We start from the raw sequence: 288,358 nt of genomic DNA on the forward strand, positions 1-288,358 counted from the left end.
AAAAGAGTCTCTTACAGTTTGTTTCCCTCTCTCTTTTTTTTCCCCTTCCCCTATGTTCATCTATTCTGTTTCTTAAATTCCATTTATGAGTGAAATCACATGGTATTTTCTTTTCTCTGACTGGTGTATTTCATTTGGTGTAATACTATCCACGTCATTGCAAATGGCAAGATTTCATTCTTTTGATAGCGAAGTAATACTCCATTACTTGTAGCCCACATCTTCTTTATGCATTCATCAGCCAATCCTCATTTGGGCTCTTTCCATAGTTATGGAAATAACTATTAATAATAGCAGGCTATTGTTAATAATGCTGCTATAAACATTGGGATGCTCATACCCCTTCAAATCTGTATTTTTGTATCCTTTGGGTAAATACCTAGTAGTGAAATTGTTGGGTTTTAGGAAGAGTCTATCAGACAGCCAAACATTTTCATAAAAGACATAGTACCAAAAAAATTTTTAAAGAGAGAAAAAATAAGTCATTAATTTTGTGCAACTCCCCCTCCTTTAGTAATCTTTTTACCTCTCCACTTTTGAGTCTTCGATGCCATTGCCCATCTTCATGAAAGATAAACCTTCTTTCTTTTGCATAACAGTTCAGAAATGCTTTAAATAAAAAGTATACAAAGTAAATAAGAAATAAATAATATCTAAATGTGCTATTTAAAATATTATTTTTATTTTGCTGGACCTACGTGTACATACTTTATTGGAACAATAAAACATGTATTTGGCAACTGTGCTAAAATAAAATACAGAAATAGGAAATGGTTAACTGTACCAAAAATTAGTTTTAAGTTCTATTCCAGGCATTTAAATTCCCATGATGGCAGAAACCTCTTGTGACTGGTGGGCACACCCAGTTACCTATTTGGCAGCCCTGCGTCCTGAATGGAAACCAGTGCACTTTGCTGGTAAACTGAGTTACCACTATCCTTCACTGGACAGAGACAACATGCTTTTCTTTCAGTAAGAGTATTTTATTAACATCATTTCTCTGCACTACAAGTCAGTGACACGTGTTAACTAAGTCAGTTGGCAAACATTATTATGCTTTTTAAATAGGATGTTTCTAAATGACAGTTTCATAATAACCTAAAAGTGCGATAACCCAGGCAAGCCCTACACTAAATTATTTAGTAATACAATGTACCATAATTGTAATACTGTCCATTCCACCCATTCTTTTCCACAGATCCTTCTCCAGACTCCACTTCTTCCCCATACACATATATACATATACTCATGAGAGATGTCAATTTCAAATGCTTTTCAACTTGCCAGTGGAAATTGCTGTCAGGGAAAAGAGAAATTCTAAATACCTAACTCAGACTACATGAGTTATAATATTTATAATGTAATAGAGTTGTTATTGATTTAAAATTTTTTAATGTTTATTTATTTTTGAGAGACAGATAGAACGTGAGTAAGGGAGGGGCAGAGGGAGAGGGAGACACAGAATCTGAAACAGGCTCCAGGCTCTGAGCTGTCAGCACAGAGCCCAAAGCGGGGCACAAATTCATCAGCTGTGAGATTATGACCTGAGCCAAAGTCAGATGCTTATTCTACTGAGCCACCCAGATGCCCCTAGAGTTATTATTTCTAGTAGTGTTTGTATTTTGCTCTTAAAAAGAAAAAGAAACAAAAAAAAGGAGAGGGGTACCTGAGTGGCTCAGTCAGTTAAACACCCTGACTCTTGATTTAGGCTCAGGTCATGATCTCATGGTTTGGTCCATGGGATCAAACCCTGCTTCAGGTTCTGTACTGATTGCACAGAGCCTTCTTGGGATTCTCTCTCTTTCTCTGTCCTCTCTCTCTCAAAATAAATAAATAAATATTTTTAAAAAAGAGAAAAAATGCAAGGGGAGGTCCCAAAGGAATGAATATGTATTGGTGAGATTTCATAAAGCAAATGGCCAGAAGGGCTTACTTCCCTGTGACTCAGAAATCACACAAATTGAAGTGATCATCTGTTTGTAAAGCATATCTAACCTAAACTGCACAGGTAATATGGGCTCCCTTGTTAGGCCCAACACCTCAAAATTGTAGATTCTGAGCAGGACTGAGTATATGTAGAAAATTTGAAGTACACCACATATTTACTTGATAAGCAAAGCATTATAAAGATACTTCAAAGTAAACAGAAATCATCCATAAGGCAAGTAGAAGGGGTTATTTAGCTGGCAGTAAACATAACAAGAGTTAGTTCCAGGCAGAGAATATCTCTTGATTGGACCACATAACAATACATAAAAGTAGGTAATAGTCATGTATACAACACATGGGATCATTTTATGTGCATTTATATAAGAAATATAGTTTCTGAGGCTCCTGGGTGGCTCAGTCGGTTAAACGTCAGACTTCCGCTCAGGTCATGATCTCGTGGTTCATGAGTTTAAGTCTCATGTCAGGCTCTGTGCTGAAGAGCTAAGAGCCTGGAGCCTGCTTTAGATTCTGTGTCTCCTTCTCTCTCTCTGCCTCTCCCCTACTCATTCTTTCTCTCTCTCTCTCTCTCTCTCTCTCTCTCTCTCTCTCTCTCTCAAGAATATATAAACATTAACAAAAATTTTTAAAAAATAAATAAAAAACATAGTTTCTTAACACAGAGAATATGGTTCATCACTTATTGGAAAAGGTCGAAAGGCACATCAACATTATATACTGTAGCAATGTGTACTGTTTACATATATTTTGAGACCAAGATAAAATGCATATGAATTTCAAATTAAATTTTGTTTTCATTTTAATCAATAATTCTCACATTTAACTAGGTCACAAGGGGGGAGTCTGTATTAACTGGATAGAGCATGACAGGAGAAAATATAGAAGTAGTATGTTTTTTTAAACATGTTTTTAAAAGCATTTAACTAAACCTTTTCTCGACTACAACTTGGTTTCTTTAAAGCTTCCTTTATTTCAGGCTGAGGTTTTATGAGCATCTCCCAATTTATACTTATCTTTGTGAGAATAGAAATTGATTTTCTACTAGAAGTGTTACTTACTCTAGGGAATAGACACATTCCATAAAGAGAGTTGCTGGAATTTTTTTTTTTTTGGTAATACTTGCATTTTATTTTCTCTTTGACATTCATTATAAACTTGAAGACTGTATGGCGAATATTACCACAAGAAAAAGTCCACTCAAACTTAGGCTTTGGAAAAAAAAAATTTTTTCCTGAGAAAAAATTACTAAATTTAATGTATAATTGCAAATTAGAATTTGGCAGGTATTAATTTTAGCATGCTGCCTTTCAGGTAACAAAACTGGGCGTTGAAATAAAGCAAAGGAGCTAATAGTTGTTGAGGGCCCAGTGTGATTCTATGTGCCATGTGTGATTATATACCTCAAAATGCATGGATTTTTTCCTTCAGATTGAGATCCTTGGACTAATTGCATCATAATCAGAAGGAATGGTATGTTTCAAGGCTGACTGTTAGTCTACAAAATTAGAATCCAAGTCTTTGAGGATGAGGCTGGGAAATCTGCATTTTTAACAAGCAAGTCTGGTTATTTGTTAAGCAGTCTAAAGTTTGAGAAGCACTGATCGATGTTAGTGAGGTCCTCCCTTCCTAGGTAAATTTTTCATAAACTAAGTTATTGAAAAAGACACTGTTTACATAATTTACGTTCTTATTTTTTAATTTCTTGACTATACGTATAAGAAGAATTTCTGTTGAATTGTAACGGCAGAGCTCGGGTCTGTTAAGGAGGGTATATGAATACTACTGACTGAGACATTGCCTCTTTAACTCTTAAGGAAAAGAATTGCTCTTTGGGGGACAGAACAAAAGCTGTGACGCTGAGATCTGCCTTACTGGATTTCCCCCATTTCTCTCAGATGAATGGATCTTTCTAGGCTAAAACCCCAAAGCAAACCACAAAAATGATTCTGAAAGGTAGCTAAATCAAAACACTTTGATAAGCCATCAAAGGCTGATGCTGTCTTTTACTAACATTCAGTGGAACACATATTGCTACATACTAGGAACTGATCGCTCAAAAGCCAACTGATGTCACAGACAGTGCTAAAGTGGTTCATGAATTTGAAATGACAACAGATGCTTTGAAAAAGGCAAGCCGGCTGGATTTTGATTGAACATGCTAATTTCCAAAAGAACCATTCCCTAGCTTGATTTTATACAGTGCAACCTGTTAAGACTATTTGGAAATCGCAGGGGCTGGTGATAAAATAATAGTGGGCTCAATTATCCATTATCAGAGGAAAAGAGAGCAGCATTCCCTTTGTCCCTTTGCAGGTTGATTTGAATACACAATACCAGAGGGCACGGCGAGATGACTCACAGGACAAGTGGCTGCAGCTTTGGGAACTATCAGAGATGAGTAAGTGACAAAATTTGGGGATATGTCCCTGCTAATTTGGTGCTGCATTGAGATTAAAGCTTTAATTTCTACCACTTGAGAAAAGAGAGTTAAACAAACAGCCTCTGTCCTTAAGGCAAGATTAAATTGAATCCTTTATCATGGGGATCCATAGAGGGGAGATTAAGAATTCTCATCAGTTAACTTTAGAAAATGCTTAAATGTAGGATCTCATGATAGAGAAATGTTTCTTTATAACTAAGTTCCATTCAGCGGCAGAAATCTCAAAGTAGAAATTCAGGACTTTTTGGATTGATTAATAAGTTGATGGCAGTCCTGGACCTCCCTCTGCTCAAGCATTTTAGAATTTCTCCTGATTAAATCAGCAGTGAGAAGATAGCCTCGTTGTACCAGCAACAGTGATATGAGTGTCAGCTCCCAAATATTTTCTCTTGTTGTCTGATAGTTCCTCTGTTTAATCTAATTCCTTCGACTCTTCCAGGGGTACAAATTTTGCTTGTGCTTTAGCATTCTTCAGGGCAGGGATTGCAGTGATGTGAATGAGTCATGAACCTGAAGAATGAAATGAAGGGATGGGGCACCTGGGTGGCTCAGTCGGGTAAGCGTCTGACTCTTGATTTCAGCTCAGGTCACGATCTCACAGTTCCTGAGTTTGAGCTCCACATCGTGCTCTGCGCTGACAGCACGGAGCCTGCTTGGGATTCTCTTCCTCTCTCTCTGCCCCTTCCCTGCGTGCTCTCTCTCTCTCTCTCTTTCAAAACAAATAAATACACATTAAGAATGAAATGAAGGGACTTTTTGCCAGAAAACGTGGTAATCAAGATAAATATCTAAAAACTCAAAATAATGAAAAAAATTCCAGAGGAACAAAAATGTTGAAATTTTAAATATAGTCTGTTGTAGTTTGTTTTCTGACCCTGCATTACTGGACAGTAGGAACAGTCATTTCCACTCGTCCTGGCCCCAGAGCCATTGCATCTTCCTTGTCCCCCAGGCCCTCCACTAGGTAGATTCATGGGAGTTGACAGTGACATGCAAACAGATGGGGCAACCATGGGGTTTATATAGGGTATATATTTTTTTATTGTAACGCTTTATTGTTTACCACTTGGTTCAAAACATAAGAAGATACTTGGATAAGTGAATAAAGGGATGCACATTTTTTCTATTTGTCTCCAACATGACACTGTTAGTATCTTAAACTATTTAATATACAATTAACTCAAGGTATCTCATTAGCCACATCTGAATGTTAGAATGATGATACTTAAAATTTCAAATAACTTTCCTGTTTATGTTTTTAAGAAGTGATAGTCTTGCAGTTGAATTGATCCCCCACTATTTAATTTGTATTATGTTCTTTGAAATAGGATTAACCACCCTTTTCACAAATCCAAAATGTGGATTTTGTGTTTTAAACTTAGGGATATTATATCCTGATTGACAAGCAGTCAGAAAGGTTGAAAGAACTAAAGAATTTCATCCCTACTCTGGGCCAAAAGACCCAGCTTAGAAAGCTGCCTGTAGAGGAGCTTAAGAGAGATTTACTGGAAACATTTTTTTGGCTTTTAAAGCTCTTTTTAATGGGTAACCTAAATGCCATTTTAGTATAGAGTCTGTAGACTTCTAACGGCCATACCAGAAGTGCCCCTTCTAATTGGCTACTTAGATGGCAAGGTCACATATATCAATCAAGATAGCAGACATTTCGGAAATGTATCACTGGGAAAAGTAAGACTGAAAGAATCATTAAATACTTTTTATAGTTTTCTTTCCAAAACATATAATAGCAGAAATCTAATCTCAGAATTGTCAGATACTTATTATTTTTCTGATTAATTATAAAGATTTAACCCCTTCCTGATAAAATTTTATCAATTCAAGAAAAGTAATATCAAGTGCTCCTTGCCTCTACTTTAATTGCAATTTTGTTTAGTTTGAAAGGTTTTATAATAAAATATTGAGAATACCTCATCCACTGTGAATATCCAAGAACCTCTGCTTCTTTTGAGGTGCAGTTTAAAAGCCAATGCAATTTTAGATGGCACTTATATCAAGCCTTTACAGGTGACTAAAATTTTGAAGATAAGAGAACTCACTTAAAGATACACTTCTAAGGATTTCTTCTTCCTCCTCCTGTCCCCTTCCTCCTTCTCTTCCTTTCTTCTCTTCTTCTTCCTCCTTTTTCTGGTTTTGATTTGTTGCCATTTGTTTTTAATTGGGATTGACCCACGATATGTATTAAGTCAACATAACAAGATGGTGAGAACCTTACCCTGAATTTTGAAAACCCATTGGCTGTTAGCAAACAATGGAAGAGAGGAAACCAAAGCCATATGTTCCAGGGATGTGCAATAAAGTCACAAGTTTTAAAATGTAATCGTAGGCAATCCCTTCATTGATTGAATCATATGAATGGAGACTTTGAAGTTAAACCCCATGGTTTCTTTTGAGGAATAAAGGGTTAAGCTTTAAAGGCATAATATGCAAATTGAGAACAAGGGTATTTCCAACCATTTAAAAGAACACTTTCCTGAAAAGCTGTTTGGGTACCTCCCATTGTATTATATCATATACACAGCTAACTGCATAAATCTCTTTAAGCAGGATTTCATTTTTCCTCTTCAAGAAGTTATGTAGACAATAAATAGAACAGATTGGACTTGTCTAGCAGGCATCAGGTAAAAAAAAACTGAAATTATTTTTAAACTTCTTTGCTAATGTTCAATGTCATGCTCTTGAAGCCATTATGATTTTTTAAGTTGTTGGGATTCGTTCCTGTAAAATATAAAACATATGAATATTTTTAGAGAGTTTATAGATCCATGGTTTTTCTTTTTTCTCAGCAAATAAGAGAGATGGATATACAAGCAAATGTCCTAATGACTAGAAGCAGAAGGAGAGAAAAAGTAAGATAAAGAGAAGTGGGGAGACTATATGAAGAAAAGAGCTGACAGTACAGATGCTTTAACCCATGAATCTTTTATTTTTTTCATATACACCTTGTTATTGAAAATGAATGGCATGAACTTATGTTACCCGAAAACAGTATGGAATGTGAAACCAGAGGGAGAATTTGCAAATATGTCTTTCTTAAAGAGGATTCTCTTCTCTTACTGGAAATATTATTTAAACACCTACCTACTGCTGACTATCAAATTCAAATGTGTTTTTTATGAACATCTTCACAACCCACCTCAACAAACAGAGTCAAGAAAGAATTAAAGGAAAGAATGTGTCTAAGTTTCTCTCCATTAATGAAGGGGAAAGTCAGGCTTTTGTTATTTTTCCAGGGAAGTATAATTCATGTCACTGGAGGAAACTACTGCTAACAGTGTGAGTATTTCATTCTTTTCCTCATTCTCTCTTTCTCTCTCTCTCTTTCTCTCTTACACACACACACACACACACACACACACACACACACACGTTGCACCATCTAAATAGAATTAATTCCTTACTTTGATTTTCACATTCATTCATTTTTTCCCCCTTATGAACCTCCTACCTAGCAAGAAATTCTGATCTGAGAATTGAGGATACCATACTGAAGGAAACATGACTATCACACTCAAGATTTCCCAAGCTTTTTGTAAACAGGGATATAGTATGTTTGGGTGTATGTATGCCTGTGATTATCATCTGCATAGAATAGTTTTTTGCACATAAATGTTCCTTGGTAACTACTAGTGAATTGTTTGTTTCATTGATTTTATTTATTCATTTATTATATGTTTTTTTCCAGGGAAAAGGTTAGTGATTATAAAACAAAATACTTTGGAGATATTCTTATCCTTAGTAAAAATTCTCAAAATTAAATATTATACCATATATATTTTCTTATTAATTTAATAAATACATATTGAGCCACTATTATGTGTTAAGCACTTACACTTTATAGACTATGATAAAGAACATTTGTGCCCATGCACACCACAGACACGGTTCTCGGTTCCCTGGAGAAGATGTTATGCTTGATGATTCCATTTTCCTTTCTGAATGCAAACTAAGAATAACATAGTGTGCAGTAGTAATGAATAACCCTGTCAAAGGGCCAAAGAACAATAATGTTAGGTGCTTAAGTATTTTAAGCAGCTGCCAAATACTAGAAAATGTACCCAGCAATTGATTGATCACTTTGTGAAAACAAAAACAAACAAAACCAAAAGTTAAAATAAGGGAAAAAGGTTTTTGCACCTTCAGATATTACCTATCTGAATCTACTCCATTATATGCTCCCTTGCTTACAATTGTAGTGTGGTTATATTTAAGGTTTTACTTATTGCTTTTGGCTTATTTCCCCACTGACAGGTTAATATTGATTCAGAACATGTTAATCTTAATGAATATATTTCATTTCCTTTTTTTCTCTTTTTATAGACAAAATTTGACACCATGTAACAAAAATACTCTTTCCTCCCTCAAAATCTAGGAACAACAGGAGACAGATGGGGGCTAGCCCCTAAAAAATTGTATCAATCAATGCACAGCCATGTAAGAAAACTACATTTAGTCAAGCTGCTGATCATAAGCAGGATTATCTCAGGGGCAATAGAATTTGGAAACAGACCATATCTTGGCTCTTACCAGTGACAGAGCAAATCCTTTGAGGCTCTGAGCTCATGCTAAGTAATTTCCAATTAACTCATTACAATAAATGAATGTTTTTGTCTTTTTCATATAAGAGCTGAGGCCTTCATGTCATGGCTTCTTTTTACAAGCTTCTGGTTATTTCAGTCCCTTTGTTGGTGTCTTACCTTAGATTTCAAATCTAGCTGCATGTGTTAGACACATCATCAAATATTTTAAAAAATCAATTGGGAATTGCTAATAAATACTTTTAGCAACATAAAATAGCAATTATAAAATTATGTCAATTAAAATTACAGAAATCAAATTAAAAATTACTTTTAACACATTACAGAATTGAGGGTCGCCTGGGTGGCTCAGTCTGTTAAGCGTCCAACTTTGGCTCAAGTCTTGATCTCACAGTTCATGGTTCGAGCCCAGCATAGGACTGCTGCTGCCAGCTCTGAGCCTGGAGCTGGCTTCTGATTCTGTGTCTCCCTCTCTCTCTGCTGCTCTCCTCACCCCCCAAAAAAATAAACATTAAAAAAAACCCACAAAACGTTGAAATCTTTGATCTATAATTGTTCTTATATCAACAACAACAACAAAAAAACCCCCACAAATCCCCATATAAATAAATGCAATTTTAAAGCAGCAAAATTTCTTGTTCTTGCTATATGTCATTCCTGGGTCAGGAAAGGGCTCTGCTTAGCACCTCTGTACCTTCAGACCAGACCTAAGATGGCACAGAAACCATATACCTTTGCCAGCCGTGGCAACACACACACACACACACACACAAACACAAACAAAACAAAACAAACAACAACAACAAAAAACAGAGGTCTTTGTTGTGGCTCTCAATGGCAAATGCTCTAGCTTGAAAAAGACACAGGTCACTTTGACTCAGAATGCATTCAGCATGAATGCATTCAACTGAATGCATTCAGCCCCAGCCAACCACAGGCCTTCAGAATTAGGTAGAAGTTTAAAAGTAACAAATATTTGATGAGTGACAATAATGCCGAAGTACACTGCCATTCCCTTCTTCTCTTTATTTTTCTCCATACTATGGTGTCATTTCTAAGTTATATCATTAATTTACTTATTCTACTCACTGTCTATTACCCTCCCCTCCCCATTCCTTACCCAAAGGTAAACTCCATGAGGGACTAAGAAACAGCCATTGTCTACCTTGCTCACCACCATATCCCAGACACCTAGAACAAGATCTGGTATATTGTAGTTGCTCATTAAAGACTTATTAGAAGAGTAAGCAATGTATTTTTAAAAATCTATCAAGTTCTTTTTTTTATTTTTTTTATCTTATGAATAACCCCAAATGCTAGCAAGTGTGAAATAGGGTGGATATTTGTATAAACAGCTTGCTAATCAGAAATTCAGGTTCACACTTTCTGGAAATCAATTTGGCAATATGTAACAAGAATCTTAAAACATACAGATACTTTGTTAAAAGTGATTTCTCCTATAGGAATCTCTCCTAAAATAATAATCATAAATATTAAAAAAAATTTTGGGAAAAAAATGTTCATTTTAGAACCATTTAAAGACGAAAGATTGAAAAGTAATCTAAATTTCTAATGACAACATTATGGTCAAATAAATTTACTCTATCTATTTAAATATTTGCCACTCCATGATGAAAAAATACTCATAAAACAATGCATATGTGGCACAAGTTAATATATTTATATATACACTAGCTAAAGAAAAAATTAGGGAGAAATTTCTTGATCGTATGCAGACAGAGCTTCTGTTCCCACTGTAACTTCCAATTGCAAATACTTAGAATGGACTGATAAATTAATCAATCCATGATAGCAATAGAAAATAAGAGAAAGTAACATTAAAATCCCAACAGTTGAGGAAACTTACAAAAAGAAAGCAGATAGGATCTGAATGAGGAAAGAAGCAGACCCCAAAACATGCACATATGTCAGCTTTCATAGAAGATGGAAACCATTCTGGGTATCCTCGAAGTATAGATGAAGCCTCATAAAAGAACAGTGAGCCCTGCCTGAGTGACTGGAGAAGAAAAGCACACTGGTTTCTTTTCCTCTCCTTTCTGATTATTAAGCAATTAACAGCAGAATTATTTGATCCCAGACCACAGCAGGGTTTGCTCAAACAAGAATGTTAACTGAGATAAGTTAGGGGTCAACACCCTTCATGTTACAGCTGTTTCACAGTGGCACTCACCTCTGCAATTCCTGTAGGAATGTGGAGTCTGGTCACACATTGCGATACTGTTTTGAGCAGGGCATGGGAAGTGGGAGGTTCCAGAAGCTTTTTTCCCCCCTTCCTAAAATAATACCTCTTCCCAGTAAACATGAATGTACTTAGCATCATAGCCTTGAGTTACATAATAAAAATAAAAGGACAGAATTATAAGCATAAAATGTTAAATATACAACAATAAAAAATAGTCCCACTATAAACTCTGGACTTGGGAAATAGACACAGAATGGATCTACAATCTGCTCGGCCCCACTGAGTTTGATGTGAGCCAAGACTCTGTTTATCACCTGACTTTCATAAGCCCCACTTTGACCTGTGCACTACTCTGGTATTTTTGTCATTTCAGTGCTGGTATTTAATGACTCCCCAAACTTCTGGACAAATCCATTTCTCTCATGCACAGTTACACTTGTAAATGACTTCAAGTCCCCCTGCTAAAGTCTTGGAGGAAGATTTACTTGTGGTTATGTTTCAGGAATTTTTTTTTTTTTTACTTTTTAAAAAAATATTTATTTATTTTTGAGAGAGAGAGACACAGATTGAGCTGGGGAGGGGCAGAGAGAGAGGGAGACACAGAATCCCAAGCAGACTCCAGGCTCTGAGCTGTCAGCACAGAGCCCGATGCGGGGCTCGAACTCACAAACCGGGAGATCATGACCTGAGCCCAAGTTGGATGCCTAACCAACTGAGCCATCCAGGAGACCCACAGGAACATTTCTTAAAAGGACCTGGCCACGTCAAATAAGGGGCTCTGAGACCTAGAAAAGAGGCAGAAATTTCCACTTGTAGTTACTTGAATCAAGCTCTGCCTATCTGACCTAAAATTTTACAACTTATGTAGACCAAGCGGTAGCTGAGTATGCTATTTTATTCTTAATTATACCATGATTGATTTTATCCTCAATGATACCACCATAACAGATGCTATGGGCCAGAATAGTCTGGTTGACGCTTTCTTCCTGTGGCTTATTATGGTAAGTGCAGCCACCTTGTCTCTGACAGGTGGGTCTATGATGTTGCTTGGACACCACCATTCTGAGTCCCGCTCTTCTCGCAAACCATGGGAATCAAATTCTGCGGTGGCCTTTTCCCATTCTTATCGGGTTGCTCGCTAGGACTGCCATCATACAATACCATAGACTGGGTGGCTTACACAGCAGACATTTATTTCTCACAGTTCTAGAGCCTGGAAGTCTAAGATCAAGGTGTTGGCAGCTTCGATTTCCCCTAATGAATCTCCATCGCTTATAAAGGTCTGCCTTTTTTCTGTGTTCTCACGAGGCATTTTCTCTGTATCTAGATCCCTGGTACCCCCTTTTTTTGTTGTTTTAATCTCTTCTTATAAGGACACCAGTCAGACTGGATTAGGGCCCACCCCAGTGGGTCTCATTTTAACTTAAGTGCCTCTTTAAAGGTCGTATCTTCAAATACAGTTACATTCTTAGATACTAGAGTAAGAGTTTCAACATTTGAATTTTGGGGGAATACTATGTGGCCCCGAACAATTATATTGGACATCTGAAAAAAACCAGCATAGAGCTATTCTTAAAGGATGCTTGTTTTCCCTGTACCAATGCATTTCTTATGCACTAATAGTGCTTTGGACTATTTCTGAGGAATTTGGCTAAGGAATGCCTGAGATTTTGTATATACTAGGTCCATTCCAACATTCCCATTGTCCTGTGCTTCCAAAATCTTTCCAATATAATGTGCTACCAATGAGTCCAACTATTAATACCACTCCCAGGCACTTAAGCCAGCATATTCAATCCTTATTTTTGGGTAAGTGAACTTCATACTAACAAAAGCAGCCTGATCCAATTTTACATTTCCATCTAATAGCATTAGAACCCATTTTGCATATTTGCCAATAAAAATTGGCAAGATCTTGCAATTTCTTTGACTATAATTCTCTAATTTCATGGAAAACCTTATACTACTCCATCTAGGAACTTCTGTAATCCCACTCTCTCTATTAACCTGGAAATAAGAGTTATTCCTTTTGAACAATGCCTGGGTGAGTTTAACCAAATGAAATCTGGTTCCATCAGAAAGAAGTAAGAAGGATCTCTTCTCACAAGTAATATCATTTCAGGGCATTTGGAAGTTCAAAATCTCAGACCTTATTGTTTGTTCAAATGCCTTCATTCTATATCTCAGGGCTTTTTAAGTTTTCCCCTTATCTTATAGGTGAGGCTTGAAGCAAGTGATATTCGGTGCTGCAACTCTGCAACATTTACAGTCTGGACGTGGAGCCACTGTCAGCCAAGAGTACAGAAGATATGTAGTTTTTAAAATAATTCCATAGTCTTTGGATTCTCTACCAGTGCATTTTGGGAGAGTCAAAATTGTTGGTTTGACTTGTCGTTTGTGTAAAACCTTTCAGGGAAGTCAGAAAAGGCTAGCCCAGTCCACAGTAATCACCATGGTCACCAAAACAATCAAGAGCTATAGTTACTTGATCCCGCAATTCTCTCCAACTACAACTCATTCGATGATGGTGCCGTTATGAGTAAACAAGATGTCACCACATTCTGGACATTACTGGTGTCCCATTTACCCCACTGAATTATTTATCCATGTCTCCATCAACATGTGAAACCTATTTCCAGAATCCAATGGTGACTGTCAGTCCATGTAGACATTATTAATTTGCTTATTTTACAGCTGTAGACACAAAGGTACAGAAAGCTTGAGTATTTTGCCCCAAATCTCATACCTTCTAACTAGCAAATTGGGAAATGGAACCCAGAGAATCTGAAACCAGGCACTGTTCATAGGTCATTTGCATTTATACTCAGTTATGTCTATTATTTTTAAAACTTCACAAAATATAGCTTTATTCTAAGGTTTGCACTTGTGAATCTAAAATCAAAAGGGTCCTCTCTTTTATATAGCAAAGTAAAGACATATTTTGTTTTCACAGTTTAGAAAATATCTTTCAGATTCAGGTATGCTTTCTTTTTATCTTACATTTCAAAATGCTGCCTTTGTGGTTTAAGGGCCTACATAATATATAGATTCTTCCCTTTTTTTCCTTTACCACTATTTATCATTTTAGCTGTTTATCTGTAATTGTTCTTTCTCAAATCATATAATTTTCATATTTCATTTTAAGTACAGAGTACTTCCCAACTTAAATCTATTTCAGTGATTTACTTCTCTTTTAAGTATTCAAAGTGATTTTAAAAGCAACTAAAAAAACTGACTCAGTTTATTATTTTAAAACTTATCTTTGCATTGCTAGGTTTGAAATCTGTTTTATATAGTAACTTATCACCCTGCAGTTTGAATTTTGTGTCAGGAATCATCTGTTAGATCACCCAGGGAACCTTTAATGCCGGGGAGAACAGCAGCAGAAGGGTCTGAAAGATCTGGAGATTACAGTGCACACACTCATAGGACTAGTTTAACAGAACTCCCCTCCCCACCCCACCCAACATCACTATCAATTTGAAAGCAAGACACGTTGCGAGTGGCTATGTGTATCATCCAAATGTTTGATGTGAGCAGTGAGCATTTTGTAGGAAACAGATTCTGACAGAAAAAAGGAAAAACAGGCACACAGCAAAACAAACTTAAAGTTCTCTATCTCTCAGCCTGGCTGACAAGGTATTTTCTTCTCCTGTTCCTTTCCTCTTTCTGTAAAGCTATTTGAAAACTTTTAATAGAGGTAAATAAAGGCTATTCCCTACCTTATTGCCCTCCTTTTTTAAGATACCAAAACATCATGTGAGATAACATCTTGTTTTCACATTGAGGACACACAGAAGGATTTGGGCAGCCAAGTCTTTTGTCTTGGCTGTTCTGATCCAAATCTTCTGCATAAATGTACCTTCAAAAAGAAGACTAGAAGCCCTTCCAGAAACAAGATACATGGAGATGAGGATGTCCAAAATGTAATAGTACAGAAGTAGGGCACTCACCTGTTTCTGTGCATGTTTTGCTGAGTTGCCCATTCCAGAATACACTTCATTTGTTTTGCCAATTTGTAGATTTGTTATTTTGTTTACTGTGCTTCTAGCATTTTGATTACATTACTGGAAACTCAAAACTCCTTTGACTCTTGTGGTGTCTTCCAATCCTTTTGACATGATTCACTTTAAAATCACATTCGACTTCTCATCTATTAGGCTACATCAGAGTGTAGAAATGACCAACCCTTAGTTTCCAGCTTACTAAGTGACTCCATGCTCCACAACCCTGCCAGCCTCTTCGTTGTTTATGCATATACACATATGGAAAAGAGCTGAGGTTCGCTCGTTTTTGTTGCTTTAGTTCAGATCGAAGTGAACAGGATGGGTGACATGGCCGAGCAAGTGGTCTGCCACAGTATCTTCCACTTGCTCCAGTCTTTTTCTTCCTCTCTCACTCCTCTCCTTCTGGGAAAACAACCTCTTTCCACTCCATGTAGAACCATCCTGGTTTGACACCAACCAGCCATCATACTCAGCAGGTCTCTCTCGTCTCATCTCCTTAACCAACCTCATAAAGCCACTTTCTTGATAAATGGAGTCTTTCCTGAAAGAAAATCCTCATGTCATCTGTACAAAGAACAAAATCTTTCCATTCTGTTATAGTCGGGTCTATAAAGACTAAGTAGGGGCGCCTGGGTGGCTCAGTTGGTTGGGCGTCCGACTTCGGCTCAGGTCACGATCTCGCGGTCCCTGAGTTCGAGCCCCGCGTCGGGCTCTGTGCTGACAGCTCACAGCCTGGAGCCTGCTTCCGATTCTGTGTCTCCCTCTCTCTCTGCTCCTCCCCCGTTCATGCTCTGTCTCTCTCTGTCTCAAAAATAAATAAACGTTAAAAAATTTTTTAAAAAAAAGACTAAGTAAGAAGTGGCACTTTCAAAGGGGAAAATTGTTGCAACTAGAATAAGCGATTATTTGATTAAAAGTGGCACTTGTCATGGGTAAGACCATACATGAATATAACAATATTCATGTTTCATGGACTATCAAAAATAACAGGTCCCAAATAAAGCTATGGATTTTTATTCAAGCTCTTCTTCTTACCACCCTTTTCTTCTTTGTCTTCTCTGCCTCGATTAATGGTAACACTACCATACGGTTGCTTTCACCCTCACACTCTCTACATTCAATAAATCAGCTTGTCTTGTCAGCTTTACCATGAACATATAGCCTTCACCTAATAATTTCTCAACATCACCATTGCGACAAATTTGGCACAAAGCATGCTCATTTCTCACCTGGACTATGGCAATAGCATCCAAACTTATAGCCAGACACGTCTTCCAAATATAAATCAGACTATACCATCTTTTAGTTGAAATTCTTCTAATGTTTTTTTTTCATTGTAATTAGAATAAAACCTAACTTCATACCATGGCTAATAAAATTCAATGTTTCCAATTATCTCAATTCATGTCTCACAGAGTCTCCTCTTGTTAACTAGCCTCCAGTCAACCATTGAACATGTGGGCTCAGGTTCAACCTCAGAGCCTTTGCACTCATGTTCTCTCTGCATGCAGTATCATTTCCCCAGATCTTCAAATATTGGACTCAGTACCAATGTCATCTCAGAGATTTCTGACCACTGAAAGTGACATATCGCTGCCTTCTCCCCATTATATTTTATGCTTTGTAGAGAAATTTTCTTTTTTTTTTTAATTTTTTTTAACGTTTATTTATTTTTGAGACAGAGAGAGACAGAGCATGAACGGGGGAGGGGCAGAGAGAGAGGGAGACACAGAATCGGAAGCAGGCTCCAGGCTCTGAGCCATCAGCCCAGAGCCGGACGCGGGGCTCGAACTCACGGACCGTGAGATCATGACCTGAGCCGAAGTCGGACGCTTAACCGACTGAGCCACCCAGGCGCCCCTGTAGAAATTTTCATTACAGAATTATAATTTTCTTCGCTTAGTTGTTAAGTACCCATTTTCCTTGGCTAGAATTTAAGTGATGAAATTAGAGACTTTTTTCTCTTGTGGCATCATAACAGTGCTTGAAACTTAATAGACAAATAATAAACCTTTGAGAAAGAAAGAAATGAATGACCAAACAAGCATGCAAAGAGTTACAAGATGTTAGTCATTCAAGCAGAATAACTTGTCAATGGAAGAAGCACTGATATATTTAAAAGAAGAAAAAAATTGAGAGAACCATCATAGGATTTGACCAAAATATTATAGAAAACAAATATTGGTCATGTTGATTCTGCTTTCCAACTCTGCTTATCATTCAATTATATCATCTCTCTAATCTTGTCGTTATTTGCTTGTGACATAGAACATTACCATATAAACTGTTTTAAGTATTTATATAAGAGGTTTCAATAATTTTGGATAAATTATATATATCTCTGGTAGCGAAAATTGGAGGAAACTGAGTCAAGTCTATGCAAATAAAGCTGGAAAGGACAAGCAAAAACAGCAATTTCAATAAAGTCTCTGGAAGCAGTCATTTAGGGCATTTTTCTGATGAACAGCTGAGAATCATCTAAACTTAGTTTTATTTGTGCAGACACATCAAAGAATGGTTCATTTAAACCCTGCTAACGCATATAGATATTTATAGTTCTTTTTTTTATACAAAGAAGAATGTTGTGCAGCTATTAATGTTCGTTGAACCAAAGAGCAGGGTGTATTTTGTGTCAACTTGACCAGTTAAAATAGCTCAGTAATGAGTGATTATCAGTTAGCTAAAATAAAGTTTACTTAGGGATAATAAAATAAACTTCGATATTGATTTATGAGGAGGCTTTGAAAAAGGAAATTCTCTGTAAACATGTGTACTCAATGGACCATCAATAACTATGGCCTTCTTGCTTCATTTATCCTGATCTTATCCTAAGTAAAGAGGCTAAAAATAAATATCAGATGCCTAGAGAAAAGTGTAAACAGCATGTCATTCTAATAAACCTCTTTACAGATCTCATTTTTAAAGCCTAAACATCTACTTGCCATTTGGTTTTTGTCTCAAGTATATTTATATTCCGTATGCATCTCTAAGCAATTTTCTCACGAGTATTTTTTTAGATTGCTGACAAAAATCTCTATTTCCTATACTTAGGACAATTCAATATGGAAGTGATGAAAAAAAAATTGTACCTGAACTTTGGAAACTGAAGATTTATTTTAGACTAATATATTCAGTTGCACCCACAATTGTTTGATGGGAATTTAAAGTGATACTGATTGGAATTCTACTGTTTATTTTATCATATGGCTTTCTCAGAATGACATAACATAATTTGAAGTTTTATGTAGTTTGAATAGGAAATATAGGAATATGTAAATATAGCAACATTAAGTGATATTCTGCCCATGAGCCCTATGAAAATTCATTCAAAATGAGACAATATTAATGAAATAATCTGGACAATATAGATAGTAATTATGTAAATGATAATGGTTGCAATGTAAATTATTTCATATGTGGATGAACACTGAAAAAATTTTAAAGTGAGAATGTTTTTATTGGGTATGGAGGAGACTTTTAATTTAAGAAGAAGTTACATAACATAAAAATTCAGTATACATATTGATCATAAAAGCATGTGAAAAAATTGTAAAACACCAAGTTAGACAAATGGGATTGTTTGAAATTCAAAATAAAAAATGATATAGAGAAACTAATAAAATATAATTAATATAGAAGTGAAAATGTCAGGGCACTTTGGATAAGAAAACTTGAAAAATGTCAGCAATATATAATTACGAATTTAAAAAGTATACAGATTCAGTTACAAAATTTACAGGAAAACCAGAGAAGCAGCTAAAGAAAATACAATCAGGCATTAGATATGAAAGCACCGACCATAACACTTGCCTGGGTCAGCATATTTCCTTATTCCTCCTTTATTTCTAGAATTAGTGATCTGATGACCAGAAGAAAAACAAAGCAAAATGTCAAAAGAGAATTTGGGTTTGACAGTTGGATAACTCAGTTTGGACAACTCGGTAGATGCTGTTATTATCATGCACGTGCTACAAAGGGGAAGCTTGCTTGGCTCTGAGGATAGTGACTCCCATTTTGAATTCGAGATGCTGAAAGACATCTGATTTGAAGCCAAGCAGGTAGATGCAAGGTACTCAGGAAAAAGACCCAGGATACAGATGTTACAGAAAACTAGTCTGGATCACCCAGCAGAAGAACCAAGCGGCACTCGGAGATCTTGGAAGGGGGAAAGAGGTTTATTTTACAACCGTGGGCCTAGAGATCATTCTCCAGAGATCTGAGCCCAGAGCATCAACAGAGGGTACAATTTATAGTCTGTTACTTCCGCATTCCTAATTAGTAGTAATTTGGTGCCTGAGGCAAGCAGGGTGGGAACAAGAACCCAGAAGGGAAGGCTTCGGGCAGGGACTGAAATTCCCTTATCAATCCTGTGGGACACTATGTAACAGATTTTTCCCTGACATAATCACAAGAAATACTAATACTACCTAAGGTGTTCTGATTTATTATAAGACATAAATTCTGTAGAATTGGCAATCAAAACTGCAGAGGTGATCATTGAAGACATAAGAGTGGAGAAACTCTCTGAGACAGAAAATTCAAAAAAAAAAACAAACAAAAAAACAGAATGTCCAAAAGGCAAGAGGCCTGAGATCTATCAAGCTTTCACAACTAGAGTATTATTGTGAAAATGAATAAGAGATACGGACGGAGATGACCAAGCAAAGACCGTGCTAGGCCAACATGTGGAGGATGAGCCCAGTAGGACAGGGTGTGCAGGAAGCCCTACAGCATCAGCCAGGGAGCGACGTGAATACAGGGCGCAGTCGGTGTGATGTATGAACCCAGTACGGCTTAGGAGGTTCCCAGTTCTAAGGATGGTGATGCATGAACGCCAGCAGGGCTGTAGGAGTTTCAAGGATGGTGATGGCACGGGCATTTCTGACTACAGGGCACAAGCTGGGTAGCAATCCTTGAGCTAATGTAGTAGACAACGTGGACTTACTGTTAGCACAGCATCTGTGCTGCAGAGAGACAGTGATGGATCAGAAGGTGTGTGTCAGCTGGAGAAATGCCTACGAAGGAAATTTCAGAGTGAAGACGTAGAATAGACCAGGATAGAATCATTTCCAGCAAGTGGTGACGCTCATTTATCTTAATGTGCCGGGGGGGAAGGGAGTGGATAGCAAGGATTCCCTGTTATGCAAGTCACATTGTTCTATCCCTTCGCCCCAAGCAGCCTTCACTAACCGGTAATGGTGTCCTTGCATTCTAAGTCCAGACAAACCCCCGGAATCTTTCTCCACCTAATGAGTGGTTCAAGCAATTTGTTTAACAAAGGCAATTTGCCCACAAAATAATACATCCTGTCATTCATAGTTTGACTTTAAAGAAGGATACAATAACACAATAAAAAGAGGTCTGATCTATTGCTAATACTGATATTTATATTAGAAAAGTTACAGAGGGACAGATGTGCAGAGAACGAAGTTGAGATCTGAAATAATACAGAAAGTAGGAAATTAATAGAGGTAAGAGGAAAGCAATATTCATAATGATTTAAAGCATATGTTTGGGGGCTCCTGGGTGGCTCAGTCAGTTAAGCATCCGGCTTCGGCTCAGGTCATGATCTCACAGCTTGTGAGTTCGAGCCCCGCGTTGGGCTCTGTGCTGACAGCTCAGGGCCTAGAGCCTGTTTCCCATTCTGTGTCTCCCTCTTTCTCTCTCCTCCCCTGCTCATGCTCTGTCTCTCTCTTCTCAAAAATAAATAAATGTTAAAAAAAATTTTTTTAAAAGCCTATCTTTGCCCTCCTAGGCATTTGTTAGCATTGGCTTAAGGAAAATGAGCATTTTAGCAATGGATTGGAAATTATGAATTGCTGAATTTATCGAATTATGATGTGCTTTGTTTCTATAACAGTGTACTCCCTTTGTAATGTGACAGATCACAGTTCACTATCTAAGTAACTATGTGGGTTTATGGTTGCTCATTGCGTATGTACAAATATCAGGAACCATATTTTAGAACACTTCAAATTTTCAAGGAACTTTGAACTCAAAGGTGTCCTGACAACATTTGGAACAAGAACACAAAACTGGCATTTTCTTTGAAAAAGGTACATCTCAAGGTCACTTTTAACATGATCAGTGGGAAAAATCAAAGTGAAATCCCTTAAATCTCCCCTTTTTAAACTAAAGAGGTTTTCTTTGTATGCTTAAGCTTGTTAATTGCATACCTAAGCCTTTTTCCCTGAAGTCCTTAATTATAATACAGGCTTTAGTTCAATTTCATCTCATAAGAACTTTTCTGAGACAATAGCCATACAATAATTTGGTTTTATTATTAAAATAATTACAGCAATATATCAAATGCTATCAAATTACCTAACAAAAATGTAAAGATTAGTTGCAGATGATTAAAAAGAAAGATGGTTTCTGAAAAGAAAACATGACTATAAATTAGTCTTGGAGAGAAAAGGCAATATCCCAGCCACCCAGTGCCTAATAATGGTTTGACACTTACATGTGAGAAGTAAAGAAAATAGGATGAAATAATGAATTGATAAGAAAAATATGCAAGTCAGCTACAAAAATCAAAAAATGAAAGAAGCTTCAGTGTTTTAGTCATTGTAAGATACTGGAAAGGTAATTTTGTATGCAATTTTATTTCTGTATCACTTTAGAAGAATAAAAGTAAAAGAAAATGACTGGATTTATTATTGCATTTAAATTGGACCTGTGCTGCACCTAACAAAAAAAATTGAATAAGATATAGAAACTGGCTAGCCAGAGGGAGAACAAAAGAGACAGAAGTCGTATTTCTCAGGTAAGTAAACTTTTCCTAACCCCAAACACAACATTTATCACTAGAGGCAACAGGGATACTGTCGGGCAACATGACACAAAAGCTGTAAATTTCTAAAATTCCAAGGAGAATTTTCTCTAAATCATTCTGTCTGAGAAAAAATCTCCACTTAATGTTATGTATTTATGAGAAAATCAGTTGCTAAGAAATAGAAGAGAAAGAAACTGATAGTAGAAAACCATGGTACCTCCTCAAGATGCCTGGTGAAATTTCAGTTTTTATTTAATTTCTAAATCTTTAACTGTATATATATTTGAATCCAGATAATATTTAGTGGAAAATAGTCATGACATTTCATGGTAACAATGTTACAATTGAAAATTGTACTTCTCAATATATTCTCTCTCTTTATAATTTCTATTTGAAATTGCATCTTTTATAATGTTAGTATTTTAGCCTCTGCTTTCCTTTAGAATGCATTTCATTTTCAAACACTCCCCACATTTCTTTTACATTTTCTGTGTATATTTTGTTTACAGTTGAATTCATTATGAATCTGGTCTGCAAATTTTGATGCTTAATATTTATTCACTTAAAAAGAATATATTTTTTTCTTCTGTGCCAACCACTCTTCTACTAACTGGGGATACAACCATGCATAAAAGAGTCCTTGCCCTCATGGAGTTTATCTTCTAGTGGTAAGAAGCTGACAATAAAGAAACAATACATCTGTGTTATGTAAAGCAGGGCAGAGAAAAAGTGTGCATCTCAGATAGGTGGCATTTGCGCAGTCTCAAAGGAGGTAAATAAACTAGCTTTCTGAGTATTTGCTGAAAGAATATTCTAGACCAAGGTCACAAAGTGTTCTCAAGTTGTCCTGTGTTTGCACAACCAAAGAGTCCATAATGGGGAGAAGAGCACAACTAAGGGGAAAAGCAGTAGGGGAGGTCAGAAAAGTCATGGAGTCCAGGGTCATGTAGAACTGTATACTTCATGCTGAAAAAACTTAATAGCTTTCTCGGGGTAAGACAAACACCCCAAGACAGAGAAATGGGATATATTAGCACATTAAAGGATTATTTGGACTGCCACATGCAGGGACATTTTTGTGCAGGGTCAGGGGCAGTGAGGTCATTTAAGAAGTTATTTACATTAATCCAGGTGAGATGGATGGTAAATTGAACCAAAGGGTTAGCAGAGAAGATGGTAAGAAATGATTGAAATCTGGATCTACTTTGAAAGAAGAGTTGGCAGAATTTGATAATAAATGAATATCATGTGCAAAAAGAAAGACTGAGGCTGGGCAATTGAAGCAATGATTCTATTGAATGAAATAAGGGAGTTAGGGAAAGAAATGTTGAGAAACAACTAATATTTCTATGTCTCTACAAGGATTAAAAATGGGCGGAGGAACTGAACAGATATTTCCCAAAGAAGACATCCAAATGGCCAACGGGTACATGAAAAGATGCTTAACATCACTAGTCACTAGAGACCTCAATGAGATATCACTTCCTACCTGTTAGGATGGTTATCATTATGAAGACAAGAGATAACAAGTGTTGACAAGGGAGTGGAGAAAAAAGAATCCTTGAGCACTGTTGGTGGGAATGTAAATTGATTCAGCCACTATGGAAAACTATGGATTCCTCAAAAAAATCAAAATAAAACTACCATATAATCCAGCAATCCAACTTCTGGGAATATAGACAAAGAAAATGGAACAAAATATTGAAAAGATACCTGTGGGGCACCTGGGTGGCTCAGTCGGTTAAGTGTCTGACTTCAGCTCAGGTCATGATCTCACAGTCTGTGAGTTTGAGCCCCGCGTCAGGCTCTGTGCTGACATCACAGAGCCTGGAGCCTACTTCGGATTCTGTGTCTCCCTGTCTCTCTGCCCCTCCCCTGCTCATGCTCTGTGTCTCTCTGTCTCAAAAATAAATAAAAACATTAAAAAAATTAAAAAGAGAAAAGATATCTGCCCTCCTATGTTTATAGGATTCATATGTTTACATGATTCATAATAGCTAAGATGTGGAAACAACCTAAGTGTCTGTCCATAGATGAATGAGTAAAGAATATGTATATAAAGAATACACACACACACACACACACACACACACACACACACATCCTCCTTGACTTATGATGGGGTTTCATCCCCGAAACCCCATCATAAATTGAAAATAGCAAAGTTGTAAATGTATTTAGCACCTCTAACCTACCAAACATCACAGATTAGCGAGTCTACCTTAAATGTGCTCTGAACACTTACATTAGCTTAAAATCGGGCAAAATTATGTAATTCAAAGCCTATTTTGTAATAAAGGGTGGATATCTCATGTAATTTATTAAGTACTGTGCTGAAAGTGAAGATACTGGAATGTTTTCATGCATACAGAATGGTTATTAGTGTATCAGTTGTTTACATTTGTGATCACGTAGCTGACTGGGAGCTACTCAGCACCACAGGAGAGTGTCATACAGCATATCTCTAGTCTAGGCAAAAAAATAGCAAAATTCAAAGTACAGTTTCTGCTCAATGCACAGCACTTTCTCACCATTGTAAACTTTAAAAATCATTAAGTCGAACCATCATAAATTAGGAACTGACTGAGAGAGGTTCCGGATGATGGCGGCGTAGGAGGACGCGGGGCTCACAGCGCGTCCTGCCAATCACTTAGATTCCACCTACACCTGCCTAAAGAACACAGAAAACCGCCAGAGGATTAGCAGAAGGGAGTCTCCGGAGTCAAGCGCAGACCAGAGGCCCACGGAAGAGGGTAGGAAGGGCGGCGAGGCGGTGCGCGCTCCACGGACTGGCGGGAGGGAGCCGGGGCGGAGGGGCGGCTCGCCGGCCAAGCAGAGCCCCCGAGTCTGGCTGGCAAAAGCGGAGGGGCCGGACGGACTGTGTTCCGACAGCAAGCGCGACTTAGCGTCTGGGAGGTCAGAAGTTAACAGCTCTGCTCGGAAAGCGGGAAGGCTGGAGGACAAAGGGAGGGAGAGCTGCTGAGCCCCCGGACGGCAGAGCTCAGCTTGGCGGGGAACAAAGGCGCCAGCGCCATCTCCCCCGCCCATCCCCCAGCCAAAATCCCAAAGGGAACCAGTTCCTGCCAGGGAACTTGCTCGCTCCGCGCAAACACCCAACTCTGTGCTTCTGCGGAGCCAAACCTCCGGCAGCGGATCTGACTCCCTCCCGCTGCCACAGGGCTCCTCCTGAAGTGGATCACCTAAGGAGAAGCGAGCTAAGCCTGCCCCTCCAGCCCCCGTGCACCTTGCCTACCCACCCCAGCTAATACGCCAGATCCCCAGCAACACAAGCCTGGCAGTGTGCGAGTAGCCCAGACGGGACACGCCACCCCACAGTGAATCCCGCCCCTAGGAGAGGGGAAGAGAAGGCACACACCAGTCTGACTGTGGCCCCAGCAGTGGGCTGGGGGCAGACATCGGGTCGGACTGCGGCCCCGCCCACTAACTCCAGTTATACACCACAGCACAGGGGAAGTGCCCTGCAGGTCCTCACCACGCCAGGGACTCTCCAAAATGACCAAACGGAAGAATTCCCCTCAGAAGAATCTCCAGGAAATAACAACAGCTAATGAACTGATCAAAAAGGATTTAAATAATATAACAGAAAGTGAATTTAGAATAATAGTCATAAAATTAATCGCTGGGCTTGAAAACAGTATACAGGACAGCAGAGAATCTCTTGCCACAAAGATCGAGGGACTAAGGAACAGTCACGAGGAGTTGAAAAACGCTTTAAACGAATTGCAAAACAAAATGGAATCCACGATGGCTCGGCTTGAAGAGGCAGAGGAGAGAATAGGTGAACTAGAAGATAAAGTTATGGAGAAAGAGGAAGCTGAAAGAAAGAGAGATAAAAAAATCCAGGAGTATGAGGGGAAAATTAGAGAACTAAGTGATACACTAAAAAAAAATAATATACGCATAATTGGTATCCCAGAGGAGGAAGAGAGAGGGAAGGGTGCTGAAGGGGTACTTGAACAAATTATAGCTGAGAACTTCCCTGAACTGGGGAAGGAAAAAGGCATTGAAATCCAAGAGGCACAGAGAACTCCCTTCAGACGTAACTTGAATCGATCTTCTGCACGACATATCATAGTGAAACTGGCAAAATACAAGGATAAAGAGAAAATTCTGAAAGCAGCAAGGGATAAACGTGCCCTCACATATAAAGGGAGACCTATAAGACTCGTGACTGATCTCTCCTTTGAAACTTGGCAGGCCAGAAAGGCTTGGCACGATATCTACAGTGTGCTAAACAGGAAAAATATGCAGCCGAGAATCCTTTATCCAGCAAGTCTGTCATTTAGAATAGAAGGAGAGATAAAGGTCTTCCCAAACAAACAAAAACTGAAGGAATTTGTCACCACGAAACCAGCCCTACAAGAGATCCTAAGGGGGATCCTGTGAGACAAAGTACCAGAGACATCACTACAAGCATAAAACATACAGACATCACAATGACTCTAAATCCGTATCTTTCTATAATAACACTGAATGTAAATGGATTAAATGCGCCAACTAAAAGACATAGGGTATCAGAATGGATAAAAAAACAAGACCCATCTATTTGCTGTCTACAAGAGACTCATTTTAGATCTGAGGACACCTTTAGATTGAGAGTGAGGGGATGGAGAACTATTTATCATGCTACTGGAAGCCAAAAGAAAGCTGGAGTAGCCATACTTATATCAGACAAACTAGACTTTAAATTAAAGGCTGTAACAAGAGATGAAGAAGGGCATTATATAATAATCACAGGGTCTATCCACCAGGAAGAGCTAACTATTATAAATGTCTATGCGCCAAATACCCGAGCCCCCAGATATATAAAACAATTACTCATAAACATAAGCAACCTTATTGATAAGAATGTGGTCATTGCAGGGGACTTTAACACCCCACTTACAGAAATGGATAGATCATCTAGACACACAGTCAATAAAGAAACAAGGGCCCTGAATGATACATTGGATCAGATGGACTTGACAGATATATTTAGAACTCTGCATCCCAAAGCAACAGAATATACTTTCTTCTCGAGTGCACATGGAACATTCTCCAAGATAGATCATATACTGGGTCACAAAACAGCCCTTCATAAGTTTACAAGAATTGAAATTATACCATGCATACTTTCAGACCACAATGCTATGAAGCTTGAAATCAACCACAGGAAAAAGTCTGGAAAGCCTCCAAAAGCATGGAGGTTAAAGAACACCCTACTAACGAATGAGTGGGTCAACCAGGCAATTAGAGAAGAAATTAAAACATATATGGAAACAAACGAAAATGAAAATACAACAATCCAAACGCTTTGGGATGCAGCGAAGGCAGTCCTGAGAGGAAAATACATTGCAATCCAGGCCTATCTCAAGAAACAAGAAAAATCCCAAATACAAAATCTAACAGCACACCTAAAGGAAATAGAAGCAGAACAGCAAAGGCAGCCTAAACCCAGCAGAAGAAGAGAAATAATAAAGATCAGGGCAGAAATAAACAATATAGAATCTAAAAAAAACTGTAGAGCAGATCAACGAAACCAAGAGTTGGTTTTTTGAAAAAATAAACAAAATTGACAAACCTCTAGCCAGGCTTCTCAAAAAGAAAAGGGAGATGACCCAAATAGATAAAATCATGAATGAAAATGGAATGATTACAACCAATCCCTCAGAGATACAAACAATTATCAGGGAATACTATGAAAAATTATATGCCGGCAAATTGGACAACCTGGAAGAAATGGACAAATTTCTAAACACCCACACTCTTCCAAAACTCAATCAGGAGGAAATAGAAAGCTTGAACAGACCCATAACCAGCGAAGAAATTGAATCGGTTATCAAAAATCTCCCAACAAATAAGAGTCCAGGACCAGATGGCTTCCCAGGGGAGTTCTACCAGACATTTAAAGCAGAGATAATACCTATCCTTCTCAAGCTATTCCAAGAAATAGAAAGGGAAGGAAAACTTCCAGACTCATTCTATGAAGCCAGTATTACTTTGATTCCTAAACCAGACAGAGACCCAGTAAAAAAAGAGAACTACAGGCCAATATCCCTGATGAATATGGATGCAAAAATTCTTAATAAGATACTAGCAAATCGAATTCAACAGCATATAAAAAGAATTATTCACCATGATCAAGTGGGATTCATTCCTGGGATGCAGGGCTGGTTCAACATTCGCAAATCGATCAACGTGATACATCACATTAACAAAAAAAAAGAGAAGAACCATATGATCCTGTCAATCGATGCAGAAAAGGCCTTTGACAAAATCCAGCACCCTTTCTTAATAAAAACCCTTGAGAAAGTCGGGATAGAAGGAACATACTTAAACATCATAAAGGCCATTTATGAAAAGCCCACAGCTAACATCATCCTCAACGGGGAAAAACTGAGAGCTTTTTCCCTGAGATCAGGAACACGACAGGGATGCCCACTGTCACCGCTGCTATTTAATATAGTGCTGGAAGTTCTAGCATCAGCAATCAGACAACAAAAGGAAATCAAAGGCATCAAAATTGGCAAAGATGAAGTCAAGCTTTCGCTTTTTGCAGATGACATGATATTATACATGGAAAATCCGATAGACTCCACCAAAAGTCTGCTAGAACTGATACATGAATTCAGCAAAGTTGCAGGATACAAAATCAATGTGCAGAAATCAGTTGCATTCTTATACACTAACAATGAAGCAACAGAAAGACAAATGAAGAAACTGATCCCATTCACAATTGCACCAAGAAGCATAAAATACCTAGGAATAAATCTAACCAAAGATGTAAAAGATCTGTATGCTGAAAACTATAGAAAGCTTATGCAGGTAATTGAAGAAGATATAAAGAAATGGAAAGACATTCCCTGCTCATGGATTGGAAGAATAAATATTGTCAAAATGTCAATACTACCCAAAGCTATCTACACATTCAATGCAATCCCAATCAAAATTGCACCAGCATTCTTCTCGAAACTAGAACAAGCAATCCTAAAATTCATATGGAACCACAAAAGGCCCCGAATAGCCAAAGTAATTTTGAAGAAGAAGACCAAAGCAGGAGGCATCACAATCCCAGACTTTAGCCTCTACTACAAAGCTGTCATCATCAAGACAGCATGGTATTGGCATAAAAACAGACACATAGACCAATGGAATAGAATAGAAACCCCAGAACTAGACCCACAAACGTATGGCCAACTCATCTTTGACAAAGCAGGAAAGAACATCCAATGGAAAAAAGACAGTCTCTTTAACAAATGGTGCTGGGAGAACTGGACAGCAACATGCAGAAGGTTGAAACTAGACCACTTTCTCACACCATTCACAAAAATAAACTCAAAATGGATAAAGGACCTGAATGTGAGACAGGAAACCATCAAAACCTTAGAGGAGAAAGCAGGAAAAGACCTCTCTGACCTCAGCCGTAGCAATCTCTTACTCGGCACATCCCCAAAGGCAAGGGAATTAAAAGCAAAAGTGAATTACTGGGACCTTATGAAGATAAAAAGCTTCTGCACAGCAAAGGAAACAACCAACAAAACTAAAAGGCAACCAACGGAATGGGAAAAGATATTTGCAAATGACATATCGGACAAAGGGCTAGTATCCAAAATCTATAAAGAGCTCATCAAACTCCACACCCGAAAAACAAATAACCCAGTGAAGAAATGGGCAGAAAACATGAATAGACACTTCTCTAAAGAAGACATCCGGATGGCCAACAGGCACATGAAAAGATGTTCAACGTCGCTCCTTATCAGGGAAATACAAATCAAAACCACACTCAGATACCACCTCACGCCAGTCAGAGTGGCCAAAATGAAGAAATCAGGAGACTATAGATGCTGGAGAGGATGTGGAGAAACAGGAACCCTCTTGCACTGTTGGTGGGAATGCAAATTGGTGCAGCCGCTCTGGAAAGCAGTGTGGAGGTTCCTCAGAAAATTAAAAATAGACCTACCCTATGACCCAGCAATAGCACTGCTAGGAATTTATCCAAGGGATACAGGAGTACTGATGCATAGGGGCACCTGTACCCCAATGTTTATAGCGGCACTCTCAACAATAGCCAAATTATGGAAAGAGCCTAAATGTCCATCAACTGATGAATGGATAAAGAAATTGTGGTTTATATACACAATGGAATACTACGTGGCAATGAGAAAAAATGAAATATGGCCTTTTGTAGCAACATGGATGGAACTGGAGAGTGTGATGCTAAGTGAAATAAGCCATACAGAGAAAGACAGATACCATATGGTTTCACTCTTATGTGGATCCTGAGAAACATAACAGAAACCCATGGGGGAGGGGAAGGAAAAAAAAAAAAAAAAAAAGAGGTTAGAGTGGGAGAGAGCCAAAGCATAAGAGACTGTTAAAAACTGAGAACAAACTGAGGGTTGATGGGGGGTGGGAGGGAGGGCAGGGTGGGAGGGAGGGCAGGGTGGGTGATGGGTATTGAGGAGGGCACCTTTTGGGATGAGCACTGGGTGTTGTATGGAAACCAATTTGACAGTAAATTTCATATATTAAAAAAAATAAAATAAATAAAAAATAAACATAAAAAAAAAAAATAATAAAAAAAATAAATTAGGAACTGACTGTGTAGGTAACGGAGTATTACCAAGCTGTGAAAAAGAAGGAATTGTCATTTGCGACAACATGGACGGACTTGGAGGGCAATATACTCAGTGAAGTAAGGCAGACAGGGGAGATAAACACTATGTGATATCACTCACATGTGGACTCTAAAAATCTGAACTCAAAGAAGTAGAGAGTAGAATGGTGGTTACCAGGTGCTGGGGGTGGGGAAATTGGGGAGAAGTTGTTAAAGAATATAATTTTTTTAGTTATAAGATGCATAAGTTCTGGATATCTAATATACAGCATAGTTGTTATTGTCAGCAATATTGTATTATACACTTCAGTTCCTAGAAGACCAGATGTAAAATACTCTCACCACAAGAAAGAAATGATAATTACGTGACATGATAGAGGTGTTAGCTGATGTTGCTGTGGAAATCATATTGCCATATAGAAATCTACCAAATCAACACATCAGACATTTTAAACTTATACAACGCTATGTGTCGATTATATCTCAATAAAAATACGCAAATCAGAATTTTTAAATAGAAGCTTATAGAGTCTCCTCTTTGTCTACAGGATTCTCAGAAAGATTTGACTTGAATGAAAGATTTGACTTTCATTCATCATGCCAGATACTTATCAGGTTTTCTTCCCCTGTCAATTCATATCTTTAGTTCTATTCAATTTTCTTAAAATATTTTACTGATGATTTCCTCAGGTCTGTTTTCCTTTAAAGTCACTATAGAACTCATATTATTTGGCTATTGCCCTCGTCAGCCAGTTTCCTAATTTTCTTTTCTATTATGCAACTCCATTGCTTTGCTTTATTTCTTGTGAGTTCCCCTCAAATTTACCTTCCAAGCATTCTGTTTTCACTTCTTCTTTCTTTGTTGCAATTTCCAAAAGTTAATTTTTGTTCTGTAAATCTTTCTTTCTTATTACATTCTGTGCTTGCTTAAATAATGCAATATCTTTATTTATTTACCTAAAGCTGTAATGCAAATCGTTTTTGAAGTTTTCTTGTCCTACAAAAAGAGCTCTGTTCTCTCAAAGTTTCTTTAACTTATTTATTTTGTTCTCTCTTTTCCTTATTAGAGATTTTCCTCAGATATCTGGTAATTTTCATTGTCTGCTAATGCTTTATATATATATACATATATATGCATATATATACATACATATATATATATATATGTATATATATATATATATATACATATATATATATAAAGGTGATTGGAAGTTGTCTGCTAATCCTTAATACACACACACACACACACACACACACACACACACACACACATAAAAGGTGATGGGAAGTTTTCAGCATGTTGTTAGGTCATTGAAATTAACTACATGATGACTTCATGGGGCATTTTGACAAAGAATCTCCGTATTAGTAGGGAAATTGAGAATCTAATCTTCAAAGAGATTTATAGCACTCCTTACGTATTCCATGTGCCCTTCATCTTTAAGTCCAAGGCAACCATTGGCGCCAGTCCCTGAGTATTCTGAGAATTCTGTCTTGTATTTCAAGCTGGTTTTCTATTTTCCCCACTATTGTTTATGGCTAAACTTCTATTTAATCTTTAAGGCAGTTACCACAAAACACACTTGCTCTGTGATAATTAACTTCCTCCAAAAATGTTTTCATTCTTGTTTTTGGGCAATTGTGGTTTTATGCTTTCAAAAAATTGCCTTGTCAGTAGTTTTAAGCTATAGGTCTTCGAAGTGGAGAATATAAGAGTAAGGTTGCCATTTTTAATGGGAACTCTTTGACAAAGTCTACTTACAGATGGCTAAACTTACTCATTTTTAACACATTATTTAATTTGTCTTTCTTAAAATGATGAAGTCAAAAATGAAATTGCAATCTCAAGATTCTCACATTTTACTCTCTCCCATATTGTTCTAACTTACTTGGTGAATGTTGTTGGTAAGTAAAATATAAGATTTGATATGAGGATTATTGCAGCAATACTGTTATTTATTTTCACAAACAGTCCTACATGAAATATTTGGATATTTGATTTCAACTGATTTTTGCTTCATTTTGAGTCCTTTAATAAGTGAGGCACACCCATTTTTTAACAGAGCTATCATCTGGTGGAAACCTATCTTCTAATTTTTTATAGAAATTAACATGTAGTATATTTCTTAGTTTTATATTCACATATAAAAGACTGGCTGAACATAAAATTATTGAGTCACCACAGTTTTTGATAGATCTCAACAGAGTCTCCACCACCCTATCATATTTAGCAATTATAGCAGAACAATCTGAGGGTGTCCAGGTTTTCTGTTTCATTTTGCTGTTTGTTGTAGCTTTAACTATTGCTGGAGGTTTGTTTGTTTGTTTTCTTTGTAGACAATATTGACCTAAGACCAGGGCACTAATAGTTCCCAGTATTTCAGTATAATAAAAATGATTTTTGAAAGTTCATTAATGGGTTGAGTTTATGGGAATTAGGAAAAAGAATTTATCTATCTAAACTAGTAATTTCTGCTGTCTCCTTCCATTCCCCACTACCAGCATAGGTGGGGTTAAGAGTACTTTAGTATGCGCAGAAGGAAACCAGAGAGAAGAAGTGGCTTTATTATTATTATTATTTTACTGCCTCAAATCACCCAAAACAGAAGTCTAGGCAGACTGGTACCATAAGTAACAATGCTCTCTCCAGCCATCCCCTCCCCGCCCCCGTGTATTTTAGGAGGTACTTGGAAGTGTCGGGACAATTCATAGAAAAGTGAAATGAGGTGAGGTAAGGGCAGCGGGGAAGCCTAGCTGACCTGGCCCCTTGAGGAACTGGACTTGTTTGCATCTGCCTGTCCAAACAGATCTCTGCCCAGATCAAGCCAGGGCAGGGCTTGCCTGCGGCAGAACACATTTCCTTTTGCCTCCATGGAGCAGGAAAATGCCCAGGGAATGAGCTACAGAGGTCAAACATTGGTCATAGCTTAATTTATGATTTCAAAATATTCAGACCCAGACCTACTCTGGGTACCACGAATGCTAAAAGAAGAATCGTTCATGGGTATTTTAGTTAACATAATCAAATGAGCACTACCAGGAGCCAGGGCTACTATTTCGAACTAAATATTTATCAGACAATGTTGGTGTTTGTGGAACTGTCTGCAAATGCACATGCAACAACAAAATAGAACAAGACATTCCTTCTTTGAGTGCTGTACCCACTGGATATATCACCTTTCCCTCTCGTTGCTATTACTATATACCAACCACGTAGTGAATTCTTACCACTCTTTAAAGAATTTAGTACCTTGTTCACTTAACTTTTTAATTCCAAATGTTGACTAACATTAACTGTTACACCAGTGTCTATTTTTAAGATGCAATAATATGGCCCATGCTAGTCCCAATGTATTTACTCCCTCCAAATCTGTTTTGGATTATATTATCAGCCCAAATTAATCCTGATCTAGAATCTTAAATCTCAAGTAGGACAACTCTCCTATACTTCCAACTTATTCACCTCCGTTCTTTTTGTTTTTTAAGGTTTATTTATTAATTTTAAGAGAGAGAGTGCACACGAGCAGGGGAGCAGCAGCGGCAGGAGAGAGAGAGAGAGAGAGAGAGAAAGACAGAATCCCAAACAGGCTTCAGGTTGTCAGCAGAGCCCTATGTGGGGCTCAATCTCATGAACCGTTGGGATCATGACCTGAGCTGAAATCAAGAGTCAGATACTTAACTGACTGAGCCACCCAGGTGCCCTGGCACCTCAGTTCTTTTTTATTTAATGTTATCAAGGTGTCTAGTTCAAAAGTATTGTTCTTTTTCTTTTTCATTTTTGCCTTATCTTCATTCTCTATCCTACCTGGGCAAAGGGGAGCATTTTATGAAGCCGAGATACTGACAAGGGACGCTTGTGGTACAATCAAAACAAAGAGCAACACCGCCATGTAACAGAATGTCAAGTAGAAGGGGCTGAGAAGAAGCAAACAGGTGAAACAATAGGACAGAAAACACCAGGGAAACTGGTTAAGACTAGAGATTCCAAGCCACGGAATGGGGGGAAGGCAGTCTAGAAGACTTCTTTTCCTAAGGTATTTGCAGTTATGTGTGTAAGATCAGAGGAGAAGGGTAAGGAGGGAATAAAGTCCTAAATTCTGCTTCTACAGGGCTCTTGTCTCCCAAACAAAAGAGATCCATAGTCTTGAAGGACAAATCACCCAAGTATTATTAGACAAGCAAGTAATAACTTACCTGCAGCAAATTATTTAACTACTATATGTTCTATTTTGCTCATCTGTTAAATAAGGATATTAATAGTACCCTTCCTATAGGCTTGTTGGTAACTGACCCAACTAATATGTGTAATGGGTCAAGAAAAGTCCTAGCTCTTGTAAAGAGTATAATAAATGTTAGTTGTTGTAATATTATCCAAATTATAGTCTCATGAACCATCTCTGGCCCACAGTAAAGAATACCACTCTGGTGCTTAACTATTATTCCACATCCGATTTAATGTATGTCTTCTTAAAAGTGCAAATACAGGGAAATCCCCTCCTGATAGAGAAAGTAGCATTGATCCAGCTTTTGGTTTATTCATAATCACTTAAGATGTCATACATTTTCCATACCCTTCCAAGCTCTCCTCTCCCTGACCTAGCAGATGTTCTGATTTAGGCTGACAGGGCAGAGGGCCAAACTCATTCACTCTGTCTAGATTTCACACGATGCCCTTCCACATGACCCCATGGTACTGGCCACATGGAAACAGCAAAATTGATTACAAATGGAATCATACTTCAATCCAGTGGTGTCAATTTATTCAAAATAAACAATTATATCTTAATTCCCAATTAAAGAAAAAAAATTTCCCCCAGGGGAAACAAAGGAAAACAAAAACAAAATGTAACAAAACAAACAAAAAAATATTTGGGTGGATTCCTCCACCACATAGTAGAAATGTATAAAACAAGCATAGCAATTGTGATTCAACAAGTATATTAAAGTATTACTTCTCTTACCTAGACTCCTGCACTCTATGAACATACAAAAGAAATTTAACTTAGAAAAAAAATGGAACAAAAATCAAAATGACAATGTCAAAAAAGTCAAAGGCAGCTTATTGAAGGATTATACAGAATTTTGTGTCATATCAGTATACCTCTCTATGTGAATTTTGAAAATGACATATTAATAATATGAAGACATTGGATTTTCAAATAAGTCATTAACATCAAGTTTTCAGTTTCCCAACAATCTAGATTTGTTAAAGGAAAATGTCAAAGAATTTTGTGAGCCCTTGGTTCAATATGTTTTATTTCTCTTATACATATGAATTATCTGTGAAAAAATTTGTGCCTCTGTCAAAAAGCATTACGTTTGCTGTTCCAAATATATATCACGTAAATATAATACAAAAACAATCTAAACAGATAAAAGTCTAAAAACAAATTGCAAAGATCCAAATGAATTTGTATACACTGGATATCCCTCCTTCATGTTTCCAGTAAAGGAATCAAAAAAGCCAAAGCCATGACTTCAACAACCTGTACACACAAAAAAAGTCATTATATTGCTTTAAAACTTCACTAACCACGTATCCTGTTCACAAACAAAACTATTGTTGATTTTATTGAAAGAATTCTGTGTGCAAAGATTGTAAAATCAAGTCATGTTCTGTGAAGAATACTTTTAGAGCCTTTATTTAAGTCTTTGAGTCATAAAATTGCACCTGCACTTGAAATGGATTTTACCCATCATCCCAAGCGCTCAGCAACGTGTGTATAATTGTATCCACAACTGCAATACTGAAGCAATGGAGTGAATTTTTAAAAAATCTGTCAGAACTATAATGGAAAAACAATTTGCAGAAGTATTCTGTGTTCACTTTAAAGTACCACATCGTACTTGCTTGAATATTCCATTTTATCTTCCACTAAAAATAAACCCATTATGAAATTTTATGTCATTTTCTCATATTGAGCTTGAGCACTATAACATATACTTCCATAAAATGTTGAAGTTTTACAGTTTTGCACTCTCATTTTGAGCACTACACTAGTAAAACAGAAGTCTAATTCATAGGAAGGTATTCATATAAGCTTATGACATTACAGCAATCTCATTAAAAGTACATTTAGTTAATTTAAGAACTTGAAAATCCATAAAATTTAAACAGGCATATCATCTGTTTTGCTAGGAAGCCTTACCACTACTTGCTATTGCTTGTTGTAGGGGTTAGTACAGCAGAAAGTGGGTCAATAGAAAATATACAGATTAGAGCACACACAGGAAAAAAAAAAAAAAGGATGTACAATACAACGGAGAGATTAATACACATAAAAAACTTTGTTAGACTTAAGTATACCAAGGTTGGAGGGCACTTTATAGCATTAAAAGTATATATTTTTTAAAAAGGCTCAAAATCAGAAATGTAGAAATTCATTTTAAGACGTAAGAAAAATAATAGAAAATTAAAACAAATAAAGTAGAAAGAAGAAAATCTTTAAACACAAATCAAAATAAAAAACATACAATAAAAAAATAAACTAAATCAAAGATGATGGTTTGAAAACTCTAATAATGTTGATAAATCACTGTCAAGATCTATAAAGAAATAAGAAAGAAAACAAAAATTTTCAAAATCAGTAATGAAAAAGAGGACATCAGCTTAGAACCAATATAGGATTGCAAAAGGATTTTGTAAAATGAGTATTTCCCATGAATTTAAAAATCTTATGTGAAATGGACAAATATCTGCGAAGAATCCAATCACTAAAACTAAAACATGAAGAAATAGAGAGTGTGAATGATGCTATCTCAAAGAATATCCTATCTCAAAGAATAATTGTACCATGAAAGTGAAGTCAGTATTTAGACTACAAAAAAGATCCAAGCCTAAATGCCTCTACTGGTAAATGGTTGTAGGCTTTTAGGGAAAAAATAGCACTGATTTTCTAAACGTTCGTTTAGAGAATGCAAAAAGGGCCTCACTTTATAGCTCTTTTTATGAAATTGGCACAAACTTGATACCCAAACCTGACAAGGATATTTCAACAAAGAAAAATTTCAAACCAATGTTTCTCATGAACTTAGATGCCAAAATCTCAAATAAAATATTAGTAAAATTAATCCAGTGGTATTAGTTTAAAAAAAAAAGTACATCAAGGGACGTGTAAGTGGCTCAGTTGGTTGAACATCCAACTCTTGATTTCAGCTCAGGCCTTGTTTCCAGGGTGTGGGATGGAGCCCCAGATCAGGCTCTGTGCTGAGCATGGAGTCTGCTGAAGATTCTCTCTCTCTCTCTCTCTCTCTCTCTCAAATAAAACTAAAAATAAATACATAAATAAAAGTACATCAAAATCAGGTTGGGTTTATTCCAGGAATTAAATCTTAGTTATCATTCAAAAATCAATGAAAATTCATCATGTCAATAAGGTAAAGGGGAAAGAAATGAAATAATCATCTCAATACATGTAGAAAGACCATTGATAAAATTTAACACAAAATCATTATGATAAAAAAAAATTTCTTAATGTTTATCTTTGAGAGGTAGAAAGAGAGACAGAGCACAAGTGGGGGAGAGGCAGAGAGCAAGAGAGGGACAAAAAAGCTGAAGCAGGTTCCAGATTCTGAGCTGTCAGCACAGAGCCAAATGCGGGACTTGAACTCACAAACCGCGAGATCATGACCTGAACTGAATTCAGAGTCTTAACCGACTGAGCCACCCAGGTGCCCCATGATAAAAAATTTTAAGCAAAATAAGAGTAGAAGTAAACTTCTGAATAAAAGTATCTATGAATCATACCTGAGTGTGAAATATTGAAGTTTTCCTGTGAGATCAAGATGTCTATTATCATGCTTTTTAAAAAAAATTTTTAATGTTTATTTTTGAGAGAGAGAGAACACGAGTGGGAGAGGGGCAGAGAGAGAGGGAGACACAGAATCTGCCAAGCTCCAGGCTCTGACAGCTCAGAGCCAGATGCAGGGCTCAAACTCACAAACTGAGAGATCATGACCTGAGCCAAAGTTGAATGCTTAACTAACTGAACCACCCATGTGCTCCATATCGTGCTTTCAATGTGACACTGTAGTACAGCATTTAGTCAGTGTAAAAGGGCAAGGAAATGAACAAAGGATTTGAGGATTGGAAACAAATAAATATAATTATCATTATTTGTAGATGACATGATTGTGTGTATAAACAAATATAAACTAGACTATGGATGTGACTTAAAATTAAATCAAGCTCTCTCTCTCTCTCCATATATATACATATTCCATATACCAGGACCATTCCTAAAGTGAACTTTAAATATATAATCTATAATAACATCAAGAAACATCAAATACTGAACGATAAATCATGTAAAAATTATAGAAGCTCCCTATACTAAAAATAAATATAATTAGTGGAATTAAAGAGGACCTAAATAAACAGAGGTGTATATTATGTTCATAGGTGTGAAAACTCAGTTTCCAAATGGAGCTTTAGATTCAATATAATCCCAACAATAATCTCAGAATAAATTTTCAGAATAGATAATTTCTAAAATACGTTTGGAACGGTAGAGACTAGGAAAAGCCAAGAAAATCTTGAAGATGGACAAAGGGGGAGAAATTATTCTACTGGATGCTAAGTTTCTTTTTTTTTTTAATAACAATTTAGAAGATGTGGTTTGATTCCAAGTATGGACACACAGAAAAATGGAAAAAGTGGAAAATCTAGAAACAGCACCACAGATGCAATGACAACTGATCTTGAGCAAAGGTAGCACAGTAGAGCAGTGGCAAACGGATTATCAGTATATGCAAGTAGGACAGTTGGATTTATAAACCCTCTCCAACTTCTATTTGACTTCTCTATATCATATCACATACCAAACTCAACTGAAAGTACATTGTAAATATAAATGTGAAAGGATAGCAAGGATTGTCAAGAAATTACCTGCAGGCCAAAACCAGCTTGCCACTTGCTTTAGTATGGTTTGTGAGTTAAGAATGGGTTTTCTGGGGGCGCCTAGATGGCTCAGTTAAGTGCCTGAATTCAGCTCAGATCATCATCTCGGGGTTTGTGAGTTTGAGCCCTCAGTAGGGCTCTGTGCTGACAGCACTGAGCCTGGAGCCTGCTTGGATTCTGTGTCTCCCTCTCTCTCTGCCCCTACCCAGCTTGCGCTCTGTCTCTCTCTCTCTCTCGAAAATAAATACACATTAAAACAAAGGAATGTACTTTTTTTGTTTTTCAATATAAAATGTATAATAAAGAATAACATTTTATGATATGTGAAAAATATATGAAATTCAATTTTTAGTTTCTATAAATAAATACCTTTTGGAACATAACCATACCCACTAGTTTAAGTATTATCTGTCACCACTCTTGTGGCACACCAGCGATGTTGAGCAGGTACAAGAGAAATCATATGGCTCACAAAGCCAAAAATATTTACTATCTAGATCTTGTGTATAGGGTTTGCTAACCTCTGCATTAGAGAATAATATAGAATATGTTTTTCACTATTGTGCCAAAGATTTATTAAATGGGACTCAGGATGTACGAACCAAAAGGGAAATGATTGATAAGTTGATCAATATTAAATTAAGAATTTCTGTTAGTCAGGGGCACCTGGGTGGCTCAGTTGGTTAAGTGTCTGACTTTGGCTCAGGTCATGTTCTCGCAGTCTGTGGGTTTGAGCCCTGCGTCTGGCTCAGGGCTGACAGCTCGGAGCCTGGAGCCTGCTTCAGATTCTGTGTCTGCCTCTCTCTCTGCCCCTCCCCTGCTCGTACTCTCTCTCTCAAAATAAAATAAACATTGAAAAAAATTTTAAAAAGAAAAAGAATTTATGTTATTCAAAGGATATCTTAAAAAGGATATCTTAAAAAGCTTAAAAAGCCTATGTGGCTTATAGTTGGTTGAGCATCTGACTCTTGATTTTGGTTCAGGTCATGATTCCAGGGTTGTGGGATCCAGCCCCGCATCACTGGCTTGGAACCTGGTTGAGATTCTCTGTCTCTCTGCCTCTGCCCCTTCACCTGCTTACATGCTCTCTCTCTCTCTTAAGGAAAAAAGAATGAACAAATCACAGAGTGTGAGAAGGTGTTTGCAATATATGTTATTGAAAAAGGCTTAATAGGGGCGCCTGGGTGGCTCAGTCGGTTAAGCGTCCGACTTCGGCTCAGGTCAGAATCTCGCGGTCCGTGAGTTCGAGCCCCGCGTCGGGCTCTGGGCTGACGGCTCAGAGCCTGGAGCCTGTTTCCGATTCTGTGTCTCCCTCTCTCTCTGCCCCTCCCCCGTTCATGCTCTGTCTCTCTCTGTCTCAAAAATAAATAAACGTTAAAAAAAAAAAATTTAAAAAAAAAAAAAAGAAAAAAAAAAGAAAAAGGCTTAATAATCAGAACATATAGAGAACACTAACCAAAAAAAAAAAAAAAAAAAACCTTAAGAAAAGAAAGAAAGAATATAGGCAAACTGTATTTTTTTTATTTGAAAACAAATTTTTAATATTTATTTATTTTTGAGAGAGACAGAGCATGAGCAAGGGAGGGGCAGAAAGGGAGGGAGACACAGAATCTGAATCAGGCTCCAGGCTCTGAGCTGTCAGTGCAGTGCTAAATGTGGGGCTCAAACTCACAAACCATGAGATCATGACCTGAGTGGAAGTCGAACACCTGACTGAGCCACCGAGGTACCCCAACAGCAAACTTTAAATGTTCAGGTACTTCAAACGAATAATATCCATTTGTCCAGTAAATATATAAAAGAGTGTTCAAACACCTAAGTCATCAGGGGAAAAAAAATCAAAATTATAATAACAATGAATACATCAAATACACAAAATGTCTAAAGTTAAAAGGGCTGACAGCAATTATTGCCAAAGATATGCAGGAAAAATTAGATCTCTTACTCATTCCTGTTGGAAAGGGAAATTTGTACAATCACTTTGAAAACTTTGGTATAGTATCTGACAAAGCTGAAAACACACACACCCATTCATCAGCCAGTAAATCCACTCCCAAATACCTACCCAAACAAAAGCATACAAAATGTACATAAATGCACACAGCAGTGGTATGCATAATAATCCTAACTTGGAAACAACCCAAATATCTACCAGCTGTGTACATTGAATCAATATATTGTAATCATACAATAGCATACAAAGCAGAAGTGAAAATAAATGGACTACTGTTCCATGCATTAACATGAATGTTTCAAATGGGCATAATACTAAGTGAAAGAACCCAGACACAAAGGGGTAAATCCCATATAACTTCATTTATAAAAATCCCAAACATTTGCAAAACTAATCGTATTAGTGGTTAGACTTACAGAGTTCAGAATGGTTGGTGATGGCTGGGAGGAGACAACAAGACGACCTGAAGCGTGCCCTTGCTCTTGTATTCCTTGACCTGCATGGCCATTTATTGAACTCATAATTTGTACCCTGTCCCGTTTATTTTCAAAATAAAACTTTATAATGGAATTTAAATGGTATTTATTTGAATGAGACAAATAAATGCGCCTCATGTCCTAAAGTCTGTTTGAAAAATCTTGGACAGATTATGTAAAGATCTTTTCTGTGAATAGATCAAAGAAAAATATGTACTCTTTCCCTAGTTTTACATAGATAAGGGAGAAGAGAGTCAATAACAATAGTATTAAAAATAGCAATGTTCCAGATAAAAAGGTTAACTGGTAATATTATATTGAACCAGCTGTAGAAAAAGCAAGATACTCATTCTGGCACTGTTGTTAAGCAATTTGTTAGGGTAGAGTTTAATAGAGTTTATATTCAATAAACGTGATCCAAAGTTACTGTTTCCTTTTCACCATGGTCAATTACAAAATATTCCTTCTTTATTTTAATATCCTTATTATATTTATTTTGTGAATTGCATTAAAGTTTGAAAAAACAAATTGGTTTTTAGATGAATGAAATACCAAAGCTCTTACCTTTTGGCTCAACTTATTATTAAATGTATCAGGGATTGCAGGAAATTATGTACATCTCTAATAAATAAACTTTAATGTGATGTAGAAAATTGCAAATAAACGAATTGAAAGAGATAGTTGCTTCTAATAGTTTTTTTTTTTTTAATCTCATCTTAATGACTTGAGTATGAAGTATTCCAGTGCAAGTGATTAGAGTATTTTCTGGTACAGTCATGTTTAGGCTAGAGCAAAAACACTGCATTCACTTATGTAATCAATTTCAGTTATCCTCTATTAGAAGACAGTACTCCATCTCTAGCAAGAAATTGATACTATATTTAATGAAAACTGAAAAAGCCCATAATATATCCGAAGAACTAAAAGTCTAGTGAAATCATACCTTTTTTGGATTCCCAGACCCAAAGCCAATGTGGATGTGTGGAAGGGGCTTTCCCACACCAACAAGCAACTCTCAGACACCATATACTACACACAGATAGCGTCACATCCCACAGGTGAAGGGCTCAGTCCTACAAGAGAGCACGTCCTCACTTCCCAATTCAGATACTAGTGCAAGCCAGGGTTTCCTTCCACACCCCCATTCTTGGATTTGATTAATTTGCTGTAACTGCTCACAGAACTCAGGAAACCCATTTACTCACTAGATTTCTGACTTATTATAAAAGGGTACAACTCAGAAACAGCCAGAGGGAAGAGATGCTTAAAGCAAAGTCTACGGGAAGGGGTGCAGAACTTCCTCGCCCTCACCAGGTACACCATTCTCCCCACATCTCCATGTGTTCACCAACCCAGAAGTTCTCCAAACCTGTTTTTTGTTTCTGGGTTTGCTTATGGAGGATTCATTACATAGGCATGATTGATTAAATCATTGGCCATTGGCTACTGATCCAAATCCCAGCCTCTCTCCCCTCCCCAGAGGTGTTTATTTAGGCTTTCTTTGATTTCTCTCAGTGTTTTATAGTTCTCAGCACAAAAAACTTGGGGTGCCTGGGTGGCTTAGTCAGTTAAGCATCTGACTCTTGATTTTAGCCCAGGTCATGATCTCACAGGTTCATGAGATCTGAGCCCCACACTGGGTTCTGTGCTGACAGTGCAGAGCCTGCTTGGGATTCTCTCCCTCTCTCTCTGCCCATGTGCTCTCTCTCTCTCTCTCTCTCTCTCTCAAAAATAAATAAACGTTTTTTAAGTAAAACAAAAAAAACCACTTATATGGGTGGTTATGTTCATAACTATGTTTTTGGTAATGTTGTAAATTGAACTTTTTATATTAACTTCAATCTCCAGATGTTTGTTGCCTATACCTGGAAATACACTTGAATTTTGCACTGTTTGATCTTATTAAACTAACTTCTTAGTTCTATTAAATGTTTTGTAGGATCTTTGGGATTTTCTGCATAAAAGAATCATTTTGTCTTCAGAAGTTTTGTTTTTTCTTTCTAAACTATACAACTTAAGTTTAATATTTCTGCCATGTTGTACCAACTGGCTGTTGAACAGCAGTGGTAACAACAGATACCCCATGCAATCTTAGGAGAAAAGCATAAAACTGTTACAATTAAGTATGATGATATCCTTAGTTGACAATTCCACAATCTGTGTCATCTGAGTTTGGTGGATGCTTTGTTTTTCTCTTTAGACTGTTTTGTTTTGTGTTTATTGCCTTTTAGCATGTCTGGACCATGAACTTCAGAAGCATTTCTTTTAAAGATGTTAAAGAAAGGGATAGAAAAAGCTATCTTTTCCAGAAAGCAAAAAGAGATAATCTACACGCAAGTAAGTATTGTATAGATATCAGAGTTTTCAACAATGAATGAAAAAAATGTAATGCTGTTTTCCAAAGAGTATAAAGGTTTACATAATTCTTCCATCTTACATAAGACAATGTGGTAGGAAAAATGATGATTCTTCAAGATGTCTACCCCCTAATCCCTGGAACTTGTGAATATATTACCTTATGATACAAATGTGACTTTGCAGATATTTTTAAAGTTAAGAAACTTGAGGTGAAAAAATTATCATGGATTATCTAGTTTGGCTCAATCCAATCACATGCATTCTTAAAAGTGGGGGGCGGGGAGGCAATAGAGTGGGTAATAGAAACACAACGAGAACGAGAGAAGGAAATTCCCATTGGCTTTGAAGATGGAGGAGAGGGGTCATAAGCTACGGAATAGTGGCCACTAGAAGCTGAAATGTCCCTTATCTTGCAGTCATCTAGAAAACAGTGACCTCCATTTTGAAAACAAGGAAATGAATTCTGCCAATAACCAAAATAATCAGGAAATGGATTCTTTTCTATTAGAAACAGGTTCCTTTCTTTCTAGAGCCTTCAGAAAGGAATGTATTTTGCCAACACCTCAATTTTATTCCAATGAAACCTGTACTGAACTTTTGACCTCAAGAACTGTAAGATGATAAATGTGTGTGTCTCAAGCCACTACATTTATGGTAACTTTTTATAACCCAATAGAAAACTGATACAACTTATTTTTCTTCAGTGACCATTCAACATATAGTTTGACATTAATTTTTGTATATAAAATGTTAATCATTTGAGAACCATTTTATATGCTAGTGTTATTAACCTTTATCTATTTTATATGTTGCAAATAATGTTTCTAGGTTTATTATTCCATCCATTAACTTCATAGATGATGCCTTTTCCCATTTACAAGTTTTGTTTTATTTTTAATTATGTCAACCTCTACCATCATTTTTAATGCATTCTCATTCTTGGAACTTGTCTAAGGAACCATCTAACTTTATACATCTGTATCCATACTTTCATATAATAATTTTTAAACATTAGTATTTATATTTTACTATTTCTCAGGCAATATGTAAATTATACAAAAAAGTATAATTTGCTTATATTATCCACTTTAGGAAATAAATGTTTACCATAGTGTTTGAAATTTCCTATGTATTCTTCCTTATTCTAAAATTTGAGTTTATTTTTTTACATATTTCTTTACTATTTTATTACATGAGAATATATATCTAAGCAATATTGTTTTACACGTTTTAAAACTTTATATCTATTCATATTTTATGCATTCTTTTGCAATTTGCTTTTTAGAATATTATGCAAAATAATATTAAGTTTCCTCCATGCAGAGGCTATAATTAATTTTTCCATTGGGCTTCTTTTTTAAAAAAATTGATATAAAGGTTGCTTATATACTCTGGGCACAAAATATTTTTTGTTATATATTATAAAGTATCTTATCCCACTTTGTGGTTTTTGTTTTTGTTTTATACTATCATTTTTAAAAATAGAATTTTACTTTCAAATAATTTTAGATTTACCTACAAGGTACAAAGATTGTACAGAGAGTTCCCATATACTCTGAATGCTTTATAAATATGTGGTACATTTTGGTACATTGTCACAATTTAGAAGCCAGCACTATTATACTACTATTAATTAAACTCTAGGCTGTGGTTTTGTATTTCACTAGTTTCTCGCTGAATATCCTTTTTGTGTTCCAAGATTCAATCCAGGACACCACATTACATTTAGTATACTATCCTTTAATGAAGAAAAATGTTCTATTTTATTATATTCAAGTTGGAGAAGTTTTCCTATAATTTTTGTCTTTTGTAACTTAAAAAATCTTTCCCAACTAAAAGAATATATTTTCTTACATTTTCACCTGAAAGGTTTCAAGATTTGTTTTTCATATTTAAGATTAATCCATCTAAAATTTGTTTTTTGTAAGATGTAAAGAGGATGGACAATGTTTTTCCATGTGCTTAAACAGTTGTCTTAGGACCACTGACAGAATAACTATTCTTGCCCAGCTGATCTGTAATGTCTCCTCTGTTATATTATTTCCCTATATATTCCATTGGCCAATTTGTTGACCTCTGGGTAATACTGCATGGTCATTTTAGTAGACAGGTCCTTCTCTTTGTTCTTTTCCACTCAATTTTTCTTTGATTATTTTGCCCCTTTGTCACTCATATTTTTAAAAATTATTTCCTCAATTTCTACAAAAAAAGTTCTTACTAAATTTTTTTATTTGAAAATGCATTAAATGAATAACTTAATTTTATTAGACTAGTGTCTTCATGACATAGCGAAATCTACGATCATAATTTAGTAGGTAAAAAATTAAATTATGCAAACTATGGGGTATCTCACATAGAGTTCCTTGGGAAAATGACTTTGAGAAGGAGATTAGCATGTAGGCAATTTATTTGAGAGTGCTCACGGGATCAACACCTGTGGCATGTGGGGGGAAGGAAAGAAAGCAGAATTGGCCAAAGGGAAAAGTTGGACTGCAGTGCGGTCACAGTAAGATGGCAGCCAACCCCGCTGAGAGCCCTGAGGGTGGGACTGACCTTCAGAGTTGCCAGCGCTGGCCCAAGGGGAGTGGGTATCAATACCCGTGGATAGGTCAGGCATTGGAAAACAGCTGCACATCCTGGTGTGGTTTTTTTTAAATCCAAACTAAACCTGTCCTTTGCCAGGGTTTGGCACAGCCTGGCTATTATCTACTTTAGCTTAAAAATCACTGGGTCTTGCTGGGATCCTCAGGACAGTTGAAGGGATTCTATCACTCTTCCAGGAAGCTGGTACCCAGGTTGTCAGACAGATCAGGGAAGACTGGGTGAAGTAATACTTAGAATGTGAGGAATTACCTCCGACCGCCTTGCTTTCTTGCTCTACATTTTTCCCCATCTGCTTTTATTATTAAGCACAACAGAGTACATGCATGTTGGTAACCTTAAGAGACTATGAGTCACAATGAAATTTCACCTTATTTATACCCCAAAGCAGAAGAAAGAACAAAATTTTTCTCATCCTCTCAAGAGACAAAGGGTTGCATGATGACATAGGCTTCTAAGTTGACTCTGGAGGAGGGTTTACATTTCACAGGGTTATGAGGCCCACAGTCTTCAAAACATCTCCGCATTATAAACTGGAGACGGAAATTATGCAGTGCATAGACAGAACAATTTGCATTTCAAAAAAGTATTATTTTTAAGGAGACTCCAGATAAAGAGAAGACAGCTGCCTCTTTCCCCTTTGTAAGCAAAGAAAACTCATTTTTTAAAAGTTACCTTTTACAGAAGTCTTTGGAGACCTGATTCTGATTTTGCCACTATTTTTGACTTTCTTGGTGGCTTACTCCTTTCGTATTAAGTTTAGTTTGTGAGTTCAGATTTGGTTGATTTTAAACAACAGAATTGATGAATGACTTAGCCAACGATTTGTGTAAGCTTTTCCTCAATGTACTGGGGTGACAGACACTATCAACCTAGCTCTGGGCTTTTCTGAATGTTTCTATTTGGTGTTCCTAAAGTTGGTTACAAATGATTGAGAAGGAAACTTACTTTCCAATTTTCCCCCTAGATAACATACAATTCTCCTTGTTGATTTTTTTGCTATTGGAAAAAGGTGTTTACTAACCCACCCTGTCACTGATACTATAGTTTTTTTGAAGTTCTTGACACTGTGTGTTGAAAGGGTGAGTAAATCTCAACTCCCAACTGCCTGCCTCACTTAGCCCCAAAACTGTCTCCTATTCTCCATTTGGATGTTAAAATCTGGTATTTGCACAATATCCTAGGTCATCTGCAGGTTCTGTGCTTGCTACCTATCTTAACTTTCCTTCCTTCCTTTCTTTCTTTTTTTCTTCCTTCCTCCCTCCCTCCCTTCCTTCCTTCCCTCCTTCCATGTTCTTTTTTTTTTGTTTCCCACCCTCTCCCCCAGCACCTTATGAATGTCCTTATCATTTTGTGAATATATATATATATATATATATATATATATATATATATTTTTTTTTTTTTTAAATACAGTGGTTGTAATTTATCCAGCAATTCTAGACTTTTTACGGGGGATGTTTGTTACATGTTCATAAGCCATGTTGATCCCGTAGTAGTTTCTATTTTCAGTTTCTTTTTTTTCCCCCTCTTTCTTCTCTCCAGACACATCAATTGTGTTATTTGTATTGGATCACTCTTGTCTATCTGCAAACACTTCTTTTATAGTTATGGAAAATCTCACTCTCCCTTATCAAAGTATGAAAATGAGAAAAATGGCTATTTAATCAATGGATACTTACTCCCTATAATTCGAAGTATAAACTTTCAAACTTCCTTGAGTCTTCCTGGAACCACCTGTAAGAAGTCTTAAACTCATGTGGGTATAATGATGTCTATTTTTTTCAAATTTTGAGCCAGTGTGGGAAGTGAAAATCAAAAGTATTTAAAATAATTTTCCTAGTGGGGCACCTGGGTGTCTCAGTCATTAGGCGTCCAACTTCACCTCAGGTTGTGATTTCATGGTTCATGGGTTCGAGCCCAGCGACGGTCTCTGTGCTGACGTCTCGGAGCCTGGAGCCTGCTTGGGATTCTGTGTCTCCCCCTCTCTCTGCCCCTCCCCTTCTTGTTCTCTCTTTCCCTCTCTCAAAAAAATAAATAAAAACATTAAAAAATTAAAATAATTTTACTATTTTATGTATTATTTCCATCATAGAAATATGTATAAGATTATTTGGGAGAAGAAATGAACAAATGTGTGTTGCACCGATAGGGAGTAAAGTGTGTGAAGAATGTGTGTGTGTGTGTGTGTGTGTGTGTGTGTGTGTGTGTGTGTTGGAGATAGAGATTTGATAGTCAGGGTTTCCAGACTTGGCAAGGGTTGAGAATAAGCTAAGACACGACAGTGATGATACATAAACAATGATATAAAAAGAGCACATGCATCTGGTGGGTACTCTCACAGCTAATTTTATTATTACGTTTACTTATATAAAAGAAACCTTTTGCAGCATCTCTTCTTCCAAGGAAGTTATAACATCTAAGAATTATTGCCTTATTTATGGCATAGTAAATTTCTCAACCTAAGGTTCCTGTTACATGTAATTCAATTGTAACTTGAGGGACAAATCAAAATTCCAGTTTGGATTCTGTTTCATCAAATTCTACATCTGCTCAGAAAAGTCATAAAGCTGATCTTTCTCCAGTATGATTCTTTATTAAAGTTTATGCCTTGTTTGTTTGTTTGCTTCCATAAAATCAGGCTCCTGGCTTTGCTGGGCAAAGCAGCAAATAGAATATCATGACTCTATTCTTCTATTCTGTTTCACAGTTGTGAAAGTCTTTTGTCACTGGAGTTTTGTGAAACTTACAATGCACAAAGCTAATGGTTAAGATGAGAAAGATCCCTTTCTTGAGGTCAAGATGATTTATGCAACCTCTGCTCAAATCTGTACAAGTTGGTCCTACAATCAGGTCACAAGCTGATAACAAGGTTATCTTTTTGGCTGTGTAAACAAGATATTAAAAGGCTTAATTTTCTTTTTTTCATTATGTGTTTTGAGAGAGAGTGTGTGGGGGGTGGGGGAGAAGGAACAAGGAGAGAAAGAGGGGAGAGAGAGAGAGAGAGAGAGAGAGAGAGAGAGAGAGAATCCCAAACAGTGTCCACACTGTCAGTGCAGAGCCTGATTCAGGGCTCCATCTCATGAACTGTGAGATTGTGACCTGAGCTGAAATCAAAAGTCAGACATTTAACCAACTGAGCCACCCACGTGCTCCAAGAGTCATTATTTTCAAACAAACTCTTTGCAAACCCAAGAGAAAATAATGTATAAACAGACCTTCGTAGACGTCTGCCTGATTTCTTTCAAAATAAGTGTATGTCATTTAACAACATTCTATTTGGCTGTAAAGACAGTAAATTAAATGAATGGAAAAATCTCCAAGTCCTAGCGTTCCTGAAATAAAGGAAGGAGAGTTGTTTGAGGCTCATAATTAGCCTGACTGCAAAACTGAATGAAATTTTTGAACAACAGTATTAGAAAAGTTAATTGAAAATGCCATCAGCTAATAACACACATACCAAGGTTTTTTGTTTTTTCAGTTAAATTGTTAGATGAACTGTTCACTGAAGTTGCTCAATAGAATGGCACTTGGCAGATCATACCCCTTTATTCACCACACATTTGCTCAAATCCTTACTTTTGTCTCACACACTCTTTTAATTGCCAGAGAGAAGGGTATGGAAAAGACAGTTTTAATTACCTGTGATTCAGTCACACAATGGAAGTGTTTTCTGGGAGCACAAGACGGGTGTGTGAAGGGTCAGGAGGGACGTGTGTATGCAGCCGTCAGGAAACGATGTGTTAATGCTTATTCTATACTAGATAGGTTGGTAAGGACTGAGAAAACACAGTTGCCAGAGAAACTGAAGCCAATTCAGTTTTTTTAATATCAGCCTCAGTAAACTATTAGTGATCTGTGAATGTCCCAGACAAAATGTTTATGGTAGGAATGTGCTTTTAACTTCACATTGTAAATAAAATTATTTATGTTTATATAGGTACCTCATTAATTTTAATATATAACTTTTAGCTCTTTACAGACTGCTAAACCTGCAAACAATGTTTTGGTGTATTATTTTCCCAGGAGCACCCTATTGTTATAATTCATATTGGCAATATATATAATATATAATTTATATATACTACTTGCATATGTATAATATACATATATAATTATATCTCTAATCTGAATTATATAGTGATTACATGTAACATATACACAAATATATATATATATATATATATATATATATATATATATATATATAAAATTTTAAAGTCTAACATGCTATCACTGGGTGTTCTTGTCATTTAAATATATCATCTCCTTTGTCAGTGTGAGTTATTGTGGATAACAGAGACAAAAAACAATTTTTAGAGTGAGGACTACTTTTACTAAATATAGCTTGTGAAAGATATTGGGAGTTGAAATATCATTGACCAATATTCATAGGTTTCAGGCTTAGCACAGAAGGAATAAATGAATTAATAAAAATAGAAAGGGTTGAAAATAAACTAGGACAAGAGTGACAACACATAATCATAGGTATAGAGATAAAAGGAACGTATACATCTGGTTGTTCATTTTATTGTAATGCTTACTAATATAAAGGAACCCCTCTTGTAGCATTTCTTCCTCCTGAGAAGTTATAATATCCAAAAATCATTGCCTTGTCACAGCCAAACATGAGGACAGCAACCTCGTCCTTTAGAAAGTTGGACAGCAATTGCCCTGGAGACTCTGGAGACTTTGTCCCCTCCTCTGCCCCACCCCACCCCTGCCTTTCCCAGCCTTTGAAAGATCTACCCATGCAGACTAACTACAGTTCCATTACCCAGGATAGAGTCAGGACATTAGAGATCAGAGGGGACAAAGTTACTGTCCTTGGGAATCTTAGTAACACTTCAAGGGCTTCAACTTTAATTGTCAAAGAGTTGTATCTAGTATTTGTCTAACTTCTTTTATATCTGTGACTATTCCTATTTTATGATTAATCTTATATATTTTGGCTCTTCTTTAGAAGTGTCAGAGTAAAAATTTATTTAACTATTAGTTTGATATTTTTGGAAATTTATTTATTTGTTTTAAAGTTTACTTATTTATTTTGAGAGAGAGAGAACAGAGAGCTCAGGAGGAGAGAGAGAGAAAGAAAGAAAAAATCCCAAACAGGTTCCACCCTGTCTGCACAGAGACGGTGTGGGGCTCAAACTTGCAAACTCTGAGATCGTGACCTGAACCGAAATCAAGAGTCAGAAGCTTAACCGACTGAGCCACGCAGACGCCCTTAAGTTGCTCTGTTTCTTTCACGGACTCTGTTTGATTGTATTCTCTCAATATTCTGTGTCTCTTCCTGTCTCCCTTCATTGAGGTGTTCTATTTTTTCTTTGTCTATTATTTGAGATTGGGACCTGGGTGCAAGTTATAAGTTTTAATAGATCTGTGAGTGATATTAGGAAAAGTATTCTCTGCCGTATTCTTGGTTTGAAGTAGTTGGACCAGCTTTCAATCCCCCACTGTAGCACCAGCAGAAGTAGGCTGTTTTCTTAGTCTTGGAAAGTAGTAGAAATAGCCCACCTTAATAGCTCCTCTTTGGACGCTTGGGACCAGAGGAACCAGATGCCCTCAAAGGTGCACCCAACTACCCTACTGAAAGATCTACAGATCTCTGTGAATTGAATTCTTCTGAGTGCCCTGTGTTCCGACCCCACACTAGAACAGGCTGGTGGTGTGTCCAGCCTCTCCAGTGACTGACCCACCAAACACAAATCTCACACCTCTCCCTCAGTCTGCACGCACAGAATATCCCAGGCCTGATTCATGCCAGTCTACTTGCTGACTCTGGCAGGAACTGGTCCAGAGAGAGAAGTTTGTTGCAGTTGAGAGTGTTGCAGAAACCAAGTCATTTCTCTCTTAGAAAGTTCCACGGAACAGAGCATCTATTCCTAGTTCATTAGAAATAAAAGTTTCTTACACAACCACAACTTAACTTTAAAACAAGAAATGAATTAGCATCTTTATTACAAATGTAATTGGTTTTCTTTTATTTTTCTTCTTGGGGATAGGGTCACTAGTTAAAATACACCACTGTAAAATCTGCAATTTAAATTTCATTTCATGGTGCATTGTAGAAATAGTTTACATAAATAGCATCCATTAATCATTTAAAACAAAGGTTAAATGTAAATTAGGATCCTGCTATTTATTTCTGTGATTATTTATGGTTTTCTGGTAAACTTTGATTTTTCTGAGGGTAAAAGAACTAATGTTTTTGAAAGTAAAATATCTTTAAACTAAAACTGATAACTCCCAGAAACCAATGAGCCTGGAGAGAGGGCCATAACATCACAAACAGTATTGAAGTTAAAAATCATGCTAGCTCTTGGTCAAAATTATAACTGTCACGATTTAGTGATGAAATCTCTTTCTCTAGGAGTCCTACCTACTAATATTAAATACATATATCAAACACAATTTTGGAAAAAAATGGTATTTTTCTGGTGGCTGTAAATTTTTGAAGAGGGTTAGAATATTGGTTTCATTATCTTTCTCTTTTTTTTTCAACAAAAGAAGGTAGCAAAAGGATAAGTTAAGAAAGACTTTTGTTTAAGCTGTACTGATAAGAGAACAAAACACCTGAATGAGCACTTTGTTTCAGTGGTTGGTATAAATTATTTTTATACCTTTGTTATGAAATACCTGAATAAGTGACCAACTATTGATTCACCATTTTATTTTTTTAAAGATTTTTGTTGTTGTGGTTGTTTATTTATTTTGAGAGAGAGAGAGAGCGCGAACGAGCATGTGCAGGAGCTGGGGGAGAGGCAGAGAAAAAGAGAATCCCAAGCAGGTTTTTGCTGTCAGCACAGAGCCCAACTGGGGCTCAAATGGTGAGATCATGACCTAAGCCAAAATCAAGAAGAGTCTGATGCTTAACCGACTGAGCCACCCAGACACCATTATTCGCCATTTTAAACTATTGTCCCTGGATAATTGCAGCTAATTTCTTTTAAATCTATCTATTCTTTAATCTGTCTCGTATGGTTTTACTCTATTACCACAGCTTTGATATGACACTTATGTCAACAATGACAGTCTGAACTTTAGGAAACAGGATTAAATAAATAATTGAACATTAATCATTTTACTGAAGTTCAAAATGAAAGCATAAAAGCTGTTATCGAAATTAAAGTTGTCTGAAAGAAATTAGTATTTTGATGCATAAGAACCTAGAAGTAGTAAAGACCATAGTCATAAGGGGAAAACAAGCACCAAAATAAAACCAACTGTGTTCATTTTAGCACTCGGTGGCATCTATTTTATCGTGTTGCTTTCTTTATGAAGGTTGTTAAAGGTATATTCAGCATTGAAGGTACAGCAAGGTTTCTTAGAATCTTAAAACAAAGAATTTGATATTCTGATGAACAATATCATTGTAGCTAGATGTTATTGTCCATCTTTCTTAATTCTTAGGGGTTTTGAGCAACAATCCTAAGAACAAATTGAAGTAACAATAGGAAAAATTTTATCTTTTGTAATACCACAATAACATCTATTCTGTTAAATAAGAGTTTTTCAATATATTTGCAATAATTTTAATAAGCCATCATTATAATATCCATTCAGAGAGAATTTAGTTTAACTACGATGTTAATTTGAAATATCTGAAGCAAAGTTCAAGTAATTGTCTCTAATAAACTGTCTTAATGGCTTTTTATTCATATTATTTCCAGATCGTGTTATAGAAGGTTGATTATATGTAAATACAACAGTTTGCAGCTCATTGTCTCAAGCAAAAATTATACTTTAATTATGCTCTGAATGTATTTGGTGTTGCTCTTTACCCGTCCAAGAACGCAACTGCACTTTACCTGTTTCTGATGATATAATAATCCGAATGCATTACCATGTTAAAAAGGATAGATTACTACATGCAATGTCATTTAGAGAGTGAAAGTAAATGAGTCGGGGTCAGGAAATTATTTTCAGGGCTTTGACAATAAAGCTTCTCACAATGAGACCAATCTACAGATGCTTCTGTTTGAAATCTCGGTCTCCATTACTGTATCTGTCTCTAAGGACAACATGGCTTTAATTTGATCGTTCACGATGTACCCTTTAAAATGAACAAAATCCATATTTTAATATCTCCTGTGAAGAGGAAACAATATGTGTAGCAAGCACACAAGGGGAAACTTTATAAATTAATTTACATTGAGAACAAATGTCATACGAAGTGCATTTTTGATACTACCCCGGAAGGACAAACATCAGCCCTTGAACACCATATGTGGTCTGCATTATGGCTTCTTGGCACCAATCCATCATCTATTTCCAGCAGCTACCATTTCAAACATTTATGAGGACCTGGAAAGCACAGAAGGGCTAGAGAAGCCACTTGAGTTCTGCTTATTAGCATACTCATTAAGCCTAATCAATAATTGATGAACCATTTGTGAAAAACATATGGATTGCATTACTTCTTGGCTTAGACCATTCAGAAAAGAGTTATAAGTATTTTTGCCCTATTGTTTGCTGTGTACACATGATGTCAAAACTGATTCTATAACAGAAAACTGAAAAGTCTTGGGCTTTCTTTTCTCTACAGACCAAAATTATAATGTGTTATGGCATATTTTTAAAATGATTGAAATGAATTTAATACAGAAGCTACTAAAATGTAAAATGAATGGGATATAAAAACTCTTTTAAAAAATTCAAATAGCCCCTAAAATATGCTTGAGAGAAAAAAATCAAAGACATCTATTAACTAAAGTTCATACTTTATTCTAATTTCTTTAACTTTTATCTATCGTCCTTTTTTTATTTCATGATCCCATCCATAATACCACATTACATTTAGTTATCATATCTCCTCAGGCTTTTCTTGGTTGTGATAATTTCTCAGACTTTCCTTGTCTTGGTGACCCTGATAGTTTGAAGGAGTATCGGTATTTTGTAAACGATCTCTCCTTTGGGTTTTGTCTGATATTTTTTTCATTATTAGACTGGATTTTGGAGGGGTAAAGAACATTTCTCAACACACTGTATTAAAGGTATATACTACTAACATGACTTATTACTGCTGGTATTAACTTTGATCACCTGACTGATATAGTTTCTAAGGTTTCTCTACTGCAAAATTCTTCTTCCCACCCTAATGTATTTCTTGAAAGGAAGTCAGTATGTACAGTCAACACTTAAGTATTGGAGAGTGTGCTTCAAGAATGAAGTATTTATGTAAATTATTTAGAATTCTAATATATGAGAGATTTGTCTATTCTCCGCATTTATTTACAGTATTCATTTATTCAATCGTTTATTTCTTTTTTTTTAATTTTTTTAACGTTTATTTATTTTTGAGACAGAGAAAGACAGAGCATGAATGGGGGAGGGTCAGAGAGAGGGAGACATAGAATCTGAAACAGGCTCCAGGCTCTGAGCTGTCAGCACGGAGCCGACGTGGGGCTGGAACTCACGTACCGCGAGATCATGACCTGAGCCAAAGTCGGCCGCCTAACCGACTGAGCCACCCCGGCGCCCCTCAATCATTTATTTCTATCAGTACAGACTCATAGATATTTGTTTCATACTTTCAGTTTTAATCCAAACTACTTAATTTTGTTGCTCAAAGTGTTATAGTGTTGGCTATTGGGTGATCTTTTGGTTGGCTTCTGTGTCACTTTAAAATACCACTGTCTTTCTTTTTGGGGATTGCTTTAGCTATTTGAGGTCTTTTGTGTTTCCATACAAATTTTAAGACTGTTTGATTCCAGATTTTAAGATATACTACAAAGCTGTAGTCATTAAAATAATATGGTACTGGCCCAAAAACAGACACATAGATCAATGGAATGGAAGAGAAAACCCAGAAATGGATTCACAGCTATATGCTCAATTAATCTTTGACAAAGTATCAAAGAATATCCAATGGTAAAAAGACAATCTCTTCAACAAATGGTGCTGGGGATACTGGACAGCGACATGCAGAAGAATGAAACAGGACCACTTTCTTAATCATACACAAAAATAAATTCAAAATGGATAAAAGACCTAAATGTGAGACAGGAAACTATCAAAATCCTAGAGAAGAGCACAGATAGCAGCCTCTTTGACCTTGGCTGTAGCAACTTCTTACTAGACATGTCATCAAAGGCAAGGGAAACAAAAGCAAAAATGAACTAGTGGGACTTCATTGGACAAACATCTTCTGCACAGTGAAGGAAACAATCAGCAAAACTAGAAAGCAACTTGGGAATGGGAGAACATATTTGCAAATGGCATGCCAGGCAAAAGGTTAGTATCCAAAATCTATAAAGAACTTATCAACTTCAACACCCAAAAAACGAACAATCCATTTAAGAAATTGGCAGTTAAGACATTTTCCAAAGAAGACATCCAGATGGTTAACAGACACATGAAAAGATGCTCCACATCACTCATCATCAAAGAAATTAAAATCAAAATCATGATGACACATCACACCTGTCAGAATGGCTAAAATTAACAACACAAGAAGCAACAAGTATTGGTGAGGATGCAGAGAAAGGGAAACCTTCTTGCACTGCTGGTGGGAATGCAAACTGGTGCAGCCATTCTGGAGAACAAGGGTACACACATTCCAATGCTTATAGCAGCATTATTAACAATAGTCAAACTATGGAGAGAGCCCAAATGTCCTTTGACTGATGAATGGATAAAAAAAAAAGATGTGGTATACATATACAATGTAATATTATTCAGTCATGAAAAAGAATGAAATCTTGCTATTGGGATGACATGAATGGAGTTGGAATGTATTATGCCAAGCAAAATAAGTCAATCAGAGAAAGACAAATGCAATATGATTTCACTCATATGTGGAATTTAAGAAACAAAACAGATGAACATATGGGAAGGGGGAAGAGAAGAAAGGGAAACAAACAACAAGAGACTCTTACTGATAGAGAACAAACTGAGGGTTGATGGAGGTAGGTGGGTGGGAGAGGGGCTAGATGGGTGATGGGCATTAAGAAGGACACTTGTGATGAGCACTGGGTGTTGTATGTAAGTGATGAATCACTGAATTCTACTTCTGAAACCAATATTGCACAGTATGTTAATTAACTAGAATTTAAATAAAAACTAAATAAATAAAATAAAATACCACCGTCTTGCTTGTATATGTGTGTGTATTGTGTTGGAGACCTTCCTTACCAAATGGCACTACATTATGCTCCAATTTCAGTCATTTTGTATATTTTCATTATAGCCCTAGAATCATCCATTTCTCTAAGGAGCCTTTGTTTATTTGTTTTATAATGAAATTAGAGACAAAGATCTTGGTTCCAGGTGTGCTCTTTGCTATTGGAATGTCATTTCTTCAAAGTTCTCTCATCTGAGAAAGTAGGTAAATATACGGGTGCATACTAGCATATCTATAGGTATTTCTATATGTAACAATCTGTGTCCAGATTAAGCTAAATGTGAGTTCGTACTGATGACTCCAACTCTAATTCATTAACACGTGGATCATTATAACTTCCTCCCTCTGCTTATCTATAATGTCCAACCCCAACTGCATGATACCTGGCTCTCACCATCCATCATCTATTTACTTAATTGTTCAAATCCAGTAATTATTCACCTACTGAAGCACATGTTGGTTGCTTCCAGGTTTTGTCAATTATGAACAAAGCTGTCGTAAACATTCACATGCGAGTTTTTGAAAGGTATGTAAGTTCTCAAATCAGTTGTGTAAATAGCTGGGAGTGTGTTTTCTGGATTTCATGATAAGATTATCTTTAGCCTTGTAAGAAACTGCCAAAGTCTCTTCATCATGACTGTACCACGTTCCATTCCCACCAGCAGTGGATGAGAGTTCCTATTACACTATATCTTTGCCATCATTTGGTATTGTCAGCTTTTTAGATTTCTAGTATGTGTGCAATGGTATCTCAGTGTTTTAAATTGCATTTCCCTAATGACAAATGATGTTGAGCATCTTTTTTAAGTGTTTATTTGGCATGTCTATATCTTTCTTGGTGAAGTATGTATTCAGAGCCGTTGGATACTATTTAATTGGGGAGTTCACTTTCTTAATGTTGAATTTTAAGAGTTATTTGTAGATTTGGATACCAATCCTTTAACAAACATGTTTTGCAAATATTTTGTCCCAGTCTCTGACTTGTCTATTCTTAATTTTACTAAGTTCAACTTTCCATTTTTTCTCCTTTATTGATTGCATTTTTGGTATTCCTTCTAAAACTCATCACCAAATTCAAGATAATTTTGGTCAGACATTTTCTTCTAAAAATTTTATTGCATTGCTTTTTACATTTAGTTTTATGATCAATTTTGAATTAAATTGTGTAAAAGGTATAAGGTTTAAGCCATGTTTAGCAGTTTGTTATTGTTGCTTTGTATATGGACATAAAATGTTCCAGAATCATTTGTTGAAAAGACCATACTTTTCCATTGCATTGTCTTTGTACCTTTGCAAAGATGCATTGGCTATATCGATATGGTCTATCTAGCTGTCTATTCTCTTCCATTGATCTCTGTGCCTGTTTTTTCACTAATACAACACTGTCTTGACTACTGTAGTTTTATGTCAACTATTCCTTTTCAATACTGGATTGGCAATTCTAGGTCTTCTGGTTTTTCTTGTAAAATTTAGAATTTTTTCATCAATATCTATAAAGTAACCTGTTGAAATTTTTAATGGAATTGTGTTGAATCTATAGATCACATTGAGTAGAACTGAAATCTTAGCAATTATGAATGTTCTTAACCATGACCATGGCATATTTCTCCATTTATTTAGAACTCCTTTGATTTGTTTCATCAGTTTTATGGTGTATTGCATATAGCTCCTTGCATATTTTGTTAATGTCATATCTAAGTATTTCTCTTGTTTTAGTGCTATTTTAAATGGTATTGTTCTTTTTTAAAATTTTTTAATGGTTATTTATTCTTGAGAGAGAGACAGAGACAGAGCATGAGCAGGGGAAGGGCAGAGAGAGAGGGAGACACAGAATCTAAAGCAGGCTCCAGGCTCTGAGCTGTCAGCCAAGAGCCCGATGTGGGGCTCAAACTCATGAACCATGAGATCACTACCTGAGCTGACATCGGACACCCAACTGACTGAGCCACCCAGGCACCACTTAAATGGAATTGTTCTTAAAATTTCAAATCCCAATTGTTATTTGCTGGTATATTAAAACACACACACACACACACACACACACACACACACACACACAACTGACTTTTGTCCATTAATCCTGTGACATTGCTAGACTCATTCATGAGTTCTGGAAGTTTTTTTGTTGAGACTTTGGGATATTCTACATAGATAATCATGTCATCTATGAATGAAGACAGGTTTATTGCTTCCTTTCCAATCTGTATACCTTTAATTACCTTTTCTTATCTTACTGTACTAGTTATGGGGTCCAGTATGTTTAATAGCAGTGCTAAGAGAAGATTTCTATGTCTGGTCCCTGATCTTGGGTAGAAAGTGTCCTGTTTATCACCATTAAATATGATACTGCCTGCAAATTTTTGTAAATATTAAACACAGTTTTTAAGTACCATTTTTATAACCCTCAGAAAATCCCAATAATCAAAATTTGTTCCAAGATCTGTCATAAACTTGTACTTGTTTCTCTAATTTATTATTACTTGCCCATTATCAGTAAACATTTTTTCTAATTCCAGCATGGAGAAACATAATTTAGCTTTAGTTAGTTGGTAAGGACATAGTTATTAAATTTAAAATCTACAGAAGTTTACAAGCCTAGAAAATAATCATAAAAGTAGACATGTAGATAGGGCATTTTGCAAATACAAAATGAATTAGCATAAGCATTCAAGGGAAAAAAATTCAGAAAAGTCATGCAAAGAATAAAAAAAATCATGTAATATAGACAAAAAGGATAATCAGGAAATATTCAGCGCTTAACATCCAGCTAGAGAAATTTAGAACATAGAAGATACTAAAACAGCAGATGTTTAGAATTTCTATTTTCTTCTCATTCTATCTGTAATAATATTTTTTAAATGTCAGCAGGCTTCAGATTGTTTCAAACACCTGCAGTTAGAGGATTAAAAGTCAGATTTAGCTAGAATAAAAGACATAAAGGTCATTGTACAAATAAACACCAGGCCACTTTATCATCTACCCTAAAGTAAAAAAAAAAAATTCTTCTACAGTATAATTGTATTTCTCTATGTCCATAGCAGTAACCCTTTTAAACGACTATGAAAATAGAGTTCTCTAATAAAAGAATTATGCTATAGCTGATACTCTTATTAATGTTGGATCCTGCAGTATCTAAGTGCAATTTAAGGATAGTAATCACGGACTCAATACCAGGAAATTGAACTATTCAACTATTAAAGAATAATTTTTAAGGAAGTTAAAATCCAACTGTGTGTCTTACTCATTCACTGAACAAATGTTCATGGAACATTACTTTGTCCACAGATATTATTCTGTGTGCTGGATTCAGTGGTGAGGAAATAGTCCCTGACCTCATGGAGATTATATTTTAATAGAGGCATATATAGTTAATAATTAATAGCCCTTTGTCTCTATCATATTATATGTAATGTTATATATTATAAGTATATGGCATTTAGCAGAGAATACAAATATTGAAAAATTAATAACTGTGTGTTTAGAATCAGGTCATGTCATTCTGAGAATGCTATTTAAGGTGCATAAAAAAGCTTTTTATTGAAAACATTAAATCAGCAGCCTTAAAACCATTTTAAATCTTTGACCAAGAAATTCAAATTCTGATTTAGCATAAAAAGCCACCAGAGAAACAATTTTAAAAATCACATGTCCATCTCCATATTTATAACAGGCAAACTTTGGGAATAACTTTAGTGTGGAGAGGGAAAGCTGTTTCAGTGAATTTTGGTATATTGATGTGATGATATATTATGCAGCAATCAATATTGTGTCTTATAAAATTTGAATATTAAGAAAAAATGCACATAATGCATTCTGTGGGGAAAGTGAAATATGTAACTGTATATGTAATAGGATTTTCTCATTTCAGTATTTTTATTAATGTGTTATACTGTCTGAACTAAAGTTCCAAGAGACATTCTAAATAGAAAAGATTTCTGTCTTTTTCAGTGGCAAGGACTTGAATTATTCTGTGTAAGTTTCCTTCTACCTGAGAAAACTTCCTTAGTCAGTCCTTTAATTACTCATATAGAAAGCAAGCATATTCTCCACATTTAGAAGGAAAAAAACTGAAAAGAAACCATTAACCTGAACACAAATATTTTAGAGAAGCCAAATGTTCTGTGTGGAATGTATTTTATTTATTGTGCTTTTTATGAGAGATTTGTCTCTGCAGAAATCGTGGCTCTTAGGATTTATGCTTCTTGTTCTAGGAGTGGAGTCTGATGGCTCTGTGCTCTACTCTACTGCTCAATTTTTGTGGAGCTGTCTTCTCCATTCAGTAGTTATTTGCAGGAGATGCAGAGCTGAGACAGAAGAGCCCAGAGGGATGTGTGGACCTGAACTTCACCTGACCCTACAGGGGAGGGACATAAAAAGTGGTTCAGTGAAAGCTCAGTCTGGACTGGATTGCTATTGATGATTGTATCCACAAAGGATTGTTGAGTTGCAAATCACCCCAAAACTCAGTGGCTTCAAACACAATTTATTATGGTTCATAAGTTTGCACATGAGTTGGGGTTTGGCTAATCTAGGCTGGGCTCTGCTGTATGTCTCTGTTTAGGAACAGCTGGGACAGCACTGCTCACTGTAGACCTATTGGTCACTTAGGGTAATTTTAGCCCATGTATCTGTCACTCTTCTTGCACATGTGGGCTACCTGGGCAGGTTTATTTTCCTCTTACAATTGCACAGTGCAAGTGGAGCACACAAACGTCTTGAGTTTAGGCTCTGAATTGGCATTCTGTCACTTCTGCCCATACACCATTGCCCTAACAAGTGAGATGGCCAAGCCTAAAGTCTAAGGATGAGGACATACACTGGACCTACACTGACCACAACAATGTAGTTTGTCACAATGATATTATCCACGCATCAAGTAGCTTGACTATGGGAAATGCACCAATGTTGGGATATTGTTTTCTGATGTGACCCATTGAAATCAGTGTAGGAAGTCACAGCCTTGGGTGTTACTTCCTCTCTAAAGGACATGAGCATTACCCACTGTTAATCATCCTAATAAATTGCAAATTCTGTGATTCAGTCACTATGAGTAAGTTGGGGCATTCTTCTCCATTAGTCTTGTTCATATTGGCCCTTTGTGTTCAATTAATTTCTGTGGTTTTAGAAACCCTTTCTCAAAAAATGATGTCCAAGTATTTGTGTACAACATCCACCCATGGCTCTGGTTTTTTGTACTAATTCTGGTTTCTTTGAAAAGTGTGTTCTTCACTATAGTCTCAAACTTGTAGTAGGAGCTCGTTGGACCTGCTTCACCTAGACTAGTAAACTCCAGGCTTAATCCTTACATTTAAAGAGATAAATAGACAAGAGTTTATTTTAGTCTTCATGATTGACCATGTTGATCATTTAAATTAAGACTTTCTGGGGGTGTCTGGGTGGCTCAGTCTGCTAAGCTTCCAACTGCGGCTCAGGTCATGATCTCACAGTTCATGAGTTTGAGACCCACATTGAGCTCTCTGCTATCAGCACAGAGCCCACTTTGGATCCTCTGTCCCCTTCTCTCTCAGCTCTTACCCCACTTGTTCTCTCTCTTCCTGTCTCTCAAATAAATAAATTAAAAAAAAGACTTTTGGGTTGCCTAGGTGGCTCAGTCAAATAAGCATCCAACTATTGATTTTAGCTCAGGTCATAATCTCATGGTTCATGAGATAGAGTTCTGAATCTGGGTCTGTGTTGACACCATGGAGCCTCCTTGGCATTCTCTCTCTCTCTCTCTCTCTCTCTCTCTCTCTCTCTATTTCTCTCTCTCTCAATATAAATTTAAAAAGTTAATAAAAAGACTTTGTAGCACTAAGTCTCTTAAAATAAAAGTCAACTGATTTGAGGATATATTAGTAAATGAAACAAAACTATGTAGCTTTCTTTCATCACATTTTAACTCAAGAGTAGGCTAATTCTTTTTCTTTTAATGTTTATTTATATTGAGAGAGAGAGAGAGAGAGAATGAGCAGGAGAGGGGCAGAGAGGGAGACAGAATCCCAAGCAGGCTCTCTGGGGCTCAATCTCAGGAACCATGAGATCATGGCCCAAGACTAAGTCAAGAGTCAGATGCCTAACCAACTGAGCCACTCAGGCACCCCATTACGTGATCATTTTTATAGAGCTTTTGAGTCCTTTAACAGAAACCAGTAGAGGTACAGGTGGGCACTCTTATCCAGACTAATCCCACATGTTGGCCATTGCCAAATCCCAACATGTATCTCAAGGAAGCATCCAGACCAGGGTCATATCTCAGTTGATAGCTCTCAATTGTGGAATAACATCCATCAAAACATCTGGGGCTGCTGGTTTATTGGAAGATACTCATGTTTTTGAAGTATGGTTGGTTCTTTTTCACCTGGGAATCCAATCTCTACTTCCACACTTGTCCTGAAAGAAATTAAGCTAAATATACTTAAGGAATGTACTGATTCTTTATAGCTACAATTGAGGATAATAGTCATTTGCCAATCCCTTTATTATTATCCACTTGTTGAATATTCTGTCTCTAGTATGTCTTCACTCTTTCCCAAAGAAGAACTTCAGCACAGAGAAAATCTCTAATGCACCTACTTAGATTAGCATAAAATTTCATAAATTGATTTTTTTTCATTTCTTATACATCCATTCTACATAAAAAATGTTAATACTTCTGTTATTTTTATATAAGAGAATTGGGTTTTTATACCATCCTGCTATAGAAAATTCTAGATCACTGAGATGATAGTAGCTGGTTAATGTCCCACTAACACTTCTTGGCACAAACTAACATGAAGATGATCACTGAAACTTAGAAAGCAAGAAGTGCCATTATATGACACAGATCATATGAAGAAGGACATATATATGAAGAATGATTATTCTATTTAATCATATGCTAGTAACAAAGGCAGAAGAAAACTGCCAAAGAGGGTAGAGTTGGGGAATCTGAGGTCCTACTCTGCAACAGGTGAAACTTTAAAGCATTAAGAATTAGTTGGTATGGTGGCCCCTGGGTGGTTCAGTCAGTTAAATGTCTGACCCTTGACTCTTGACTTTGGCTCAGGTCATGATCTCACAGTTCATAAGTTCCAGCCCAGCACCAGGCTCCATGCTGACAGTGCAGAGCCTGCTTGATACTTTCTGTCTCCCTCTCCCTCTCTTTCTGCCCCTCCCCTTTCTCTCTCTCTCTGTATGACTCTAAAATAAACATTTTTTAAATTAAAAAAATGAATTAATTGGTGTGTTAACATTACCTTATGCTGGTAAGTCCAGTTACCTCTAATTAGAATGAAGCACTCATAAATGTTACCAATGAGTTTTTAAATAACAGCAACAAAAATAACAAAGACTATTGTATCTGTTAAAAATATAAAATGGAGGTGATGCCCCCAAATTGCTGTGGTAAAAGGTAAAATCATTAAAGTGGTCCCTTTATCTTTTCCATGCCATCTCATGGTTCAAGGATACAAAACTGGAGATTGTGGAGTATGGTAATGGTTGTTGGGTACTAAGAGGGGATGAGAACCACAGTAGGATCCGTGGATAATTGCCTTGATGACTCAGGTTTTAGTATCACACCTACTTATGGCAACTCATTCTCATCAAAAATGAAATAATGGATCTAAAATAATAACACATATAAATGGGCATTGAAGGTGTTTTTTTTCCCCTTTGCACTTTTGTTTATGTACTGTGATAAGTGCATAAGTGAATTGCAAATTATCCTAGAAAATTAGGCCCCTGAAATGTTATCAAGTATAATAGTGAAGAGACAAAGGTTAAAATGAGATTAAATATTACTAAAAGAATGAGAATATCCTGCGTTTCCCTCCTTGTTCACAATGACCCACCATTCAGTCTTGCCTTTGCAAACAAAAAGTGTTCTTTTTCATTTTGTAGCTTCGGTTGAAGCTCATATTATACTTTGTGAATGGCCTTTTGCTACTTATCACAATACTGCAAATGACTTTGGGGGACAAAAGCAGATTTCAAAGGCAGAATGAAATTTTAATACATGAGATGAAGAATCTTAAAGAAAATTATATAATATGATCTGACTGTTATTCTGAAAATTCATTTGCACTGAATTATTAGCACCAAGGAATGAAATGTTTCTGAAAGATGATTTAATTTTCCCAAGAGTTATTGGTCCATATCTGAAAAGGAATAGTTGGTTTCTTCCTTGATGATTAATTAGAATGTGATGAATAGTGTCAGATAAAGGAGTAATACTTGGCATATATTAATGATATTGGAATTTAGGTATCTGTTCCACATTACAAACACCAGTGGCACCTTAACAAGAACAGAGTGTAAATGCACACTATAAATCCTGTTTATGATACAAATATTTAAATATATTTTTTTGCCATAGGTATAGCTATTTAAGTAATTTTTTTGCCTTAGGTGTAGCTATTCAAATATTTTTAATTATTTAAGTATGTTTATTTGTCATTATTTTATGTGATTCTTTAACTCAGTTTTTCTCTGCTACTATCCATGTACTTTTTTGCCTTAGCGCCTTAAGTTATAAATAAAAATCCAAATACATGCACCAGAATTTTCAATATTCAAACTAAAATAAGCATCAAATATCAAATCTGAAAAAAGACACTTTTAAACAATTTTTAAAACACAAAACTTGTAAAACGATCAATAAAATGTCCTTAGAGATATTTTTTTTTGTATGAAGAGTCATTATTTCTTAATTACAAATTGGATATTTCACATGGATAACATATTCCCAACCCCCAAAATGGTATCTAATTAGAGCAGTTTAAATCTCTTTTAAATAGAATGTTAATTATGTTATGGTATTATTAGTTCTGATTAGACATTTTCTGTAAAATAATAAAGCAAATTCTTTGAAAATATAGTCAAATGAATTATAAAAATATATGTTCAGAAATGTATGATATTTAGAATTACTTTGTTTTTTTTCTTAATGTTTTTATTTATTTTTGAGACAGAGAGAGACAGAGCATGAGCAGGGAAAGGGCAGAGAAAGAGGGAGACACAGAATCGGAAGCAGGCTCCAGCGTCTGAGCCATCAGCACAGAGCCCGACGCGGGGCTCGAACTCACAGACTGTGAGATCATGACCTGAGCCAAAGTCAGACGCTCAACTGACTGAGCCACCCAGGCGCCCATAGAATTAATTTATTTTTTAATCTTTTTATGTTTATTTATTTTTGAGAGAGAGAGACAGAGCACAAGTGGGGGAAGGGCAGAGAGAGAGGGAGACACAGAATCTGAAGAAGGCTCCAGACTCTGAGCTGTCTGCACAGAGCCTAATGCAGGGCTCGAACCCATGAATCATGGGATCATGACCTGAGCTGAAGTCGGACACTTAACTGACTGAGCCCCCCAGGTGCCCCTATTTAGAATTAATTTGAATCATTACTGTTATAAGATGAGTAGCATTTATATTATTCACAGTTTACTTGATAAAAAATCAGTTGTATTCAAACAGTTCATTTGAAATTTATCCATTCATTCATTCAACAAATATTTATTAATTACACGCTGTGTGTTCCAGACACTGTGCTGAAAGCTGAGTTAAATCATTGAAGTGAACAGACACTGCCCATGACCTCTTTGTGCTTACCATGTGCTAAGGGGGAAGTATAGATTTAAAATATGGTAATTAAAAGTAAAGAGGCACCTGGAGGTTCAGTTGGTGGAGCAAGAGACTCTTGATCTTGGGGTTGTAAGTTTGAGCCCCATGGTGTAGAGAAAACTTAAAAAAAATCTTAAAAAAACAAAGTAAAGAGTGTGGCAAAGAAAAGTACATAATACTATGGATGTGAGGATAAAATAATATAATAATAAATTTTTAAAAACTCATCTGTAAGATAAAAAAAAGTAGCACAAACACAAACAACACCTTGAGGCTGAGACCTGAAAAGTGAGTAAGACTCAGCCAAGAGAGAGGTTATGGGAGGGGCACAGGTAAAGTGGGCGGAGGGTGGAGTAAGAGGGGCATGGGGTCACTCTAGGAATTGAAAAGGGTACCAACGCAGGACATCCACCATCTGTCTTTGGGCCTGGAAGAAATAACCTGGCTCAAAGATAAAAACTGAAGCAGGATATGGCATGAAATGATTAAGTGTGAACCTAGATCAGACATGACTTTATAGGCCATAATATGAAATTTTGCCCTTATCTTAAGAGCAATGGACAACAAGCAAAATGATTTAAACAAGGAAGTGAGATGATAGATGTGAATTCAGGAGAAATTCCTCAGACTCTGGAAAATGGAGACTAAGTTAGCTTGCAGCCGGGGTAAGCATTTCAAAAAACTCTTAATGGCAGGCCGCTGGGAAAGAAGTGGTAGTATCAACTGTGGGGACAATAATGAAATGCAAAACATAAAAAGGGTTTGAAGGATAATCAAGATGTAGAAGTTATGCCAGTTGGTGAGTGGTTGCATGCAAGGAGTAAAGGAGAAGAATGACCAAAGATGACTCCCAGATTCTTGGTGTGAAGAACCAGAAGGCTTCTGAACTCTGAAAGTGGGAACAATATATTCAGTTATAGACATAATGAATTTAAAGTCTTCGAAAATTATCTAGATAGAGAGCTCAAGGATAAGAAAACAATGCTTCAAATATGGTGTAAGACTGTTCGTACTTCATTTAACAGCAGTAACAAAGTTGACAGCCTGTTAACCCAGGTACTGTTTTGCTATTCAGGGGTTAGAAATGAATAAGATGGTGATATACCTGCATTTTTGGATTTTCTTTGAGGATAGGAGTGATGGGCAGTCAGAAAAAAAACTAACAAATTAAAATACATTCATAAGGATTCAACCAAAGTTGAACTGATGTTTTGATTATTAAAAAATTTGTGATTGTTTTAGTGGATTTTCTTAAAAGACTATCACTGAACGCATTAAAATATACCAATAGGAACATGTGCATACTGTTTATGAGTAAATAATTTTGTTTGTTTTTATGTTTTCTGGCCCTGCAACAAACACAGTAGAACAGATTTCTGCTAATTATACCACCGTGAAGACAAGTTATGCAAATAAGTGTAATGGAAAGTTTGAGTTACAGTAAATCTAACACACAATAAATCTACTTAGGGGGCGCCTGGGTGGCGCAGTCGGTTAAGCGTCCGACTTCAGCCAGGTCACGATCTCGCAGTCCGTGAGTTCGAGCCCTGCGTCAGGCTCTGGGCTGATGGCTCGGAGCCTGTTTCCGATTCTGTGTCTCCCTCTCTCTCTGCCCCTCCCCCGTTCATGCTCTGTCTCTCTCTGTCCCAAAAATAAATAAAAAACGTTGAAAAAAAAATTTAAAAAAAAAAAATAAGTCTACTTAGAGGACTAAGGTGAGGACAGAATGTTTAATTTAAAAAATCATGTCTGGGGGCACCTGGGTGGCTCAGTCGGTTGAGCGGCCGACTTCAGCTCAGGTCATGATCTCGCGGTCCGTGTGTTCGAGCCCTGCGTCAGGCTCTGTGCTGACGGCTCAGAGCCTGGAGCTTGTTTCAGATTCTGTGTCTCCCTCTCTCTGACCCTCCCCCGTTCATGCTCTGTCTCTCTCTGTCTCAAAAATAAATAAACGTTAAAAAAAAAAATTAAAAAAAAATCATGTCTGTTTTTCCTTTTTCTTCAAACTACAGAATATTAATCTAAGTACTTAAAGTTGAAGACTACCTTGTTGAGTAAGAAATATAGGAAATATAAATTAACAAAATTTAAAAAGGATGAAAAATATTATAAATTTAGTACGTATTTCTTACAGGACACTCCAAATATATGTGACTAATGGCAAAGCAGGGACATCACAAAGAAGTTGATCATATGACATATCTCAGAATATTTTTCAAATTTCACTGGCGTATAGTTTAAGCCACTATGATTTGCAGTTTAGCATTTTAAGTCCCATTAATTGTAGAATAAAGCCATGCTTCATTTTTGACAATTAAATATAATTTTACTGGAAGGGAGAAAGCACTCTGAATTGGACTCAAAGGAGAAATCTTCTCTAAAGGTCACCCTTATTAAATGGCATGACAATTTGATTATGCCGTTCATGCTCAACACCCCACTCCATTCCCCACAGAGGCTGGAGTAATGCTTTTTAAAATGAAAGATCGTATTACTCCTATACCCAACACCCTACCATGCCTCCACATTTCTCTCCGAATGAAAGCCCAAATCATGCCAGGACACTCATGATCTGTTCCCCATCACCAACCCCTCCTTGACATCTACTCTTCCCCTCACCCAGTCTAAGCAGCCACACAGGCCACCTTGCTCTCTCACACATGGGAGCTCGCTCCTGCCTTATAGCCGTTCACACTGGCTATTTTCATGTCCTGGAAATACTGCCTGTCCATCCCAGATTTTTACAGAGTGAACTTTGTTTTCTTCTTCAAGTTTCTGGTGAAAGTGTGCCATCTCCATCAGACTTTCCCTGACCTTATTTTAAATTAAAAACATACCACTGACGTCACCACTGATCCCTATTCTCTTTTATTTTATTCTTTCCCCAGAGCATTAAGCAACGTTTAAAATACCATAAAATTTATGTACATATTATTTTCATTGTTTATTTTCTGTCCTCCCTTTCCCATTGAGAGTAAGAGCTCTCAGATCCTAATGATATTGTTTATCCTGCCTCCCAAAAAGTACATCCCATGTAGAAGTGCTCAGTAAGCATTTGTTGGGTGAACACTTACTAAGCCTTATCCTTACAGATGGATTTTGAAGGCTTTTTGTGGATAAACTTCAGAAGGAATCTGTTGGCTTCAACTTAAGATGTACAAAGTTGAAAAGAGCATTGTTCTTACACTTATAAGAAAGCCCCAGAAAATCTGCAAATTGACAATTTTTTAAAAAATCAGAGATCAACAAATTCCGAATCTAAGAAAAAACAGTCACCTGTGAAAAAAGATAGCAAGCTAACTTTCTTAACTGAAACTGATTGTGCTGTCTACATCCAAAGGAAGAAATCAGCAAAAATTGTTAAAAACTGTCTAAGTGTGGGCTACCAAGGTAATATAGAACCTGTGAGGGGCTGGCGATGCTAGGAAAAATTGCATCCACTTGCAGGGTCGTCTCTAAGATCTCAAAGATGATTATAAATACAATTAAGGGGACACCTGGGTGGCTCAGTTGGTTAAGCATCTGACTCAATTTCGTCTCAGGTCATGATCTCAGTTTGTGGGATTGAGCCCCACACAGGGCTCTGTGCTGACAGCACAGGGCCTGCTTAGGATTCTCTTTTTCCCTCTCTGCCCCTTCCTGGATCGTTCTCTCTCTCTCTCTCTCTCTCTCAAAATAAATAAATAAACTTAAAAAAAAAAGAATAAGGAAGGTCCTGAGAACTTATACCTCTTGGTAAAGACCTGTGGAATATAAATGTCCAGTTACGGGGAAGGCATAAAACATCAAATTGATCCTCTATTCCTCTCTCCTCTATGAAACAAAAGCCTCAACGTCCTGGGAGAACAATAACAAATACTGTCACTTTTAGGTCAATGGTAAAAATATGTTTAAGCTGAAAGAAGAAATTATAAAAATACTCTCTGTCCAGAGACCGAGTAAGAATACATATGGGTCCCAGAATTAAGAACTGGTGCAGAGCAGAGATTCTACAAATGCTAAACCTCTGAAATCCATAGACACAGACTAAAGCTGTGGAAAAACCAGAAAAGCAAGGAATGTTTACTCTCTTGAGATACCACCACCAGGCTAAACAAATGTCAAGTGCTAAGTAATGTCGGAATACTGCTTGAAAAGGGATAAAGGTGTGGAGAGAGAGAGCTTTTCTAAGATGCAGTGCAAATGGAATGTCTAAAACTGAGGGTGAAGCAGATTTTTATCAAAACTGTATGGCAAACCTGCCTTAACCTTAACACAAGGTAACACTGGAGAAATTTTTAGCCTGTGATTCACAGAGGATAACCACAGCAACAGTCGATCTCAAGCCTCCTTCACATCTGTCTAGATTTCTAAATTGACTCATACCTTCACACTAAAGTCCCAACAGAAGCAAAGGCATGTTTATTTCCAAGCTTAAAAGCTAAATAATTCAATTTGTGCTAGACACAATTTCAACAAAAATGTATGTATTTCGGGGCGCCTGGGTGGCTCAGTCAGTTGAGCGTCCGACTTTGGCTCAGGTCATGATCTCGCGGTCTGTGAGTTCGAGCCCCGCGTCGGGCTCTGTGCTGATGGCTCCAGGTCAGCTCTGCTTCAGGTTCTGTGTCTCCCTCTCTCTCGGCCCCTCCCCCACTCATGCTCTGTCCCTCTCTCTCTGTCAAAAATAAATAAACATTAAAAAATTGTTTTAAATGTATGTATTTCAACAACTAATAATTATGAAGTATTTAAAAAGTAAAGAAAAAGCAGTGACTGTACAAAGTAAAGAAAATACAGACAACCAGGGGCACCAGGGTGGCTCAGTCAGTTAAGCATCTGACTCTTGATTTCAGCTCAGGTCATAATCTCATGGTTTGTGAGCTTGAGCCCTGCATCAATAGTTGTGCTATCAGTGCGGAGCCTGCTTGGGATTCTCTCTCTCTTCTTTCTGCCCCTCTCCTGGTCATGTTCTCCCCCCTCCTCTCTCTCTCTCTCTCTCTCTCTCTTTCTCTCTCTCTCTGTCTCAAAATAAATAAATAAACTTGTAAAAACAAGAAAAACAGACTTATACATCACATGGATGTTTGAAGTATAAAACAAAGATTTAAAAATAACTATGGCTAATATTTTAAAGATTATCATAGAAAAAGTGGACAACATGTACAAGCAGATGGGAAATTTTAACAGAGAGATGAAAACAATAAGAAAGAATCAAGTAAAAATTCTAGAAATGAGAAACATCGAAAAGCTTTAACTCAACACACCCAAAGGAAGAAGCAGTTCACTACAAAGAATCCAAACCAAACACAAAAAGAAAAAAAAGTGAAAAATATTACAAATAAACCAAGAAATTGTAGAACAATATCAAATGGTCTGAATTATGCAAAATTAGAATCCCAATTATAAGGAAGGAGAAAATAACTAGAAAAGAACAGAATAAATATTTGAAGGAACAATGGCTGAGAATTTTTCAAAATCATAGACTTAAACCACAGACCAAAGAAGCCCAGAGAATATCAATCCAGATCAATAATAATAAAAGAAAAGCAGACAACAATGGCTAAGTATATCATCTTCAAACTGATGAAAACCAAAGAGAAAAAGACAACTTTGAAGACAAGTAGAAAAAGAATATTTGTTACACAGAGAAATCAATTATAAGACAGACTGCCAGATCTCATTAAAATCACACACATGCACAAGAGCTATATGATGATGTTAAGAAACCCATTTAAATACATAAACATAGAAAGGTTAAAATAAAGAGATTAAAAAAGCATACCATACAAAGACCATTCAAAACTCAGCTGTAGTAGCTGTAACTTCACTGGACAAAATAAATTTCAGCATGAGGAATGTGACCAGAGAAAAAGGGGAATTTAGATAATGATAAAAGTGTCACTTTAAAAAAATCATAACATTTCTAAATGTGTATTCACCTAGCAACAGAGTTTCAAAATATCTGAAGCAAAAACTGAAAGGGACTGAGAAGAGAAATAGACAAATTCATATTTAGAGTTGGAGACTTTCCCACTTTGCTGTCCATAATTGGTAGCACAAGTAGACAGATAATCAATAAGGATGTAGAAGACTTGAACACCATCAGATGTTACGATCTAATTGACAGTTGAAGGACCCTTCCCCCAACAGTAACAGGAATTATTTTCAAGTCCATATGGAACACTCATTAAGATACACCAGAGTTTGTGTCTTTCAAATACATTAACAAATGTACAATGACACTGTACAGTGCGTTTTGATCATAATATTGTGTATGGCCACACAATGTTATGTTCATGTATTTATATGTTCCTATGGTTTCACTGTATCCAAAAACAGAAAAGAAACTCTCAGTGGAAATTAAGAATACCTTGAAATGAATAGAATTGAATATATATCAACATTTGAGGGATGGAGCTAAGGCAGTACTAAAAGAGGAAATTATTTAATTAATGTTTCTATTAAAAATAAAAGTGTTGAATCAGAAACCTAAATTTTTCCTTTAGAAAACTTGGAAAATAAGCAAGTTAAAAACTCAACTTGAGCAGAAATAAAGGAGAAATAAAAATAACATCAGACACTGATGAAATTAAAAACAGAAAATCAATGAAGTCTAAAGCTGGCCTTTGAAAAGAGCAATATAATTAATATACCTCTATCTAGATTGGTCAAGTAATGAGAGAGAAGGAAAAAAAGGGGTAATATATGAATTAATTATACCAGGAATTGAAGTCAGACAATAACTACAGAAACATGGACATTAGGAAATTATTAAAAGAACATTATGAACCATAGTATGCCCATAAATTTAAAAAAAAATTAGAGAAAATTGGACAAATTTCTTCAAATGATACAAACTACCATATCATACACAAGAAAATAAATAACTTGAATAGTCCAACATCTTTTAAAGAAATTTAATTCATAGTTAAATACCTTCCAACAAAGAAAACTCCAAGCCTAGACTATTTCTGGCACTCCTGGTCTAAGCTTTGAGAGTTATTGGAATATCCCCTCTCTTTCAGTCAGAAGCTACAGAAGTTGCCTTGTTATCTGAATCATGGTATAGAAGAGATTAATTACTGGAACTTGAATGCTTCAGAGAAAGAGTGTATGGTCTTATAAAGCATCAGATAAATTTACTGGGTGTGAATATAGCTAAGAAACAGACTGGAGATTTGGGTTTAAGCAACCATCATGGATGCCTAATATTCTGAGAAATTACATCCACTCTTGGGATAGAAAAATTCAGTTGTAGATCTACCTGAACTTATTTAGAATCCTTAATTCACCTCACTTGTTGAAAAGAAGATTCCCTGAAATGAGAACTAATGCTGCAAGGCAAGAAGATGGCCAACAATCAGCTATAGAAAGATGTAGGAAGCACTGATGTTTTGTGTAGGGAATAACAGGACCAGGGATGGGAGGAGGGGATTTGGATGGTATGACCTTAACATGCTACTGAAATCCCTCAGAACTGCTGGGCTTGGAGGACAAGTGATGGCAATTCATAGAAAGATCCACAAATTCCTGTCTCTAAAAAAATGCTTGACAACATGGATGGAACTGGAGAGTGTGATGCTAAGTGAAATAAGCCATACAGAGAAAGACAGATACCATATGGTTTCACTCTTATGTGGATCCTGAGAAACATAACAGAAACCCATGGGGGAGGGGAAGGAAAAAAAAAAAAAAAGAGGTTAGAGTGGGAGAGAGCCAAAGCATTAGAGACTGTTAAAAACTGAGAACAAACTGAGGGTTGATGGGGGGTGGGAGGGAGGGCAGGGTGGGTGATGGGTATTGAGGAGGGCACCTTTTGGGATGAGCACTGGGTGTTGTATGGAAACCAATTTGACAGTAAATTTCATATATTAAAAAATAAAATAAAAAATAAATAAATAAAAAAAAAAAAATAAATAAAAATATCTGTACGTAAGGGGAGATTCCTCCCCTGAACTTCTCAAATACACTCAACAAAAAAAAAAAAAAAAAAAAAAAGAAAAGTAAGGGTAAAGCGAAAATAACACATACTCTGTCATTATATTGAGTATATAAAAATATTTTTAACTCCAAAAAAAAAAAAAATAAAAATAAAAAAATAAAAAAATAAAAAATAAAATAAAAAAAAAATAAAAAATGCTTGACAGCATTTGAATGGGAATTTTGCAATATGGATGTTATTGGGATGTGAATTTAAATTTTTGACCACATGCACGCAGGAAGGATGAGAGTGGTCTCTGCATGTGGTATAAAAATGAAAGGACATGTGGTGAGAGCTTTTGTAACACAGTTATCTGAAGAACATTTTGGAAAATTAGATTTAGCTGGAGTAAATCACTGTGGGAGTCAAATATCTATACCTGGAGAAATGTAAACTTTCCCCAAGATGAAGGATTATACAAGAGGTTGGATCAATGAGAAATTTGGAAATAGCTGTGCAATTACCTCTATATCCCAATGGGACCTACCTCTTTTCATTCATTCTATCAGAACTTGTAAAAACAAACAAACAAAAAACATAAATTGCAAGTCTTTGAGCAGCCTTTTACCAGCATATGAAAAAAGTCATAATAAGAATGACAGTAGATAAATTCCTGAGACACAAGAGAAATATAGGGAAGAAAGGAAGAAGGTTTATAAAAATTCATATTATATTCCAACAAAGATAAAACAAATCTTTATTTGCAGGCACAGTTTGCTGCTGTTTCTTCATATAGCACCCCCTTCAATTGTTTTTACTCTGAGCTTGGTGATATCGAAATCATTATCTCTAGGGGTGTCTGGGTGGCTCAGTCAGTGGAGCGTCCGACTCCTGATTTCAACTCAGGTCATGTTCCCAGGGTTGTGGGATTGAGCCCCGCATCAGGCTCTGCACTGAGCATGAAGACTGCTTAAGATATTCTCTCTCTCTCTCTCCTCTCTCTCTTTCTCTCTTCCCCCTCTGCTACCCCTCTCCCCTGCTCATGCTGTCTCTTTCTCTCTAAAATATAAATAAATAAATAAATAAATAAATAAATAAATAAATAAAAATTAAAAACTCATTATCTTTAAAAAATATATGAAGCATGTATATTCTAAAATATCTCCTCACAAAAGGCTCTTTGGTATGTGAAAAATATGCTTCATTTTGCCTGAAAATATATCATTTCATACAGCCTGGGATAGCAAAGTCTATTTATGAACAATAATTTGATGTCTTATGTTTGAGTAAAAACCATCAACTGAAATTATTGTATGATTAATACATAGTAATATCCTATGTAATGTTTCATATTGCTATCATATCTTAACATTCTTTGAAAGGATTTAATTGGATCGAATTTCTTACAGTCCCAGTTTCAAAAGTTTAAATTTAATGCACAATTAATTTTTTAAAATTTTTACCAATTATGCTTCATGAAATATGCAAGCAATATGTTCTTTGAGTTGGCACCGTATTTATAGTGCAATTTTGAGCAGTATTACAAATTTAAGATAAATTAAAAAGGTCTTCATAAATAACACTATGTTGAAATTAAGCAGAAGTAAAATCAAACGAAAGCATGTGGCAGAATTAAAGTACCTAATTTGAGGATCATCAACATCAAACCTCTGATAATAAGCAGATTACCTATTAAGAATATAAACGTATCTACTGGTCATTTTGACGTATAATGACTACGCTTCACTGGGCTGTTTTGACCTATTTCCACCATCCACTCTCTTCTTCAGGTTAGTGCTCTGCTTGTTATCCAGAGCAGTCTGCACAGCCCTTTCTAAGTGACTCAGCCCTTCCTCATTTGTCACTGAATTTCTCAATATATGACATTCCTTGACAATTCTGCTTGTGTCGAGTGATTTTTCTCTTAAAGGAAAAATGCCACTACAGAATCGTCTTAAAAAAAGAAAGAAGGGTAAGTTTAAAACCCAAGCAAGGAGAAATTTCAGGAGACTGCCATTATCACATAAGTAGAGAGTTTGTGTTTAAACTTTTCGATATTCACAGGTATATTTCAAGATTTGTCTGATAGGAGGTGATTTTTAGATTGTGTCTGAATGTTGTATTGGATGGCATGTATGAAATAAATGAGTTTTTATATTTGGCATTCTACTCCTCTATCATTAGGAAAATTTATTAGTAGTTTTCAACATTTTATATTATAACAAATTTGTTTTCTTAGCACCTTTCATTTGTATCTAGATTTTTCCATTCTTAATCTGGTGTTACGTTCTGAAACTAAGATGCATAATTTTACCGATTTTGAGAGATGCTAAAAAGAAGATGAAATGAGGTAGGAAAGTAAATTGATAACTATAGTTACATGAAAGTTAGATCATATATTGTTTCATTTTGCTGTGAAAATAAGTGAATAAAGTGAAAATATAAAAGCCCTATTTGTTATATCAAACATGCATATATACACAACACACATATAGATAGCTTGTTTGAAAAGTATTTTATTTATACTATATAAGATTATGGATTTTAATGTCGATAAGTTGATAACAACCCATGGATGTTATAGAGATGCATAGATGAATGTAGTATGAGAATATCAGGAAGATGGCTATTTTATCTTGTCAATTACCTGTTCTCTTTTACTTTAGCAGAAGTTCATTCTAATTACTAATTTCACAGAATACTAATTCACCTCTCTGGCTCTATGTTCTAGCAAACACAGAGATAAAAAAAAAACTCATCTATGGCTGAAGAAAAGACCTCTAATTTTAGTTTACAGTCATTGGTATTGCAATTTATTTATTTATTTATTTATTTATCGCAATTTATTTATTTATATTTTACCTCTTTCAGTCACACTAATGGCTATTTCTGGATCAATATATCCTAAGAATCTTTGTGGTACTACCGTTTCATTTATTGAAAATTAGAACGTTTAAGATTTTTTTTCTTTTTCTTATTTTAAGATGCTAAAGAATTAAAAGTTGAACTTCAATGGAAAGTTCAAGGTCTGTAGCACAGTCTAAATAGTCTGCTAATTTCCGTTTTGGTTTTAGTCTTATGTCTACATACTACCTTCAGATGAGAGAATGACTTCAGTTTTTGTAACACTGACAGCACTCTGGGTTTGGCAATGTCATCAGAGAAAAATCCACCAGTCACAGAGATAGAACACCATGAAATCATTAATATTTATAAAATACTATATTGATAAAACTCTATTTCAAATACATAAATCACAATACCAAATAAAGTAAAATATATTAATAATCAAAAAACTTTACAAATTCAAACAATATGTTTTACCCTGTACTATCTCAATGGTAACAAAGTTCTATTCCTTTCCAATTATTTGATTAAGTCTAGGCACTATTAGGTTATACCAATTAGGTTGGCAGTTTTAGGTTATTGTCTGATAACAGAGGAAAACACAATTCAACATTTTTTTCAAGTTTATTATCCATTTTTGTATCTTCATAATCCTCTCATACGACCTCAGTGGGATGATTTCTGAGATCGGCCACTTTTACTCAGTCTTGGCAAATTCTCTTCTCTTTCAAAGTTCTTTTCATCTTTTTAATGGAGCCATGTAATCTGCACTTTTGCTGTCCATTCACTCAACAGTTTTTCTTAATAGTTCTTAAGATTAATAATTCAATTTAATGGGAAGATTTAATTTCTGAAAGGGTGAACAAATTTTGTAACAACTACTTTATTACCAAAAAAAAAATCACATTCAATATGTTCATTATAAGGTAGACAGTAATAGAAATCCAGTGTCTTTTTTTGCCTGACTTATTTCACTTAGCATAATACCCTCTGGGTCCTTTTGTGTTGTTGCAAATGTCAAGATCTCATCTTTTTTTATGCTGGTGCAACGTCCCGTTACATACACATATCACATCTTCTTTATCCATTTATCTATCAATGGACATTTACGTTGCTTCCATACCTTGACTTTTGTAAATAATGCTGCAATGAACATAGGGGTGCAGGTATCTTTTCGAATTAATGTTTTTGTTTTTTTGTTTTTTTAATGTTTACTCATTTCTGAAGGAGAGAGAACCAGAGTGTGCATGGAGGAGGGGCGGAGAGAGAGAGAGAGAGAGAGAGACAGAGAGACAGAATCCGAAGCAGGCTCCAGGCTCCAAGCTATCAGCACAGAGCCTGACGCAGGGCTTGAACCCACAAACCGGGATATCATGACCTGAGCGGAAGTCGGACACCCAACCAACTGAGCCACTCAGGCGCCCCTCAAATTAATGTTTTCAAAACACTGCTGTACACCTGAAACTAATGTAACATTGTGTGTCGATTATACTCAAATTAAAAATAAATAAATAGTGATTCAACATTTCCGTACAATACCCAGTGCTCATCACAAGTACACACCTTAGTCCCCATCACCTATTTAACCCATTCCCCCATCCACCTCCCCTCTGGCGTTGTATAGAAGTGTTGAATCACTATATATTGTACACCTGAAACTAAATTGCATTTCATGTTAACTAATTGGAATTTAAATAAAAACAGAAATTAAAAATAAAGCACTTAAAAAAACAAACATAGCTACAATTTTTAATATTACAGATAAAAAGTGTGTAAAGTATTATTGTTTATACAATTAAATCTATTTGAATCAAGAATATTATTGAATATTATGTTTCAGTTAGTAAATGGAACATCCAAAATTAAAGTTTAATGGAGAACTATTGCAGCTTCAAGATTATCCTGTGCCAAAGTATATCTAATATTATCAGCTTTTTCTTTCCACTTCTGTGTCTTCCTTCTTGAGAAACACTTCCCAGAAATCTCATCTTTCTTTATAAAACTATAGATTCCAAAAGAATTTAAGAATTGTTGTTCACAAATTATAGAAGAATGCACTGAAGAAAGTGGATTATGGGATCTCTGAGATGCAAACAGAGAAATTGGTGAGGATACGTATTTTGAAATTCAAGGAAATCTAAATATTTAACTTTGCCTAAACTTCAAAACTTAAATTATATAAAATATCTATCGGTCCTGACTTTGGGCAAAAACAAATAATCATTTTCAAAATAACTTTACCTAATATACAAATGAAGCACAGACCACTCATAAAAAAACTTTTATTAAGGTGCAAGATAACTAGAATGCATTGCCACCTACTAGAAGGCAAATGTCCCTATAATTTCTGAGGAAAACACCCAGACCTCAGATGGCACTAAAAAGAAATGACAGCATAGTTTGTCATCACAAGAATGTTGCTGTATTCTGTTCGTTATGCCTTACTCTCTATTATTGAACAGAACTGGATGATCTTTATTTCATTTACTTTAATCAGAAGGCTCTTCTAAAATGCTTCTGGTTAATATTTGGTTTGAATGCAGCACTTTATTAAAAATGCTAGATGTTTCCACTTAACATAGTCTGCATAGCTGAAAGGGGAATAATGACACAAGCATAAAATGGCATAATAAATCAGAGGACACCCTTTTCCTTCTAAACGTTTCCAAGGTTAGTTTTCATCTTAATAGAATTGCTGATCTGTCAACTGATCAACTGTAGATATGCCCGTGACTTGTTTCAGTGGAAAGAGGGATGCCAAAAATAATGAGAAATAACCCTCTGAGTCTTATCTAAAAGCATTTTTGTTTTGCTGCACATGCTTTGTGTGCATGGAAAATTCTTTTCCCTTCCTGAACAGTAAAATTCCAATTGTTTCAAACTGGAAGGATTTTAGCTGGTTCACATTTCTAAGGGTCATGGGACAACAGATCATTGTGGTAAATACCATTTTCAGGATTTGTTTTTTTTAACGTAACAGGAGTTTTTTGTTTTTTTTTTTTTTAATGTTTATTTATTATTTAGAGAAAGAGAATGCACATGTGCACAGGCACAAGCAGAGGAGGGGCAGAGAAAGAAAGACAAAATCCCAAGCAGGCTCACCTCTGTCAGCACAGAGCCTGACTGTGGGCTCCAAATCACAAATCGTGAGATCATGAGCTGAGTCAAAATCAAAATCGGGCACTTGACTGACTGAGCCACCCAGGCCCCCCTTCAGGATTTACTCTTAAATTGTAATGGTGGTAACACTTGGTCAGAAGTGTCCAGTTCTACTCAGGACAATAAGGTGTTATGGCCATTTGAAAGATTAGAAAACAATATAATATGAAGCAAGAACAATCTTCATATTGGATCAACAATTAGAAACTTCAAATCATTTCTGCAAAAAGAGAGGGGGGGCGGAGAGAGAGAGATTCTTTCTTTGGCCTCCTATGTACATTCCAGACTACAATTTACACTTTCACAGATAACAGGAATTTTGAAATCCCTTCAGACACTTACAGTGACAGTTACATGACAATTCTCACTTAATTCCAGGAAAAGATAAAGAGTCTCTAAGGAAGATAAGAAACCAGGGTAGTGCCATATCATATCGTCCAGAATAAAGCCTTTAATCAAGAAGCCAGCACAAAAGAAAGGTGTTTCAATCAGTTTTCAAATTAGGTCATCACAAAGTAGGCAGAGAAAATATCTGTATCTCTCACCCTGTAGGTGAAGGCCCTTCCCTATTTATGTCAAGTAAAAGTGCCTGGTTAGGCTTTGTGGCTGCCTCCCGGCAGGCTGGGCTCTTTCTCCAAACTTGACGTGTATACTCCTATATTAGAATAATTCAGCTGAAGTTATATGTATCTCTAGGTGGAAACTAACTTTTATACATGATAGAACCCCGGTGTTTATCACATAGTGAGCATTCAATACATCCTTCTCGAACCCCTGCGGAGGTATACATTTCACTTAATCAGCCATCAAATTTCAAGTTCCTCTCAGGGAGTTCCTCTAAAGCCCGAGTTTTGCTCCTCTTCTAATCAAGGATTATGCACAGAGAAGCTAAAAGTCCCAAATGTTACAAAGGGTAATTGGTATAGCTTTAATTCATCCACAAATCCTTAAGATTGGAGCATATACTTTTGCAAGGGATGAAAGTGCTTTCAATAAGGGCACATCGTTTAGAAGTCTTATCCAGTATTTCATACGGATATTTATCCTGATACTGCTCAAGTGCGATAAGGAATATTTTGAGTTTTAACTTGAGCACAAGTATATCTTTTAAGTCATTAGTCTAATTGCTTTCATCTGAGCTTTAAAAAAAAAAAGTATTCTCTTAAGAGAAAATCAGAGAAAATAATGGATTTAATATACAAGTTAAATACCAAAGGAACACACACATATATTTGTGTGCACGTGCCCACCCTGAAAAACGTTCAAAATACTTATTAAAATCTTTATTCCCACCAGCTTAAAAAAATAGCTATAACACCCTTTTCTGTAACGCAAAAAACACAAAATAAAATGAAAGCAATGGGACAGTTCATACAGGTCTTCACTTTTCATTTCTTTCTTTCTTTTTTTTTTTTTTAACGTTTCATTTACTTCTATTAGCGATGCCACCCTTATTCTTTCAGGACATTTTGCATTCATTCTAATCCCTGATGGCACAGTTTGTATCTGCATTGACGAAGTTCAGCTCTTCTGATTTCGTCACCGCAGTTTACAAAACACGGATAGAAAAACTTTTCCTTCATAGAAATAAGTATGAGAAGCAGAAGACAAACGCTTATTTCACTTTCTAAAAATGAAGAAGCACAACCAATCCCTGCATTCTAGAAAATAAGTTGGAAATTAAATGATGTAATAGTGAAAAAGTGCTCACAGATACAAGAGCAAGAATTTAAATCATCATAGACAAGATTACATCATTTGTGCAATAATACATATGAACCTCATTATTTAAAACAGTAGTTGTGTGATATAATATTACATTAATGTAATTTTATTATTTTTTATACTTACCTATTTTTCTCTTATAGTGTAGCATAATGACTTTTAATATTTATTGAAGCCCAGCTAATCTTTTTTGGAATAAAATAGGTTCATATTTATTAATAATATAGTATTTATTATAAAACTAAAAATAAAATTCATGAAAAAAATTTTAAAGGTAGCAATTGAAAGAAAAATCATCCACAGTCCATCTACTTACATGCAATGCCAAATTAACATTTTGTGAATTAGCTTTGTTTAATATAACCCTATCTGTGTTACAGTACTAGCTGTATTTTTTCATTTTTACAACTTTGCCAGATAAAATAATAGCATTGTTACAAACTACATTATTGTTTTAAGCTATAGATGTAGTTCATAGTTGAAAACAATACACATATATTTATATATATATTTTATAGTTTGAAACAATATATTTATATTACATTACATTGTATTATACTATATTATGTTATTTTATATTTAAATAATAATTTAACACCCTTTAAGTGTTTGTCATTGTTCATTTTTATGTACAAATTCCACTGGGCTAAGGGATACCAAGTTTACTGTTGAAACATTATTTCTGGGTGGTCTGTGAGGATGTTTCCAGAAAAGATTACCATTTGAACTGGTAGACTGAGTAAAGAAAATGGTCCTCATCAATTCAGGTAGACATCATCCGATCTGTGAAGGTTCTGAATAGAACAAAAAGGTAGAGGGAGGGAAAATTTGGTCTTTGCCTGAGTTGGCTTGTTCTGCCCTGGGACTTTGGCAGTCCTCGTTGTCAGGACTTTGAACCTGGACTGGATTATATGACTGGCTTTCCTCATTTTCCAGCTTGCAGTCCCCCCATTTTCATTGGGGGACTTCTCAGTCTCCATGATTGTCATATGCCAATCCTATCATGCATTTAATAATCTCCTTTGGTCAATTTCAGATGATAGATAGATAGATAGATAGATATCCACTTGGTTCTGTTCTGTGGAGAGCCTGTTTGGTGATCAACTATTAGAATTTCAGCATTTTATTGGCTTATGTGAGTTCATTAAATATTAAAGCTATAAAATCTTGGCAGTATTTCCTGAATATATTTCCAAACCACTTGCTCTTTACTTTTCACTCAAGATGTGCTTTAATTTTATTGCTGTGTAGTTCCTGTTTTGATATATAAAATTCTTATATCAACCATTTCAAAGAATAGATTGTACAATATATGCAGGTGAGATTCTGAAGATGTTATCACTAAAGTATTTCTTCCAAATGATTCTGAAAGGTTACCATTCAGTGTCAAATAAGAAAAATGTCCAATGTTTAAAAGTTAATATTGCCAAAAAGGGATAGAAAACATGTTACTACATAACAAATGAAGTGGAATTATCTTCACCATGTAGCTGACATCAGTTGGCTTGGCCTAGAGTAATAGTTATCATTTTGTGTGGTTTTGTATGAAAATAACAATCACAGGGGATGCATCTTCCCTTCTGTTGTATCTTGGTGAAGTTTGAGTTGATTTCATTTCCTCCCACATTTTTTCCCATTCATTCCATCCCTCATTTCATGCAACTACTGTCCCTTCATTCTAGGACCGTAACAGTACCTATTTTGAATCATTCAAAAAGGTATGTCAGGGGGAGTAAAATCTTGAGCAAATCAAGCATCACTCCTCCTGGGAAAAGTTTGGGTGGGAGGAAGACCACTGGGCACCAGCTGGCGGGAGGAATACCACTGGGCACTGACATGTAAGTTGTTAGCTGTCACTGACAAAGGATCCCTGAGACTCCACTTTCTCCCACTCACTCTCCTGTCCCTGTCATACTGCCCTTCTCTCTTTCCCCTGACTTCACCATCTTTTATCCATTTTACAGTCATTAAATCTGCACACCAATTAATACTTCAAAATATCTTGTCATAATGCAAATAAGAGATATTACCAAAAAAACTGGAGACCTGAAACAATGCATTGAAGGACACGAAATTGAGACAATGGAATGTCTAAACAAAAAGACTCTCTTCTGCTACAACCACAGTTGTATACATGAAGGAACTCAAAAAAAAACTAGGATGTCTGCAGGGATTTTTAACTCCTATCTGTTCTTTTCCTACTTGCTAGCTGCAGATTATTTTCCTCTAAATAGATTTCTGTCTGACAGTTTTGGAGGACACAGACTGTAATAAGTGTTGGGTACGCTATGCCTATTTCATATGCAAAAATTCTCTAGCTCTTTATAGATGGAGAAGCTTTTGCCCAGAAAAGCAATATTCCACAACATAAATTATCCAGAAGAAGGCTATTTGGACTTGAATGTTTATCAATATTTTCTTCCATTAAATCTACATTCTCCTGCTAGCCTCAGATGTATACTTTTCCTAAAACGAAACAGACAAATATCTGAATGTTATAAAATGCAATGACCTCTCATAGTGGGTGGGGCTGTGGCGAGGGTAAGAATTTTTTTGCATTTCCAAATTGGATTATATAATTTTCCTATAAAATATATAGGTGATGAGAAGCAGATAATTAAGAAGCCACACTGGATATGGTTACTGAGTGGCTAGCTAGGCTCACTCATTATTTTGTGGACACACTCTTGACATGATCCCCATTGTATTACTAAAAATATAGCTCAGTATACTTACATCAAAATACATACCTGGGCACCTTGGTGGCTCAGTCGGTTCAGTGTCCGACTTTGGCTCAGGTCATGATCTCACGTTTCGTGGGTTCGAGCCTCACATCGGGCTCTGTGCTGACAGCTCAGAGCCTGGAGACTGCTTCGGATTCTGTGTCTCCCCCTCTTTCTGCCCCTCCCCTGCTCATGCTGTCTCTCTCTGTCTCTCAAAAATAAATAAAGATTAAAATTTTTTTAAATAAAAAAAATACCCTGTACATTCAAGAGACTAAAACTGTTAATGTTACAAATATATAATATGCCTATATGGCAAGTGAGGAGACAAAAAAAAAAAAACTGATGAATAATACAGACACAAATTATAAAAGTAGTATTTTAAATATTTGCTTCCAATACATGTTACTTTGAGGTTTATAGCAATTATGTTAAAAGTTTGGGTGCAGTAGCAGATATATCAATAGGTCAACACATCTATAATTAACCACTGTTGTACAGTTTGGTAGATTTCGTAGCATAAACAACCAAAAAAGAATAAAATTACTGAAAAATCAAAATAACAATAAATGATGTGTACTCGGAGAAGCCATTTCTCCATAAAGAATCTCTCCTGAAATTACAGTTTTCAATATTGGAAGTATTCAAGGAATGAGGAAATTAAAATTCTACTTCTGAAAATGTAGCACAACTTGCCGAAAATAATTATTCAGTGACAGAAATAAATGCATCTAAGAGCATGTGAGCATAATTATGTACCACAGGTAGTAAATGTCATGTTATGTTTCAATGATTTTATGGATATCAAACTCATCTGTATGCTATTTCTAATAGAAATTTTATGACTAAAACTAATAAATATAGGAAACTGTTCTGATTTTTAATAATACATGGTTTCTTATGGTGGTAGTTTATTTTAGCTGATGTAAAATGATAAATCTGAAGGCTAAGGTTAAAGCAGGCCTTGAAAAATAACTTAAAATATTAAATGCATTCATTGTCCTGGATCTTCCTAGAGTCATTATGGCATTTTTTGAAAGTATACTGCAGGGGCTTCTTTTCCACTTCAAAGTTAAAGCCATTAAACTTACTGTTCCATGTAATAAATTAATAAACAAGAATAGATTAACCAAATGATATGGAGCGTTACCTTCCTCCACTTCCTCTCCTTCTCATCTAGTTCATCGTTGTTTCTCTCTTGGGAGGTGGTGAAAAGTTCTATTTAAATTTAGATTGAGTAAAGTGCTCAGTAAGATATTTCAGGCTCTTACAAGTGTGGTATGTGGTGGAGAGAGAAAAATGGACTTTTTTTTTCCACTGGAGCTTTTAAATACATTGGCCTGTGCATAGCTCTGTTGAGCTGGTTGCCAACACAACACTGGCAGTGGGCAAGCTCCCACCAGAGCTGAGGAAGCAACCAGAAGTGATTTCCCTAAACACCAACTATCTCATGTGGCTTGGTGAACTCTATGTAATATTGGCCTTCCTTTTGAGCCTTTGCCTTTATGTTGTAAAATTCCTTCAGACGTTGCTGGATGCCAAGGGGGAAAAGACCCATAGCAGCAACTATCCGGCAGCTTTTTTGTGGTTGAAACTCTTCCTGGGGCTTTGTGACTCACCAAAAAGGGCTTCACTATGTCTGGGACAGTCCTCTGTATTGTCTATGGCGGGGGTAAGATGTAACTTTATTAAACTGAGCGTTTTTGAGAATGAAGGGGATCCAGTTCGCAATTATATCAGGACAGTAGATGTAAGTTGGGACTGTGTGGCCACCTCTCTGTGACATACACATAGTACACCAGCTCCCCAGTTCTTCAACTTACCAGCATGGCATTTCCATCAGTTAAAAAATAAGAACAAAAGTAAATAATTAAGCTGCTTCCTTCTGCGTAAACAGACGTGGTCTGTGAGCTAGTGGAATGTGGACAACATGTTGAGGCTGAGAGCATTTGGTTTGTGTTAATACATGCATACGCTTTAATTTAAAATAAAATTCCTACACAGCCTTTACACGACTAGTAGCAATCTTTATACACAATTCAAACTGCCATCTCTACTCTATATATCGTCACCAGAAGTTTTCTTTCCTACCTCTAAGTTCACTTCCACAAACACTCAAACTCTCCTGTGACCATGTTTCCTGTCCTTGTTGAGGATCACTGGGTCATGTCACATCTAAGGAGCAAATTCACACTAATGCATAGAGAGGAATGGACTTTAACAATTGATTAAACACCAGTGATGATGCTGTCACGAAAGACATGCATTCTTTTAAGCAAAGAAAAATGTTAAATCAGGTTGCACTTTATAACTACATCCTGACAAAAATCACTTAGTCAGGTATTAAGGGTTTACTTGTGCCATAGATGAAAGTCAGGATCTTGACTTCTTAATTTTTATTTTTAATGGTTTTCAGTAGCTACTCTGTTTTGGCATCTGCCTATAAGACTTAGCCCAAGAGTGGCTGACTTCAGTTATTTAATTTTGCTGGTTGTTACAAAAATGCTCTTTGATAATCTCAGGTCCAGTCATTCAACAAATATTTACTGAGCACTTACAATCGGGGAAAAATCCTTTTAGGCACTGGGGAAAAGTATTGAAAATGTTATATGAGGTTTCTGCTGTCAGAGAATTTCTAGTCTAGAGTAAACAGATATAACACAAATTAATAACTCAACAAGAAAAATACCAGTAGTGACAAATCATAATCAGATGAGTAGGGACATAAGACAGCAAGTGACTGACTCAGGAAGACCTTGCTGAAGACATGCCACTTAAATGTACAACTCAACTTGGCTAGAAAAAAAACAACTCAGTGTTGTTCCCCAATAAGTATTCCCCATTCTTATCCTCATCATCCTCTCTTCTACCATTCTTTTTTTAATATTTATTATTTTTTAAGTTTATTTTGAGATTGTAAGTTTATTTTTTAGATTTATTTATTATTATTTTAAGTGTATTTATTTATATATAGAAAGAGAGGGAGCATGCGGGGGGAGGGGAGCAAAGAGAGAGAGAGAGAGAGAGAGAGTGAGAGCGAGAGCGAGAGAGAGAGAGAGAGAGAATCCCAAGCAGGCTCTGCACTTTCAGTGGAAAGTCTGATGTGGGGCTCAAACCCACAAAACATGAAATCATGACCTGAGCTGAAATCAAGAGTCAGAAGCTTAACTGACTGAGCCACCCAGGCACCCCTCACTTCTACTATTCTTAATAGCTCTAAAGCACCTAGTTTTCTATATGTTTATCCTGTTTGGGATTCTCTCTCTCTCTCTGCCACTCCCAGCACTCATGCTCTCTCAAAAATAAACATAAAAAAAAAAAGAATGCAAACAAATCTTCCTCATTCTTTGAAATTTGTCACACTCCACAAACATCCTCTCCTATATATGAACGTTTGTATAATGCCAGGCTATGAGGTAAGAAAATTTATTAACCCCTCATCTTAAATATGAACTGTATTAAATTAAAAGTACTTATTCTTCAAAGGGTTTTGAGGTTTTTTTTTTTTTAATTCTTTAAAACTATCCTAGACAGACCAATGGAATAGAGAATCCAGAAAATAACCCAGATGTATGTGGTTGCCAAGGTATAACAATATAACCAAGGTAACACTAAAGTAAGTAGTTTAAATAGTGTTGGGTCAATTGGCTATCCATATAAGGAAAAAAAAAAGTACCTTGGTTCCTATCTTGAACCATATGCAAAAAATAGTTCCAAATCTTTCATAGATAAATGTGAATGGTAAAATAAAACTTTGGGGAAAAGAGGGACAAATATCTTCATGATGTGGGGATAGCCAAAAATTTCTTAAGCAAGGTACAAAAAATACTGCCAACAAAATTATTAACAAAAAGGAGCACAGTAGGGGCTCCTTGATGGCTCAGTCAGTTAAGTGCCAGACTTTGGCTCAGGTCATGATCTCACGTTTCATGGGTTTGAGCCCCACATCAGGCTGTGTTGACAGCTCAGAGCCTGGAGCCTGCTTCAGATTCTGTGTCTCCATCTCTCTCTGCCCCTCCCCTGCTTGCACTCTGTCTCCTTCTCTCTCAAAAATAAATAAACATTTAAAAATCTTTAAAAAAAGACTACATTAAAATTATTAAAATTTTGTTCCTTCAAAGACACTATTAAGAGAAAAGACAAGCTACAGAATGGGAGAAAATAGTCACAATACATACAGCCATTGAACCCACAATATATATTAACTTCTACAAATTAATAATCAAATGACATACAAACCAAAAAATCATTGTCAGAAGTCTTGTACCTTCATAACGAAATAATTCAAAATGGACAATGAATATAAGAAAAGGAACTCAACTTCATAAGTCATTATGAAATGAATATTAAAACCCTATGCAGTACCACTGCCCACAGATTGGTTAAAATTTAGAGAGAAAATGACACACAATCCCAACTGTTAGCAAGGGTATGGAATAATTGGAACTATCAGGCGTTGCACAGAAGAGAGTGATTTGGTATAACTACTTTGGGAAACATTTGGCACAATCTACTAAAGGAGAACATACGCAGACCTTATGATCAGCAATTTTACTCTTATGTGTTTTCCCCACAGATGTGGATATACATGCTTGTCAAAAACATGTACAATAGTGTGCATGTTTGTACTATTCTTTAAAAAGTAAAAAGTAGAAGTAAATGCTCACCCAGAGTAAAATGGATAAATAAAATGTGATACATTTATATAATTGAATATTATACAGCCAGGGTCAAGAAACCATGGCCTTTGAGCCAGTCTGGTATGAGGCCTGTTTTTATATGGCTTGAAAAGTAGGAAGAGTTCTCATATTTTTAAAGATTTGTAAAACACACACACACAGAATATACCATAGATCTGTATGAGTCTTCAAAAGCCTAAAGTATTTTCTATCTGTCCATTTAAAGAATATATCTATTGACCCCATTTTACAGCAATGAGAATAAATGGCTACACCTATACACAACAATGGATGAATAACATAAACATAGTATTGAGAGGAAGGTGCCGGATATAAAAGAGAATATAAAGTAAGACTCAGGCAAAAGTCATCTGCATCAGAAGTTAGGCTAGTATTTTACTTGGAGAATCAAGTAAAGTGTATAAGAGAATTCCTGGAATTGGGCAAGTGGCTTTTCTTCTTGCCATGCGTTGGTTAACAGCCAGCTTCACTTGGTGGGAATCTCTTGAGCTGTACATTTATAATAATGCACAATTTTCAGTCGTTAAGTTATAGTTACATTTTAATAAAATCTAGGAAAAAACAATAAATCACAATAATTCACATATATATGCATGTGAAAATATTCACTATAGCATCATTTAAAACAGATAAAAACTAGAATAAATTTAGCTGCCCAACAAATAACTTGGTTAAGTAAATTATAATTTACCCATACAGTAAACTCTTGAGCAACTGAAAAACAATAAGTTTGTAAAATAATATTTATTCATGTGGAAAGATGCAAATAATATAATCTTAACCAAAGGAGATTTAAAAGAGGATATGTCAAATCAGTATTTTGTAAAGATACAAACACACATTAAAATCTCAGCCTAGAGTAATCTGCACACTGGATAGTACTTTCCTCTGGCCATGACATTAGAAGTACCTTCACTTTGTTATTGTTTTGTTTATTAGTATTTCCTGATGACATATATATATATATATATATATATATATATATGTGTGTGTATATATATATATATATATGTGTGTGTGTGTATATATATATATATATATATATATATGTATATATATAGGTATTGACATATATGTAGGTATGTATATGTATATGTATATGTATATGTACACACGTATACATGTACATGTATATGTACATCTATTTGCAGAAATTAAAAAAACTTTTAATATTTGTCCATTTTAGGTACTTTTGGAAAAGTTTGAAATGGGCACTATGATTTGAAAGCTAGGGGAGTTACCCTGGCCAGTGTCAGTCTGGAAGATAGTTTGGAGAATATGCAGACAGATCTATTAGTATCCACCGCTATAGCAGAGCTCCATAAATATGCTGCTTCTAGATGGGTCTCTCAGTATAAGATCTCAACCTCAAAGAGATCTAAGGCTTCACAGTATCAAAAATGTCACGCTGACATTGCCACCACCATTCATTTGTAAGCATCATAAGCCCCTGGGGGTGATAGATGACTTCCCTCTCCTGCTGATAAAGAGAAGCTGACATTGCTTTATTATCTCCTCAAGGTTAAAAATCAATGGTTTACCTGTGAAAACATCTGTTTGTAAGCTTGTCTTTGCTTCTCTCAGGGGCCACATTTACATGCTGGGCTTTAGGCATGCCAGAAATGAGAAGCTTAAGTTTCATTTGGCACATTTTCTTTTTAAACATGCCAGGACGGCTCTCTATGAGAGAAAGGGGAAAAAAAAATTGAACAGCAATGTAAGCCCACACTCATTCATTTGTAATGAGAACAAGTTAGATTTCACCTGTTAAAAATTAATGAATAGCCTCTCTGAGCAGGTGACTAGAGACATGAGCATTGATTTTAGATCAAGTGATGGATGTAGAATAAATACCAGCCAAGGGAATTCAAATAAGGATAACTTTGTTGTTGTTGCTGTTGGTGCTAGAGAAGCCTAAGGGAAAAATGGATTAAATTATCTCATCGAGAAACTGGAGAGATTTTCATATTTAATTTGACTCATCTTCACCAAAAACAAAAATCACAAAAACTCAGAAAATAGCCTATTGGACAGCTTAGGACTTTTCATTCAAAAATCTTTAACACAAGATAAAAGGAATTTAGCTTAACAAACAAACAAAAACAAACCACCAAACAAAACAAAAAAAAACCTCTGCCTCCAGGGTCCTACAGTCAATTCATGGATGTATTTGAGAATAGTATTCTAGAATTTCTCAATATTCCTTAGAAAGCATCTCAAATTCAACACAAAAACTGAGCTCTTCTATCTGTGCCCCCAAATCAGCTCTTTCTTGGAGCCTTCTCTGTTCATGGCAGTCCCACCTACCCTGGGTGCTCAGGCCCCAAACCAAGTTGTCATCCTTGATTCTTCTTTCTTCCACATCCTACCTCCACTTTATCAGCAAGTCCTGTTAGATCTACCTACAAAATTGCCCAGAAATGAACTTCCTCTCACCACCCTTACTGCTACTACCCTGGGCCATGCCACTTTATCTCTTACATGGATTATTGTACAGCCTTCCAAATGATCTTCTGACTCGGTCTTGCCCCCTATAATGTAATTGCAACCTAGCCCCTCAGAGTGATTCTGTTAAAAAGCCACTGAAGTTATGTTAGCTTTTGCTCATATTTCTCCAGCAGTTCCACATCTCACGCAGAGAAAACTTCTCACCATGACCCTCAAACCATATCGGAGTATAACCTTTTATTCCTTTATAATATTTCCAAGAAAAAACTCATGGATTCTAGCTTCTATTAGCAGTTTTGGGTGGCTTTGGGTTTTCTTGTTTATTTGCTTGCTTTTGTTTCAAAATGTCATGGATTCTAACTTTCACTTAAATGCTGTATTCTGTCCTTTATGGTTTTATACATCATCTAAAGTGGTTCTACATATCATTTATACATCTACATCTAAAGTGGTAGCCTTGGGCATCTGGCTAGCTCAGTCAGAAGAGCATGAGACTCTTAAAGTGGCAGCCTCAATTCATTTGCATCAGGTCTTTTCTTTGTTTTAGGGCTTCTATATACAAGAGCCAGCAGACTATATGTAATGAATTAGCCATATTTATAAAGAGAATTTTCTCACAAATGATACCATGCCACATAGAATTACATATCCATAAAATGTTTACTAGCTAAAACTTAGAGGAATGTGTACATTTGCTTTAAAAATCTGTGATCTTGAAGTTAAAAGTCATTACCGAAAAGGACAGCAATCTCCATAAAAACCAGAGGTCGAATATACAAAGGACATATCACTGATGCTATTGAACCAAAGGCAATCATTAATACTTGAGGATCACTTCCATTTGGGGTAGAAACAGAAGGGAAAAGTTGTGTGTGTGTGTGTGTGTGTGTGTGTGTGTGTGTATTAGATAAATAAGTCACCCCAGATGTACTGATTGATGAAACCAAATCAAAGGCTTAGAAGGAATATTTCCAGGGTAAGTCTCAGTCTCAAGAAAAAGACAAGAACCAGAGCTCAAGAATCCTAATACCAACTTCAATTTCCCAGCACTTTGTAAACAGCTAAGAAAAGGGTCTGATTCACGGTTGATATGGTTTACTTCTCACCCAGATTATCTATGAAAACAATATTGTATTCTCAGATTCGCTTGTATTCGATCAGATTTAAAGAATATTTATAGAAACTTCCAAAGCATGTATGGTTTACCAGCAACCCCTGCCTGGAAATAAAATTGTACCTTTATAAACTAGATTATGGTGTTTAGGATTGCAGCCTCTGACGTGGGTCTGCTTGGTTATAAACCCATCTCTAACACTTACAGACTCTAACCTTAGACAAATCATTTAACCATTTCTTCCCTCTGTTTCTTCATTGAAAATGTGATGATAATAGTTTCAATCCAACAGGATATTGTGAGGTGTCAATATATATGAAATATATGCAAAAGTCCCGTAGCATTATCTGTTATCTTTTTACTAATAGTTGCTTCTCCCATCCATTCTACAGAGTTAAATTAGACAAGCATCCAGTACTCTTATTTTTTATTAGCTTTTCTTACATACAAGATACTTGAATTTGAATATTTGTGAACTCTAATTATTCAGGAAAGCTAAAAGTAAAGTCAGCATTGGATTGCATTTTTTTCATTTAATCAGTGCCTTTTCCATAATAATATGGTTTGATAGGGGTGTAAGGGGTAGGTCTTTATTTGGGTTCCCCCAAACCTGACTCTATTCCAAGGACTTAGTTATAGGTAGTTTATTTGGAGATGATCCCAGGTAACTTCAGGAGAGGAACAGAAAAATGAGAAAGAAAAGATAAGAAAGCCAAAAATAGAGTCCATTATCAAGCAAGTTACCACCATGGATTAGTGCAGCTCAATCCCACTGGTGAAATCTGAGAGTCAGTGTAGAACACAGACGTCAGCTATCCTGTCTAAGGAGTAAGAGAGCATAAGCATTTATCCACACTTAATATTCAACAGTCATTGGAAAAAAGTGCTGATTCTGGGTGGTAGACATTCCTTGGCACTCACAGCCTGGCTCAGGAAAGCTTGGGCTCACAGGGCCAGAGAGCACCCTCAGACAGAGTCATAGGTTCTAGCAGTTGGAAAAAGCACCAGGGTGCATGGAAAGAGTAATTGCCAAGGTGCTGTGGACAGGGCACTGGCAGCATCTACTACACAGAGAAAGAAGAAAGATCAGAACAGAAAAGCACTTGTAAATTTCTGCATAACATCAAATCTAGGTAGAATGTATAAGTGTTTTGTGAAAAGGAAAATAATCTTAAAATTTAACCCTGGAATAGTTTCACAGAAAAGGGGACTTGAGGGTAGTTCAAATTTTAAAATCCCCCTAAGAAATATCTAAAGAATTCATTACAATTGTAGAATAGAATAGAAACAGGAAGAGCAAAAGAATAATACCAGTTACCAAAGACATTTAGTGTTATCCCAATTCCTCACATAATGATGAATTTTATTGCACCATAATTCTTATTTATTAAAATTTTTTGTGTTTCAACAGCTCCAATGAGATGCAACTCTTTGTTTTTATGTTGGTCCAGGGAGCATTAGAGGACACCATACTCATATAACATATTAAGCACGCCATCACTTGCACATCAAACTCTAATAAATTCCTGCATCTTGTGATTTAAAAGGAATGCAAGGTCCTGAAAGGTTAGAACACATTGCAGTCTTAAATTTTCAAGTGAGAAACCTTGTTTTCTGTACAAATTGTAAAGAGTTTGAACACTAAGTTTTAACTAGGTTTGCTTAAGAATGAATTATTCATACTAACTTTTTATAGATTTTTGTTTTTAATTGACTCTTACAAGAAGAACATGTGGATTTATCAGTAAAAAATGTCAAACAATTATAATGGGTGGAGTACAGTGTTAAGGAAAATAATAGGATATTCACTATAACCTATATTGGAGATTAGTTATGAGTCCCAGCATTGGACATGGAAAGGACAGTTGTTGTTATTGTTGTTGTTTTCTGGTATGAAGTGCTAGGTTATGTGAAAACAACCAATACGCTAGATAAAAACATATTTTTCATGCATATTAAAGCATAACAGAAGGGCACCTGGGTGGCTCACTTGGTTGAGTATCCGACTTCAGCTCAGGTCATGATCTCACCGTTCATGGGTCCGAGCCCCAAGCCCTCTGTTGGGCTCTGTGCTGACAGCTCAGAGACTAGAGCCTACTTCGGATTCTGTGTCTCCCTCTTTCTCTGCCCCTCCCCTGCTCATGCTCTGTCTCTCTCTCTCATTCCCTCAAAAATAAATAAACATTAAAAAAAAATTTTAAAGCATTCAAGAGCTGAAAAGATATTAGAATACCATCTGGCCAAATTCTGAGAAACGAAACCTAAATTCAGAGCAATAAGTGATATATATTAGAGTACTAAAGTTGCTTTTGTCCTTGGGATATCCATCTGTCATCTGTCAATCTGCCAAGTGTAGGCTGTGGTCTGTGGCCTGAGAGCCATAGAGAAGTCACTGCCTCACAGTAAGTGGAAATTCCCCCTAATGGACACCATCAGAAGAAAAGTAACCCAGATCTGGTATCCCTCACCACTCCCACAAATCTGGCACATGGCAGGTAAAGACGTCCGACTGGCTCTGAAAATAGCCTGGAGAACCAAAAGAAATGAAACAAACACAAACTTCCCTTGATAAAGTGCGAGTACAGTGCACTACAGAAGAGCGTGTAGTCACGAGACACAAGGCTCAGTGAGCCAGGGAAGGACAAGCTTGGAACTTGCTTTAAAGGGGTTTCTATCTTGTATTGCTCCCAGGTTTCTGGTAGAAGCACATACAAATATTCCCTGGGATATACTTTCATCCTATGCTTTGAAGAATCCCCACAAACATTTCCCCCAGGGCAAACATTAGCACACTTAAAGAGAACCAGGCACCCAAGGCATCAGGAACAAGAATAAATTCAAAAATATGCATTAGAAACAGACTCACACAGGCTTTAGATATTGAGATTATCAAACATTATATAACAACCATCTTATTCTATGAAAAGTTTGAAACTTCCTTGGGTAACACAAAAATCTAAATTGACAGTTGATCTGAAAAAGAAACAAAAACAACTTCCAGAAATAAGCCAACCAATTAAAAAAAACATATTGGACATGGCTGGCAACAAACAGAAATAAAAAAATAACAGAGAAGTAGTGAATTTAGCAACTAGTTTAGAAGAAATGAACAAGAATATATTACAAGGGGGGAAAAAAACTACAAAACAGAGGGTAAGAAACATAAGCCCCATGGTGAGAAGTCCTGGTATATGTTTAACTGAAATTGAAAAGAAAAAAAGAAAAAATTGAGTTGGAGGCAATATTTCAAGAGATAATGGGTAAGAATTCTAGAATTTATGAAATACACCAACTTAAAGATTCATAGAATCAGGCAGAAAAGCCACTTCCTCTGAGTAGCTTTATGATCTTATGCAAGTTACTTATGCTTTTGGACTCTCAGCTCCCTCACTTATAAAAGGATAAAGCCCTAACATATTAGGTTTTTCATAGAGATTGAGTGAGAAAATGTACAGAAACACCTATTACACTGACTGTCACATGTGGGGACTCAAAAAAAAGGTAGATACTATAACCTCTTGCATTCACACAATTGCCCCATCTTCTACATCATGGGACAAACTAATAAAGATAGGCCCTGTAGGAATTTCATGTCTATAGGATATCAAATATCCTATATAAGAAGAGCTGATAAACTTTCTAAAATAGTCTAAAAACTTATATACTGACTACCAACAATTAGTTATACCAAATGCTCACTGCTAACATTCTTAAGACTCAAATTTCCTTCTATGTGAAGAATCTGTAAATATCCAGACTGAATCTGATCAATTGAAAACATTCCTAAGAAAATATTTATCTAATAAGCTAAATCTAATAAAATAGAAGACAAAAAGGTAAGAGTAGGGAGTAGTTACCCCTGAGATGAGATAAGTGCAGGTGACATTAGTTAATAAAAGTCACTATGTAGGAGTAACTGATGGACCACAACATTAGCAGATATGGAAAAACATTGGAAATGGTGGGCAATTACAGATATTTTATGACATTGAAGAGTCAGCTTGTGTGTCTTTACAGGAAAGGTTGAAATATATTTAGTCTCCTTATAACCTATCCTTCTGAACTGAGATTGCTAACTTACTTATCTGTCTACCAACCATGTCTATAATCTCTTTTAGGGAACAGACTAAGCCTAGACCTCAGAGCCTGACACAGAGTAAATTCCCCCAAAACAGTGAGGATCAATTGTATCAAAGAATTAATGAGTATGAGAGGCAATAACATGAAAATATTTCCATAACATATTAACTGGAAAAGCAATATTGTATAACGCAAAACTGTATATAATTACAATAGTATTTTAACCTACGCATAGAAAAATAAGAGAAAACATTAAAAAACGCTGGCAATTGTTATCAATGATTGTAATTACATACTCAAATTAGATTTTTTCCCATTTTTTATACGCCTTTTTAACTTTAATATGTTCTCAAAAGAGTATTTGTTGCTTCTGTATTAAAAAAATAATATATAAATGTAGATATAATCAACACAGTTTCTAACACATCTCATCATAAAACTTAGCATTATATCTGGCACTGATATATTATTACATCTCATTTTCACGTCAAGTCAAATCAATACATATTAGCTAAATACTAGTTCAGACAAGAGCAAGATGAGATTCCTTTCTACACAGAACCTTTTTTTAATTTAATTTTTTTAAATTTACATCCAAATTAGTTAGCATATAGTGCAACAATGGTTTTAGGAGTAGATTCCTTAATGTCCCTTACCCATTTAGCCCATCCCACCTCGCACAACCCCTCCAGTAACCCTCTGTTTGTTCTCCATAGTTAAGAGTCTCTTCTGTTTTGTCTCCCTCCCTGTTTTTATATTATTTTTGTTTCCCTTCCCTTACGTTCATCTGTTTTGTCTCTTAAAGTCCTCATATGAGTGAAGTCATATGATACTTGTTTTCTCTGACTAATTTCACTTAGCATAATACCCTCCAGTTCCATCCACATAGTTACAAATGGCAAGAGTTCATTCGTTTTGATTGCCAAGTAATACTCCATTGTGTATATATATATATATATATATATATATATATATATATATATATATATAATATACCACATCTTCTTTATCCATTCATCCACCGATGGACATTTGGGCTCTTTCCATACTTTGTTTATTATTGATAGTGCTGCTACAAACATTGGGGTGCATATGTCCCTTCGAAACAGCACACCTATGTCCCTTGGATAAATACCTAGTAGCGCAATTGCGGGTCATATGGTAGTTCTATTTTTAAGTTTTGAGGAACCTCCATACTGTTTACCAGCTTGCATTCCCACCAACAATGCAAAAGAGATCCTCTTTCTCCACATCCTCGCCAACATCTGTTGTTGCCTGAGTTGTTAGTGTTAGCCATTCTGACAGGTGTAAGGTGGTATCTCATTGTGGTTTTAATTTGTGTTTCCCTGATGATGGGGGATGTTGAGCATGTTTTCATGTGTCGGTTGGCCATCTGGATGTCTTCTTTGGAGAAGTGTCTATTCATGTCTTTTGCCCATTTCTTCACTGGATTATTTGTCTTTTGGGTGTTGACTTTGATAAGTTCTTTATACATTTTGGATGCTAACCTTTTATCTGATATGTCATTTGCAAATATCTTCTCCCATTCTGTCAGTTGCCTTTAGCTTTGCTGATTGTTTCCTTCGCTGTACAGGAGGTTTTTATTTTGATGAAGTCCCAGTAGTTCATCTTTGCTTTTGTTTCCCTTGCCTCCAAAGACGTGTTGAGTAAGAAGTTGCTGCGGCCAAGATCAAAGAGGCTTTTGCCAGCTTTCTCCTCGAGGATTTTGATGGCTTCCTATCTTACATTTAGGTCTTTCATCCATTTTGAGTTTATTTTCATGTATGGTGTAAGAAAGACGTCCAGATTCATTCTTCTGCATGTTGCTGTCCAGTTTTCCCAGCACCACTTGCTGAAGAGACTCTTTTTTCCATTGGATATTTTTTCCTGCTTTGTCAAAGATTAGCTGGCCAAAATGTTTATGGGTCCATTTCTGGGTTCCCTATTCTGTTCCATTGATCTGAGTGTCTCTTCTTGTGCCAGTACCATACTGTCTTGATGATTACAGCTTTGTAGTGTAGCTTGAAGTCTGGGATTGTGATGTCTCCTGCTTTGGTTTTCTTTTTCAAGATCACTTTCTCTTTTCGGGGTCTTTTCTGGTTCCATCCAAATTTTAGAATTATTTGTTCTAGCTCTGTGAAGAATGCTGGTGTTATTTTGATAGGGATTGCATTGAATATGTATATTGCTTTGGGTAGTATTGACATTTTAACAATATTTGTTCTTCCTATCCAGGAGCATGGAATATTTTCCCAATTTTTTGTGTTTTCTTCAATTTCTTTCATAAGCGTTCTATAGTTCTAAGTGTTTAGATTTTTCACCTCTTTGATTAGTTTTATTCCTAGGTGTTTTATGGTTTTTTTGTGCAACTGTAAATGGAATTGATTCCTTGATTTCTCTTTCTGTTGCTTCATTGTTGGTGAATAAGATTGCAACCAATTTCTGTGCATTGATTTTATATCCTGCAACTTTGCTGAACTCATGAATCAGTTCAACCAGTTTTTTGGTGGTATCTTTTGAGTTGTCCATATAGAGTATCATGTCATCTGTGAAGAGTGAAAGTTTGGCCTCCTCCTGGCCAATTTGGATGCCTTTTCTTTCTTCATGTTGTCTGATTGCAGAGGCTAAGACTTCCAATACTATGTTGAATAACAGTGGTGAGAGTGGACATCCCTGTTTTGTTCCTGACCATAGGGGGAAAGCTCTCAGTTTTTCCCCATTGAGGATGATAATTAGCATTGGGTCGTTCATGTATGGATTTTATGATCTCGAGGTATGCTCCTTCTATCCCTACTTTCTGGAGGGTTTTTATGAAGAAAGGATGTTGTATTTTGTCAAATGCTTTCTCTGCATCTATTGAGAGGATCATATGGTTCTTGTCCTTTCTTTTATTGATGTGATGAATCACATTAACTGTTTTGCAGATATTGAACCAGACCTGCATCCCAGGTACAGATCCCACTTGGTTGTGGTGAATACTTTTTTTAATGTATTGTTGGAGCTGGCTGGCTAATATCTGTTGAGGATTTTTGCATCCATGTTCATCAGGGAAATTGGTCTTTAGTTCTCCTTTTTAGTGGGGTCTCTGTCTAGTTTTGGAATCAAGGTGACGCTTGCCTCATAGAAAGAGTTTGGAACTTTTCCTTCCATTTCTATTTTTTGGAACAGTTTCAAGAGAATAGTTATTAACTCTTCATTAAATGTTTGGTAGAATTCCCCTGGAAAGCCATCTGGCCCTGCACTCTTGTTTTTTGGGAGATTTTTGACTACTAATTCAATTTCTTTACTGGTTATGGGTCTGTTCAAATTTTCTATTTCTTCCTGTTTCAGTTTTGGTAGTGTATATGTTTCTAGGAATTTGTCCATTTCTTCCAGATTTCCCATTTTATTGGCATATAATTGGTCATAATATTCTCTTACTATTGTTTGTATTTCTGCTGTGTTGGTTGTGATCTCTCCTCTTTCATTCTTGATTTTATTTGTTTGGGTCCTTTCCTTTTTCTTCTTGATCAAACTGGCTAGTGGTTTATCAATTTTGTCAATTCTTTCAAAGAACCAGCTTCTGCTTTCACTGATCTGTTCTACTGTTTTTTTGTTTTTGTTTTTGTTTTTGTTTTTTTTTTTTTGGTTTCAATAGCATTAATTTCTGCTCTAATCTTTATTATTTCCTGTCTTGTGCTGGTTTGGGTTTTATTTGCTGTTCTTTTTCCAGCTCTTTAAGGCATAAGGTTAGGTTGTGTATCTGAGATCTTTCTTCCTTCTTTAGGAAGGCCTGGATTGCTATATACTTTCCTCTTATGACTGCCTTTGCTGCATCCCAGAGGTTTTGGGTTGTGTTGTTATCATTTTCATTGGCTTCATATACTTTTTAATTCCTCTCTAGTTTCTTGGTTGGCCCATTCATTCTTTGGTAGGATGTTCTTTAGTTTCCAAGTATTTGTTACCTTTCCAAATTATTTTCTTGTGGCTGATTTCAAGTTTCATAGCTTTGTGGTCTGAAAATATGCAAGGTATGCTCTCGATCTTTTTGTACTTGTTTAGGGCTGATTTGTGTCCCAGTATGTGGTCTATTCTGGAGAATGTTCCATGGGCACTGGAGAGGAATGTATACTTCCACTGCTTTAGAATGAAATGTTCTGAATATATCTGTTAAGTCCATCTGGTCCAGTGTGTCATTCAAAGCCATTGTTTCCTTGTTGATTTTTTGATTAGATGACCTGTCTATTGCTGTGAGTGGGCTGTTGAAGTCTCCTACTATTATGATATTACTATCAATGAGTTTCTTTATGTTTGTGATTAATTGATTTATATATTTGGGTGCTTTCACATTTGGTGCATAAATGTATACAATTGTTAGGTCTTCTTGGTGGATAGACCCCTTAATTATGATATAATGTCCTTCTTTTAGACTCTGATACAGTCTATTTTAAAGTCTAGATTATCTGATATAAGTATGGCTACTCTGGCTTTCTTCTGTTGACCATTAGCATGAAAGATGGTTCTCGATCCCCTTACTTTCAATCTGAAGGTGGCTTTAGGTCTAAAGTGGGTCTCTTGTAAACAGCATATAGATGGATCTTGTTTTCTTATCCATTCTGTTACCCTATGTCTTTTGATTGGAACACTGAGTCCATTGACATTTAGAGTGAGTACTGGAAGATAGGAATTTATTACAAACTCCTTTTATTTTGGTTTGTCTGGGAAACGTTTTAATCTCTCCTTCTATTTTGAATGACAGCCTTGCTGGATAAAGAATTCTTGGCTGCATATTCTTCTGATTGAGCACATTGAAAATATCCTGCCACACCTTTCTGGCCTGCCAAGTTTCTGCAGATAGGTCTGCTGCAAACTTGATCTGTCTTCCCTTGTATGTTAGGGACATTTTTCCCCTTGCTGCTTTTTCATGATTCTCTCCTTGCCTGAGTATTTTGTGAATTTGACTATGATATGCCTTGTTGATGGTCAGTTTTTGTTGAATCTAATGGGAGTCCTCTGTGCTTCCTGAATTTTAATGTCTGTGTCTTTCCCCAGGTTAAGAAAGTCTTCTGCTATGATTTAGTCACATAACCCTTCTACCCCTATTTCTCTCTCTTCCTCTTCTGGGACCTCTACGATTCTGATGTTGTTCCTTTTACTGAGTCACTGATTTCTCTAATTCTTAAATCATGCTCTTTTGCCTTAATCTCCCTCTTTTTTTCTGCTTCATTATTCTCCATAAGTTTGTCCTCTATATCACTGATTCTCTGTTCTGCCTCATCCATTCTTGCTGCTGCAGCATCCATTCGAGATTGCAGCTCAGTTATAGCATTTTTTATTTCATCTTCACTAGCTTTTACTTCTTGTATCTCCACAGAAAGGGATTCCAGTCTACTTTTGATTCCAGCTAGTATTCTTATTATTGTTATTCTAAATTCTAGTTCAGACATCTTGCTTGTATCTGTGTTGGTTAAGTCCCTGGCTGTTGTTTCTTCCTCCTCTTTCTTTTGGGGCGAATTCCTTCACTTCATCATTTCGAAGGGAGAAAAGGAATTGATGAGGTAGAAAAATTAAAATTAAAAAAATTAAAATTAAAATATTAAAATTAAAAAGTTAAAAACAAATACATACACACAAAAAACTTGAATGAATGATGCTACATCCTAGGTATGTTTTGGTCTGAGTGTTGAAGGTGACTTGATAGATTAGAGAAAAAAGGGGAAAAAAAGAAAAAAAAGACAAAAAGGAAATCATTTGAAAACTTGAAAAAATGAATACACTGAAGTAGACTAAAATGAAATGATGGAAGTAAAATAGAATTTGAAACAATTGATATGAAAGTAAAAAATATAGTGAAAAAAATTAAAGAAAAATATTTTTAATAAAAATTGAAAATAAAAATGAATTTTTTCTCTTTGTGTATTCAAGAAAAAGAAAACAAATGAAAAAGAGAAAAAAAATAAAGGAAATTGAATAGATGGACTGGCTAACAGATTGAAATATGACTGAAATCACTTCGTTTTCCCCTAAAAGTCAAACTATGAAGTGCTTTTAGTCCACAAACTAAGCAGGTGGTGAGACTTGTGTTCTTGAAGAGTGAGGTTGGCCCAGTTGGGTGGGGTTCAGTGTAACAGCTCCGTTCTCCACTAGATGGCGCTGCAAGCTTACTGGGGTGGATTGTTGTGGTGCTCATAGGTGCGTATGTGCATGCGCGGGAGTGGTGAAATGGTGTCACTCAGCTACCTAGTCTCTAGTATTAGAACTCTGTTCTCCCCAATCAGCAATCAGGCACTTGTCCTTCATCTTTGGCTTCCATCCACTCCCTTCTTCCACACCGTCTGTGACCAAGCCCCAGGCAGCACCTGCCTCCTGAGTTTTGTCTCAGATGTGGCTGCCTTCCCCGGCCCCCCACTTCTGAGGGACTGTGGCTTTGACCCACTCTGCCCCTCTGCAGAGGGTCTCACGGAGCCTTGGCCGGATACTGGCAGCATCCAGGAACGCTTGCAGGACCGTGCTGCTGTCGATGCCCAGAGACTGGGTCCAGGTGCCAGCCCACCCCAGAAAAAGTTCATGAGACAGTGTAGCAGCAGCACCTCAGGGATTATGGAAAATCACTCCACACATCTGGCACCAGGCTTCACCCCCAATGACCTTGTTCCAGCACCAGTGAATGTGGCCGTTCTCTGGGGTCTGCTGGGCCCAGGTGGCCCCACAGCCTCTACCAAGTGTCCTTCCAGCAGTGGAACCTCTTCTCCCCGTGTGGCCTGAGAACCTCCCGGACCCCACTCTGGTCCTGGGGATTCTCTCTTCCCATCAAAGCACCACCAGGTATCGAGGTGCGGAGTTTCAGACTCTGCGCTCCCCCTGTTTACAGTCTTAATAGAATTTAAACCCTCTCCTTTCTCCCTTTTTAGTTCAGTCCCTGCAGCTGTTTCCAATTTTCTGCTTTTTCTCCAGCTGTTTTTGGGGAGGGGTGCTTTTCCCATATTCTTCCCCACCCCCTCCCCCTGTCTCCATCCTCTCTCTGCACGCAAAACAGGCTCCCTGCCCTCTACGGTTTCTCTCTCTCCAAGTTCACTTCTCCACGCCATGTACCTGCTGAATTCTGTGGTTCAGGTTATGCAGATTGTTGTGTTAACCCTCAGATCAGTTTTCTAGGTGTGCAGGATGGTTTAGAGTGGTCTGGCTGTATTTCATGGATGGGAGACACACAAAAAGCTTCCTTGCTGTTCCACCATCTTGGCTACTCTCTACACAGAACTTTTTGAAGGCAAAAACTGTCCTTTAATTTTTGGGGTCTTTTATGGTGCCTACCATAGTATCAGGCAATAACATGTGCATGTAGTAAATATTGATGACTTTCTTGAACAGAGACTTAAAAGAAGATTAACATTTGAGTTTGGGGAGATGAAAACAAAAGGCATTTATCTAGAAAGGGAACTATATCTTCAACAACATAGAAGTGAAGATAATCACCAGCCATGTGAAATCTGATAGGTAAGAAAGACAGTATTTTTCTTTAAATATTCTGCAGAAAGCACCCATTTATTTTATGACACCAAAGGGAGAGAGGGGGAAACCTTCAAAACTTGTTTTTCAAGACTTTTAAGTGTCTCTTGAATGAGTAATCAAGTAAGAAGACAAAAAATGAGGAGTATGTGTGCTTTTAATTATTAAGCTTAATTATTTTACTTTACTAAGTCCTATTTTTAGAAATAGAACTTTATAGCCTATTTTTGACATTTAATACAAGTATATTCATCAGACTCTGACCATAGGTGACATCAAGTTTCAATTGTAATCTAACATTTATATAAAGATTTTTTACTTGAGGTATTCTGTGTAATTATGCCACCCACACAAGGATGAACAGAAATGCCCTTGGATACAAATGGCAGGTTATTTATAAAAAGAAGAGAGAAAAAGAGTCCAAAAATACTCTCAGATTTATGAAACCTATCTGTTTTGCAATTTGATTTACATTCCCAAATTGCCACTGTTTGTGCTTTTCATACAAGTTATTTTTAAATTCCTTTGAGATCAACGAGGCATCTTAATATGTAAAGTTTACTTAGAAAAAAAATCCCATAATTAACTAGTTCAAACCCCCTAGTGAGGTAATTAAAGTTATCTTCATTAACTATGTTTGATGTTTAGCTAGTCACCTTCTTGTGTCATTGGTAACTCTCAGAGACACATTGTGCAATAAATGTTAAGTCATCCCTTGGACAAAGGGGTGGGGGCAATAAAACCTTGTCTTCTACATAAATCTTGAGATATTTGTTATATAAATGTTATTAAATTCCTTCAGTCTATTTTATAAAGTTTCTTTTAACAAAATCTGAATTCTTACTTTGGTTAATGATTTTAGCATTGCTACTGACTTTGTCTCCATGAGTTGTGAACTCTTTCTCGGGATTTAGTCCATTCAATTCTGGGAACACATTCTTTCTTTTTTTTTAATACAATTTATTGTCAAATTGGCTAACATACAGTGTGTAAGTGTGCTCTTGGTTTATCACTTACATACAACACCCAGTGCTCATCCCAACAAGTGCCCTCCTCAATGCCCATCACCCATTTTCCCCTCTCCCCCATTCCCCCCATCAACCCTCAGTTTGTTCTCTGTATTTAAGAGTCTTTTATGGTTTGCTTCCCTCCCTGTCTTTGTAACTACTTTTCCCCTTCCTTTCTCCCGTGGTCTTCTGTTAAGTTTCTCAACAGCCATATATGAGTGAAAACATATGATATCTGTCCTCCGACTGACTTATTTCACTCAGCATAATTCCTGCCAAGTCTATCCACATTGCAACAAATGGCAGGATTTCATTCTTATTGCCAAGTAGTATCCCATTGTATATATAAACCACATCTTCTTTATCCATTCATCAGTTGATGGACATTTAGGCTCTTTGCATAATTTGGCTGTTGTTGAAAGCACTGTTATAAACATTGGGGTATATGTGCCGCTATGTATCAGCACTCCTGTATCCCTTGGACAAATTCCTAGTAGTGCTATTGCTGGGCCATAGGGTAGTTCTATTTTTAACTTTTTGAGGAACCTCCACACTGTTTTCCAGAGCGGTTGCACCAGTTTGCATTCCCACCAACAGTACAAGAGGGTTCCCGTTTCTCCACATCCTCCCCAGCATCTATAGTTTCCTGAGTTGTTCATTTTAGCCACTCTGACTGGTGTGAGGTGGTATCTCAGTGTGGTTTTGATTTGCATTTCCCTGATGATGAGTAACGTTGAGCATCTTTCCATGTGTCTATTGGCCATCTGGATGTCTTCATTGGAAAAGTGTCTATTCATGTCTTCTGCCCATTTCTTCACTGGATTATTTGTTTTTCCAGTGTTGAGTTTGGTTAAGTTCTTTATAGATTTTTGACACCAAGCCTTTATCCTATATATCATTTGCAAATATCTTTTCCCATTCCATTGTCAGAATAGCCAAAGTAATATTGAAGAAGAACAAAGTGGGAGGCATCACAAGCCCAGACTTCAGCGTCTACTACAAAGCTGTAATCATCAAGACAGTCTGATATTGATATTGGCACAAAAACAGACACATAGAATAGAATAGAAACCCCAGAACTAGACCCACAAAAGTATGGCCAACTAATTTTTGACAAAGCAGGAAAGAATATCCAATGGAAAAAAGACAGTCTCTTTAGCAAATGGTGCTGGGATAACTGGACAGCAACATGCAGAAGAATGAAACCGGAACACTTTCTTACACCATACACAAAAATAAACTCAAAATGGATGAAAGCCCTAAATGTGAGACACGAAACCATCAAAACCCTAGAAGAGAAACCAGGCAACAACCACTTTGACCTCAGCCGCAGCAATTTCTTGCTCAACACATCTCCAAGGGCAAGGGAATTAAAAGCAAAGATAAACTATTGGGACTTCATCAAGATAAAAAAACAAAAAAAAACAAAAAAAACAAAAACAACCTCTGCCCTGCAATGGGAGCACATTCTTAAGTAGGGTAGGAAGGTGTCTGAAAGTAACTATTTGTAACTATAATGTGCTAAAAATAAAATCTTTAAATAAACAAATAAATAAATAAATACTTTCAGACACCTTAGCTCATGGTTCACAAAACAACTTATGACTTTGATAGAGCAGGTATTACATTTACTCTTGTTCCTTTTTTAACAGATGAGACTCATGTTAAGTAATTTTCCCAGAGTCACACAACTAGTCAATAGTAGAGTCAATTTGAATATAAATATACTGAGTGCAAGAAGCACACCTACTCTGTTTGCTTCTCATTCCAGTGCCTCCCAAGGTGCTTTGCACATAATAGGTGCTCAAATACCAGATCTAGAGGCATAACTTACATTTCCTGCATGTTACAGAATGTCTTTGTTATATATCTTAGGAAACATTAAAAGGCCTATATGAACAAAACTGTTGCATAGGCCTGTCACTGAGGCTCAAAAAACTTCTATGGAAATACCTTTAAGGAACTAATCCCTCCTAAAATTGAAAGACTTCTTGTTGGAGTGATTTATTTAACCAATGGCAATCTTATGTCATTTCTTACAAGTTTAAGTCAGTTTGGCTGTATAAAAGGCCTATTTCACAGCACCTGGGTGGCTCACTCAGTTAAGCAACCTGCTCTCGATTTCAGCTCAGGCCATGATCTCACAGTTTGTGAGATGGAGCCCCGTGAGGAACTCCATGCTGACAGTGCGGAGCCTGCTTGGGATTTTCTCTCTCCCTCTCTCTTTCTGCCCCCCTCTCTCTCTTTCTCAAAATAAATATACTTAAGGGTAAAAAAAAGCTCATTTCTTAAAAGTTTATACCTGATTAAAAAAAAAAAAAACAACTTCACTGGAATACTTATGTTTGACCAAGATAAAGTAATGGAAAGTGGATTTAGAGAAGAATTTGGATGAGGGGGACTAACACAAAGAGCTCTTATTCTTGGAAATTGGAAACCCTAGCCTCTTTTGATACTCGTTTGAGAGTGTGTCTGAAGTCTAAGAAGTATCTGAGTCAGTGACCAAGAAACAAAATGTGGAGAAGGGCTTCCTCCAATGAGTGAACACCAAAGGTTAATATCTGGGCCAAAGGAACAATCTCAGCATAAGTACCCATGGATAATTGTTAGGGTAGAATTCCTGTAGCTTGTGTTAGGTATAAATGGCTGCTCCTTTCAGATCTTAACCATTAAATTCCCACCCACAGTGTATAACTAAGATGATGAATATACTTGTGCAAAGACCAACCCTTTCCAAAAATGAGAACACAGCCTCCAATCACCCAGGATTCTTATAAGCTTTGGCTTTGTCTAGTCACATAACTGGTCAGGGGCACAAACCACGTTGTGGGAAAATCTGGAGTGGTGTGTGGACATACAGAGTAAAGGACAGCAAGCATTCTTGTTACAAATATAAAGGGCTGTCGTATTCTGGAGTCTGGGGACAAATCTTCAAGTCAGTTATAATTCCAGCACCTAGAATAATGCCAGGCACATAGTTTGTACTCAAACACATAATTTTGCTGTTGAGAGCTATTTCACAGATTCTATGCAAAACCTCAGCCAGAAAGAAGCATGCAAGGATTGGCAATGAAAGACAAACCAGCTGGGATGAGGCACTGAGCAACTGCCATTAAGAGAAAATTCCATAAAGATGCAGATAAGACCTGAAGGTAATCTTCTATACCAAGGTATATCTCACCAATAATCAGACCTGCTTATGTGTACATTTATGAACTATAATAAATTACTGATGATGACAGCTATGAATATGAAGAAATAGTACCTCAAGTATGATAGGTAATTTAAGATTTGATGAGTGGCGCAACATAAAAATTTGACTCCAGGTAAAATCTTAAGTGGAGAAATAAAATTTTCAAGTATTGTATTTGAGATTTGGATTTGCATTCAGTTACATTAAAATAAAATTTTAAAAAGGATAATGAATTAGTCTCAAATTACAAGAATTATTATGAGATACATGAGAAGGATAAAGACACTGGTTTTTAAGAAGGTGAGTTAAACAATTAACAAGAAATAATTAGAAAAGAGTGGTAAAAGTTATGGTACATGTAAGTACTAAGGAAAGCAGAGAAGAGTCAAGGTGAAGGAAGAAATTTAGGGCAAAATCTATATCTTCAATTAATTTTATCTTCATTGTCCCAATAAACAGAACACAATTTAACACCATATGTCTATGGCTATATTTAATAAACTTTAATATTTTACCATGTTTCTTTTAGAACATTTTTCAAATAAATATAGCTGGTGTATGTCATCTCCATGCAAGTTTTATACTTCATCTACATAACTATGTAACCTCAGGGATCTTGGGGAAAACATAACTCTTTTAGTGAAACATAGGATAAACCAATAATATTTATTTAAAGTTTTCAAGTTATGAAGAACAAAAGATACAAATGTAAAATACTTCTTACTGAGTGGGGATTTCCTCGTGGATGTTTACAGCTCTGAGAACAATGAGAGTCTTTTCCAAATGTTGCCTTGAAGCCCAGAGCTTAACCTACAAATAAAGGTATTTCAATTATATAAATTATCTTACTTTGAATCCTACAGAAAGACTACTAAAGAAGAATTCTGAGATTTTTTAGCAAAATGGTATGTGTTAGTAAAATAATTTTTTAAACCATTAAACTCAACAGAACAAGCTGCACAATTAATATCTACCTTGATAGAAACCCTTAACAGGATTCCAAAAAGTCCCCAATGTCTTTTGAAGATTCATTTATGACTGAGATAATAAGAAGTCATTAGTTTTGCATCAAGGTTGAAAGGTAGACATACATAAGAGTGAACTCTGACTGAAAGCCAAGTCCCAGGTGAAACATTAAATATGACAAGAATGTTAACAGCCAATAAAAAAAAAAGATCTTGTCATGCCTCAGTTCAATAAAATGTTTATGACACAGTTATTGTATCTGCTCAAATATTGCAAGGAAAGAAATAGAGTTATGGTTCCAAGTAGATATTGACATTGAATCCTCCTTATCAAAAATTGAGAATAAAATTTACAAAGAACGTCAAACTGACATCTTAAACTATGTAATTATATTAAAAGAGTAATTAGTCTTGCACAGAAAATTTCCCAATTGTAGTTAGGCAATATTAAGAGCAATTTTATATCAAAGCAGAAGATTTTCTAGTGTACTTCTTGGTGCAGATGAGCCTTTCAAAATTAATCATGGCGTTCAAAACAAACCACCTAACAAGAAGTCACTATAATAGAAGATTGTGGTCTTTTTGATGTTCCTTATGATAAAATGTGATTATTTCTAGTAGGACTCCTAACATATTTCACTCCATTTCTTTTGTTTAAACTTTATTTTTGATTTTTTTTTGTTGTAATTCATGTACAGGAAAAGACTTTCATCATAATTCAAGTAATTGAGACCTGAACAGCATTCCCATCTTCTTATCCTGTCAGTGTCACCCTTAACTCTGATGGAATTCAGTTTCCTGATATTTATGTATTTCAAGGTTACTTTATAACATAATAAGAACAGTTTCTAGGGGTATCCACTTATATTTCAGTGTTTTGCATTGGCACTGTAAAATTTCCCAGTATGAGATTCCATGTTCTAGATTGTTCCAAAGGTAATTTCTTTAGTCTGCCTCTTGCCTAAACAAAAAAGCATTTGCTGGGACCTTCCTAACGAAATTGAGAAATAAAGAATTAACCATTACCTGGATAAGTCAAAGTATCCTAAACACAAACTCGTTCTTTTTTCTTGAATTCATAATTTACAGTCTCCCGTTACTTATTGTGAATTATATGCCTCACTAGCATAGAAAATAATCCAAGCCTTGCATGTTCAAAAGCAATATGTTATATGCTTAATGTTGATTGGGTCTGTAATAGCAAAGTGGAAATCTCAGCCCTTATCCTGAAAGATGGCTAATATGAACCAAAAAAATGTTTAAAATTCTTTCTTCTTTATTTAAGGGTTTTTGCCTGTTTTATGAAATTGAATGTTGGGATTACAACCACTGTTAATGACTTAAACCAGGAAGCAGTACTTTGTGGTGCTTGAATGTTGAGCCCTGGAGTCCAACTGGCTTCAATTCCCTTGTGCTTCAGTTTTATCCTTTGTAAAATAATATCATTTGGATTCAATGAATTAAACCCTGTAAAGATCTTAAAACCACTCCGAGCAGATAGTAAACACTCAATAAATGTTAGTTGTCATTATTATTATCCCAACCTACCACCGCAACATACCATACACTTTATTATAATAAAATTTCATAGTATCCAAAAAGTTGTAACTTATAGCAATATATTATCTCTTATAATACTGTAAAAAATTTATTTCAAAAAAAGCAGAAGATATCTCATATTCAAATTCATCATCATGATAATTCCCTAGACTTTCTATACAAAATGCAGATCGACTTGTAAGAGAACAGTTAAAAATTTGGGGCAACTGTTGTGTTTGCACGTACCATCTTTCAAAAACTGATGAGTTGATTACTTTTTGTCTTAATACGTAGTATCCAAATTACCAGGGGAAAAATGGTCACAATAAACTAGAAAGAAAAAGTATTCAATGTGAAACAACAAAGAAAGAATAGCCTTTCAAGCATTTACTAAAGTAAAACAGCAATAAATTCTAATCAATGGTGTGTCAGTTCTCATTAAGAAAAACTATACTTGTCATCCTTTCTACATCCTGACCTCAAGTTTTCACCTCTAAGAAGTGAAATGTAAAACCTTAATATCTGAATTCAACAAGCAGATGGTAGCTGCCTGGAAATTAAAAAAAAAAAAAATTAAAGCAAAACAAAAATTTAAATCATTCTAAGAACAGTCTTGTGGTATTAATATAGGGACACATTTATCCAGAAGCTGCACTCTTTGAGGAGTGAGACTTTTGTGACTCTGGAAGATTTTCTGTAGTACAAGGATTTGTTTCTGAATTGGTACTATTTTCTCAAACCTCACTACTACCCTGTTTTAACATATTACCTTGACTTAGGTTTGGTGAGGTCAGAAGCAGATCAAGAGAAAAAGCAAAGTTTCACAGTTTTGCTATATTCACAGTTCCCTGGGGAAAACACCGGAGCCACACGGGGTCACTCAAGAAAAGCACTAAAATTTAAAATGAGTCAGAAAGAGAAAACCCATGTGGATAAGCACCTTTATTGTTTCCAGGAGAAGCAATGGGGCAAGGCAGGATAAGCGGGTTTAGGACTGACTAGTTATGTTTGAAAGTGGTACCCCTGTGAAGTTCATGTTCACTGTGACTGGTAAAACTATGGTCTGGAGCTACGTAAAGTCTCCAGATGTTTTTGGAGTGAGCCAGGATCTTCCTGGGAACAGCTAGTGGCCATTCAGTAGATGTGAAAGCATCAATTTACAAAAATTACAAGTATAATTGATACAACACGAGAGGGATATTCGGTTACGTAAATGTTATTTGCTCTTGTTTTTCAGAGAAGTCCTGAATAACTAAGTCAGAAGGATATCTTTAAGAGGCACATTCAACTTACCCATACCTCCCTCTCAGCCATGTCTCTATTTCATATATATTTTATCGATGCTACCTCAGGACTTGTAATTTAGTTTTTGATCCTTCCCCTCCCACATGCCAGAGTGATTAAGCCATTAGATTAAAATAAAGTAATTTAATTTGTTACCTCTCCTGCATAAGGAGCTCATTTCACAGGAGGGTGTAGGGCAGGGTTCTCAAACTTGGCTACACAGTAGAATTATCTGTGGAGAGCTGGAAAACTTCCTGCATGAGAGAATATCCCTTCCAGAAAGTCTAGTTTAATTGCTCACAAGTATAGCATAAATGCAGGCATTTTTTAGCACTTCCCAAATAATTTGTGCATTCAAAGTTATGAACCAAGGGCACCCAGCTGGTTCAGTTAGTTAAGCTTCTGGCTCTTGGTTTCAGGTCAGGTTATGATCTCATGGTTTGTGGGTTCGAGTCTTGCAATGGGCTCTCTGATGAAAGCACGGAGCCTGCTCGGGATTCTCTCCCTTCCTTTCTCTCTGCCCCTTCCCTGCTTGTGTTTTCTCTTTCTCTCTCTCAAAGTAAATAAAGAAACTTCAGGAAAAGGTTATGAACCACTAGGCTAGAGCAATGATTTCCATGTTTTTTTCTTGTATTGTTATTATGTCCCATTTTGATCAATATATGAATATCACCCCCCCTCAGGTTTTTGTGAAATACCTCTTTTTGAGGATCAAAGGACTAAGGAAAGGACAATATTTTGCATAATCAATACATTACCCATGATGGAACTGTTGAGAGCATTTTTCTCTTCTAGTGCCCTTCAGATCAAGCCACAGAGGCCCCAGTTGAGATTGATTCCATTTATTTTTGTTTTGGTAAAAAGATCAATGGTGTGCTCATCCCCCTTGCTACAGAGAGGTCTTCGTGAAACACAACCCCCATGCAGAATCCCTTTCTGCTACCTGGATGCCTCTGCTGTTCAGCCCTAGGAAGGAAGGTGCACTGAAAATCCCTCCTTTCTCCCTCAATGAGCTTCTACAAGTGGTTTCTTTACCCAATACTGTTATGCATCTTAGAAGACTAAAAACATAAATATAAAGATAGCCCTTTATCTTCAAAAATTTACAATGAACTAGGTAAAAATGATACATGTTAATAAAACTGTTAAATCAGAACAAGTAGATATAAATAAATGGGTCAAAATGAGTAATTCAGAAAATAAGTGTCTTAGAACAAAGTATTTAGACATTGGTTAAAAAAATGCAGAGGTGTTCAACTGAGGCAGAGGGAAATAGAATAGGCAAAAACCTGACTCTGTAACAGTTATCAGCCAACTGTAGCCAGTGGATCAAATTTTGGAAGGCTGCCTATTTTGGTATGGCCTGTGAAATAAGGATATTTACATGATTAACAGACTGAAAAGAAAAAAAATAAGAGAAGACAATTTGCAGACACAAGAGAATTATCTAAAATTGTGTCCACAAATGAAATTCTATTGGAACCCTGCCTGACAGGCTCATCTGTTGGCGTCTATGGCTACTTACCCATTAGAGCCGGAGAACCAAGTGGTTGTGACAGAGGCCACGTGGCCTGGAAAGCCTAAAATACTTACTGTCCTTTCCAGAAAAATAGTCTTCCTGCTTCAATTTTAAAAATTAAAAAAAAAAAAGGAGGGGAGAGGAAGAAGCAAAAGTTTGCATAGAATAGAAGGAGGAAATTTATGATGTCATGAGAACAAAACATGGAGGTCAGGACAGGAGGAACCATGTAGGAAACAAGCTGGTTTGTTTTAAGGAGCATGGAAGGTCAGGTGAGATACATTCATTTAACAAGTCTTTTTCAAGTGTTTACTCTGTTTTAAGTAAGATGCTAAGCTCAGAAAGAATAAAAGTCCTGATTTATGCTCTCCTGGAACTCACATAATCTCAAAGGCAAGATACATGTGCACACAAGCAATTAAATAGATAGTAATTGGATCCATCTACACTGAACACCCATTTATAAATTGGAGGCTGGCACTGACTGATATTTCACACCTGCGCTGACATCCATTTTTTCCTGCCTTTACTTTTTAGCTTAGACACATTTACTCCAACAGTGTTCGTTTCCTTTACGCTTACACAATCTGAACTTGCCTCTCTGGTTTGGTTTATATACCACTCCTTTTTAGATGTGTTAGAGCTATTATCATTTCATGAGTCATGTCTATGAAAAGGATTACATGAAAGTATTCAGTAACCCTTTTAGTATTGAAATATTTTATGTCTTCCTTTTTTGATTAATGTAAAATACTAGAATTTGCATCCTTCATCATATCTCTGCTATGTGAGATTTATGTAAATGCTAGACCCATGTCATTCAGATGCATTCTTGGAAGATAATTTAAGTGGTATCCTTGATGTTAAAGTATCAAAAGTATCCAGATAAATCTGGGAAGCTTCTATAGAGCAAGTTGATGGATAGTGAAAAAGCAAAAGAGCTCACAAGACGGATATGAGAACACTGAAACAGAGCAAACGTTTTTTCATTCTGTCTTTCTTGATAAAATTTCCCTTTGTTTATTATGCAAGTAGGAGGGCTTCACTAAGAGGAAACCAGAAACAATATTAGAATATGGAAGAGGGCCTAGGCTACATAGGCTTCTGGAAATCCTTCCATGGTTGAAGTGAGGTAGAGACATTTCACTTTTACTCTCCTGATAACAGTTGACATTTCACAAAAAAGGAAACCTCCCTAGGAATCCACAAATTAAATTTGACTTTGTCTTCATCAAGTCAAACCCAAAAGTGGTCATATCTATGGAAACGTGAGAAAGGTAAGTGGTAATTGAAAATGATGAAGTCATAGATGTGGTTCAAAATAGAGAGTAATCATCTTTGTTTATTAGAGTATGTAGCAAAGTGGTTGAGAAATTTTTCTCACAGGAAAAGAAATCTGATCACCTCTGCTTATTACAGTTTCTCCTTGAGAAAGTTCCTTAATTTATCTAACTCAGTTCTTTCACTATAAATCATGATAAAATTAATTCACAGATGTGTTATGAGAAAGATAGAAGGATAGGTACATAGAATGATAGGTAGATACATAGTAACATATAAGGGAAAAATCAATAAATGAAGTGCCTGGATATATATCCTGAGAGAGTGCAAGCAGGAAGAGACGACTGGCCAGTTGAGCCTAGGATGAAGACAGAACTGTGGCATAATTAACATGGTTCTCTGAGCCCTTTTATAGACATTAGCTCGACCCACCAAGGCCATGTATGACACGGTCTGCGGCTATGGTTTCATAACATGCCTCATGACGTGAGGTTGTTTTCAGTGAATCAGAGTTTAAATCATTTTCTGCCCTTCCTGTATTAGATAACCCCACTTCATCTAATATACAACAGCTGCTTAGAAATCTGCTGTTATTTTGTTCAAGCTGAAATCACGACAGTCAACTTATGCTGTATATCTCTTTGGTGACAGTAAACTGGCTGCGTTCTAGGAGTCTGTTGATATGCTTTTCATCTCTGATCTCTTGATCCTTAGGAAGAGCTCAGAGGTGGCATTGATATCAGAACCTGAGACGATCTCCATAGCAGGTCCACTGCTATGGCAGAAGGAGCTTTGGGGCTTACAGGACTTTTAATTTGTCTTAAAGCTACATTTCACAGTAACACAATACTCTCTTAGTCCGCTAAAGGACATATCGGACACACTTTGATTTATTTCCTACTCCTTTTCTGACTATGGCTAATAAGGAACGACTCTAATTGAGCATAGCTCTTTGATCTCTTGTAGCATATTGCTTTGAAAGAGTTTATTATAGCTGTTAAAAAGAAGCCATAAAGATATAGATCCTAATAAAACATCTTATTTGGTTAAACATTAGGGCAGGGGTTTTTCAATAGCTGTTAATACTTGTTTTCCACATAAAGTTATTCTTGGATCTCAGATTTCACAGGACACAGCCAATTCCCTAAAAGAGAAATTATGAGTAGGGAGGCTATTTGACACTATCATTGTAATTGGGATAGGCAATGCCCAAGCTACAAATGTTGATAATGAATGTTTACACACAGGGCCCCAAAACATGGCCAATTTCAATTTTATTCAAACAAATAGTTTCAATAGGGTAGAATGAGGTAAAACGGAAAAGTGGTACAATGATTAAATGTGTTCAAGGTGTTCAAAATGGGTGCAAGCAGGAGGTATGTGTGAGGTATATGTGTTAGTGGCCAGATGTCTATTCCTGAATTGGATTTCTGTGAAAAGATTATAGCCCTCAAGAAAGGGATAGAAAAATTAATGTAGATGAGGAACTGTGATACTAGATGGCTTGAATAGAAATTCAGGAAAATATATATTTTTTTAATCTGAAGCATATATGGATGAGCAACATGGTAAGAAAGTAATCAAGGTCAAGGACGTGGGATATGGACAGATGTGAAAGAAATAGGGCCCATGGAAACAGCTATATCATCTCCCTGGGAGATATTCTGCACTCTTATGACAGAGACAGAGGCTTTCAAGGATGGAAAACAAAAATGACATAAACTGCTGCCCATCTCACCTTCTCAACATGTTGGACATTCTTAATAGGTCATGTGTTCCTTAAAAGTAGCAGTTGAGGTTGTTTATAAATCAGATATGGATAGATCAAGTCATTTCTGAAATTAAAATATACAACCAGTATTCACATGACAACTCAATCATTTCTAGACCTGATTGATGACTCTAGAACACATCAATCTAGAATTCTAGACTGTGAATACCTTCATCAGTGCTCACTGTTTTAATAACTATCTTAAAAATGAGCATATTTCTTTCCATGCTCTACCTGTTATCCAAAATCTTCCTGGTGAATCAACCAAACTCAAACCCTGGTCATTTCTAAAGTTCCTTTTGGAAACTTTGTCAGTTTTATTCAATCAGATTATTTAAACTAAAATTAGTGTTTAGACTATTTATTTAGTCATTCTTTATTTTCTGGGTACTGACTGAGGGCCAGATACTGTGATGGGTACTGAGGGTGGAATGTTGAGCACAACAGCAATGCCCTTGCAGTTATGAATCTTGCATTTTAGCAGGCTTGAGAGCCAGCGTGCCCTAGGGTCAAATGTTTACCTACTGTTTCCTAGTTCTGGGATGCTAGGGAGGCCACTTAATCTTTACCAGTTGCTTTTCTTAAAGCTTAATATATCCCCTCTTTGGATTCCAATAGCAATTTCATTATCTTGAAACATATTATTTTCAGACAAATAAATATGAGATGTATTTCAACAAAGATACACTTTTCCCTTGAATCATACATAAATATTCCAAAGAGCAGAATAGAGAGCATGTAGTTCTTTATGCAAGAAAACATACATATATGTACAATCAAAATTAAAATTAATATATATTTAATAAATTAACAAATATAATGCTACAGCCTGACAGATTTTTTTGAAACCTTTATGATACTGACTATAGTACTTTTATGTCAATCCAAGAACTATTTCGTATCTACACATCCCTGTATATACTTTGAAAAAATACATGAATGTAATACTCTTGCTCCTTATTTGCCAAGGTAACTACCATATTTGGAAGCATCCCCAATTATATCCAAGGAAGAGGAAGGTTGTCGTCATCAAAACTAAGATTTTAATTCTAGATCTTAATTCCTCCCTTTGGGGCCAAAGTGCAGACACAGTGTGTAAAGTTACCCACCACTTGATATACAGACAGCTCGTTAAGTTGTTCTTTAAAATTTGTATAACCATATACATTTATATATTACACTAAGTAACTAAAGAAAGGACCTATTCTTCCTGGACCCACCTCACCATCCCTCCCTTCCTATTTCTGATGTCACTACAGCACTACTGTTTCACTTGAGAGACAGGGTATTGTCTAATGACAGTTCCTTCTATATTTTTCCTTTCCTGATGCCTTCCGTTTACACTTGTTTTTGCCCAAATGTTATTGAGGTGACTATGTTTAATGTGCTCCACTCTCCCATGACCAAAGTACGTGGTAGAAGAAGGAACAATTTATGAAAACAATGTTCGAAAATACCATATCATCCTAACGTCTTTTTAAAAATCTCGTCACTAGAAATATAATTCCACTGACCCCTTGGTCAACATCTCTCAATGGAATTTCATCTGCCCAAGTGGACCTACAGTCCAGTGACTCTATCGCCATATGCCTAAGCACCTACTGTCTTAATAGACAATGCATCTCTGCAAAGTTTTTGTTACTATTTACACAGATAAGGTATTGCTCTGTGACAGTTAAGGTGTTATGCCCTAGACAGATTTTCCCCAGATGTACTGCATGAAATTGACATTTTCAAGTTTCTTCAGCAGGATATAAAGATTTCATATAAATGGAAATTTTCCATTTCCTAAGTGACATTCTAAATGCTATAACTGGCTTATACAGGTACCAGACAAGAATTTTCACATTCTAACTTAAGAAATAGGCAAGGAATCAATTGTAATAAAATGTCTATTTTTACTGATTATTTTCTGTTCATTAAAAAATCCTCCCTTGCTCAAATATGAAAATACCTAAATTTATAAATATCCTCCTATCTCCTTACTGTCCATATTTCCTAACCATCAGAACAATATAACAAAGAAATTAAATCAATCAGATGAGGCCTCTTCACTTCTCTCTTATATTGTACATAAAATACAAGAAATACAGCAGAGAAAAAAAGTTCTGGTAATGATTTGCTAGAAATCGATATGCTTTCATTTATAGTATTTAGCAGTCATTCCTAATTATCTTGCAAATCCTGCTGAAAGGAAATTTAACTCACAGAATTGGTAATATTAGCCTCCTTTCCATTTTATGGTATGGCTAACACACCAGTGAGTGTTTCACTTTCAATGATCCCCCTTCTTGGGGAAGCTCTTATACACAAGGACCCGGAGTCCTGTCCTTCCAGCCATAACTGACTGATACAAGAGCAGATGCCTGGCCCAAGGTAAGGCAATTATGTTCTTTTTTCTCAGATACTAGAATTTTGAAAAAAAAAAAAAAAAGACAAAAACACTGAGGGTAATAAGATCTCAGGCTTATTAAAGGCAGCATAATAGAGGTTGTGTCTCTACATCTCTGTTCCTGATATGGAATGGGCTTCCTGACCACCTGAACGACATAACAGCTTGACCATTCAGTTCTTCCCAGCATCTTATGCCATAACTCCTGCCAGACATCCAAATTATATTTCACTCTAGTTGTTTAGCATAGTAAGAGTAAATTCTCCTTGTTAGTTACCAAAAAAGGAAATTTAGTCACAGTTTTTCAAGGATCAAAATGTTCCTTTTTTAAATCACTATTTGTTTTTCTTTAGAGCATTAATATTGCTCAAAGACATCTGTAGAAAGAGATAAACCTCTAAGAATGCCAAAGTACTGTTTTATAAGATCCCTTAGCCTCATCTGAATGTTTGTTTTAATAATACTCTCACAGTATAAACATAAGTGGAATTTTTCGAGTGTTTAAATCCAAAACATATTTTCCTGTAGATTCATTGAGTTTTGTTGTCATTAATTTAACAACACACTTTTTGGCAATTTCAAATCAAGGGCTTATGCCATTATTATGTTACACAATTTCCTGTTGTAATTATGTTCATAGGGCATGACTGAGCTGGAATCGCCCTCTCTTATCATGATTTCTGGAAATAATCAAAATATTTCTACTATAATAACAGTGATAACATGTAATAATATTATTTAAATTATTGATATGTGAAGCAAGAAAAACTCCTGTCTCCAGATCCCTAAGCTTAAACTTTTAATTTTTTATGTTGCTGATTCTTTCTCTTCCTCTTTTTCTCCTTCTCTCTCAGCCTGGCTCTTTAAAATCTGCACCATTTTTCAAGAGAAAGAAAGTAATTTCATCATTGGCCAACGAGATCTCTCTCTCTCTCTCTCTCCCTTCTCTGTGAGGGTGTCTCTTTCAGAGTCCTGTGGAGGCTTATCTCATGCACTAAATCTACAGACAACTTGTATTATAGCATCTCTTACAATGCCTCGTTGTGGGATTTCATTCACTGAATTTTTAAAATAATTGTGGATTATTCAAGTGCGGAATGATCATTGTAAAACATCTAAAAAGTAGAGAGCTAGGGGCGCCTGAGTGGCTCAGTCGGTTAAACGGTCGACTTTGGCTGAGGCCATGATCTCACTGTTCAGGAGTTCGAGCCCCACATCAGGCTCTATGCTGACAGGCCTGGGGCCTCCTTTGGATTCTGTGTCTCCCTCTCTCTCTACCCCTCCCACTTTGCTCCATCTCTTTCTCTTTCAAAATTAATAAATACATTAGAAATATTTACCGGGGCACCTGGGTGGCTCAGTTGGTTGAGCATCCGACTTTGGCTCGGGTCATGATCTCAAGGTCTGTGGGTTCAAGCCCTGCCTGGAGCCTGCTTTAAATTCTGTGTCTCCCTCTCTCTCTGCCCCTCCCCTGCTCATGCTCTGTCTCTCTCAAAAGTGAATAAATGTTAAAAAATTATTTTAAAAAAATACTTAAAAAAATAAAAAGCAGAGAGCTAAAATAAATAAGTGGATAAAGTCTAAATAAATCAGAGAGAATATAATGAAAATCATACATGATTCTCCCACCAGAGACAAAAACTAATAATATTTTTGTGAACTTCTATTCATGGTAACTCAGGATGGTTCTTTATGAAGTCTGGCTGTGGTTCAGATGTCCACCAAGCTTTACCTCCACTTTCTTTAGCAAGAGAATTTCCACCTGCTAGCTAATAGCCACATTAGTGACTAAGGACTAAAGACTTCATTAGTCCACATTAGTGGACTAAGCCTAAGGACTTCATTTTGCATGTTCTTTGTAGCTCCGTGGGGTCATGTGGCTCAATTATAGCCAATGAGATGGGAGCAGATGTGCTTCTTCTTGGTCACACTTCTGGAAAGGAATGAGTACATCCTCCCCTGTCCTTTTCCCCTCTTCCCTCTGTCTAGGTGTCAGCGAGAACTGGTTCCTTGATCCTCAAAATGGAAGCTTCATGTAGAAGAAAGAAAAACTGCTCCAAAAGCTCTGAATTGCCTCCTTCCGAAATATTTATTTGAGAAGGAGGAAAAAGGTCTGTCTTAAGCTGCTAGATCTAAGATCCCTATGTTATTAAACTTCACACTATGTTCAATCCAAGGCAGACATCTGTACCGGAAGCGGTGTGCTGCTCTTCCACACCCTAGAGTAGACGGTACTGGCTTAGCAGTGGATCAGGACACGGATTGTTGAGCCCTGGAAGTTGGTTGTGATAAGGTGGAAAGCAGACTGTATGCCAACAAAGCAAATAGTTCTTTATATGGATAAAAGGAAACCTTATACTAAGTTGCTGGAGAGAGGGTAAAACTGAGCACAGGACCAATAAACGACAGACTTTAGGTTTAAGAACTGTATCTAGGGAGAAATGGGGAAATATTGGCCAAAGGGTACAAACCTCCAATTATAAGATGAAGAAGCTCTGGAGACCTAGTATACGGTTTGGTGATGATAATTAACGGGACAGTGTTGTATACTTGAAAGTCACTAGTAGAGTCGATCGGAAATAGAAATGGTAAACGTGGAATGAGGGAGTGTTAACTAATCCTGTGGAATCATTTTGCAATATATAAGTGTGTCAAATCAACAGAAATACAGCTTAAACCTACTCAATGCTTTATGTCAATTATATCTCAATGAGGTTGGAAGACAGAAAAAAAAAAAAAAAAAAGGAGACGCCTGGACAAGCATCTTGTTCTGCAAGGCTATTACTCCAATAAACCCACTTTTAAAACAGAATAAAAATACAATTCAGTAACATCACAGGTCGAACAACACCCAACTATAAATTACCTAATGACAATTACAGCATTAACACTGTAATTAGTGTAATTAAAAATTAACACTAAAGAGAAAAAAAAAAAACCTCTATCTAGACACAATTTGCACTGATGGCTCCTTTCACATGGAACTGACGGGAAAGCAAATTGAATACACCTACCAAGTTGTGGAGGGCTTTTTATTGCCAGGGAAAGCACAACCTGGTTTAAAATGTCTGTAATTGTTTGACTCCTAGAGCAACTCCTGTGCCCCCAAACTGTGCAAACTGTGCAGCCCTCAAGGAGGGCACATTTTCCAATGCACGCTTCAAACGTGGCTATAAAGGAAAATGGACAAAGGGACCAGAGAAGTAAATGGGCAAAGGAGTTTCTCTGGAGACCAGAACAAGAACTAACCAAGCACATTTTGCAATGCTAATACTTGCTCAGCAGGATTTGATTATTGCTATGGGCAAGTGCCTGCTCTGTGTTCTCTTTATTCACTTTTCTGAATGAGATTTTTAATTGAAGTTATCTTGTTCTTTGTCCATTATTGTTTAATGTGCAGAGAGAAGGAGAAGATAACTTATCTATTGGTTTGTAGGTCACCAAAACACCAAGAACCACGTACTGACTTAGTGGAAAGAACCAACAAAGAGGTTGGCATTTTAGAAGTATAAGTGGATAAGGCTTGAACTGTTATCCAGGGAGGAGATTGTGTGGGTTCTAGGTGTGGTAAGAGGAAAACAGATGGCTATTAAGGTAGTCACAGGGGTGGGTTAAGGTCCAGACTGCTAGTTGTTCCCTGATATACATCCTTTCCTTCTTTAGAAATGGAACTCCTGAGTTTTAGCTGGGTATATAACCACACCAACAGAGTTCTCACTTCTAGATTCCCTTGCAGCTTTGTGTGGACATGTGACAAAGTTCTAACCAAGCTGGTATAAGCTGAAGTGATGCCACTTCCTGGTTAAACCTCTAAAATCTATTCTGGGCTTACCCATTTTTCCCTGAGATCTGAGAGATGGTGTGGATCATACCGGTCACTGGAAAGTCTGAGACAGAAGTCTTAAGTTGAATACAGCAAAGCAGCCGATCAGCTCCAGGGCCCTTACCTTGGAAGTGAGACATGAAAGAGAAACATCATTTAAGCTACTTTTTCTTCCTTGCAGCATATTAACCTACAATCAAACACTATGGTCTTTTCTAAGTTTTCATCATCAATCATGTTCCAAACCAACACGCACAAAGAAGGATTGAAGAATCCTAATGAGGATTCTTCCTCATTAGAAGGTAGGGGAGGAGAAAGGATTGGAATATTTACAGATTCTTGGTTTTGTTTTTGTCACATACACAGTTAACATGTAGTTTTGTGCTAATTTTGTTTTTTACTCACAGTTCCCCAAGTTACTGAAAAAATACTTTTAGCACCTTTATTCTGCATGACAAATTACTGCAGAATAGTGGCAGTCACTGAATAGAAGTTGACTTTTGTGGAAACGTCACTGAAGCAGTGAGAAGTTGTCTGCACAGATCACTGGTTGGTAGATCATGGGGTCTTTGGGCCAAAGGACAAATAGCATGGGAGAGGCAGGAAATGTTTTAACTGTCTTAATGTAGGCAGTCAAGCTTGCTATTTCCTGAAGTGATGCACAGAAATGAACAATCTTTTTTCTCTTTTTGTATCAACCTTAAACTTAATAAAATTTCTTCCAAAGCTGATTTTCCTAAAGTCTTAATGTTCTACGTTATGAGTTTTCATTGTTCTTCTTCTCTGGTTCCATGGTATTTTAGTGGAAATTCGGGAGTTACTAATCTGTCTCTGCTGCTAAAGTATAAGATGCACTGAGGAGAAAATTTTTGTCTGTCTTGTTTTTAGCATCATCTCCAATCATAGAAACTGGCCCAGAGTAAGTCTTCAGTAAATATTTGCCTACTGAATAAATGAAATCAATCAATCAATCACTCCATTAATTTAGGAATCATTAACAAGTTGCCATTTTATGATAGATGTCCCTTCTTAATATTTTTCTCTTGAGTTGACATCCACATATACTGTAAACAAAGTCAGATGAGTAATATGAATTAGCCAGAAAATTGGGGTGTGAAAAGAGAGTAATTCCACAATCATAAAAAATAAAGGCAGAGTCTGATGTGAAACATTTAGGAAAAAAAAGAAAAAAAAAAAAACAAAAAACTTTGGCCAAATGTAGTATACAGTTACTCATCACTATGTTTTCCTTTACTGATTTCCACTAAGCATTTTTGAATGCATATTAGATAAGAATGTTCTCAACCTTACAAAAAGCCCATAATTTTACAGATCTCAGATTTGGTATATTAGTTTCTTTCTTTTCTTCTGCTGTAGTGAAAGTTAATGAACATAAACTCAAAACTACCTCACAATGGTCCACAATGAATGCAGACATAATAGCCCAATGTTAAGCACTTTGTGACCAAACTTGGTCTCCATCTGTCCTGTTTTAAGTCATTTCTACAGCCAAAAACATGAATGAACCAATAGCCCTTCTAAGAATGCTCTCTAGATTAACGGATGTTGGCTTTATCAGATGGATAAGAGAAAGTAAATTTCAAGCTAATGGGTAGTCAAAGAAATATTTTCCCTTCCACTGTTCCTTAGGAACAACATTTAAAATATCAGGGAGAATGGCATCCGAAAGCTCAGGTCATAACATCTATAACCAGAGAAAGGAAGTAGTGGAGATATTATTCCTTAATGATGATCTCGTTAATTAAAATCTTCATACATATCCAGATCGAGCCATCCATGCGTAAGGCACTGTGATAATGCACCCTTCTAATCCACGCTAAAGTTTGTAACAGGTCATCTGTCTACATTAATCATAACCTTTTGTTTTTAATTTCTCAAAACTTTTTAGCATTTCTTCACCAACTGTCTCTACCCAAATGTTAAAAAATTTACTAAACTATACAAGTTCAAAGACAAACTAATTCACATGTAGTATTTTTAAAGATGAAAAATATTAAGCCTTGGATTAAATTGAAGAATTTAGAATTTGGGATTTATGATTGCCTAGACTTGGGATCTAGAATGTCTCATTTAACTTCACGGTAGCCAATAAGTCCTAGTTTTATATAGACCAAAGTGACCTTTCAAGCATCACATTGATGTAAGTAGAAAAATGCTCTTGAGCTACAGTATTTTCTGGATAACGTTTGGTGTATTCCTGTGGACAGCTCTCAGTGGTGTCTGCAGGTTTTCACTCAGCACCGACCCCAGGACAAATCACTGTGTTAACTGACTTTGTTTCAGACACCCCAGCAACCTCTCTCTTTGCCCTGTTCTCATTTTGCCTTTAGCCTTAGGCCCTCAGTATGTGCAGTTTGTCTATCAAAACCTGCTCTCCAGAAATGATCAGAAGCACATTCACACTAAAGAATATTCGACACATAGCAGTTTCAAATGTGAGCTATTTCAGGTCGTTCTGAATTTAAATGCACAAAAGTCAAAAACATCAAGTTTGTACTGAAATGCCTACAATATAATTTCAGTTTTCAGCAAATGTTATCCTTGCCCTTCCAGGCCTCTTGCCCCTGCCTGCCCCTCCTCTCACTGGTGGGAGGGTCAAGTGTCTGGGTTTGTGTTTGAAGAGTATGGGGGTGTGGCATGTCCATATATGCATGTGTCTGTGTCTGTGTATGTTAGGGACGTGTGTGCATGTCTGTATGTCTGTTTGTGCAGGGTGTGGGATATGAGGGTGTGTGTGTGTTTAAAGTTACCGTGAACTTGAGGGGAGGGCTTCTTAGACACTTGCAATCACACCATGTACATCCACCACCTTTGTATCTCATGGTTTGTTTTAATTTTTTTTAAGTTTACTTATTTATTTTGAGAAAGAGGGAGAGGGAGAGAGAGAGTGTGCGAGCATGCGGGGGAGGGGCACAGGGAGGGACACAGAGAATCCCAAGCAGGCTCCACGCCCAGCACAGAGCTGGACGTGGGGCTTGATCTCACAAACCATGAGATCCGGACCTGAGCCAAAATCAAGAGTCAGATGCGTAACTGACTGAGCCACCCAGGCGCCCCACCACTTTTGTATTTCAAAGCTTCTTCAGTCTTCATATACATCCTGAAAAACAGTAAGAAAATATTTGGCTAATATTCCACATTAGGAAAGATATTGAAAAGTGATGATGCATAAATGCTTCTAATTCTTTTTTTTTTTTTAAGTTTTTAATTTTGAGAAAGAGAGAGAGAGAGAGAGAGAGAGAGCGTGCATGCACATGCAAGCAAGGGAGGGGCAGAAAGAGAGAGAGTGAGAGAGATGGGGAGAGAATCCCAAGCAGGCTCTGCAGAAGCAGACACAGGGCTCAGTCGTGGCCTGCACCTAGATCAGGGGTCAGATGTTTAACCGACCGAGCCACCCAGGCTCCCCTAAATGCTTGTAATTCTTAAAGGGAATAATTTTTAAATTCTTCGGGCTCCTTCGTTTCATGTCATCAGGTCTACATCTTGTGTGAAACGGAACAAAAGCAAAAACAGCTTTATTACCTAACATTTCCGTTGTAATTTAAATTCACTTCTTTCAGTAACAAATTCTTGGGATTAGTAACTTCCTCCGGACATTTCAAGAGAAAATGTTTGCCCCCACATCTCCACTGCCCTGTTTGAACCTTGCAGTTGCTGTGCCACGTTGAGCCCTCTACGGGACACCGTCCCTCCAACCTAGACCTCCTTCTCCGAGTGCCCTCGTGAACAGGTCACCAAGCGATGTCTGTCTGGTGTGTGTGTTCGGGAAGCTTTATCAGCACAAGCAGCCGCAGAAATGCTGATAGACCTGTCAGAGAGGAGGGGACTGTCACAGAAAATGTAAGGAGGTCCGTGAGGGACTGGCAGCTCTGTGGGCTCAGCATTCACCTCAGAAAAGAAGAAGGGGCTCGATCTGCAGACATGTTTATGATTTTCTCATTAGGTGTCGCAGGCAACCCAAGCTCTTCCAGAATATAGGAACATATTGAGAAGTAGGTGTTCAAATTATAACCAGTAACAGCTGAGATAGAATATAAAGAGAGATGGGCGCCTGGGTGGCTCAGCCAGTTAAGTGTCAGACTTCCACTCAGATCCTGATCTCAAGGTTCCTGGGTTTGAGCCCTATATTGTGTTCTTTGCTGACAGCTCGAAGCCTGAAGCCTGCTTTGGATTCTGTCTCCCTCTCTCTCCCTGTCCCTCCCCCGCTCACATTCTGTCTCTCTCTCTCAAAAATAAGTAATAAACGTTAAAAAAATTTTTTTTCAAGGAAAAGAAAATAAAAAGATGGCAGAGCAAAAGTTACACAGTAGAAAGAGTTTCAGATTAAAACTACGCTGGATTTAAATCTGGGATCTTCCATTTACAGGATGAATGACCTTATGCAAATGATCTAACTTCTATTAGGCTCAGTTTCCTTATCTGGAAAATGGGCATAAACATTTACTTTATGCAGCTCTTGGAAAGGACACATGAGGTAATATTTTTAAGGAACTAACTCAGGTACCTATATTTTTAGGCTTTCTTTTTTTGTTAAATGTTTATTTATTTGTTTTGAGAGAGACAGAGGGCAAACAGTGTAGGGGCAGAGAGAGAGAGGGAGAGAGAGAATCCCAAGCGGCCTCCATGCTCAGCATGAGCCCAACGTGTGGCTTTATCTCACAACCGTGAGATCATGACCTGAGCCAAAATCAAGAGTCAGATACTTAACCAAGTGAACCACCCAGGCACCCCTACAGGTTTTCAATAAATGATTGAAAATTATTTATTACTGGACAACAACCACAAGTCCGCAGCAAACACTCAGCTTAGTTCTCTGTTATCATTGCGGTCATTAGCTTTTCTCATCTGTGTTATTGGGTTTTTGTCTGTTTCTTAAGTTCTGTGGCTTATTCATGTTTGTATTCCCAGGTGCTACTGTACTATCCTGAATATGATAATAAAAATAACAAATAAACTTTACTGGATATAATTTGCCAGGCCCTCTTCTAAGTACTTTAACTTTTTAAATTCTCATGAGAATCCTACTAGGTAGTTACTACAGTTATCCTCATTTTGATGATGAGACATTACCTAAGTTGTCCATTATCACGGAGCCAAATAAATTTCAAAGCCTGGATTCCAAACATGGACATCTGGGGCTAGACCCTGGCTTTAGACCAGCAGGCGATTACACTGGCGAGGAAAGGAAATCCAAATAAGGTGGAGGGTGCCACCCAGTGATAAAGCCTTTGAACAGCAGTGAATTAACCAGAAGTCTGAGGAGATGGGAGCAAGTTATACCAGAAATCCAGGCAAGAAGGCTCCAGAGAGAGTGGTGCCTGAGGTTGAACAGTATTTGATGACACTAACAAACTGAGCCTGAGATGGGAGTTGTAAATTTGGAAGGAATATTTGATTTATTGCATTTGTTTACTTGGCATCTATACCTAGACCGCTGATTAAAAATGCTTTGAAAATAGGTACTGTCACCATGAACCAAAATACATTTAAAAGAGCTGACAAATAGATGTTCCAGGTATCAGTGAACTGCCACCATGCAATGCCTCATTTATTTCTGTGGCTGCAGGAAGCATATTAAGTAACAGTAGATCTCGTTTTCTGATCGAAAGATTCATTAAAGCCACTTGGCATTAGACTCCGGGAGGTACTTAATATGTATTGATTAATAATTAATGAATAGAAGTGTGAGTGGGTCAATGGGAATGAGGCTATCGGACAGTGGTGTAAAAGCGATTAGACACTAAAATCCGGAGTCACTGCTGTGACCAGGGAAGTGTTTAACTGTTCTCTAGTGAGGGAGTTGTTTTCTGCTCAGGTACCGTCAGCAAGTTATTCAGTCAGCCTCAAAGCCAGAAGCTCATAAAACACGTCTCGGCACCATGGTCTTTCTGGAATGGCTTCAATATGAATTGGGAGCGGGAGCAAGGCAGAGAACTGTAGCATCAGAAACCAAAGCAGCCCTTCCCTGATACTATGGAAGTCACGGCAGGCATTTAAGAAAATGTGCCCTCTGGAGAAATACAGTGAAATGGAGAAAATAAGATTTAGCTGTTAACAGTAACATGGACCTTGTTACACATAAACATCTGTTGCCTCTCAGAGAGCTTTGCCCGGGTCAGTTAGTCCTCATGTTGACATTAGCATTCTTAGGAATATATTGAGCACCTACCTGTATCTGACACATCAGGTGTCTTCCCCGAAACGTTCTCATTTTATCATGACAGATATCCTGCCATACAATTATCCTAGATGAAGAAACCAAAGTTCAGAGAATGCAACTAGTCTAACTAAGGTCACCCAGCCCAGAGTACGAAAATCAGGATTGGGAAGTCCCAAAGACTCTGACTGAATAGGCATTCATCGTACAGGTACTTGGTAAATGCAAAAGGCAAAATATAAGGGAAAAACTTGAAGGACGATAAAGGGAAAGACAAAGAAGGAAAGGGAGGCTGGGATAGTATCACTGATTGTTTGCTGATAAGCTGAGCACAGTAGTAGAATACAGGGAATCCAGAGAAATGTGTATCTAACCTGTCCAGAAATCTCCTTCACTGAAACATCTAAGACTTCCAGTAAGGCTTTAGAAAAACCTGGACTGCCATCCAAGGATAAATTCTCTAAGGAGAGTCTGAACTACTGATTTAAAAAAAAAAAAAAAAAAAAAAAAAGATTGGAATCTCAGCAATAATGATACAAATTCAACATTTGCACTAATTACCTACCTACCTAAATAAATAACTACATAAATAAGGAAAAGAAACTAGAGCCCATAATACTTCTATAAAATAAATTTGGGGTTGGGCATATATTTAATCCAACCTGGGAAGTTCACTTCTGTGAATCTGTCCAAAGACATGCTCTTTAAAACTAAGACATCTTTCCTGCATTAAAGTGTTTGGCATAATTTATTTATAATAGTCTGTGAAGATTACACTTAAAAGGAAAGTGTTTATAATTAACATTGCCAGATAATACATGGAGCATCCAGTTAAATTTGAATTCCAGATAAGCAACAATTTTTTCAGTAAAACTATTTCCCTTGCAATATTTTAGACATACTTACACACACACACACAAATTCAGTCCATCTGAAATTCAAACTTAATAGAGCATCCTATATGTTTTATTTGCTAAAGGTGATAGTCTTAATTATGATATAATGTTAAGTTGAAAGGAAGCAGGATACAAAATTTTATATACAGATGGATTTGAGATAGGTTTAAAAAAATTCATCATTTGGTATTCTTACACTGTTTACCTTTTAAAAATTTTTTCTTACTTCCATTTATGCTTTAATTAATGTTTTACTATTTAAACTTAATGAAAATTTCTTCTTGAGAAGAAGTCCAAACCCACCAGTATTTTGAAGGTTATACTTACAGAGTGGAAGACCCCTCTCCATGGGACGGTTAACTCACTGAATAGGATCTTTACTGCTTTTTAGTAGTTTGTTAAATATACAATGAATGAATTTGTGTGTGTGTGCATGTGTGCGTGTGCGCGTGTGTGTGTGTGTGTGTGTCTGCGTGTGTGAAAGAGAGAGAGACATGTATATGCAGGCATTTATATGTCTCTGCGCATATGTGTGTGTTTGTGTATGTATGTAGACAGAGAGAAAACAGATTATGCTATAGTAATTCTAAATATAATCACCTTTTGTCAGTCCTATCTTGATCTCTAGATACTTCAGTTATGGGCATGGAAAGTAGCATTTCTCAACTCAACTCCAATCATTGAAAGAAAAGGAAACTCCTAGTGTGATTTTAGGCCAGGTTCTCTACATGCAACAGGAGGGAATATAACAATGTAACAAACAAAAAATAACAGCAACAGAAACTGCCTTTCAGTTGATCTCTGGGAAACAAGCATGCTAATTTGTAGTCTCTCCACATGCACACCTGCCTCATTATAACCCACTCTCCACACTGCAGTGGCCAAAATGTAAACCTCTGCTTAAAATCCTTCCAACAATTCCATCACTCTCTGCATACAGACCTCTTCTTATCACAGCCTATAATTAGGGTGACTCAGGGACCCAGTGGCCACCTGTTGTTTCAGTGTAATCATTGGTAGTGCTTCCCTTTTATTCTCAAACGCGATCCAGTTTGACAATAAACTACATAGTTACCCTTCCCTGTTCTGGCTCTTCTCTTTTCCCACCCTCTTCACTCTGAGGCCATCACATACTGGTGTCCCATTCTCCTTTGTAACTCAGAACCTCTTCAAAGGTCTCTCTGCTGCTCTGAAATACTCTCCTGCCCCCTACTGCTGCCTCCTCCCTGCCCCGCCCTGCTAATGCCTCCTTAAAGCGATCCAGCATTCATATTTTAGTTCAAATATCACCTTCTTTCCAGACAATCTATTCTTTTTCCCCTAGACTAGGCATAGTTCTCCTATTACTTATTCTCATAGCACCATACACCTCTCCATTCATCACAGAGTGATAAGACATCTATTTGCAAGATTATTTGATTAGTGACAACATTTTCTATCTTACTGTACATTCCATGGGTATAGGGACAGGTTGGTTTCTTATTGCTCGTTTCTTTTGTTTTGTTCAAGTCATTGTATCCAGTCCCCATAATTGTGCCTAGTATGGTATTGGGGCTTGATGATTATTTATTGGACTAATGACTGAAGGTGCTGCACAACCTTTTGAAGAAAGAGCACACACGACCTCACCTATCTCAGTATGCCACTTCAAGGTGACGCATCATATTCATCATCAAAGGGCTCATCATGTTGGTTTGACTCTTTGTGAGGTTATCAGCCAATCGTACTCATTTCCTACATCTGTTATTTCAAACACGTGTGTGAAAACAGATTAAAATTATCATTTTTTTGTTCAATAACTAGAATACATTTACAAGGCAATTAGCAAACTCATTCTGCCTTTTGTGAACATCTTATTCCCCCCAATTCATGTTAGCTTGTTGGAGAATAGAACCTTCACATACTGCTCTCTTTACTAAAGCACTTATATCTTAGTTCTACAGGTAAATATATAGTTAATGTTTAATAATTATCCCAGTCCTTATGTTTCTGTGTCTCCAGATGCTTTTGCCAACTAGTTTGGTTTTAAATAGTGTCTGGTGGTCTTTGATTTTTCTCTCTTTATGTTCTATTTTTACGGAAAGATCCTGGAAGATTCAAACTTTGCTGCAGTCACCAGCTTCTCAGATACCCTATATGTTTAAATTCTGTTGCATGTCCAGTGCCCAGCTCCCCATGTATCCAATGTTACATACTAATGAACTAATCAATGAAATGAGCTAATCAATGAACTAATCAATGAAAACTTTAAAACATAATAATAATAATAATAATAATATTCTTATATATATATTATATAGTATACATGTGTTAAGTGCTTACCATGTGATAGACAGTCTTCTAAGTGCCTTCCATGTATTAACTCAGGTCTATATCAAGAGGACCATAAAAATGCAAAATGTAACAGCGTTTCTAAAGCAATTAGCTTGGAACAAAGAAGTCATTATGAAAACACAGATACTGTGCTTTGGGGGAAGAATGCCAAGTCCTTGGTTCAGAGGGAGAGAAATAAGGCAAGTGAATGATTTTAAGTACATTTTACACTTCGGGTTCATGCTAGGTTTCAGGATGGTTAATGTTTGGCCTCTAACATCAATATTCTTTAATAGACGCTTAGGACATGGGTATTAGATGATGCCAATAAACAGATACTTCCCTGATGCCACTGTCTTTGGAATAAAGCTCCCATAACTAAAATTCCTGCCAAGTAGATTAAAAAGCATTGTATGAGATACTCCAACTCCTTCTGATACAGACCCAAGATTGGACCAAAGTCTTTCTTCACTAGAAAATAAGAAATCTCCTCAACAACTTTACAGCGCTCACTTTAAATGTGAGAATTCTTCACCTCAATGAGAGGAAGATGTCATCTATATGCTCCTGAAAAAAGAATCCTGACCATGATATGAACAGAATAAACTTGACTGAAAGTCTATCTATATACAACATTATGAAGTACTGAATGATTTTATTTGTGACAAATTTTTAAAGGATATAATATTTATACGCTCAAATAACTTGCCTTTTCATATAGTCTTCTTAGTTTTGCTTAGCTACTAGTGAACACCCAAATTTTACTAACTCAACCACCTTTTCCATCTTGATGAGAGCCTCAGAAACTATTCACTTTGAGGTTTTGGTCTGATAAGTTTTACTCAAAAACATAACTGCTTTTAATTGGTTTGGTGCTGTTAGAGAGATGTAAAAAGTGAAATCAGCATTAGGTATTGATCTCACAGTTAATTAACTTTTATCTTGAAGTTAGTATCTCCCTAATTAATGATGTGCATGTTAATAAAGAAAGATGTTCTCTGTAACAGATGTGTATTTGATTCTCCTATATTTTCACTCTGAGGGAAGAACCTACTAAATGTTAAATTCCTTTCTTTTGGTTTCAAAATCACCCCTAATCTCATTACTCATTTCACTCCTATAAGTGAACATATTTGTTCTTCACTTAAGTCTCTATATATTCTGTAAGCTATATATCACAATACGTAGATATTCATGGTTCTTTCGATCTTTCTTTATGTAACATATCCTTTATTCTTCTAAGGGGAATCTGGATCTCTACCCCATTTTTCTGAAACTTAATTGTAATTCATAAAAACATATTAAAGTTTACTTTTTTCTATAACCTCAAGATCTTAAGTTATCAATGTTTCAAATATGTTACTCATAGATTTAATTTAAAATTAAAAAAATATTTATTTCTTTATTTTCAGAGAGTGAGAGACAGAGAGAGAGAGAGAGAGCAAGCAGGGGAGGGGCAGAGAGAGAGGGAGAGAGAGAATCCCAAGCAGGCTTCATGCTGTCAGAGCAGAGCCTGATGCAGGGCTTGATCCCACAAACCATGAGATCTGAGACGAAATCAAGAGTAGGTCACTTGACCAACTAAGCCACCCAGGCACCCTTTTTATTTAAATTTTGATGAGAAAATAATCACTGATTTTTAATAAATATATTATTTATGAAAAAAACCAACTATCTGTGTTTCTAAGACATGCACCAAAACATATATATTGAATATCCCACTAATTTTAAGTAGTGACTCATGGAAGATTGTGTTATTCATTGCTTTTGTTGGCAAAGAAAGAGATCAAGGTTCTTTAGAGATACTTGTTCATGTCTTGCTGTAGCCTAGCTTTTGAGTTGCACATATTATGAAACACTTAATTCAGCCTCAAGATATGAAATCTTGTTACACTTGGGTTTCTTTAATAATAAAGCTCATTGAAAGTTGTGGATAATAGGTATATTCACAGTGTTGATGGTCTTGGAGGCTACTCCATAGCTATATATCAAATTACAATAATACCTGAATGGGTTCTGAATCAGCACAATTAAAATTAGTCAGAGAGCAGAGTACCTATTGGTTTATATAGCATTATATATACCACACAGGAATCATGATATGAATTTTTATATTGTCATTTGGTGGTTTGGTAGAACCACTTGGCCAAATGTGACCATGAAAATGTCTTTATCTTAGCCCAGATCACCTTTTTATTTCCCATTTTCCAGGTTTGACTGTCTTCACTCTGTGGGTCTCAAAGTGTTTCATTACCTTCTTGGTAGTTTAGGAATTCCCTTGTATCAAGTACTTAAATCATTGTTATGTAATATCAGAATTTCTTTATTCTCAAAGGTCAGCTTTTAAATGAATATTATATTTATATGGAGACATTACATTACATTTTACAGAGAGACATTATATTTAAACAGACCATTATATCAATCAGCTACATTGATACATAGCTATTTGCCCCTTTGCTATGGTAAATGCCCAATGGCAGTCATTTATGTTCTCGCCTTCATTCTCCATTTGTATTTCCCTTTTTCTGTCCCTTTATAAGGGCATATGACACTGTCCAGGTTCTCAGATGATGGTCTTAATTATCATACAGTCTACATACCTGCTAGATTGCTAAGTATTTTGTATTCATGTCCTTTATTTTATTTAATTATTGCAACCTTAAAAATAGAGGGGCACCTGGGTGGCTCAGTCGGTTAAGCGGCCGACTTCAGCTCAGGTCATGATCTTACGGTCCGTGAGTTCGAGCCCCGTGTCGGGCTCTGTGCTGACAGCTCAGAGCCTGGAGCCTGTTTCAGATTCTGTGTCTCCCTCTCTCTGACCCTCCCCTGTTCATGCTCTGTCTCTCTCTGTCTCAAAAATGAATAAATGTTTAAAAAAAAATTTTTTTTAAATAAATAAAAAAATAGATGTGATTGTTTGCTCTTTATAGATTAGGAAATTCAGACTCTGTACTGTCATTTAACTTGTCTGAGTTTTGATAGATTAGGGACACAGAAAAGGCAAAATTAAATTTTAGATATCAGTGATGCCATGGGGCTAATTTCTGGAGTGTCAATATAGAAAAGTCATAAGTACATAGACACCAGCGTCAGACTCTCTGCATTCAAGTCCTGGCTCGCCTCCTTTTGCTGGATTTGTGAACTGTTGTCATTCTTGAACTTCTCAAAACTGCAGGGCTTGCATCATTGTAGGAGGCAGAGTGCCCCTTCTTAACTCGGAAGATTATTGTGAGAATTTGATGAGATAATGCACATAAAGAGCATAGTGTCTGACGTGATAAATTCTCAAGAATTTTAGTCATTAATATATCTTATTTTCTTACCAAATTGATGGTAAAGGTTTATTTTCCCCCTGCAATTTTGATGGAGCATAACCTCCACATTGAAGCTGAGTTCAAAGTTTCCTCCATTTCACAGAAACATGGGCAGCATCACTGAAGATTCCTTCCGACTGCGTTAGTCCCTCACTTTATGAAAAGAAAGATGCCACCATTATACAGATGACAACAAATACAAGAAAAAGTAAATACAAAAATCCAATCATAACTGAATTGAGACATTACTTTTGAATATTCGTTGTATTAAAAACTTGATTCCTTTCTTAATTTGTTTTTAAACCACTAATTACTATGTATTTGCCACATGATAAGCACTTGGCTAAGCTTTTTTGATGTAGCATTTGCTTCTCAGAATAACACTATGAAATAGACATTTTTATCATCATTTAACAGACAAGAAGACAGAAGCCCAGACTGTTACTTAGCTTTCCAAAGATAATGCAGCCATTATCTGATAGAACGTGGATATGACCTGGTATGACCTGGGCCTTCCCTTTCCTGTCTACTTTCCTCTCACTATACCAGGTCTCTCTTATGACTCAGTCTACATTTGTCATATGATAAGTGCTTACACTTTGACCTTCAATATTGGTTGTCATCTGTGAGTTTTGGAGTGAAAGAAAAATGGACCCCACAACCATCTCTAGGTTAAATTAATCAATAAATACATAAGCAATGTCTAATTCATTAATATAGCTACAGCCAATGGCAAAATCATACTGAAGAAGAAAATTCCATCTGAATGTATTGATCTTGTGAGACAGAAAACTTTTTTTTTTCTTATCAAAGATTTCAAGATCCTGTCCCACAAAAAGTTTTCCAATTCCCCCTTCTTGGGCAATAACATGAGCATGAAAGTCTTTTAAAGGTATATTGATTTTATATTATGCAATAACACATTTTCATTAATTTACCTCCATTTCTACCCACCAACTTTCCTTCTCCTAGAGTTTTCCTTCCTGATCACAATGTAATATGTATAATTTGGAATTTCCTTAGAGTAACAGTGTCATAAAATTTTAGGGGGAGAAAGGGATTTTGGAAACCACATAATTTACAATGTAATTATAAAGATGTTAAAGCTCAAACACAAAAATCATGTGTGGTCTGGTGAAAGTCACAGAAGTGAGACATAACAAAATCTGTATTTCACTTTCTTGATGAGTTCAATATCCCTTCAGGAACTATTCCTATAAGAGAGTGCTAGACCTATAAGAGACTTTCCTCCATGGAGGAATTTGCAATATGGATGGAAAGAAAGGTACACAGAGATAAACTCATTTAGTCAGTCAAGACAGGTTCTCCATTAAAGAATGTTACCACAGTGACATGTGCATACATATATGCATATAAAGAACATTATTACCAAGAGTAGAAATAATACACACAAAAAATGATGTGGCATAAATCTTATGTCTATGAGCATCTAGAATATAAAAGTCAAAGGGCTGGACAAAGAGTAAAGATGGAGAGAAGACAGAAAACACTCCGAATAAGGCACAGATCAGTGTGCTTGGAGCATCTTCTGAAAAAAAAAATCTGTTCACACTCTTTATCCAAAGAGGAGGACGTGTCAACTCCCTTCAAAAAGCTAATGGCTCAGGGCAGAGGTTACCTCCCCCACATTAATCCAAGAAAGAGGCCCTTGCAGCTACTCCATGCAGGGTCTTTGGGCTCCTTGAAGGGCTGCCTTAGGATTTAGGAGGAAAAAACTAGGGTTATGACTTTCTGACAATGAAATGAATAATTTGCAGCCCCACAATTATTGGAACAAATTGACAAGAAACATTAAACGTCTCTATTACCAGTAAAAGTGTAAAAATATGAGAAAAATGTCATGCTGGAGCAGATCAATCATTTAAGCATTCCAGTAAGTGGTTTCTCAAAATGTTACACTCAAGATCTCTAACTTTCTTTGACAGCTCGACGCACACCCGCCATCAATTAATTTATCTCAATTCTTCTTGTATGTCTATTTTCAACATCACCTTTCTGGGAAAAGACTTTCATATGTTTATAATCCCTTTCAAGTGTGAAAGGTGACCCTTACTCTGGTAATTAGACATCAAATAAAGAAATCTGAAGTTACAGTATACGCATCCTTGAAAATGTTTTAGACTTCAATTATCTCAACTCTCAGCTTTTATCTTTGAAGGTTAGAGTCCTCTTTCCTGTGTGTGCATCATTATACGAAAGGTGGTCACTCCCATTTCATCTGCAACTCTACTGAGATGTCCAGTATCTTTCAAAAATGTCATCATTTACTGGAAAACCACTAAAATCTATGGAAATTCCCTTTGAGGCAAAAACACTTTAAAAAAACCCAAGTAATACCATGTACAGAAAGACCCAGAGTACTTACTTGCATGTTTTCTGATTTGTTTTGTTTCGTTTTGTTTTTAAATATCAGATAGACAGCTATAAACAGTTGGGGTAGAGTAAGCCATGTTAAAGTAGGATGGTTTGTTCCTGTAATTGGTCTTCCCAAAGGATGGTGCTGTCTGTGCACAGTGCTGACCACTTGGCTGCTCCCGTAGTGACAATTTCTCCTCATACTCTATGAATACCTGAATGAAAATTTGTTTTGAAAAAATAAAAAAGATGGGGCGCCTGGGTGGCTCAGTCGGTTGAGCGCCGACTTTGGCTCAGGTCACGTTCTCGCGGTCCATGAGTTCGAGCCCTGCGTTGGGCTCTGTGCTGACAGCTCAGAGCCTGGAGCCTGCTTCAATTCTGTGTCTCCCTCTCTCTGACCCTCCCCCATTCATGCTCTGTCTCTCTCTGTCTCAAAAATAAATAAATGTTAAAAAAAAATTAAAAAAAAAAAAAAGAAAAAATAAAAAAGAGGCAAAACTTATGGTGGATACAATACTGACAGGATTAACATGAATTGTGATATTAATTTCGATTTAATGTAAAATTACTATCAAGCATACTCATTTTATGTCTCTTTTCCCCAATTAAAATATAGCATTAACACTATGTAAGTTTTTCAGGAGACAGTTATGAAATCAGCAGGCAGAGGTGAGGGCCTGACACATTGTGGGAGTTCCTTAAATATGTTCGAGTGAGTAAATGAGCAGTTCTAGACAAGCACAACACCTAGTCATTTGGCACGTAATAAATAAAACTGTATTTGAATAATTAACCAATTAAGTGCTTTAAACACTAACCCAAGACATTAAATTGACCAGGGAAGGTCCCTATTCTCAACTTAGAGGTTAGAATTATGAATGTTGAGAAAATTTTTCCACTACCTGCTAACTAATCCAGCAGAAAGAGAAAATTAAAAAATAATTTAAAAAGAAATCTTCCAGGTTACACTTAGGAAAGTCACCCTATACCTTTAACTCTTCTTTTGCTACATCATTACAACTAGCATAGAGACCGGGGCACCTGGGTGGCTCAGTCAGTTTAGCGTCCAACTTCGGCTCAGGTCATGATCCCACGGTCTGTGAGTTTGAGCCCCGCATCGGGCTCTGTGCTGACAGCTCAGAGCCTGGAGACTGCTTCGGATTCTGTGTCTCCCTCTCTCTCTGCCCCTCCCCCACTCATGCTCTGTTTGTCTCAAAAATAAATAAACATTAAAAATTAAAAAAAAAAAAAAACTAGCATAGAGACTACCTAGAAGTCTATCTATAAAATATATAGTCTCTTTTTTGCTTTTTGATAAAAGAACATATAATCAAAGAAATTGCAAATAACCTTTTTTTTTGTTGTTTCCCTGGTTCCTGTGAAATTTGACAAATACTTTGCCATAGAAATCAAATTAAAAATATTCTCAAGAGCTTTTCAGACATGTTTATTAAGTAGTTTCAATATGATCTCAGTTCATTGTTTTCTAAAACAAAAAAGGTAAGAATTACTACTTTTTATCACTCATTAATGCATTCAACAAACGTATTAAGTACCAGCTACAAGCCAATAGTCCTGAAAAAGGCAATTTATTCATGTCCATGTTCATCACCATTAGTTTATAATGTTAAATATCTGGAAAACCTAATTTTAAACTATTAAATTACTTAAATAAACTGCATTCAACTAAATCTGTGTAGCCATTACCATTTAAAATTTATACAGAGAAATAATTGTTTATAATAAATTGTTAATTTTTATTTTTATTTATTTTTAAGTTGATTTACTTATTTTGAGAGAGAAAGAGTGCAAGCGAGAGAGAGGAAGAGAGAGATTCTCAAGCGGGCTAACAGCACGGAGCCCAGTGAGAGGCTTGATCTCACAAACCTTGAGTTCATAACCTGCGTTCAGGTCAAGAGTCCGATGCTTAACCAACTGAGTCACCCAGGTACCCCTTAAATTGTTAATTTTTAATTGAAAGGGTTGACACATTCTCGTTGGAATCTGGTTGTATTTTACTTCATAATTCTATAGACATACATATAAAGATAGCAAAGTCGGTACTATGGCTAGATGACAAAATAACATATTTTCATGTATTAGAATTAAAAAACCTTAAATGTTTGAAATTAAACAAAATGTTAAATTTGGTTATTTAAGTTATATACTTAGTGAAATGCTTTATTGTTTCATTGTTTTCCCAGATTTTCTATATTTTCAACATACTTTTATTTGGCATTAAGGATATGTCCGTAGCTAAGAGCTGAAGAGGCAGAGGTAAAGAGGATACCATTCTGAAGATCCAAGGGCCAAAGTCTTGGGAATAGTTAAATATACTACAGCAGGCATTAACAGAAATTGGTAAGATGGACAGAGGCAGAAGCTGCAGGGAGGTGGAGCCTGAAACCATGTCTTCGGGAGAAAGGTTTCTTACTACCTAGATAGCATTTAGTTAGCAATGAATGTCTATCGTATTAAGAAAACATTATAATGAATATTACTGTGTTTGATTTGATTAAAAATAAAGAATGAGTGTTCATATTCTATTAGAAAAATCTAGGAGGTGGATCCCAGTATCAACCAAACAATCTATATTCAACAGATGGCTTATAATCCATGTTTTAATTCTCTGGGGAAATGAAATTCCATTTTGAAATAAAAGATAGAGATTTCTTAATGATTACCCTAGTGATCTGAATTCCATTCTCAGCTCTGCATAGGGACTTCATCGTGTCACATTAGATGAATCACTTAATCTTTCCAAACTGTCATCTATCAAAATACCTTGACAGTGATTATATATGTTAGGTCCCTGAGGAAATTTATGAGGATGACCTTAAGTTCCATTCTTTGCCAAAATGAACAGGAGGGACCAGGAAAATGTCTAAAATTGTTATTTCATGTGAAAAGATAAACAAAAAATGGAAATTATTTTTTTCAAGGACATTGGTGTTCAAAAGCAAAAATCAATTTTTCAGCATTTTCAAAGTTCATATAAGACTCCATGTAACTGAATCTTTTCCTGATTAGTTTCTGTATGAAAAATATGAGATGCTTTACTGGTATATGTTAAGGCAAATCTTTGGGAGTCTTCTTAGGTCAAATCAATGAAGGATTTAGATTTCTTTCCCTTTAATTTTAATTCAGCATTTCTAAAGTACTAAGACTTAAAACATGGAAAAAAATATTGTGAGTACATATTCCTCTAAGTGTGACAACTAAATTAATATTTTTAAATGCAGTTAAACTAATATTGTAACAAGATTTAAAGCACAGTTCATTAAAAAAACATAATTTTAATAGTGTACTTTAAGCTTGCTTGGGTGAATTAGAACTACAATACAAAATGTGCATGTATGAATGTTAAAAAAAATATTGAATATTTTAAAATACTTGACTCACAAAGAAATTTTAAATTTGGAAAAAAAAATCCATCACAGGTCTTCAAATATGCTCCTGGAGTTTTGGGAGAGGGTAGTGCACTATTTTATTTATATTTAACATTTGTTTCATTTTATTAAAGAATATCCTGAAATCTCCAGAGCTTAACTGCCTTGCTCAAGACCATACTGCTGTTAGTTTCATGATATATGCCTATAAGAGATCGCTTAAAGACAGATGTCACATTTGACACCTGAGTTAGGTGAACTAAAAGCTGGTGACTTGAGAAACCCATCTGAGAGCCTGATTCCCTTCACCTCACAGTCTCTCTGGTGACTTATTCGTTGGCATCTTTGGGAGAAAGGAAAATGGGTTAAGGTAATAATTTTCATGCTCTCTAAATATGGCATATGCAAATTCATAGGCATATGCAGTTTTAAAAATAGGGTCTAAAGGGCTACATGGTTAGGCGTAGCCCTGATTCAGATGGGGGGGGGCACTTCAACACAACATTTAAATCCTCAAATCCCAAGACACTCTTCATTCCTGAAGGTCAGCATCTCTGAGAGTAAATAAAAGGAGAAGATTAAAATGGTGGAGAATTTCAAAGAGAAGAAAGAAGGTAATTTATAGAGGTTATGCCATGGCCATCAATACAAGAATTGCTTCACATATACCTTGAAGATCCATTATTCTATGTTGAAGTGTGTCTTTCGAATTTAAGAAATTTGAACATGGACAAAAATCAAGGAAAGTTCTCTTCAAAGAAGTTTGATCTTCCTGGCCGATAATTACCTCTCCAGCTTTGTCTGTTACCCCTCACATATTCACTCTGGCCGTTCTATTTACATGGAATTGCCAACAGCTCCACACACACCTTGATTTTTCTTATCAATGCTATTTCCTGCCTCTAATATTCCCTTTCCCTTTCTTGCCTCCTTTCCTTTCTCTTACTTATTTTTGTGTTAACTTGTACTTGAAGACATCAATACAAATTGATACTTGTGCAAATCAGACAGCAGGTCACCCAGGAGTCCTCCGTCATTTTTCTGCTGCTCCCTATGCCACTGTCACCTGTGCTGGGTGCCTTTTTTTTAAGCCCCTGAAATCTATGGTCATCTCTGTCATCATATTGCAATAGCCTTTGTAATTATGAATTAGTCTCCGCTATTCCCCTTGACCTGCCTGAGTACAGGGATTGTCTTTTTCATATTTGCTACACCGATGCCAAGCTTGGTACCTGACACATAGTAGTTAAAGAACACTGCACCTGCTAAGTGAACATTTGGGAGCGTCAATAAATGAGCCCCTGAAGTACTAGGTTTAGTACTAGAGGCAGGGAGTACTTTTGGGGAGCAGAGTTGAGCAAACACCACCAGAATGACATGGTTTGAGGAGAAGATGTTCCCTAAAAGTCTCTTTCCTTGTAATGTTAGTATTACAGTTTTCTTCTATGGAATCAAGCATTCAAAAAGCACCAGTTAAAATGCAGATGGGTTGCCCACAAGGCATAATATACCAATTCATTAACATCCACTCTCAAATAACAGAGAGCTTGAGTAAAAAGAAATGAAGCTCAAAATAGATATGTTTAGATAAAATAGTTCATCCAAGCATAAACAACTGCCCCGGGGGGGGGGGGGGGTGCAGAGGGAAGAGAGGAGGAGCTGCCAGCCAAATATGAAAAGGTTGAACAGGGAAGCCATGAAAATGTCATTTGTTTTCAGATAGTGTCTAATCTTGGCTGTAGAGAAAGACAGAAATTTTGAAATCATGAGAAAAGAGTGAGGAATACGATCCAAGAAGACCAAGAAGGTTTGGGGGATGGGGGAAAGATTAAATAATAAGAAGGATAAAATCCTCATGGCCCTAAAGCTCAATGTACCAAATAGAAGCTTTTGATTTTCCTTGTGTCCTTTCTTGTCACCATTTCACATTTGTCACCCTGCTGCAATATAAGAGATCACGGAACCACTTTTGGCCATTCTCACTGTGTGGTCTGCCTCTTCCGCTTACCTGGTGGAGGCCTCTCATTCATGTCCTGGTTTTAGGCTTGCTATGAAATAATGTTAGGAGTGTCAACCTTGGGTTTCTGGGCTTCTTGCCAGGTATTCACTTGTCATTCTCTCTCCATGACAGCAACAAGGATACATCTGTTACCCCTGACCTTGTTATACTATTTTCCCTCATTTTCTTGTATCTTGAGGCATGTCTTCAGACAAAGAAAGAAATAAAGAAGAAAGAAAGAAAGAAGAAAGAAAGGTTCTAACCATTGGCTATACTGTTTCTTCGACAGCTACAAATTACATGCTAACCTCTTTACCTTCTAACTTCTTTCTACCCTAGTAAAAATGTTCATTAGTTGCTGTGGTGAACATCAAGACGTAACAACCTAAATTTCCATGGACAAATTTTACAAAATGTGGCCTCAGCAAATATCAAAGCCATTTCTTTTTCTGCCTTTAGCATTTCCTTCCAATATGCATTCTTTTGTGGATTCATTGCTTGCATTGTGGAAAGCCAACATAAAATTTTAATATTAAAAGTAAAAACTGATTTTTTTGGCAACCTCTAAGGTGGCTCCAGAGACAAACCTAAGGAATTAAAATCTGGGCTCCTTCACCTATCAGCTAGCAAAAATCATTAGGTTGTGAAACTAACATTGTTTAATTTCTCTAAGTCTTTGTTTCCTAGATATATCAAATGGAAATAAAATGAGTGGCCATCCTCAGTAGCTGAGATTATTCTTTGGCAAACACAAAGGAGTTTGCACAGGGTATGGGACAAGGTGAGCCCACAACATATGTAAACTGTTGCAACTGGATTAGCAATTCTATCAATACCCCTGTTCTAGTCTCAGCTCAGTGATGACTTAATAGTGTGAAATTTGGCAAGTCTTCTAAACCTCTAAGTAGGCATCGCCCCCAAAGAACATTGGTAGGTTATCCATTTCTTTTGTCACAGGGCTTGGAAAGAGTTGTCTCGTGGATGTTGCAGGATGTCCTGATTTTTGGAAGAACGTTTACAACAATTGAAGTATCAGATTCTAATTTTCTGCTGCCTTCCAACTTGCATTTGTATCTTAGTTTTCCAAGTATAAAATGAGAATAATTTAATTAAATATTAAAGCTCTTAATGTGTCTTCTGTATGCCAATAGATCAAAAATATAAACGAGAGATTTCATACTGCTCAAGGAGATTATGTTCAATGGAAAAGACTGATTTTAAACACTGATAAACACTGGAAATGTAGCTTAATGGGGAACATGGTCTCTGGATCTATTTGAATGCCAGAATTCAAATCCCAGCTTTACCACTTACCAGTTCTATGACCTTGAAAACACTTCTTCTTTTTTTTTTTTTTTCAACGTTTTTTATTTATTTTTGGGACAGAGAGAGACAGAGCATGAATGGGGGAGGGTCAGAGAGAGAGGGAGACACAGAATCGGAAACAGGCTCCAGGCTCCGAGCCATCAGCCCAGAGCCTGACGCGGGGCTCGAACTCACGGACCGCGAGATCGTGACCTGGCTGAAGTCGGACGCTTAACCGACTGTGCCACCCAGGCGCCCCGAAAACACTTCTTAACCCCTCTCTGCCTTTGTTTTCTCACCCATCATTAAAAAAATATATCAATAAGATGTGTTATAAAGATTAAATAAGTTGATATTTTCAAAGATCTTAGAAGAACGAAGATAATAAATAATATAAGAGTAATTAAATAAATGATAATATTAACACAAGTCAACATTTGAGAACTACTGTAGCAAAAATAATTGGGAAGAATACTGAAAACAGAAGACAGGAATATGTATTATGGAAGAAAACGCATGATATAAAGATAGGACAGATCCTCTGAGTCCCCAAAATTGGAAAGAATTTTTACATCAAGTATATTATTAATATTTGAATAGTATAAAGAGAAATATAATTTAAAAGTTACCAGAACTTTATATTTTATTTAGTGAGATTTTTAAAATTCAGTAACATGAGTTCTGAACTAAGCCGCTTGCCACTTTATACTTGCCAGCTTCTACTTGTGTGACTTTAACCAAGTGTCTAAAACTCTGTTCTTCTATTTCCTTGGTTGCAAAAAAAGGGAATAATAACATCTGTATCAAAGGAATGTTCTGAGGATTAGGTACCTTAATTCATGCAAAGTACTTAGAAGAAGACCAGGTGCATGGTAAATATTTATTAAATGTTATTAAAGGGTATATTTCCATGCACCATTACAGAATTGTATATAAATCACTGTACCCACAGCTTTTACTTCAATTAATTAGCATCTGTCAACCCATAACGTGGTGTAATTAGTATAAACTCACTATCTCGCCATCATCTATTCTCTTGCCAGAGAAAACGTGACTGATCCCAAAATATGAGCTAATGTGTACAAGGTGAGAATATCTGAAAAAGTTTTACCACAAAAACTAAAATGTGTACTTAAAAAAAAAAAAAACATAGTAGAACTCCCTTGATCTGCCCTTTAGCAAGAGAGAGGGAGAGAGAAAGCTTCTGTATTTTCTCATTAGATTAGCTCTAGTTGCAATTGAAGAAACTGTGTGACCATCTTAAAATATTGAGCAAATAACAAGATATAGTGTGCTTTCTGACAGAACTTTGATATGTACTTATTCCACAAATATTTCTCAGCATAGGAAGGGTTTCAAAAGCATCCTTACCATATTCTGCTACATTATATATCTTCTCAACTTAGAAAAAAAAATTGTGTTATAACTACCCTGAAAATTCATTCTCTTTTTTTTTTTTTTTTTGCTTTTCCCAATTAATATTTAGTGCTTTAAAAGAACAGAGCCTGGGTGGCTCTGTCGGTTAAGTTTCCAACTTTGGCTCAGGTCATGATCTCGCGGTCTGTGAGTTCGAGACCCGCGTCTGGCTCTGGTGCTGACAGCTCAGAGCCTGAAGCCTGTTTCGGATTCTGTGTCTCCCTCTCTCTGCCCCTCCCCCAATCACACTCTATCTCTCTCTCAAAAATAAATAAACATTAAAAAAATTTTAAAAACTATAAATATTGATTTTTTAAAGTAGACTGCATTATTATGTTCCATAATTTTATTAATTTAACCTCATTGGTGCCTTCTTTATGTAAGACACTGAGTAAATAGTCATCAAGTAGGGGAGGGGTGTAGCTTGGCATGAACTCTACCCAGTGGAGATTATACCTGAGCCGAGTCTTAACAAATAGTGGGGAAGAATTTTATGAAAAAATAAACTGAGCTGTTAATAACGTCACTTTATTTTTTCTTTCTTTCTTTCTTTCTTTCTTTCTTTCTTTCTTTCTTTCTTCCTTTATTTTTTTTTAATATATGAAATTTACTGTCAAATTGGTTTCCATACAACACCCAGTGCTCATCCCAAAAGGTGCCCTCCTCAATACCCATCACCCACCCTACCCTCCCTCCCACCCCCCATCAACCCTCAGTTTGTTCTCAGTTTTTAACAGTCTCTTATGCTTTGGCTCTCTCCCACTCTAACCTCTTTTTTTTTTTTTTTCCTTCCCCTCCCCCATGGGTTTCTGAATAACAGTCACTTTAAAGAACAAATACATCAATACGGCTGAATTGCAATGAAAAGAATGGGGCTGATATAATTTAGGAAATAAACTGGATTCAGGTCACACGTGCTCAATATGTCTTCTAAAAAACTTGCTCTTTACTCTGTAAGAGACAGGGAACCATTGAGACAATTGAATTCCAATAGAAGCAAAAAGATCAGATACATATGTTGGAGAGATCCCTTTCTTACAAGAGCAGAGGATGGATAGGAGGAGGTGGAGGCAAAACCACATGAACCAGTAACACTTCCTACTAGCAACTGATCCTGCAAAAGATGAATGTGTTAACTAAGAGGACAGAAAGAAAAGGGTTAGTTTTTTAAAAATTTTTTTTTAATCTTCATTTATTCTTGAGAGAGAGACAGAGTGTGAGCAGGGGAGGAGCAGAGAGAGAGGGAGACACAGAATCTGAAACAGGCTCCAGGCTCTGAGCTATCAGCACGGAGCCCAACACGGGGCTCAAACTCATGAACTGTGAGATCATGACCTGAGCTGAAGTTGGCCGCTTAACCAACTGAGCCACCCAGGTGCCCAAGAAAGGATTCATTTTTAAAGATGTTTATAGAGTCAGGACTTGGTGATTATTTAGATGTGTGGGACAAAAGAGAAAGGGTTTGGAGAATATTCACAGAATATTCACAAAAGAGAAAGGGTGTGGACTTAGGAGACCACATGAATCTTTGTGCCACCCTCAGATATAGGAGACAAGGAGAGAAAAGCACATTATGAAAGAAAGGTGAGTTCAGACAAACAGTATATTATGTCTGAGGAGCCTGTTTAAGAATCAAGTGGAAATGTCCAGTAAGTGGTTGGATATCTGGGTTTGGAAGTCAGAAAGGGTGTTTGTGCTATTAGCATCATTGGATGTACATGAGCTTTCTAAGAGTGAGAGTGGCATGTGAGAAGAAGGAAAGGATTAGGCCAGAAAAATCGAATCCAACAAAGGGGGTTAGAAAATAGTGGGTAAGGAGGAAGAAAGAGAGACAAGGTAAGCTAGCATGTTGTCACAGAAGCCAAGAAAAGAATTTCAAGAAGGAGGAAGTAGTCAATGACACTACCACAAAGCTTTGATGAAGTGTTTATCAGATTTCAGTGTGTAGTTTATGGGTTTACGAGCTAGAAAAGTTGCCGTGGAATGACGATGGTACAGTAATTTCGGGAGTAAATTGTAGGTGAGAAAATTAAATGGGATACGTGAGTGGGCACAAAAAGTTGAAGAAATTTGAATAACAGAGGAAAAAAAATAAGGTAGTTAACTACAGAACCAGAGGGATATTTGGGGATTATAGGACAGCTAAGCATGTTATTAAGATAACCCAGAAAACAGGAAGAGTTTTTAAATGTTGGAAAAAGTTGAAATAGCTTGTGAAGGCAAAAATTGCACTGCACAAAGTTAAAGAGGCAAGGATGACTTTTTCCAAGGCTACTGGAAAGGTGAAGAGAAACCAGAACTCAGTCTGAGTTGCACTCTGAAAACAAAAAGGACAGAAAACTTTCCAAGATCTGGGGTGGGGGACACCACAGACCATCTGATATCACAGGCTTCACTCAGAGGAAAATTAAACGTTCTCATATCCCAATGGCAGAAGATAATTTTACAACTTGGAGCAGAGCACTTTCAAATTAGCCTTCTACCCTCCCCGCATAAAACTAGGAGATGGGGTCTGTCTTCCTTGATGACTACATCCCAAAGGGATGGCTCTCAGGTTCTTGTGGAGTCATGCCTAGTTGTAAACAGGAAAGAAACTTTAAAAGGATTTGTGTCTCTAAGGGGCAGAGAAAGATGTGCAATTTTAAGTTTTCTAAAGCAAATGCTCTAAAGAAAACAAAAGTCAGGAGTCTAAAGACAGGAAGAAGACTTTCTAAAGCATAGTCAAGATGCAGGTGACATTAAGGCCATGTTGGTCAATCTACAGACCAAGTCCTTGTTGAACATAAAAAAGAATGGGATAAAGGTTGAGTTTGGAGCTGCTGAAATTAAAAAGAAAGTGCACCCGTCACCTGACCGTGGAGTACTGCAGGAAAGGCTGGGGTGGATATAAGTAAGTCTATAATGGCATGGAAGGTAGTAAAGAGACTTCAAGCCTGGGGTTCTCAATTTTCTCAACAAAGCAGGAGGTCAGAGAAGTAGACTGATCTCCTGAGAGTGTGGTACAGGATGGGCACATGCTTAGGAAGCTGGGGAATCCAAAGTTAGGAAGACTTACTGGGGGCATGGAGAAAGGAGCCGACCAAACCATGCTCCTCAAAATATAGAAAAACATTTACAGAAAGAGAAACACAATGTGTTTCAAAAGAAGGCTTTGCCCATGCCCCCAGCAGCATTTATAAATGGTCCCACTGTGTTCCCAAGTTGTCATTTTTTTCTTCTTCTACTTTTCAAAAAAGATGAGTCTGCTACATAATTATATTTTCCCTTTTTTTTTAGTTAATGATGTTTTCCAATTCATCTGATTTTTAGAGTCTTCTGTGTCAAACCTACTATAAAAATTTCTTGGCAGATTGTTTCCTCTGTGTATAGAATATGAAAAAGAGGCATTGAATTTTCTTACCAACTTTTCTGAACTTTGGTTATTACAGCGATGCTGGGTCTGTTCATTTCTCTGCTCCTTTTCACAGTGCATTAACTTTAAAATAACATCTAAGTCCCTGTCTAGCTGTTTTCCCATTTTATTTTCTTCTATTGCCAGCCAATGAATTGTTCAACTTTCCACTCTCTCTTTTGGGATTCTACTTTCATTGACAATAAGAGTTATTAAGATCTGTGTAGTTGATTTTTATCTTCACTTAGATCTGTTTCTATCTCTTGGGTAACTTTTTCCGTGCACAACTCCAATTACTTTATTTCCGTTCTGTCCTTTCTTTGTACCAAAATTTGATTTTGCTCATTTTTATTCTCATATAATGGATGTTTGGACTCCTTTTTATTTTCTTGTCATGGGCACTCACTGACATTTTTTAAGGTTTTTATGACCCAAGATTAAAATCTATTTGCAAGTTTTGAATACATATTCCATTTCCAGAGAAATTTTTGTTTTTCTTTATTCTTTCACCTTGAAAATGTTCATAACAGCTATTCTTTTGGATAATGCTTTTATTCACATACAAAGCTGTATTCCATAAATGTGCTTACAATTTCATAGTCTTATATAAATATTGCAATGATAATTTTTAAATCTTTCTTCTTTTAATTACAGGTTTTTGTCATATGAAAAAGAGATTAGATTAGGTAATTCACAAGATCCTTTACATCTTAAAAAAATCTGTATGCTATAAAAATGTCTAAACTTTCTCTTGATATTTAGATTAAGTCTCTTTCTCTGAATTAGGCCTATAAAAGAGAGAATTTCCAATGAGCTATGATTTGAAGCCTCCCCAAGGCTGAAACATGTCCCCCCATTAACCTACCTGATACTCTCTCTCCCCATAACTGGCACGAAATTCTAATTATAACTGTGATTCTTTGGATAATAAAATGTAACTTTATCTCTCTGAGACTCCAGGGGCTAAGTAAGTAAGGTTCTTAGGCCAGGAGTGAAAGGTCCCAGGTAGTCATACCTTGGAAATAGCAGCCACGGTGTGCCAAAAAGGTGGGTAGAACATACTATCAGAGAAGAGCTACCGAAAGAGGCCGATGGGGAAACTTTGAAACTAAGTCTGGAGTTAACCGCACTCTTGAGTTACAGATATGAGAATTTATAACAATGTTAAATTCAATATTTTTTTGGTTGTTAATTTGGCAACTTAATACTATGAGATTTGAGAACAGCTTGTCTCCTGGAGGTTAAATCGCTCCCACAGAGAACAAAAGGCAAGTATATTTAACCCTTCTAATTAAATAACACTTGAACTAGTTAGTAAAAGGTTCTTTTAAAGCTGCTTTTTTTTTTTTATTAGAACCATTACTTTTGATTTAATAACAGGAACACAGCTTCAATGTAAGAAGAAACAAAGGCATTGCATTTCCCTTTGCAGATAAGAGAGTACAAACAAACAAACAACTCCCCCCCCTCCCCCCCAACCAAAACCAAAAACCAAAATCCAAAACAAAAAACAAAAAACAAAAAAAAAACCCAGCCAATTTGGTCAACAGCAGTGAAATTTGTACCCCCAAAATGAAATATTTATAAAAATTGAAAGCCACAAATAATTCTACTGTAAAGGTAAACATTTCCACCCAATACATGTGGAAGATTCCAGACAAAAAGACAGGTCCCTGGGGCACCTTGGTGACTCAGGTCATGATCTCAAGGTTAGTGAGTTTGAGCGCTGAATCAGGCTCTGTGCTGACAGCTCAGAGCCTGAAGCCTGCTTCAGATTCTGTGTCTTCCTCTCTCTCTGCCCCTCCCCTGCTCATGCTGTGTGTGTCTCTCTCTCTCTCTCAAAAATAAATAAAACATTAAAAAAAAATGTTTTTTAAGGCAGGTCTCTGAAAGAACAAAGTAAACAGCAATTGAACAGGAGAAGCAGCTATCCTTGAATAAGCTCTTTTTAAAAACAATATTTTTAATTTTAACTTTTGAGGAAGCTAGGTTATTACAGTAGGTTAAAACAACCTTTTGAACTGACGGTAAAATTAATTAATCAAATACTTAAGTAATCAAATATTTACATTATTAAAATCAATATTGAGTTGTTAAGACACCAGCCATGAAATACTTGTTATCCAGATCTGATTTTTAACCATAAAAAACAAGGGCGCCTGGGTGGCTGAGTTGGTTAAACATCCAACTCTTGACTTCCGCTAAGGTCATGATCTCACCATTCATAAGATCAAGCTCTGTATTGGGCTCTTTGTTAACAGCAGGGAGCCTGCCTAGGATTCTCTCTTCCTCTCTCTCTGTCCCTCACTGACCCTCACGTGCTAGCTCTCTCTCAAAATAAATAAACTTTAAATAAAACAATAAAGCATTTATCGTGCCTCAGGATTAAGTTTATATATTTAAATAAATAATAATAATAATATCAAGTAGCTGTGTATTTTGATTCCTATGAAACGTTCAGTATTTCTCAGTGCATTCATGTGTGGTACACAAGACAATTTTGTTTGACACAAAAACCGAAAAGGGCAAAATTGTCCATTCATGATCAAAATTAATGAAGATCAATTTAGTCCTCCTTTATATTATAAAAAAAGTATGGATTCTAGTGTTTTCTTTCCCTACCCCAATGAACCATCTTGCACTCACCCACAGGCTTGGCGGCCATTTTAAGTATGTGAGATAATAAAAATCATTATTTTAAACATATATCATTGTGTGGGGTAATGATCTCTGGTGACAATTTTAGTACCTGTGCAGTCATCACATCAAGAACTGTAAGCATTAGGGGCGCCTGGGTGGCTCGGTCGGTTAAGCGTCCGACTTCGGCTCAGGTCATGATCTCACGGTCTGTGAGTTCGAGCCCCGAGTCAGGCTCTGTGCTGACAGCTCAGAGCCTGGAGACTGTTTCAGATTCTGTGTCTCCCTCTCTCTCTGCCCCTCCCCTGTTCACACTCTGTCTCCCTCTGTCTCAAAAATAAATAAATGTTAAAAAAAAAAAAATTAAAAAAAAAAACTGTAAGCATTACACATGATTCTCACTATCAAAGTGCAAATGCGGGTGTACATAATGCTCTTCTGAGGAAGGGTGGCCCATTTGCTTGACTGTAACCCACCGACCGTGACAGGCCTTTCAAGCCCGCTTGCCCTTTTCCAGAGAAGTGACTGTGCTTGCCATGGTGTTCTTCTTACTTGGAGATGATATTCTACAGTCAGTGCATAAGATAAAAATTAGACCTGGATAAAATTTCCCTTGAAAATAGTTTAGAATAAAGTGGCTAAACTAGAGAATGGCACACCATGTCAGTCGCTTTATTCTCTCAGCATTGGGTGAAATTATTTAAACTAGTTTGCATGATTTTAGGAGAGATACTGTAAAAGAAAACAGTTGGGGGGTGGGCGCCTGGGTGGCTCAGTCAGTTAAGCGACCGACTTCAGCTCAGGTCATGATCTCACTGTTTGTGAGTTTGAGCCCCACGTCGGGCTCTGTGCTGACAGCTCAGAGCCTGGAGCCTGCTTTGGATTCTGTGTCCCCTCTCTCTCTGTCCGTTCCCTGCTCATACTGTCTCTCCCTGCCTCTCAAAAAATGAATAAATGCTAAAAAAAAAAAAAGGGGGGGGGGGAGGGCTGTATTTCTTTGAGCTTTAGGAACGCAGTAGCTGCAGGGGGTGAGGCGACCTCCCGGTGAGAAACCTCAGGAGAACAGCAGCAGCATGGCCCATGTCACCTCCACTCTGGGGTGCACACTGATCACACATTCCACGCCTCTGAAAAGCGTGCCTCCTTGTCTCCTCTCTTCTCCCCACCTCCAAATATGAACGCTTGGGCTTTTGTAATTTAAATTTTTACGCGACACTCACTGTGCTGGACCTCGGTGTGCCCTTAGCAGCTATGAGCTCTGAAACAAGTCGTTTCAAAAACCAGCTTGGGCGGTGGAGCCTCTCCCTCTCACGGACGACACACGGTCCTGGCCCCCAACAGCGCCCTCTGTCTGGTTGCCGGCTGGGCTGCCTGCTGGGCTGCGCCCCATGACGGAGCTGAACCCCGGAGGCTGCGCTGCCGTGTGCTTCATTCCATCTTCTTGCACCTCTCTCCCTTCAACTTGTCAGGCAGCAGCCACTGACAAATCCTGCTGTCATCCTAGAGAATGCATTGTTGGCAGGAACTAAATAGCTTGCCAGCGGTGGGCCAAACACACTCTTTAAACTGCACATCGAGGCGCTCGCAGGGAGAGCTAATCTGGTTTGTCTCTCGGTTCCTTTTCAAAGGGTTCTATCTTCAGCCTTTGCAGGCCATGGAAATCTGTACTTAAAATAATGCATCGCCGCCCATCACCCCCAGCCTGAACACACAGAGGAAGAAGGAATTTAGGTGGTATTGTGCCCGAAAAGATCAAATGTGAGGCTTTTAAATTGCCAGTGTGAATAAAGCATAGAGTGAGGGCCACGCCATTTTATACTTCAATTTCACTTTTCCATTTCTCTAAATGGCACTATTCCCTAGATATCCCAGTATTAGGACAGGTGCGATTACAGTCGGCAGCAATTGGACTTGACCCATTTAGATTGCCACTTGCAGACAAGTTAATATCATTCTTAACCTGGACCCAAAACAATTGGTAATTCCAGAAAATGAAATTTGCTGTGGCTTGAGAGCTGCTTGGTATTGCTCTTCTTTGGACTCTCGGCTGGCATCTGCTCCCCTCACTCATAACGACTTTCACGGACGTTCTTTCCTCCTCTATGTCTCCTCTATGTCTCACAACTGAAGGGGCCAACGCTTATGCTCGCTTAAAAAATATGTGTGATGATGGGGTTTACAATCCAATGTAACTAGACGGCGCCTGGGTGGCTCAGTCGGTTGAGCATCCAAATCTTGATTTTGGCCCAGGGTCATGATCTCACCATTCAGGAGTCGGAGCCCTGTGTCTGGCTCCTCGCCGACAGCATGGAGACTGCTTGGGATTCTCTCTCCCTCTCTCTCTCTGTGCCTCCCCGACTCCTGTGCGCGCGCTCTCTCTCTCTCTCTCTAAATAAACAAATAAACTTTAAAAAATGCAATTTGATAACGCTGTTTGGGGTGCCTGGGTGGCTCAATTGGTTAAGCCTCCAACTCTTGATTTCAGCTCAGATCAGGATCTCACAGTTTGTTAGTTCAAGCCCCACATAGGGCTCTATGCAGACAGTGAGGAGCCTGCTTGGGATTCTCTCTCCCTCTCCCTCTCTGCCCCTTCACCACTCACTCTCTCTCTCTCTCCCCCTCTCTCAAAATAAAAAGTAAAAGAAACTTATAATGCTGCTATAAACATCAGGGTATACCCAAAAAGGAGAGAGGGAAGCAAGTCATAAAAGAGTCTTATGGAGAACAAACGATTGATGGAGGGAGGTGGGTGGGGGTGGGCTAGATAGGTGATGGGTGCTAAGGAGAGCACTTATGATGAACTCTGGGTGTCGTATGTAACAGAGGAGTCCCTGAATTCTACTCCTGAAGTCAATATTGCACAGAAATTTCCAGGGCAGAGGTCTCGATGCAGCCAGTCTCAGGAAGACAGGGGCTAGAAGGAGAATATAGACTCAAGATTGCTGCAACAATCTTGGCAAAGAATGAAGTCAGATTTCATTCTCATACCACACCATTAAGTTGATCATTTACAAAATACTGATGCTAAAATAACTGGTAAGTAAATTTCAGAAGACATGAAATGTAATTTTTTCAGTATTTTTTTTCAACAGAATCAACAGGCAAAAGTGAGATCGTAGTTGCCTGCATAGTAACCACATACACCATTAGCCATTTACCATTTATTTATATTCTCTCACCTCCACTTTTTTCCTCTTATCCACTGATATTATAAAAATGGTAAATTGTATATATACAGAGAGAGAGAGACTGATTCACCTCTTTAGACAAATTATAACCAGAAAACATTGGTGGAATTTTGCTTAAATAAATGGATATGCTTCACTTTTTATGAGGAATGAACTGATCAGTTTTTAAATGCCAAGTTAACGCATTACTTTCTTCAAATTGAAACAAAAGATTTCTGAAGGAGAATATGAAATACAGAAAATCGAATATCTGTTACATCTGAGTAATAAACTATCAGATATGAGTTTAGTGATAAAGGGTGAGATGTCAGCTTATTTAATAGACATTTTTCCAAAGAGGAACAATCTCAATCAACAATGCAAAGGAAAGCTAAACATTTTTACTTTATTACTTACTGTAATGTCTGTTTCCCTAAATTGTGAATCAGAGACCTTTGAGTCAGACAAGGACACAAGATTGTTACAGTGAAAATCAAATTTGAGAAGCAGAGGCAATGCTGAGTTGCTTGCACTAATAGTTCATTTTGCATAGGAAACAGCATCTCTCTGATCAGAGACCCATAAGGCAACCACGTAAAGACACAAACAACTTGACCTCTAAGAAATAGACCATACTTACCCTGGAGAACCTCCAAAGAACCTTGAAAATGCTGTGATACGTGACTTCCAATGGCACTTAAGAACTCGACTGCATTCTTTGCTACTGAGGGCACTTCAATTTGTGAAGCAAAGCGCTGTGTTGTTTGCAACATAGTTGTCTATAGAGCTCTGAACGACTCTGAAAGACTTGTCTGAGGAACTGAAGGTATACATGATAATCTTTTATTCAATGCAAGTATGAAAATAAAAGACAAAAGAACATTTAAGTATCTTATTTGTAACATACATACTCTGTATGTAATTGTATTAGACAATAATTGTGACAGACGAAGGAATCCAACACTTTTAGTGAAACAACTTATTGCTATGGGAGAAAAAGAGCTTTTTCTTTTCATGACTTTTGAAAAATAAATGCTCTACCTCACAATAACATATACGTCATTGTCTTAAAGTCGTGACATGCATACATTCTTCTTAGATAATATATGGGAGATATAGTTGAGTGGGAACAAAAGAGTCCATTTATGTTTTGAAAATGATTGATGAAAATGATAATTCAAAGAAAAAAATGAGTAACCAATGTGTCTGCTTCACACCTTTTCATATTCCTGAATTGAAGGATTTAGTTCGTGAACATTTATCATTGGAGCACATCACTCTTCTACTTAAGTGCAATTTTCTCTTCCACAGGGCTAATGTGAATTAGTAGACCAACTGCTGGGATAAACTGACTAGAGTCAGCCAGCAAAATCTCCTAAATTGGAGAGGCAGTGTGGAATTTGCTGATGCTGCCATAATTAAAGCTAGATCAGAAGAAGGTATGGTCTAACAATGTGCACTAGAAGAGATAATGCATCTTTTTGCAGAAAAGAGAGGCTGTGTGTGCCTTTAGTTTATTACTTAAATCCACAGTATGTGTTTTCAGAAATTCCACCTCACCTCTCTACCAGTATCAACCACTTTGACCTATGCATTCATACCCTCAGCCAGCAATGGGGTACTTTTGAGAGAGACCTAATCACCATTATGCATGTGCCAGGATACCTTCCCCTCCTTGATTTAATGATGTCATATTTCATATTTTTGCTTTTGAAAGTCATTTCATTGTAATGTTATGGTAATTCACACTTAGAGACTGAATATACAAATGGACAGAAAATATAGGGCAATAGAACCCTGATCCAAAAACTTTGAGCCACCATCCCAAAAGCCAAACAACCACCCTCTATAGCAATTGACCTAGAATGATCAGGCCATGGTCAATTGATCAATGACTGCCAACTTCCTTAATGTTTGCCCTTGCTTCTGTCTCAGGACTAACTACAGAATGCCAAACATGCTCTCCAAATCAATCACATAGGATGCCCCACTTCTAGGTAGCCCAACCCCCAGCTCTGCGGAGCCAACAGCCTCCAATCAGAGCACACCTGGAGCCTTTGCTTGATATATGATAAAGCTTTCCCACTCCACTGCTTGCCTTTGAGTTGTTGCCAAATGCTAGTAACGGTGACTGACTCCGAGTAAATAGCCTCTCTCTGTTCTTATCTTGGCAGTCTTTCTTTCAACAGCACCATAGGTTGCTGGCCAAAAAAACATTATTTATACTACAAAATATCTAACACACAAAGACATGTGCTTCCCTTGGAATGTTATTTTAAACAGTCAGAGGGCAAGATTTTAAGAATTCAGATTTTAAGGAAATCTTTCACCAAAATGATTACTGAATGGGCTGAGGGACACAGTGGATCCACTGTAAGATGGGACTGATCTAAAACTCTATTGATCACTTGAATTCCACAAGCCCCTACTCTGACTGGAAGACCACAGGGATATTGGGGTCTCCTGGAATCCCCAAAAGTTCTAATGATTTCCTTTTCCCCAGTGTACCCTGGTAAATGGCTATAGAGGAAGGCTGGGAGAAAGATTTGCACAGCATATGGTTTTGGCAGTGTTGGAGGGTCCTTCTTCAAGGGGACTCAAGCTCCCCTTCATGTGAGGGATTTGGGGTTGGTAAATCAGCTCAAATTTGAAAATTAATTGAAGGACCACAACTCTCTCTTTAGATTTATGTTGCCCTTTTGTTTATTTGACCTAGAATGGTTCTGCTTATACAGATCAAGTAAGAATTTAGTAGGTTTCCTATTTATTTCACTTCTAGTGACACCTATTTAGTCTTATATATTTCACTTCTGGGAAATTATGGTGAACTAGCCAATGCCATAGTCAATGCCACACAACTCAGACTACTCTGATTGCTGCTTTGACTGTGCTGCCCAGGACAGTATCTGTGCCCCCTTTGCCTTTGGTGGTTGAAGGCTGCCACTTGGCCACCCTATCCAGGATCCAATTATTCCAGTTGAATTTAGGTTTCCCTAAATGACTGCAGTTACCCTCTGTGAGGTCTGTTACAGACAAGAAAAATCACAGAGCTCTTTAAGGATATTAGGGGCCCCCAACAAATTTATTGCTCACAATGGCAGTGAAACATTGGTGGTGAGAGTCATGTCTTTTATGATAAATCCACTCTAACATTCCAGTCTCCCTGAGTCTTTGAATCCCTTTCTCTCCCTCAAATCAACAAGGTGAGGTCCACCTCACTTACTGTGGACTACATTTTGGTCTATGTTTCAGTTCATCAACCAAGCAAACTGTCATAGTCCTTTGTAACTCTCTGAGTTGTCCCATTAAACACAGAATCCTTGCTTAGTGAGCTCATATCAGTAAATTGGGCCTGAAGTATGCATCTTCCACCATTATCCCACACACTTAATATTTATCCCCACACAGGTCGCCTGGATTTCTGTTCATATAAGTTAGAAAATTTAGGTAGTTCTTTTGGACTATAGCACATCTCCTATGGGTTATACTTTGCACTTCACCTTAGGGACCTGATGGGACTTGAGTCTAGTGATAGGTATAGAAGTAAAGAGGGGTCATGGGGTGGGTCCTAAGAAGAATCAGGATTGTCTTGCATGGCAACTGCCTCAGAGGGGGCCAATATAGTTTTGTTTTGTTTTGTTTCATTTTGTTTCAAATAATGTAGCGCTTATTCATTCAGATGACAGTAGAGAGATTTCTCCCACTGGGAATAGACAGGCCACTTCCATTGGCAAAGAAGACTCATCAGAAATCAGGGGCTCAATGTCCCTAACTTCATCAGGGTCTTCCTACATATTTCCATTCCAACTATCAGGACCCTATCCCATCACATTTTGTGCCCTCACTCAGCAATAGACACTCTATAAGGCTAGAAAATTGTGTTGTAATTCAGCCACCCACAGGATGGGCTATTTTCATTTGAGTTTTAGCAATCTCAGCTTTCAGCTACAAGAAATAAAGGTCTCCTTTAGGGTACTCATAGAAGATTTCAGGTCATTTATGCAGTGCTTGAGCTGGAAATTCAAATTCTTTAGTTCATCCTTTTCTTTCCCAACTTTGTCCAGCAAGATTAGGAGAAACCAGCCATTTTCATCATATTTGTTAGCTTGAGAAAAATGTTCAAGAGTGTTATATACACAGACACCCAGATCCTTGCTTTTTATAAGTGGTTGATTAGTGGTCGAATGGAAATATCTTGTGTATCTCTATTGCCAAATCACATCATGGATTATCAGTGCTGTCTTTTACTACTGGGAATAGAGTCATTAGCATCTTTAAATCTAATTATATTAGGAATCCAATTCCCAAAACACCATATCCAATTCATAAAACTCACCTTAAAATTCTGTTCCTCTAAAACCATTCTCAGTACTTAAATCTATATTAGTCAGTGTTGTCCAGAGAAGCTTTATATAATATATATGTCCCCAGAGATCCAGAAGACTCAAGAGAGTCAATGGGTACTTTCAGACCAGGCTTGAGGTCCTAAGAACCAAGAAAATTTATAAGTTCCATCCCAAAATCTGGCAGACTTTACACTTAAGCAGAGTCAAATTTTCATTTTGGCAATATATCTGATGGCATAATAAAAACCTATGTCACACTTTAAAGGCAGTCAAGCAAAAGGACTTTTCATAGTCAGGTGAGGGTCAGCCTTTTGATCTAGTCATGTCTTCAACTGATTGAATAAGGCTCACCCACATTAGGGAGAGCAATCTGCTTTTGTCTATTGATTTAAATGTTAAATCCAAAAACACTCTCAAACAAACATCCAGAATAGCAATTGACCAAATATCTGGACACCCTATTTCTCAGTCAAATAAATTTAATCATTTGAGTTTATCCCAAGAGGAATATTCCAAAGAACTGTGGATGCACTTTTTGTTTAACATAAATAAAATAAGAAAAAGGTGGAGAAAGAAGAATTCTTTCAAAGTTGATGATATTTATACGACAGGCCTACAAAAATGTTAATGAACCCTAATGAGTTACTACTATGCCACTAGGATACATTGTTATTAAAGAAATCTTGGTGAAAAACCAAATAATATTTTTTGAAAGTAGAACACATTTTTGGTAGAAGAAAAACCTGTATACTTTTCTAAATGTAAACAGAATTGGTGGTACTCACAAAATAAATAATTTTCCATGTGGAGACAAAATACACATTAGTATTAATGAGAATCTTGGGCTTTTAAATACTAATTCTTCTGTGGAAATTTCCTATACCATTTTCAGCCAAATGGTTCCACAAGATGTTCAAAGGTGTTGCTGAAAGGTGACTTAATAAATTTTGGAAGTCCTGGATTAAATATAGGAAAAAAAAAAGTTTTCTTTAAGCGAGACTCTAAGAACCTTTGATATTTACATTAGCTTTGTGAATCTTTAAAAGGAAGATATGATATGTATCTTTTTTCAACTGTATTGGATCACAATATTATTTTTGTCCTGAAGCTTTTCACAGATTAGTGTTCTGTGAGGCACACTTTGGGAAATGCTTCTCTTGAGTATTATAAGTTTGAAATTTTTCTAATTTTTTTTAAATTTAAAAGAATAAAACTATCCCTTTATATTATGAAACTGTTATAATAACATCTTATATAAGCACAGCACTAATTAGTTTCAAAGTACTTTGCCACAATTATAGCATTTTACCTTCACAAGATTTTTCTAAGGCAGGTATAATGATCCTTATCACATGAACAGGAATTTAGGACAGAGATAATTTAACAGACTTGCTCAAGGTCACAGAGCTGGTTAGTAATAGAACTTGGGTTAGAATTCTTCTTTTCAAGATATCCAGGCAAAAGCTTTCCCGCCTCAATTATAATGTTTCTACAGCATTTATTCATTAATGGCTATTCATACTTTACTTGTGTGTGAATATTTTAGTCATTCCTGAAGTCTAGTTAGGAAAATTACTTTTAGCCATCTACCACTGGGTTTCTATACTAGTTCTTTTACAGACTATGTGACCCTGCTTAAGTTTCCTGAGCACGTTGGGCCTCAGCTTGTTCATTAGTAAATGGGAGAAAGAGATCCACAATACCTTTTCCAAAACCCTTGGATCTGTATGTATTTCTCAGTTGAAACTGTATGGTAGTGAGGTAATTCACTCATATTCCATATATTCCATAACAACCCACAGCATTATTCATAATAAAAGACAATATTTTTTCAGCTGAACATACAAACTGTCAAACTAAGTAGGTTTAGTTAAAGACTATTATTAACCTCAAATCAATTCAGCTCTGAAGTATAGCACCAAATAAATTTCGTCACAAAATAAATGATAATAGCTTTCCATTTTCAGAGGTTATGTGAGTCCTTTGGATTGCTATAACAAAGGACCATAGATTGTGTAGGATTACAAACAATAGAAATTTATTTCTCACAGTTCTGATGGCTGGAAGTCCAAGATCAGGGTGCCACTAAGGCAGGGTTCTCGTGAGGATCCTCTACTGGGTTGCAGAGCGCTGACTTGGACACTCACGTGACAGAGACAGAGAAAAGAAGCAAACACTCTCTGATTCTTAGAAGGGTACCAAGCCCATCCATGAGGGCTCTACCCTCATGACCTCATCTAATCCTAGTTACCTCCCAAATGTCCCTCCTCGTAATATCATCACATTGACTGTTGTGTGGGAGGCGGGAGTGGGGGGGGGGGGATGGTGAGCATTTCAACATATAAATTTTGAGAGGACACGCACATTGAGTCCATAACAAATGCTCTTCTATATGTAGAACTGTCATAACAGATAAAAGGATTTTTTGTACCTCAGTATCTTAGGATTTTTGTGAAAATACAAAGAGATACACATGACAGAACACAGAACAGTACCTGGCACACAGTGAAAGCACAGTAAATGCCAAATACTGATATCATTATTATGAATATTAAATGAAATTACATTCTTCATATTCTTCACAATTATGTTCATTAAAAAATGTACCCATCCAGGGGTGCTGGGGTGGCTCAGTCAGTTAAGCTTCCAACTCTTGATTTCGGCTCAGGTCATGATCTCACAGTTCGTGAGATCAAGTCCCGTGCCGGGCTCTGTGCTGACAGTGTGGATCCTGCTTGGGATTCTCTCTCTCTCCGCCTCTGTCTGCTCTCTCTCTCTCTCTCTCTCAAAATAAATAATTTTTTTTAAAAAAATGCACCAATCCAACATTCCTACATCATGAAATTTAGGAATGAACAAAATAAAAAACATTGTATTTTCTGAATTTTTCCAGTATATATGTGTGTATACACACACACACACACACACACACACACACTGAATTAACCCCAAGAGAAACTCAAACAATATTGTTGTTCTTTCCTCATTGTAAGCAACTAGAGAACACTCTTACTCATCCGTAAGAGTGCAGCCTCTGGCACAGAGAAAAGCCAGATACCTACTTACTGCACAAGCGGACTGATGGAGAATGAATTCCCAGCATCTGTGTAACGCTCACAGGTACTCATGTTCGCAGGTACTAGTCCTTATTGCTCTTACAGAATTGAGTCCCAGGATGATGCATCCCTCATAGGGCAACATAGTGGAAATTTACTCCTGAAATACGTGAGCTTTAAAAGCCTTTATTACTAAACTGTTCATTCCCAGATAATGTCAGGGAAATCATGGAATAGGAAGTGTATTTTGTTTTCCTTACATGCGAGCTAACCCAATTGATGAGGATCTTATGCTTCAACCAGGTGATACAAATATAAGCTGATACATGTAAATTTTAAAAATAGCAATTTGAAAATATGCTTAAAAACATATAAGTTCAAACTACTCTTGAAAAGAAAATCATATTTATCTCTTAACAATAAAAATTTTTACTGCCAAAAGTAGAGATAACATATAAGAAATGGTGATCGTCCTTTTAATTGCTGCATAACAATAATACATGTACACGTAAGCATGTGTTGTCTGTGTGCGTGTGTGTGTAGGTACAAAAATAGTTTTTTCTCTAAAATTGGTAGGTATTCACCATATTATTTACACTATTAGTTTGTTTTTCTAACCAATTTGAAATTGGTATGAGCATATTAAGAATAATGTTGTAACATTTATGGCAGTTTGTTTTCTGTTTATTATCTTATTATTTGGGGTGGATTTTTATGATCCAAGAATGCCTTTTCCTTCTTCAGTAATCAAATGCATGTTTATGTGCCTTCATGGTATCTTCTACAGCTTTTAAATTTAGAAAATTCTTGTCAATCATGGATTTGATAAATATTTGATTTTTCTTAGAGTACCTGATGTGCCTTGAATTTCTTTAAGGGGTATATACAATGTGTCACTTTTACAATTATATCCTGAATCTTGGGACTGAAATTTCATCTATGTGTCTTTCAGAAAGTCTCACTTCATCCAGAGATTCTCTGTCCCCAGCATTGCCAAGAATCTCAGGATCTACACAGTGCTGTATTGTGAGTCCTGAGGCTCAGATTCCTGCCTTACCTGGTGGGGAAACAGTGGTCTCAGACCTAATAAGATCCCGAGCATCTCAAGTCTCTTTCAGTGGTATCTGCTATTCTATTTTTCCAGAAGCTTTAAGACACATGAGCCACCCTCTGTAGCAAAAATATTTGATATTTTAATCTCGAGTTTCAGAGAGCTTTTCTGACCACACAGTCCTTGGAGTCTCTGCTAGCCAAGTGTTCTGTCAGTACAAGGCACTAAAACCCCAGAGCCCTGGTGGTTGTGAGTGAGGCAGGAGCTAATGGAGAGCCCTAAGCCTCCATGACCCGACACTCATTCCACTTTACCTGGTAGACTATTCCTTTGCTCCCTAAACTTTGTAAGGTATGTCTTGGCATACTTAGTGAAAATGTGAACAGAGTTCAGATTTTTTCTAGTTAGTCTCTTGGGGATCATGCAAATTGAGAAATGTGGCTACCTATAATCTTGTATAAAGTTTGTTTTAAAAAGTCGATGTTTGGGGCCCCTGGGTGGCTCTGTCAGTTGATCATCTGACTTCGGCTCAGGTCATGATCTCCTGTGGTTTTGAGTTCAAGCTCCAATCAGGCTCGCTGATGTCAGTGCAGAGCCTGCTTCAGATCCTCTGTCCCCCATCCCCACCCCTCCCCTGCTTACACTCTCTCAAAAATAAATAAACACTTTTCAAATGTCAATGTTTATTAAGATGTATCAGAGCAGGTTGAGTACTTCTGATGGTGGTGGGGCAGGGTGAGTGGTGCTAGGAGTGAAGAACGTATTCCTAACTTCATAAGCACGATGGTCATATCTGCTTATCCCAGACATGCTGCTAACACGCAGTTTTTAATTGGCTGGGTGGGTGCAAAGAGGAAAATTTGCTGCATGGGTTTATATGACTTAAACATTGTAACCAGGGAGGAGTCCCTGGTTTAGACTCCTCATTTGGACTCATTTGGTTTTATAAATGCCACATCCCAGGAGATGTGGAGGAATCACGTGTGAAGGTCCAGAAGTCATTCTGTATGTTAAATTTTACAGGACGAGGCCAGACACTTATATTGTCATTCATTTTAACAGAATTTTATTGCAGCTGGATTTTCAGCTGTGCTCAAGACACTGTGTTCTTGACTTCACGGGTAATATATTAAGCCTTAGACTTCAGACTGAGGCTCATCAGAAAGCTTACTTATATTTACTAACAACTCATTTTGTTTTATTAGTAGAAAGATCTCACTCGCATTCCTCTTTCCTCAACCAGTCCACTTAGACCAAACAACTTTACCTATCATAGTGTCCAAGTTTTTGCAGCAACGTCCTGCCTTGGGAAGGATCTAGTTTCCAGTCAATAGAATAATGGATATTCCTGTGGTGCTGTAGCTTGCCTGTCACAAGGTCCTTCAAAATTGTCTACATCTCCTATGTGCACTTAGCTTAAGCAAAAGCAAAGGTGCTATATTATGGCATCTGTCCAGGAGTGGACACCTGGCTCAAGCTGGGTTATTCATAGTACCCTGCTCCCCTCCTGGTAAGTATGAAGGTTCAGCGATGAGTGTCAGACCCAAGTGGAGCTAAAGAACACCCTCCTGAATTTTCATGTCTGGAGCAAGACAGAGAGAAGTTGTGTGAGCTTCTTACCTGTGATCAAAGATATTAGGAGGACAGCAGCTGCCACACCTATACTCTATGCACCCAAAAGAAGCAAAGGAGAGAAGAGGGAAGTTAATACACAGCCTTGTGCAGAACAAAAAACCCAGAGAAAATTGACATGGTTTTGTTGAGTCACAAGCTCCAAGGGTTTTGGAATTCTTTCTATTCTGGCAAACTGTGTATATTCTGTGACCCATCAAATTGTCAAACTGGCCTTCCAACACACTATTTTTGTTTTAATTTATAGTAACTTGAGCTTGTTTATGGCATTTTGTTTTTCTTAATGTTTATTTATTATTTTTGAGGGGGAGAGAGAGCTCGCAAGCAGGAGAGGGTCCAAGAGAGAGGGAGACAGAGAATCTGAGGCGGCCTGTGTGCTGACAGCAGAGAGCCCCTTCTGGGGCTCAAACTCGTGAACCCCGAGATGATGACCTGAGACAAAGTATGGCATTTTCAAGTAAAAGAGTGAGTCATCTGATCTAGAAGGTCAAGGGCTTTGCATGTAAAGCAGTTATATTAGGACTATTTATAAAAGAAAAAATAAATAGAAATGAATGTTCAGCAATGGGAGCATAGTTAAGGAGGTCATTACAAAACTATAAAACTGAAATATGTTTCAGTCGTTAAAACTGTGTTTGCAAAGATTGTGAAATAACCATTGTTTACATGAGAAACTGTTAAGTGCAAAAGCAGATACAAGATTGTTTAATCAATATTAATCACATTTATTTGTAAATACATAGATGAATGTTTAGAAGGAAAATTATGCAAATGTTAAGAGCGCTTGCTTGCCTGTGATGTGGGTTCACACTCTTCTCCTCACTTACTAAATAAGTTTTATTTTTATATTTAGAGAAATTTAAAAATAATGGCATTGAAATTACATTCATTCATATGTAATATAAGGTAATCTTCCTTTCAGTCCCTAACAATATTATTAGAAATTTTAAGTTGATAGAGTCCAATGACTAAAGTATTTATTTTATAGAGAAAAGGTCAGAGAATGAATGCAAGAGAGTGTTATTATTCTAAGTAGTCTTTATTCTCTCTGCACATCTACACAAACATACCACAGAGATTTCTCTCCCAATAAATTAGATTCTTAAGTGACTTGTTCTTTAAATAAATATTAAGAAACTATGATCATTACTTGAATTGTGTTGTTTTCTTTTAATTAAGAAATAAAGCCCACAATGGATAAGATAATTCTTATGCTGAAAAGGTATGTGATTCCAATTATATGTGTGAGCACTGTGTAATGATTTGGACCCTTTATCTTTCAATTGCCTTCTAGAAAAAAAGAAAGAAAGAAAGAAAGAAAATTATCTTGATTGCTAAATGCTTAGTTCAAATATTTTTGCTGATTTTTTCCAATAAGGCCTGCTCCTTAGAAAACCAATGACAAAAGCTAACAATTTATGAAAGTAGAGTGATTACAAAATAAATTGAATAAAGAAAAGATTAAAAATCATGACTGCTAAAATTAGGACAATTTTGCTAGTTAAAGACCTTCACTTTGTGGGCAGGGTAATGTTGCCATACATATCAAAAACCCATGTATTTTCGTTTTTTCCTAAGAATGCAGAATATGTAAATAAAAATGTTTATCAGATTTAGAGGAGAAATTTACATTTAAAAAATAATCTTAAAACTTTCCAATAATAGACCATTTTCTCTTTTCACATACTTAGAGTCACCCTTGATTGTTTGTAATCTATGTTTATCACCTTGAAGACTCTTTTACCATTTTTTATTTCCTTTACTGTCTATTCTACTTCATTTAATCTTTTAGCTTATCCTCCACAAACTGTTTTCTAATTCACTTTTCTAATTTTTAACAGAAATGCAAAAATTCTCTAAGCTCTTTTGCACTGATTGTTTTATTATTTGCATTACTTTTTCTCTCGAACATGAGACTATAGCCTCTTGTCACTTGTGCAGTTAATTCTAATTAAGATCATATCACACCAAGCATCCTTATTTACCCTTATCATCTTCAAATTTATTTTTTCTCATTCATTTATTTTATTTTTTAATGTGTATTTATTTTGAGAGAGGGAGGGAGACAGAGCCTGAGCAGGGGAGAGGCAGAGAGAGGGAGACAGAGAATCCCAAGCAGGCTCCATGCTATTAGCACAGAGCCCAACATGGGCTCAAACCCATGAACTGTGAGATCATGACCTGAGCTGAAATAATGAAATCAAAAGTCAGACACTTAACTGACTCAACCACCCAGGCACCCCTCATATTCAACACATATATGGGTTTTTTGTGTGTGCTTGTGTATAAACCAGAAACTGTCAAAGATGTAATAACCCATAGATACAATCTACTCCTTGAAGGAGCATACACAATCAAATTTCTTGTATGTAAGTGAGGATTTTCCTCCATTCAATGCATCCACATCACACTAAACATTCAGATATTCATTCCTTGTTAATCTGTTTTGTTCTACTGAATTTCTTCATCTTAAATTCACTCTCATCCTTAAAGAGTAAGGCTCTTATGATCTTATGATCTTACCTCAAACTCAAGTCATTCAGTTCTCAGCTCATTTAAATGAGCAATTGTGGAAAAGCCTCATAGTGAATCTACTTTGTGAAGAAGAGGAGAGAAGAAGAAGAAGAAGAAGAAGAAGAAGAAGAAGAAGAAGAAGAAGAAGGAGGAGGAGGGAGGAGGAGGGGGAGGAAGAGGGGGAAGAGGAGGGGAGAGGGAGGAAGGGGAGGAGGAGGGGGAAGGAGAAGAAGAAGAGGGGAAGGAGAAAGAGAAGAAGGAGGAGGAGGAGAGAAAGAAGAAGAAGGATTAGTAGGAGAAGAAGAAGAAGAAGGAGAAAAAGAAGAACAAGAAGGAGAAGAAGAAGGAGAAGGAGGGGAATGGGAAGAGGTAGGGGGAGGGAAAGAGAGAAGGAGAGGGGAAGAGGAGGAGGGGAAGAGGAAGAAGGAGAAGAAGGAGGAAAAATAGAAGGAAAAAGAGAAGAAAATGAAGTCTGTTCCAAATCCATGAGTTTCTTTTTTTTTTTTTAATTTTTTTGATGTTTATTTATTTTTGAGAGAGAAAGACAGAGCACGAGCTGAGGAGGGGCAGAGAGAGAGAGAAGACACAGAATCTGAAGCAGGCTCCAGGCTCCAAGCTGTCAGCAAAGAACACAACACAGGTCTCAAAACCAGGAATCTTGAGATCACGATCTGAGCGGAAGTCTGATACTTAACCGACTGACCTACCCAAGCGCCCCCATGAGTTCATGAGTTTCTTTATGTACACAAATAAACTATTTGGTGCATATGAGTCAATTGTAAGCTTTTTGTACATTTAAATGCCTTCCAGTTGTCCCTCTGCTCTTATTTACAGTTCTTCCCAGAACAAAAATATAAACTTTTTAAAGGTATCCATAACCACTTCATAGGCAATTTTAAGGTTTTCCTGAAATTATTTACCTCTGAAAAGTAAACCGACAGCTCTTCAAAATTATTTTTAACTTATAATTAATGGATAATTATATGTGAAAACAATGTTATAAAAATACACTTAAGATGCATCAACATTTTTTTTCACTTTTTGGTCTTTTAATCTATTAACTCATTTAGCAAATATTATTAAAAGATTTTTATCCATATATCACTAAGCTATGCCTTTGAGATGACAACATACTCCCCACATGAAGTTCACACATAAATACCACAGAAAATTCTGGAACACTATGATGTGCTATAGTGTGATGGTAACGCAAATGATGATATATGCTAACACGTGATGTCTTTTCACAGGATTACCGCAGTCAATTTCCAATGGTCCCCTGTGTTTCCTATACAGTTTACAATTCAATGATGACAAAAGAGCCAGAGGACACTTTTCAAAATTATAAATCAGATCATTTCACTCTCTTATTATTCCCCTCTTTCACCAACCTCTCTTCCAATTTCATGCCCTCAACGGGCTTTCCATTACTCTTAAGATAAAACTGATTTTGACCTACACCGCCCTACATAATATTGTTCTGAATTATCTCAAGCCTCTCTCTTTCTTGCTTACTAATGGGAACACACCATCTCCATTTTGTCCCTTAAACTAGGCCTTTCTTGTGTCATAACCTTTGGGCATGATTTTGTTTTTGTTTTTTGGGTTTTTTTTTTTTTTTTGTCTTGTTTGTTTCTGAAGATGTCTCTTTCTAGGTTATTGTTAGTTCAACTATTATCTCTTCAGAGAAGCTGCTTCTTGATTATTAAGCACCTCCCAACACTACCAGATACTATCACGTGACTCTTTATTTCCTTAAGTGGTACCATGGCAGGGTACCTGGGTGGCTCAGTCGGTTAAGTGTCCAACTTCAGCTCAGGTCATGATCTCATGGTTCCTGGGTTTGATCCTCACATCAGGCTCTGTGCTGACAGCTCAGAGCCTGGAGCCTGCTTCATATTCTGTGTCTCCCTCTCTCTCTCTGCCCCTCCCCTGCTCACACTCTGTTTCTCACTCTCTCAAAATAAAAAACATTAAAATTTTTATTAAAAAGTGGTACCATGGCACATGATTATGTTGTATATTATCTATTTAAGGTTTTATTGAGTATTTCCCCGCCTACCTCTAATTAATTCTGCTTATTTTTATGAGTATAAGGATCATTTCTATAGTGGGTAGTCAAAAAGTATTTGTGATTAACAAATGATTATATAAGTGAATAAAAGTTAAGAGAAGAGGTGAATTGAGTGCACTGTATGTGTCCCAGATTAGATAGGAGATGTGAAGTCAAAGAAGGTTTACCACAAAAGGTAGTATGTGTTGAATCCAAAAAGACCATCAGGAATTAGTTTAACACAGTCCTGAGAAAGATCTACTAGACATTTATGCCAAAGACAAAAAATAACATGAGAAATTTTCACAATGAGAGAGAATCCATAGTTCAATTTGGGAAGAGCATAAGTTGCAAATTGTATAGTAGTGGATCTTCAGTTTTCTGAGATAACTCGGGAAAGATCATGAAAACCCTGTTTGCTAGAGTAATTACTTTTCAATTGTATTATATTTACAAGGTTTGTCAAAGTAAAGGACTTTGAATGAAAAAGTTAATTCTAGATAGATCACTCTGATGGCAAATTGAGGATGGTTTCCTAGGTTTCTAGCTGAAGCAACCAGATAGGCAATAAATGACATTCATTAAGACAAGAAATAAAAAGGGGATGTTCTAACATGAGTGAAAAGATATGAGTTCCATTTTAGACATTTGTCTCAAATTCATATAGTTGTATAAGTATAGGTTTCCAAAAGACAGAACAATATATAAGTCTTAAGATGAGTGGGCAATAGAAGTTGGGGGATGGTAGAGCTATTCACAAATAGTCTACCTCTTTTCCTGTTGTTGTAAGGGAAGCCGTGGCAATAAAATGTGATGAGCATTAATATACGCTACATCTGCAAATATGTTTTAAGAGACAATGTGTAACTCACCACTTCCTTTGAGTGACTATCAAGAGTACTGGTCCCTAGCTTATCTGTTTATTTAACCGTTATTGGGATAAGATGGAGAGATGGGGAGCTAGCTCATTACTACAAAATGCCTAGTCTCTCATTACTAAAGAAATGATCATTTATCCAGTTAGGTATGGTAATTAAAACCATGAAAGCAGAAAATATTTCTGAAAATTATGTAAGAAGAAAATATTCTAAGAACTGAGCTTTATGTGACACTATCACTTGAAAAATAGATCAATCAATAAATGTCCTCAAATGTCACTGAATAGGAGTGCTGTCTCTTTTCAGTAAAAGACAGCAGTGTCATACAGAGGCAAAAGGAGAGAGGACTTACAAGGGTGAAAGAGAAAATGGAATTAAATACAAACTATTCAAATAAATTAAAAACTGAAAATTGACCCTTGAGTTAGGAACTAGAATCAACGATGACCTTAACAAGAGAAGTTTTATTGGGATTGCTTGAAGGTACAGTATAGTCAGTTTAGGACTAACCAGGAGGCAACAACTACCTTTAAGAAGCTTTGTTTAAAGGGTAAGATGTTATATTTAGTAACAAGGTAATAAAAAGAGTTTGAACTGATCATCAGAATTCTTTTATTTCACCCTGGAAGTACATCAATAGATAGAAACATTGTATGTAAGAAGATCATATATTCAGGGCCTTAAGCATTGGGAGAAAAAAGTATGTAATTAAAATGAAGACCAGGATAAGAGACTTTGGAACAAACCAGAATTTTACATAAATTATTCTGCTACAAATTTATATAAATTCCACCAGAAGCACAGCACATATATAGGAAAAAAACTTGCTTATTGAGTGGGACTAAATTGCCTATATATAACATGTATGTGCATGCATCTACATACATATGTATGCATATTTTGATATTAAGAAAAAATGATTTGGTAAATACATTTAATTTCATGAATCAAACTTCTCTACATTTTTAGAATGCATTAATATTTTAATTAATGATGAAGGGAATGTGTGCTCAAGGTTATTCAGTATTTCTCTTAAAGCTGGTTTTGTCCTACAACTTGAATTTGTCCAAAGGTAGGTATGTGCATATTTTCCACAAATAAAGTTAATTATCATCTAGTTACATACCATAGTATAGTTTCCCTTAGACAACTAAAATTTTTACAGCATTGAATATCTTGAATAAACATACCATACATATATATGATGTTATCTCAAATCTATTTTTTTTTTACCATAGACTCCTAATAACATTTATCTATTGTAGGAATGAATACGTTCAAGGAAAAAAAAAAAAAAGCAAAGGCGAAATAGCGCTGCCTCAATAATTGAGATGATAAATTTATAGAAATAATTGGATGGATAATTTTCTGAGTCTCAAGAAATATTTTGTTGTCTTGATGTGCATTAGATACCATCCTGAATATCAATGGTGTTTAGAAGCTGTTTAAGTTGCTGTTAAGCTTAAAATGTAAATTTATGCAGCAATTAGAGAATTATTTGTGTAGAAATGCAGCAAATTTGAGGTAATATAAAACCGCTACAAGCTTTTAGACAGGGTGAGAACCTTACAGACTCATTATAAGCTGTCAGATGAAGTGTTGTGTTGTTACGGACACTCTCTGTTAATGCTGATGGGATGAGAAGCTATTTATTATCCTTGCTGAGTATATCAAGATCATCCTCTCTTAATCAGATTCCCTTCTGGTTATAATTAAAATTTGGTCTCTCCAAACTGTAAGCCACAATGTACTCTCATATAAATTAGATCATAAATTTAAGCTATAAAAGAAAGTGTTTAATTGTTTTTTGTCCCATAACACAGTTACCTAAATAGCATCACATGCCCCAAATGTCAGACCCGTACTGTTTGGATGTGCCAACAAAGTGATCAAAACGCACACCTTAATATAAAATCTGAATAGTTATGTGCTACAAGATGTTAGAAGTTTTTCTCTAGCATTGACTCTGTACTTACACAAGTAAATCTCCAACGCAGGAAAAATTTTACCCCCACAAATATATTCTCCAAAATAACTTCTTAAAGTATGGTCTGCAGGTCAGTGGAAGACTGCAAACTAACACAGCCCACGACGCGGTCAATATTCTACTTGAGGGCAAGCGCTTGAACTTAATTGCACTATAGCACTACTAAATGTCCTTTCTTTCCTGAGGATTCATTTTTTTTTTTTAAGTCTTGGCCCCTTGGTGGTTGGGGGACAGATAACTTGAGAATGACAAAGGTGCTGCTTACCTTTGTATATTTAGGCAAATGTTAGGCAAATGGTTTAATGGAAAATACACACAAACACACACACACTTAAGATATTCAAGGAATTATGCGGTAATAAATACCAAGTAATTTTTCAGCAGTGTAAAGTCCTAACTGTATATACACTATTTTTTAAATGACCTTGAAGATATTAGTAGCATAATTTTATTGATCAAATTCTAGGTTAGTGGACCTATATTATTGGGCCCAATCTCTTTTTTTCTTTTCTTTTTCTATTTTCTTTTCTTTTTTTCTCTTTTCTCATTTTTCTTGTCTTTTCTCTAGTCTTTTTGTTTTTCTCAACAACCTAAAAGAAACCATCAAGTTGGCCTCTGACCATTTGACTTCTGATGGATATCCATATTTCACATTTATTAGTAATTTTATTTAACAGTGAAATAAGCTCTCTTTATGTAATGAGTCTAATAAAATGCTTAATATTTCAGGTTTGATTCCACACTGAAACTTGTTTCAAACCCACCTGTTCGGGGCAGCTGGGTGGCTCAGCTGGTTAAGCGTCTGACTCTTGGTTTCAGCTCAGGTCATGATCTTACAGTTCGTGGGATCGAGTTCCACGTCAGGCTCTGCTTGGGATTTTCTGCGCCCCCCCCCCCCCCAAAGCTCACCATCCCTCTCCTGCTGGCTTTGTCTTTCTCAAAATAAATAGGTAAACATTAAAAAATAAATAAATCCACCTCTTCAAGCAGTTGGTTGTAACTTGGATTGCTTCACATAAGACAGTTTAACTGATATTTATAGATGAACTTGCCAAGACTTAACTAGAGAGAAGCATTCCTTATATATTGATGCCTCTCAAACCTCCCCTATAGCACAGATCATAAGGTTATTGCCTTGCTCAGAAAATGTTCATATTAGAGCACAACAAAATCTAAGACACTCAGATGTGACCACTGGTCCCCTTACCATTATTCAGAATGCATCCTTGTACCAAAGCTTTGGTATTATTGAATGGGCCCATTGACTTTGATTTGGGGGCAGATATACTTAATCACTAGTTTTTCCTTTTTTCAGAAAAATTAATGATTGATTGTCATGAAAAGTTTATCTTGAGGAACTTTGTAATATGAAACTACTAAAACATATATCTTTCTCATGCAAATATAGAAAAATCTATCATGTGCACAATCTTAACCTGAAGATTTGTGAAGCAGGATACTTGTCCCCATTCTACCATGAAAATGTTATGAAATAAAGAAAAAAGAGTTGTACCCCAGCAAAATTTATTTCCATTAGACCCTATATACATGTGAAAGAGGTTTTTCTTCTTAATATTTAATATAATGGGATTGGAAGAGCCAAAAGTAATCAAAATGCCTACTGCATTTCCACAAAGACAAACCTTGGCTGTTTTCAACCCTGCCTTGTGCTTCTCCTTGAATATGTATCTTTTCCGAGGCATTTTCTCCTAGTACAGACCAGACTCCTCTGTGTTGAACATTTGCCCTGACCCATAATATTTCACCTTGATAGTTTGTGTTTTAAATTCTTAAGAGTAACCCCATCTGCAATAGCATGGCTATCAGATACAGACTCTTCTGTTAAGTTCACATTATGCAAAAGAAAAAAAAAAAAAAAAAAAAAGTACTTTTTAAAATTCTTGAACCTAGCATTGCAATGGTAAAAGTCAGTTCTGTTGGCATAACGGTGTCTTCACTGCTTCTAATTTCACAGAAATATTTATGCACGCATCTTTCCCTCAAAATCACACTTCCTTGCAGTGTGACATGTGTCTTACATACACCTTCATACCATGTCAACCACCTTTCAATGATTACCAAAGTTGTATCTCTTGGTTGGCAAGCAATTTCTTTCATTAGCTGGAGGAGTTATTGAAACAGTTTTATTAATTGCTTTTTCCTTGTGTTTCAAGTGGAAGATGAAATTGTTATTGTGATGTATTTTAGCTGCAGGTAGCTTTGATATTCCCCTATTTAATTTTTACAACGCAATTGGGTTTTACTAGCTTTATTTGGCTTTAGTTTTTAGATGTTATCATCCAAACACCTACATTCCATGACAGGAATAATTGAGTCTACCTGAAATAACCCCCAACTTCTTGTCAGATACAAATGAGATATGTTTGTTTCTAAATGCCAATTTGACATAAAATTAAAGTTTTGATAGTCCCCTACTTCTACTGCATCTTGTTGGCCTGTTGTTTTGAAAATGTAGTTTGATCTTCACAGTCTTTTATCCAAGATGATGCTCTTGCTGGTTCAAATGCCTGCACAGGTTGCAGAGAAGCACAAAAATTGAGTTTCAAAGTCACAACACTAGTTCTCAGGCATTATTTCCCAAAGCACAGTGCTGAGACATGTTCCCTTTTTCCTAAAGGTGGATTTCTCTCAGTAGATAGATAGATGATGGATAGGAAGATAGATTAGATAGATAGATAGATAGATAGATAGATAGATAGATAGATAGATTGATTTTATTGCTTTTGCATTATATACATTATATATTACACATTATAAAATATATACAAGATATATGTATCTTCTTATAAACTATATATATTTTTTTCTCTCTCTTCTTTCTTTTCCTTTTCAAACTTAGGTGCTCTCTCTTCCAGAAAAAGCTTTACCTCTGTGAACTCTTATGCTCATGTTCTAAGCTCTGATTTTAGCCCATACAACCCCTTTCCTAGGTAAAAGGTAATTTTCTATTTCAGTGAATTCCTTGCTTTACTCTGCCAGTGAACCCTCAGTGGGCCCATCCTGGTCCACTTTGACAGCTCTATATAACTTCAGATATCAGGAGCAGGGCTTAGGAAAAGATTTTTACCTCTAAGATTTTGCTTATATCCCTTCTGTGACCAGCTCTGCAGAGAAGAGTACTCAGAAATGTGAGGCAAATAAAAAGGATAGTAAGAGATGGTCTGAGGAGTGGGGGTCAGGGAGCCAGATTAAGAAAGACCAAATAATATATTTGGAAGGTAATGATAATATAAGTTTGCCTGGAACATTTGTATAGAGATATATTTGGAGAGCATTTCAAATAATAAGATAGACACTAGGGTGGGATGATTCTGAAATATGGTAGAACAAACTGAACATGCTGTTACCATAGCCCATGGTCAAAGGAGAGTCCTAGAGGTTAGAGAGAGCTGATTTGTCCATTGCTTCAATTGTTGTATGTCTACATGAGGGGGCCCTAGAGAGAATACAGTAAGATGACTGTGCCCTTCATGGAAAATGTTGAGAGTTATTATTTTGCAGGGTGAACATAGTGTGTGTGTGTGTGTGTGTGTGTGTGTGTGTGTGTGCACATATATACTCTGATGGAGTTACCAGAAAAGATATTCTTGTGGGGTTATTTTTAACCTTTTAGTCAAATCTATAAAAACACAAAACCACTTATATAGTCGCTGGCCATATTCTTCATTCCTATCAACACCCATTCTACTCATAGCCTCCCTGACCAGCTCCATGTAGGCAGAGGCAACAGAAACTGAGATCAGATGTGCCTCCCTCAATTTATGGAATTACTCTAAACGAACCAGTTGAGAAAACCATTGACATTTCAAGGGATCCTCAGTTTTTAGCAAATGTAAGATCCCAGAATGAATTGGGAGAAGGAAGAGAGAGCCTGGGTGGTGGTGATGGTTAAGCAAATAATTTTCACCCCCATACTCACCCAGTGAATGTACAGCTTTGGGGCAATTATAACTTTTGAAAAAAGTGTTGAATAAAATTTATCAGGGTCCAGAAAGTGTTAGAAATTGAGACACACTTACATATGTCTATTCCTAAAACAACCATTGATAGAGGAAATGGGATTACAATTAGACAGATCTCTAAGGTCACGTCAGCTTTACTGGAGATAAATGACTGTGGATGATGGGTAGACACCTGAATAATGTCAGAATTTTAGGAAAAAAGAGTTAGAAATGGATATTAAGCAAGAAAACATCAGCACATGCTCCTGAGTCAATACAACTATTCCTATTTTACAAATGAGAAAGCCAGGGTTGGATAGGATGATTAAATTGGCAACAGTCTCACAGTGTCCCATATAGAGTCAGAATTGAAACTAGGTTTGTCAGACCGAAAAACCTCAACTAGTTTCATTGCCACTGAAAACGATGCTTTTAAAGAGAACAATAGAGTATCTGACTAAAAAGATTATATTCAAATCCTGTATGTTGCCTGCATGTTCCATGACAAATGGAACTTTGTACTTGAAATTCAGAGGAAGGTAAAAACAGCTGACATTTGTTATTTTCTTCATTGGAGAGACAGAGTAATAAAACTGATGGAATGAGAGTCTCAGAAACTACAGGTGATTTTAAAACAACTAGAGATGTGTTAATGAAAAACCTAGTACCCAGATTCTAGGCATCTTGTTGGCCTAAGATGGAATCTTAGACAAAATCTATGGAAAATAGTTTGAAATTATGTCAATACTTCTCTGGTACAGACAATCCACCCTGATGTTTTCTAAGTAAGAATACCTTTTAAATAAAGTTTTAAAAATGGTCATGGTTCTTGGCTTAGAGAAACATATAGCAGTGTATATAGCAAGAGGTAAAGTTTCTGTAAAACCATTCATTGAATGATTACTTATTCTCAAAACTTGTGCTGTGTGGCTTTTCCCAGAGTACACAGCTGAAACCATCCATCTTTTCATTCATACAAAGGGTCTTTACCTTAGCATAACTTTTTAAATTTGTTTTATGAGAAGGAATGCTGTCTTAGTCTATTTGTGCTGCCATAGAAAAATCTTATAGACTGGGTGGCTTATAAGCAACAAAAATTTATTTCTTACACTTCTGGAGGCTGCAAAGTTCAAGACCCAGGCACCAGCAGATTTCGTGTCTGGTGACAGCCCACTTCCTCATACACTGTCATTTTCCCCTATAACGTCACATAGCTGGAGGGACAGGGGGGCTTTCTTGGGCCCCTTTTTAAGGGCATTAATCCCATTTGTGAGAACTTGGCTTTCATGACCTAATCACCTGCCAAAACCCCCACTTCCTAACACCATCATTATGAGGGTTAGGATTTCAAAATATGAATTTGGGAGGGAGGTACACAAACATTCAGACCATAGTTGATGCCTTCTCTCATTAAGGTAACAAATGGTTGGGATGTAGTTTTGTTTTCAGCATCCCCATGAAGAAAGACATGAGCCAATATCGCCTAGAGGAGAGCTAAGTAACTTCAGCACCAAAGTTCTTGCAGTGTTGCAAGTGGCAGGGAAGACGTCTGAACAGAATTTCCTCCAGGAGCCATAAATGAAAATTGCAAGGCACTGTACTGGTTTATAGGAATGTGGAAATAATTAGAGTGGACCTTTTCATTTCTGTAGTTGTATAGAGAGCTTGAATGGGTGAAACAATTGAGTGATTATAATGTGGTGTGATATGAATGGTGTAAGAGAATATAGGAGGAGCACTCAAGATTCAAAAAGAGATTATCTGTGTGAAATGAAATCTGTCTGGAAAGAAATGTTTGCATGGAGTTTTAAAGAAAACAGGACAATGAAAGGAGAATGCGTACTCCAGCCAGTGTTAGAACATGAGCAGGAGTGCAGGGAGTCTTTGGGCAGCGTGGCAGGTAGCTTAGCATTTTGACATTTATTTTTTGTAACACAGATGGAGTTTGGAGGATCTGAGTTTTGGAGAGATTGTCTGGGTCCAAATACCGAAGAATCCCAGTGCCAAGTTAAGGTTCTTTTTATAACTGAAGAACATGATCAGATTTGCATTCTTAAAGACAATTTTAGTAACACTGCTGAGAATGATTTGTGGGGAGATTATGAGCTAAGGCAGGAGAAGTAAGTATGGATTTATGCAGCTTTTAAGTGAGAGATGATGAAGGTCTGAATTAAATCAGCAAAGAGAGGAAATAAAGAGGAGAGAGTGATTAATTGGATATTAGATATAAGGGAAAAGTCAAAGATATATTCAGTTTCCTGCTTCAGGAACTTGAATAGATAGCAATGCCAGTATACCAATAATGAAAATATAGGAGGAAGACCCAGATAAAATGGGGAGGGGGGGAAATTATGAGTTTGGTGTGGCATGTGCTGAATTTGAACAATAAATTCATGTTTATGAAAGAGACTCAGTAAGCAGTTGAAAGTATAGACATAGAATTTCAAAGAGAAGTACCATTTGGTGGAATTTGAGAATTTTCAAAGAGTTGTAATTCAAAAAGGAATAAAGTGTCAGCTGAACCATACGGAACAACTATTAAGAGTCAAGTAGATAAGGGGCGCCTGTGTGGCTCAGTCAGTTGAGCATCTGACTTTGGCTCAGGTCATGATCTCACATTTGTGGGTTCAAGCCCCACGTTGGGCCCTGTGCTGACAGCTCAGAGCCTGCGGCCTGCTTCTGATTCTGTGTCTCTCTCTCTCTGCCCCTCCTCTGCTCATGCTCTGTGCTCATAAAATAAAATAAAATAAAGTAAAATAAAATAAAATGTTAAAAAAAATTTTTTTAAATAAAAATTTTAAAAGAGTCAGATAGATAAAGTATCTGGAGAGTGCAAGATCATACAAAGTAGAAGGAAATGAATTGGGGGAGACTATTCTAAGACAGGATCAAAGACAGAAAACACACAAATATGGAAATTGATTTCATTCAGGCCATTGCAATAGAAGAGAATTCCAGATCTGAAGATTTGCCCTGATATCTATGTTTAAGGTCACATGTAATCGTAAAGGAGATTAAGGAATGGTAGAATTATAATCACATTATCTCCAAGATCAAGGTAAATAGAAATTTTAGGAAAGAGTAGGTGCTTATTAGTTAGATCAACTTAATGAAGAGAGTAAAATCCTTTCTCATGTTAGAGAATCAATAGTGGGGCTGGAATGAGTAATTTGAGAACAGTGAATACACAAGTTAGATCGCATGTGATGTGTAATACTAGTGTTAAGTGAAAGATAAGACACGTGCTTTCTTATAAACGTATGCAGTAAATAGTTGGTAGGGGATACAGTAGTTAAATGTACCAGAATCAAGGAAAGATGTTGCCATGTTTTGTAAGCAGAAGGGAAATATATACTAGATGGAATAGAAGAGATAAAAAAACTACTATTACAAAATTTAAATTTTGCAATTATGTAATCAAAATTTGTATGTGGATTAGAAAGATACATATACATAGATATATGAAATTATTTATAGATATGTTAAGATGTCAAAGGTATGATTAAGACAATGGAAAGATTTGGGGAAACAATCAGATTTCTGGGATATACATCTAAAACAGTAATAACCTTTTTTAAGGAGATTAATTGATGCATTTTCCTTATGGATCACAAATTAGGTTACGATTTTTGTAAGTGAAACCAACATGGAAGGTTAATCTAAGTGATAAAGCAGAAAAAGGCTGATCTCTCTGTGAGTTAGGGAGGACATTTAATAGCTTAAAGAAAGTGTTAACAATGGACACACTTGTGCCTCAATCATACAGGTCCTGCTCCCATTTAAAGTAGTAACATTTAATTGTCACCACATCACAGCATGTGAAAGACAAAAGTGCTCAGAAAAGAAAAAGCCCACAGGTAACAGGGCCATGTAAACAGGCAGTGAAAGATCCCCAGGGTTATAAATGATTAGTGGGAAAAATTTGGCAAACATACTCAAATTGTGAATGTCCCCAGAAGACTGTTTTCAAAGTAAACTTGGAGGAATTGCATGTCTACAGACACTCTTTCATAAGCAGAAAGCTATGACAGAAAAGAGCAATATCTCAGCCCGGACACGGATATTTTTATTAGCGCCAAATTATGCAATTTACACAGAAATATAAATACACACCCCAGATATTATATAAAGCTCTCAAGTTTCAATTCCCTTCCCACTTAATGATTGTGAAATTCTTAGCCAAAAATAGTTATTGTAATCACAGCCTGATTTCATCTGGATTCTTTTAAATTATGTGTCCAAATTCTACTATCAATCATGCTCTGTGTCTTACTTTCCTTTGTTTGCTTGTTTGCTTTGCTCTGTTTTGCTACATGCTTGTCTGAGCCAGGCTCTCATCTGATTGCATCAGACATCTTAATAATATTGATAGAAAATCAAAGAATCTTGAAGAAAATGTTACAAAAATTATTTTTTTCATCTTTGATGGAAAATGTGCTTATGTCCACTTACTCATTGCTGTGAGAACTACAAATGGATTTTAAAGCTCTCAGAAAGGAATTTGGTGATAAAAACATAAAACCTTTAAGAAAGTCATCCTTTTCACAAAGGATTCTGAAGCCATGCATTTATCTTAAAGAAATAATTCAAATTATGCAAGAAAAAAAAAAGATTCGTGTTCAAAGGTATTTCTGAAGAGATACAAATTAAAAAATAAGCCTGGGGAATCTGGGTGGCTCAGTCGGTTGAACATCTGACTCCCGACTCTTGGTTTCGGCTCAGGTCATGATCTCTTGGTTCGGTTCATGGGATTGAGCCCCATGTCGGGCTTTGTGTTGTCAGCTTGCTTGGGATTCTCTCTCTTCTTCTCTCTCTCTGCCCATCCCCGACTCTGCTCTTTCTCCCTCAAAATAAATAAACACTAATAATAATAATAAGCCTAATTTGTAACTATAGGGAAAGGAAGTCTATGTACTTGATTGAATGTACAGACATTCAAATAATGTGTACTATGAGGTGGATAGCAAGATAAACTGTTGGATAGCAAGATAAACAAAAGGAGGAAATACTATTATACACACACATGTCCACAAACATATTAAAAATAACAAAGTGGGGCACCTGGGTGGCTTAGTCAGTTAAGTGTCTGACTCTTGATTTTGGCTCAACTTGTAATCTCATGATTCCTGAGTTTGAGCCCTATGTCAGGTTCCATGCTGACAGCATGGAGCCTGCTTGGAATTCCCTCTCTTCCTCTCTCCTCTCTTTCCCTGCTCATGCTCTCTCTCTCTGTCAAAATAAATAAAACTTAAAAAAAATAAAAAAGTGACAAAAGAAGTATAAGAAAATGTAAACTATAGATGTCTTCTTTGTAAGATTAGTGTTCTGTCATTTCTCCTACATTTATGAATTATACACATTTTCAATGATATACACATATTATTACATAAACAGAGTAATAAATAACAATGGTAATAAAAAAGGGTCTCCCTCATTGAGCCCAGATGAGGGCATATGGGAAAAACCTGAGAATTGCTGTTACTGACAAGCAGTTGTTGGTCTAAGCATGTGCTCAACAGGGTCCTTGAGATACCTATCATTAGAATCATACTCTTGGGCTTCTGGGCTCCAAAAAATCATTGATAAAATGCAAATATATTATGTTGGTCCATTAGCACAGAAGCCATTATTTTCTGTGAAGTTATCAGGGCTGGTATCAGTGTCTAACTTGACTAATCTACATAGAGGAAGGCCCAGGAGAAACAAGAGTCTAGGAAAATGTGTCCTATAATGGATACGGGAGAAAAGAAATTTCTGATGCATGAGACTTGATTTAGGAAATCCACTTAAGAAACACATGTATCACATAAAGTCCTAGACACTATCGGTTGTTAGATGCACTATTACTTAATGTACCACTACAAAATTTAAAATTCTGCTAATTAAACCATGACACAATGTTACCCTACAACTTGAAATTGTATAAAGTCTACTCATTTTAAAACTATAGTGGACTTCCTTACACATCAATTTTAATATATATCACCCTTGTGCATGTATAAAAAGGAAAATGGAAAGCAAAAGAAATTGGCTGGAATGTTTCTAACACTACTTTCTGAGTTCAACTCTTTTGAATAACTTTGCAACCCAGAGCCATTTATGTCTGTGTTTTTCACACAATATCATTAAATGAATTGGCAATGGAATTTTCTTCCAAGCTTTCCAAGTTTTGATGCTGTCACTTTCTTAATCATACCAGAAGGTGTCAATGTGAGACATAGCGTACTTCTTGAAGTGGCTCTAAAAAGGTTTGTGGACTGAAACTCTGAGTGTCACTGTCTAATCAGGAACCAAGTTCACACATATGATAACAACTAAACCATAGCTGTTGGCTAGCCAGGAGTGATTAGAAGTCCCCACACATGATAAAATAGATCCTAATTTCACAGAAATGAAATTGGTCTTAAAAATGCATTTCTGAATCTATGACTAATACAGCAAGGTATATTGTTGTAGGCTAGTAAAGAATATGTGGGTACTGGTAAGTGGGAGTAGGGGCAGGGGCCAGTTCTTCAGTGGGGGCAGGTTTGTAAAGGAAGACTGACATGGCCACTAGTGGTCTTAAATACTCATCTTTCCCGAGTAGGCATAGCTGGGAATGCTATTTCCACCTTACAGTAGTGGAGCACACTTAGTGTTTCAAATATAGTAAATAATAGGCAGAACTAGAATCTAAGTCTCCTGATTTCTGGGATAATCTGTGTTACTCTGTCATCATATACATAACCACTGAAAGAAACATAAAACTAATTCACATATACATGTATGTTAATTAGATACATAGTCAATAAAAGGAATTTCTTATTGGATATACATTCACAATAAAAATTAAAAGGATAACAGAACAACAATATCTAACACAAGGGATATACAATTAATTAAACTTGATATTAATGTTTAATTAAATATTTCATTAAAATATGTAAAACAGATGCTAACCATATCTCTTTTGGTTACCCTGAAGACACAGTTATTCAAAATGCAAAGCTGATGCATATATTTTACCTACCTGAAAGATGTTATATATTTACCTACCTGAAAGTAGTATTTTATCAGGACACTGTATAACTTCTCTCTTCTTTTCTTCTTTCTTTCATCAGTTCCCTTTTTAATTTGATTCTTCTAGGTGTATTTCTTTCCTCTTATTTTTACTTCTCACTCTCCTCTGTTTCTGGCTTGGTTGAGGGTCTTTTTTCAGTCATTATGCCCACGCTTATGTTCTACTAATTAAGCTCAAGGCTGAAAACCTGGCTGACTCTTAAATTAGAGGCTAAGTTTGCTTTTGAGTTTTCTCTAGATGTTTTATCTTCTGTGATCTTGATGTAATGATTTTCTGTTTGCATTTTAATCACTTGCCTGAATTTGGATTTTAACACATATACTTTTATCTCTACACAATCATTACTTTGTTTTCACTATCACTTACTACTCTGAATTTTCTCTTGCAATGTAATAAAATTAATGAAAATGCCTTACAAATACATTATACAATCAATCGTCTTACAGGTGTAAGTCTTATAGTATTCACCTTTTAATTTCAAGAAATGCAATATCATAAGGAAGCAGAAAGAGTATTAAATTGCTTTGTGGCTAACAAGAGAAACATAATAAGAGCAGACTAAAACTTTAAAAATCGAACAGTGATGTTCTTTTCTTTGTTAACTCCATTGATCTACCCATTATGCTGCTCTTCTTCTAAGAAGTTGGGAGAAAAAGAACATTTGTGTAGCTATTTGGAAGATTAATAAAGCATAGCTTGTTATTCATAATCAGGGTCCTTGTTGGCTTCCAGATCTATTTCGATAGCTTGTGCAATTCAGCAACCATGAGTGATGCCAGCAGAATATTTAACAAAGAAGGTCATATTCAGAATACACTATATTTTCCTACTTCCTGACAACATAAATTGGATTATCCTGAGCAATTAAATATTTGCACAAAAGGAAGACAAGAATTCCTTTGACAGGAAAGTTAAAGATTATGATAGCTTAAACCTGCAAAGGTGACATGTGTTATTTTTCTCTTGGCTGTAATTTGTTCGGGTGCTTTAATCAGGCAAGGGCATCTAAAATACATTGTAAATTGAAGGATTAGAAAAATGTACAAAAAACAGGATTGTGAACCCCCATGAAGATGAAAAGCAAAAATACATACCACTAGCATATAGAAAAAAAATGTAGTAAGAAGATGCAAATCATATATATTTTTCTTTCTTGAAATCCAGATTGTATGATTTCAACATGTTTTCTAATAAGACTTGAAATAAATAATAATTAACATTATTATTTATTTTTATATTTTATATTTTATAGTTATTATTTATTATTATATTTAGTAATTAATAAAATATAAATGAAGAATCTGGTTTTAGAGACAGATATGCTTATTAAAAATGACCATTCTGAATCAATTTTCTGAAAATTTTATCATTTTTGTTCTCATGAATATACAAATTCTATAGATTTTAATGAAAAAACACACTCCATAAGACCCTACTAGAACACTGCCTTCATAGCTCATATACAAAAGTAAAATGTGGTTTGCTAAGAAATGCAGTAGTCAAGGTAATTAGATTTTTTTTTAACTCCAGGATACATTTCATCTTGAAATCTTCTCTCTGAATTAGTATTTGAGCCTCTGCTGAATATAAATTATCCTGCTAGTCCTTTTTACAGTATATCAATTTATTTTCAACACAGACGATTCTATCTGAACCCAGACCTGCAAAGACTGGTGATGATTTCAAAGATGCTCTCCAGAAAGGTTTTGTTAAAAACTGGCATCTCTTCTTTAGAACACTTCAACTTCCCTAGTGATGAAAAATAACAATACAAAAAACAATTTGAGTGTTTCCTGGGTTTACTTATCTAATCAGTTAAAAATTTAAATATTATTTGTGAATACAGGCTCTCCAGTTTCTTTTTTTGTACACATCTTAATTTCATCACCTTATCAATCTTGCTTAGCTCTTTTACCTCTCTTAGAATAACCTGTTAAGACATCAAGAGAGGCAAACATAAAGAATTCCACATTAAATACTAATTTAATAGGGGTGCCTAGCTCAGTCAGTAGAGCATGCTACTCTTGATCTCAGGGTTTAAGAGTCAAGCCCCACATTGGGCATAGAACTTACTTAATAATAGCAAGAAAAAAATTAAAAAGTACAGCTCAATGTAAGCTCTCATTATTGACCTATATTTTGCATGAGGTACACCAAACTATTTGTCATTGCGATAATTATTATTTGATATCATTTTAAAATGTGTTTTACAGAATGCAGTTATGTTATCACAAGATAAAAAAAACGGTCATTTGGAATGATACATTAATTCATTAAGAGGCATTCAAGTTTTCTGTCCCCTGGCTTCTGAAGAAGATCATTCTAACTCCTTTCAGGGTTCCACACCAGTGAAAAATATGGTGACGCTCACCTACTAAGCTAAGCACTAAATTGACTAGAGTCTCCCCCCATGATGCAGTTGCTCATGGATAAGGAGTATTTTCCTGGTGATCCATGATACTGCCCTATCTCTGCTCGTCCATGTTCTGTCTGGTTCCAGCAGAAACACTGAAAAAAAAATACAGAAAGTTAGCGACATATCCAGCCCTAAGGGGAAAGCTGGGGATGGGCTGCAAGAATTTGGATAGCTTAATCCAACAAACTGACTGGTACAATTTTGACTCCACCATTAACAAGCTGCGTGACCTTAGGCAAGCTATACATCCTCTTTAAGCTTTAGTTTCCTTGCCTGCCAGATAGAGGAAATAGTAATAGCCACCTCATATGTCATTGTTCTTAGGACCAAATGAGATAATGCATCTTCTACAGAGGAAGCACTCAATAAGTGTCAGTGTTTAACGTTAATGTTATTCCCTCACCCCCCACCCCGCCATGAGTCTTAGAACGTTGAAATAATATTCTTTCATATTACATGTCCTTTGTATACATGTTGATTTATTGGAATATACTCTGATATAGTTAACTTTTTGAGTCAATAGGGTAGGTAACATTCCTTTGTTGCTCTTAAAGGAGGTATGTCTTCGCACCAACAATAAGAAGAAACTAAGGGGAAAATAAGGAAAAGAAACTTCTACCCACTTCTGGATTCCCCCATTCGGATCTGGTCTTTGAAGACTCCCTAGTATGCTTCTAAGGGACAATGTCTAAACACATCCTCTGCTACATGGAGGCAATCAGGGAACCAGGGAGAAAGCTGAAAATGGACAAATTAATTTTAAACCAGATTATTTACGTTTCTATTGTTCTCTGTATTATTTTTCCATTGCTCCCTAATCTTAATAAAACAATATGTAATTATTCTAAACAGAGCTAGACTATGCCATATATAACCAAGTAAACCAATGAGAGATCCCAAATGTGGAGGAGAAACATTGAAGTTAAGAGTAAAGCAAAATCCAGCCACCCCTCCTAAAAGAAGTCACTTTGTCCATTGCCAAACTTAAGAGTCTGGGATTTGATTTTATAAAGTTTTCAATACATTTGGAGTAAACTATGTAAAGCCTAAGAGATGCCCACAGGCTGTACTCTGATCTAAATGGTGGTCAGAAGGAAACCCTAGCTTTAGGTTCTAATGATCCACTGATGTGTGGAAAAATTCTAGTTAATCAACTCTATCAAGGCTCTGAGGAGTGTCTTCTAACATCCTGATAAGGGCATTCTCTCATCAGTCGCACTGGAGACACAAACAATACCTGATGAGCAAGAGAAGACCCCACTGCAGTAGAAATATCCCAAAGCATTTTTGAACATTGTATTATGTCTAACCCACATGTTAAAGGATTTTTACGAACACATTGAAAGAAAATTTGTATAAAGCATAGAAAACACAAAAATATGGAATCTAAGATTTTAACTTCATGTTACATTTTAAATGTATCAGATTTAGCAATTGAACTGTCGCTCTCCCAATTTGTAAACAACACATCTCTTTCTTTATCAGAAGAGGTATCACATGATAACGGAGGAAATATTTTCTCAAATACTTGAATCACAGCTTTCATTTAAAGATTCCATCAAAGATATTTCCATTTCACCCCCTCCTTTCTTAAAACACACTTAAATGGATATAAGAATTGAACAACATAACAAAATTCCATCTTCAGTGAAGCAGAAGCAGAAGCAGAGCCCCAAACAAGAATGTCAATAAGCAAATCTTGGAAACCTGTGTTCTAAGAGCTGAGTATACATTCTATGTGCCAAAACATGGCATAAATGTGCACAAAATCAGTATAGTCTTAAAAGTCCTATCCAGTCATCCTTCAATTAGGACAGAAAACAGAATAAAACTAGGAAGAGGAGGATGATCAATGGGAGAAAGAGAAAAGGTTCTTGAAAAAAGCTAAATTCAGTATAACAAAAAGATAGAGCAAGAAAAGCTAAAGAAACAAATCTTGCTGACATGAAATTTCTGGCTAAAGTCGACCACCAGGCTGAGGGTTGAAGAACTGAGGAATTGTGACTTTGCAAAACTCCATAATATGGAGTTATTAGCCATGGAGACTTCATGAACATCCAAACCAATAGAGGACTTATCCCTGGGGCGGGGAAATGTATATAAAAGATCTTCTGGCCCCACTCAGATTTGTAGCCAAGTATAACCTTTGAAATAAACTGGTGAGGGTGCCTGGGTGGCTCAGTTGGTTAAGCATCAGACTTCAGCTCAGGTCATGATCTCAAGGTTCGTGGGTTCGAGCTCTGTTGTCAGTGCAGAGCCTGCTTCAGACCCTCTTTATTCCTCTCTCTCTCTCTCTCTGCCCCTCCTCTACCCATGCTCTATCTCTCTCTCTTTCTCTCTCTCTCAAAATAAATAAATAAACATAAAAAATATATATGAAATGAACTTCTGGCCTTATCTACCCTTCCCCCCCCCCCCACACACACACACAATTCTTGAGCAAATAGCCAACCCCACTCAAATATAAGACATAACCTGAAAGAAAAGAACATAAGAAAATTTCTAAATGAAAGGAATAAACTTAAGCAAAATAAGTTTAACAACAAATATAACAAGAGAAATTGCTCAAGGACACTATAAAAATGATCAAGCATCGTCACAAAAGATAAAGACAACATTTCTATGAAGAGAGAGAGCTCAAAAGAGAGGAACAATGGCTGTAAAACAAAAGGAGGGAATTAAAAATGAGCCGGCAGAGCTCAGCATGAAGTTGGAGAAAATAATAAAAAATATTAGAGAGATGAAAGTCATTAGAGCATTATGTATAAAATAAACAGTATAAAAATATGGGAAATGATGGCAAGATTGGAGAAATCACACAAATGAGATGCAAAAGGGCAAAGATATAAAAATGATTATAGAGAAGATCTTAGTAAGTTAGAAAAACGAAGAGCAAACATCAGCAAAATTCAGGATCCTGAGAAGAAAAACAGAACACAAATGAAATTTAAAGAGAAATGTTCAAAGACATAATAAATTCTGGATCCTGCAGCTGCTAACTCTCCATGTGAATGTGCGATCCAAAGGTTTTTTTTTTTTAACTAAAGACATATTTTAATGACCAAGTAGTAAAAAAAAAAAAACCCAAAAAAACAAATAACAAATAACAAAAACAAGATACTTAGGGGATCAAGATAAGACATAGCAAACATTAAAATCTCCTGCACTAAAATATAACCGTTATACAAATATACTTAAAAATTGCAACAAAGACACACACCAGTAACTCACAAAAAATAAATAAATGTTAGTTCCAAGTGCAGTCTATGTAACAACCAGAAACTGCTTGGCAGGCTAACAGGTATTTGCACACTCATATTCATAGCAGTGTTATTTTCAATAGCCAAAAGCTGGAAGCAACCAAAATAGCCATTGACCAATTAATGGATTAAAAAATATGTAAATACAATGGGTAATTTTTCAGCCTTAAAAAGAAAATTTTGACACATGCCACAAAACAGATGAAACTTGAAAACTATGCCAAGTGAATAAGCCAGTCACAAAAGGGCAAATACTATATGATTCTACTTATATGAACCTAGAATGGCCAACTTCATAGAAACAGAAGGTAGAATGAAGGTTGCCAGGGGTTGGTGTAAGGGGAAGTGGGGAGCCCTTGTTTAATGGATACAGAGTTTCAGTTTTGCAAGATAAAAAGAGCTCCAGCGATTGTTGCACAATATGAATGTATTTAATGCTACTGAGCTGTACACTTAAACGTGATCAAAATGGTAAATTTTGTGTTATGTGCATTGACACTTAGTAAAAGTGTTATTAAATCATGAAAAAAACATAGATGAATCTTAAATGCATATTGCTCAGTGAAAGAAGCCAGCTACATACTCTATTTTCATTATATGAACTCTGGGGAAAGAAAACCTATGGAGATGATAAAATATCAGTGGTTGCCAGGAGACTGAGTGAAGGGGAGAGAGGTTGAATAGGTGAAGTACAGCAGATACCTTATTTTATTTTATTTTACTTTATTTTTTATTTTATTATTTTAGTTTATTTTATTACTTTAGTTTATTTTAAGATTATTTATGTATTTTGAGAGGGAGAGAGCAGGGGAGGAGCAAAGAGAGAGGGAGAGAGAGAATCCCAAGCAGGCTCCCCACTGTCGGCACAGAGCCTAATGCAAGGCTCAGTCTCAAGAACCATGAGATCATGAACTGAGCCAAAAAAGCATGAGTCAAATGATGAAACCATTGTGTATGATACCGGACGTGCCACAGGAAGTTCTTCCCACGGGGAAGTTTTCCTTTCACTTGTGTTTTTCAGAACTTCTCCTGAGTGGGGCTGCAATGGAGGAGTCATCCACTTTCAGTTCAAGCCAGAATATCATGCAGATGCATCTGTAAGTCTGGCCTAAGTTTTTTTCTTCTTCTGTTAATTACTCATAGGTAACTCCCCATTTGATCAAAACCATGAGTTAAGGAAGAATCCACAACAGTGGGAGCAGCTATGATGGAAGTCTAAGCTACCTACCAGTGCTATTTACTCATTCCTTCCGATCCTGCTCAGTCCCAGTCTTTTACGTACCATTTCCATTTTACAGGAGAATGCTGCTGTGCACATCCAATTTTATGGTTGGCTAGACTAGATAATACTCGGTTTATAGTGGGCAATTGGGGGTGCATAGTCACTTTGTGTTCCAGTAGCAAAACAAAAGCTGATTTTCCATGAACAAAATGTGTTGTTAGAATAGGATACAGCCTTCCTAAAAATCACTAGGAGTCTGGCTCTTAGGCTAATGTAGAAGCTTGCTATTTAGCATCTACCACAGACATTTGGGACTTCTGACTCATAATGCCTAAGTGTCTGAGTAGCTTGTATGGCACCCTGTGTCTCATGCAGGCCCATTTCTTGCTCCAAGACATATAAAAACCAGCAGCCTTTGGAATGCACAGAAAATAGGGTAGAGTCATACAACAAATGATATATGTATCACATCTAAAATCCACAGATGCCCATTAGCTATTGTAGCTCTTTTTTTTGTGGTGGATGATTGAAAGGACACGAAATTATGTTTCACTTTGGAAGGACATCTCAACATGCCACAGACTATTGGACCTTTAGAAACTTCACAATTGTGGCATGGCCCTAGATTTTCATTGAGATTATATTTCAACCTCTTGCACACATGTCTTAGTAAAGCATGTAGGATGTTTGTACTTTCCTGCTCATCAGCTCCAGTTGGCATAATACCATAAATGTAATGAACCACTGTGATGTTCTATTAGATATCAAGATGATCAAGATAGCACTTAACCATAGTAAGAAAAAAGCCAGAGAACTGACATAGCCTTGAAGCAAGTCAATAAAAGAAGACATGTCTCTATCATATGAAGGCTAAATGCTTCTGTTTTCCTTTTATGATAGATGAGAGGGAAAGACAAAGGATTTAGGATGAATACATCAGGTGTCAGAACTGATGTTGATTGGCTCCAGTAAAGACATCACATCTGTAACCACAAACACTGGCATTACCACCTGATTAAGTCATTTTAAGATACAGTCATTCTCTTTGACTCATGGTTTATGTACAGACCAAAGTGGCAAGATTAATGGATATGAGATTGGAAACACCAGTCGTGTACAATCTCATCAATCCCTCCTGGGATGTGATATTTATTTTGTCAGGAGCAGAGACAGTTCCAGGAGCATCCACTTAGCAATTCATATTATAATACTCACTTCATACATAAAAGAAATGATATGAATATTTTGCTAGAAAGGAAGTACATCTTTTCCCACACAAAAAAACTCTGGACCTAGAGAACAATCAGAGACTGAAAGAACAGTCCTACTGGAGGCACAGTAAGGATAAACCAGAAACGGAAAAAAAAGATGTGGGAATGAGGACAAATGCAATAGAAATGAAAGTGAAACTTCTCTGAGTATACTTTTTTTATGCCTTTCAAAATTTTAAGCCATGTATATATTCTACACTTTAAAAAGTAAATAGAGAAAAAAATAGAAAATTGAATTCAGAGAGAAAGAAATTAAACTAATTCTACACCAAAATAAGACTATAAGAACAGAAAAAAAAAAAACTTTAAATCAAGTAACTTATGAACAAATACTCTGAAGCATTCTAAAGATAAATGGAAATGCCAAAAAAGAAACATCTTGAACTTAGTAGTTTTGGGGGAGTGGGGGTGGTATTTGTGTAACAACTCTAAAATTATTATATTGGTAAAGTAGGATAAAGTATATATATATTGTTTTAAAAAAATTTTTTTAACGTTTATTTATTTTTGAGACAGAGAGAGACAGAGCATGAACTGGGGAGAGTCAGAGAGAGAGGGAGACACAGAATCTGAAACAGGGTCCAGGCTCTGAACCATCAGCACAGAGCCTGACGCGGGGCTTGAACTCACAAACCGCGAAATCATGACCTGAGCCGAAGTCAGACACTTAACCAACTGAGCCACCCAGGCGCCCCTATATATTGTTTTAAAAGCACCTTTCTCCTTAGAAAAGAGACACAAATACACAAATGTGGAATGGCTTAGGTGATAAAGAAACCTATATAGTTGAATTTGAATTAGAGGTATCAGTGTAGGATGATGATTAATAATAATAACAATAATGATAAAAATAACAATAATTTTCTAGCTCTATTTGCTAAAAGGGCACAGAACCAATGTTATCTGAACAGCAATGATCATATGTAGGATTCAGAACTAGGTTTCTAAATACAGTTCGCCTCCCAAAATTTTACTAAGGATTCACCAATAGACCTGGTAGTATTACACATTTCAGCATTAATATTGGATGATAACATTAAATTCATTGGGATAATTCAATTTTCCAATTTTAAATAACATGTTGGATATTGTCCACTGGTGATTAGAATTCATTGTTATTTATCTCTATTCTCTCTTTGTATTGCAAGGACTGGGACCTTGGGATATATATTTCTAAATATATATGGTGCAAGAATTCTGAAGATAATTGACTTTTTTTCCAGGGAGGTTGACTGTAATGAGTTTTGAATGGAGGAGAGGGCATTTCTTGTCTTGTAGCAGTTGAAGCATAGGCTTTAGCAGAGGTAAACTTTCAGTGGACAGCCGAGCTCTGCATTCTGTGACTCCCATTAGATTTGGGACTATGGGGTAGCTGTGATGTTGGGTACCACTAACAAATTTCTGTTGCAGTTCAGGTATGACATGAAAACCTGCTTGTGACAACCCCCCTTCCTGCCAACTTCTTTATGCCAAACCTCCCAATGTATTTAGGTAGGTACCACTTCCATTTATTAAATACCTTTCCAATTGAAAAATCTAGAGGAGTTTATGTATTCTTACACAGAAATCTGATATAAAGAATTTGCAATTATTTTTATTATTCTTTGGAGAATACCTTAAGACATTCAGAAGCTATTCATGTAATTGTAATTGTAATTATCTGAAATTTTTTTCTGACCTAATCTTGCAAGTTCATAATAATGTGTATTTCCTCTAAAGAAAGAATCATTGTTTATATTCATACAAACATCAGTTATCATAATCCAAAGTACCCACTCAAATGTTTCAAAGATCATGTTCATATTAGAAGGTAGTTTTGGGGCACCTGGGTGGCTCAGTCCGTTAAGTGTCTGAGTCTTGATTTCGGCTCAGGTCATGATCTCACAGTTTGTGAGCTAGAGCCTTGTGTCTGGCTCCACAGATGGTGTAGAGCCTTCCTGGGATTCTCTCTCTCTATGCCCCTCCCCTGATTTTGCTCTGTCTGTCTCAAAGTAAATAAATGAAACTTAAAAAAAAAAAAAAATACGGTAGTTTTAAAAATATTCCATGGTCTGGGTACATCAAATTCTAGATAATTCCTTTTGTAAACAACAAACACCATGTCATGTGGTGTCTCCGTTCTCCTCCAGCTGCTGCTCCTCACAGAACCTTGTCGTATGGTGCTATTACTACAATTTGTACCACTGCAACCACCACACGAATACCTTCTCTAATGTTTCTGAATGCTGGCAGTATCTTGAATGTATCATCTTCTTTTAAATCCGTACTCACATGTGTCTTACACACATTCACTCTACTGATCTCTGAGGAATGAGGGCTTCCCCATCTTTGCAATCTTGGCATACAAGGCAATGTACAAAGTAAGACTTTCATAAATGCGCTTGATTCATCGAGTCATTACGTGCCGTTTCCTCCACCTGGAAATCTATCCTTCCCTTCTTCCATTGACTAACTTATTTGTCCTCTGCAATTCAGCCTAGATAGCAGGCCCTTCGGGTTCCTCCTCAGCCTCCTGCCAGCCATGGTATTACCTGTTCCCATAGTTCCTGCCCTTGCTTCTATGAAACCACTTCACACACTTCTCTGTTTTCCTGCAGAAGCCCTGATGTCCTTAAGGTCAAAGGAGGAGTCAAAGGTCATTATTTATCTGTCCTAATTCAGGGTAGAGAAAAACCTGTTTCCTTGAAATACCCTAAAATTTACTTTAAAACAATCTAGTAGGCAGAGTAGAATAGATGAAGGAAAAAGTGAAATACATTTGGCCATGAATTAATAATTGTTAAAGGGGGTGATGGGTACATATGAGTTCACTATACTTTTTTCTGTGTGTGCATCTGTTGTTTGAAGTTTTCCATGGCAAAAATTTCAGCGTTCACCACGAACAAGTCAAGGAGTGATTAAGGAGTGTGCTGTAATCTAGCCCCCTCAGCTCCAGTATCTGCTACTTGGTCTCTGAACTGCTATGGGGCTGCCTGCTGTTCCAGCTCATGCTCCAAGTGGTAGCTGGGCTGCTGATGCTTGCCTAAGATATGCATGCTGACGACATGGTGAGACACGCATGCTAAGGCTGTTGAGTCCCGGTGTCCTTGTATCCTGGTGTTGGAGATGATAATGACCGGGCCAAAGACTAAGGATACCATCTCTAAAGATCCTTAAACAATCTCTTTTTTAAATAATGTTAGCACTAGTGATTGACTCCTGGTCCTACAGATGTCCAAATGACATTTCAGCCAAATAGCTTTCTTTGAGTTTTACTTACTCTCTTATGGCAACCACCCCCCTCCCCCCCCCCCCCCTGCAGAGGAGAATCTAGGTTTCTCCTAGGACACACAAGATGATGGTGACTGGTTTAAGGAATTATCTGATGTAGAGGTATGCAACCATATTCAGAATAACACTGCCATTTCCTCTCTGACACTCACTTTTCTTTGCACCCAACTTGTGCTCATCTGACCTGCACACCTCCTATAAGTTGACCCTATGATTGGAAAATATACTTTTTAAAATTTCTATTTCTTCACTAACTAAAAATTATGTATAACACTGTCCCAGAAACTATGCATGTTATTTAAAAATTCAACTATGTAATATTTAAAGGGAAGTGTGTTTTAGTGCATTATAATGTAAAAGACTGTTATTCCAGACTGTTATTCCAATACGGTATTTAGTCGGACTCCATCACAAATCATCTGGAAAAGCCTATAGGGAAGAACTGGGATAATTAGTATAAATCACATTTGTTGTGCTAGGTTTTACTGGGGCTTAAACTAATCACTCATTGGAAGTTTGTACCTTCGGAAGGATCACTAACTTATTCAGGCCACCTATGTACTATTTGCTGCTTTTATTACTCCCTGGTCCCTAAAGCTAAACAGGTAATAAAAAATCAAGAGAGGGTTTCATTTATGCTCATCTGCTATAAATGATTTTACTTTTGATTCTCTGCCATTACCTCAGGTAAATACAGAATCCAAATGTGATAATGCTTAGATTTGTTTTCTAGATTTTTGAAATGAATTTTAATTTTGATTTGTTCAAACCTGTCCAATGTAACACAACATTTGTACCCAAGCTTAGATAACTTTAGAAAGGGATTTTTCCTTTTTTAATGAGTGAAAATTACATAGAGCTAGCAAAAATAGATTTGCTTTTTCCTTTGTGGCTTCATCGTATGTGGCTATTGAGTTCTTGAAATGTAACTAGTGCAACTGAGGAACTAAACTTTTCATTTTATTTAATTTTAATTGAAATAACCATGTGGCTAGTGGTTACCATATTGGACAGAACAAGAATAGAACCTAAAAGAGCACACCTTCCCATGGTGATAAAAGCAGTTCTAAAAGCCCAGCTCTGCTGCAAACTTGCTGTATGGCCCTAGAATGAGGATTTCATGACCCAAAGAAGAACAAGGTTGTGCCACAACAAGGATCCCTAAGTGTTATGTTTTCAATCTTCTGGTAGCTGTGGCAGTCCACACTTTTCCCTTGTTTTCTAGTCTCTTTATTGGTCTTGGGATCCTCACTAGAAAATGTATATGGTTTATGAGGACATAGCATCCACTGAATGGCTTATTGTCCATGGCAGCTTCCACATTTACTTGTATTCCAATGGGTAGAGCAACTGACTACTACTTGGTATCATTGCCTTTTCAAAAACAAATAATGGAAAGCTGATACATAAAATTCAGACCTTTTAAAGAAAATCACTTCCGCTTTTTTATCAAGAGAAAAACATGGGCTTCGTCACTGTCTTGATGTAATGACATAGATTTGCCCACGGAATACTCAGCAATGTAGATTTTTGTTTTGGTTTGTTTATTTTTTGGTCTGTTTTTTTTTGGGGGGGTGTGTTTTGTTTGTTTCTTTCTTTAGTAATAGCATGGTAAATTCTGACTGTTAACAAGAGTGGGGGATTTGCTAACTTCAGGCAACAACCTTTCATTAAAGCTGTCCTCACCATAATTGTCATGAAATGCTACTATTATCACTTCATGGTTGGGCCAGCTGTTGTTGAGACAATACAGATTTTTCAAGTACATCAAACATGTGAAGCACAACTGAGATCCAAGGGCAAACGATATTAGAAAAGCAATTGTGCTGTACAAATTGTAGTGCTCTATCAAGGGTATATATTTATTTTATAGCTGTTCACATGTTTCTTAGACCTTTTAAATTTGATAGCTACTTACACACTGGGACAGTCTAGGGATATTAAGTATTTTTATATTTAAAAGTCCCCAAATGTTTACATCATAAACATTGTGCAATACAATAGTTATAATCATAAAATTAATTCGGTAATTAAATAGTCAAGTTTAACACAGTCATGTCAAGCACAAATTATAAATGTTCTCGTTAAGCCTTCTAAATTGGTACTTCATTAAACAGCATGGAAAATCTGGGCAAACTAACACTGCAATGGAAAGCCAATAGAAATTTCTGACCTTTCCCTCCTTCTATTCTTGACGTGGCCAGTTCAATCAATACGCCCCTTTTAAGACACCCTGGTGTTTAAAGGGAAAAGAATGTAAAGAAAACTTGAGGGAAATAATTGGAGAATTACTGAAGTGGAGCCATTAGGTTTGCAGCTTCTAAGTATTTGCAACCAGATTTTATTTTATTTTTCTCAGTAATTGTGTTTCCTGATTAATTTTTTTTTTCTTCGTCAGACATACACACTGAATTAGTAGAGCCAGTGTTCAGCACCTGATGTTTTTTAAGTGTGAGTTTATCTTCCTTTTCATTGTTAAACGTCCTGAATGTGCCAGGCACGCCCGCCTTCTCTTTCCCTTACTAATTCATCCCCATTGAAGTCTTTGTTCTTATTCCTTGGCGATGTGCTGCTTCTCAGAGGTCACCTCTTACCCAATATAAGGGATAAATTACATCAATCTGCTTTTTCCCTAACCTCTATTTAAAACGTAATCACTCTCTCCATCTTAAATATCTTCTTACAGTGTTTGTGATGCTAGACCATCCAGGGTCATTTTGTAATCTCTCTAATATAACAAGAATAATGACTTGCAGATGGGTAACTACGCACTTTATTTCTTTTAAAGTCCTCGCTTCCTAAGGCTTTCTCTAAGGGAAGATGAGGGCAAATCTTACTAAAAGACACACCCCTTTGGTCAGCTTTGGGTTAGCTTTAGGGTACCAGGAAAGGTATTATTTCTGGACTTCTTTAGCAAGAGGATAGTCATAAGACTCTGGCTTTTGTAAGAGAAAGGATTTGTTAGTGCATGAGCTCTTGTTTCAGGTAACAAACACTTGGACTGGATGAGGAGATCACTTGTGTAAGGTGAGTAGATGGGTCTCAGCAGAATGAGTCCAAAGGAGGTAGTTTGAAGAAGGAAGGAAACAAAGGGGAGATATACCTGGAGACAGCATCACCTAGTGGCTCGAATGAGCATTGAATCTGAGCTTCAATAGTTATCCTGCCCATGACCTTAGGCAAATTATTGTGAACTTGGTTTCCTCATTTTCAGCCTTATTATTATCTGATGATGATGGTGATTGATGATAATAACTACCTTTAAAAATCATTTTCTCATAAGGTGGTTGTCAAGATTAAATGCTAAAGTAATCTAAAACAAAGCACTGAAAACCACGTTTGGTACACAGTAAATGCTTTGTTAGTGTTTGTTGAATACATTTGTGTCTACATGTCTGTTTTCTGCGCGTGACTCCTGGAGAAGGAAGGTCTTAAATAAGTTGCTTCCTACCTAAGACTCCGGGCAACTGCTTCAGAGGCTGCTCTCACACCAACCTGAATCTGCAGGCTGCCACTTCAGAGGAATCTTGGCATTACAGCATGGTAGTCAGGGGTGCGGTGGGGTGGGGACAGAGTTTGGTTTATTCTCTTGAGGTAACTTTAGTCCCAGATATGGATGGCACCTTGGGGCGGGGGGACATACACTAAAAGAAGGGGACATAGGATGAACTGAGGTACGGACTGGGGAGCTGGCTCCAGCAGGGTCACCACCATGAAGGTAAAGTATCTCCTATCAAAGATCACAACCCAACTTCAGAGGGTCCACACAGGCAGCAAGAGCCAAGGAGGGTAGCAAGAAAGATGACTAGCTGGGTCCTGATTCTTCCAAGAGAGAGAACAGGTCATAAGTTACATTAGCACTAGGTTAATGTAGAGGGTAAAACAGAGTGCTCAGAACTAGGGACTCTTACATGTACATGGGGCATCAGTACTGGAGGAAGAACAAGGGAAGTTAGTGATCATACCGCATATTGAATGCCAATAGCTCCAGGCTTACTTTCCTATTAGGTTGTCAGAATCCTGAATGCAGAATCATCCAGGCAGAAACTGAAAAAAAATTTCTTGGGGAATATAACCAGGCCAAGATTAAATTGAATATATTGACACTGGTCATTACCTGAAAAAAATAATAATAACCTATTCAGAATACTCCATAAGATCACATTGAAAACAGCCCCAACCACACACATACATCCATATCACATGACATATCCAGTCAGCTTCTTACATATTCTTAAACATGAAAAGGCAACAGAGTATTATCAAACACCTTAACAAAACATGTAACATGTAAATTATCCCAAACAAGTAAACAAAAACCATAATGCATCTTAGAAAGAAAAAACATTATCTTCAAAAGGAAGAACATTATTATTAGCACTATCAGCGAGATAAGAGATGATAGTTTATGCATGGTACAGGACTGTGTGGTATAAAGAAACAAAAACATCAAGAGAATAAGAAAAGGCCTTTTCAATTTAAAAACATTATAGTCTAATTAAAATTCTTCTACTAGATTAGGAAGTTAAAACCGAGGAGATCTCCGAGAAAGAAAAGCAAAAAATCAAAGAGGTAGAAGAAAAAAAGGGAACAAGTAGAGCACCGCAAAAAAGTTCTAGAGAGACAGGGGAAAACAAAGGGAATGAAACTTGTGCAGAACTGATGGAACAGTAGTTGCCAGATTGAATCCCTAGCACAATGGATGAGAATAGACCTATATATTGTGTTTTCTTAACACTGGGAGTAAAAAGAGAATCTACTAGTTGTAGAGAGGGAGAAAGAAACCACAGAGATCATATATGCGGTATCAAGAATCAGAATGGCTTTAATTGTTTCATCAGAATCAAGAAGATAATGGAGCTTCAAATTATGAAGAAAATTCTATACCCAAAAAAAGGCAGTAGTCAAATAATACTTTTAAACCTTCATGGTCTTAAAAATCTTATCTCCCACATACCTTTTCTTAAAAAGCCATTGAGGAAATATTACACTTGAACTGAAACACAAACCAAGAAAGAGGAAGACATGAGCTACAAGACAAGAGTCAACAAAAAGGACATAGCAATGGATTTCCAGAGAGAATGGGGAAGGAAGTGCCCAAAACGAGTAGATGCACAGCAATGACATAGGGCGATGGGTCCAGACTGGAACACTGTGCCTCAAGAAACAGGGCTGAGGAGGGTTCTTATCACCAATATCCCCATTGCCACTCTGGCCACCATCTTTTTAACCTCAGAACAGAATGCCCAAATGAACTTTACTCATAATCATATCTACACCTGTATCAATTTGACCTTTTGTCAAAATTCTTCTTTTTTTATGTTTCTCCTTCCTGGATCAGCTGATGACCCCCCATTTCTCCCTCAAAGCAAGGAGTCTTCTTTGATCTATATTTAAGAGCAGGAAGTAGACCACGGGAGCTTAGAAGCAGGGAATTCCTTATCACCCCACAATTTCTAGTCATATTCTAGGCCTGTCAGATCACTCAATTTTACCAAGTCTTTTGTTTCTTAGGATTGTTTCATGTCCTTACCCACTGACTTCCTCAAACTCTCAAAGAGGCTGAAGTCAAACTATGATCCAGAGGCTCTGTTTAGCTTAACTTCTTTTGGATCCTTCTTCTAACATTAGTGATATTGTTATTCCCTTTTCAACCAGGTTTGTCTTTGCTACATGTTTTTCAAAATTAAACACTGCATTATTTAAAGATATGTACATAGGTAGAAACACTACAAAGGAAAGAAAAAGATGGGAATATTTTGGACAAGAGCACATGAATGCTCCTGAGATACTGCAATGATTGATTCTTAACCCAAGTACAAAAGATGTTGAGTGTATTACCACTTTTACTACTACTATTAATTTGTGAACTGTGTGCATACAGTGCACTACACACCAAAAAATGAACATCAAGAACAACAATAAAAAAATAAGAGCAAAAAGGAAGAAAGGAAGAAAAGAAGGGAGGGAGGGAGGGAGGAAGGGAGGAGGAAAAGAGAGAGGAAGGAAGGAAAAAAAAGGATTAATGGCACTATAAACATCATCATTCATTCTTTCCATTTTTGTAATGTATACATATTCACTACGGATTATTTACAAATAGATTTTTTTTATCAATCTCTGTAGTTTCTTTCTTATATAAATTCCAATTTTCCATTGATTCGACATCCTTCCAGCCTCTTGGAAATTTTACCCTGCTATATTTTAGCTCCGTTATTGAAACTTACATCAACCTGACTGAATGCAGAGTAAAGGCATCTTTTAAGATTTTGGTGAAGAACATACTACACAATTTGCTTTACAGTTTTATGTTTTCAAGGATGTGGATATATGGAGAGGGTTTAATAACTAGGGTTTCCATGTACATGAATTTGATGTATCTACACATTTAATTTTAAAATATTTTCAACAGAGTATTTTATACTTGTTTCTGAGAGAGAAAGTGAGAACTCTGGCCAGAGCCAGATTTACCACTATATATATGTATACTGGATGCTTATAATTGATCTTTATTAAAAGTAGTAAAAATTTAGAACTACATAGTGTTACTTAAGTTTTGTCCAGAACATTAAAATATATTTCCTAAATGTCCTTAAAAACGCAATGTATCAGTAACTTCATTAGATTAAACATTTCATTTTTTTAAGTGTCAATGTCTATGGAAATGAATCATTAACAGTTCCGTATAAATTTTTACAATCAGTTTATGTTCCTTCTAACATAAAGGCAGCAGAATTGTGGGCAGATCTTATCATCATCATTCTTTAATGTTAACTGACACCCTAATATGTTCCATAGATTGTGCTAAGCTTTTGATCTATACTCTAATTAATTCTCAAAATATACTTCAAAGATAGGAATTATTTTTTTTAATCTCTGAGGGAAAAATGAAGCCCAGAGACACTGTTACCTTAGTCGAATGTTACCTTAGTCGAATCATAAGACTAAGCCAATAGCATAACATGGGTGTCTAAATAGATCAGTTGGATATGATGTCTAAGCCCTTTCCAGGGGAAACAGAGAAGCAGGAAGGATTTCCAGCACGAGATGACCCAGGATAGTGAACCATAATGAGGAGGTCAGGTAGCATTAGAACCCTGTGCCTGGAAAAACTAGAGACAGAAAAAAAAAAAAAGAAAAAAAGAAAAAAACCCTTAAGAAGGGAGGATAGGAAAGGAATTTTAAAAATCACATGTTTTTGTCTATAGTCATCCCTAACTATGAAAACTATAAGGTGTTTTAACATTTTTCCAAATACTTATCAATTCTGAATAATAACCAATTTAACCCAGAGTCTTCCTGGCATAACCCAGCTTTGATTATGTAGATTCAAAAACTTGTCTAATTTTATACCCACAGACAGGCCTTCAACTTTTCTGTCTACCCATCCTCATAAAACTCCAATAAAATGAAAAATAACTTAATAATTTAAATAAAGTAAGTGCATTATGAAAAAAACTACAGTCTCACCTGGTTTCCCCATATTGTATCTACCTATCTAGGGAGATATGTCTTATGAAATGCCCTATTTTGATCAAACTTGAGAAACTCTTCGTACCCTCACTGGCAATTGAATGATATAGTTTTGATTTCAAATTTGACTGTTTGCTTTATGCTACCATTTAACTTTCATCTGTGCTGCTCGCCACTGGTTCTGCTCTGTATTTCTAACTGCAGCCGGTTCAAATCTCTACGGGGATTTCAGCGGAGTCATTTGGGGCTTATACTTTTACACCTTCCTCGGTGAGTTCAGTGCTGCTAGATCTCTTGAAAGCCTTTCTAAGCCTTGTTTTTAGTTCACTAACATTTCTGTCAATTGACCAGTCCCTATGTCAGTGACAGATGTATGGAGCACATTAGCTGTAGGCCCATCTCTACATGAGAAAATACCTTTTTTTTTTTTTTTTAACAGTGCAACACAATGTCTGAAAAATAAGTCTGATAACAAAAGTTGATATGTGCTTTCATGTTGAACTCTCCTTAAGTTCCTTAAAACAGTTCTCTAAAATATCACAAAATTCCCTCTATCCAGGGTGAAACAGACTACAGAGATGGGGTCATGTAGTCACTTTCCACAAAAGGAGAAACAGTGATATCTTTCAACTTAATCTCTTCTTCATAGATATCCAGGACTTGTGAGTCATAGTACCACACATTCATGATCCTGCCATGAATGCATTATGAGTCTACAACAAACAGTTGCAAAGTATAAAGCCCAGTGACATCAACTGTCAAGAGAAAATTTATGTAACCACTCTCTGAGATACATTATCAATAAAATGGGGACATTAACAGACCTGAATTCAGACTGCTGCTGTGCAATGAATTGAGAAAACGTATGCAAAGCAGTGACCAGGCTGGACTTAAGTTTTCTATAAATTTAGCAATTATTTAATTTTTACCATTAGATTCATGCACACAAATACTGAATTGGTTTAAATTACAAAAAAAAAAAAAAAACATGCATTTTTATGTTTTCAAAGAGTAATAGCAATAGAGGCTAACCTAGGAAAATATTTATAATTGATTGGTTTTAGACAATACTGCAAAGAATGGAAAGATTTAACATTATAATGGAAGGGTTCTATCAATGAGTTCAGAAAAAAAATTATTTGTTTGTTTAGTAGACACGAATGATTCCTGACATTCCACGCACTGACTATAATTTTCTTATAAGCATTGTGGTAAAGGAGTGTAATGCATAGAATTGAACTGCCTGGGTTCAAATCCTGGTCTTGCCCTTCACTGGCTGGGACTTTAGAGAAGTTTCTTGGTTTTTGCTGGGGTATGCTCATGGTTACTTGGGTGGGCAGAGCTAAAAATACGTATGTATTTAGATCCACATATATCTATCTCTACATCTTGACAGCATGAGTTTACACCAATACCATGAATTCCATTCCAATACACAGGGTTCATTCAAGTTTTCACCATTTCATATTTGTACTCCCCTTCTCCAGTGGCGAAAGCCTGCCTCCCATTATCTTCAATATATTTATGTATTTATTCAATGTTCCTCTACATAGATAATCTGCAGACTCTAGCAGGTGGCCAGCCATGGAGAAGCTTTCCTCTAGTGAACTGTGCACTTGCCAGGCTATCATGCCTTTGCCTTGAGCCAACACAGTGGTTCTTCTTTTTACATCATGAACTCCTTTGAGAAGTTGATGCAAACTACCTCTCCTTTCCCCAGAAAATGCATATAAGCATTTTCTGTATAAAACAATGTACACAACTCCATACAAATGCATATACAACTTGCATTATAAATACAATTATGAAGTGTTTGTCCTTCTGTGACTAATTTCACGTGGCATAATACAGAGCATGTTGGTTTATTGATGCTTCATGATCAAAACTATCCTTAGTAAACCTGGAGTCAAACTGTCTAGGTTAGAATTGTGGTTTTAGCAGATAAAGGCATAACTTTGTGCAAATTACTTGGCCATTCTATGCCTTGGTTTCCTCATCTGTAAAATGGAGAAAATAATAGCATCTACTTAATTTTTGTTTGTGAAAATTAATTTTCGCAAAGTGTTTCAAATCATGGCACAGATATAAAAAAACACTGGATAAATTTCAGCAAATTTTAAGAAAAGAAAATGAGAGACAATATTTCCTCACTATCAAAAAATTGATATGCTCTAACAGTCTATAATCATTTAAATATCAAAACTGTCTATACAAACAATAGTAGAAACATTCTAAGGATATTCTGATCTTACTTTGAACCAAATTGCCATCTTATTCTAACACCGGCAGGGGGACCAAAATGGCCACTTTGCCCCCATGTCTGCACAGGCTTTTGTTACATGGCTGTTGGTACTAAGAAAAGTCAGCACAGTTCTCAGAACCACATTGTCGCAAGTGTATGGTCACAGATTAAGATCTAAACCTCAAACCTAAAGTCAGTTCGGTCAAATCTATGAAATTGGAACAGGGCAGTAAAATTGTCTAAATTTGCTGTGTGGTAAACAGGTATCCATTTTGACTGAATCCTCTTATCTTTTCAATTGGTTGTCTTGGCATTCGTGGTGGCTTTAACTACAAACACTTAAGAAGGGAATACAATACTTATCTCCCTCACCACTCAGACTGACTATTGTAGTTTGACAATCTAAGATGAAAGATCTATTCTGAGTGCAAATAGTTATTACTAAGCGATGTGAGCATTTTCAAAGATGAACACAATGTACAATTTGGGGGCCATAAACAAGTTTCAATTACTACTATTCTCATGTGAGTGTTTATATTTCAAAAGTGTTTGGATCAAAGAATATAATTTTTTAAAAATATCAAGGCCATTTGTGTTCCTTTGGGTTACTTCTGAAGTTTAGATGCAGTGTTTATCAAAATTGTTTGTCTTGTAGAGGTAAGAATGACATTTCTAGCCTACTAGCTACATATTTAGGAATGGTCTGTCAGATAATCAGGCCTATAAATAAGAACTGGAAGCAGCTGGAACAGAATTGAATTCCTCTGGATAATTGGCATATATGTCACCCAGGGAAAGGCAGGTACTCTGTCTAAAATAATGTTGACTGATAAGACAGGACATGTCTTCCCACATATACTACACATTTTCACAGGGGAAAAAAAAAAGCCCAGTGTCCAGAGCCATTTTAAATTTCATGACTATGTACTTTAAAATCAAATGGACCAGTTTCTTGAAACCTTAGCAAAAGCAGGCAAAATGTCAAGCATTCTTATAATCAATCCCAGGTTCGTGTTTTGGAAACTGCCCTGTCCAGTCAGTACAACAGATTATAAAATAAACAGTTCAAGTAGAAAAGGCTCAATTAAACATATTTATAAAATGTCTGCCTTTGAGCTAATTACATAGCACTATTCATGGTTAGCAGTGGGAAAACTAGCCACTGGTTTCCAAAGGATGTCTCTTCACATAAAGGAAAACAATGAGTATGTTAAGAAAGCACTTTGGAAAGTGGTAAAGATGTGTCAGTTAATCAGAATTATCTATAAAATGACCTTGACATTCACCTTTATAAAATTAACCATAAAGTTAAACCTCATCATGTTGTCAATTTTTGGTGCTAGTATACTGGTGAAAAGGCACAATCACTCCCTCTCATACCTACAGAAAAAAGACAAACATGTTACATCGTAAGATAATACTGAGTTGAGGGAAATTATCCCATTTGAGAAAATATGTTGCTCTATTTAAACATTGTCTATTTCTCTTTGTCATTGGGATTACAAATAATCATAACTAAATTTAGTGTTAATTTCTATTAGTCTGAGATGCTAATTTATAAGCCACAGTGATCATGGAATTTAAAAGAGAAAGCAGAATAAAACTACAACATGACGCTAAAAGAAAAATACTAAGAACATAAATTTTGGACATAACTCTAAAATTATGATTTATGACCAAAAAAGCTTCTTTTTGCAAAAATTTTTATCAGTTATGAAGACATGGGATATGGAGCATAAAATACCACCTGAATTCCTTTTATTCATTTATTCAGTAAATAATTATTGCATACCTAAATTATTCATTATAATTAATCCCTATCCAGAGGAAACAGTGACATACATATACAAATAAGGAAATAGAGCAGCTAATGTGTGCCAAGCATTAAAATGGCCACTGTATGTTATCTGAAATCACTTAAAAATGCTGCCTGATAACGGTTAGGACTCCACTTTGCCTGTGAGAGAACTGAGGGTCAGAGAGGCTCCCTAACTTACTCAACACCCAGAATTCAAACCAAGGTCAGTGTTGTTGCTAAGCTTTTTCAAGTACAATGATACTTCAGGAAGAAATATATCTAAATTATATAAATATATCTAAATTCAGTTTAACAAACCTGTTTCCAGAACTGAGAGTTAGAAGAAATATTGTGTTTCTCTATCCCTGTCTTTGTCTTAATCATCTTTTCAAAATACAGCTGCTCAGGATAGACCATTGGCCGAGATTTCACTCTTAGCAACGGGTTGCATGGGCTATTTTCTTTAAATTAACCATACACATTAAAGCAACTTATTTTAGAGTTTTCATGAGTTTAGAGAACTAGCTATAAGAGTTGTACTTGCATTTTTATATAAACTATTGTCACTCTGAAATAACATGGTTCCTACACATTCAAAATTTAAAACCAGCCCAGTAGTTGTGGTTGACAGGCTCTATATGGACACTTCAATAAATATTTTAGTTTATAAAGTTAGAATTGTAGTCTGAGGGAGGGTTGCAGATGGCACCATGCAGGGTATCTAAAACTTTGATAGTAATAGTCTTTCTGCCCTTAAAAACCAGAGGACAGAGTTCATGACAACCAAAGTCACTGGAAATTGGGGGGAATCCCAGAAAAGCGAAGGCAAGAGGGGGAAGCCCAATATTTTGTGTATAAAACCTGCCAAAATATTTGGCTGATTGTGAGACTATGCATGATCTAAAGTTAAAACATCCAGTTAAAGGTAAAAAAGACTGAACTTTGATATGAGCTGCCACACAAAAGGCAATTTTTGCAGTTTAAATCCAAACACATTAAGTGCGCACTAAAACTAAAATCAAGACTCTTCAGAGTATTACAACAGCATTCCAAGCCTCTATAATATCACAGTAACTCTGTTCATTATGTAGTCCAGGAAAATGTTACTCATTCTCAAAAGAAAACACAACAGGGGCGGCCGGGTGGCTCAGCCAGTTAAGCAGCTGACTTAGGTTCAGGTCATGATATCAGGGTTCATGGGATTGAGCCCTGCATCAGGCTCTGTGCTGACAGCTCAGAGCCTGGAGCCTGCTTCAGATTCTGTGTCTCTCTCTTTCTCTGCCCTTCTCCTGCTCATGCTCTATCTCTCTCTCTCAAAAATAAGTAAACATTTTTTTTTTAAAGAAAACACAGTGAATGGATATCAACAGTGAGATTATCCAGTTGTTGGAATTAGCAGACAAGAATTTAAGTAACTTTTAATTATTAAACTCATCAATATAAATGAAATTATGGCCCTAATGAATAAACAGATGAGAAATCTCATCAGAGAAATAGTAAGTATGCAAAAGAATCAAATATAAATTCTCAAATTGCAAATACAAACCTCTGAAATAAAAAATCCACTGGTTGTGTTTAACAGCAGAAAGGAGATGAAAGGGAAAAAGAATCAGTAAATTTCAAAATAGATCAATAAATATAGACCAGTATAGACATGTGCTATTTTCTTCCTTTCCCTTCTTTCTCCTTTCTTTCTTTCTTTCTTTCTTTCTTTCTTTCTTTCTTTCTTTCTTTCTTTCCTTTCTTTCTTTCTTTCTTTCTCTCTCTCTCTCTCTCTCTCTCTCTCTCTTTCTTTCTTTCTTTCTTTCTCTTTCTTTCTTTCTTTCCTTCTTTCCTTCCTTCCTTTCTTCCTTTCTTTCTTTCTATTTTTTTCTGGCTTTTTAAGATTTTATTTTAATTCCAGTTAGTTAACATGCTGTGTTATATTAGTTTCAGGTGTATAATATAATGGTTTAACAATTTCACACATCACCTGGTGCTTATCACAAGTGCCCTCCTTAATCCCCATCACCTATTTAACCCATCCTCCCACCCCCTCCCCTCTGGTAACCATCAGTTTGTTCTCTATAAAGAGTCTGTTCCTTGATTTGCCTCACTCTCTCTTTTTTCCTTTGCTCATTTGTTTTGTTTCTTAAATTCCACATATGAGTGAAAGCAAATGTTATTTGTCTTTCTCTGACTGACATATTTTGCTTAAAATTATAATCTCCACCTCTGCCCATGTCATTGTAAATGGCAAGACTTCATTCTTTTTTATGGCTGAATAATATTCTGTCATATATACTTATACCACTTCTTTATTCATTTGTCAATCAATGTGCTTAGGCTTTTTCCATATCTTGGCCATTGTAAATAATACTGCTACAAACATAGGAGTGCATGTATCCCTCTGAATTAGTGTTTTCGTATTCTTTGGGTAAATACCCAGTAGTGCAATCGCTGGGGTGTAGAGTAGTTCTATTTTTAACTTTTTTTTTAGGAACCTCCATACTATTTTCCACAGTGGCTGCACTAGTTTGCATTCCCACCAACAGTGCACTAGTGTACTGTATTATTTTTTTCCTATCAATACATGCAGCATAAAAATGTCACTAGCTTTGGATACTATCTGAGAAAATGATTTCACTATTCTCTCCTATAGTGTGGTCTCTAATGTTAAGCCAAATGTTATAAAACTGTCTTAAACAAACAAAAACAACAGTAACAACAAATTTGTTTTTCCTCTATATTATGGTAAGAGTACTTAGTTCTACATGCTGACATTTTAACAACGTTACAATCTATCAAATGCATTCTACAATATATCTTTTGTTCCAAATCATGGGATGATGTTAATGGTAAATGTTATTTTGGGTGGTTGTTCAGAGTGTATGTGGTATGTTCATCTTTAGTCTAAGTTCCTATTTATCTATTATTCTTGCATCCCATGTGACTCAAGTTTTGTTTCTCATCAAAGTCCACAAAGACTTGGGGGCGTTGGTGGCTCAGTTGGTTAAGTGACTGACTCTTGATTTCAGCTCAGGTCATGATCTCACGGTTTGTGAGTTCAAGCCCACATTGGGCTCTGCACTGGCAAAGTGGAGCCTGCTTCGGATTCTCTCACTCTCCCCTTATCTCTCTGCCCTTCCCCCACTCTCTCTCTCAAAATAAATAAATAAACTTTTAAAAACAAAACAAAGCAAAAGTCCACAAAGATTCATTTGTATATCAAAATGATAACTTTTTGAATTTATAAAGAAAGATATACTAGACTCAGGAAAATGGTCATTTTTTCCTGTGCTGTTTATTTCCTAGTATGAAGAAAATAATTGAAAATCAGAATACTTTATGAGTATTAGAAGAGCAAAAGTGTGGTGTTAAGGGAGATTTTCATGAAGCAAGCACAGCCTAATAATTGTTCCTTCCTTCAAAAACTGTAACTTCTTGGCATAAAATAGTCACTTATTAGCCTTAGTTTCTTTAGCATGATAATCTTTCCAATTTATTTAATATTTACATTGGACTATTGATCTCAAAGTTATCTAAAGGCTTCCATATTTCTTTCTACTCTCAAGAAAGTTGAACATGGGAATTCAAAAGAATATAAATTGGATACAAAAGAACCAGGATCAATAATCTAGTATTGGTACATACTCTCCCTCATAAAGTATGGGAATTTTTTTGTTTTTTTTTTTTTGTTTTAATTTTTATTTATTTTTTTTAAATTTACATCCAAGTTAGTTAGCATATAGTGCAACACTGATTTCAGGAGTAGATTCCTTAATGCTCCTTACCCATTTAGCCCATCCCCCTACCCACAACCCCTCCAGTAACCCTCTGTTTATTCTCCATATTTATGAGTCTCTTATGTTTCTGTCTCCCTCCCTGTTTTTATATTATTTTTGCTTCCCTTCCCTTATGTTCATGTTTTGTATCTTAAAGTCCTCATTTGAGTGAAGTCATAGATTTATCTTTCTCTAATTTTGCTTAGCATAATATCCTCTAGTTTCATCCATATAGTTGCAAATGGCAAGATTTCATTCTTTTTGACTGCCGAGTAATACCATTGTATATATATACCACATCTTCTTTATCCATTCATCCATCGATTGACATTTGTGTTCTTTCCATACTTTGGCTATTGTCGATACTGCTGCTATAAACATTGGGGTGCATTTGCTCCTTCAAAACAGCATACCTGTATCCCTTGGAGAAATACCTAGTAGTACAACTGCTGGGTCGTAGGGTAGTTCTATTTTTAATTTTTTAAGGAACCTCCCTACTGTTTTCCAGAGTGGCTGCGCCAGCTTGCATTCCCACCAGCAGTGCAAAAGAGATCCTCTGTCTCTGCATCCTCACCAACATCTGTTGTTGTCTGAGTCGTTAATGTTCACCATTCCGACAGGTGTAAAGTGGTATCTCACTGTGGTTTTGATTTGTATTTCCCTGATGATAGGGGATGTTGAGCATTTTTTATGTGTCAGTTGGCCATCTGGATGTCTTCTTTGGAGAAGTGTCTATTTATGTTTTTTGCCCATTTCTTCACCGGATTATTTGTTTTCTGGGTGTTGAGTTTGGTAAGTTCTTTATACATTTTGGATACTAACCCTTTATCTGATAGGCCATTTGCAAATATCTTCTCCCATTCCACTGGCTGCCTTTTAGTTTTGTTGATTGTTTCCTTCACTGTGCAGAAGCTTTTTATTTTGATGAGGTCCCAATCGTTCATTCTTGCTTTTGTTTCCCTTGCCTCTGGAGACGTGTTGAGTAAGAAATTGCTGTGGCCAAGATCAAACAGGTTTTCACCTGCTTTCTCCCTGAGGATTTTGATGGCTTCCTATCTTACATTTAGGTCTTTCATCAATTTTGAGTTTATTTTTGTGTACGGTGTAAGGAAGTGGTCCAGGTTCATTTTTCTTCATGTCACTGTCCAGTTTTCCCAGCACCACTTACTGAAGAGACTGTCTTTATTCCATTGGATATTCTTTACTGCTTTGTCAAAGATTAGTTGGCCATACATCTGTGGGTACATTTCTGTGTTCTCTTTTCTGTTCCATTGATCTGAGTGTCTGTTCTTGTGCCAGTACCATAAAGTGTGGGAATGTTAATGGGGATGTTCCTTCTCCCCCATTCCTACACTGCTGGATTCAGCAATGGTCAGTGATTTTCAAACTGCATTTGATTTCTAAAATAAAAATTAAAAAAACAACTTATTTTTTCAATCTCTCTTCAATGTAAAAGACTGAGGTCAATTTTGTGGCAATGTAGCTCCATGTAGTATGCATGTACATTTCTATCTGAAGTGTTTTCCCCGTGGGGCGCCTGGGTGGCTCAGTTGGTTAAGCATCCGACTTCAGCTCAGGTCATGATCTCACGGTTCGTGGGTTCGAGGCCTGCTTCAGGCTCTGTGCTGACAGCTCAGAGCCTGGAGCCTGTTTCAGATTCTGTGTCTCCCTCTCTCTCTGCCCCTCCCCCACTCACGCTCTGTCTCCCTGTGTCTCAAAAATAAATAAACATTAAAAAAATAAAAAAAAGTGTTTTCCCCTTATTTCATCTTTGCTCTGAATCACATTCTAATGATAAGAAGAAGAAGAACATTGGATCCTGTTATCCTTCTAATGCTCAACCTGATGCTCACCTTAGAGATCCATGCTTATAATGACCACTGCACCAGTCCTTCAGGATTTAAAAATACTTTCATTTCAAAAGCTTGAACAGAACATATTCTTGTGATTAGAACTGAGAAAGCAGCAAAACCTAAAAGCACTTTTATCTTGTTTAATGTTTCTAGAGCTTTATTTTACATGACAGGCAAATTATCTACTTCCTTTTATTTTTGAACAAATGAAAACAAAGAGCAGAGATTACCCATTTGAGCAATAGTAGTTTTACATCACATTTTAACTCACAGTAACCCTAATGAATTCTCGTTATTGAAGTGATAGATGATCAATTTTTGAGTCAGAGAAGCAGTTCAAAACTAGCTCTTCTCCTCTCAATTGCTTCCCTAAATCTCCATTATGATCATTTAGACTTTCTCCACCCCACCCCCCCCACTCCTAGGAAGAAATGAGGGTTTTTTTGCACAAAATAATAATGACATGCTTTATTCTAATAAAAGAAGTTTGCATTTTGGAAGCATGGGTATGATAATGATGGAGACTAAATTAAATATGCACTACCCATGTAAATAGCCAGCATTTCTTCTACAGTCTTCCTAATGCCATAAGCTGAGCATTCACAAAGACTAGATTTCTCACGGTGCTGACAAAGTGAAGCTGAGCAATAGAAACTAGGAAAGCTCTAACAGCAGTGGTGCTTTATACTCCATGAGTACTTTAAGATTAAATATGTAGTTTTATCTCAGTGTGAGGCCAATGTTAATAACTAGTCCTATTCAAGGGAAGCGTCAAGAACTCTATAATTGAAAGTTGCCCAATTGTGCATGGACTAACCTAACTTTTGAGTAGCACAATTCATCTTAGTCAGTATTTCACTTAAATAACAAAGTTTCGGTAAAGCAGCAAGTGCTTTTACTTTATGTATTATCAACTTTGATGCCCTGAGTGTGTTTCTGCTTTTGCAAATGATGGTACATGTAAATAGCACTCTGGCAGATTCTGATTACAAAGTCAGGCAGGCAGAAAAATTCATTTATGGCTAAAAGAACGGCAAATGTTATAATACTCGATCTTGAGCAAAACAATGATCATTTTACCTACAGCTAACTTATCCATTGTCAGGGCATACATTTCTACAAGTTAATTTTTTCATGCTTCTTTTGATTGATTTTTTTTTTTTACCAGAGCACTATTTTATCAGCTATCTTCATTTATGTTCTATTTTTTGATTACTGAGATTTTTGTCTGTTAAACTAATTATGTTGGAACACCAAGTTCACTTAAAAAATGAGAACTGCAACTTCCATAATTGCATATGTATATGGATGATGTGAAAACCCCCAGCCATGATCCATGGGTGTGTGCATTATAAAAATTTCTTTTGACTTCTGACAAATATCCTAGGGGAACAAAATAATAAGATAGGGTCTCCTTCATTGTTTCTCACAGTGGGATTCGGCTTTATGTCTACTTCTTTTTGATCTACTTGACAAAACATAAATCTGGACTCTAGACTCATTTAGGCACAACTTGCAAATCTCCATCAAGGGGAAGTTAATAAATGTTTGCATTCATGGCATCATTTAATGTCTCTCCTTCAGTTATTTGAGATTATCTTGAAGCTATTATTTATCTGACACACTTGGATTTATTATATATGCATGTCCAGATTGTGTAATTATCTTTTTTAAGTTCACTGAGACAGGTCGACTTAAGCATACAGGCTATTGTCCAACATTGTCACATTCATGTTCTTGAGCAAAAATTTCTTATTAGCTATTGAAATGTAGTGTGCAGGTTGGAATCTTGCCGTGATTGTTCTCCTTCCCATCTGTCATCATTATTTTGCCCATTCACATTGTGATATGCCAACATGATCTGGAAACAGAAGCCAATAAAGGTCTGAATGAGGGATCTAACCTTTTGGACACACAATATAACTTATTATTCCCCTGTAAAATGTTTCTAACAAAGAGGAAATCAATGAGATCTTTTTAAGAGATTTTCCTAATGGCTGTCTTTCAAAATATTGAAAGCAATAAAAAACTTGCTTGTATTTGTACTTTGGTGAGATTCATATCCCATAACCAGATTTACAACTTCTGTTTTCATCTTAGATTATGGTATGCAAAAATTTTTGCAACCTGCTATTTATTAGAAATTGTAACCAGGGACAGCTTGGGTTATCATTTAGGGACATTCAGTTTAACAAGAGTATGAGTAGAGTCTGAAAGAAATATCATAGCACAGGGAGTTCATACAAAGAAGGTGAAAGATCCACATGAAAGTGAGAAGATAGTGGAGAGAGTAAAAAACTTAAAGTCCAGAGATGGAACCAAATGGAACCAAATTATGGACCAAAGGGTGAATTCAGGTGCCTCATTTCAGAGCAGGATAGCAAACTTGGAGAAACCTAGATGAATTCTTCCCAAAATGTATTTCCATTTTGGTGCCTCAAATGCACACTGTTAAATACTCTGACATTTGCACTCCCAGGAGGTAGGTATTGAATTGAATCTATTCAATTGAATTGAATCTATTCAAACCTTATAAAATTCTAGAAACAATGCTGCTTCAGGCACTGATAATCACACCAACTTGGTAACTAGATAATCTGGAGAAAAATTCTCCTTTTAGCATTTGTCCCAGGAGCCTGATACAATCTACATAATAAACCAATTGCTGAGTGCATGTACAGTGGAAAAGATGGAACATCCACAACTTCTTCCCAGTTTTAGTACTTTCAAGGCCAATTCATATAGCATTAAACTGTGAGAAAAATTGTCCAGGGGGTGGATACAAATTAACAAGGATTCAGGACTTTTCTTTGTGAAGCTATCATTTTGACTCTGAAGGTCATGAGTCAAAATGATCGCTGCACAAAGAAAAATTACATCCTTGTTGATATTCTCTATTATTTCCCATCCCTAGGTATACACTGAAGCACTAAAATCCCCCCTTGAATTTACACAAAACTTGTATCAGGACTGCTTATTCTCAGCAAGAAAGCTAATCTAGAGACAGAAGTAAGGGCTTTTTCTCTGGTGACCACCTAACTTCAAATTTAACAACAGGCTTTCATTTCTTTTGCATATTGTGCTAAAGTACATGTAATGGTCTGAATATCTGTGTCCTCCAAAAACTTGTATGTTGGAAGCCAGTTAGGATTTCAATGAGATGACATGAGGAGGTGAGGCTTTGGGGAGGTGATTAGGTCATGAGGGTACAGCCTCATGACTGGGTTTAGTTAGCACTCTTGTGTAGGAAGACCCAGAGAGCTCCCTAATCCCTTCCATCATGTGAGGATGTACTATAAAGACGGCCATCTACAAAACAAGAAGCATACCTTCGCAAGACACCAAATGTGTTGGTGCCTTTATCCTGGATGTCCAATCCTTCAAACTGTGAGAAATAAATTTCTGTTGTTCATAAGCTGCTCAGTCTATGGTCTTATGTTATAGCAGCCCAAACAGACTAAGACAGTAGGTACTTTCAGTTCAGGATCTCAAAGTGTCTGTAGATAAAATTAATTCTCAATATGTTTCGTTTCTGTCATAGTTTTATGCATTTTACTCTATATATGTAAAAAATATCACTTAGAGAAGAACCTCATATCCTTTATGAGATTGCCAAAGGGATCTAAGAACACATAGGAAGTTAAGAAGACAAGTTCTAAAGGCTAGAGAAAACACCAGCTCTACTGGTGAGTGCCAGAAACTTCTCGCTCAAGATGTCTACTTGATACTAAAACAATAAGACAAATCAAGTGAAACAGGCAGTGAAATAGTACTTGATTATATTTTTTCAGTCTACTGTATTGTCATCTGCAGATACAGATCATTAATAACTAATACATACTGAGTATTTCCTTTTTAGATCTGGGGCCTAAAACTGAATTCAGTTTGTCACACACTACAAAGTAAACGAACAAACAAAGTGCCATCTAGCTCCAGCGTGACAATAAGATGATGCCATAAATAACTCACTGAGTATCTAAACTATCTGCTGAAAATACCTTAAAATAGATTAACTGATAATTTTCAGATACTTGTAGAAAACATGTTAAGAAGGGGAAATTAACTATGCATATTTACCCAACAAATGAACTTATGTGTTAGAGACAAATTACAAATTTCTTTCCATGAGTTATGTGAATGGGGTTCACAATTCGGTGTTTTGTGTCTCATAGTTTATAGGTCTTTCATGTTTTATTTTGTTGGTACTTTAAATTCCATCCTAAGAAATATTAGGCCACTATTTTAAGAAAGATAGAATCTGTTTATGGTTTGATTTCTCTCAGGCTGCAAAACATGCTTTCATACCTTTAAAAATACATCATTCTAGTTCATTTTCTGAAGAGTTGAAATTTATGATTATCTTCCATTGCAGGCAATGACTTCAATTTACAAGAAGTGTAATGGAGATTCTTTTTTCATTTTTCAGAACAGAAAAGATCCAGTCTTATTGTGTAAGTTTTGACTCCCTAGGAAACTTCACCAAGGTCAACAATCTTACATAAAAGTGTTAAGTATAGTCTTTTAAGACTTAAATCTAAATAGGTCACATTATCATCATTAGAAGTAAACTATTTTATTACAAAAAGATCTATAGTGCATTAGCCAATTAATTATCTTTCTAATGGTTAGTATCTCTTCAGTGTGCCATTTGTCATGACATTTATCCAACATGGTACTTTATGTGGATAATAATGAGGGGAAAATAAAAATACACATCTAAACTCTCCTTAGAGGTAATTATGTTGTCAAATTTGCAGGTAATGGGAAAGTTTTTCTAAGCTCTGAACACATTCTAACATGGACTTAGAGGTGGTTTTGTTTTTGTTTGCCAATTTTCTCAACAAACATTATTTTTACAAGTGAAGTTTCACACAAATGACAAATCACAACGATAACCCAGGATATGTTTGGAAACAAAATAAAAAAGCCAGTGTGAAATGATTGATTGCTGAACTTGGAAGAATATTTTATTCTGTCTTAAAAAATATGTCTAATATTATAGGGCATAACCTGTAACTGAAGTTAGTAGTCAGCAGAGTTTCCGATTATGTGAAGTGACTCACCTGTGAACATTTGTGGATGTTTTTTCCCCAGAAATTAACCTTAAAATATATAGCCACTTTTGTAAGTTCTTGGAGTCTATATCAATATGACCCCTCTACTTCAAGACTTCAAGAACTTGAAAATAAAGAAAATCATGTTGCCCACTGAACATTACAATATGGAAATAAAAGGTAATGAATCAGACTGTAGGAACTGTTGTTATGGGCCATGGTTGTAGTTAGGGTTAATACGACTAATACACTGTCCAGTTTTTTCCAGTTGTGTAGGCCAAGGACCTTGCAGTCATCACTTTCTCCTCCTACTATTTATATTTTACTTCTAATTCTTCAACACATTCTGAAAGCCCAACCATCAAAATCTGTCACCTCTATGGTCTCCATTCCTTTCCAAAACGTGAATTTCTTTTGGAGGTACTGTTGCAATAGTCTCAACTGGTCTTCCTGACTCTGCCTAGTGTCTCTCCAGCCTGTTGTCAACACAGCGACCAGAACGATGTGTTAAAATGTATATTAGATCAAGTGTTCTTCTTGAACTCCCTCAAAGGCTCCCAAGTTATTCAGAGAAGTCAACATCTTTAGAATGACGTAAATGGCCCAGTAGGATTTCACACCCTCCATACCCTACTTATGCCCTCATAACCAATTCCCATTTCATCTTCTGTTACTCCTCTCTTTGCTCACTCTACTCTGGCCACAGGGTATTCATGAGTATTCACACACGTATTCATGGAACTCCAAAGGCCAAGCCCTGTTTCAGGAATACAGCACTTGCTGTTCCCTTTGCCTGGAGCGTTCTACGCCATTGAGAGTCTCGCCAGCCTTCCTCATTCTCTGCAGATCCTGATTCCATTCCCTCTTCTCAGTATAGGCCTCCCTAATGACCCTATTCAAAATGACATCACTGATCACCCCTGACTTCTTCTAATACCCCATCATCTTCTTGGTTTATTTGCCTCCATAGCACTTACCATCTAACTTACTACATATTTTATTTATTTTGTTTATTATCTGTTTCTCCACATTAGCAAGATCCAACAGAATAGAAATAGTTGTCTTTTTTATTCACTATGGTATCCCAGCACCATGCCAGTGCTTTGCATGAGGTAGAAACTCTAGAATTATTTGCTGAACAAATAAAGGAATGAGTGAATCATAGAAGAAAGATTTATAAAGGAACAGATATGCAAATTCCCTGAAGATATGATACAGCTTCCATATCAAGACAAGCCTAAATTTAATAAATTCACATATGTGAAGAGAGAATATATCAGAGAGAAGGAGAAGAGGGAACAGCAACATGAAGGCATAAAGCATCAATGACACAAAATTTATCAGTGCTCTCTGCTTTATGAAAGCCTTTGCAAAGGATTTCCAGCTTCACTGGTGATTTGGTGAGCTAGATGTCTCAGGTTATCTTAGCCTAATGACATTAATATTAAATTTTTCTGAGGGACATCTGAATGGCTCAGTCAGTTAAGCACCTGACTTTTGATTTCTGCTGAGGTCATGATCTCATGGTTCATGGGTTCGAGCCCCACATGGGGCTCTGTGCTGACAGTGTGGAGCCTGCTTGAGATTCTCTCTCTCCCTCTCTCAGCCCCTCCATCACTCTCTCTCCCTCTCTCTCCCCACTCTCAAAATTCTATACATAGAAATTTAAAAAATAATAATAATAAATTCTTCTGCTGAACTTCTTTGGGCTCTCACTCTGACCAATCAACCTCTGACTCCTTCTTAGGTCTGCTTACAAGTTAAAAATGATTGCATGGAGTAGGACTTATGATTCAGATTTAACTTCCTATGTAATAAATATAGTGAGAGAATGCACTTATGTGGAATCTGATGAATAGGTTTAGAGATTAATAAATCTGATTCTTCTTCTATTTATTTCTTCATTCAGTAAACATCCTGATGTAAGATGACCAATTATCCCAGTTTGTCCAGGACTGAGGGTGCCCTTTAGATGTGGGACCTTCTCTGTTAAAACTAAGAAAGTCCTGGGTGGACCAAGACGGGTTGGTCATCCCAGCTACTACATGTCAGACACTGTAATAAATGCTAGGAATAAAAAAAAAAAAAGTTGTTATTGCATAAGGTCTTTGAATATCTGAGAAATCTCTTTACCTACTACATTTGCCAATAAGGAATTGATTTTTATTGTCTCAAGCATATCAGTTAAACTCAACAAGTGTTTACACACAATATCTACTCTTTATAAGCATTTTGGAACTAGTAATCTATTTCTAAATGAAAATAATTTAGAGACTAATCAGGGAAACAGCACAATAAAAAGTATGGTAAATTTAATTTGGTATAGTGGGGATTTATTGAGCATATATTATATGCCAGACATGATTTAGGTGCTAGGAACATATATATTTTTAAAATATGATCAGAGCTTAGCAGTCTCTAACTGGCTTCTTAGCTCTAGTTTAAATTCTGTCTGGGTCTTTTTGCAGGACATCTGCCCATCGAAACAGACTATCAAGGGGGAAAAAATTTCCCTTTAAATATGTAACTTACCCTTCATGCATTTTGGGAGCTACAAGAATCAGTCATTATCTGTTTTTCCTAGTATCCAACCAGAGGGTCTAATTTCTCTAATTCTAGATGCAATCACAGAACTCTAATTGACTGCATCCATTTGTTTCAGAAAGACAGAGTTACTTTTATCGTAAGCATTCAAGAGTTAAATCACCTACAGAGACAATCTTGTGCAACGGAAACCAATTCACACACTGAAGCCCCAGCCAAACATCAGAAACTCTGGTTCTCTGCCTGTGTGTAGGTTTCTTTAGTCTGTGCTGCAGGTGATTTAAGAAGTTCTATTACTAGTATGGGTCCTGTCTGGCCTTTGACGAAAATCATTTTTGTTCAGCAGCATTAGTTACCCAGTATCTTCTGGAGAGGCATGAGAGCCAGGGTCTAAACTAAAAAGAAAGACCATCACATATCTTTATTTATCCCAGCATTTAAACACTTGAAAATATCCCTCTTAGCAACAAATCTACAACAGCAGTCTTCAGGTAGGAGCTGCAGCCTTTCTTTAGATCCAGAGAGAAAAGTGCTTACACAGTCCTCTGTTAGAAATTCTCCATCCCTCGCATTATTAGAGACAACCTGGTGGTAAGTCTTCAAAGCTAATACACTAGTAGCTACATCTCAAGTTTTCTTTCAGTCATTTCTTCAGTTGTGACCATCACTGTTCCCATGCCGCCTTGGAGAGGGTTTCAGTCAGCAAATTTAAGGGCTAGTTGCCATGGGAATGCTAGTATGCCACACCGCTTAATTTGAATCTCCAGTTGAAAATGGAGCAGAGAGATAGCAAGAACGAAAGCAGCTTGAGAACTAAGGGATTTAAATAACACGTATGCTCAAATGAAGCCCCTCAAACAAAACTGTCCAGAATGAAACTTTCATCATCGCTGCACTGACCGGGGTTTTAAACGGGACATCTCAAAAGTCTTCAAGCTCCACATGTCGGAAACGAAACTCATTATTTCCATCCCTCAATAAGCTCTTCCTGCTTCATTCCAATTAATGGAGCTACAAGTCATTTATACCACGGGCCTAGGAGCTATTTCCAATTCTTGTATCCTCACCGCTGCCACACAATTACTCACCGGCTCCAGCAGTGAATCCAGACCGGGGAGGCTGAGACTGAGTTTAAATTTACTGTCATTTCACTTTACCTATGAAACAAGCAACAAACAGTGCAAAGGTTACGTACACAAGTAAACTTAAACCCAAGTAAGTGGACTCAGCTGCCCAATAGCCTCCTTAATTTCTCCCAGCGCTGTGCCAGGAGAGTGACAGTCAGTGAGGCCACATGGAATTACAAAAATCCACCAGTTGAAGGAGCCCAGATTTGAGGGTTGTGTGTATCTGGTAGTATCTGGCTAGTGGAAAGTCTGTGACAGTCCTCAGGCTTCACCATACTCCAGAAAAAACGAATACTTCCATGGACTTTTTCCCACTCACCAGCAGCTCTACTGAGGCTTCAACTCTGCAGATGGGTCCACGCCCACCACCACACCAATGCTGTTGACTCCACTTTCCCTTTTAATTTTTTGCATGTTTATTTGCTTACTTGTTTGAGAGACAAAGAGAGCAAGCCAGGGAGGAGAAAAGAGAGAGGGAGAGAGAAATCCCAAGGAGGCTCCATGCTGTCAGCACAGAGCCCAACGCAGGGCTCAAACTCACGAACTGTGAGATCGTGACCTGAACGGAAACCAAGAATTGGAGACTTACCTGACCGAGCCACCCAGGCAACCCTGTGGACTCTACTTTCAAGAGCTGTGACATGACTGCCTCCTATCCATTTCCTGCTTCAGGGCAGAGTCTGACCACCTCTTACACTTCAGCCTCACTTCACTTTAACTCATCATCTGCAGGGCAACCAGTTACCTTTCTAAAATGCAGACACATACACATCACTTGCGGTTTAAAAACACTTTATGACTCCATGCCAGGTAAAGTCCAAACTTCTCACTGTGATACAAAAGGCCTTTCGTGCCCTAGCCCCTGATTTTTTTTCCTCTGCTATTTTTTCTCACTATTGTCCTATCAAAACCTCCTTTCCTGCAAATGCCCATATTACTGTTCTGTGGCTCTGCCATGCTATGTCGCTCCATTCCTGCCTTCACACATGGCATCCTCTCTCCATGCCTCTGTTATCCAATGGTTATGTATTTAAAGTCAACCTAATGCCCAGATGCTAGTCTCTAAGGATCCAAAGTTAGGTAAAACATGCTTTTCTGCAAAGAATTTGGTATTTGGGAGAAATTCAAACATATAAATCAACAGAAATGACAGAAAGTGATAAATTTTCAGTAGGGTCATACAAAAATTATTATGGGAGCCCAGAGAAATATCCACTAAAGGGATGATGGGAGAAGGTGGGCACTGAAGACTTCTTGATTTTTGTTAAATTTTACAGAAATTTTATACCGTATGGTTGCTGGGAGTTTTCCTATTTAGACTGCCACCCTCACTTCTAGGTTGATGGGAGCCCCATTTTCTAGTCTAGGTGGATTAGTGAATGGTCTGGATCTCTCAGAAAAGGGGTTTTCTTTCAGTTGGGATTTGGCAAAGCCTCAGAATACAATGGGGAAAAAACTGCGAAGAAAATGACCAGTGGGTATCACAGGAAAACCTCCCATGAAGGCAAAAGAAAGTCAATGAAGACTCTCAGCTCTCATTACTGATAAGCTGCAGGTGCTGACTTAGCTATTGTGTGAAGGACAGTAGTGTGGTGCCTCAATTTGTCCAAGCTGCTATAACCAAATACCATAGACTGGGTGGCTTAAAAACAAAACAAAACAAAACAATGTCTCACAGTTCTATAGCCTGAAAATCTGAAATCAGGGTGCCAGAATGGTCAGGCTCCAGTGGAGACCCACTTTGTGGCTGCAAACTGCTGACTTCTTTTGTGTCCTCACGTGGTGGAAGAGGGAAGGGATCTCTGTGGGGTCTCTTTTATAAGAGCACCAATCTCATCCATGAGGACTCTACTCTCATGACAAAAGCACCTCCCAAAGACCCCAATTCCTAAATCCATCACGTTGGGCATTGGGTTCCAACATAAGAATCTGTGGGGCAACACAAGCATGCAGACCATATGCAGCGTATGGGATGGAATGAAAGCGATCAGTATCTTTGTATTAAGTACAGAATCCTTCACCTGTTACTTTCAGATCTTGACTCATCATATTGGTTACGTTCCAGCTTTCTCCAGCAGTGTGCCTTATCAGCTTTTACTCCCCACTATCCACCTGAACAACACCAACCCAATCCACCTAGGAGTAGTAATCGTTCTTTCAAAGTAGGGACACAATGATAAATGGGTGAATGGATGGATGGATGTCTGGATGGGTAGTATACATACATGAACTACCATTTATGGTATAATCTCTGTTCTACTTCCTTCTGCTTTAATAGTCCTTATTATTCCTGGGGTAATGGATAATTGACTAGATGCAAAAAGGAAATCAATGGGGGAAATATATATAAACTATTATTAAAACCTCCACGTTTTATATTCCTTTCTTCCCTGGTGAGTGTCTATTACTCCTTCCAAACCCAGTTTAATAATCTCTCCTCTATAAAGTCTTCCTTACTCCCACCTTATTTGATCATTCCCTACTCAATAATAAAAGCATATTTGGTATACACTTATAGTTGTAGTTGCCATGCTATTATTCTTCTCAAGTCCCATCAGACTGTGGGCACCTAAGCACTGTAGCTTATGTAACTATAGGTTTTCTCATGCTATAGTCCTAATAGCACAAGGCCATTTTATTTGTTTGACTTTGCTAGGGGAAACTTTGTTCCAGATGATACAATCTTTGATACCTGAAATAATTTGAATCATGTTTTTAAGTCCAAATTGTTATCACTCGATCTTCCTTTTTTCATGTTTTTAAAGTTTACTTATTTATTTTGAGAGACAGAAAGAGAGCAGTGGAGGGCAAAGAGAAGGGGAGAGAGAATCCCAAGCAGGCTCTACACTGTCAGTGTAAGCCAAACATAAGGCTTAAACTCACGAACCTGTGAGTTCATGACCTGAGTTGAAATCAAGAGTCAGATGCTTAACCAACTGAGCCACCCAGGTGCCCCCACCACTCTATCTTCTTCAAGTATACTGAAGTTAATTTTACCTGTCTTTGTGACTCATGTTTATTATTTAGAACTGCTGTTATAGACGCATTTTTGAGGTCTATCAACATATGGGATCATGCTTTCTTGCATTTTTTACAAATATTTAAAATTTTCTCTGTAGTATCAGTCAGCAGGGTCACCAGGCATGAACACCGCTGCTGGGTGGGGGTAAGGGGGCATCTTCCCAGGAGCTGCTCCTGAAACCGCCACGGTCTTTGGCACCAGCCGCCAGGATCTATGCAGTCATTGGGGTCTGGGACAAAGTAGCTGCTGTTGGGGTCACCAAGGTCACAGGCATCATGGCTGCTGCAAAGAGCACCAAGACTGTCAGGGTCCTGCGAGCCACCACTGCTCCTAGAACCACTGAGGTTATCCGTGTTACCACTGCTGCTGCTCCACAGGATGCTGCCATTGACCCCCAGATTTGCCACCACCATGAGGTCCAACCCACCTACACTTAGCTCTACAGATGTGTGCATCATTCTGGCATCCTAGTGGGCTATGCAGAGAAATATTTGTTGGCTCATGGATGTCTTAGTGGCTGTAAACTGAAGGAGAGAGTCAAAGGGAGTGATTTACACTACCATGATGCCCATGTGCCCCCCAAGGGGACTTTCTAACAAGTAAATTACATGAACATTAAGACTTGTGTTTCGGCTGTCCTAAGACTTGAAAAAGAATGAATAATTACTCTTCAGCCTCAAGTCTCCAAGTCTATTCTGGATGAGTGAATTCCTTCAGAAAAGTAAAGCCTGCGAATGGACAGTGTGCACTTCAATGTGGTAGTAAGCAAACAAGATAAAAAAAAAAGTAATAGATAAATGGTAAAAGGTAGCCCCAAATTTTCCCACTGATAAAACTGTTTAGAAAAAATGTTAATTACTGGACTTGAAGCAATAGATATAATCTTCTTAAAGCCTTACTTCTTTGGACCCAAATTTATTCAATTAATTTGCATCTATAATAGTAACCTTTCAATGGTGGTGGTAGTATGTGTGTGTGTATGTGTGTGTGTATGTGTATGTTCTTAAGTTTTCTTAATTCCTATTAAATTAATTCAAATTTTAAGCTGCAAAATGTTCAGATGTTTGTCCGTAGCTGTTTCTCAATACAAAACAAATGCCACCTTATTGTTTAGCAAATATATTCTAGTTTTCACCAAAGCACAGGACACACAAAAATCATGACACGGTGTAACAAAAATTATTTCTTGTTTATAGAGTACTTTAAGCATTAACTAATATGTTTTTGTGCCTGATTTTGGATACTTTGAATTTTCTTAATAGGATCTGGTTTAAGTGGAAATTGTCTCTGGAACTAAAAATTAAATCCTGTTCTAAAAACTGTAGACATTGCTATTTCTCATTAGTACAATTAAGAATAAGTCCATACATGAGTTTAACTGTAAGTGATTCATAATTTAAGAGAATAGCAGATTGTTCAGGACTTAATATTTCATCACTATAATTTTATAATTGTCATTTGTAATAGTAGAATTTCTATAAAAGGTAAATGGATGTTTGTTAACACTTACATTAGCAAGTAAGCTGGCTGCTGAAATTTTACTGTAATATCTGACGAAATTCAAAATCAGCAGGTATTTCAACAGTCACCAAAAAGTAAAGTTACTTTGCAACTGCTAGTCACTAAGAGGCAGAGGGACTGTTTATGTTGTGATTATTATTTGTGTAGTCTCGGTAAATGTTATTGCACACTTCGTGATGTTATTTACTTGCCATTATGATTCCTATTTTTACTGGGTTTTTTTTTCCTTTATTCTTTGATGACATACTGACATCGTATAATAGAACCTGTAATCATTTTGCTTTATTTCTATATTCCATAGGGCGTTTGTTTGTTGTTTTATCTAGAGCCTTCAAAGTCCTTTTCAAAGTACAGTCCATGAACTAGAAGGATTAGCATGACCTGAAAGCTTCTTAGGGACATAGAATCTAAGGCCCATTGGATCAGAATCTATTCTTTAACAAGATCCCCAGGTGAATTCTATGCACATTATAAAGAAGCACTCTCCGAGAGCATAAAATTCCACGTGCATGTTATTGGACTTTGTAACGTAAACATTCGATATTGAACCCGGGAACTGTTGCAATTGAATTTTTAAATTGAGAGAAAAGAATTATATCAAAATCGTGCTAACTTAAAAAGGTATGTTGAGGTCGGTAAACTTACATCCCTTAAATGTTTTTTGTGATAAATAACCATAAGTGAACAAAACAATTTTAAGGCCAGTGAGGTATCGAAATTCTTATTTCAAGTGTCATTTAGAGTATTTGGCAGAATCTTCATTCAATCAACAGTGCCAGACACTGACTGTAAGAAAGCAAAATGTCATCGATACAGTCACTGTCCTCAAGTAGATTATGTTCTGGTGGAAGATATGGACCAATAAGCAGCCATCTGTGATAAATAAAATTTAAAATCATATGCAATCTGAGTGTGCATAGCAAGACACATTATTCTGAAATATTAATACTTTCTCTGACATTTCCATCCACACTGTGACAGAGAGAATTTAGATTGCTGTATCAAAATTACTAAGAGAAAGAAACAATAGAAAGAAGGTCGTTGTTATTGTTGTTTGTTATCTTCCAACTAGACTCCAGAGAATAAAACATGAAAGGTGAAAAGGGGAGTGGATCACAGAGATCACACCCCCTCAACAGACTGCAAAGAGAACACAGAAGAGTAAGGGTCTGGGCCTCTAACAGTCTTTCAGCCTCCACATGGGCGCAAGTAAGAAGGCAGGTGTGAAGCGTCATCAGAGAGACAGAGATAAGAGGTCTGGACAGAGAGACCACAAGGAAAGGAGGATGGTCAGCATAACAATCTTGGAACAACATTCACACTCAACACCTGGCAGCTGAGGGGAAGCCAAAACCTGCAGAAGAGCTGAGGAACTACTATCTTCCAGTAGCTGCTTGAGTGACACCACATCATCAGTAGTTATCAGTAAGTGACCTCAAGTTTGGCTGAGCAGCACGCTGTGATTTTCCTTTTTAATGGTCCAACACCATCATACCACCCCCCAAAATAAATAACAACAAATAAATAAAAGAGGATGAATCACTTAACACCTGAGCAGTGGACCACCAAAGTGGTCCTGGAAAAGCCCCATGACCTGGCTCTAGGTGGAACTGAACACGTACATGTTTACTATGTGCCAGGCAAAGGGTACATACTATATTTTATACTCCCTCCAACCCTGTAATGTAGGTGTTATTATTATTATTAGCCTCACTTAAAAATGAAGAAACTGATTCTCAGGAAAATGTCACTTGCTAAAGAATATACAGAACTCAAATACAGCAAATGGCAAGCCCAGGATCTGTCTGATTACATGATGGTACTTTTAACCTCCATGGTATAGAAGTAAATCATAAGAGACAGGAGCACATTATTATTAGGAAATTATTATGTAGAAGGTTTATCTAATTTTGACTTTGGAAGAGAGAAGAAACATGCTGAGAGATGTGAAATCTGTGCTCAGTCTTCAAGATAAGGAGGCTACTGAGGCAGAGACCTGGCATTCCAACAAACGGGAGTTGGAGCTTGAAGCATGAAGACAAGTTCCAAGGTGGGACACAATCTGGTGCATGGAGGTGGGGAGGGGAGTAGATGAGCATTCAGTGTGGCTGGAGCTGAGCAGCGTGTAGGAGGAGGTGGAGTGAGGAGGTTGGAGACACGAGGGCTGGGAGCTGTCTTACAGCATGTTAACTCCTGTGAGCTTTACACATTTCAGAACAGATATGAACTGAAGACTTTTGCATAAGGAAATAAACCAGATAAAAATTAACTGCTTCAAATAAAGTAACATCACTTCAGAGCCATAATAATTACAATATAATATTGGAGACTACTATGGTTCTAAACAGCACCTTCTGTATAGCCATTATTATGTCATTTACTGCTAAGTGGTTTCAATATTTACTGATTCCATCCCAACCCTCCTCCAAAGTAAATGTTTCCACGGCTGTCCTAATACTTGGTACATTATAGGATACATTAGTTGGACTGAGTAAAAATACTAAATGTTCAATGTACTTGAACAGATGTTTTTCAGAAAAGGAAACATAAATGGCCACAGCAATGTGAAAATATGCTTAACCTCATTCACAGTAAGAAAAATATAAATACAAGCTATAAGTGAAGTAGGGTACTCTATTACCCTGTCAGACAGTAAGTCAGAAAGTCAGGATTTGCTGGTGGCAAATTTGATGAAATATGTCGATATGTAAAATTCATATATCCTTTGATACAGTAATTCTACTTCTATGAATATATTTGGCAGATATACCCAATATGTGTGAAATGACACGTTCTCAAGAATCTCCACTTTGTCATGACTCTCTCTTTGCCATATGTTCAATCCCTTGCTTTCTGGATCCCTCTGTTTCTCATCTTATTTTCCCATCTTGTAACACAGCCTATGGGGCACTCCTAGGATAGACAGATTTTTTTTTATTCATTTCGTGTTTTAAATGCCTTTATTCTATGCTCAAAATTGTAGTAATTTGGTTGGGTATAGAATTCTAAGTTGTGCATAATTGTCCTTTGTCTTTCAGTTTCCAGGGTTAACAATAAAAAGTCTCAAACCTTGTAAATCTGTGTTTCTCTTCTGAAAAGTTTCAGAATCTCTTGTCTTTTTTCCCCCTCGTCTTCTGGAGAGATTTCACAATGATGTGCTGCTGTTTTCATTTTATTTTTCTCTACCTCATAGGTCGATATTCAGTGAGCCCTTTCAACGTGAATGCTTTAGTTCTGGAGAATGCTTTCATGTTATTTCCTTAATAGTTTCTGGCCCTCTGTGACCTCTGTGCTTATTCTCTGGACATTTTTTCAGTTGCATGTGAAACAATCAGGAATGAGTTAGTGTTCTATTCTTTCTTTTTTCTTCTTATTAAAAATACCACACTGTTCTAACCATGTTGCTTTTGTTAGCCCATTCAGTCCTCACAAGAATACTATACAGAATGCTTACTATTATCTCACTGTACAAAAAAAGAAACTGAGGAAGAAAGATGGTGGATAGTTTAGATGCCTACAATTTGCACAGCTGGTTATGTGGTGGAGCTACTTCTTAACCAGTTTTCCTCTTTGAAACAAACTGCTTCAACTCGCTTTACAAATCTTCAGTTGATTTTTTCCCCCTGTGGTAATATTGTATTAATTTCTAAGGTTCTATCTTGTTCTCTCATTTTATCTCTTGTGTAATGACTTGTTCTGTTTTTCACATATGCAATATCTTTATTTTTAAAATTCATTATGGATTTTTGGAGTGTCTGGCTCCATTCTATGTTGTTCTTGGGAATTTAATGTTGTCATTTTTCTTTTGGTTTTTGTTTCTTTCACATTAAAATTTTCTTTAACTGCTTAGTGATAGGGAATGAAGCCTTCAAGACAAAGTGGCAGGTGCATATAATAATCAGATTTGTTGACTGATGGGCCTCACTCTGGGGCGATACTTCCCAACTTTGGCTGCTGGGTATTTTAAAAAAGAATGCTATTTCAGGGGCACCTGGGTGGCTCAGTTGGTTAAGAGGCTGACTCTTGATTTCAGCTCAGGTCATGATCTCATGGTTCCTGAGTTCAAGCATCCCCAGCTCTGAGCCTCCCTCAGCTCTGAGCCTCCCCAGGCTCTGAGTGTTCCCGGTCTCTGAGCACACAGCATGGAGCTTTCTTTGAATCCTCTCACTCTCTCTGTCCCTACCCCACTCACAAGCACTTACAAAAGTGTTTTTTTTTAGTACTGGTAGTTCAGTCTATCCCCAGATATTTTGATTTGGTTGAGTGGAGGTGAGACACAGGATTCAGAATACTTAAAATCTCCCCCCGGGAGATTCTAACATGCAGACAAGGTTGAAAATGACTAATCTTGGTGGACCCTTAGCATCATTTGGAACTAGGTATTCTGTTTGGGGAAAGAAGCTTTACAGTCTCCTTGGATTGGGAAGTTGAGGTAAGACAGAGGACAAGAATATCAAGATGTCCATATGCAAGGTATGAAGATGGGGAAAGCAGTGAGATGGGGTTTTATTATATGAGTAAACTCATACAAAATCCTATGCTTTTAATAGCAAGTCCCACCCCCACCCTCAAGTGTCCAGTGCCCCAAGTGAAGAAACCCTACAATTTCACCCTTTCCAGAAAATAAAAGTCCAGTCTGTTGCCAATGGGAAAAATGGTGTCACTTGACTGTGAGAAGTTGGAAGGGGAAATCTGGAAAGTTTAAAAACATACCATGAACCCGTTTCAGCTCAGGTGTCTGATCATTTGAGTTTCAGAGTCTTTCCAGAATTTTGTACTTCAGCAGGGGAAATCTGCTCGTTTGTGGGTTGCCCCCACCCCCTATAAAACAGTCGGGCTTCTCTTGGTTGTTGAATCAGTTACCATGCATCCTCTCTGCTTTATAGTTCCTAGAAGGTTGACTTCTTTTGTCAGCTAATCTGTGCCATTCTTTTGTTTTGGTGTATTTGTGCCTTTTATGCCTCTTTATTTTCATTTTTTAAATGTTTTAGATAAAATCTAAATGCTTAACCATAAATCTCCCTCTTACTGGTTCTAAATCCAGCTAGGAATCGGACTAATGAAGAATGTGAACCTCGAAGTCAGAACATCAAAATACGGAAGAAGAGAGCTTAAATACGGGTGAAATATCAACAGAGTTTCTCAGGACTTGTTGAAAAACAAGTCCTGAGAAACTCTGTTGATATTTCACCCGTATTTAAGCCACAGGAAAAAATGTTAAGGAGCTGTAGTTCCAATAATACCAGCACACACGGTTCCTCTACTATGCCTTGGGCTAGGAGTTCTTCCTGTTTGACAATTAGTATACCATTTTATGAACAGTTTATTGGAAACATTTCTTTATATGTTTGTCCCAACCTCTTAGCAGACCATGGATTTCTCAGTTTGAAGTGCCTAATAGACCATTACCTAATGGATGGCCAATTAATTTTTTTCAGAGCAAAGGAAGAAGGGAGGAGGAGAAAGGAGAGAGTTAGGAAGGAAAAGTGATACCTGTTCTCAATAACTTATCAGAGATTGAGAGACACCCGACCAATGAGACTACAGGTTTGACTTGACCCACTGTTACTGCAGACTTGACATGTGCTAATCACTATGTATGACACTTTGCATATATTCTCTTTTAAATTGCTTGATAATCAGGGGCACCTGGGTGGCTCAGTCAGTTAAGCGTCTGACTCTTGATTTCGGCTCAGGTCATGATCTCACAGTTTGTGGGATCGAGCCCCATGTTGGACTCTGTGATGACAGCATGGAGTCTGCTTGGGATTTTTTTTCTCTCTCTCTCTCTGCCCCCATATCTCTCTCTCAAAAAAAATAATAATAATAAAGTAAATAAACTTAAATTGCTTGATAATCCTAATAGCTAGAAGGTATCATCTCCAAGTTCCAATTGAGAAAACGGAGTTTATTTTTTAATTTTTTTAATCTTTATTTTTGAGAGAGAGAGAGAAAGAGAGAGGGAGAGAGAGAGAGAAAGCATGAGCAGGGGAGGGGCAGAGAGAGGGAGACACAGAATCCAAAGTAGTCTCCAGGCTCTGAGCTGTCAGCAAGAGCCCGACGTGGGGCTCGAACTCATGGACAGTGAGATCATGACCTGAGCCAAAGTCGGAAACTCAACCAACTGAGCCACCCACACACCCCAAGAAAACTGAGTTTCTGAGAGGATAAATAAATTGTCAAACTCACAAAGTTATAAAGGCTTTGAAATGGACTGTTTTTTCTGAGCCCCGAGTCTATGCTTAGAACCCAATGCTGCCTCAACTCATGAGTCAGGAATGAAACTCAATTCAATACAGTTGTCTTTCCTCATCAACAGAGTCATTCAGAACATGAACAATATCCCACAGCATGGAAATAAGCTTGTGGAAAGGAGGATCAGCATCATTTGCAGGCCCATATTTTCATTAATTCATTTTAAATGAATCCTACATACTGACCAGATCTACTTAAATGTAATAGCCCCATAGAAACAAACTGTATCTAGCACCAAATCCTTCTACTCCAACTTAAACCCATTTCTTCTTCTTTTATCCTCAAGAGAAAAGGGAGATATCTGATAATTTTGTTTCTAATAAGACTGCCACACTTTTGAAAATTGTAATTTATAGTGTCTCTTACACAGTAGCAGAAAAGAAAAATCTCACTATACTCAGCATTGACCAGCCTCTTATTATTTATGTATTCATTCTTTATTGGATTTATATAGTATCTTTCCCCTGAAGAGCTCAAGGTTCTCTTCGAGAACTTTTAAGCAGCAAATATTATTTCAACATAATAAGCCTGACTCTGTCTCCTACAGAAAGAAAGCAGAATATCATAAATTTAGCCAGAAAAGGGTCACTAATCCACAACAAGCCAGGCCCAATTTGTAAATGCAAAGCACCCAAAGAGGGTCAGCGTCACTGGGAGTAGGAGCAGAGCCAGAAGGGAGAGTTTTCCCTGAAAGGCATCCAGGTAAAAGAGGAGTATCAGCTTTTCTTGCCCGTGAAACTCATCTCTTGCAGTGCCTGTGGGAAAGAGTGGATGGGGAGGTCCTGTGGGTGGGAAGGAATAGCAATGGATGGGAGAAGAAATGATATGGGAAGGGCAGTTCCTACGGTAAAGACAGTTAGCAGAGAGGAGAGCTCAGAGTGAAAGGTAAGAGAAGTGAATAAGCTTTAATGGGGTACCAGGGAACAGGGGTTTATAGCAGATCCTGACCTTGAAGTCATCTGTGCCACTATCCATGATCTAAATACAGCCACCAATGGTCCTGGGGATAAACTATCTTAGAGTGATTCTTTTAAACATATATCTTTACACAAGCTTTGTTTAAACATACTGTGATGGTAAAGAAATTAAATAGATCATATGGTTAAGGGTATAGTCTCCTAACTTAAGAAAAACTCACACCTTTGAAGAATTTCATTGTTAGTTTGTGTGTGGTCTAGCTAGGAGGTTTGGCTATCCAGACATGAAAGCATGGGTTTTTCTCCATGTTTTTTTTCTCTATCGTCCAGAGCATGGGAGTCTACTTATGGGATTCATATGCCCTGAGTAGATAGACAACCTTATCAGACCCAAGATCTTGAGCCGCTGTTGCACCTGGTGTGGTTAATTCTGAAACAACCAGATTAAGAGGCAGAACACCCAGTTAAATGGCCCATAGCAACTCAGAATATACAAGAAGAAAAAAATTAAGACACTGAACTGATATAACTCCCTAACAAGAAAATCTGATTCCATAATATCAGGGAGAGAACTATCAGAGTCAGAAGGAATATTTTGTAAAGCTACTTGGAGACAGATAATAGGGTGAAGCCCCCAAAGAAATGCTTGAGTAATAAAAGACAGTCATGAAATACCCTTCTGGGAAGAGTGAGCCTCATCTTAGAAGGACAAAGCTTTTGTTTTAATAATTACTGTTTCTCAGAGCTACAGAAAAAAAGTAGAGAATTTCCCTCACTATTCTTGCCCCAACAACACCATTACAGGGGTTAAGAAATTAAGCTCTAGAAGGACTTGATTTTGCTTCCAGGCCTTCCTGCTTAGTTGTTGGATGACTTTAGAAACTCAAACTCTTTGAGCCTCAGGCTTAGCAGTAGGAAACAGGACTAGTAATAGTATTTGTTTTATAAAATATGTTGATTCAATGAGATAATGCATATACAGTAGTTCATGTAATGCATGATTACTTAGCCTATGAACACTCTACGAATATGTCTTTATCGACATCATTATTATATTTTTATAGATTCAAACTTTTTTTAAGTTTATTTGAGAGAGAGAGAGAGCATGAGCAGCGGGAGGGGCAGAGAGGAGAGAGAGAATCCGAAGCAGGCCCTCAGAACAGCCCAGCACCCCACGTGGGGCTAGATCCCACAGACCATGAGATCATGACCTGAACCAAAATTAAGAGTCAGATGCTCAACCGACTGAGCCACCCAGGTGCCCAGATTTAAACTTTTACCTATCAACCAATAAAAAGAAATAACCACACTTGAGTTCTTATCATTCCCTATGCATAAACTTTCTTCAAAGTTTTAAATTATTTTTCTTCTTGACACAAAGAGTTTATTTTTTCATAACAATTACAGTTTATTTCAGTTATTATTTGACTCCCCCACTGGAATATAAGCACCAAGTGGACAGACCCTACATCCTTCACCAGAACCATTGTAAGTACCAACCCAAGTCTGATGAAGGGGAAGCACAGGCTTGGCACATGGTGCAGGATATGTAAACCTTTACTTGGGTAGATATGAATATAAACCAACGTGTGGGTCCAAAGAGTGGTTGGAAACAACTCCATCTTTGGTGTCAGTGGCTGTTCCACTCTGTGTGCCCTTTCTTACACGGCAGGGAACACAGTGAGTGGCAGCTGCTTTATTACTGATTGAAAACTGGTTAATGAATTATGACTGCTTAGCATAACAGAGAGGTGAGTAAATTTGAAGAGGGCCAGGTTGATCAGCAGAGTGATTTAAATGTTCAAAAATAGGATTTAGGACGAGAGGCTGAGGGAATTGGGGTTATTTAGCCTGGAGAAGAATATGGGAGAATGTTGTACAGCAGGCTAAGGCCAGCTGTTCTCCATTTTTAAAGACTAATCCGTGTAATGAAATGCAGGAGGTGATGTGTTAAAATAAATTCATCAAGGGACTGAGGATTTTTTAAACATACATTTATGTTCCGACTTTGGGGAACTCTCAGATTTAAATTATACCGAGAATTAGAGTTGAAAAAAATCACAATGGAAATAGCTATAATTAGTCAGAACACAAACCATACAAACAAACCTGACTACCTTAATCGTATGTGTAGCCCTTGCTTACTAAATTTGTTGTACACTTATTATTTCCAAGAAAATGGTTTAAATTCAGTAAAATTTTGATTCACATATGATTCATCACAGGGTTTTCCCCAGGAAATAAACTAATCTAGAACTTTATGGGTAAAAGAAATATGCAAGATAATTAATAGCATAAAATTTTGCATAATCTTGATTCGGTAATAAAAGTACTAGGATTTGATGATCTGGAATAATCACTTAACTTTCATCTCACTTTATGTAATTTACTTCCCAAAACATGTCAATTGTATCACATTATGAATGCATTAAAACAAATTACAATTTCAAAATGTATCATTTTAGGAATCTCTTAGTAAGGAATTATTTTGCAACTTAAAAACTAATCTTCATATGAACAATTCTGTCGCTATCTATTTAATGACTATTTCAGAGTTAACAGACCTGTACTAGAAATACATGTTCTAATTTTACTCAAAGGATGTTGCCTTAGTCATTTTTTTCCACAGGTCTTTCTTTCCTCCCTGCTGACTTAGAGTTTGCCTATAGAAGGAAATCAGATTTTTTTAGATATCTTCTGAAAATAATTACTGCCACATAATGGGTATGTACTAAATATAAGCACTGTACACTGTACGTGCTTCTGTTTTTCACAACAGCCTTTAAACTCACCAGTATTGCACTGATTTTCTAGATGAAGAAAATCTAGTGAGTAGCATTGTTGGCATTCTGTCCAAATACATAGGACTCCAGAACATATGCCTAACACTTTCAAATGTGCTTACGAGGGGCGCCTGGGTGGCTCCCTTGGTTAAGTGTTCGGCTTTGGCTCAGGTCATGACCTTACGGTTCATGAGTTCAAGCCCCACATTGGGCTCTCTACTGACAGCTCAGGGCCTGGAGCTTGCTTCAGATTCTCTGTCTCTCTCCCTCTCTTAAAAATAAATAGACATTTTAAAAATATGCTTATGAAAAATAATTGCTCAAAAGAGTAACAGTAATCTGGGGAAGTTTAAATAATACATTTTATAAATATGGATTCAAATTGTAGGCAACATAGTTATAGGGCTGTTACAGCATAGTGGTTAAGACTACGAATTTTGAAATTAGACGGATTAGGTTCAAATGTTGGCTCCAAATGTTTGCCATCTCTACACAAGCTTCACTCTCCCCCTGTGCAAGATGCATTTGATAAGAGTTACACCTACTCAAAGCTGTTTTGAGGATGAATGTACATCCTGAATGTAAAACACGTATCACAATACCAGGTATACAGTAGATGTTCAATAAATGTTACGGGTAATGCTAAACCACATGTCTTACATAGACATAGAAAGCCCGGTGCTCATTTTTACATAACAAAACAATGAATTTCTGATTTTCAAACTAGCATATATGCCTTTAACATATTATTTCACTATTTCCTTTTTTCTGCCACTCTCATACTTCCCTTCCAGCTCTGTTGTTGGAATGGAAGACAGTAAAATGGTTGCAGGATCCTGCATTTTTCACAAGTGTTTTAATTTGATTTGTTAGCTCTCTTGTGGATGGCTGCTGTTTAATAATACATTTTCAAAAAAAAAAGCATATCTTTTAAATTAAGTTGTTTACATTTCAAATGCAATATGGTAAAATTCAAGTACATTGTCATTATTCCACAGCCTTGGAGGTTTCATACCATCAGATTCTTTGAAAGATGTTTTTTCTCTTCCCAGCTGCCTAAGTGGTACATGTGCGCCATCTGTTGGCCAAAAGGAGTCATGAATTTGACTTTTTTTCATTAACCGTTGTTCTCAACTACTGTCTTGTAAGGCATCATTCTAAAATTGACCCAAATGAAAATAAAATTAAAACAGTTAAATTGTCCATTTGTAAAGTGATTTTAACCTTGAAGGAATGAATCAAGAAACTTCTTTCATTTCTCCCACAATAACTCAAAAAAATGAAATAAACAGCAAAGATATAGTTTAGAAATAGATTTTGTGGATCCAGAATCTTCTTAACCATTCCGCTCCTAACAGGCACGTATCCAAAAAGGCCAATTCAGAGAAGAGTACTGACTCCATGACTGCTGTGTTGTGTGTGCCGGACCTCATTGCAACAATCACCCAGCATCTCTGCAGTGTTCCCAGGTGATGCTTCACTACCTACCGGGGCTGCTAGGCCAAACTTACTCAGTTCTAAGGCTGGATGGACTCGAGCCCTCTGCCTTTCCCGGGTGTGGGCCACTCTCGAGATTTCTATCGGCCATTTTACTAATGTGACACTATTTTTCCACTGTGACATTGTGAGGCCTTTGCTCTTACTGTTCCCTTGACAATGTAATATTTTTTAATCAATATATTAAAAAATTCTGAATATATATTTATTCAACTTCTGAGAAGACTCTGAGTTGCACAAATTTAATAAGGTCGTTGTTTCATGTCTTTGGAGAAGCAATAAAATGAGATAAAATCCTGTTGTACTTTTATGCATGTGGTTGTATCTAACAAAATCGATTGGAGACAATTTGTTCACTGGAAATAATTAAGAATTTTATTATTTTTAAATGCTAAAAAAGATTATATATACTAATTTGCATTTCCAATGGTACAAAATTTCCCCAACTCTTAGAATTTATGTATTAATTTTTAATGGGAAAAGGAGGCATCCCAGATTCTAAATATAACTCTCCGTCTTTCCCTCTTTTCCTCTCTTTCTCCCTCTCTCCCTCCTTCCTTCCCTCTCTCCCTCCCTCCCCTGTTTTTGCTTTATCATAATATGAAGAAGAAAAATTTTTGAAAATTTATTGGTGAAAAAAGATATAGCTCAATCTATTGTTCCTAGGGCTTTGTATTTAATACAATATAATGACAGTGATAAAACAGTATAAATTCAAAGAAGTTAACAAATCCACAGTACTTCAAAAGTGTATATTCGTAAGTAAAGATAATACCTTGCTTAAGAGACATTTTATGTGATCATTGTAACATCTTGTTAGGTCAAGTCCTCTGGTTTCTTCCTAAAATGGAGATTTGTATGAAGCAAGTTTGTCAGATAGCACTCGTGTTACCAAAACTCCTGGGCAAACCAGAGAAGGAAGATTAGGTAGAGGGGAAAGATTGAACTATGATGCAATTCAACAGAAGTATAAGTCTATCCCTTCGACAGTTCCAGAGCAAAGATGGATCCTCAGAGGTGTCCCAAAATTAGGCAAGGGACCTGGACCTTTGCACCATTTCACTGCGCAGTCATCAGATGTGGGCTGACCACACGGAGACCCCATGACCTTACGCAAGGCAGCTCATTTTGACCAAATGTAATTCCCAGGATCTAGCAGCCATCAGTACTACCGACAGCTGGTGAATGAAGGCTTCTAACCTGAAGGGGCAATCTGGGCCTTACACTTCAATGTCCACTGCCTCGCTAGAGCTAGATAAGGAAAACTCCCCATTGCTTATTTTTTTAGTTTTTAGCCTTCCTCACTCATCTGATATATCCAGCCCATAGTTTAAATTCAAATACCATTTAATGCAGAAATTCTTAAAGTGAAATCTAAAATTAAAATGTTAGACTTACCGACTCTGAGTTCGTAGTGACTTAACAATTACGACTTCTTGAGCAGAACAACTGCTACATTTTTAAGTGAAAGAATAAACTCAGTGATGGGGTGCCTGGGTGGCTCAATAAGTTCAGTGTCCTAGTCTTGATTTTAGCTTAGGTCATGATCCCAAGTTCTTGGGATCAAGCCCCACATCAGGCTCTGGGCTGGATGTGAAACCTGCCTAAGATTCTCTCTCTCTAAATAAAAACAAATGAATAAATTTAAAAGTAAAAAAAAAAAAAAATCAACTCCTGTGGTACTATTTTCAATGCCAGTCTTTCAGCATCATGTTCCCAAACTATGGGCCAAAGTACTGGGGTACTATACCCCTACACTGTACTATACCTGGGGTACTATAGTAAATCCACTGGAGACCCACAGAATGTTTCTAAATTTCTAAGGAAACACAAGAATGTCAGATAGCACATGAAATAGCACCTCAAAATAGTTCACAATTTTAACATTAGATCAAACTCTATTCCTTTTAATGATGAGTCTTTGTAGAGCTGCAGTTTCTGGATGAAAAAAACTACTGACATGCAAAAATCAATGTAGAATAAGAAATGAAGGTGGCAAGATCCAATCCAATTGTAAGACTTGAGATATTGTGCAGTACCCAACAGATGCACACATCCCACTAATAAGTAACCATGGTTAAGAAAGAAATATAACATTTTCTTCTTTCACTTTAAGTGTAATACTTCTTAAAATGGTCGCTGAGTTGTTGGGAAATAAATATGTATTGACATCAGTGGGTGCTAAGTAAATATTACCGAGGCACTAAAGACGTCATGAACCAAGAAAATTTGGGAACCTCTCTTTCAGCATTTGATCACAGTTGAGAGAAGGATGTTCCAGGTAAAAGAAGTTGCATGTGCAATGGCCCTGCAGTAAGGGCACATCTGGCATATTTAGATCAGTGTGTCTATCTCGTACAAGTAAACACTGGCACACGCATGTAATAAAAGGCACAATAGGATGTGGCAGAGGTAGGGCAGGCTGGCTCCGACACACATTATAGACTTAACCATTAACTTAATATTACTTCTTGAAGGCAATAGCGAGGGTTTTAATACTGGGGAGGCACAGAGTCAGAGTTGCATTCTAAAAAGATAACTCTAGCATAACTATCAATAGAGTGTAGTATTTTATAAATATTTGAGACAGTTTAATGACCCAGGAAAAACATAATGAGGACCTAAACCAACACACATTTGGTTGGAGTAGAAAGGTCAGACTCTAGATATGTAATTAAAAGAGCCTGGCCATCAACTGGATGTGAGAGAAATTCAAGAATGACTACCTGACTTTTGTCTAGTACAACATGAAGATCTGTCTATGTACCGTGATAAGGAATGCAGTGGAGAAGCGTACTTTCACAAGATGATGATAAGTTTTGATTTGGCACGTAGATCATCTAAATAGAGCTGGCCAATAAAGCTACCCACATGGATCTAGAACTCCAGGTAAGACCAAACAATGATATTATGCCAATAAAGTGAAAGATGTTATCTTTCTGCCTTAGAAATACAGAAGAAGGGAAGAGGAGAGGAGGGGAGGGGAAGGGAAAGAAAGGGAAAGAAAAGGAAAGAAGGGAAGGGAAGGGAAGGGAAGGGAAGGGAAGGGAAGGGAAGGGAAGGGAAGGGGAGGGAAGGGGGCCATATACCTGCAATTATGTTCACAAAAAAAAAAAAAAAAAAAATCTAGAGTATTTGAAGCAGTATAATAAGTGGGTGACTCCACAGCATCATCAGGAATTCAAGCACCTAAGTTTTCTGCTCTACTTCCTGAAGGCCTAATCAAATTCCAAGATGGTTTTTGGAGCACTAATAATCTCATCAGGCAGAAAGAGAAAGAGAGCTGGCCCATTGTCTTTTAAAGAGAAAGCTATATCCCACATGACATTTCCTTCACATACTATTGACTAGAAACAAGTCAGATGTGAGATGACCAGTTAACCCAGGTTTGCCTGTGATTTTCCCAGTCTAATTATTGAATGTCTCCCAAAACAGAAAACCCGGCAGTCCCAGGCAGACTGGGATGATTGGACACTCCAGTCACGTGATCCCATCCTGCAGCCTGAGAGACTAGAACAAATGCTTTTTAAGCTGTTGAACAATGAATTCGATTAAAACCAGGGTTTTCTACTAAGAGGAAAAGAAAAACTGACATGCAACTAGCATACAAGAATATAATAGACATTGATAAGCAATTAGCGATGTCTTCTGTAAAGGTAATAATCAAGACTTTGAGCACATCAATACATAAGAGAAAGAGAAGGAGAAAGAGAAGGTCATTCAGGAGGTGGAAAGGACTGTTTAAAATGGAGAAAAACTGTAACAAGTGAAAGAAATTACAAGAAAAGAGTAAATTTCAAGAGGAAGTTTTCACCATATAATCACATGCTGCAAAGTCTGAAAATTACCGCCCGCCCCCCACCCCCGCCAGTTGTGTTGCAGCTAATGCAGCCATGGGTTGGAGTTCAGGTGCCCTGGATACCTAAGAAGAGAAAGGTTATCAAGAACTGGGGGTAAAACACAGAAGGAGAGGTGAAGGGCAAATGAAAACAAACCTCACTTCTATCAGAACTACCAGTATCAACATTAGATATCAGGGTGATGCTGAGAACAGATGTGCTTCATTTTTTCCCAGCTGTTTGAGATATAATTAACACACAACATTGTGTAACATTGTGTAAGTTTCATGTATACAATGTAATGATTTGATATATGTATACATTACAAAATGCTTACCACAGCAAGGCTGGTTAACATATCCACCACCTCACATAATTGCAATTTTTTTTGTGTGGTGAAATTTTTAAGATCTGATCTCAGTAACATTTACATACATGGTATAATGCTATTAACTATAGTCACCACTAGATCCCCAGAACTTACTCATCTTGTAACTGAAAGTTTGTACCCTTTGACCACTTCCCCCAGTGAGACATCACCTCATGCCTGTTAGAATGGCTATTATAAAACAAACAAAAACATAAAAATAAATTTTAAAAAAGCAGTAACAAATTCTGGTGAGGATATGGAGAAAAAGGAACCCAGTGCACTGTTGGTCAGAATATAAATTGGTAAACATTATGGAAATCAAAATTATTCAAAAATTAAAATACAACTACAGCACGACCTGACAATTTTACTTCTGAGTATATACATGAGGAAACAAAATCGAACCGTGAAAAGATATCTGCACCCCCACGTTCACTGGGTTGCTCTTCACCATACCCACGTCTCGTGCCAGGTGTGTTTCATAGCTGTGTAACACTAGTGCTTTAACAATGTGAGAACGTACATTTTCTTTGCCCTGGACACCTTATTTCCTCTGACAGAGAGCTTCCTATAATTTAGGTGCTCTGTCCTGGCTGAGTCTTTCTTCCTGGCAACATCACAAAGTATTTTATCTGTGTCTGCCATAGAAACTGCCCACTTCAACATCTGATCAGTGAAAAAAAAAAAAGGTTCATGGTCTTAATTCTCAAGTTTTCCTGTCTATGATCATAAAATTCTTGACAGGGTGGAAAAAAGCAGAGGTTATGGTTTTTGATGGCAAATGAAACATAACTTCATTTTTTAATGTTTATTTAATTTTGGGGGGGGGGAGGGGCAGAGAGAAAGGAGGACAGAGGATCCAAAGCAGGCTCCACACTGACGGCAGCCAGCCCATGCGGGTCTCGAACTCACAAACCATGAGATCGTGAACTGAGCCATCCAGGCGCCCCAAGCAAAACTTCATTTTAAAAAACAGAACTCCAACACTCTATTTATTCCAGCTTATTCACTCAATTACTTTACCATATAATGCTTACTTATGAGGATTTTAAGTTCACTGGCCACCCCTCTGCCTTCTCCTTATTTCTCCTGCTTTCTCAATTTCCCACTGACCTCACTTCTTTTCCTGTCCAGCTTAGGTTTCATGGCCCACCACATCAATCACACTTTTTTTTTCCCCAGTATCCTCATTTCCCCTATTTCCCTTGTCCTGGCAAATCTCAACCATGATCCACCCAGCTGCCCAGTCTGTCCATCTCCGCAGCACAGCACCTGAGTACCACTAAAGAAACTCACATGCTACTCCTTGTAGACTCTCTCTCCTGTTCTTCACAGAGGGCTACTCCATTCTCAAAATCAAACCGCTTTCTTCAGTCACCTGTATTTTAAACTCAGCAGATGACCTTACCTTCCACCTCACAGATCAAAGAGAAGCCATCAAATAGGTACTTCAACCTCAGCACAGCTGCAAAATCCTCTTGTTCTAATGGAAGAGGAGCTGGCTCTCCTATCTCTCCATGTGTCACACTGGACTTCATCTTCTTTGACCTTCTTTCTTGAAATATTGTCAATGCCCCTTCCATCTCCCATGTTATATTTTTCCTTTTTAAATTCCTTCCCCTGCATAGCCAAGCAAACAACTCTCAGAATTTAAAAAAAAAAAAAAAAAAAAATCCTTTCTTGAGTCCTTTGTTTCTACTCTCTTTGCAATCAAACATCTCAAATAAGTTTTTGTGTACATTACCTCCATTTATACCTGCCCCCAATCACTCTGCAATTTGCTCTAATCTGTATTCTGTCCCTGGAACTCCACTGAAATGACATTCAGTGAAGTCACCAGTGACCATGATGTTACTATAGCCAATGAATGTGGTTTACACCCTTTTTGCATAGACCGTGTGTCAGGACACAGTAGGACTTCAAAGAGTATTCAAGTTGATACGGCTTTGCCACTTGCTAGCTATGGGACTTAGGACAAGTTCATCAGTATCTACTTTTATATGTAAAACGAAGACAAAAAGGGAAAGTACCTAAGAGTTGTTTTCATAAGTAAATGAGATAAATAATAGCACAAGATACATAAATAAATATTAGTTTTGTTGGTAACTATTTTTGTCTCTCCCTTTTATAGGAGACAGTGTTCTAGGAATTTCTCATATTTTTGCACATCTTGAGAACAGAGACACTGATAGCTTTTGGTTGTGGAATATCTTTTCAAAGATTTCTATATACCGTGTCTTCTTAGAAGTAAGCATGTTATTTGCTACCCAGTATAGTGGAGATAATATCTCCCTCCCAGGAAAATTTGGGTAATTTTGCTCATGGTACATGTTAAAAGATTGGGGTCAAGATCCATATCTGTCATGTACACTCACGGTGTGTGCAGCATCACCTGGGCCCACTCTTCACTGCCTCGCGGAACTTGGAAGACATGAGAGCAGATGCAAATGCAAAGTTCATGGCGTCTTTTCAGTCACAGACAATATAGTCCTTTGTATTCTGACTCAAGAGTCTCATGGCTTCTATCAGTACCTTGAAATTGTGGTAGACTTACTTGTTAGCTGGCAAAACAGAGTGAATAAACCCTCCACAGTTCTTTTGTTTGTTTACCCTTCACAGTTCCCAGGCTCTTGGATATCTCAGTCTTTGGAAACTTGAGAACATTTTCATGAAATTCTGTCTTTGGCTTCCACTAAACTCCACTCTTGGCTTCTCCTCTTACCTCTTCTTACTGTATTTTGCTTCTTAGTCCTACAGTAGTCATGTGTGCATTGTTGGTGTTCCTCAAAGTTCTGTCTCTCTTTACTTTTCCATCTTAATCTTTCCACATTTGTCCAAAAACACTCTTCTCTTTCTGCATGCTTTCACTTAACCTTTTTTGTTTTTTGTTTTTTGTTTTTTTTTTTTTTTTTTTTTTTTTTTGATAGAGAGACAGAGCAGGAGTGGGGAAGGGGCAGAGAAAAAGGGAGACACGGAATTCAAAAGAGGCTCCAGGATCTGAGCTATCAGCACAGAGCCTGATGTGGGGCTCAAACTCAAGAACAACGAGATCATGACCTAGGCTGAAGTCAGATGCTTAACTGACTGAGCCACCCAGGCAACCCTCAGTTAACATATCTATGTCAATGATTCAAAATCTATACCCATAGTCCAGATCTTTCTCCCAACCAACAAAATAGAAAGCAACTTTAAGAAGTCAAAAAGCCAAACAGAAACATCAGCAATTTCCTCGTACTGGATATAGAGTTCAAGAGTCATTAATGAACAAGGGCCACGATAGACATCCCATGATAGACATCTCAGGTCAGTTAAGACCTATAGTAAACTGAACTCTAAGAATAAGGCAAACTCAAAAGGGATTTGACTTCACTAAACATGATCTGTCTGTCTTCTATTTCCCTGACAGAAAACAATCAAATCCTCTCCAGGCCAAAACAGAGTTTCCTGAAGATTCTAAAATTGTCAATATACCATATCCATCATTTAATTTACAAAAACCAAGCATACCAAGAAGTAGGATTATGATCATGAATTAAAAAAATAAACAGACCATATATATGTAGACCCACAAGTAGTCCAGATATTGAAGTAGACAGACAAGGACTTTAAAATAACCATATAATACATTCAAGCAAAGAGACTTTAAAACAACTATTTAATATCAAATAGAAATTACACACCTAAAAAAATCCTCAATAAATAAAACAGCAGAAAGAATTAGAGCTAGTCAACTAGATAAAAAATTTGATAGAAACAGATCAAAGCACAAAGAAATAAGAGGGTACAAAACATAGGAAATGATTTAAGAAGCATATGAACAGGGTGCTGAGGCCTAACACATATGTAATGGGAGGTCCAGAAGAAGAGGAAAGATTTAGACAAAAGCAATATTAAAAGATAATTTGGGGGTGCCTGTTTGGCTCACTCAATTAAGCGTCCAACTCTTGATTTTGGCTCAGGTTATGATATCAGGGTTCATGAGTTCAAGCTCCACATCGGGCTCTGTGCTGACAGCGTGGAGCCTGGTTGGGATTCTCTGTTTCCCTCTCTCTCTGCCCCTCCCCAGCTTACATTCTATTTCTCTCTGTCTCTCAAAATAAGTAAATGTTTTTTTAAAAAAGATGTTTTGCTTGAAGATTTTTATAAAACTGATAAAAGGCATCTATCCAGCCTAAAATTTAAGAAGTTATATAAACTTCAAGCAGGATAATAATAAGAAAACAATGGGTGCCTGTATGGCTCAGTCAGTTAAGTATCTGACTCTTGATTTCAGTTCAGGTCATGCTCTCAAGGTTTGTGGGTTCAAGCCCCATGTGGGGCTCCATTCTGATGACACAGAGCCTGTTTAGGATTCTCTCTCTCCCTCTCTGCCCCTCTCTTGCGCGCTCTCTCTCTCTCTCTCTCTCTCAATAAATAATAAAATAAACTTTTAAATAATTTAAAAAAAAGAAAACCACACTTATCAAAAACAATGGGCATAAGTTTGAACAAACAATTCACAAAGGGGTGCATTCAATGACCAAAGACACTTTTCATGGCCAGAATAGCCCTGTATGGTCTGTGCACATCTACCTCTCATATCTTATTTCCTACCACCTTCTACCTCAACCATGACTCTTTCCATTCTTACAACAAATCCAATCACATTCATGCCTTAAGCTCTATCTAAGTGTTTCTCCCACTCTCTGGAATATGTTGTCTACATTTTCATGTGGCTGTGTTCTCATCATTTGGAGGCAGCTCCCGATTACCCAACTAATTATATTCCTTCCTCACTCTCCCCCTATCACATTATTCTATTTAAGTTCTTCATAGCACTTCTGCTATTGAATGAATATCAGCTTCTCTGCTCACTTGTTCTTTTCTTTATTGAGTAGAGCCTCTCCAGAGCATCTAAACCTCATTTGTGCAAAGACATTGTCTATCTTATTCATCACTATATCACATTTCAGAGCTGAAAAGAAAACTGGGCATGTAAAACATGCTCATTATTTGATGGTTAGATAAATTAACAAGTTAAAGGATGTATATGTCATGCTCATCACTGACTTCATGAGCTAAGATATGTAATTATCTTTAGATATTAATATCCTTAGAATTTTCTCCTGCTCTGTTCTACTTACCTATACCTCTCAAGGTCCAGCTACATTTTTGTATCTACATAACAACTTTGTTGATTAATTCCACCACCAGTTATTTTCTGAATTTTGGTGTGGTTTTTTTTTTTGTATTTTCTGAATTCATACAGCCTTACAGCTTCATCAATATTTTATCATTTCATTTTATGTTCTAAACTTATTCAAAATTGTTAAGTTTAATTATTTGCTTCTGTATGAGACTAAAAGCTCCTTGAAAGCAGTCCTTTTTCTATCTCCCACAGCACATGGCATTTTTCTGAACAGTATTCATTGATTTACAGATTGGTCGATGATGAATGTAGCATAATAGATAAAAAGGGGAAACAAGGCAACAAGGATTCAGAAAGTAAGAAAAGTGGTGACAAGAGAAAGGTTGTAGCTCTCTAACCACCTGAGACATATGGCTGTAATCCTTTAAAGGGATTACCCTCATGTTAATGGTTTTAAAGGTCATTTTTCAGTTCATTTTTTCCTGTATCCTTTTTCTCTATCTTCTCACTGAAAATAAATGGAACTGATATGCTGGTGATTGTTAGTGCCTGACTGTCTTTGAATCACTTTAGTTTGGTCTGTCTCCAAAACTGTGAATTGTTGTCTAAACCATAAAAGAAAAATTGTGGTGTTTGGCAACCTTTCCTCTTGTTAAACCACCCAAAACCTATCAATCCTTTAAATCTTGCTCAAATTCTTACCCTCTCTAAAGTCTTCCCTGGCTCATATAGACCAGATTAATATTCCCCCAACACTTCTTGTGTATCCCTCTTTGTTCTCGGCATGTGGATAAATAAATAGGTATTCTGTAAGTCTCCATTTGAATAAATTATTTTTAATTAATAAAGCAATTTAGGATTTAAGGAGTAAAAAAATAATACACTCTGAATCTATTAGAAAGCCAGTATGTTTTCAGAATTTAAAAGAGAAAAATACAGAATCCACAAGTAATTGAGGAATGCGGAGAGTGACAGACTTATAAAACAAGTTGAAGCAAAATAAAAGAATATTAGGTACAAAAAAAAAATCAGATGGACCATCACTTTAAAAAGTAAATATATATAAAAGTACTTACTGTGGTTTAAAAGGGAGAATGGATCATTTATGAAAAGCAAAGGTGATTTAGCTCAGCTGCAATAACATGAAAGATTAAACAAGACATAATGCTCTTCAGACACAAAGGTGACAAGACTGGATAAAAAGAAAATCGCTATGTGAAATGCAAGAGACTTCACAATACGGAGAAAAACTAAGCGAGAAAAAAAAAAAGTAAAGGTGAAAACAAATCATTTATCAAAAGGTGAGACAGAAAATAAGGACACCTGGATAAAAAAGCAAAAACATCCTTAGAAGAGTGTGAAGAACAAAAGCAGACTCACCTGAAGAGAGACAAAAAGTAGCTGCCGTAAATCCGGTGAACGACCTGGGCCCGAAGAACAAGAACACGATTGACGTACACCGGGTGGAGGTGGAAGGAATGTGAAGGAGCTGAGATACAGAAAGGGCTTTAAAGATAACCTTGGAGTACATTAAAAGACTTAAAAATAGGTGAGGCACAAAGGGAATAACTCAGCTGCAGGGAAAAGTACAACCCTTGTACTGCCCCAAATGAGAACGCCCCGTTACCACGAAGATACACGCGACAGCACACAGCGCACGCGGAACTGGAAGAGACTGCACGACACGGAATCGGAACACGGCAGGAACCGGAACACGCAGGAGTCGCTGGACGAGCCGAGCGCGCGGGACTCGAAGACGCCGGGCAAGGGACTAAGCGGCCAGGTACTCGGCCACACAGCGCAAGAGTAAGTTGTGATTTGCCGGAAGCCAAAATAATGGTTTCGGGGGTTTACAAAGAGTGTGGGTAAGTGATGCAGTTGGTGCAAAATGAATTCATGAACAATTGTTTGGCATTGTGGGGGGAAAGGAAGGGATGGGAGGTGAAATAATAAAGTCACACAGAACTCGGAGGTCTTTACTAGATTACCATGGTAGAAAGTCAGGAGATGGGCAAAAGTGAGATGGGACAATGGCCTTCTGTAATTTAAGGATGGGATGGCGAGGGTGGGGCGGGAGGGCAGGGAAGGGAGGATTTTCCTACACAGATGCTGAAAGCGTAACACACCAACATCTTGATTCTGGAAAAATGAACTTACCCAGGAATCAAATGAAGAAAGGTGAATTACATTATATAAGCAAAATAAATAAATAGACAAAGAGAAAAAAGAGTGAGGCTGTAAGACCTGGCTGTAAACCTGAAAGAATTATTTCGTGCATGTATTTTACAAAATAAATTTCAAATCTGTGAAGAATAATATATAGAATAATAGGAATAATAGTAGAAAATGCAGTTTGTATCATTTCAAGAAAAGGAAAACCTTGCTTACCTCACATCATATACCCAATTCACTGCAATTAAAAAAAAAAAAAAAAAAAGTGAATGTTTACCGAGTCTGAAGTATAGAATAGCCTTCCTGAATACACATATCAAAATAAATCTGTAAATTAGCTAAAGTATGTACATATCAGAAATCACTATGAGAAATGTAAAAGGTAAATTTAAAATAAACCAGGAAGACCATTTACAACCTATATGACAGTTACCAACTTTGCTATAAAGAGATTACTCCAAAATAAATAAGAAAAAAATATCCTAATCAATGAGAATAAGCAGTCCCCAAAAAGAAGAAATATAAAAGCCCACTACCCTTTTAAAATTTTTATATTTCATTATTATTTCAGGAAATATAAAGTTACAAAATAATATGATAGCTCATTATGCCTTTTAATTTAGAAAAGAAAAAAAGGAAAAGAAAAACTAAAACAAAATCATGGTAAAACTGTAATATCAAGATATCATGTAAATGAGCACTCACATATACTCTAACCCCAATTCACATGTAAATGGATGCATGTTATATGGAAGACAATTTAGCAACGTATATCATAGCCTAGCAGTTCAATTTAGGATAGGAATTTATCAAGATTAAAAAAATAAAAACAGGACTATAAATCAAAATATTTCTAAAGTGAAGCTAATTGCAGAGTTGTAAGAAAAAAGCATTGGGAACTAATATATTTAATAATCTAATTTGATCAAACAAATCACTCAATATACATAGGGAAAAATATTGTTCTAACATGTTGTCCTAATATGTTAAAAATTAGTATTGGAAAATATATTATGACACGTAATACCGTTCACTATATGCTACATAGATGAAAACATGAACAGTGTTTATCCTGAGTAGTTGGTTATAAGCAATTTTTATTTTCTTTTTCTTATTTATATCTTATCCAATAAATAATCATTGTTTTAGTAATATGAAAAACAATGTAAATATGTTAGAGTAGAAGGCAGTTTAATGCCATGGGGAAAATGACTTATGAGACAGGATGTAGGGGCACCTGGGTAATTCAGTGGGTTAAGCATCCGACTTCAGCTCAGGTCATGGTCTCCTGGTTCGTGAGTTCTAGCCCTGCATCGGGCTCTGTGCTGACAGCTCAGAGCCTGGAGCCTGCTTCAGATTCTGTCTGTCTGTCTCTCTCTCTCTGCCCCTCCCCCACTCATTCATTTTCTCTCTCCCTCTCTCTCTCTCTCAAAAATTAATAAACATTAAAAAAAAATTAAAAAGAATAAGACAGGATGTATATTATACATTTATGAAGAGAAGTAGACTACACACACACACACACACACACACACACACACACACACACACACAAGACAGACACGCATAATTAACTTCAGGAAATTGTATTCCAGACTATTTTAATGGGTAATTTTTTCAAATTGTTCACAAGAAATGTATATCACTTTTGCATTAGATTTGTAAAATGTTCTTGAATAAGAACCACTTTTTTTGTTAAGGGGGAGCAATTATTAAGTTGAAGTTTGCAGAAAATCAAGGTACATGAACTACAAAAGCTATCCTTGTATGTGTATCATGGCATAGAAGAAGATAACTCAGAGAAAGGAAGAACGATGAAGAAACAAGTTGTTTTACTCTGATTATGAAGAAAAACAACTGCATGGGGAAGATTTCAAGAAAAGTAAAATACACAGAAAATGAAATAAGTGATCAAAGTTGATTTTCCTGGGTCTATAGTGATGAATACCCTTCCCCAAAAAACTAGGAGACAGGAGTCCATGAGGAATGGGGCGTTAAGATGACACATCAGTAGTTCCAATGGTAGGGCAATAAATAGAGAACTTGAATAAAAAGATCATGTTCTGTGGACATTTTTAAAATTTACTATTGAGCACTTTAAGAAAATCATTGCTTGGGGCATCTGGGTGGCTCAATTGGTTAAGTCTTCAGCTCAGGTCATATGATCTTGTGGTTCAAGAGTTCAAACCCCCCATTAGACTCTCCGCTGTTAGTAAGGAACCCACTTTGGATCTTCTGTCCCCCTCTCTCTGCCTCTCTCCCGTTGGTTCTATCTATCTTCTCTATCTCTATCTCAAAAATAAATAAACTTAGAAAAAAAGAAAAATCATCACTTTGTGTTGTGCATACAAAGGAGAAAGAAATAGATTTTTTTTAATGTTTACTTATTCTCGAGAGAGAGACTGAGACAGAGTGCGAGTGGGGGAGGGGCAGAGAGAGAGAGGGAGACACAGAATCTGAAGCAGGCTCCAGGCTCTGAGCTGTCAGCACAGAGCCCGACGTGGGGCTCGAACTCACAGACTGTGAGGTCATGACCTGAGCCGAAGTCAGACGCTTAACCGACTGAGCCACCCAGGTGCCCCAGAATATATTTTGAGAGACAGAGAGTGAGAGAGAGAGAGGGTTACTCTGCCCTTAGGACCTAACAACCTAATGGAAGGAACAAGAAATATAAGTAAATATAAATATATGTGTAAATAAATATGCACGTATTAGACATTGTTGGTGAATGTCAAAATAAGCAGTATCAACCATGAAGGATAAAATAACTCAGAGCAGGGAGAAAGAATGAAGGGTTGCCTGGGGTTATTCAGAAAGTTTTCACAGAGAAAATGGGATTCTGAATACCATTTAGGAAGTAGAAAATGGGAAAGACAATGTAACAACGCACCTAGGGTGACCCAAAAGTTCACATCACTGTTCCTTTTCCAGAGAGGAAGAAATAACACCTCAAGCAAATGGCAGCCCAACTATGCGGCTGTGCACTCCACCTTTATGTATGTGCGGCAAAGAGGAAAGCCCTGCCTCTTCATGTGTCAAGAAATGTTGTACTACACGGAATCATTTCTAGCTGTAAATCGAGGGTTCTGCAACCCCCTTGTACTCCACTAGAGGGCTAACAGAAAAACCAACAAACAACAATTGAGGATGTGTACTCAAAGTTAGACGTAAACCATCTGTAGTGTCCCTGAGGTGAGGAGGGTGCCGAAGAGAAGCAAAGACAAAGTGAAGGCAGTAAGCAAGCAAAGATACGCTGCCTGGGGTGGTCTCAGGGGTAACTCATGAGAAGAGTGAACAAAAGTTGTGTTTCTCCGGGAAGCAAACTTTCAAAAAAGAATGGAAGAAATGGACCGACAGTTCACAAGGAGAGAGTCTGATTTATGTCATGCACCTAAAGCCAAGTAAGAAAGGAAACAGCTGGAAATCAGAAAATGGTCCTGAAGTTCCACTCCTGCCATGCCTGCAGCAAACATTTGAGTGTGCATGTTCTTGTTTGACCTGAGAATGAATAAAAAATGCGATGTCCTTAGAAAACTTGATACCCTGGGGTTATCATAGATAGAAGGAAAAGGTTTGTAAATAAGTATAAGATACCATATTTGTTGAGATCAATTGTGAAAGACGAAACAGGAAAAGGAAAAGGAGAAGAGAGGAGAAAGTGAAGGGAGGGAGCCCTTAGGGGAAAGTCCTTTAGCCCATTGGAGAAAAGTCAGCAGCCCCTAGAAAGGGGGGGAGGGGAGGCAGGAACAGTAATGGTCGTGAGGTCCACGAGGAATAAAGTTTGCATTTATGAAGAGACCTCCAGTATGGACTTCATGAAATGTAAAATGCCTACAAGGCCCTGCCCAGCCTGAACCCATCTTCTCTCTAACCTTACTTACCTCCTCCGTCTTCCTCACTAACTGTACTGCGACTTCCTCCCAGTATCCCATTGACACCAGTGCATACTCCCAGGTTAGAGCCTTTAAATTCCTGTTCCTGTCACCTGGAATATTCCTCACTCAGATATCAATGGCTCACTCCCTCACCCTCCAACTGAGACCTTCTCTAGGTGCCTAGTAAAAGTGCAAAATCCTATCCCCCTGCAATACACACAACAGTACCCACATATACATTTCTTTTCACAATTCCCTGGTGTATTGTTTTTCCAACAATCATTGAATGCCTCTTAATACAGTAAACTGCATTTTGCTTATTCATTCAGTTGTCTTCTGTCTTCCTATTTAAAATGTAAGGTTTATGAAGGCAGGAGTTTATGTTCGCTTCCATATTATCGGACCTAGAAGATTGCCTGGCACACACATGTGCACTATAAATATTTGGAGAATGAATGAATACTTTAAAAATTAACAGTGTACTAGCTTAGCATTCAAATAGAAGAACACTGAAATTCCCAAGCCCTGAGGAACAAAGGACAAGTAAGCACTGGACAGAAAGAGGATAATTTAGGTGTTTCGTGTTTTTACTTAGCTGAAAGCTACATAAACGGATGAAACTGATGCAGGAGCAAGGTTCCTTAAAGACTTAATATTTAAGAAGAAAAACAATACCTCTTCCAGCACAAAAGACCACGATGACCACTGTTTGTAGAGATATTTTCTGTGCCAGGGGAGAAAAGTTACAATGTTCCCAAGGAGAATTACTATGAACTGAACATGTAGACAGAAGACCTGACTGGGAGATAAAAGTTAATGAACATAGTTTGTATTTTATAATTTCTGTGGAGTCAATGATGAATAACACATACCATAGAGGATGAAATGTATACATTGTGGCTACCTAAGGGAAGATTCTAAGCAAGACACCAAGAAGACCAAGTAAATATGTGGAACACAAAGGAGAGTGTGTATTGCTACAGCATTGCTGTGTCACACTGATGAGTAAGCAAACTGAATTTATGAAATTGACAACCTGGGTCATTGTGGAACACAGGGAGAGAAGACGACTTGGCTCTACGAAATAGAGGTCCTTCAAGAAAAAGTTAGAGGGGTGCCTGGGTGGATCAGTTGGTTAAGAGTCCAGCTCTTGGTTTTGGCTCAAATCGTGATCTCATGGTTCACTAGATTGAGCCCCACCTTGGGCTCTGTGCCACCTGCACAGAGTCTGCTTGGGATTCTCTGTCTCTCTTTCCCTCTGCCCCTCCCCTGTTTTCTCTCTCTCTCTCTCTCTCTCTCTCAAAATAAATAAACTCTATAAAAAAGAAAAGAAAATAACTCGTGTATAATGAGGAATAGCTATATAATTTATGTAAATTGTAGACATACAGAACCCTGTTTGTGTGTTCTGACAGACACAAAAACAATTTTGTATAAGAAATTTGCTTTCTCCAAAATCTTAGGAATGAGATTATATTGTACAAAACAGCACATTAACTAGGTCTTCTTCATTTTGATGAGCATAGAACTCACACTAGGCCTTGCTCTTAACAAACTGAACAAGTGTTTACCTGATGTAATAATGAATATAAATGAAAAGGCAAATGATGAACCCAGAGTCTGTCTGTTTTTATTAAAAAAAAATTTTTTTTAATGTTTATTTATTTTTGACAGAGAGAGAGAGACAGAGCTTGAGCAGGGGAGGGGCAGAGAGAGAGGGAGGCACAGAATCCAAAGCGGGCTCCAGGCTCTGAGCTGTCAGCACAGAGCCCGACGCGGGGCTCAAACTCACAGACCACGAGATCATGACCATGATGCTCAACCGACTGAGCCACCCAGGCACCTCCCTAGAGTCTGTTTCAAAAGAAAGGCACAACACTACATATTTCTACTGGGACGAGGAAGATCAGGGGAAACACTGCAGTGCCGGAGAGTAAAATCTACACGTATGCAATAGTATAAAGTCAGGTATACCTAAACTAGGAGAAACAGAAACATCTCTTGCTCTCCTAAAGCAGGAGAAGCAACCTGCCCTCCTAAAGCAAGAAATATTAATAGATGCTGGCAATGAGAAAAGATGACACAGCCGAGCAGCACATGAGGTGAAAAGGTATACCAGGAGCACGTAGAAGAGCAGGAATAAGAGAACAGAAGGTGACGGTATTATACGTCTGTGCTGGGAAGGAGAAGAGCCATATGCACCGTGGCACAGGGGGGAAAAATACAACAAACTTGGGCACAAAGACAGAAAGATGACTCACGGGGGATGGCTTATAAAGATCCTGCTTTTCCCTGGAAGGAAATACAAGGCATCTGGATCACATTGGGAACAGATGAAGCATACAGGGGGAAAAGGTGCATCTGGAGTCCACAGAGGTGTATGTGGTTGAGGCGGGGGTGGGATTAGGTGGAGGAATGGAGGCAACTAATAAGTACTGTGAGCAAGAACGATACTCTTAGGAACACTGAAGGAAAATTAAATATTCTTTAGTCCCACTAGAGGAAAGGGAGGTACTTTATGCTGACTGACAGATGTAAACACTGTTAGGGAAGTGTTGTTACAAGTGAAGCCTTAAGAAGTATATCAAGAATGGAAATAATAATTATACAGCAAAAGGAAGCAGATCTACTTTGTGCATTGGTGACAAGTGTGTGGTAGGGATTCCATTCCAGCTGAGTGTTTTGAGCACACCAAAGGAAAGAGGAGAAAGATAGCCATCTTTCTTGGGGATGTTCTTGGGGAACTTGGGGATGGGGGTAAGTCTACCAAGGAGAAAAGAAAGTCTGAAAACAAAACCCTGGAATGCACTAGAAGAACATTTGAAACATCCAAGAACTTTGGCAGATCAGTAAAAGTACTTCCAGTATCTAGAAGAGACAATACCCATGGGATTTACTGAGGGGAAAAGGAAGGAGAAAATTATGAGCTATGAGTGTGGACACATGGAGCATCCCAACTAAATCTGAATATTATTGGGCTCTTCCAGGAGACAGTGACTCATATTCTACCTTTTTTCAGATTATATTTGAGTATTTTTAATGTGGAAAAGTATTTGGGTGCATTTGTGTATGAGTTCCACCAGCAAACTGGTTTGTTGGAATATTGCTGGGATAGGCAACTTAACCCTCACAACATGCTTAGGAATATCTGAAACATAAATTATTTACCTAGAATGTCAATAAAATTCCTCAGTATAAAATAGCACTGTTCAACTTTGGAAGCAAAAATATCACAGATTAGGGTCTCCCTAGGTCAACAAAACTTTGATTCTGTGGGTCAGTCCTTGCATAAGGAATCTACATCCAGAAGTCACTTTATGAGCTGTAGCATGATGTAAATTGTAGCTACTGCACTTCTGGCATCCACCACTTGCAGCTGTCCTGAGATTCCTGGCTACCTCAGTGGGATGTGTTTCTTACAAAGAAAATACTGTATTAAGCTACAAAACAGAAAGTGATGACAGGAAGTTGAAGAGGTCAGGCTTTCTGACAGAACAGAACGCTGTTTACGGTACAAAGAATGAATAAGGTGTACTACTCTTTCGCCAGGGTTACCTGCCTGATTAGTACCTCATTCAGAGCCAGAAATCTGCCACTGTCCTGGACTCTCTTCTCCTTCTGGGGTCCGTGTCCAGTCAGAAACAAGCCTATTCCTTTCCATCACCATCACCATCGCTATTGTCCCACCCCTTCATGTTTGTCTCCTACACAGTAGCTTCATAACTTGCCTTGCTGACTTCTGTGTTGCTACCATCAAGTACATCCTCTGCTGTGACCAAATCAGCCTTATCTGACTAAATCATTTCCCTGCTTCTTTGCCTTTAATAATTTCTTCCCACATACAGAAATAAAGTTTACCCTACTCCTAGAGTGTGAATAGTGAAGACAGTTTCATGACCTCCACACATCTGCCTTTCTATTCCCATCTCTCACAGCTCACCCATACCTACCTACCCCATCAATGCCCCAACCCACACCTACCTACCCAGTCAATGCTACTTTGCAGCCAGCACAGACCTCGCTGCCCCTTACCTCAAGACTTTGCATATGCCATTCCATCTGTCAGAAATCTCTTCTCTCCTTGTCTGTGTGATGATCTATTTCTTTAACAGTGCCATTGAGGGTCACCTGCCTCCCTCTGTGAAGCATTCTCTGATATCTTCAGTGTCAATAATTCTCTCTTCTGTCCACTTATATAATTTTGTCACTGTGCGTATCACACTGGAATTTAACTATTGGCTTAAATATATGCTTTCCCTTCTGTATTGTGATTTTCTTGAGAGCAAAGACTATTTCTTTGCATCTTTCTAATCTCAACATTTTGTAAAATGCTATGTATAGTCATGTTAAAATATTTCTTTTTGCATCTGTAGAGTATAGACTAATTGAATGAAAATAATCTAGGAGATATGAAGAACTAAAAATTCAAAGAAAAAATAATATGGAGAGAAGACTTTAAAAGAAAATTAAATTACAGAAGTTAATGTGTCCTGAGATAAAAAGAACAAAATGCAATAATTACCTGTTAAACTTGAGTGTTGTATAAAATGGTAATCCATCTATGTTTTAATAGGTCTAAGATATCTAAAAATTATACACAAAAGTCATGAAGACCGTGTGTGAGAAAATGATATCCATATAGATTTACCTTCACTAAAATATAATATCTGTGTTATGGAAAGAGAAACAGTGATATACTGCCAAGATAATAGAGAATAACAAAGTGATTACTGACTGTTTGGATGGAAAAATATAATGCATTCTGCCTGATGTGCCAAATAAAAGAGAAGTTTTGTAAGGCAGCAGAAGAAATGAAATACTTAGAAACTCTTAACCACAGAAGAGTAAGTACGATAGCCTCAAGTTCAAAGAGTCCCAAACCATAGACATAATATGAAATAGAAAATTGATGAATAATAGAACTGATGATAAATTTTATTTAGCATGAGAAGAGAAATGGCAATTTATCTGCTGAGCAAGGGGAAATGACCATATAACTTGGGACAAGTAGAAGAAAAAGTGATGGTTTTACACGCTGAGAATAGAAAAGAACTTTCTGAAATTGAATAGACTTAATAGAGAATTCCATGCTGAAAAACAAAGGGAAGAATTGGCTCGTGGAACCATAACACTAATACTAGTGATCCTATAGAATGGCCTCTTGGAGGGAAGGGTGCTGCTTGTGGGGAGCCAAAGGAAAGATGGCCAGGAAGAAAGAACTGGCCCCCTACAGTGAAGAAGGGGCCCTAGACAGAGGAACAAAGAGCAGAGAAGTTCTGGCGCTCATTCAAAAAACAAGAACACATGGTATTGGCAAAAATGTGAGAAAGAAGGCAAGGTATATAGTATATATAAAAAAGAAAACACTAGATATGTAAGAGGAAGCACTTTGATCTTCAGATGCTATGGGAGAAATCCAATGATAAAATCATGAGAAAATTTGATAGACTAGACATATAAAAAGAAGAAAGAAAATATCACTTTTCTAGACCATCCACTGGGAAGGAAGAAAGATAAGCTTTTTAAGCTGAAAAAAGACCATGCTTTTCTGAGAAAATGAATAAAACTTTCAAAACAGAGTTCTAAGAATATCTTGGGGGAAATGAAGACATAAGTAAATTAAGTAATAAAAAAATTATAAAGGGAAATTTACCATGAAATTTAGTAAAGTAAAATAGGAAACAACTAACATGTATAGAAAGAGACCTATAGAGTCTTAACCCAAATGCAAGAGTTCTCAAAATTGGTTTCTTTAGTAGAGATAGGAAATGAGAGACAATGATGGTGGACAAAGGTTTGGTAGCCAGAGAAAAAGAAACAGGAAGCCAGTCAGCTCTTCATCTTTCCCCAGGTTGGTAACCAGCTTATTGCAAATACTGACTGGGCCACAAGGAAGATCTGTCATACTTAAATGGAAATTGAAGATGGTTAATACACTGGATAGGAAACTCTAGTGTTTTTTTTTTTTCTTTTTAAAATTGTTTTTTATTATTTACTTATTTTGAGAGATAGAGAGAGAATGTGAGCGGGAGAGGGGCAGAAAGAGACAGAGAGAGACAGAATCCAAAGCAGGCTTTGTGTACTCAGTGCATGATCATGACTTGAGCTGGAGTTAGAAGCTTAACCAATTAAGCCACCCAGGTGCCCCTCTAGTTTTGTTTTGTTTTGTTTTGTTTCAAATTTGAGAATGTTCTGTGAATAAAAATAATTTTAAGATTTTCTGTTATTTAGTATTGGTCATTAAAGCTCTGAAGTCTACCACGGTTTTATTTAGTGGCAAGGGAAAAAATGGATGGCTGAATACAATTTCACTGGAGAGCAAGAGACCAAAATAATACTTCATTTTAATTACATCCCAAAAGTTGTGTACATTAAATATACCAGTTAACTGTAATTGTTATGGGTGTGAGTATTTGTGGATATGTATTTGCATATGTATATCAAATGCATATACTCACCTACTCTATGAAACGCCAATGCAAAGTGCCATAGAGACAAAACTAAGCACAAGATACTGTGTATATCTTTTAGATATTTCTGATCAAATTAAGTAGTCAAAATAAACATGAAAAATGGAATACTACAAAGGAATGAAATAACTTGTATAATTAAAACAGTGTAAGAAATAACACAATTTCCTGTGATGGTGATTATCAAATAATTCAAAAGAAGCGTAGATAGAAGGATTTAAAGCACAATTCCTGGAGTAGCCTGGAAAGATTTCACAGGGGAAGAAAGTCCTGTTAGCTGAACCTGGAAGGAAAGTAGCATTTAATCATGCAGAAAAGGAAAAAGAAGAAAGAAGTATGGCTTCTGGGTACAGTAGCACTGAAAATAAAGCACAAGTGGGTAAAAGGTTACATACTGAGTAAAGAGAAAAAATCAAGTAACTTAATAAATAAGTACTTCTGTGGACTGCCAGCCAACCTGGAAAACCCATCATGGACTGTCATGGTGTAAGGTCTAAAACCAAGGCTCAACGTTATGTGTTATTTTGACATCTGGAAACTGGGAGGGCCTAAAATGGTCTAACCATGCTCCCCCTTCCCATTCTGCCCCCATGGAGAAAGTGCCCTAGCTAAATAATACTCTTTCTTGAGCAGGCACAGTTCCCGCTCATCCCTAAATAGTGGGTTTCAGTACCCTCCTGAGCCACAAAATTATTCAAACCAGACAATGACATCCTCTCACTGGGACAGGAGATACACTGTCCTCTTGATACTACAGAGCCTGCTCCCTACCTTCCCTGGTTGTTCACTCTTGTTCCTAAGTGGCCCCATGTGCCATGTAGTATCCATCTCACTCAGGCTATGAGTATACATAACTTCTAAACTGCTGCCAATCTCATCTGTCCAGTGCCAGGTGTGTGTGTTTGGTTATCTCCATAACCCTAGAGCAGGAATCCCTGCCAACGGGCTGAAGAAGCAAGTAAAGCATTTGTTTAAAAACAAACGATCAAACAAAAAAAACAATGTCTTGACCTTAGATCAACTGAGTGAAAATCTCAGGTGTTAAACCCTCCCCTCAGTGATTCTAATGTCAACCCTGATCTTGGAAACTACTGTCTTAAAGGAAGAGGCATGCCCTCCCTTTTTACCATTTCCATCTTGGACAGGGCTTGCAAGGACACCTTAAGAATGGTAGAACAAGAAAATAGAAGAATTGTGGGTCCTTGAAATCTTGCTGGTTCCTCATACAAGATTATACTTTTATATAAGATCTAAAATGTCTGTCATCTTTTAGCACGTTATTATTATAGGTCTCTATAATATAGACAGCAGCCAAACCTATACCTTAACTAAAACGCAGACTTTGGTGGTGATTCCATCACTGTCACCTTTGAGTACTTAATAGTAGACAAATTCCTTAAGACTCTCCCACCTCTCCCACTGTACTATTTATTTAATTTTCAAAAATAGATGGAATTATTATTTCACACCCATTTAAAGGAGTAATAATAACTCAAGATTCTAAAATAAATGCCAGGCATGAGTGGACCAAAATTGAAAAGTAACTATTCAATTTTAACTTGTTTAAACTCTACAGTCCACACTTTCTGCAAATGATAATAGTCACATTTTACAGATAAGGAAATCAGATCACAGAAAATTTAAGAGAAGTCCTCAAGGTTATATAGCTGGTCAATGGTCAAACTGGGACACTAATCCAAGCACTTCAGCTTCAGAATCTGTGATTTTATCTATTGCAACATACTAAAGACCAATTAAATGAGAATTAATAAATGACAGCACCTACTAACATGTTTATCACATATTAGACATAAATCAATTTTTCACCCTTGTCTTCTAATCTTCACTGAATAAACTCACACACACACACACACACACACACACACACACACACACACACACACACTTCTTTTTTCTTCTCTCATGAGATTACTTAAACAGTAGTTTTCCAGAAAATGATATTGAGGCAGAGTTGAAAGGTAATGTAGGGAAGTTCTTTGGCATGGGTAGGAACATAAAATCTCTACCCAATGTGAAAAGGAAATATCCCATTTCCCCCACCAATTTCCATCAGCCCCCCACACAAACTACAAAGCTAAATTTGCATCTACTGTCTCAACACAAAATTCAGCATGTAAAAGTGAAATGAAAGTTCATTGATGATACTTATAACAGTAAAATTACAAGCAAACTTGTTTTGACAACCAGAAGTTAAAAACAACATTCACAATAAAAGTACTGAGTCCTGAAAATAAAAAATTAAGTATAGATGCCCCAAGGATGTAGAAATGTCACAAATGGAATGCATGCTGAAAAGACATGTCCCTCCCTAAACACATTAAAGGAAAAGACTGTCACCTACTAGACACATAGACAGGAAAAGATGTCCTGACGGGGTAGAGAGAAGAGTATACTCCTGGAGCTTATGGTTATAAAAGATGAGGTACTTGAATACAAAGGAGGAGTATGACTGACCCACATGTCATAAAAGATGACACACTTGGGATGCTATAAGGGAAAAGATGATTTATCAGAGAAGTTAGTAGGTAAAATACGGAATGTTGTACTATTACAGAGACAGATGGTGGCTTGTGAATAGCTCTTCTGAGTCAGCTTACCATGCTTCTTTTGTTCCTTTCATGTTGGGAGGGGTGGGGTGAAAGAATTAGAAGAAAGCCTCCTGAGATCTTCCAATCTTACCAGTATTCCCTTTGTTTTTACTGAATGCATTTAATAATTCAACAAAATGTGTTTCCAAATCTGTTAAGAATAGCAGTATAATTTTTATCCCAAGAAGCAGTAAGCAAAACCAGAAAGTCTCCAAGTTTAGGCATATACAAACAAAGGAATTTTCCAATATGATCCTATAAAACCCCTGCCATCTTGGCTTTGAAACGTTGTTGAGCTGTCTACTACTTCATCCATAGTATGCATATAATATTCACTACAAGTAAATTCATCCTTATAACTATCCTTAGAAGATGTTTGGGCTTAATTCTGTGAAGGGTGAACAAAACTAGTGTGAGATACCACACTAATTATGGTTCCAAAGAAGGCTAAAACCTTCGAAATTCCAAACCCAAATTATTTTCAAACATTATTTTATTAATAGACTAAATAATAGATGTCTGTATGATAAATGCTTCAAAGGAAATTTTAAATAAATAACTCTTCTAGAAAGCTGGAGAGGAACTGCCACTGACGTTTTGGGCTTTTTAAAGTCGTACCTGTGCACTAAATGTGACAGGAAGTCATTGCTTGAAAAGTATCCACAAAACAGCATAGATTGTGGGAGTGTGTTGAGAGGTGCTGTTCTGCACTGATATATAAAGAAGGTTTCAGGGGCACCTGGGTGGCTCAGTCAGTTAAAGTGACCGACTCTTGATTTCAGTTCAGGTCATGATCTCACTGCTCGTGAGATTGAGCCCCACAGCAGGCTCTGTGCTGACAGCTGCTTGGGATTCTCTGTCTCCCTCTCTCTCTCTGCCTCTCTGCTGCTGATGTTCTCTCTGTCTCTCTCAAAATAAATAAACATAAAAAAAAAGGATTTTAATCCTGTCTAGACCTCTTAGCAGCTCTAAGATTGTGAACAAGTTATCTAAAATTTTGATATCTCAGATTCTTATTCTGTAACATCAGGATCACATTATCATATACATTAAAGCATTTTCATAAAGATTGAATGAGTTAAAATCTATAAAGTGCTTAGGATAACACTTGGGTACATACATATTTGACATTACTATGCTTACCATATGACCTTTAAAAATACTCCCCTCAGCTTCTTGCCTGGATATAGCCAAAACCTGAATAAATGAGGACATTTATTTTTTTTTAGGAAATTCAGAATCTCAAGGAACTGTGCTTTTCCTATCACATCGGCAGGAATTCAACAACAATGACAATATACTCGGTGCATTAAAGGAACAGTGGAAGCTGCATCTTCTTTCTCTGCTGGTGCATAGCTAGGTTGGTACAACCACTTTAGATCTTAGTTTTTTTCCATATTTTCTCGGAGAAGAATGGAAAAAAATATGCCAGATGAAAACAGTGATTACTGATCTGTGCTGCATGCAGCATGTAAGCATTATTTCGCTCATATGAGAATGGTTATAATATGATCTTAAAACCTGTATGCAAATACAGCACAAAATAGAAATTTATAGACATCATAAGAGACATAGAAAAAATGCTATGCTGGTTTAGAGTTAGAAAAGCTGCTTCCATCTGAAAGTAATTGCATCAAGTTTCAGGTGATCATGGCATTTGTGCAAGCTGGAATCTAGACTGTCAGGGAAGGAATGTGGGATAACTTTGCTAATAGCGGGAAAGCATCAGATAGAAGACAGGATTGGGCATATTTAGGAAACAGTAAGGCATCTAGTTTGTCTACAACTGATACAAATGGACGTTCTTTGTGATGTCCTGAGTCAGAACTGGAAAACCACATGCATTGAGTCATGTTACACAGAGACAGTTATAAAAGAAAAAAAGAATCAGGAAAAGTGGTGTTTAATTTTTTTTTTTTTTAGTAAAGCTTTAAAATCCTAAGATTTTAAATGAAAATCCTAATTCCAGGAATATCTAGTCTGAACGTTGGTCAGTTGTGGCTGCATCCCTCTTGAGAGCTGAGATGCTGAGTTGTGCTTTACAGGGTCGTCACGTATACAGCGCACACACCCCACACCCACCTCTCGCTCCTGCTCTGTTGCCAACCTTTCCCGCAGAGGACTCTGCCGTCCACAGAAGGACATTAGAAGCCTGATGAATGGAAGGACCAGGATATATTTCAAGACTAGATTGTCTCTTTAAGTTAAAAAAAAATGTGATTTATTCATTCAGTAATTTATACCAAGGTAGATCGCATCCAAGAGGAAAGGCAATGCTGCCATGTGCACGTTCTATGACCTGGGAAGGGAGGTGGCTGCTGATTCTGTTTAAATGCTGTTTGTTTTTTTCTCATTTTGCCCCCTTAAATCAAAACCAACTCAGATGTTTGATTTCTTTCCTCTCTTCTCCATTATTTTTTCCTTTCTTTCTTCCAAACAACATGAAAGAGAAGTGTGGCCTGTTCTTTCTTGTGGATGCTTGTTCTAAGGAGTATAAAACTCTTGTAAATGTTTAATTAGTATTCATTACCTGAGCTTCGTCCTCTTCCTCGTCCATGATGCTAATGCATTATGACATGTATCAAATTAGCGTGTTTCCTAATGTTCTTTAATGTCTTTCCTTTATGGTCTAGAGCTCTCCACACCCCCGCCATTTTCACTTTTGACCTCTATGCTCTCTCAGTCTCTCCAAGGAGCTGATTTAGGAGGGATTCCCCTGGGATTTTATAGTTTATTTAAAGAATGTACATTTGTTTTCTATGTAAAAGAATTTCTATATAAACAGGATTGTGAAACATAAGAAATGTTAGATGCATGTCTCTGAGAACAGGAGTGTCTGTTTCCTAATGATAATAAGATAGACATTTACTGAATGCTTCTTATGAGCCAGGCCTTTTCCTTAGTACTAAATGAGTCATAACACATTTACAATTAAATTAACTCTTAACGATTAACTCTTCTCAACAGTTTCAGCTTCACAATTCAAGAGGGAGCTACCGTTTTTCCTTCCACATTGCACAGATGAGAAATTGAGAAACAAAACACAAAGTAACTTTCACAACACCCACAGCTGGTTGGGAGCCCAGCCAGGTTTCAAAGGCAGGCAGCCTGGTTCCAGCACCCCACCTGTACCCACAAGGCTAGCTGCCTCCCACCTGTCCCACCCCCAGTGGTCACACATGGCCCAGCACGCAGGACATGGTCTGTGAGTGCTCACTGGCTTCACCTCAATTTCATTATGAAGTGCTAAGATACGTATAAAGGGTCAGATAGGAAAAATAGAAACTGCAAATGTGTAGCTATCATTTCAAGTGGCAGAAAACATGATTAAAAATGTTACATTAAGTCCTTATCTATGACTTTTTTTGTTACTTGCTCATTGTCATTTTTTTTTTTACATTCACCCACGCACCTTAAGGAAAGATGTAAGATAAAAGATTCTTTATAACACAATTCTGTTTTAATCAACCACATATTTTTATGTTTAAAAATTCGAAAATATAGAAAAGTAGAGGAAAATAATATAATAAATGACCATGTTTCCATCACCCCAGATTGACTAATGTTAGCATATTTCCTTTATCTTTCTTTGTTGGTAAAATAAATAAAACAATGAAGAAAAAGTTGCAGTGCCCTTTAGGGAACACAATTCTTTTTCCTTGGCATGATCTAGTTTTCTTTGATCGAAGATGCTGGTTCATTGCCAAGAGTGAATCTCTTTGCAGCCAAAGATGAATCTTCCCTTATAACTCACCACCCTTCCTAAGTAACGTGTAGCAAGAAGTATGGTGTCTCTAAAACTATCCTTGCAATTGCCTTGCTAGGGTCAGCTAAAATAGCTGAATTGTCTTTAAATATATTAGTTTACAATGTTTTCAATTTTTCCCATTATACATTAGGATAACATAATAATAATCTATTTTCAACCTCATAAATACTCCATCTGAAATACTATTTATAAGCCAATATCTCTGAAGCCACATTGTGGAAACCTTGAGATTTTCCCTTATTTTTCTCATAAAATGTTTTTAGATTTCAAGATGCTTTCCAGAGAAATCCTCCACAGAAAGTACAAGAACCAGTAAGTATTCTTTAAGCCTCAAACCAGTCAACAAAATCCTTTACTTCCATCAGCTGAATGGCACATCTGTGAGGAGCTTTAGCTCTTCATTCCTTTTCATATATTCATTCTGCTTTTGGGAAAAGTTATTTAGAGTGTATCACCTGCATGCTTCCATCCCCCCCTTTATCTTTGGTTTCCAAAAGAATGCCCCAAATCACTTATTCCCACTATATTCTCCTGCTACTAGTTTCCAAAAACTTCTCCTAACTATGAGTGTCCAACAGCTTCTTCACTTACAAGAAAAGAATATTTTCTCTTTGTTGGTTTGTGCAGAAAAGTCATAGCGCGTACTTAGGTAGTAGAGACTAGATCCCAGCAGGATTTCTGCATCTTCAGGCTGCCTGGTTGTGCATCGGCAAACATCAGTGCATATAAAATGGTAAAACACTGCATAAATATTGGTGTTATTTTTTATATAAAAGGTAGGTTTTAATTAGTTATATTATTCAGCCTTATAAAAATTATCACTACTTACAACACAATAATGACAGACTCACGTTTACAAACACTATAATTTAGAGCTATCAGTGAACGTGAAAGCTGTGATAACTTTCTGAAGTAAGATGTATAAAAGACCACTATTTATATCACATATGCAAACATACTCATGCACGCATCTAGAGGTGGAATTATAAGTGAGAACATATAAAAGCAATCAATATTGCTGTTTAGTTTCTTACACAAGAACATGACTACTGAGTTTGAGTAAATGAAATGAGATTAAACGTTTAAAAATATATCCATAGATATGAAACATAACTATAATCCTAATGTACTTGAAGGCACCCCATTCCCGACCAGCACATGCTTCTGCAGCCCCTTTCTCCTAACTAGATTGCCTATAGCTGGTAATGGAGACTTTGTCATTATCCACTTATAACCCATAGATTGGAAGAAATTGTCTCCTTGAGGACAAGGGCTTGGTTCAGGCGCATTTTGACATAGGAGGCTCCAAGCCAAGATTTTGTACACAGCCCCCACTGAAGTCAGACAGTGTCATTTCTCACCTGCTGATTTATTCACATGTTTGCATTATTCCTCCTAATATCCAAAAGTGCAATTCTAGTGCCACCCATTATAAGACTATCTACCACTGGTCTTACTCAACACCTAGAGGAAAAGCAGTTTGTACCACAGATACACAATTTGCTACCAAATTTCCTCTGAATCTAGAATAGCTGGGGGACTATACGCCACTGAGATGCCCTGTCTCACAATCAATGTACTCCCCTCTGATGTCACACCCACTGTGCTTCTGGGTTCTGATTTCCTCCACATTGGTTGGAACTCCCATTTAACCATGTCTGTCACGGCTCTTTGTGACCCAACTGGCCTTGGCTCTCCTTACTACAGGTTTGAAGGTCTCTGCTGCCTTCATCATGGTCTCCATGGCAATTATAACTTGACTAGAAGGCAAAGGCCTTGCTTCTGAGTCACTGATTTGCAGGAAAATACTAGAAAGGATGACACAAGTTATTGCAGCTTTCTGGTCACCGCAACATAACCTCAGGTTTCCTAATTCCTACTTTGGAAAACAATGCTCTTGGAAAGATTCCTTTGGCTACCCCACATGTAGTGTGGATATGCTCATATAGGGAGTCTCTTGCTCTCTGAGCATCTCTCTGAGCATCTTATATAGGGGGTCTCTTGCTCTCTGAGCATCTCCAGGAGTCTCCTTCAACTGGGGGCCTATATTCTTCAACAGACTGTCTCTCCTTTCAGGCTAAGAATCTAACCTTAAAGTCTCTGTTCACCTTCACAGAAGCCTAAAGGCATACACAGAAACAACACAGGTGTCTAGTTAGAATGCCCCTGTCCCTCAGATGGGAAAAACTGTTCACCCTACAGTGTGTCTAAAACATACTCATTAAATTCCGTAGGCCTGGGTTACTCACATTTATCACATTCTTAAAGGCTATATCTTACATTAGTGGTGAGTCAAACCATATTTTTCACTCAATTATGTTTTCTAATGGGTAAACTCCACAGGCCCTTATCTGTCTTTCTGCTCATGAGCCCTTCCTAATTTATCTTCATTTTTCTGATACTGAAAACTCTGCACTAAGTTTAGTGGTCCATGTGAAATATCTTTGGAACCCTGTGAAAGAAAACTCACCATATGCAACTGCAAAATATTGTTGCCAGGGTTTTTTTGGTCTGTTATTCTGGAGATACATATTTAATTTTATTCACCCCTTAGTGTTTTCTGCATCAGAATAGAGACTTTTGCTCCAGTGTTCTGTTTTTCATTGTATTTTACAATGCCTGTTTCACTTTATTTTACAATTTTGTCCCATTTAAAAAAAATTTTTTTTAACGTTTTTTATTTATTTTTGAGACAGAGAGAGACAGAGCATGAACAGGGGAGGGGCAGAGAGAGAGGGAGACACAGAATTGGAAGCAGGCTCCAGGCTCTGAGCTGTCAGCACAGAGCCCGACGCGGGGCTCGAACTCACGGACCGCGAGATCGTGACCTGAGCCGAAGTCAGACGCCCAACCGACTGAGCCACCCAGGCGCCCCAATTTTGTCCCATTTTAAAATCACCTTGCCATTCTCCAGTCTTATTGGTAACTCTACTCTTTTCAAACCTTATTGTATAAAAAATGGAACATTAAAAATTATAAAATGCAATGTGCATTAAAAAGTAAAATGGACCAATTGGGTAATGGCCCACTTTAAGTTATATCACACTAATTAATTTGTAAGAATTTCCTACATTATATTTTTGTTCCCAATTTCTATATTGAATTTGACATTTAAATGAAGAATTCATATGCCGTGATGTCTTGTCAAATATTCTGCCAACAAGCCAAATAATATTCACACTAATTGACATGTTTGAGGTACATAACTATGAGTTCTTTTGAGTCCAAGGAGAGGAAAGGGGAGAGAGAAAAAAGGAGATGTGAATATCACAGGGTAGACAGTTTTTAAAATATACATTTTGGTATAAACAGTTTCCTAAGCTTATTTTTCCAAGAATCTCAACCAGTTTCAGGAATTTATTTGCTATCAGAGTTTCACATGTGTGTCACCAAAGCATCGGGTTCTCTAGCACTGACAGAGAGTCTAAAACTAGTATGCCTTTCCCACTATGACATGCCCAAGGGCCTGGAAGGGCCCATGTCATCTCAGAATATATGACTCAAATCAGTTTCAAAAAAAGCAACAAGTAAAAAAAATAAAAGAGTACAAAGATATAAAAACAAATCAAAACCCAGAGGAAAATAACACTATGGCTCAGCCTGCTTGCGATGTAAAATCCCGGTCTAGTTCATGCTGCATTTATAGCAGACAACAAATGTTCAGAGCCTTGCCGGTGTTTTGTTTATGTTTTTTAGACATACAAACATGTTTTTTTTTTTACAGTTTAGTGTGTCTTGAATTTTATTAAAATGTTTTAATATTTTTTTAAATTTGAGAAATTCTTAGTAAGTTTCTAAAAGAAAGGAAAAGTTTCATGAAGGAGATCTTAGACTACAATAAGGTGAGTCATGAATAAGAATGACTTCTATGAAGGAGGTGGATATATTTGCTCATTTTCCCTTAGGGTTCTGGGGATGTTCCTAGTCAGTGGTAGAAATGTCTGAGTAGGTGTTCCTTTTCTTTAGTTTATTTTCAATGTCAAAGAATGAAGTTATCTTTTTTCCAGCTAGAACATAACCCAATACCTTTGTTTCCCTTGTAAGTCACCTGGAATTAGCCACAAGTGAATTTTTTTTTTTTTTACATTTTAGTAAATCAAAACTACCATCCTAACAGGTTGAATTAACTGTTCCAAGCCTCTATGTGTCTGCCAGCCAGAGATGGGCTGGTATGCCCTTTCTTCACTGGCTCCATAGTCTGCATCCAAACACTCTGTTGTATTCACGTCTGCAGCTTTTGTCTTTGTAGAAGTTGTACTGAAGAAAGAATCCAAATTTGCATGATCAAAACTACCACAATTTCATCAGGCAGGACTATACCAAGAAAGGTATGGTACCTGAGGTATGGTACCCACAAAGCTGGGCCCTCCTTTAAAGGTTCCTTCTCTTGATAGAAAGATGAGAGTGAGGGGACGCCAGGGTGGCTCAGTCGGTTGAGCGTCTGACTTCGGCTCGGGTCATGATCTCACAGTTCGTGGGTTCAAGCTCCGCATCAGGCTCTGTGCTGACAGCTCAGAGCCTGGAACCTGCTTTGAATTCTGTGTCTCCCTCTCTCTCTGCCCCTCCCCTACTCACACTGTCTGTCTCTGTCTGAAAAATAAATAAAAACCGTTAATAAAAAAGAAAAGAAAGATGAGAGGGAGAGGGAGGAAGGGAGAAGGGAAAGGTGGGACAAGGAAGGAAGAGGAAGAAGAAGAGAGAGATTGAGAAAATGAAGGTAACACAGTGCTGGTAGTGTCAGTTTTAGAAAGGAGATCTAATGCAGAGTATAGTGAAGATGCACAGCAATATTGTATTCTAATCGTGAACTTGGCAAGAGACTAGATCTTAACAATTTCTACCACAAAACAAAAGGATGATTACATGACATGATAGAGGCACTATCACTACAATGGCGATCATGTCACAATGCGTCATGTATCAAATCAAAATGCTGGACACCTTAAATTTACACAGAGTTATAGGTCAAATGTATTTTAATAAAACAATAGGTAGGGGGGAGTCACTCAAACCTTATCCCATCATCGCTCTCCAATACACCAGGCTGAGATCCAAGGTAGCCACCATTTTTACCCTAACCAACATATTCTGTGTGTCTTCTTTTCTACTTTCTGATACGTAGAGAATCTCAGTTTCTCTAGCAGTGGCTTACATTCTGTCAGTAACCCCCATTGTCTACAGAATGTGGTTCAGACCTTAGAAATCCTTTCACTACCAGGCTTCTTCGCCTCATTTTAGCCTCAGGTCCATGACGCTTTGCTTAATTGAACTAATTTATTTCTCAATGAACGCGAAGACCTTTCCCCAACTGTCCCTTTACTTGAGCATCACAGTGAGGTGGTCCTATTCCCTTTATCTTGGAAGTTTCCTCTGTCTTTTATGTCCGTGTAAAGTGCACGTAGTTTCAAATCCGATGAACTTTTCACTTTGAATTATTTTACAATTTCATCCGCTGAAAAGATTGCTATTTACTTTTCCCTTCTATCCTCCTAGAGCATGTGGTCTATATGATTTTGTTTGTGTTTTCTTTACATTTAAGTGTGATTTTCACTTACTAGGAATATGCATTTTGAGGTCCATGATGAAAATTTCTGACATATGGTATGTAATGAAAAACTGCTATATTAATAAATAGAGAAATTGTTCTCATTTTATTTTTTAATATTTATTTATTTATTTTGAGAGAAAGTACAAGCAGGGGACAGGCAGAGAAGGGGGGGGGGGAGAGAGAGAGAGAGAGAGAGAGAGAGAGAGAGAGAGAGAGAGAGAAAATCCCAAGCAGGCTGTGCACCGGCAGCACAGAACCCGATGCAGGGCTCGAACTCATGAACCGGGAGATCATGACCTGAGCTGAAACCAAGAGTTGGAAGCTTAAGTGACTGAGCCACCCAAGTGTCCCAAGAAATAGTTTTTATATTTATTTATTTATTTTTAATGTTTGTTTGAGAGAGAGAGAGAGAGAGAGAGAGAGAGAGAGAGAATGTGCACAAGTGGGGGAGAGGGGCAGAGAGAGAAAGAGGGAGACAGAGGATCTGAAACAGTCTCCTGGCTCTGTGCTGACAGCAGAGAACCACATGTGGGGCTCAAACCCATGAACCATGAGATCATGAGCCGAAGTCAGACACTTAATTGGCTGAGCCACCCAGCCACCCCATTTTTCTTTTTAAATCTTACCTCATTACTCAAAGGAAGTTCTACATTATGGCTAATAAAAATACATTGAATACTTACTCTATTCACAATTCTAGGCTGGTCATAAGACAAATTATAAAGAAGAACACTTTTCCAGCATTTATTCTCTTTAAGTTAAAAATCTCTTAGGGCAGCTGGGTGGGTCAGTTGTTTGGCGTCTTGATTTCCGCTCAGGTCCTGATCCCAGGGTCATGGAATCAAGCTGCACATCAGACTCTCCCTTGGCCCTCTCTCTTTGCCCCTCTCCCCTGCTCATGCTCTCTCTTTCTCTCTCTAAAATTATATAAAATAAAATAAAAAATCTCTTCAGGCCCTTCTCATCTAACTAAACTTTGGGTTCCTCCAACCACCTAGAATTCTCTAAATTTTTCGAAGCTCCAACCTAGCACTCTCAGAAAAAGTCTCATTTTTTAGACTCAACTTTTCCCTGAAACCCAGAAAACCAAAACAGTTACCTTAGACTTCACACATAGAAGATAAAGGTGTCAGCCTTTTTCCTGGAGCTACAAAGGACAACTGGGGACTTGTCTAGTAAGAAGAGAGGAAGTCTTTCCAGTGACTGGTCAAAAGTGCTTGGGGGTCTTTCTAATGAGAAGAAAACAACTTCCCCTTGCCTATCTCCTAAAGACAACTGAGCAAATCAAAAAAGATAAATCTTCCCTCTATTTACAACAACACATTGCCTTTTTATGTTAATTCTTTTGTTCATGTAAAAAAATACGGTTAGGTTAAAAAATAGTAAAATATGTTAGAGTTGTTTTTTATTTTGATTACATTTGAACAAAAAATTTCCAATTATATGAATAGAAAAACTGATGTCCTGGACACTGCAACTTCCTAGCAATGAATATATAGAAAGAGGTTTTCTTCCATTCAAAACTACTAGGTTAGAGGCCCATGTTTAATTTGGAGCAAAAGTTCAATTTATTCTAAGAGGCTCAAATAGAGTACATGCCGACTCTTCTCCACATTTGTATCCAGTAGAAAGTAAGCAGTGGCTCTTCTGTAAATTCTCCTTCAAATTCTTTGTAGATCAATAAAGATCCAAGTAAAGCTAATTTAGAAAAGCCTTGCCTGGCATTGGAGTTACGCTGCAGGAAAGGGTAAAAATGACTTATAAAAAAGAAAGAAAGAAAATGAAATTGTGTTCTCTAAATGAAAAGTGGTGTATATAGAGTCTGTATAATCTGTTAAAAATATGAGTAATAGGATCAGGAAAGAACTAAATTCCAGATGCCAGTTGAACAACTCCAAGCTGGGAGAACTTGGAACTTTGTTTTGTCATTCGTGAAGCAGGGATAGTGGTGGTGCATTCTGAATTAACCTTCTGGACAGAAAGCAGACCATCAGTGAGATCATCACTCCCACCCAGATAATAAGAACAAGATAGATACACTATAACATCATAGTTTTTAAAGAAAGCATTCAAGGGGTGAGGAAGCAAAGAAACCTGAATGAACTAAATTCCAGAAAGTGATGAGTCTCTCCCAGGAGAGAAGAAACCTGATAGCTTTCATCCCATGTAGCATGGTCAAAGGGAACCACCAGAGACAGTCAAACTTCTAACAGTGTTTCATAGCTTCATACAGGCTACCTGCTCAGGTTAACGTTCCAAGGATCACTGGTCACAGAGCAAGACTTTACCTCCCTGCCAAACCTTCCCCGCATGCTTCATCCAGCATAAGGGAGAGATGCCCAAGGCTGTGAGGAGGGTGTGGGAGCTGAAAGAGAGCCCCTGCTCTCCACGCAAGGCAGACTCTGCTAGCAAAACCTTACAATGATAATACAAAGACATAAAATCAGCTTCATAGCCCTCTTGAGCATAGAAGGAAAATCTTTAAGAAAATTAACAAATTAAATCCAACAGTATGTAAAAATTTAACTCCAAATAGAGTTTATCTTAGGAATGCAAAAGTTACTTTAACATATGAAAACAGCCAGTTGTATGTCATTTTTGTTAACGTATGCCATGATGTTAATGTGACATATTAATAAATAACAGTAATAGGTATTGATGTTAACAGAATAAAGGATATAAATCATACTAATATCACAAAATATGCATTAAAAAATAGTTCTAGTATCTACTGAAGGTTTTTAAAAATCTCTCAGACCAATAAGAATAGAAGGGAACTTCTTCAGTCATCTATGAAAAACCTATAGGTAACATTATACTTAGCAGTCATAATATTTTAGCAGTATGTATACAATATATATTATCAATATACAAAATAATTGTGTTTCAATATGTTGGTAACAAACAATTGGAAAATAAAATATAATAATACATATAATTTACAATGCAATTTCAAAAAATACCTACACTGAAAACTAGGAAGCAATGTTGAGAAGTTGAGTAAGACATAAATAAATACAACATATTCATGCTCATGTATTAGAGAACACTACTGTTAAAATGTCCATTCTTTTCTAAAGTTGTCTATCGATTCAACACAATCAAAATGTCAGCATGCTGTTTGTAGAAATAGACAAGTTGATTTTAAAATTTATATGGAAATTCAAAGGATTTAGAATCACCAAAACGAGAACAGAGTTGGAGAACTTACACTGCCAACTGATGTCAAGAGTTACTATAATACTGTAGTAATCAACATGGTCTGGGATTGTCAAGATATGAACAAATATAAATCAATGAAATAGAATAGAAAATCTATAAAGAGATCTGCACATATAACATCAGTATTTGAGAAAGGCAGCAAACAAGTCCGTAACAAAGTAATGTATTTTTAACAAATAGAGTTGAAATAAATCGCTATCCCAATATGAAAAAATAAAACCCTACCTTATTCAATATGCAAAAAGCAATTCAACTTAGACCATGAACCTAACCATAAATACAAGAACCAAAAAGCCTCTAGAAAGTATGTAGGAGAAGATCTTCATAAACTTGAAGTTGGACAAAGAATATTTTAAACAAGACTGTAGAAACACTAACCACATGCACATAAAAAGACAAGTTGGACTTTACCAAAATTTTAAATTTCTTTTTATCAAAAGATACCATAGGGAAAATGGACAGGCAAATAAAAAGAATGAAATCGTGTCATTTGTGACAACACACATGTATGTAGAGGATATTATGTCAGGTGAAATAAGCCAGAGAAAGACAAATACCATAGGATTTTACTTACATCTGGAATTAAAAAACAAAACAAAACAAAACAAATTAACAAGCAAAACAAAACAATAGCAGACTCATAAATACAGAAAACAAACTGGTGGTTACCAGGATGGAGGGGTGGTAGGAGGGATGGGTGAAATAGGTAAAGAGGATTAAGAGGTATAAACTTCCAGTTATAAATACCTCACAAATATATAAAATACATCATTGGGAATATAGTCAATAATGCAATTACTTTGTATGGTAACATGGTAACTAGACTTATTGTAGTGATCATTTTGTAATGTACATAAATGTCAAATCATTATGTCATATACCTGAAACTAATATAATATTGAATGTCAGCTAAACTTCAATTTTAAAAATAATAAAATTGGGGTGCCTGGGTGGCTCAGTTGGTTAGGTGTCTGACTCTTCGTTTCGGCTCAGGTCATGACCTCACGGTTCATGGGATTGAGCCCCATGTCAGGCTCTGTGGTGACAGCATGAAGGCTACTTGGGATTCTCTCTCTCCCTCTTCTCTCACTCTCCCCTGCTTGTGCACTCTTGCTCTCTCTCGCAAAACAAATAGACATTAAAAAAAAAAAACACCACTTAAAAAATATGAAGAAGAAAATGAACAGGCAAACCATAGTTTAGAGAAAAAAATATTTACAACGTATATCTGACAAAGGGTACAAATAAAGGGCACATAAAGAACTCTTTCGAATCAGTAATTAAAAACAAAAACCTAGGCAAAATCATTAAACTCTTACTTTCAAAGAAAGATAAAAAAAAAAAAAAAAAAAGGCAACTAGACCCTGAAATAGTGCTCAACATCATTAGTCATTGGGGAATGAAAAGTGAAGCTTCAGGGAGGTACCATTCCACATCCTATAGAATGACTAAAACCAAATCATAATATCAAATTTGGTGAGAATATGAAACAACCAGAAGTCTCACATGTCGTCATTGGTAGAAATGGAAAATGAAAAAATGTCATCTTCTTACAAGGTTAAACATGACCAGAAGTCCCAATCCTAGGTGTTTACTGAAGAGACAGGAAAACGTGTATCTAAAGAAATCCTTGTTTGGGAATTTTCAAAGGACATTTATTCATAATAGCCAAAAGTGGAAAGAATTCAAATGTTCATCAATATGAGACAGGAAAAATAAAGTACGGTATATTAATACAGTGGAATATAACTAATCAATTTTAAAAAAATCAGACACGGTACAACATGGAAAAATTTCAGAAAGGTGTTATGTTGCATGAAAGAAACCCTACACAAAAGAGCAGAGAAAACATGTTTATAATTAAATGAGGTTCAAGAACATCTAAAGTACAGTAGTGCCCCCTTATCTACAGTTTCACTCCCCACGGTTTTAGTTACCCACGGTCAACCACGGTCTGAAGCAGATGATTGTCCTTCTGACATACAGTCAGAGGTCCGTAGTAGCCTAATGCTGTGTCACAGTACCTACATCACTCACCTCACGTTGTCTCATCAAGTAGGCATTTTATCAACTTGTAATCTCACAAGAAGGATACAGCACAAGATACTTTGAGAGAGACCACATTCAGATAACTTTTATCAGAGTACATTGCTATTATTGTCCCATTTTATTATTTGTTGTTGTTAATCTCTTACTGTACCTAACTTATAAATTAAACTTTATCATAGGGGAGCACCTGGGTAGCTCAGTTGGTTAGGTGACTGACTTCGACTCAGGTCATGATCTCACAGCTTGTGAGTTCGAGCCCCTTGTCGGGCTCTGTGCTGACAGGTCAGAGCCTGCAGCCTACTTCAGATTCTGTTCTCCCCCTCTCTCTACCTCTCCCCTGCTCATGCTCTGTGTCTCTCTGTCTCTCAATAATAATAAATAAACGTTAAATTTAAAAAAAAATAAACTTTATCATAGGTATGTATGCACAGGAAAAACATAATATATATAGGATTCAATACAACTTGTGGTTTCAGGCAACCACTGAGGCACCTTGGAAGATATCCCCTGTGGATAAGGGATGATGACTGCAACAGAAATTAAAAATAGTTCCCTGGAGCATCTGGGTGGCTCTCTTGGCTGAGGGTCCAACTCTTGGCTTCAGCTCAGGTCATGATCCGGTTCCTGGGATAGAGACCCACGCTGGGCTCCACACTGCTGAGCATGGAGTCTGCTTGGGATTCTCTCTCTCTCTCTCTCTCTCTCTCTCTCTCTCTCTCTCTCTCCCCCCTCTCTCTCCCTCTCTCTCCCTCTCTCTCTCTCTCTCTCTCCCTTTCCCCTTCTCCCCTGCTCACACACACTCTATCTAAAATAAGATAAATAAAATAAAAAATAGTTCTCCTGGGATTTTGAGGGGTGAAAACTGACAGCTAAGTGGTACATGGCAACTTTCTGGAATAATGGGAATATTCTACATATCGTTTGAGATGATGATTATGATTATATGCAACTGCCAAAATATATTGAATAGCAACAAATCCATAAGGTAATTATATATAAATATCTGAACTTAAAAAGTAATGTATGTACAATATATAAAGAAAAATAGTATCTATTTCATTGATCTTTATATAAAGTTCTTAACACAGCTCTAGATACATAAGTTAAGTCAGAGCTTAGCACAGTGGCTGACAAAATAACCAAAATATTTTATTTTGATGTTATCTTAAAAATGGTGCCTCATTCAAGGAAGTAGGCTTGTATAGGTAATTAAAAAAAAAAAAAAACTAAATGGAGGGACAGAGTCACAGATGCAATCCTTCCTAGCATCTACCATCCACATTCTCCTAAAACAGAGATCATTACCCCTGTCTTGTGCATAACATCTTGGGAAGTAGAAATAAGAATTCAAAGTAAGTGTATTATGAACATTTCAAAGGCCTAGAGAAACATTTGGAATCATTAAGATTAACAACCACCAACCTGGCATCAGTGAAGCAACTGTGATTTTGTTCCTGTCCATGTTGCACCAGTTGTGAAAATTCTGAAGAAGTAGGTTAAAGCATCCTCTTTCAAAGATACAACTGAGCTTGAGATCCAACCTGACACACTTTGTCTGGGAATGGATGTCTTCCACTTGTTTCTGGAATGAACAAGGCAAGTCGCTGAGGGAAATATAAGTTCCCAGTTGGCCTTGCAACAGCGAGATTCAGTCTCAACCGGAGAGAGAAGCTGGAGGAGCAAACAGATGCATCAGGATTTCTGATTGTTGAAGGTGAAGACCCTCCACTGAGGACACGTAAGGAAATTACTTTTTTTTTGTTGTGAACTTGCCCCCTTCCATTGTTATCTCATTCCTTATCCTCAGTGAGTGTTAGAGCCCTGAAATGTTCATCTTTTATGGTTTGGGTCATTTGTGCCTTGCACAAATATATAATATAGATTAAATTCCTTTGCTTTATTTTTCTTCAATCAGTCAAGAAAAAAATAATACCTTTGTATATTTTCAACTTAAGACACTTTATCCAAATTTACCTGAAGGTTTCATTCGACTATTATTGATTTAATACAATTCTGAAATATATAAATATATAAAGATCCTTAGAATAATGCTGAGAAGCAGTATTATAGACATCATCACAAAGCTCTGTTCTCTAACAGAGCTTTTCACAAAGAATGTTCTGGAAAAACAAAGCAAAAAACAGTTCTGTAGAAAGTTCTGTGGGAATACAAGTTAGGGACATGCTGCACTCCTCAACCTCTCTATTCATAAAGAAGGTGTGTACAAATACGACGTACAGGTCCTTTAACAAAGGACTTTGGGGGTGCCTGGGTGGCTCAGTCAGTTAAGTGTCCAACTCTTGGTTTCGGCTCAGGTCATGATCTCACAGTTTATGACTTAGAGCCCCATGTCAGGCTCCACACTAAGGTATGGAGCTTGCTGGGGATTCTCTCTCTTTCTCTCTCTCTCTGCCCCTCCCCTCCCCTCCCCTCCCCTCCTCTCTCTCTCTCTCTCTCTCTCTCAAAATAAATAAACATTAAAAAAAGGACTTCAGATAATTTGAACATGGAAATTTTTTTCTAATAAAGCATTCGTTAAATACTGGATAAATACTGAATCATTTCACTTGGACCTGGATCTGTGATACTTTGTGCAACTCTGTGAGGAATGATCCTGAAGCTTCCGTATAAAGAGAAAACTTGGAAGTGGGTTCAAAGTTTCATCACGACTTTGATTATTCATTTTGTAAAAACAACTAATTCATCATTTGGTGCTAACTTTCCTGGAGCTTATTTCCCAGGGCAGAAAGTAAAAAAGATCAAGCAAGGATAGATACAGAGGCAAATACTTGATAGCTCTCATTTGGGACTTGGAGGTATTTGGGCTTCGGTGAGTTACATCGTCAACAATGAAGTGAAGATTATGTTTGGAGACGGAAAGTAGCTTCCTGCATTTGAACACTCATTAGCCTTGGAGAAAGAAAATGTGGGTTTTCTCTGAGCTTTGTGTGACCTTGAGCAATAAAGTTTACTTTTTTTTTTTTTTAATCTGGATTCCCATGTGCAAAATACAGATGATAGAATGTGCCCTAGCAATTTAGGTCTGCAGTGGGGATAATATCCAAGGGAAAGGGTGCATTTAAATTTGTTTAGAAAAATCCAAAACACTGTCAAATGTGAAGTATGATTAAGATATAAATTTCAAAGGCAGAGAGGTTGGACATATTGTTGAGAAAGAAGGTCAGAGACCAGGAATGGCTGGCAATTTTCCCAGGAAGTATATAATTGCTGCTCCTTTTCTGTCACAGGCTTTCTCTTAACCCTTTGGGAGGGTGGTGGAGATGTTGGTTTACAAGCTGACAAAATGGCCAACAGCTGAAAAATGCACTATTTCACTTCTTTTCAGGCTTAAAACAATCTGAGAAGTATCCCTAACCCTCTGGGATTACCAAGAAATTCAACAGAGAGAAACATAAGTGAATCACAAAGAAGTTCAAAGAATGTGAATTTCCAAGAAATTAAAAGAATTTATTAGTGAACCTTACCATTCACGTGCGTGAACTTGAAGACACTTTGCTATTTCCAACAAATGCATGTTATATTTCTGCACATATGTAACTTGGATATCAGCTCTCTGGCTATCTCAAATCTTTTACTATAATGAGGAGAACCTTTTTAGTAACATTTGAATTCAAAAACCCCAAAAGTTCACCCTAAACACACTGAGATCTGGAGAGCTTACATTTTTCCTCATCCTTTCTTACTCAAATTCCCATCTTTATCTAAACCATTCATCTCTCTTCTAGGCCTTGCTCTTTAACCCCTAAATGCTACCTCTATGGAATGTGAGCCACAATTGAAAGTTTATGTGCAATACGAGAATTAAATTGAGTTACCTCATGGCAGATAAGTTTAAATGTTATATGTAGACATTGCAGCTTCAGACATTTCCCTGAAAATATTCACCTCCTTAGAAAATTTTCATGGGCTCTTTCTCTTCTCTGGGCCACTATGAACCCTGGCTCTTTTCTTCTCCCCAAAGGGTCCCCCAGAAAAGAGGCAAATGATTTATATTTTAGCATTAATGAGAATAACAATTTAATTTAAAATGAAGATTACAGGCAGGAAGAAAGTGCAGTTTAAGTATTAACTTGATTCTTCTCTCCCAAAAGATGGTAATGGGGAGATGAGAGCCTAAAGGAACATATGGTTGTCTTTGCCTTCCGAAGCTTATGCATGAGCTAAGAGTGTAAAGCCACTAAGGTAAAATCCTGGAGGAAATGGCCTTTTGCTAGCTGAAAAACTCTTTTTATTTGGTGGGGAGGGGAGTAAAGTTAGATCTTGATACGATTTTATATAGACAGGGAAGGACTGGATTTCTTTGTATAATAAGGTAGAAAAGGTGTCCTACTTTGTAAAGCTGAGTGCTGGGTAAATGTGTATTCACTTTATTATTCATAAATATGTCTATGCACATTATATTTTGATTTCTAAAACAATCCATTTAAAAAACTGAGCCATTTTCCCCAAACATAAATATATATAATATTTAAATTATATTTTTAAAATGTTGCTTAAATATATATTTAAATAAATATAAATATAAATATATATTTTTGTTGATTCAGAAAGAAACAGCAGAAAAGCTTCACATCTTAGTGGACCCTTGCCTGCATTCAGGAGTGAAAAAGGTTGAGTTCTAGTACAGACTCATAAGATAAGAAATTGTGACCTTGAGAAAGGCATTTCTCTGAAATTTATCTGTGAAACAGGGATTATATTTTCAAACTGGGAGGGTTCACCAAACTCAGATTCTTATTTTATAGATAAAGAAATTGAAGCCAAGATTGATTAAATAACTTGATTGAGGACAAGGGTGTTCTGATCACAAAGCCTCAGGTGGAGCCCGGGGCCCAAGCTTCCAATGGTCTAGCCACTGAACAGACTTAACAGAAGCACCTGTGGGGTCTACCTATCAGAGCTTTGTGGAATCCAAGGTGAATGAAATATAATTCAAGGATGATGGTTCCTTGGCTCTGAGGGCAGAGTTGTTACTTCTTGCTTAAGTGAAGAGTTGTTACTGTTGACCTAAGATGGGCTTGCATCCTGGATCTACTTGTTTCTTTTTCCTGACATTTTCCGCCTTCTATTTTTGGAATTAAATCAGTATTAACACAGGTTTGTTTCAGAGTTGAAGCTAGTCAGTCACCTTTCTCTGGTCAACAGTGCCATCTGGTGGACACGTAAAAAATCTCTGCATTTGCTTAGAATTGACAGTTCTGGGATCCTGAAGGTCTTTCAAGCCTCAGGCAGGCAAGTCCAAGTTGCAATTTTAAACAATGTTAGAAAGACACAGTGCTTACCATGGTGTGGGAGTTCAAGAAACAGAAAGAGGATTATAAATTAAGCTTTAGTAATATCAACAGAGCTTTCAAGAAGCTAGAAATCACCCAAGGAAGTAATTTTTTAATGGACTGCACTGATCTTCCTGATAGCTCATGACTCCCTAAGATAGTATGTCTAATTTATGTCATAAATAATTTAAAAGCACATTTTATCCTTTCCTTCCCCCTTTACTCTTGTCACTACTGAAGCAGATAGCTAAAGAAGGGGCAACTTTGAGAAAATGAAAACATAACAAAACAGCAACAGCAACAACAGCAAAAAGAAATCCCTGTTAATGTGTAGTTTCAAGGTTCAAAAAGCCCAAATGCTTGTGGCAATAAAGAATATTCAGACACAAATGTGAAAGAATGATCCAGATCCAGGCAGGGAAAGCCTGGGTGGGCAGGCAGGGATGGGGCTGTCGGGAAATGTGGAAGGAGTAGAGGAGAAGAGGGTGATGAGCTTGTCAGGTTCACGGGTTCCACACTGTCACAACGTCCAGGGAGACAGGCTCAATCAGGAAGCAGCCTCCTCTTATGTCTCAGCAGATGCTGCTGCAGAGAGTTTTGTGGAGATTCTTTTGCACTCGCAATTAAGGAAGCAGATTTTTCCTGTACCAACAGAAACATGCGAGACCACACTCTTGAAAGGTCAGGGAAGCAGGGCCATAAGGACAGTGACCTTGGCAGTCTCAGTCATGGACTGATGACATCAAAGATGAGATTGTCCCTCCTTTCCACCTCCCTACCACAACGGTACTAAATAAACTGTGATGGTGACCTTTATGTGTCACCTTGGCTGGGTCACAGTACCTGGATAATTGCTTAAGCATTCTTCTAGACATTTCTGTGAAGGTGTGTTTTAGATGAAATTAACATTTAAGTCAGGAGACTTTGGGCAAAGCAGATTATCTTCCATAATGTGGGTGGGCCTCCTCCAAATCAGTTGAAGGCCTTAATAGAAAAAGACTAAAGTTCCCAGAAGAAAGGGAATACTGCCAACAGACTTCTTTCAGATGCAAACTAGACTGTGTCTTGGGTCTCCATCCTGCCAGCCTACTCTGCAGATTTTGAACTTGCACCTCCATGATCATGTGAGCCGATTTCCAAAAATAAACATCTATGTATAGAGATAGATACACATATATTTGTACACACACACACACACACACACATCCTATTGTCCTATTAGTTCTGGGTTTTGTTTGTTTGTTTGTTTTTTAATTTTTTTTTCAACGTTTTTATTTATTTTTGGGACAGAGAGAGACAGAGCATGAACGGGGGAGGGGCAGAGAGAGAGGGAGACACAGAATCAGAAACAGGCTCCGAGCCATCAGCCCAGAGCCCGACGCGGGGCTCGAACTCACGGACCGCGAGATCATGACCTGGCTGAAGTCGGACGCTTAACCGACTGCGCCACCCAGGCGCCCCTGTTTGTTTGTTTTTTGAGAGAGACCGTAAGTGGGGGACAGGGGCAGCGGGAGAGAGAGAGAGAGAGAGAGAGAGAGAGGGAGAGAGAGAGAGAGAGAATCTCAAGCAAGGTCCATGCACAGCACAGAGCTCGAATTGGGGCTCAATCCCACAACCCTAGGATCATGACCTGAACTGAAATCAAGAGTTGGACGGCCAACCGACTGAGCCACCCAGGCTCCCCTGGTTCCGTTTCTTTGAGGAACCCTGACTAATGCATAGGTTCCCAGAGATTAGACAAAACTCAGGATAAAGCATACTTATATGATAGGGGAAAGAGACTAATTGATAGTAAGATCCTGTTATTTCTGGTAGAATGGAAGATTAAAATAGAATTAAGTTGTTATACAGAAATAAAAATGCGCAATTTGTTTATACACTGAGGTGCGAGTCTGCTGCATCAATGAGAGGAGAGTCATGGAGGAAATGTGCTTTTATGCTGCCTAAGAGAATCCAGGCCAGGACTATCAAGTGCTGGTTATGTTGCTTTTCTTCTGTAGCACTGACAGATTTCTCAGCAGCATTGTTTGCAAAAAAACAAAAACAAAAACAAAACAAACTATTTAAATTTTTGTAATGTTTATTTATTTTTGAGAGAGAGAGAGACAGAGTGCAAGTGGGCGAGGGGCAGAGAGAGGGGGAGACACAGAATCCCAAGCAGGCTCCAGGCTCCGAGCTGTCAGCACAGAGCCTGACATGGAGCTAAAACTTGAGAAGGGTGAGATCATGACCTGAGCCAAAGTCGGATGCTTAACTGACTGAGCCACCCAGGTGCCCCTGCAAAAACTATTTACATATCATTTTCATTAAAGTAAATATATAATGCAAAACTAATTTGTAAGTTTCTAATAAAGCAAAAATTGTCTTTAATTGCATATCAGAGTGACTACAGTACATCTTAATTCGTCTCAAAATACAAACCTTTAGAATGCATTGTTACCAGATACATGAGATCTGTTTTTGTTTTTTTGTTTTAGATCTGTTTTTGATACTGAGGGATAAGCTAGTTATTACTTTGATGTGAAAATTCGCATTTAAGAAGTTGCTTTATTTTTCCCACATGGCTGTTCTCAGAACAAATAATATTTTGCCAACAATTTTTAATTCATCCATGCTTTATTTTTAGATTTGATATTATAAAAATCTTTCTATCTTTGCTTTGACTTGTTTGTTACCATTATTTTCCTAATCAACTTTTGACACAACTCAGGAAATTTTTTCCAAAGTATATTTTCAATTTATCTTAAAAATATTATTTTACTAATAATTCAAAGACATTTACCCCAAATGCATGTTTAATTTATGTGTAGGTCATGTGTCTATCAGAGAATAGCTTATATTAGCTTTTAAAACAGAAGATATCTATATCAGCAATATATAGCCCAAGACAGATCTACTGTCATTTTGATATAATGCACCTGTTTACCACATCTATCTGGGAATAAACAGAGTGAATAGATTTGGCCCGTGGACCATCTGGGCGGTGAGTTACCTAAAGAAACAGGTCAATAGCATTGTGACAAAAGTCACAACCTGGAGTAAAAGTTTGTAAAGGGTCTCAGGGACCTCTCTGCCAGAGGTAATGCAATACATCTTAACACTTCAGAATTGTTGGATGAGATCCTTTTGAAGTATTTTACTAGAAAAAACTTTAGGAAACATTTTTCCTTTCATCTACCGAGAAAGGTGACAAGATAATATATTATCTCAGTGGTTGAAGATAATATATTATCTCAGTGGTTGAATAACAGTAAAATTTTTAAAGCATTTTCATATGCTTTATACTTATGCCCACCTATCCTGATATCCAAAAATCTTTAGAGTGTGTTCCCAAAAAAAAAAAAAAGAAAGAAAGAAAACAATGATAATGACCTTAGCTTGAAAATAAATGAAGGAAGATAATCTACCCCCATCTATATCTACAAAAATAATAAGTTTAGGTTTGACATCCATATGAAATAAGTGCTCAGTAATCAAATATGCAGTGAAAACGACAGGGTATTTCAAAAATGTTAATGGTTTTATTGTTTTATATTTTCAGAAAACTATTTTAGTCTTCTTTTTTAGTTTGTTCTATTTTACTTCCTTGAGGTCTAGAGCATTTCAATTCCATCACTGGATCAGCCACAGAAGCTCACAGATCCCTACCCCAGCCGGTCCTCTCTTAGGGGTCAAAACAATTCTCATCAGGTGTCTCTTCCCACTTAGAGTGGCTTGGAAGTTAAGTCCTAGTGCTGGAGTCTGGTGTGTGGAACCTCCTCTTAACAAAGCAAATTGTCTTTCCTTGATGCCCAAGACAAAAATGATGACCAAACCACCTAGTCTCGAAATAGAACCCATGTTTTGCTGTACTTTAACAGAAAGGCTGTGTTCATGAAGATACCATATACCGTTATAGGGAGTGTCTGTGCTCCAGTCATGTCTGGTAGGTCCTGTATTTTTTTCCTCCCATTGGTAATATGCAGCCATATGAACACTCTGTTTCTGTTTCAGTTGGGTTCCCGCCCCCCCCCACCCCCCTCCCCATCATCCTTAAGTGGATTCAAAGAACTTGCCAAAGCCAGGTCTCCATGGCCCTTTGCTGAACTCTTTAATTAATTGTTTCAGTCATATAAATGTTCAACAAAAGATCACCTCTATTAAATACTCATAATATTAGCCACGGGTACCTTCATCTAGAACATAGATAACAAAGTGAGGAAAGACAAGCTTAAATTGTAAACTAACCCATTAGGTAGCTGAGACCCACACAGGCCAGCACAAAAGGGGGTCTTCCTTCTCACTAGGAAGGGGATGGAGAGACGATTCAACCTTCCCAGCCTATTTATTCAATGACTATCTGAGAGCCATTGAAGAAGGAGAAAGAAAGAATTGGTTTAAAATAAATAGCATTTGGAGAGTCTCAGCCTGTCTTCACATATCTTTCCTATTACTCTGGCTCTTATCATAACATGTCTTCATCCTTACCCCCTCATCCTAAGGCAAGTCGGGAAGGCTAATACAGATTAGAAGTCCTCTCCTTCACCTCCAGCATGCAGAGGAGGACTCATCAGGGTCAGAAGGGATGGGGCAGAACTTCGGCCAGTCACTTCCCTCCAGCTGCATCCTAAAACTAATCCCACATCGAGGAGGAAAGTACTGAGTTGGATATATGACAAGGTTACTGGAGGAGGGAATAAGGGAAGAAAGCGTTTTCAGATTTGAGAACTGAGTTCAGGTTCTGTGATGCTCATTCAGTCATTGGCTCCCATTCTGAAGACAAAACACTAAGACCAGATCATATTACTAAATGTGAACTTTAGGCATCTCAGGATGCTTACACTGAACTTGCTGCAATTGTCTAGATGTGCTTGCAAACTTGGAAGTAGAGCTGTGTGTCCAGTGCAGTTTTGGGCATCATTTTACCAATGGAAACAACTATTAACATGTGTTTTGTAAGGGCACAACTGTGACCGTGTGACACACACTAAAATCAGAAACTGAATAATTTAAATTAATTAACCTCATTACGTGATGAACACTGTTCAAGGAGCTGAGAAGGATGCAAAGAAATATGAGTGAAGATCTGTTCTTCACAAGATTAAAATTCTTAGGAAATGAGCAAAATGTTCCAAAATGGGTAAACTGAATGATTCCACAGCACTGCTGTGGGGTTGAGGTGATGGTACCGAAGGCAATGGATGCATCTGAAAATGCAATGGTAGAGGAAGAAACAAATCATTCCTAATAGTGCATAAGACATTTTCAGGACATATTCAATTTGGAAACAATTCCTTTTCTGCCAAAAA

Source organism: Panthera leo, chromosome F3, assembly GCF_018350215.1.
Source record: "Panthera leo isolate Ple1 chromosome F3, P.leo_Ple1_pat1.1, whole genome shotgun sequence".
Taxonomy (NCBI): domain Eukaryota; kingdom Metazoa; phylum Chordata; class Mammalia; order Carnivora; family Felidae; genus Panthera; species Panthera leo.